General features: G+C 38.7%; 2 protein-coding genes across 7 annotated transcripts; one reads left to right on the top strand and one right to left on the bottom strand.

Annotated features, from left to right (window-relative positions):
• Window positions 1–32,880: 32,880 nt before the first annotated feature.
• On the bottom strand, window positions 32,881–53,668 carry C12H5orf22 (chromosome 12 C5orf22 homolog). Of its 2 annotated transcripts, none has more exons than XM_045565981.1 (9): window positions 53,517–53,668; window positions 52,177–52,322; window positions 48,844–48,993; window positions 46,545–46,968; window positions 43,656–43,718; window positions 43,264–43,385; window positions 39,995–40,061; window positions 37,816–37,955; window positions 32,881–34,949 (listed from the first exon to the last, which is right to left on the bottom strand). In XM_045565981.1, exons 1-9 carry the CDS (start codon window positions 53,595–53,597, stop codon window positions 34,817–34,819), a joined length of 1,326 nt encoding a protein of 441 aa, XP_045421937.1. In that variant the 5' UTR covers window positions 53,598–53,668; the 3' UTR covers window positions 32,881–34,816. The 2 variants fall into 2 exon arrangements, with proteins under 2 accessions (XP_045421937.1, XP_045421938.1); XM_045565982.1 differs by lacking the exon at window positions 53,517–53,668 and adding an exon at window positions 53,373–53,429.
• Window positions 53,669–53,860: 192 nt separating this feature from the next.
• On the top strand, window positions 53,861–159,206 carry DROSHA (drosha ribonuclease III). 5 transcript variants are annotated; one of them, XM_045566537.1, is made up of 35 exons: window positions 53,861–54,000; window positions 55,012–55,130; window positions 56,202–56,267; window positions 58,042–58,872; window positions 62,748–62,840; window positions 68,205–68,315; window positions 68,605–68,836; window positions 71,875–72,016; window positions 74,528–74,682; window positions 77,626–77,706; window positions 79,659–79,745; window positions 82,261–82,347; window positions 87,826–87,897; window positions 89,419–89,500; window positions 90,406–90,480; window positions 97,608–97,777; window positions 101,550–101,674; window positions 103,337–103,436; window positions 105,180–105,287; window positions 114,215–114,322; window positions 114,838–114,976; window positions 115,346–115,406; window positions 125,595–125,654; window positions 126,960–127,059; window positions 131,095–131,197; window positions 133,093–133,163; window positions 136,534–136,578; window positions 138,119–138,276; window positions 139,666–139,771; window positions 150,233–150,374; window positions 151,807–151,889; window positions 151,980–152,083; window positions 154,189–154,281; window positions 155,112–155,158; window positions 158,944–159,206. In XM_045566537.1, the coding sequence occupies exons 3-35, from the start codon at window positions 56,248–56,250 to the stop codon at window positions 159,072–159,074; spliced, it is 4,122 nt and encodes a 1,373-aa protein (XP_045422493.1). In that variant the 5' UTR covers window positions 53,861–54,000; window positions 55,012–55,130; window positions 56,202–56,247; the 3' UTR covers window positions 159,075–159,206. The 5 variants fall into 5 exon arrangements, with proteins under 5 accessions (XP_045422493.1, XP_045422495.1, XP_045422496.1 ...); XM_045566539.1 differs by having other exon boundaries at window positions 53,874–54,000; window positions 101,550–101,650; XM_045566538.1 differs by having other exon boundaries at window positions 53,912–53,996.
• Window positions 159,207–209,307: the final 50,101 nt, after the last annotated feature.

Here is a 209,307-nt window from a genome sequence, read left to right as displayed (position 1 = left end):
TACCAATGTATCTAATCCCAGAAGCCTAAAATCATACTACGAGTGGTTCCTCTGTGGGACAGTCCCTGCTGGCCTTCCAGACCCACCTTCTACCTTTCTCTACCCTGCTTTCTGCCGCAGGAGGCTGACCTCCTGCTGTGTGCCTTTGCCTTTTGCCTTCTGGTTGGGTTTGACCAATGGGGACCACCGGCCAGAGTTTGGAGGTAGAAGGAGAACAAGGAGAAACTATTCATCCCCTCAACTTCTCTGCTGGGCGGCAGGTTGACAGTGACTCTGCCTCTACCTAAAGTCATAGCTTCTACTAAGAGGCCTCTCTAATCTGCCACTCTCATGGGGCCCTCTCTCTGCAGGTACTCCTTCCTCTTGTTTGTTGTAGCTTGGAGTACTTACCGCTCCCTGCTCTTGCTAGCTCTGGTATGCTTCATTATCCCTTTTGGTTTCCCTTAACTTGTCCACACCTTTGTCAGTTTAAACTCAGCTCCATTATTCCTGCTTGAGTGTGCTGTCTGTTCTCCGATAGGGCCCTGACTCATACAATTCCATTGCCCAAATAAATATCATGAAAATATCTCAAGAGGTTCTTACCTGCTTCTGGAGATCTCTCTGGTACCCTTAAGTAAGTCTGCAAGCTTGGTTAATGTCATAGGAGCTTAGGTGCTATGATTTTTATTCCTCAAGTAGGCAACAGGAGTCTGGAAGCAATCAAAGTCAGGGAGTTATCCACATTTCCAGGCCTTGGCAGTGGGAGAGTCAGACCTGCTCCTCGGCTCTGAACCTCACCCACGGAACTCAGAGCTACATCTCGGCTACTTCCTTCCCAGAGGACCGCCCACCAGAAGCCGGACAGCTGGGATCCCAGATAAATCATTCTTGGCGATAAACCCCTCTGTGGTGAGTCTAATCCAGGTGAACGCTGAAGCTTGTGGGTATGCAGCTGGCTCTGTGCCCTAATTTAGAGCAGGTCCGGGAAGCGTTCCCAGATGGCTCCTGGATGTCATTGCTTTTTCTGGCTGCATTCCTGGGGGTGGTGGGAAAACACACATAGGTCTCCTAGCTGCAAACCCAAGCAAAGAGCACATTGTCATATCTTTAGCAAATGATAACATACAAAATACAGACAGCCAGAGGACTAGAGAGAGGCATGTCCACCTAGCTGGACTAATTCACTCTTTAGAGCCAAGGGACAGCCAATGGGGAAGATCTTCTATCATCCCCTTAACAAATCAATTATCCTTCTTAAAAACAACTGTCCCAGACTTCAAGCAAAACAGAGACAACCCATCATTCTGTTTTATATCTCAATTTCTCTCTCTGAAAAATGGAGTTCTGTCCATTGGCAAAAAGGTGAGCAATCACCCATTAAGGTGAACAAAAATCTCCATAAGTCTCAATTTAAGAACCTCAGATGCAAAACAGATTGGGGGAGACAAAATTGATTTATCTCCTTTTGGGCAGGAGGCAAGTCCCATAGAGAGGCAGTATGAGTTGTTAAGAGCATGAACTGTGAAGCCAGACTAACTGGCTCCGAATCCCAGTTCTGCCATTAACTAGCTGTGTGATCTTGGGAAAGTAACTTAACCTCTCTGTGCCTCTGTTTCCTTATCTGTAAAATAGGAATAATGATAATGTCTGCCTCATAGGGTTGACATGAAGATTAAATGAGTTATTGTGAGGGAAGCACTTTGAACAATGCCTAGTATGTGGTAAAGACTATATAAGTGATTGAGTAAAATTGTTATTTCAGTAATTATTCATGTATTTTTTCGACAGACACATTTGGAGTGTTGATCCATGGTTTATAGCCCAAATAACTTCTCAGGTGAAATAACAGATCCTAGAGGAGCTTTGCTAGCACTGCCAATCGTTAGATCAAGGGAATTTGGTTTGTAGCTTAGCTGTCATCAGGAAAAAAATACGCCTGATGCTGATAATTGAAAAGGCACATTCTGGCACATGGGATCATGCGGCTGGCGACCTAATCAGTTATGCCCAAAGGACAAGGGGAAGCACCAGGTGGCCTTACCTGTGGGACCGATGCAGAAGGCGGAGAGGCCTTTCAAGCAGACATCCCTCACCACTAACGGGGGGAAGGCTTAGTGTGATTCCCCATCCATCATACACACAGGTCTTTTCACTGAGGTATCTGTCCCACGAGGCAGATGTATTTTTGCACTCCTCTCCGGCCGGATTACTGTGTGCTCTTCCCTCTCCTCTCTTGTTCAGTTGCCACTGGAAATCGATGACCCACCCAGCTTCTCATGAGCAAGCTTTGCCTTTCTCCGCTGCTCTCCACCAAAACACCAGCCCTTCAGGTCTCAGGAGGAGCTCAGTGTCTCCAGCAGTCTCTCCTCTAGGGAAGTCCTGGTCGACTGGGGTTCTTAATGAAAACACTTTAGTTCCCTTGAGAACAGTCGAGAGTTCATAAGAGTGTCTGTCCTTTCCTCCCTCAGCAACAATGGTTAATTTTTTGAACACTTTACTGTATGTTAGGTACTATGCCAAATGCTTTATATCATATTCTCACAATAATCCTATGAGACAGGCACAAGAGTTCACTATCTGAGTCCTTAAGGCAGTGCTGCCCTACAGTAATGTAATGTGAGCCACAAATGGGGCTGCATGTGCAGTGCTGAGTTTTTTAGTAGCCACATTATAAATAGTAAAAAGAAACAGAGAAACCTAATTTTAGTAATATATTTTGTTTAACCCAATATATCTTAAAAATTGGCATTTCAATATATGCGATCAATATATATTATTAGTGACATGTTTTACTTTTTTTGTACTAAGTTTTCAAAATCCAAATTCCAATTAACAAATGTAGAAGGAATAAGGGCAGTAGAAAAATTACCATTTGTCAAGCACCACAGTCATAGTGGTTGCATGAGATACATAGTAGACCTTGCATGCAACAATTATGACCGTGGTGTTTGACATATGGTCATTTTTCATTCCTTTTACGTTTATTAATTAGAGAATGAAAGTTTGAGGGAAAATAGAATATTTGCATACTCCATACTCTCAAAGTATCTCTCTCAAGGTAGTCATTAATTACAAAGGGGAAAAGCAGCAGACACCATCTTAACAAGGTGACCAGAGTTAACATCGTTGGTGGTCAGACGTATGAACAGCATGTGCTTCCAGATAGGATGTACGGAGAAGGATACAACATCACTTCTGTGGTCCTACCAAGAGTCTGCAACCTCAGTCTAGTCATGACAACACATCAGAAACACCCAAATGGAGAGACAGTGTACAAAATAACCGGCCAGTACTCTTCCAAAATGCCAAGGGCACAAAAGATAAGGAAAGACTGGGGACTGTCAGATTGGGGGAGACAAAGGAGACACAATAACTAAATGCAATGCGGGATCCTGGATTGGGTCCTGAGAAAGAAAAAGGACATTAGCGAAACACTGGTAAAATTTGAATGAGCTCTGTAGTTTAGTTAAAAATCACGTGTTAATGTTGATTTCCTAATTTTGATCATTGTTCTCTGGTTATGTAAGTTGTTAACATTTGGGGTATCTGGGTGAAGGGTAGGCAACAACTCTGTACTGTTTTTGCAGTTTTTCCATAAGTCTAAAACTATTTTAAAATAAAAAGTAAAACAACAGTGCAATACAAATAAAATGCAAATTGATTACAAAGTACCTTTGCAATTAACTCAAATATGTAGAAGTCTATGGAGTTGATAAAAGTATTGAAGTATTGTTGGAAAGGCATAGAAAAATTGACAAAGTCTGTAAAATAGTTAACTTTTGAAGAAGAAAAATCAAAAAGGATGTGGATTTCAAAAAAACAATGATTTAAATGTCAACGAATTATTAGAGCTCCTTGGAAAATGAATGATGCTCTCTAATATGATTGCCAAGAAATTTCTGCTATAAAATCATACCTAGAGTGAAGGCTGTTATATCATGCTATCACACACTTTTAGCTTGAAAATTATGCCAGAAATCCACATGAGATTTATTTTTGTTCATTCTAAGAATGAGCATGTAGTTGCAATTATAGTCTATGTTCTACTGGATGAAATCAAATTTTATTTTTATAATTTATAGCTTCATTTTTCATTAAAAAAAAAGCCTCACTTGAAATTTTAATCTATCTTAAATGGCTTGGCTTTAATTGATCTATTCCAGCCCCAGTGATGGGAGTGCCAGGACTCAAGGAATCTGACCCTCCAGTCCCCACTCTTAACCACTGCACTGTGCTTCCCTACCAAAGAGGGGGACTCCCCTTTGTTTCCATTACCTGATCACACTTCCTCTAAGTCACCCAGAACAAGTTTCCTGCTATTCATGAGGCCAACGCACTTGGGAATGTCTTCTTTTCTCTAACACTCTGAATTTATTGAGGATGGGTAACTCTATAAATAAATGGAAGACAAGGAAGAGGACAGAAACGGATGGTGAACATGAACTTCATCAGTCACGTTTTTAGGGGATCTGTTTGTATGCCCTTTGTCTCTCCAGGACCCATCGAGCCTACAAATAACATTCAGTTTTAAGTAAACTGACGAATCCCAGCTCAGAAACGAAGCCCACAGTCAACAGAATCATTCAAAAATGCTTCAAGTGCTCAAAATGAAGACCTGATGTATTTAAAAGAAGAGGGTAGGAAGACTGAAGAAAGGAAATATCCATCATCAGAAATGAGCTTCTTACATTTGAAACTATCAGTAGCGAAGGATATGGGTAGAGACTAATAAATTACAGGGAGGAGTGGGAAGATGCAAGTCCTTCTAGAATCAAGGAAGAAACTCAGGTGAGAGAACATTTTCCAATGTGTCCCTGATATCCAGGGACAAGCGTTGCTTTGGAAAGTGACACACATGTACACACACTCTATTGAAACTTAGATGACATCAGTGGGGTGACTATAAAAATGTAATATGATAAGTTATCAAACCAGCCTTGGCCCTGATCACACCTGAGATTGGGAGATCACTTTGGAGACAGAGGGGAATGGAACAGGAAGTCACTATTTTCTTCACACACACACATACTGACACATGGTACAAGAGTTCATTCAGATTCATCTTTATCCTAAAATGAACCTCCAAACAATTGAAAATTGGCCAATCTTCCAGTGACCTAGTGCACTGACAGTATGCGGGGGCCAAGCCAACCCCCAGAGCCTGGGCAGTAGGGGGTGGCTCCCTGTATCAGTGTATGGTCAAGTCAAAAACTTCTTTGTGGTTCAATCTGGTTATTCCCAAAAGTTGCAAGAAAAGTTGGGTCCCAGCCTATTGACCCCAGGTGGGCTAAAATCCTGGAAGGGCCTCTCTCCTCCCAAACCACAGTGACATTGCTGCTATTACCGAGGAAAACAAGGGATATGCAGGCACAGGGTGGGGGCCGTCTCTTCCTGGTCTGCCCCTATGGTTCTTGTAGCTGTTTGTTAATTCTTCACAGCCTTCCTAGAAATTTCCTTTTCTCTGAGTGTCCTGACTGTGATTCCTCAAATTCCATAGATTCCATAGTGTAATGAATACTACAATGCATTGCTTGCTACGATACCCTTTAGGGAGAGCACTCAGTTGTCAGCCCTCTTTTGAAACTACTTTAGCTAAAAAGAGCTGCCTCACCCAAGGGCAGATCCCCTTCCTGAGGCAGAATAAAGATCCAGGCCCCTTGCCCCAATTCAGGACAACCCTGAAGAGTTATCCCAGCTTCTGAGTTCCCCATGAGGCTGGCTGAAGCCAATGCTGAGACGGCATCACTGATAACTCCTCCCTCTGCCCAATTCTGCTTCCTTCCCCTCCTTCCACAGGTGTAGATCCCAGCAGTGTGGCCTGATCAACTTAGTGCAAGAGCTCTCCCCCTCAGAGTCTGCTGCTTGGAGGACTCAGCTCGTGACACACTTCCTTCTCCATTTTACCATCCTCCACTGCCTGCTATGAAGCCCTCACTGACGCTGGGGCCTTGGTCTCTTTCATCTCCAATTCCCAGGGAAAAGTTCCCCACCTCTCTGTGCGTGATTAGCCACTTCATTCTGCTAAAGGGAAGATCCTGCCTGCTGTCACCACACATAGATCCCATCTCCACCTGCAGCATCCCAGGGTCTGGCAAAGTTGGGGAGCTCTGGGAAGGAATGGTGCCAATGTTAACCTTGCTCTCTCTAGTGGCTTAACCCATCCCAGCACTCCAGCTTACTAGGAGGTGGGACTTTAGTCATTCCTGGGCCAAAGGTTACACACAGTCTTAGGCAGCTTACATTGTATATCTTTGGCCAAGACACTTTGCTACCCACCTGGGCAGCAGCGTTAGGTGGGTAGGAGCCAAGGAGTAATGGTCTTCCGTACTTGTCTGCACGTGAAGGAAGCGCAGTTTCCAGTGCCTGGAGAGGCATCAGAGTAGAACTGAGGGACACCTGTGCTGCCACTGTGAGGCTCAACTCTAATGATAATAAAACAGCAAACAGAGGCCAGAAAGAGTTAGAATCCAGAGAGTCTTCCCGGGTGTGAAAACTCTGGGAGGAGAAATAGCAGCATGGTTGGGGATGGTGGGGGTGGTTTGAAGTTGAAGTCAAAAAGCAAGAGGAGATACATTGCCACTGAGCAGAGAGGAGAGGAGAGGAGAGGGGAGGGAAGGGGAGGGGAGGGGAGGGCAGGGCAGCCATTAAGCAGAGAGGGGAGGACAGGGGAGAGGAGGGGAGGGGAGGGGAGGGGAGGGGAGAACAGCCACTGAGCAGAGAGGAGAGGAGAGGGGAGGGACGGGAAGGGAGGAGAGGGCAGCCTCTGAGCAGAGAGCTGGGGAAGAAAGGGATGCAGGCTGAGGGCCCAGGGGGACAGGGATGGGCCCAGGGGGAGGGTGGGTATGAGATAAAGTGTGAACTAGATCAGGTTGTTCAGTAAACCAAAGCCACGAACCCTGGGCACAAAACAGAGTTCCTTTTTTCTCAGAGCCTCTGAGGAATTCCGCTAGGTGTGGGCCACTTCTCAGAGGCACCCTAAAAACAAAGAATGCCACAGGCCTTCCAAACCCCAAACAAGGTGCTCGTTATGAGCGGCCTCAGCCAGGGTGCCAGCTTTTTATGGCGCCCGACTGCAGGAGGTATCAGTTGTCTCAAACACAAGGTGCTCTGCCTGGACTCTGGGAACAGGGGCATCTCATGCTGCTCACTGGGATTAGAGGCCCCTTGTGTATTTTTCCTGTGAGTTACACAGAGACAAGTCCGGCTCCTTTGCCAGCCCCAGGCCTATGAATAGCTGCTGTCCCATAGGATTCTTCCCCACATCCCCCTACCAAGAGCAAAGTGTACAGCACCGTCAGTTACAAAGACTCCTCAGTTTTTCTTTGGTTTCTCCAGAAACAACCTTTGGCTTTCCTTGCTCCTAAACTCCAGGATAGCTGCCTGGTAAGAGAAATGTTGGACACAGCCTAGGCCAATGGCCTTGCAGTGCAATCACAGATGTGGAAGAACAGCCACTGGCTGCTAAGGTTGCAGTAGGCTGCATGACCCGGGGCGTGAGCTAAAGCCACAATCTCATTCTGCCATTTCGGAAGGCAGAGGTTCCTGGCTTTCACAATGCACCTGGTTTTGTTTTTGTTGTTGTTATATTTTTATGGTTACATGCCTTACAATGTTCAAATGACACTGATTTTCACAGGATTTTCCCACAATGGATCATATATGCACCAACAGCCTTGCACTCATGCTTTTTCTATTAAATAAAAATCAAGGCTCCCTGGAGGAAATCTACTGACCCAGAAATTAAGACGAGTACAGTGGGAAATTTAAAAAAAAAAAAAAAAAAACCACAATTTCTCCTTCCATTTGTCCATTTTCTAACAATGGACAAAATGCTTTCTATACCCACAGAACCCACAGAGGAGTTCCACTGGGGCTTAAAAAGAGAGAGAGAGAGAGAGACAGAGAGAGAGAGAGAGAGAGAGAGAAAGAGAGGGAGAGAGAGAGGTAAAGGGTCACCTATGCTGGAGTGCTTAAATCAATAACCACACGCTACTAGTAATTGCTAAGAATCATTGTAGTTTGAAGATACAAATGGTAATGCTTCAATAACTAAAACAATTTTTAAGAAGAGTTATCTATGCTACATAAAAGGTGTGTGTATGGGGTACCATCTTGAAGCTAGAGAAAGACCAAAGCACTCTTAGCAACTTGGAGTTTGACCCGTGTTTCCACTTTTCTCCCAGAGTAAATTTCTGTGAACACAGGGTGAAACTGAGTTAATGGTACAGGCATATTTTATGAAGATGGCTTGGTGGTTGGTGGTCTAGGACTAGGTAGCAATATAGAGCAGCAAGTTAAAAAGAGAAGTCTGATGGGATGTAGGATAGGCAACTCTCACTGCTGCTGTGGCTCTTCCTCTTGCTGATTCAGCTGGGAGAGCCGGGTGCTACAGACACTCCCATGGCCTCCAGTGTGGGCTCTCCCATAAGACAATGTGTGAGGCCTGACTCCCTGGCCCTGCCATAAACACACGTACAGGCAATCCCCTGTAAATCAAGTAGGTTCCTGCAGGCCTTGTTCTCTCATCTCATATTTACAGTAAGACCCTTGGGACTGACTAAACAAAGCCAAATTTCCGAATGACTGAAAACTTACTTAGTGGATGTCTTTCATTTCCAGCATGGCTGCCAGTCCTTGGACAGTGATTAGACAAGTCAAAATTACTCTCATCTAGTTAAAAAGGAAAACAACTCTCCTTTCTGCCCAGTGTGCAAGGAGACCTTTTGAGCTGGCAAAATGTAGGTCTACTGATAGAGTGTTAATAGCTGAGGACTGCGATTATGGTGCACCTACTAGCTGGGCCAGCTCTCTCATTTCTGCCCTGGCAGCATTTCAGGGTCTTTATTCAAACATCTGCTGGGTGCCTCACATGCCAGCATTGCATTAGGAACTAGAGTGCATATACCAAGGGGTCCTTAAGTCCTGACTCAGCAAGAGGGAGAGTAATAGCCCCATATGCATAAGTGGGACTCTTCCACATCAAATGGTGGCTCCATTGGCTGTAGGTAGCCACAGACCAAGTGTAGAACCAGCTATGTTACCTGAAGGGCCCTGAGGTTGGACTTCTACATCAACAAAGTCTTTGTTCACTACTGTAGAACAATGTGGAACTACTAGGAGGTGAGGGTCCTGGATCTGTCCTCAGGTCCAGGCTGGATGTGTGGCCATGAGCAAAATCACTTAACCTTCAGGAGTCAATGGTTCTTCATCTATAAAAAAAGGGTAAAAAACATCCTGGGTCCCACAAAGAGATAGTAGGTGGAAAAGGTTTTTGAAAACGGTAAGTGCTATACAACTATATAGTTTTACACAGATCTAGATTCATCACTTGAATAGAACCTGTTATTTAATACATGTCTGGTCTTTGGACACACACCTTTCCTAATATTTTCCACAAAGACAAATGCTAAGGGTGGACAGCTAGGGAGCCTCCTTACTAGGGTTTTAAATATCTCTCTTTTTGCCCCTCTCTTAATAGGGATCCATGCTTGCTTCCTGAGATAGCAAGCACGATGAATACAGATACTCACGGTAGATTTTTCACTTGACATAGCAGACAGCTGAATTTACAGAGTGAATAAAGGCAGCTTCTTATATTTGTTTCATCAACCACAAATATGCCTGCGCCAGCACTAAGATATAAAATTACATGTTTTCAGCTCTTCAGTGTTTTGTTTTGTTTTAGTGCTTATACTTAGGTGCAACTTAACATTGTCACAATATGTGATCTATTTTCCATGGCAGGGAGGGTGCAGCTCCCAAGAAAGGTATTTGCATTTTCTAACAACATGATCTGACCATGGCCTAATAACATGAGATCTAACACAAGTACAACTTTAAATATTATAAATGACTTCTTAACGATCAGGCCATAACTTATGTATCCAAATAAATCTTTCCCTTCCAGAAATATCTGAAGGAAAACATTTTAAAGTTGTGTTTAAAATGTTCTAAAGAGGACTCATCCAAGAAGACTATTTTAAAGATTGTCAACATAAAAGTATAAATCTGAGCATGTCTGTTAAAATCAGTTGACTTATTTTATCCTTCCACATCATGTACGTCCCCGCCTACACTTAATACAAAGAGGTTAATACAGCAGGTCCTCAAATAACATCATTTCATTTCCATGTCATTTCATTATAACATTGATGAGAAAAAAAAATCAATTTCCGGCCAAGGCCACTCTCTGCGTGGAGTTTGGACGTTCTCCCCGTGTCTGTGTGGGTTTTCTCGGGTACTCTGGTTTCCTCCCACATCCCAAAGCTGTGCCTGTTAGGTGAATTGGCATGTCTAAATGGTCCCAGTGTGAGTGATGTGGGTGTGGCGTGGGCGCGCCCTGCGATGGCATGGCGTCCTGTCCAGCCTTGTACCCTGAGCTGCTGGGAGAGGCTCCAGCCACCTGCCACCCTGAGCTCGAATAATTGGGTAAACAATTATCTTACTTGTTTTTATTAATCTTTCTTAAATGTATGTGGAGCTCACATTTATTCAATGTTTAATATTGGAAGTGTTTTGGTCTTTATTTAGGCGTTTGTAGATGTTTTTGTTACAAGAAATATGCCTTAGGAACTTAACTCTTCTTAAATCAATTAGTCTATGGTAAAATTGGTTTCCTTATATGTTGTTTCACTTAAAGTCTCAGTTTCCAAGAACCTATCAATGACATTAAGTGAGGACTTCCTGTATTCAAAATATTCAACAATTGGTACAGGTAGTACACCCACCAGTCAGAACTTACCCAGCCTAAACGCGATGCTAAGGCATGCTGGCTAGATATTGGGAAATAAAACAGATGAAAGGATTCACATGCCTTGAGTAGTTTGGAATGTTAAAAGCTTAGTACTACATATGAAGGACAAGTTCTACCTTCAAGAACTCTTAATCTTAGACAATGTGATAAAGCCAAATGAACTGTGGCAGGGACAAGACCACTCAGGGAACAATTAGTTCCTAGTGAGCGTTCTTGTTTTCCATCTAAGAAAAGGCAAGCAGAGGACATAGGATATTTTAAGATATTAAAGATTTATGTAAGCTCACAATGATATTTTGCAATTATAGCCAATAGCACTGCTTTTCATACTGTGGAAACAAAGATGCCTGTTCACCCATAGCCAAGTCTACCTAACATAAATGATGTCACTAGGCAATGTAGCCAAAACCCAGGGTTTTGCTTCTATTTCTCTAATTACATTTGTGTGAACTTGCTTAATAGATCTAGCTGAATTTTGTGCTGTTCCATATCACTGCTCCTCACAATTAACCAGGCAGCTCCCCACTTGCTATATTGAAAGACAAGACCATGGAACAATTTCTGACATTGAGCCAAGGCTCTCTTTTGCCATGCTCTGCTCCATTGCACCCAACATCACCCTCTCTTGCCTGGCCAAATAAGAGACTCACCCATAGGGTGTTTTATATTCCAGATACTTCTGGGTTTTAAGAATCTATTTTTCCATCCACTACTTAGTTCTTTCTTGGCCTCATTTCAAGTTCTTCCTTCAGCTGGTTTCAGTCTGGGGGTCAGAGGTTTAGGGACCATTTCAACACAGGATGATGACCAAGATTAAACCATGGATTTAAAACCATGGTGCAGCCTTGGATTTAACAACACACCAAAATGCTCTTTATCCTGGTTGCTCTTTGTCTCTGTTGTAAAGTCAACTTCAAGTAAAAAAGGACTTATTTTCCACAATCTCTAAACAATCTCTACCCGTATGAATTTATGCCATCCTCTCAATTTTGTACCTCCTTCTATTGTAATTGTTTGTTCACACATAGGATACCCCTTCAAGAGTATGAGTTCTTCAGGGGAAGGGTCTATGTTTTATCGATCTTTTGCACCTATCACCTAACACACGGCCTGCTGTGTCATATAAATTATAAATATAGATGGATTGTGTGTGTGTATGTGTGTGTGTGTGTGTGTGTGTGAGAGAGAGAGAGAGAGAGAGAGAGAAAGAGAGAGAAACTTAAGTCACTATGGCACTTCCTTTGTGTAAGTCATTCATTGATGATGGCTGGCATTTCCAAAAGGAGGTTGCTCATACTATGAGATAAGATTAGATAACCAATGTATCTAATACAAAAGGAGACTAGCAACAAAATTCCCAGAATTAAGTCCCTTAGTAATGACTTCTTAACACTGTGCAAGATGTATAACCACTACAAAGATAAGGACTCGATTATTAACTGCATTCCAGAAGCAGCCCCAGCCTTTATTATTCTTCTAAGAGCCACATGGAGACTATAAAATACCCAATCAGATTTATACCACAGACAAAAAATATGTTAACTTGTTAGGCCATTTAAAAATTTAGTCCATATGTCCCTGAGGAATTCATTAACTGTTCATGACTACAGAAGAGACTTCCAGGCACCAAGTCGTTCCGTCTTCTACAGCTTCACCTTTATTTCCATCCTGGGCCCTGCAACTATTTATCACTCAGCTTGCTCCTCCCTTAATCAGCATCCTCCATAAAGATGCATTATATTCAACAATTCTTAACATTATCCACAATGTTTTCCTTTAAATTATTTCATGATTTTTTTGTAACTTAAAGTCAGCTTTTTAAATTTAGGATGCTCTGCTTCCCAAGAATCCCGATTTTTGTACAAATTTAAAAGTTTACACATAACCCCAAGACCTGAAGCCCTTAACGCTAGGGCTCCTTCTGTCTTGTCTGTCTGTTTGGATTGCCATCCTGCTGAATGCAGTTTGAACAGGAGTAAGACATGTGTACTGACTGGGGTTGATGGATATGTGGAACGCTGCTCTGGTTAAATGGTATTAGGTCACTGCTGGGTAGAAGGTCATGTCTATCCCTAATCAGATATAGACAGGTCAGTTCAAAACTCATCACTAGGCAAGCTATACTTTTTTGGCAAAGAGAAAACTTCTCTCTTGTGAGCCATTGCTGCTTGTCTCATTTTCCTTTTAACCATTCAGCTACATTACATATACCAAACAACATGTTTTAACTTAATGATAGCTATTGTATTAAGAGAAAGTCCATATAATTAAAGGGAAATGTATATGGAAAACTAAGGGTAATATGCATACCTGGGAATAATATAACCCTTGGAAGCTGCCCAAGATAATTTTTAAACCTTACTTGATTCCATGAATAATTTAAACCCAAAGAGGAGAGTGCTTGGCATTTAGAAGGCACTGGATAAATATTTGTCTGATGATTGCACAAATACTTTTTTACTTTAAAAAATATCTATATTTACTAATTAATTTGCATTAAGGTAAGCCTTATTCTTTCTAAGGGCATAAACCCATGTGGCCAATTTAGAAATGTTCTATTCTGTACTTATAATTACCACTCCCTTGAAATATCACATGAATAGCTTAAGAGGTCTACGCAGTTCTCTTGATTTTCACACATAATCTCTATACCTGGGCTGTCCAATAGAACTTCCTGCACTGCTGGGAATTTTGTATATCTGTGCTGTCCAGGACAGGAGCCGCTAGCCACATGTAGCTCCTTAACACTTGAATTGTGGCAGGTACAACTAAGGAATTGAATTCCAAATTTGATGTAAATTTAAGTGTCCACATGTGGCTGGTGGCTACCATATTGGAAAGCACAGCTCAATAAAAGGATAGAAAAGTCACAATTTGAAACATGAGAGAACGTGTGCAAAGGTATTCCTATAAGCTTTCACCATTTTTGCTCTTCCATGGGACAGTTTGTTCATTTATTTTCCGACTTCCTTTACTGTGATCGTTCTTTAATTTTATAGTTTTAAGGATGGTAAATGTTGTTTCATCAACCAGTCCTTTGCTCTCATGCTTCTCAAACTTGGCTGAGCATTAGCATCACCCCCAGAGACTCAACTCAGCTGGTCTGGGGAGGGGACTGGGCATCTGTGTTTTTTAAGCTCCGCAGATGATTCTGATCTGCAGCTAGGCTTGGGAACGATGACTTTACACCAGAGACCCAAACCGGCAGCCCCTGGGACAAACACACCCTCAAAACATATGTTCATCCCACACACTGTTGTAAATGTTTTGAATTAGTTGCCAACTTCTGCACATTGTAATTTTTATCCAAAAAAACAAACAAACAAACAAACAAACAAATAAATAAATAAATAAATAAAAGGGGGAATTGAGTAAAGGCTGCCCCCTTCAGATAGAGCACAAATTCTTTGGTTCAATACTACTTGCCTACTTTGTAAGAGCCCTATCTCCCAGCAGGCATTTGAATTTGAGACCCCTTCCTTATCTCATGTTTGTCTAATACTTGCCAAAGCAGGAAGTCATTACTTTATATCGATGCACCATTACTAGAATGGAGCACTATTATATCAATGGGGCTGCATGTAGGCATCTTGGCAGGCTGAAGAATGTCATCCAATCACCATGTAAAACCCCTGAATAAACAGGATTGAAGTCTCAATAAGAGAATGGGTCATAACCCAGCATCACGAGACCACTCATATTCAAAGACAAATCATTATATTCAGGGAAAACATTGTCTCACTTTTTATTTTTTTACACCCCAAACTCTCTCTCCTAAAGCACCATAAGGGCCAAGAAGACGCTCAGGGAGGGCATCTTTGTTATAAATTTCATTCTCTGTTTAAAAATACCTTTTTCTAGCTCTGTCATCCTTCATTCATGTTTCCCTTTCAATATATTTATATTCAGCCATGGTTTTTAACATTAAAAAGAGTTGAACACACTTATTGATCTTTTCTCTCTCTTGAGATTTCTCTGTGATGATAGCTAATGAATGAAAAATATATAAGTAGAAATGATGAAATAAAAGGAAGAAAGGTCATTGGTTGATGAAAACTAGATAGAGGAGTGTTAATTCATTTGGAGGCAGAAGAAAACATAGCTTTTGAGTATTTGTGGGAACAACAGGCCTTCTTCCCAGAAAAATACATGTAGGCCAAACATTTTGCAATCAATTTTAGGAGTTTCACAGCCCTCTTGTATCCCATCTATTGAATTTTAGGAGTTTCACAGCCCTCTTGTATCCCATCTATTGATTCCTGGTTTGAAGAAAAAGAAGCCATCAACTTGAAATAAGGCACATTACTTGATACATACTTACACTGGACACAAAGCACAAAATGTCAGCCATAGCTTTGTAAAGTGGGACATTCTTTTTGGATAAAATACTATAATAGGCTTCTGTATCAATAAAGGGGAAGCAGCCTGCCATACCATTAGGCTTTAAATAAAATGCAATGAATAAATTGCCTCACTTCCAGGATCATATTAAATCAAGTGTCACCTAGAACTTATCACTGAAGGCACAGTGGATTTCTCAGCATACAACGGATAAATCTGTGACATTTGAATTTTTAAACAAATCCTTAGAGACATCTATGACAGGGCTGAGACATTACCTGAAATTGCAGTCGTGGAAACAGTTGCTTGATGCCTTAGTCTGGTCAGTTCCACTAACTCAAAGCTGACTATTTTGTTCCTGTTTTTTTTCCTCCCTGAGTGGCAGCTGATTCCATCATTAAGGTACTATATTAGGAGTCACCTTAAAGCATGAAACATGTAATATGAAACAGTCTTATTTTCTAATTGGAAATGCTTACGTTTCCATGCTCATCTATTTCTACATATGACAGGTATAAAAGATAAAGTGAAGATTTTTTCCCCCCCACAAGATGGCTTGAGGTTTTCTGTTTCAGCCATCTGGGAGGCTGACTGCTGTGGACTGTATCTCTCTGGCTCCCATATGGGAAGCCCTCGCAGGAGATCAGAAGGTGGGAGAAGGGAACTGTATTGGGTTACTCCTTCCCTTCTTACTCCCTGTTTCAGTGTTAAGCCTCTGACAGCAGCTACATCCCTCCACAACTATAGACTCTGCCTGACAGCACCTTCACTTTTCCAGGTCTCACTCTCCTTTGTTTGTTCCCTTATCCATACCTGTGAGGAATTCCCCTAAAGTCCCTTCTCTGGAACTAGTTGAAGTGAAGTCTGCTTCCTGCTGAGACCATGGCTGACTCACTTCATCTCTCTTCTTCTCAAACAAGTAAGACTTGTGAAGAAGAAAGGAGAAAATGCTTGAGGAAGGGAAAGAAACAGGAAGATTTTAAAAGATAAGACTTAACCAGAAAAAAAACTAGACTAAAACCCATCAAAAAGAAAATGTTCTTTTCTTTGCAATTGATGCCGCTAGTAAGATGTTGCTAAGTAAAATGGTCACCCACCTACTCTTCAGCTTTGCTTTTACCAAAGAAGACCAGTCTTTAATGAACATTATCACTACTTGCCATCTTTTGCTCATTCATTTCAAAGCAAAAATGGAACTTATATTGATTGAACACGTTGTATGTACTCATAACTATTGATAATGCTTAAGGTATTAGTAATGGCATTTTTAGATAAGAGGAAACTGAGGCTCTAGGAGACCACATAATTTTCCCTAAGTCATATAACTAGCAGGTGGTAAAACCAGAACTAAAAACTTAGCATATATGTTTTCATATTAAATATTGATTTCCTTAAAGTATTTCTCTTTGATTTGAGTGTGATTTTTTTTTGCCTTTGTGTATATTTACTTAGGAAACAAAAGTTAAAAGAAACATCTAGGTATCAAGAGCAAAACTCAAGAAAAAAAACTATCATGTTTAGAGACATGTTTGTACAAAATTGTTATCAAGTACATAAATGATTGCTATCACTGCTATCAACTCATAATTTTTTTTGACTGTTTATTTCACATTATCGGTTGCATAGATGTGTGGGATCCTCGATGATCCATGACAAGGGCAACACAATTTCAGCTATATTAATACACCACCTAGCCAGTGGCTCACTAAACAATCTGCATTAATTTCCAAAGTCCACTGTTGGAATCTTACTCCAATCGTCTACTCCCACAGGTCTGGCATGCCGCTTCCTGTTTCTTCTGGGTTGCTTCTCTCTAATCACAATGGCCTAATACAGGGATGTCCTCTTTCCCAAACTTTCCTAACCCTCAAGTGTCCTGCCAGCATTTCTAAACCAGCAACACCATGATACAGATACAGCCACTATTGCACAAGCCTGAAAGGGACCAATGCAAAGATTAAGTATTTCCATTTTCTACTTAGAAAAAAAGAGATATATTAAATGAATCTGATCTTTAAATGTATATGGATTATAACAGAGTTTATGCTGAAACAATTGTAAAATATGTAAGATGAGGGAAAAAAAGTACAAATGAAGCTCACATTAGGTTGAAGATTTGTTGGGTAAGAGCCATATGTGTGCCAAGAGAAAGCTCAAGCAGGTTGAGAAGGATGGTTCAAAATAATCGGTGAAGGCTTCACAGTGAGAAGAAGACCCTGGAAGACACCTGCTGTGGGGGCAGGTAAAGAAGGTATTCCAGATGCAGGCAGCAGCACGAACAAAGGCACAGAGGTAGGAATGAGCACAGCATGTGGAAAGGGGGATGCAGGCCCAGCCACAGCTGGCACAGGGCATGACCTCTGGAGAGGAACAGGAGAGAAGGCTGGAGAGGGGCACAGGGGACTGACCAGGGATGGCCCAACAACCCCGACAACTTCCCCACAGGGTGCAATTTCTGATGCTGAATGAAACTTCCATCCCTTGTGAAGGCTTTCCCACATACACCTTACATTCATAAGACTTTTCCCAAGTGTGAACTCTGATGCTGAATGGAGGCTATTTTCTGAGTGAAGGCTTTGCCACACGCCTTATGTTGGTAGAGTTTCTCCCTAATATGTATTCTGTGACAGACAATAAAAAGTGACCTACAACCAAAAGCTTTCCAATATTCCTTACATTTATAGAGTTTCTCCCTCATGTGTGATTTCTGATGAGGGAGGTATGCCGCACTCCTACAGAAAGCCTTTCTACACTCCTTACATTCATGGGGTTTCTCTCCAGCCTGAATCCTGTGATGCTGAAACTCAAACCTTTGCCACACTCCTTACATTCACAGGGCCCTTCTCCAGTGTGGCTTTTCTCATGTACAATACAGTCATAGCTTGACTTGAAAGCGTTGCCACACTCCTTACACTTAAAGGGCTTGTCTCATCTGAGGCCAAATAAGCTTTGAGTTATATCTGAAGATTTTCCCACATTCTTTACATTCATAGAACTTCATTCCACCTCAAAGTATAGATTTGGATTTGGATTTAGAGTGAAAGTCTGCCTCATTGCCTTGCTTTTTAAATCAAAGTGCTGAAAAGTTCTCCTACTGGCACTCTGTGCAACTGTTTCTTCAGTGGCCTCCTGCCTTATTATTGGCTCTTCATTCTTGGTCTAGGACTCACCACCTGGACTGATGTCTCTCAGAACCTCTGTGTCTCAGGGGTCTGGTCCCCATGGCACTTCCCTTCTCTCCAGCTGAGAGATCAGAACAAGTTTGAAAAATGGAAATGCTACCAAGGAAGCCACATTTGCATAATTCTCCAGCATTACCTCCCTGTACAGGGCCCTCTGTTCAGGGTCCAGATTGGCTCATTGATTCTGGTTGAAGTACATGGCCACGTTCTCAAAAATCACTGACTCCTGAGGCCAAATTGTTTGGAGCATGGCTGATGTCCCCTGGCTTCATGAACTGTCTTCTGAGTTTGGAAAAGCAAGATCCTTAGGAGCAGGCACAGGAGGCTGTCAGGACGAGTTCTTTAAGGCAGAAAAGAAGATCATGCCTTCATGGCCAAGGCCTCTAGAAAGCTGCACAGGGTTCTGGTGAGGCCCAGATACCCAAGCAGTGGGTGAGGGAGGGGCAGGCCACCATTAGGACCAAGTTCAGGGGAATGGAGGCTGAAGAGCCACCAGGGGCAGCAAGAAAACTGACACCGAGCAGATCTGGCATGCAGAACTTGCTGAAACCCACCCTCTTCCTCTCCGAACACAGAGAAGCTGGTAACTACAAGCAGATGCTGAAGGGCAAGTGAGTGCCCACATCCTGATTTGACTGTAATCTTAAGATACTGTTGAGCATTTGCAAAAAGATCTTATTGTTCCTAAGTATTTTTGATTAAAAATTGTTAATCCACTTGTTTATTTTTTCTCTCTTGAGACTCCTTTGTAGTGATAACTAATGAATGAAAAATAAGTAAGTTCAAGTGATGATATCAAAGGTAGAAAGAACATCAGTTGATAAAAACTAGGCAAAGAAGTGGTAACTGATGTAGAGGCAGAGGGAGGCATAGCTTAATGGGTTTCCAGAGGAAAATTTGGGCACAAAGAAAGATTATTGGACAGATAGATCCCTAGAGAAGTTTAAGATGGGTGTGGTGGCTCAAGCTTGTAGTCCCAGATACTCAGGAGGCTGAGGTGGGAAGATCACTTGAGCCCAGGGGTTCAAGACCAGCCTGGGGAATATAGCAAGACCCCATCTCAAAAGTAAAAAACAAACAAACAAACAAAAAAACCCGAGAGAGAACTTTGGACATACGTTGGTGGACAAGAATGAGAAGTGGGGCTGAAAACAGAACTGATGAAAAAACAGATGTCTGGTGACCCTTGATTATCTGCTCATATTTTTTAAATGAGGCACTGAACAGGTGATTGGAAAGTCTGGGTCTGTTATCAGAATTTGTCACTTTCTGTTCTTTGCTGTAGGACGATCAGGAAGGAATATGGCTATTATTCCTCCCATCTCTACCCCAATAGTGTCTCTCTCTCTCTCTCTCAGAAGGGCAGCAGCAAGGTATCTACCAGGTAGGTAAGAAATTAGAGGCTTCTCCTCCAGAGAAATTGAATGGTTGTACAGAAAAGACCTCCACATTTTGACCTTTGTAAGTTTCCTGAAATAATGGCCATTGCCCCCAACTGATCACTCTAAGTTGACAAACTTATTCACAAACACAGAGCTCCCAGTCAGTTTTTCTGTGTCCCATTCTTAAATATAAATGAATATACTATATTCAGACAACAACAACAGAAACACTAGGAAAATAAAAATTAGATGGCATAAATGAAAACCTCAATAGTAAGGGATATAATTAGGGAATCCAAAACATAGAGGAAAGTGGTAAATAATTAGACAATAAGAAAGAAAACATAAGAAATTAGATAATCAATCCAGAAGGTCTATTAGCTAATTAATAGGAGCTCCACAAACAGAGAACAAAAAAGACCAGTAGAGAAAAGTATTAATAAAATAAGAGAATTTTTCAGAGCTGAAGAAAATGACCCTCTTTTCAAAAAGACCTTTTGGGTATCCAGCCCAATGAATGGAAAACAACAAATGAACAGACAAATAAAACTCTCTCCAAAAATAATGAAAAATAGCAACATCAAAAGGTTCATTATCATAAAATTTCAAACACTGAGGATAAACAAAAGATTCCAAAAGCTCTGGTAGGGGTGAGGGGACAAAGGGGAGATAGAAAATTAACTAACAGAAGATTGTGAATAAGAATAGCATCAAACTTCTCAAATGGAAGATAGACAACAATGGAGCTCCACTTTCAAACTTTCAAGGGAAAATTATTTTTTAAACAAGAGTACTGTATCTAGTTGAACTCTCCATCAAGTGAAAGGGTATAAAAGAGACATTTTTAGACATGCAAGTTTTCAAAAAATGTACCTCTTGTAAAACTAAATAATTCAAACTTAAAGCTGTTGAATGTTCAATTATTCTGAGCCTTGGGAGGAATGCAGCTATGGCCTGAGTCCTGCAGCATGCAGCTGCAAATTCTACCTTTTTGTCCTGTAAATAATTAGGAGGACCAAACGGCCCTAGAGATGAGACTCCTTCAGATCACTACCCCTCCTCATGGAGTAATAAAGTAATCTTCCTTGGAATGCAGCAATCTGTAATCAATCAAATCACTGTAATATATATACTGGTCTCCTATGGAAAATGCTGTAATCTGCTTAAATATTTTCTGCCTCTGCTTATAAGTGAAATCTTAACTTCTCAACTTTGGAATGCTGAGCCCATTTGTTTGTAGTTGCTGCTTCCCAGGTGGTTATCCTCAACCTTTGCACTCAAATAAACTTTATACTTAATTATATTTTCTGAATCTCATTATTTAAGGTTGACATTTTGGTGACTGCAAAAGACCTAAAACAGACGTCCAGAAAGCCCCATCACTTTGCCAGCAATCAGAACCTTGGTACCGGCGTGAATGATTTTTGTTCACCCGACCTTGCCAGAATCAATGGGGATTTCTGGTAAGGCCCCTCTTGGGTCTGAATCCCTCTGTCTCGGTTGAGGATTCAGACTTTATTTGAGATACACATATTCCTAACTCAACAGGGTTGGAATTGAAGTTCTACTGCAAGTTAGGAGTTTTGTTTTTCTCTAGAGATTCTGCTAATCATAAATTTGTGATTTTTACTTTTCTCTGAGGTTAAAGTTTTGTTTGGAATTACTCTTTAGAGTTTTTCAAACTTTTATCTCATGCAAAATTTTGGTCAGGTGGAAAACAAGTTTCTCTTTGAAAAGAGGAAGTGAATTTTTGTGGCTTAAGCAAAAAATTTGTGATCTTTAAAACTGGCCAGATTCTGAAGCGGGTTCAACTGACAAATCTAAACTTTCTTTTCGAGTGACCAAAATTATAACAGGCTCTCTATGAGGACGTAAGTCCTGAAGATAAGAGATGCTGTTCTCCCCAGCCAGAAGGCACCTTTGGCTACTAAGGTCTTGTATCAGTGTTGGAGCTTATCCCTCACGACATGAAGTGGTTTCACAGGGGATATCTTAAGAAATAGAGGGAACCTCACATTGCTCACATAAAAGTGGGTCACTTAGTACCGTAAGTACCCAAGTCTCTTGGGACCACTGAGACACATAAAAGGGAAGAACTGACTCAAGGGTTTCACCTTGCTATTTCCCCAATAGCATACTCAATCCAAAATACCTCCTATTAGGTCTTTTTGGTCATTCTAAAGTAAAGTTTAAATTATTGGCAATTGTACCTCTAAAACCAAGTTTTCCTCCTTAAGGAGAGATCCATCATGAGAAACACCAGCTGGATTTATGTTTAATACTTATGGCACCTTTTCATGCAAATATTTAGAAAAATGGTTTCACATAATTCATGATGACCCTAAATTACAATGGCTAAAATGGGGTACCATTGAAATTAATTCTAATTAGTTTATCCATGCACTCAATTAGAAAAAGCTGGCTCTAAAATAAAATAGCTGGGGGAGTACTTAGAAACTTCTAAAAGAGGTTCTGATAAAGTCATTTCGTTGCAAGAGGAAAACCAAAGATTGTCTAAAACAATTTTTGAATTGAAAAAGACTGCTGAAATTTCTCCCCCTCCTTCAGTTCCTCCTTTTGTCGGAATTTCCTAGTCCAAACTTACCTTACCTTCCTCCTCCTTCTGCTGTTCTGGCTCTATTTTCAGAATATCCTGTGTCTGGTAGAGGAGAACCTGCCTTGGTTTATCAACCATGGTCAAAGTATAACTTAAAGGCGTAATTAAAGAATTCCTGGATCCCCTTCAGGACCCTAATGGATTTGCTAGAGAATGTGAATTAAACATTTGAGGTTATGACCCTGGATTATCTGATTTCTATTAATTGGTTCACATGTTAGCATCAGAAAATAAGGCCAAAGATTGGATAGCAAAAGCAAATGAAAAAATCCTTCAGAGGACTTCTATAAATTTTCTGAAACAGATCATGAACAGGCCACAATATGGTCATGGTTCAGTCCGCAGCTGCACTTTGAAGTGTTGCCCCAGTTCTTGGGCTCTGGGCTTGGAGGAATCACAAGCCATGGCCTGAGAGACAGAGAGAGAGGACAGACACTCAGCAAATATGCGTGAAGAATTTATTGTAAGGAAAGTTTAAGGGTGCAAAGCGAAAGTATGTTTCCTAAGGGGAAATGGGTGGGTCTCTGTGAGTGGAGAAGACACAGGCTACTTCTATGTTTTTCCTTTTATATGTTAGGTTTAGATAAAGGTTAGTTGTAACTATTCATAACTATACATCACTGTTTTGGGGACTGGATTCTTTCTATGTTTGGACATAAATTAAAGGTTGTGTTCCCGTAATTCTTTCTAGTATATATATGTATGATGGGGAAAGTTCCGTAACCGTTTATGGTGTTTTTTTCATTCCCTGGTGGTCAGTGTTCCATCACCTAATTACCCCATTCTTTAAGACTGAAATAACTGTTCCCTCTTCTTATTTTTCTGCAACCATTTCCTCCTTAATGTTTTTCTATAAATGTTTCCTCCTTTCTGTTTTTCTGATTTCCATTACCTCTCACTTATTTTTTGTCCCTCACAATACTGCCAAAGCTTTACTCGATGCTATCCCCTTAGTTTTCCAGAGTAGTTGATTGGAACAAAATATAACAATGTCGACAAAATCTTGATGAGCCCGTAATGTCATACTACGAAAGATTTGAAAAAATGTTTAAACAACATTCAGGTCTATCCAAAGAAAGTTATGCTAACCACCTTAACTCAAAATGTGATACTCTCCTTAATTCAAACTTTATAAATGGGTTAGAATTACAAGAGCTGTTAAAAATAGTACCTGCTCAATTGTAGTCAAAATCCTCCAGTGCTAGTGTGCAAATTATCTCAGCTGCCCCAATTAAAATTCAAATAGACCTGTCAAAATATTTTCTGGACCTCAAGCAATACCCTCTAAGATCAGAGGCCTTCGAAGGGATGAGACCTATAACTTGGGATTATATAAAAAGAGGCTTGATTATTCCTTGTATATCCCATGTAACATGCCAGTTCTCCCTTGTAAGAAAACCAAACGGTAGAGAGTAGATATTTGTACAAGATCTGGGAGCAATCGATACCATAGTCATTCCTCTGCATCCAGTGGTACCAAACCCCAGTAGGTTGTTGAATGCCATCCCAGCTGAAGGTGAGTCCTGTACTGAAATAGACCTACATAGTGCATTCTCAGCATTCCTTTGGATAAATATAATCAATTTCTCTTTGCTTTAATTTGGGAAGAAAGATGATACACATGGACAGTTATGCCTCAGGGATATACTGAGAGACCAACTTACTTTTCACAAATATTAAAAGTAAACCTTTTGGATGTTGACTTCTCTAAGAAATCCACCTTATTTATAGTATGTAGACAATTTTATTCTCTGCTCAGGGGACAAGCAAGCTTCTATAGAGGATGGAATTTATTTATTACAACAATTCGCTTCAAAGTCTCCAAAGAAAATCTTCAGTTCCGTCAAAAACAAATAGGATACTTAGGCCACCTAATATCAAAGGAAGGCTTTTTTTAAATCAAGCTAGATAGAATAAAAGGAGTATTGGCCTTCCTTACCCCCTAAACTAACAAACAACTGAGAGGATTTGGGGGGTTTGCAAGATACTGTAGAAATTGTATTCCAAACTTATCTTACAAAACTCAAACTTTATGTACTCTTTTAAAACAAGACAATCCAGACCCCCTAAAATGGACAGAAGAAAACTCAGTTAACATTGGCAGAAATTAAGAAGAGCTTTATAGATGCCCCAGCTTTGGAACATCCAAATTAGAACATCCATTTTTATTGCTTGTTCATGAAAATCAGGAAAATGCCACAGACATTCTGACACAAAAACACTGAGACCAAAACAGATCTGTAGAATGCTATAGTTAGTAACCAAACCCTGTGGCTAAAGGATTGCCACCTTGCATGAGGCAATATTTGAAGTAGTACTTTATTTAAAGGTTGATGAAAGGGAAAGAAAAGATATAAGTAAGCTAAAATCCTTATTACTCATAACTAGAAATCAATAGATGTCTATGGGGATGAACCAAAAGATACCAGTATACACATGTTATTTAGAAATAAAAAAGTAAAATCAGTGAAAATATTTAATAGCTAAAAAAATTGAAACTGGTTACTTGGTTAATGGTGGGGGTGGGTGACTGAAGGGAAGGGGCTGTTTTGTAAAAATCATGTTTACTAATATTTCATCTTTTACACTATTCAAATATAGCACTCTGATAAAAATGAAGTTGATTAAAAATAAATATTATAGTAATTTTATTGAACACAAAAATTTATAGTTGAAATTATACAATACTATGAAATAGGAAACTTCAAATTATAGTATTAATATTCAATTTAACATACATAACATTTTATTTAATCATATGAATTAATACCAAAAAGAAGATATGATTTGGAAAAACCATTTTGCACTTGGTGATATACTTTGTAAAACTGGAGTTTTAAAATTGTGATAATTAATTCATGAAGGGTTAAGGATTTGATTCCTGCTTTCTGAGGTTTATTAATATTTAAAGCCTGAATATGTATTTGAAGCATAAAGAACTTTATCAAATTAAAGAATAGGAAATCATTTCCCTTTGAAGAAAAACATTATAATTTACATTCAAATTCTTTCCTTATCTTTTTATTTCTTTTAAATTTATTTTTTTATTAAAAGAACATTTTTATTTTGACCTTCCTTACCTTTTTAAAAGAGGAAAGACAGCATTGATTTTAGGTCTCATTATATTTACTATCTAAGAGTTTACAAATGGAAATTATACTCAAACGATGAATGTAATCCTAGTTACACTTTTTCTGGGTTAAACATATATGCACATACACAAATTTAAATATTAAGAAATCAGCAACAGTTATTTTACCCACCTGCAGACTGAGCCCAGTGATGGGACAGCATTCTTTTGTTTTACTTCCCTGCTTACCTTCTTTCTTCCTTTCTTCATTCTTTCTTTCCTCCCTTCTGGAAGCATTTACTTTGTTCCCAGTATTGGCTGTGTGCTGGGAATATAAAAAAGGATAAACTATAACCTTTTCTACAGGGAAATTACAATCTGGTGCCCCTTTACACAACTAAGTGTAAAATAATATGAAAAGGGAGAGGACAAAGTACTGCAAAGGAATCAGAATTTACAAGGTGTCCAAGAACAGAGTATATTGCGTTGGGACTCAGGACACACCATTCCAAAATATAACTATGTAGGAGACTAGAATATGCCACCCCAACATATGCCTGTTTGGCATATTGTTTATTTTGAGCTGGGTATTTTGAGATACTTTAGACACAGGAGTATCTCTGAAAAGTTGTCTTTCTTAAAGGGAAATTTACGTCTACAAAGGCAATATCCATTTGCAAGGGTGTTTTCCTCTGAGCACCAGGTGAAAAGGAAGACTAAATCGCTAGAGACTCAAGATTAAGGGAGAAGGCTTAGCTTTAAATCTGAATAACAAACTTTACCTTTGTTTTAAGGTTTTTTTTTCTGGGCCTTTCCCCATACCATTCTTTCTTTATTTTACAGATTGATGGTATTTAAGCCTGAAGTTTAAATGCTTTTTTTTTTTTTTCTTGGATACCTGCTCTAGAGATTTACTCATTTCTCTGGGTTTGCTCTGACACATACATGAGGTATACATGTTAATAAACTTGTTTGTTCCTCTCTTGTTAATCTCTTTTGTTACAGGCAGTCTGGGTTGAGAACTATTAACATGAAGGGTCGAGAGAAAGTTATTTTTCCTTTCCTACAACTTGGAAGAACTCTCTGAAGAAGATAGGTTTTCACTTTGACTTTGGAGGGTTTGACAGGTAACGGGAGAGTGCCTAATGCCCTGTGGTGGAGGAACAGCCAGCACAAAATTCCAAGGGCACAGGTAGGTACAATGTGAGACCTGCATCCTGAGGTTTTTGACCACACTCTTCCCCTAAATCACCCACATAGTAAGAGATTCTGGGTTTCCTAGGACAAAAGTGGGTGCTGCTGTGATTCACGCCCTGCCCCACCATGGGCTTCCAGAGAGGATTATGGGAGATCCACATGCGCAGTAAGACTCAGGTCACGCAACTCCCAACTGTCCAAAGTGGTTCCATGGTGACCTCTGAACCATGAGGGAGGTCCCAATCCAGGCACTATAAAACTAGACGCAGACCACAACCAGGCCCTTTTTGCACCCTTCCTTTTGCTGTTCCTTTGCTGTGACAATGAGTCTGGTTGTCATCCATGGCATGTGTATCTCGCCCTGTAAACCTGTTTCTTGCTCTTGCCCTATAATCCTATCTTTCTCTCCTCAATAAACTTCATTTTTGTGCTTGCCTTACTTTGGCATGTCTGGTCATTCTTCGGCCTTGAGTGCGCTAAGAACCGACATTTCAGACTGAAACCTGACAGGAGGAGCCTAGGAGCCTGGGTTGTTGGGTTAGAACTGGAAACACCTGGGTGGAGGGCAGAGTGGGTCTATGGAAAAAGGAATGGCTGTTTCATTGACAGCACAAAGGAGAATGCACCATAAGCACATTTGAATAAATGGATGCTCTATGAATAGTGCTAAATTTAAAATTCTTGGACAAAAGAATTTTCTTCAAGTCCTAGATTATTCAGGTTAATGTGAGAAAAGACTTGGCAAGCAATTTACTTGTGCAAATTGAACATGAGATGTCCTTTCATTCAAACATTATTTATTAGATGCCTGCTATGGGCTGCTATCAGTATTCAAGGAACTGGGAACAAAAAAGTTCTTACCCTTGTGACACATAATTCTAATGACTTCTATTCATTTTTAGTTCATCTTTCTGGATTAAAAATTTCATCATCAGAAATCAACTTAAAATGTTTTCAAAGATAATTTAAGTGACTGACCAACAGTATTCAAGACCACTTAGATGCAGTAAGATGGGATGATTTAAAAAGTTTTTTTATTACAAGAAAATTGTATCATTGTCTTTAGCAATATATTAATGTCACATAACTGAAAAGTGCTCCTTTGATAAATATGGTCTTCTAGCGCCACCTTGTGTCTAACTATTCAGTCATGTTACTGAACAATGATCAAAGACTTACTGGTTTCCTGCTGCTGCTGTAATAACTTACCACAAACGTGGTGGCTTAATGAAATACAAAGCTGTTACCTTACAATCTTGGGGTGACATGTTCAAAGTGAATCTCCTAGTACTAAAATCAAGGTGTCAGCAGGGCTGTCCCTTCCCAAGGCCTTAGAGGAGAAGCCCTCTGCCTTTCCCACCATCTAGAGGCTGGTGGCTCCCATCTTCCCGCCAGCAATGGCGAGTTGAGTCTTTCTTGTGCTGAATCGCTTGGACTCTGACTCCCCTCTTTCACTTATGAGGACCCTTGTGATTACGTTGGGCTCACCTGGAGAATCCAGGGTGCTCTCCCCATCTCAGACTCAGGGGATTTCTTAATTCCATCTATAAACTTAATTCTCCCTTGCCATGTGACATAATGTCACAGTTTTGGAGATTAGGACGAAGACATCTTTGGGGGAAAGGACATTATTTTGCCCACTATAGTCTATTATAGTATTTTTTTTCTGGGGGCAAATGTGCTACTTTTTATGTTTCAATCAAATGGTAAAGACATTAAATCAAACTGTTTCTCTGCCCTGTTTGTAACTTGGACTTCATGAACAGGAAAAGAAATACCTCTTTGCCAATGTCTGTAAAATAAACAGAGAGTTTAGAAATCCCCAAAGTGAATTTCCATCTATGCTTTACTAATCTTAGCTAGGAAAACCCAAACTAAATATAAAATATTAAATTAATCTTAAAATTATTTCAAGTTAACAAAGGCAGATGTAAGACCAAATATTGCTTGATAGTAAACAACAACAAAAAAAAATATTAGGTCATTAAATACGAAATGTCCGATTTCTATCAAAAGTGTAGTTGATTATGTCTCAAACACAAAGCAGGACAATAAATCAAAGTATGCGCCTAAACTATTGACACAGTTTTGTCATCTTAACAGTAGCTTGTTTATGCCAGCAGCAAAGATGCCTGGAGAGTGAGTAGAGATGAAATATCGAAAGGTATTTCCCACAGTTTGTTGAGAATTGAAAATTTTTCCTTGCAGGAAGTGGTCCAAAGCCTGGAAGAAGTGGTAGTCAGTTGGTGCAAGGTCTGATGAATATGGTGGGTGACAGAGAGTTTCCAAGTCCAACTTTTGTAGTTTGAGCAGCGTTGTTTGTGTAACATGTGATTGAATGTTGTCTTGCAAGAGGATTGGCCTGTCTCTATTGACCAATCTTGGCTGCTTAATTGCAAGCATCCTCATCATCAGATTGGTTGCAGTAGACATCCGCTATAATCGATTGACCAGATTTCTCGAAGCTGTAGTAGATAATACCAGCGCTGGACCACCAAACAGACACCATTACCTCTTTTTGATGAATTTTCAGTTTTGGACTGTGTTTCGGCAGTTCATCTTTACCCAACCATTGTGCCAAACGCTTGCGATTGTCAAAAATAATCCATTTTTCATCACACGTAACAATATGGTGTAGAAATGATTCACTTTTATGTCATGACAGCAAAGAAAGGCAAGCTTCCAGACGATTTCTCTTCTGACGCTTGTTTAATTCACGTGGAACCCATTTATCCAGCTTTTTTACCTTGCCGATTTGTTTCAAATGGTCCAATGTTGTTGGAATAGTAATGTCAAACCTTGCTGCTAATTCACGCTTAGGTTGAGAGGGATTCACTTCCATTACAGCTTTCTGCTTATCATTATCCACCTTGGTCTCAGGTTGCCCACGTGGCTAATTTTCAAGATTAAAATCAAGAACTAGATTCCATACTTACCATAGTATTTCTTTTAATATTAAGAGTTTAATATATCACTTATTACTATGGTAGTATTTCTTACTGAGTTATACTTTCAAAAAATTCTCATTATAAAATTGCATAGGCTTTGAGTGGCCTGCTTCGACACTTTCTCCCATACACCCTGTTTTTTTTTGTTTTTTTCTTTTAGTGTATAAGTTTGCAGAAGATAAGGCTTTTATAGAAAGTTGTTTAGTAGCAGAAATGCCTGTTATCAGAGGTTTCATTATCACTTTTTGAGTCTCTTAACACATTTCAAGAGGCCATCAGCTTCAATTTCATCTAAATTTTCAAGAGAGTGCAATTTTGAATTTGTATGTAATGATGTTACTGGAAATTTCATTCTGAGCCAAGTACCCATATACTGTTTGTTATCCACAAAATATAAGCACTTGCTGTATTTCTTTTCAAAGAGCCCTTTAAATGGCTTGTTTATAATATCTTGCCACTGTGAAAGCATCCTCCACGAATAATTAGTAAATCTGTATAAATTTCTTTACCTCCTTTTTACCAATTTCATGCCATAAGGCATCCAAAATTGTTGAAACTTACGTAATTGCAGAAATTCAAATGAAGATGCTATTGCCTATCATTGGGTGATGGCCAGGCTTTGTCCCCCAGGTGCAGAAGAGGACAGCTTAAGGAGCTTCTCAGTGCTGGTGATGATGATGGTAGTACAGTGCTTCTAAACCTTAATGTGCATACAAATTACCCAAGGATCTTGTTGGAATGCAGATTTTGGTCCAGTTGCCCAGGCTGGAGTGCAGTGGTGTGTTTGAGTCTCACTGGAGACTCAAACTTCTGGGCTCAAGTGATCCTCCTACCTTGGCCTCCCAAGTAGCTGGGACTATAGGCACCTCCCCACCACACCTAGCTAATTTTTCTTATTTTCGTAGAGATAGGGTTCTTGTTATGTCACTCAGGCTGAACTCAATCTCCTGGCCTCAAACTGAGTTCACTGCTCACTGCACAAGAGGAAGCCAATACACTGAGACAGCAGGGGTTGCAGCAGAGAAAAGTTTCATATCACAGGATAGTGAGTGAGGAGACGGGAGAAATTTCTCCAATTCATCTCCCCAAGAATTTTTGGGCCAGGGTTTGTAAAGATAGTTTGGCAAACAAAAGGCTAGAGAATGGAGTCTGCTGATTGGCTGGGGATGAACTCGTAGGGTTGGGAAGCAAAAATTGTCTTCTTGTGCTGAATGGGGTGTGGTGACCTCTAAACAGTGCTGAGCTGATGACCGATCGATAGGCTTCAGGGATCCTCTTGCTGTAAAACTGCATTTTGAAGTTAGAGACATCATAGGATGCTGTAGTTGGAGGTTGGCTGACTATTTAAGGAAGACCCTAAAGCGAAATTATACAGCCTTAGCCTCTCTAATGGGGCTCTTGTTTCTATATTACAGGAACCAAACTCACAAGAAACTAATGTACAGAATGTCAACTTACTAATTTGCAATGTTAAGATATACCCTTCTAGTGAGTGACTAGATGTTTACTGGTTAGAGAACTCTCTTCTAAGAATCAGTGTTCATGGGAACCGCCTTAGTCATCATAACTTCATTTGTTGAACTCAAATGAGAATAAAGGGAAAGGATGGTGCTGATGTCTGGAATCCTAGGAGTATAGCTAGAACTACAAAAGCACAGAGGCAGCCTAGGACCAGCTAGTTGAGAAACAGGCACTATGACCAAAGTGCTATAACTGAAGATGACAGTCATACAGCACAGAACAATAATGAGTATTTATAAAGCTGATCCTCTCACTTATATGTGGAATCTAAAAAAAAGACTGAAATACAGAGATAGAGAGTAAAGACAGTGGTTACCACACGTGGAGGATGGGGGGGGAGAATATGGGAGATACAACAGTCAAAGGATACAAAGTGGCAGATAACAGGATGAACAAGCCTAGAGATCTAATATAGAACAGGAGGACTACAGTCAATAATATTGTATTACATTTGGGATTTTTACTAAAAGTAGATTTTAGGTGCTCTTGCCAAACACCCAAAAAAAGGGTAACTAACTGTGAGAAGATGGATATATTGACTTATTTGAATATAATAACCTTTCACTACATATATGATATCAAATATCATGTTGTACACCTTAAATATATACAATAAAAAAATGATCCTCTCATCAAAGTATCAGTATACTTTGAGAAGGCAAGACTGTGTCTCAACTGTTTCTCAAAGATGTACAACAAAAACTGCTTAAGTTTCATGAAAGTGCTTTTTCTTGAGATGTACGGTAAATGACAGAATCTTGTACTAAGAAGTATATCACTAACTATAAACTACTGTTAGTACAATAGATTTATTGCCAGCAATCCAGGGCCACTGCTGCTAAAACAAAGCAATGATTAGGACAGATTATCATATAATGAGTGAAGAACACTGAGTAAGAGATCCTTGAGAACCTAAAATACATAAAGACAGATGTCTACAGGCTGGGCGCGGTGGCTCACGCCTGTAATCCTAGCACTCTGGGAGGCCGAGGCGGGTGGATCGCCTGAGGTCAGGAGTTTGAGACCAGCCTGAGCAAGAGCGAGATCCCGTCTCTACTAAAAATAGAAAGAAATTATCTAGCCAACTAAAATACATATGGAAAAAATTAGCCGGGCATGGTGGTGCATGCCTGTAGTCCCAGCTACTCGGGAGGCTGAGGCAGTAGGATCGCTTAAGCCCAGGAGTTTGAGGTTGCTGTGAGCTAGGCTGACGCCATGGCACTCACTCTAGCCAGGGCAACAAAGCGACACTCTGTCTCAAAAAAAAAAAAAAAAAAGACAGATGTCTATAGAAAATATTTCTAAGAGATATACAATTGTCAGTCAAAAGGGTATGTATTGGCTGGGCGCAGTGGCTCATGTGTGTAATCCTAGTAGGAGGCCAACGTAGGAGGATTGCTTGAGGCCAGGAGTTCAAGACCAGCCTGGGCAACATATCAAGGCCCCATCTCTACAAAAATTAAAAAATTAGCTGGGTGTGGTGGTGTGTGCCTGTAGCTCCAGGTACTTGGGAGGCCGAGGCAGGAGAATGGCTTGAGCCCAGGATTTTGAGGTTGCAGTGAGCTATGATGATGCCACTACATTTTAGCCTTGGCAACACAGTAAGATCCTGTCTCAAAAAAAAAAAAACCCACAAAAACCAAAAAAACCCAAAAAACAAAAAGGTATGTATTATGATATGCAGGACTTAAAAGAATTATTTTCCCTTAGATACTAGGAAATATAAACATCAAGTAGCAAAGCTAAGGTCTAAGCTTACATTTAAGCCACATTTCCAAAAACCTGTTCAAATCCCATGCTTTAATGATATCTGCACATAATCCCAAACGCTGCACTATGGTATTCCCTTACTGAGAATACAAATTAAGGATATCTTGATAAAGTAAATGTTTTCCTATTTGGAAGAAAGAGACATAATTTCCTAAGTTGGTTCTATTTAATGAGTAGGGACTCAATTTTATTCTTCAAAGAGTTGATCACAGAGCATGAGAACTAAGCAATCTAAGTGTTCTTATGAAGGAAACTGATACTGTTTTATTTAATCTGAGTTAAAACAATGATGAATAACATCAGAGTCCATGTGAATGCTACTAAATGACTAGTAAATCAGACTCATAAAATCAAAGCCATAAATAACACAGAGATGACATACAATTAAATAGTGCTATAGTTTGATTTAAAATCTTCAAAACCTCAAAACACACCTTTTAACTTCTTTTAGCATACAAAATAATTTATTCATAAAGGTAATGTCTATTTATAGAACTCTAACAGAAAAATTTCAGACTTTAAAAATAAAAATAAATACCACAATTTTACAATTCTGATTTTGCAGAGAGTATGTAGACCTTTTTGGCACGTACTGTTCTATCAAAATGGAAAGCTGAGTCAGTTTGCTTTGCTTTTCACAACACAAATATGCATTCATACTATCAGACTTGGGAAACCAACTCAGTGACAAGAAAAATTCATTGGAAAATAGAATCACTGGAAAAACGGGGTCTGGTGCCATCTACTGAGTAATGCATCCTTGAATATTAACCACAAAATTAGGTAATACTGTAATTTTAGCTACATGCAACTCCACAGCTACACATGTGGACATGGCCTGGAAGGTACATGCAGAAATGAAAACAACTGCTGTGTTAGGATGAGGAATGAGGGGTATTTTCTGTTTTTTTTTTTTTTTTTTTCCTTTAAATGCCGTCTTACCTTTTCAAGGAAAAGAAATCAAGCGGATAGATAAAAATGATTACTGAATAAAAGGGAAACCGAAAAGCTAAAGACTAGCAAATGAGAAAGCGAAAAGTTCCATGACTACAAGCGACTCAGGAAGGGTGTCTTACTCATGAGGAGGCGGCTGGAAGACAGTTATGTCTTTGGGTATTCATGGCATGTCAAAATTAAAGATTTAACATAAAACCTTTTTATTTACATAAAAAGTGGGTTTACCTGAAAAAATTATCAATCCAAATTGCCAATAAAGTAGTATTTGGGGACTGTAATCATAATTCATGCCCACAGTGACCACCTAGAGGCACAAAACACTCTGAAGGGCTTTTGTGATTAGCCAAAAAAAAAGTTAATTTTTGTTGGGTCAAGTTGACTTAACCAGATCTCAACACCAGCAATCCTGGAGAGCATTGGTAAGAACTGGGCCACAATCCCAATAGCTTTGAGAAGGTAGACTTCCTGCAATATTTTCATGGACTGCCAAGTTGGTGTTTTGGTTTTTTTTTTTGGTAGTTGCTTTTGAGAATGTTACTTTCCCATAATGCCAGGGTGCCCTGAGTCCTAAGAGCATGCCTAAGACATTTTCTCTTCATAACCTTCTCACAATCCATAATTTATTTTCTATCTGTCTCCCCCAAGAGGGCAGGGACCTTTTCTATTCCGTTTGTTACCTTACACCCTGCACTTAATAATGTCTGGCACATGTAAGTGCTTAATAAGTATCTGTTGGTTGAATGAATAAATGAATGTACAAATGAATCTCATATAGTCCAACTGATCTAGGGGGAAAAGAGGCAAAAAATACCCTAATGAAAATAAAGGCAATGATAGAAAGGAAGAAAGGTAAGCAATAATTCATAAATTATTATTCATAAAGGTAAGCATAAATCAGGGGTATCAGACTTGATGCCAAAAAAATTGCCATCATTCAAAAACTCATGATAGGTGTTTGGAGATTCAAAACACCTGAAAGATTTCAGTTGAAAGTTAATATGAAAACAGTGTTCTCTGGAAGACTCATTTACAAATAAATTAGTGAAAACCCTGTTACTATGCCAAGATGTAATAGGAGACTAGTGTTTTGTTTGTTTCAAGGTAGAGAAGACTCTGCTGAATACACCTGGTGAATGTCCAGAGCCCCATAGAGGGAGCGTAGCACATTGAAGACCTTTTCTTGAATGGTGTCAACTTGCTCAGAAGGACAGTAATCATCCAGACTTGATCTGGAACCAAGAAGAGAAAGAGAAAGAAAAATATACATAAATAGGATAAAAACATATTGTGAGGAAAAGCCTGAATATGTAGATTTCAATGTAAGATATTAATAGAAATAAAGGTATACTGAATTTTGGAATAGTAACAGTTGAAAGCAACTAAATGTTTACTCTATGTTAGGCATTTTACATAAATTATTTTCTTTAATTTTCTCAGCAACTCTATAAAATAGGTACAGTTACTATCCTTTTAGACTACTGTTACCCTGAAAGGGAGATGTCGCTTGGGGATACAGGGATTTATTATCTTAGTGACTGGGCATCTTACTTATTCTTTCATTATGTGTATGCTAGGGCTAGAAATGACTAGGTTTTCCAACCAATAAAAGGGTTCTACTTTTAAAAATAATCTATAACTACAAAAGTATAAAGGATCCACGGCTTGGTCTAAAATGAAATGTGGGGATGTGCTGGTGTTGGGATTAGTTTCCCACGCTGTATGAAGGAGAAAAGAGCAAAGTGCGCTGTGGCAGAAATCTGTATTTTGGGAGTCTTTCCAGAACTCATCAAGGACTATTTGAGTTGCACTGGGCAGTTATAATGTTACTGTCAATTACAGCTGGATTAAGATGTGAACTGATTTGATCAGTGTCTCCTGGTCTAGACAGGGGTAAGGAAAGCCATTTAGAGGATGGATTGAGAAGAGTGGCATAGAAATCTTTGTAGAAGGAATTGGAGTTAGTTACCTAATCTACTTCTTAGCACAAATATTTTAAACCTAAAGAAACAATCAATAAGCTCTCTGATAAACTGATTCCATTCTCCAGTGACCAGGTTATTTTTGAGGCTTGATATAAAAATTTTAAGATACAATAAATGATACAGAGCAACTTTAAATTATTAAATACTAACATACACACACGGATAAAAACCTAAAGTATTATATGTAAAAACTTCATTTATAATTAACAAATAAGGGGTACTTCAATGCTTTCAGAAAGATTTCTGACTTTTTTTTTTTTTTTTGAGACAGAGTCTCGCTCTGTGACCCAGGTAGAGCACAGTGGTGTCATCGTAGCTCACTGCAACCTCCAATTCCTGGGTTCAAGCAATCCTCTTGTCTCAGCCTCCTGAGCAGCTGGGACTACAGGTAAGCACCATGATGCTTGGCTAATTTTTCTATTTTAGTAGAGTTGGGGTCTCACTCTTGCTTAGGCTGGTCTTGAACTCCTCACCTCAATCCTCCTGCCTCAGCCTCCCAGAGTGCTAGGATTACAGGTGTGAGCAACCGTGCCTGGCCTCTGACTTCTTTTAAACACTATTAAGAGTGGTTCTTGTGGGAGCTACCTCTAAGAGGGTGTTTCAAAAATCTCTTTTAGATTGTCACAATGACTAGGGAAATGCTATTGACATTTAGGGGACTGGGACAAGAGGGCTGGGCTACTAGAACGCTTGCAACATGCAGGGCAGTCCTGCAATATGAATAATTATCCTATGTCTTACATACTTTCCAAAGTTCACTGAGTACTCATGTAAGTGAAAAAGTGGTTTTTAATTTTTGAGTCTAGAACTTAACACTCCTATATATAAACAAAGTATTTTTGAAAAAGCATTAAATATGAACTATATTTTCCAGGAATGTAACTACTCTGTGAATTGAGGAAAGATTGAACTTAAAGTTCTGACCTTCACTAAAAGGTAGTTCAACGATCAGAAAAATGTCCTTACGGCTGTGCTGTTCATGCATGGTATCTGGCCAATACAACACATGGGTATCTATCTGCATTTGTAACTGCTACATCTAGTGACTCTTAAAGATGCAACTCTAGTGTGGCATTTTAATACATATTATTATCAATTACTTTCATTTCTCCTTAATGTTATAATGATATTCTGTGTATATACATATATTTAAATTAAGTGTATAGGTAGGTTATATTACTATATATTATGCATATTATCTATACATAAATTATAAATGTAAGTTATATTATCTATGAATTTTGTTTTAAAATGAAAAAAGATGTTACAAAATATGTCACAAAACATTATATAAATACTATAATTAGCCTGAGTATTTAAGGTATTTATTTTAGAACCTCATACTTCCATACAAAATTAGCCCAAAGATTAACATAGGAAAGTGTTATTCAACTGCTATAACTATTTAGCAATTATGTTCATATTTAAAACATAGCAGCAGTTAAATATCCATTTGTAGCACACAGAAATGAGAATTCTTGTGTTCACCTGAATATCACCAAGTTCAAAGACAAAATAACAGTAACTGTACATTGTTTGCCTATCATCACTAATAGGAAAGAGAAAATACAACATCTGAATTTTGAGCTGAGTGGGCAAAAAATTGGTTAAGTATTGTTGTATTAGTATTCATTAGATTCACCTACAGAGGTTGTGTTAGTTTCTTACTGTTGCTATAAAAAATTATCACAAATTTAGTGGCTTAAAGCAACACTACTTTATTATCTTAAAGTTTTTAGGTCAGAAGTTCTAAAATAAAGGTTCTGGTGGGGCTGCATTCCTTCTGGAGGTGCCAGACGAGAATCTGTTCCCTGGCCTTGTCTAGCTTCTAGAGGCTGCCTGTATTCCTCAGTATGTGGCCACATCTTCCATCTTCAAAGCCAGCAATGTAGACTCTTTCAAGCTCTCTCTGATTCTGATCCTCCTGTCTCTCTCTTATAAGGACCCTGGTGATTACACTGGGTCCACCTGGATAATCCAGGATAGTCTCATTTCAAAATCCTTAAGTTAAATACCCTGCAAAGTCCCTTTTGCCATATAAGGCAATAATAGGTACTAGAGATTAGGAATGTGGACATCTTTGGTAGACCATTATTCAGCCTACCACACTTACCTTGCAATTGTCACAACAGTGGGTTTTGGTAAACTTTTCAGTAAATAATACACAGATTGAATAAGATACTCTACTTCTTGTTCTGTACTGATATGATGAGGAAGTTCTGAATAATCACAGGTTAGACCAGCCTGGTGAACCTGAAAATAAGACGATTAAGAATTACAGTGTAATATTTTATTGTTTTTAAAAGATTCTTTAATCATTAATGGCCTTGCTGACAAATCTTTTTAAAAATTTTTTATTGATACATAATAAATATGTATTTTCAGGGTACATGTGATAATTTAATACATTCACATAATGTATAAAGATCAAATCAGGGTAATTGAGATATTCATCACCTTAAGTATGACAAATCTTTTAATATTTCTATACACTGGGATTATTTTTTTCCTTAACAGTTTCCATGTCATAGAAGTCATCTGCTCCCTGAGGTGTTGGTAGAACTGGTCTGTACACCTGTCTGGGCCCAATGACTTTTCTAGAAATAATTCTTTAACTACTTTTTAAATTTCTTTTATGATTATTGGTTCACTTAGTTTCTCTGTCTTTACTTGACTCAATTTTGATAATTCACATTTTCTAGCAAATTATCCATTTCACCTAGATTCTAAAAAGTTGATATAAACTGTACATTAATATTCTCACCTCAATTTTTCTTTTAACATATTATTTTACTTACTTTTAAAATACATCACTACATTTAAAGCTTTGAGAGGATACCAGAGAAAGTCTTCCTCCTATCTTATTTAATTAACTGCTTTCTTATGTATCGTTTATATATAACCACAAACTACTGGCATCTATAAATGTGTTTTAAATTTAAAGGAATGGTGTTCCAGTCTTAACACTAAACTAAATATGTCTGAAAGCTACAAGTGGCTCACAGGCTACCATTCTGCAAACTTTACCATTCTTTTAGAAAACTGGAACTTAAATATATTTGTCATAGTTTTGCCTAGCACATATGTGCAAACCATGAAAAACACAGTAATCTACTATTTTATTGGAGGCTTTGGATACATATCAAAGATTTAACTGGCAATGACCAGACAATGTGGTAAAATGACGAATGCTGCATGTCCATTCTTGCTAAAATCATCAAACCACTTAGTGTTCTATCACTGCAGCGATAGGCACATCATAACTGATATATAATCTATGACTAAGCCCCTGACATCCCTTCTCCCAAAAAACACCATACAACCCTCCCCAACAACAAAAACAATCTAGAGCAATGTAATGATTAAAGCAGACCTGCCTGCAGACACATTCAATGACATCATAGGAGCTTAAAGTATTTTAAACTGTAAGTGTCTTCTTATCATTCCAAATAATTGCCATTTTTAAAAAGGGTGGGTCTTGGATTAGCTCAGGTCCAACCAAAATATTCTTTTGCTGGTATTTTTTATTCTTATAAATCCAACATTAAATCAATACTAAAACTTTAGTTCAAAGTGGTGTAATTGTATTCTATAGCAAAATAAAACATGAAGAAACAACATATTGATGTAAGAGAAACACCAGACTAAGAGGCAGAAGACTTGGAGGTCTCAGCTCTCAAATAAAATCTGAAAAAACTCATTTGAACTTTTTAAGCTCTAGCTTTCTCACCTCAAGTACTGGGTCAAATGAGAAAACATAAGCTTTAAAAGCTGTAAAATGATATAAAAATAAAAAGAAATTATGACTAAAGTACCTTTGGCCACAGCACTCAGACCACTCAAGGTTGTTAATAACCAACAAACAGGTAACATATTTAAGATGTGCTAGCCACAGCTCTCTCTGTTGGTTTTTAAAATCAGAAAATTTTTCAAATAGAGAAGAAAAGAAAGAAGGAAGAAGGGAATATAAATATGAATTGATAAAAAATGGACAACTTTAGACACTGTGTATTTTTTTTCTGGTGAAGAGAGATCTTAGACAAAAAAAAAAAAAAATACACAGTACTTTTGCTCCATACATAAAATTGAGAAAAGAATGTTTTACCTGGAAAACTTTTACAATATTCTGGCTTCTAAAAAGTATGTATTTTTTCACTTATTTCTTTTCTTAATAATTTATTCAGACTTCACAGAAACACAAACATGAAACACTTTAACAAAAAGCAAAATTTCCTACCCAGAAAATGATCTTTATTAAGGGACAATTTTATACTTTAATATAAAATATTTACCATTTCATAGTCTGGCACTTCCATTCGTTTTTTCAAACTCTGTACAAGTGGAACCAGTGATTCCATTCTGGAAAAAAGCCACCACATTCAATTACACATCACAACCATGTCAACTAAAATGACAGTAGCAAATGATACATTACATTTAACATTTACCATTAATAACATGCTTCATATGATGCTTGGTAAATGAAAGATAAAGATGTTCAAATATCATCTTAAAATATTAAATCAATGTTCCCTACTGTTTTCTTACATAAAAGATTACAGATTGTGTAAAAGATTGAAAAGCACTCAAGAAAATGAGATTTCTTCTTTAAAAATGGGAAGTCCTGCTGTGACTTCAAAAATTATTTTGGGGAGGTAGGAGGGAGACGAGGGGAAAAGAAGAATATAAATGTATTTATTATCACTGAACTGTACACTTAACAATGGTAGATGGTAAATTAGATATGTATATTTTACCTCAATAAAAATTTAAAAAATTATTTTGATTGGCAAGAAAACTAAGCATCTTTAGCATACTAAAACAAAAAGAGACTGTTTTCTGAAAGTTTAAAAAATGAATTAAGGACTCATTTATTGGTATGTACAATTATAACCAGAAAAGTTCTACCGTATATCATCTGATATAGTAACAATGGTGCTTTTTTTTTTTTTTGAGACAGGGTTTTGCTCTGCTGCCTAGGCTGGAGTAGGCAAGTGCTGTCATCATAGTTCATTGCAACCTCAAACTCCTGGGCTCAGGTGAGTAGCTGGGACTACACGTATGTGCCACCATGGCTAGCTAATTTTTAAATTTTTTATGGAGATGGGGTCTCACCATTGCCCAGACTGGTCTCAAACTCTTGGCCTCAAGCAATCCTTCCACCTCAGCCTCCCAAAATGCTAGGATTAGAGGCCTGAGCCACTGTGCTTTTAAGTTATTTAACTTAGGGTGGAACTCTTTGGAAGCTCTGATTAATTGACTAATGTTTCTTGTTTTTTAATGTCTCCTCTACCAATATCCACTAATTTGCTGGAAGGGAAGAAAGAAAGAAAATGGGAGACACAGAGGCCTGCCTGTCCACTCATCCTGTTACTTTTTTCTTTTAATTAGTAATACGATCTGGGCTCCTGGACCCTAACCACCACACTTCCTTAGGCACAGTCCAGACTCCTTCATGCTGAGGGTCTGGCTCTTTAGGGGCCTGGTTATTTGGAGAAAAAATATTAATATTTTCTTTCCATCTCACCGACTCTTCCTTTGCGCTTTTATTTCTCCCCTCAATTCCAACCACAGCCTAAGCTTCCTGCTGTTGCAGTCTTGTGGTGTCTTTAAGTCTGTGATGGAACTCCCTGCAGGTAAGGAAGCGCTAACAGGACATGCTCCACAGGGATGGTGAGTTTCAGTGGAAAGCGACCCTGTTTATGAGCTAGATTCAGGATTCTAAGGGTCTCAGGCCTAATTTTTTTGTTGTTTTTTTAAATTTTAAACTTGGCTTGAGATTTCATGAAATAACAAAATAATAGGTACTTTACAGTATTTATAGGAAGACTCATGTCCTATGAATTATTTCTCTATGTCCTTCTTCTGTCATAATTTCAAAAAAGAGGGAGTCACTTTTAGAACTAGCTCCCTATACTGAAGAGAAAAAGCATTAACTGATTTTAAAGTGCCTGATCAATATTTACTGATATGATTAACACTATTATGAATTATTCTTCCATATCACTGCTTTTCTTACTGACAATAATTAAAGCTTTATGATATTTACATTTCAGGGGTGTTTCTGAATATTTTAAGTAAAAATTCCAGTAAGTATTTTGAATAGGTAATAATACATGCACATAGCAAGGGAAACCATTTCTCATTTATATACTTCATCTTTTAGCCATGTGATTCCTCTCCCCAGAGGCAACCACTGTTCTAGTTTCTTCTGTATTCTACATATGTGATGAATTATTTTCAATAACCATAATACGACAACTCTTAGTGGCTGTTCATGTTCTGGCCTAAAGTACTATGATTCTAACTTCCCATTTTATGTTGCTGTCTTATGACTGATTTCTTATATTTACGCTGTAGAGAATAATCTCACAGTTTGTGGTAGATCAATTTTAAAATAAGCTAGTTCTGCTCTTCTTATGCTCATGGGGACAAAAAGTTTGTGTGATGGTTTTATTTTAGTTTTCTGGCCTTTTGAGTTTATATGATTCAAAGACTTATTTTAGAGAAAACTAAAATATTAATATTTACATCAATATTCTTTCATGACAGCTTCAATACCAAAGGTTTTCACTTCAAAAGGACTTTTCTTTCCATACTTTCAAAGTAATGTTGACAATGAGAGGATTGGTCAAATAACTGACCTGATGAAGAATTAGCTTTCTAATCTTGCTCCCTTATGTTATGGGCAGACCGAAAATAAATTCTTCCACTTACAGTTGGGCTTTCCTTAAAAGGAGGCAACTTTTTTTTTTTGGCTGGGCCCGGTGGCTCACGCCTGTAATCATAGCACTCTGGGAGGCCGAGGCGGGTGGATCGCTTGAGCTCAGGAGTTCGAGACCAGCCTGAGCAAGAGCGAGACCCTGTCTCTACTAAAAATAGAAAGAAATTATCTGGCCAACTAAAATACATATAGAAAAAGTTAGCCGGGCATGGTGGTGCATGCCTGTAGTTCCAGCTACTCGGGAGGCTGAGGCAGGAGGATCACTTAAGCCCGGGAGTTTGAGGTTGCTGTGAGCTAGGCTGACGCCATGGCACTCACTCTAGCCAGGGCAACAAAGCAATACTCTGTCTCAAAAAAAAAAAAAAAAAAAAAAAAAAGGAGGCAACTTTTCATATTGTAATTTACTTTTCTGTTGATAGGTTATTTTTTTTCCCCTTTTCAACTTAGAACAGAGAATGCCTGTCTTTAATCTGCTGTAAGACCTAGTACAATATCTTATGTTTACAGGCAGCTATTACACAATGACTAAAAGCATGCCCACTAACTCTGTGACTGTGGGTAACTTACTTAACCTTTGTGCCTTGGTTTCCTCATCTATAAAATGAACATAATAATAATAAAACCATAAGATTGTTATAAGGAATAAATGAGATAATGCAAGAAAAAAAATCTTAGATATAGGGCACACAGAAAACACTCAATAAATGCTAACTATCATAGTAAATCTGTGTTGAAATTTAATAGTAAGTTTTAAAAAGCAATTTATCTAGCAAATTCAGGAATGTATCTAGGAGCAAAAATTAGTAGTGCTGGAGAAAAAATGTTTGGGGATCTCACCCAGGGTTTGAAGCCCATCTTTGTACAGTTTCTTCATCATCACCATCACACAAATCAGCAAAAGTAGCTTCTAAATCCTCTAATTGATGAATTCGAGTATCAACAATATCTACCAAATCTTCCTTTAAATACATTGAAAAGCTGAAATTACACAGTTATTCTTTCAAAAAACAAGCAAAATCCCATTACAATGAAAGTCTTTCTTCAATTACTTAAAACACGATTTTCAGGTACTAACCACAGGCTTCACCAATAAACACACACACACACACACGCACACAGAATTTGAACAGTCCTTTGAGATCACTTTAATAAGATATTCCAGATATTACAAGATATTATTAGCTTTGTGATAACTGGATAAAATTCAAAAGAAACAAAATGGAGGATACCTCTGTGAGGTGGGTGCCAGGCTTTTTAAACTGATACAGCTCTTGTAAGATTTTATATTCCTCCTGGAAAACAAAACAAAAAGTCCATACCTCAGAAAAAAATTATTTTTTTTCAATGATATGCTTTAAGTGTAAGATGGCCTTGCCTATGTAAAAGGAGAACATCTTAGACAATTATTTAAAGGTTTGCCTGGGAGATTCAGGCAAAATGTATATTTTAGATTGTCATTGCAAATAGCATTTCTTCAGGGTAACTCTATCCAGCTGGACATGGCCTTAAGGTACAAAAATTAGCTATGGAAGAAGACTAGGTGGCTACTGGGTCATGAGATGAAAATATTTCTAATAATATTCCGCTATATAAGTGGATATGTCCTAGGATCTAAACAGATTTTAGCTGCTTATAAGAAATATATATATCTTTAATAACAACAACAACAAAAAAACACGCACGCGCACACACACACACACACACACACACACACACACACACACACACAAAACCCTCCACATTGACTTTCCAGTCATTTCTCTAGCAAAAGAGAACTCTGGAGCACAAAAGCAATAGCGGAGGCAGATGGGCAAAAACACAGACACAGAACCTCGGTCAGGAGGCTCCATGTAACAGAAGAAACGTGCCTATTATAGACAGACTTTGCAGGAGAATGTCTCCCCTTGGTTAGCACAGCTAGATAGATCCATTATATACATCTGTGTCCGATAACCCTATTTAAGGGTATTGTCAGGAACAGGTTATACCCAAGAGCTAAAATTCATTAAGCACACTGTTGTGGCATTATCCTTAGTGCTTTACTCATCATAACAATCCTATGAGTTGGGTATGATTATTATTCTGATTTTATATGTGAAGAAAGTGCAGGTCAGAAAGGTTATATAACTTTCCCAAGATCATATAAGCTAACAAGCAGGAGAAGTAACAAACAGAACTTAACTCTAACTTCTGAACATGCTCTTAAAAAAAAGGCAAACAACTCTTTCATTATGATATTAAAAAATAGCTATCAAATTATAAACGACAAATATGCTCTTTTCAAAAAGTCCATGGTACCAAAGGGTATAAAGGATACAAAAATCTCTACTTTCCCAGGCTTCTGGATAGCACTCAAAAAGGAATAAATGCCATTGTGTTTCATATGTAACCTTTTAGAAATTTTCATTACGAATATTTAGGTGAATATATTTGTAGAATAAATTCCTAAAATCAGGTCCTTTAGTTTCCAGGGATGGCCGTTCTTCAAGTTAAAAAAAAAATATTTTTAAGGTTCTTTAATAATTCTGAGAGCTGGTGGTTATAGAGGTCACTGGCCCCAAATACGATAGCAGAAGAGAAATGGAAAATTTTCCCCTTTATCTGCAAGTTGGGAAAGCACTCTAGGTCCCCTCTTCTTGCTCCGGATTACACTAAACCTCAAATCTTCCCTCTTTTAACTCAGTACCTATTAGAAGTCTTTAATAATTTAGATAAATCACAACAGCTTCTGATATGTATACAGAATAAGGACTGTAAAGTGCTACGTCATTGCCATCATCATTATTAAATACTATACTTAGGTAGAAAAGGACAGTTAATTTGAATCCCAAAAATGAACAAACCTCCCAAATGTTAAAGTAAGCAGTTACATGTGCCCATAAAATGCATCTAGGAATGTTTGCTTGGATCATGAAGTTATCAAATAAGGTTTGCTAAATGTGTATTTCTATCTCAGTTCTATGCATATTATTATCTAGTGACTTTTACTTAAGATCTGATGAAGTACCTACCTTAAGGATCACAGGCTCAAATCATTAACTACATATAGTGACATATGTAATCAGGTACCTCACTGCTTAAGGAAAAATCTATCACAGGTTTTATATATATTAATAGACTATCTCAGAAAGATACATGAGAAATCTACCACAGTATTTGTTTCTGAAGCAGGAACTGAGGGAATGGGGATGGGTAAGAGAGTGATATTTTTCCAATGAAGAGATGTCCCTCAGTATCCATGGGGGAATGGTCCCAGGACCTCCTCCAGATATCAAAATTGATGGATACTCAGTCCCTGATATAAAATGGTGCAATATTTGCATATAACCTACGTAACCTCTCACACACTTTAAGTCAGGGGTCCCCAAACCTATGGTGAGTTGTATAATTATTTCATTATATATTACAATGTAATAATACTAGAAATAAAGTGTACAATAAATGTAATGCACTTGAATCAACCCAAAACCAGCCCTGCAACCGCCAACCCCCACCCCGGTACCACCTTATCTGTGGAAAAATTGTCTTCCATGAAAATAGTCCCTGGTGCCAAAAAGGTTGGGGACTGCTGCTTTATGTCATCTCTGTATTACTTATAGTACCTAATACAATGTAAATGCTACAGTTTACAAATAGTTGTTGTACTGTACTAAGGAATAATGACCAAAAAAAAAAAAAAAGTCTGTACATATTCATCACAGATGGCATTTGTTTTTCTCCTGAATATTTTCTATTAATATCTGAGGTTCCTTGAATCCATGCATGGGAAACCCACAGATACAGAGGGGCAACTTTATATACTGTCTTGTGCGATATGATTTTATTTTTTTCAAAAACCCATGTTATTACCCCAATTAATAAATGTAAAATAATGAATACTATCTAGAGTAGGGATTGGCAGCCCACAGCCTATGACCTGTATTTGTAGGTTCTCAAGAATGGTACATACAATTTTAAAAGGTTTATAAAACAATAACAACGAATACAGAACAGAGAATGTGGCTCCTAAAGCCTAAAATAATTACTATCTCATTGTCTGCAGAAAGTTTGCTGATTCCTAATCTAGAGAAATGTGACACAATTCTCAAGATCTATGTTATTAAAAATACTGTATTTACCTGGGTAAACATTTCTTTAAAGGGATTCTTGACTGAAAAAAAATCCAAGTCAATATCTAAAACAAATGCATCCCCTTTCTTCAAAATTTCCAGAATTTCTCCAGTGCTGACTGTAGACTGGCATTCCTGACTTTCAGAAGAACATGATGGTTCTAGGCAAGTTTGGTCACTTCTCTGTGTCACTGCGTCCCTTTCCAGTCCTTCTGAATGAGAGTTACAGTTATTAGAAGCAGTGTTTTCTGAATTTTCCAGTGCTAGCTTTGGCTTCTTAGCAGAAGACACTGGGTCATTTTCTTCTTGATTGTTACAGAGTTTGTAAGGCTTTACCATAATTACATCCAATTGTAAAGGTTTTTGGTTTTCCAGCTGGTCTTCAGGTACATAAAGACCATCACTTAGGAAGTAATACTCTGTACTTGTAACCCTGGATCAGAGGAAAAAACTATTGTAAAGAACAGACAAATTAGCTGATTTTTCACTATGGCATGGCAGAAAAATAAGAAAGGACATATTTGACAAAAACTGGCATATCTGCTTTGGTAAGTACTTTGAACAGTGAAGCCAAAATTCTTCTAGAAGCATGTCCTATTCCAACTAAAATAATGGCTAATATTTATTTCTCACTTGGCCTCCCTCAGCATATATAACTGTAAATTAAAGAAGATATTTTCCAAAAAAGATTAATGATATAATAAAACCAACATCCAAACTTATTAAAAGTTGTACTATCCCAAGAAAGAAAAGGCTATATCCTCCAACCTAAATTTATGTTCTTTTTAATAATGAAAGTTTTGCTTTGTTCCTACTGTACAAATACACATATATTATATCTCAGACTGCATAGCTATACATATGTTTCTTTCAAAAAGTTTTACTTGCAGGATTAACCAAAATCATTGGATAATCAAAATCTTCCAAATATTGTTATCAAATGTGGAGAATCAAATGTCTGTGTCAGATTGCTCAAAATTATTTGATTTTCCAGGTTAAATAAGGCCTATTCACTGACGTACTCAATAAAAACCCAACCACTCTTTCATATATACCAGTAGTATGTACAATATTTATATGTTGAGTCCTATTTATTTCTTTTGAATTATATCCTAAATAAATACAATTTTCATGTAGTACTACAACAAAGTTGTTTATGCAAATGGTAACACATACAACAAAAGTCAATTGTATCATTAAGGATAAATCAGAAATAAAAAGTATCATTTTCAATGAGAAAGACTGTATCTCATTTTCAATGTATTACTATGTATTCCATTATCCTTCCGGTTCTAGAAAGCTATGGTTACACTGCTTAAAATATTCATCCTATCACAATAGAATTTAAAGGCAAGAACATATTGGGATTTCTTTTTTTTTTTTTGAGACAGTCTCACTCTGTTGCCCTGGCTAGAGTGCCGTGGTGTCAGCCTAGCTCACAGCAACCTCAAACTCCTGGGCTCAAGCAATCCTTCTGTCTCAGCCTCCCAAGTAGCTGGGACTACAAGCATGCGCCACAAGGCCAGCTAATTTTTTCTATATATATTTTTAGCTGTCCAGCTAATTTCTATTTTTAGTAGAGACGGGGTCTCGCTCTTGCTCAGGCTGGTTTCGAACTCCTGAACTCAAACGATCCACCTGCCTCGGCCTCCCAGAGTGCTAGGATTACAGGCGTGCGCCACTGCACCTGGCCCATATTGGTATTTCTAAAGGTAATATAGCATCACAAGATAAATGGAACATTGGTTAAATAGCTTATTCCCCCAAAATTGTTGCATATGTAACTCAAGTCAAAGGATGCCATAATTTACTCTACATTAATTATCTAAAACTAATTATATTAATAAAATTAAAACCTCAAGTCTACTAATTCAGATTTGGATTAGTAAAATCAGATTTAAAAAACCAAAGTAAGATAACTTTGCTTTTACACTGCTGTCAAATTAAGCAGATGATAGTTATATTGAAAGAAAACAGTAAAATGTACTATTGAATATATTAATATTACAGAAATCTATAAAGTACTGCAATAATTTAATGATGTTAGTCATCAATGGAGCCTAAATTCCAGAGGATGAAAATCATATTATTTAAAATCTAATTTGTCCACAACAAAATATAAATGATACATGAATGATGTGAAGAGACTTGAAAATCTGTTCCTGGTGTTTTGAGAATTCTTTTTGGAGGAGCTGAGGCTTAATCTGACCCTATTTGTGGGTAGAGATATTTATGAAGTTATTACAGGGATCAAAAGTAAGATAGAAACATTCAATCCTTTTTATATTCATAAATATGAGGCAATTACCTGATTGTTGTGGTAGAAGTGTCTTTGCCTACTAAAAAGTGGTGTTTGCCCTCTCTGATTTGCTGAGACCATGTGGGATGAAGCCATATTACATGAGAAAAATGGCCAGCGTAAACTGCTGGCATAATCCAATTTTCAATACTTAATTCTCTGGAAAAGAAATAGAGAGAAAACATTGAAACTATTAGTGAGTATTTTTCTTCCAAACATACTTTCATCCACACACTATTTTAAGAAAGCAGGTCTCAAAGTGTGGTGGTTCCTTGGGTAGTTCCTGAGACTATTTCATAAAAATACTAAGGTATTATTTCCCCTTTTCATTTATTGACATTTACAATGATGATGCAAAATCAATGGTGGATTGATGTCCTAAGATAAAAGACAGCAGTGACATCCAACTCAATTAGTAGTCACTGTATCCTTCACTATCAAGCATTAGCCAAAAAAAAAAAAGGTTCTTTTAAGAATATCTTTGATTTTATTAAAACTTGATCCTGAGTATACATCTTAAAGTATTCTGTGTGGTGAAACAAAAGATGCAAGAAAGCACTTCTGCTATTCTGCTACATACTTTGAAGTATAATAGCTGTCTCAAGGAAAAGCACTTGTTATTAAACTGTGAGCTAAATATTTTTCTTGAAAGGAGTGACCAATCGAGACTTGAGACTGAATTGTCGGATTCTACATTTCTTTTATTTATTTTTGTATTTTATTTTTAGAGACAGGGTCTTGCTGTGTCACCCAGGCTGGAGAGCAGTGGCATAATCATAGCTCACTGTAGCCTCAAACTCCTAGGCTCAAGAGATCCCCCTACCTCGGCCTTCCAAGTAGTTGGGACTACAGGCATGTGCCACAATGCCTGGTTAATTTTTTAATTTTTTATAGAGACAAGGTCCACGCTGGTTTAGAACTCCTGGCCTAAATCAAACCTCTTGCCTCAGCCTTCCAAAGTGCTGGGATTACAGGCATGAGTTACCAGGCTCAGTTGGAGTCTACATTTCGACTAACCTTTAAGAAACTACCACTTGTCAAGTTTTGGTGTGGTATCAAAGAATATTAACAACTATCTGAAATGGTTACAAAAATATTCTTTCCTTTTACAATTACATGTCTATGAGAGCCTGAATTTTTATCATATACTTCATCAAAAGCAACATATGGCAACAGACTAAATACAGGAACAGATATGAGAATCTAGAGGTCTACCATAAAGGCAAATATTAAAGAGATCTACGAAAATTTAAACAATGCCTCTCTTCTAGGTAAATTTTTTTGTTTTGGAAAATATATTTACTTTTTATGAAAATATCTTACTTATGCTAACACATAATGGTTTGTAATTGTTATTCATATTCTGAAATCAATATTTAAAAAATTTCCCCCTTTAATTTCAAATATGGTAAATATCAATAGATATAACCCACATTAAAAAACAGCTCAATAGGCCAGGCACGCTGGCTCATGCCTATAATCCTAGCACTTTGGGAGGCCGAGGTGAGAGGATTGCTTGGGGCCTGGAGTTCGAGATCAGCCTGAATAAGAGCGAGACCCCATCTCTACAAAAAATAGAAAAGTTAGCTGAGCATGGTGACATGTGCTTGTAGTCCCAGCTACTTGGGAGGCTGAGGCAGGAGGATCACTTGAGCCCAGGAGTTCCAGGCTACAGTGGGTTATGATGCCATTGCACTCTAGCCCAGGCAACAGAGTGAGACCATGTCTCAAAAAACAAACAAAAAAACACCTCAATAATTTTTAAGGGTACAAAGGAATCCTGAGACTAAAAAGTGTAAGAACTGTTAGTCTAAGACTAATTATACAGTCGGCACACCTGCTTCATAATTCTCTTTCAATTTCTAAAATATAAAACCTCTAAATGTAGAGGAGAATAGGACAATGGTAGAGCACTACATTTCTGTAGGCATTAGAGTGCCCTGAATTAGGGTTTTGGAAAAAGTAAACTAAAAGAAATGTAGTAGGCTAAAATTAATCCAAATGGGCATATACTGTATCTTTTAATATTATCATAGAGAAAAATTACTATGTAACTTTCTAAAAAATTTTTATTTTTTTTATTTTTTTGAGATAGAGTCTTGCTCTGTCACCCTGGCTAGAGTGCAGTGGTTTCATCACAGCTCAATGCAACCTCAAATTCCTGGGCTCAAGTCATCCTCCTGCCTCAGCCTCCCAAGTAGCTGGGACTACAGGTGTGTGCCACCATGCTCAGCTAATTTTTATATTTTTTGTAGAGACGGGGTCTCGCTCTCGCTCAGGCTGGTTTCGAACTCCTGATTTCAAGTGATCCTCCTGCCTCGGCCTCCCAGAGTGCTAAGGTAACAGGTGTGAGCCACCATGTCAGGCCTGTAACTTTTTATATTATACATGCAGGCTACATTCTAACAATTATATACATACATGAAGAAATAGTGACAGAATTTCAGGGAACGTTATTACTGAAGGGAAGCTAGTTGAGTCATTACTTACAGATATGTTAGGTATGAACCTTTCTGAAGGATGGAGTACAAATAACAAATTTCATTTTCATCTCTATGATTCTATATAACTAAAAGTCAACAGGATTTATGACTTGAACATAAACAAACTGAGAGGTAGGAAAGACTCAATACTGGAAGGAACAATATACAAATTAAAGATGTGTTGCCTATACAATTATTGAACTGTGTTTAAATTAAGACACATTTTCTTGTTTCTTAGTCTTAGTATCTAGACTTTTAAAGAGGACAGAGAACTGGCTCAGATAACTTCTAGAAGTCTTTTCTACTTCTAAAGTTCTATATTCTAAATCAGAGGTTGGCAAACACTGGCTGAGCTGTTTTTGTAAATAAAGTTTTGTCTTTTTTTTTCCAGAGACGGAGTCTTGCTATGTTGCCCAGACTGGAGTGCAGTAGATATTCACAGGTACAAAGGTAGCACCCCACAGCATCCAACTCCTGACCACAAGCAATCCTACACCTCAGCCTCCTGAATAGCTGGGTCTACAGGTGCACACCACCATACCCAGCTTGTAAATACAGTTTTACTGGAACATAGTTACTGCCATTTGTTTACATAGTGCCTATGACTGCTTTCACACTACAAGGGCAGAGATAAATAGTTGTATCAGAGACTACATGGCCAGCAAACCTGAAATATTTACAGTCTGGCTCTTTAAGAAAAAGTTTGTCAATATTTGTTCTAAATAAAATAAAAAAGGCAAAAAGACAAAAAGCAAATCCCAAGAGTCTGTTAGCAAAGTCTATTTCCCATAAATGCTTATAATCTACTGCAAATTGTATTTCAAACACATAAAAAGTCATTAACAAAATCACATATTACCCAAAGAGTGTTTCCTTATCAAAAACGGTGTCTGCTGGCATATTCACAGGAATAAGGAGGTCTGGATGTGAGTCAAAATGTAAAAATCTTATATCACTGGCAGGAAGATGCTTTGAGCCTATGGCCCGGTATATAAAAGGCAGAACCTGTAAAAGACACATGCACACATTCAGAATTGGCGCTGAAATCAGGAGCACACACTCAACTGCAGACTGGAAAACAATGCTAAACACAGCTGCACATAATTTGAAGCATATCAAGCTATTAAAAAGTAGGAAAAGATAAAATTTGTTTATTGTAGATTGTTCAGATAAGGATTGCAAGAATTATTTTTTCCTCCGAACTTCCAACTTGTACCTCTAGTTGCCTTCCTGACCTCATCTCAAACTCAGCAGGTAACGTGGGTAAACAGACCAGGACTGGGGCTCAGCAACAAACTGCTGCATAACACCTGGTCTAGCTTTAACTGTGTGTTCAAGATACCCTAGCTCTTGAGGTCTTTTCCGTGTCTTTAGGATGGTGAGGGCTGGCTACAGGTTTGTAAGACTCTCCTCTCACATCCTCTGTGGTTCTAGGTTTAATACTGAATTTGGAAAGCACCACCTAACCCACACTTTTCCTTCTCTCAAGCTCATAGACGCTATGTCTAGGACCTGAGAGATCCAATTTTCTTCCTCTCCGCTTAACTTTCTCCATCAGTTAATCTCTCCTTTTTTATATCCAGATAACCCCAAGGCCTATTAATGCTACTTTAAAACAAATTTCTTAAATCCATGGACTTTGTTGATTTCCTAAAGTCTAGATTAAACAACCAGTTTTGCTACTATACTGTAGCACAGCCAGAAACATGGAAACGACTTTTAGTGTCTATATATGCCGGGGCAGCATGTTAAAACATTTATGTACGCAACATACAGACAGTAACACTCCTAACGGCCCTATGAGTTCTATGATTACTGTTACCATTTCATAGATGAAATGCCACATTTTTAGCACAAAGTTTTCCTCTAAACAGCAGGGCTGTGATAGAGATGCCAGGAGACATTTGGAAGCTAGAGTTAACTGCAGGTGAAGGGGCTCTGCAGTCGGACTGCTCAGGTTCGAATCCCGACGCCATCAGTTGTGGGATTTGGGTAAACCTTGTTAAATAAATTGCCGGACACACAGTAAGCGTCCCATAAACGTAAGCGCCTAACCTTTCAAGTCGTCTGTTTTCGCTGTCTCCCCACAACAACGGAACTCGGGCATTTAACCAATTCTGGTGACTTTTCTGGGCTCTGACGCTAAGGCTGGGGCGCTCTGGGCGGTTCTGCCCCAGAGCCCGGCAGCCGCCCGCTCACCTCCTGATGGTCCTCCACCACCCACACCGGGAGCTCGGGGTAGCGCCGGAGACAGGCGCGCTGTCCCGCGGAGTCAACCATGTTTCCGCGCCGGTCAAGCGCCGTAGCGACTCTGAGGCACCTGGCGAAGACCCGGGAACGCCCGAGCCTCTGCCCAGCTTCTCCTTTCAGGCGGAAACGCTCGCTCACCCGGTTGCGCTTCCTGATTGGCGGACGTAGAAGGCGGGGGCGGGCACCGGAGGGCCTGCCATGGACGATTGGCCTAGAGACCCGTCGCTCTCATTGATACGCCAATCACCGCGTAAAAGGCGCTGCGGCAGGCCGAAGAGTTTTCCCTCCCTTGACCCAGCTTTCACAGGTTTGCTTTTTAATTCTCTCAGTTTCCTGTTCCGGAGGCGCGGGCGGCGCCACTGTCTTGGGGGCTGCCCTGTTAGCCTGCCTTTTTATTCGGACGGCGATCTTGCGGCCTGAGAGCCTTTTGTAGGTAAAAGGGGCACCTTGCGGGTGTTGGAAGAGGGAGTGTTTCGTAGTGTCCGGATTTAAAAGGGGCTGGAGTCCGGGGCTGGGTGAAAGGCTCCTGGGAGTTGGGGTCGGGCAGCCCCTCTTCAGATCTGCAGCTAAGGGCAAAAGAGCGACCCTAGGCCCGGATCCCGCACATAAATAGAAATGAAAGAGAACACTTTTCATTCATTTGTGGGGCGCACGCTGTGGTCCAGGCCCGGGGCTGCCGGGGTGTCGGAGGGGAGCGAGACCGCGAGCCCGGCGCCTGCCTCGTGGGGCACAGTCTGGCGGGAGATGCAAACAGGCAAACGCGCAATTAGGGCTCTGCCAGATGAAGGTGACTGGCCTGCAGTCACCTAGGGGAAAGAGGGAGTTCTCAATAAAAATGTAGTCACACTTTGCAAGTCTTTTTACGTGTACTGACGTTCCTGGACGTGCTAACTATTCACAACAGCAACCTAGGAGTAGGCAGACTCAGAAAACAGTTACTTTTACGGTTGCAGTGAATTCTTTGACTTCTGAATTAAAGTCTGCATCCACAACACAGCCTGATCATGCCTGTAATAGGTAATTTCATTATAGGTATTCGTAGATTTTTTAACTGTAGAAACATCCAGTGAGGACCTGGTAGTGAATGTTCAACTGTTACACATTCACTGTACAACAGTGTTAATGACCCTGACTGTTGCCCCCCTTTAGGTTCAGCACACTCCTTTGTGTTTCTCTAGACCCTGCACATACCTCTTTTTATTCTGTTTATCGCATTATATTGTATTGTTAAAAAACTTTTTTGTATGTGGGTTCTGATTACTTGAATCCTGCAGGTTATGTGTTTTACTTGTCTTTGAATCCGCGGGGCCTGGGACAGTGCTTTACATATATGGGCTCCTTAAATGTTGCACAAATCAGTGAAAAGTTCTACTTTCTGTGTAGTCTCCATAATGCAAATCTATTGTGAGACAGTAAACATTTATTCATCACCTACTGTGTGCAGGATGCTCTGCCAGGGGCCATGAAGGATACAGAAATGACTGTGAATCAACCCATGTCATCAAGGAGCTAGTGGAGGAGTTAGACATGTGCACACATGACTATAATATGAGGCAGTCTCTGGTAAGTGCTGTAAAAGTAAGTGTAGACTAAGTCTAGAACAAATGGAATTACTTTGTAAAGGGAATCAGGAGAGGCTTCACAGAGGAGGTGATATTTTAGATTGGTAGATGAGTAGAAATTCACTGGGTAAGAGATTTTAGAGAGAAGAATGGGAGCAAAGAACAAGCTGAGTGATAGTACTTGGTGTGTTAAATACCTGGGAAAATCTGGGCTAGTAGGGGTTTTGTGGGGAAGGTAATGGAGAACAAGCCTGGAAGGAGATGTTGGGTCCAGATTTTATAAGGTCTTAAATGCTAAGCATGGAGTTTGAACTTGATTCTGCCAGCACTGAGTAGCCTGTGGTGGCAAGATCAGCTGTGTGGGCCCCAGGTTTATCACAAGGGCATTGGATTCAATAATTAATTGGATATTATTTGGTGCCCGTTATTAAGCACAATGATTGATGTATAATTTGAAATTATTTTCATAAGCCATTTGAAAGTCTACTTAGGCCTGTTGGTAAAACCTAGGCTTTAGGAAGATGTTTCTACTTAAAAGCTTTTTGCACAGAATATTTATCTGAGGCTTTATTTTAACATTTTGCTGAAGTTCAAGTGTTTGAAAAATTATTTGTGTTCACAGTGTCTTTCTATGGGAAGAGGTGAGAATGAAAATCAAGAATCATAACTGTTGTGTTAACAAGATTATGGTTATGTTTGAGTTTGAATGCTGGTCTCTGTGATTTTCGTGTTTGATCTATTCCTACATGGTTTTATAATGAAGGAAGCTAGAATATGAAGCAGGGGAGGGGAAATAATTTTTACACCAATCTTTTAGTAAGTTAGAGATAGGATATGCCTATGTTTTTCAGTCTTTTTAGCTACTGATAGTTTTGAGTCAGAGCTACAAGTAATAAGGACATCTTAAAATTTAGTTGGAAACTGTAATGCAGTTCAACATGCTCTTCATTTTGTTAGTAGGCTAAGTGCATTGGAGAATGCAAAAATCAGTGTTGTGATAATTGCAGAAATATTCTATAGCATCTGCAGTTTGGGAGACATATTTATATCTATTTTATTCTTTGTTTTTTAGAGCTTATATTCTCTGTGGAAGATGTGACATATCCAGATAGTACATCATGATGCAAGGCAATACATGGTGAGTGATGTGATGTGTTTGGGAGAACAGAAAGAGTAGCAAACACTGGTGCGATGCCACATAGAGGATGGGAAGGATTTAGGTACTGGGGGAGAAGGGGAAATGTGTTCATTCTTTAAGCAGTGGGTATAACACAACAGACGGCTGTGCACGGGGCTAGGGAGCAAGACCAGAACAGTTAATGAAACATCCGAGAGCCCTGCCCTGATGGAGCTTGTACTTCTCAGGTGCATGTAGAAACTGAAGGTGGGATTAGGTAATTAATTGGTAGATTGTAATTATTATAGGACCTTCTAAGAAGCAGCGTAGTGTTGTGAGAACAGGGAACATAACAAAGCCTTGGGAGCAGTGACAGTGGTTGTGGAAAGGCCAGCAAGGATATTATTGTAATAGCCAGGCAACAGGTGATGGTGTGAAGTGGATGAATTGAAAAGTATTTATGAAGCATAAATGATAGGAATTTTAATTTCTTAAATTTTTTTTATTAAGGTATTTATAACATAATTGATAGGAATTTTAAAATCAATTTTTAGCTAAGTGGGGTGAAGGAGGAAAAGTTGTCAGGTGATTTCCTGGTATATGTTGTGAGAACCATTAATGGTGTCATTTATGGAGATACAAAATACTAAGAAAGGAGCAAGTGTTTATTTTGGAGAGGAAGATCATTAATTCCTTTTAGGATTGTTATGTTGAATTTGCAGAGTCAGACATTCAAGGGGAGAGGTCGAGTTGGCAGTTGACAAAGTGGGTCTGGAGCTCAGAAGTTGATGGCTAGAGATGTAACTTTGGGAGTTACTGACAGATGGGTGGTAATTGAAGCAACACGGTTGGGAAAGGTCACCTTGGCAGAGAGAGTGAGCTGAGTGCCCAGGCTGGACCCCTGAGGAATACCAAATGGTCAAAGGCCCCCTAGCAGAGGAGGAACTGGCACAGGAGACTGTCAGGAGGAACAGCCAGAGAGGTAGGAAGGACACAGTGAGGGTGTTTTGTCAGGAAGCTAAGGAAAGCCTCCATGGTGGGTGGGGGTGAGGCAACTCGACTGAATGCTGCATAGAGATCAAGTCAGGTGATTGAAAATGACCACTGGTTTTCAAGACAAGGTGGGTACTGGTCACTTCACTCACTGGAGTAGTGACAGAAGCCAGAGCTAGATTAGAGTAAGTTGGAAGTGTATACACTTTTGTCTTAGGCAGCCTGAGTTGCCATAACAAAATGCCATAGACTGGGTGGCTTAAACAACAAACATTTTTGCATTCTTCTAAGGCTGTGGTATTGCCAGGTTCTTGTGACTGAAGTAGAGAGGGGCATTGGAGCTTAGGGTATTAAAAAATGAGTTACTGAGATGCTGGGCCGTGGGGTCTATGCTGAGTGGGTAGGAGGTGAACACAGGAAGATGCTGGTGCAGATGTGTATGGACCTCACATGTGAGCTTAAGATTGAGGGGGAACTTGAGCAGGAGCATGACAGTGAATAATTGAACAATGGAATGTTGAATTTGTCATTTTGGAGGTGGAACAGCTTTAAGGATGACAAAGTCCAGGGACTGACCATAGCAATGGGTTGGGTGGCCAAGACAGGGGAAGATGACTTTATTGGCTTTGAAGAGTTTCAGATATTGTTGAGAACTTGGTATTAAATGGGTGGAATATTCCAGCAGCCTGACTAAGGGGTGTGTTAGTTGCTCATCAAGATGGTCAGGCATTAATGAAACCCTGTTTACATAGTGACGTTTTTTTTTTTTAAACTTTTTCCCTTTATATTTTCTCCAACAAAGTCATAGAATGTCATTCCACCCAGGACGAGGATGTCCCCGAGGACGAGGAGGACATGGAGCCAGACCCTCAGCACCAGCCTTCAGGCCCCAAAATCTGAGACTGCTTCACCCTCAGCAGCCTCCTGTGCAATATCAATATGAACCTCCAAGTGCCCCTTCCACTACTTTCTCGAACTCTCCAGCCCCCAATTTTCTGCCTCCACGACCAGACTTTGTACCCTTCCCTCCACCCATGCCTCCGTCAGCACAGGGCCCTCCCCCCTGCCCAATCAGGCCCCCTTTCCCCAACCACCAGATGAGGCACCCCTTCCCAGTTCCTCCCTGTTTTCCTCCCATGCCTCCCCCCATGCCCTGTCCCAATAACCCCCCAGTCCCTGGAGCACCTCCTGGGCAAGGCACTTTCCCCTTCATGATGCCTCCACCCTCCATGCCTCACCCCCCGCCCCCTCCAGTCATGCCACAGCAGGTTAATTATCAGTATCCTCCGGGATATTCGCACCACAACTTCCCACCTCCCAATTTTAATAGTTTCCAGAACAACCCCAGTTCTTTCCTGCCCAGTGCTAATAACAGCAGTAGTCCTCATTTTAGGCATCTCCCTCCATACCCACTCCCAAAAGCTTCCAGTGAAAGAAGGTCCCCAGAAAGGCTCAAACACTATGACGATCACCGGCACCGAGATCACAGTCACGGGCGAGGCGAGAGGCATCGGTCCCTGGACCGGCGGGAGCGAGGCCGCAGTCCTGACAGGAGAAGACAAGACAGCCGCTACAGATCCGATTATGAACGAGGGAGGACGCCAGCCCGCCACCGCAGCTACGAGCGGAGCAGGTAAACAGGATGTGGGGGCTTCTTCATTGAACTGCAGAGGCCCAGACGCAGTCAGTTTCCGTTAATGGCAAACCAAACCAAAAGGGTCCGGCAGTGCATTTCGATTTATAAAAAGAAAGAAAGCGTTTAAACACTGTTTTCGACAGGAAAAGACACCTGACAAGTAAATAAATTGATATCAGAAAAATGCAGTTTTGAAAAGCATTAAAAAATTATCAATGTAGATTCATCTCAGTGAATATAAGCCTTTTACTCTGCTTAATAGTTTACATTTTAATGATGATCCTATGACATAAAAGATCTTGTATTTTTTGTTATAGATTAAATTATGTGCAGTGTAATCAGCACACCAGGTTATAGAGTTTCTTTTGGAATTGATGTTCTGTATATGTTATCAACCAAGAATCTAACTAGTTAACAGAACTTGCTTTCTGATTTTTAGGATAAGTAGAAGTTCATTGTACATTGTTGCCTTCTTGCTCTGTTTCTTTGTAAAGTGAAATAAGATTAGTTACACATGATCAAAGAGTTTTCAGAATAGCTTGTAACCAGATTTTGTTGCATTGAAACAGATTCATACTGAAGAAAGTTGTGTTTAAAAAATACTGTTCCATTCTAGACTACATTTCTTATTTTCAAGATCAAATATCTATAAATACAAGAGAAATAAGGTTTTGAGTAGGCATTCTTAAAACTGGGATTCTAGATGGGCTTATAGAAATGCTCTGAAGTTATATGCAAAGTTTTATATGCGTGTGTGCATTTTCTAAAAGAAAGCAGATTCTGAAAGAGGTGAGTGTAAGTCTGTGACCTCAAAAAGCTAAGAACCATTGGTTTATGTGGAAAAATAAAAGCCATAGATAACAATTGTGCTAATATTTATTTATGCCTTCAGTGAACTCTGTTGAAGATTTGAGGTCTTCAGCTGTCAAGCTAACAATGGTGCTTCTCTTTCTTTCACCTGTAGTGTGTTTACCTTCATTGTCTTGTGGAACTTTTGTGCTAAAAGTATTTGAGCTCCCCAAGCCAGGTCACTTCCTTCTGTGGGTGTGTAGAGAGCTAGTCGTGCCTCCTGTTGTTGCTCCACAGCTGATTTCAGAAACCAGTTCACATCTCTGTTTCCACATTTTTCTCATGGCTCTCTTGATTTGATTCTGACTGAACATTTTGGCAGTAAATGATAGTGGTCATTCTTTGCCCTCAAGAGAGTGACTGGTGCTTGGAAGGTTGCATTGTTGCCTCTCCCGGATGGCCCGGCGGAGGGTAGAAGGGCCCGTGTTTCTTGCAGAGATGACTGATTTCTGGTGGGCAGAGCGAGAGTCGGTAGACTTTATAAAATATTTTCCAGCATAAACTAACGTTTCTCTTCAATATTGTTCTTAATTATTCTGTCATGAACTAGTTGGCAGAGGCCTGTGATAGTTTATTTTACAATTTTATGGTGAAAATCTAAACTGGAAAGAGTTTGTAAATAGTTTTCTTCAGACTTTGAAGGATTGTTAGTAATCTTGTCTTTGGGAAAATATTTTGGTGCAAACTAAGTAGTGTTTTTTTCCTCCTCCATTTTGGGTTGCTGTAATTAGAGGAGTTGCCAGGGCTGTGCTGCAAATCCTAAATTCTTCCATTGAGGCTTAAACTTTGAATTATGTATTTGAAGAAACTCAGATGTCCTGTAAACTGAGGATCTCAGTAGAATCAAGTGCTACAAGAATTACCTCTAATCTACTGTATCCTAAACCATACTCCCTTTACTGTGAGAATCTACATCTTTCTAAAATAGTCTATATTTATTTTGGAGTTGTTTTATAATATACCCTGGGGCATTTGCCTTGGAGCTGCCTTAGTGGCACAGCCACATTATAATTGGCCCCCTTGGGGTAGTAGGTGGAGTGTCAGTCATCTGTATTACATAGAAGGCTTCTAGGACACAAACATGGGGCATGTGAAGTCCTGGTATAACTTCTAGAAATATATGGGAAGAAACTGAAACTTCATAAATTTGTACACTAGATTGTTAAGTTTATGCAAATTCTATGGTCTGTCCTCTGGCTGTTTCTCCCCTACTTCTTGGGGTAAGTGAACCTATCCTTTTACAAATTCTATCTTCCTCCTTTTTCTCCTCCTCCAAAATGTGGTTGAATAACCAATTGCAAGATTGTTTTAGGGTGAACTATATTTAGAAGAGGTTTGTGAAGAAATGGATATATGTATTTGCTATCATGAAAGATCAAAGTTACCCTAGAGAATGAGAAAAGAAACAGCTGCAGTAAGTGTGGTGCACCAAGTGTGCTGTTTTGTAGTGTGGTGAGGAAGTGGGCAGCGGGTTTCACCTAGCTGAGTAGTACTACTGTACAATAATTCCCATGGCCGTCCTGGTGACAGTCAACGTTTAGCCATTGGAAAGCTAGCATAATGTCCCTAAGGAGTATCTCAATGTTTGCAAACAAGGAAGAATCTTAGGAAAAGTAACACATAATTTTTCTTGCTTTAAAAAGGGTTCATCTTGATAGTGTTACTAATGTGTCTTATATCCAAATTGGTCTTTTCAATTACTACCCACTCAGAGGTAACAGTCATGATCACAAGTGTTATTCTTAAATGCAAAGTTTTATTGGCTAAATGTTAAAAATCAAAAATTAGAAATATCCTGTATTTGGAGTTTTTATTTGGAAATATAGGCAATTATTCTTTTGAGCAGCCATGCCATTACAAATTATATATATCTTTGACATGTGGCACCATTTGCTAATTTCTGTACAGTAATTGAGATTTATTGACTATATGTAAACTATGACTTTAGAAATATGTCGGATGAAGAATGTAGAATCCCAAGCTCTGGCTGCTTTATTTTGAACACTTAATGTATACCTGAGGATTGTGTGTTATGTCAAAAACATTCAAAGGACTCTTTCTTGAGAACAGGGAAATCCTTAAGTGAAAAAACAATTTCTGTCTTAATATCTAAGCACTCACTGATCGCTATTAGTTTTGTAAGTTTTGATTTTAGTGTATTTATATTTCTTCTATTTGGCTATAAGTTGGGGAATAGTTTTGAGTTTAAATATTTTTATAGTCCTCTTGCTAGACTCTCACGTTAATATAGCATTTTGTTTTTCCATTCTAAGGTTGGGTGGTTACTTCCTTTAGATTTGTAGTTCTGATTCAGACACGGGAGTTTAGATTTTAGTTTCAGAACTTTATTGTTAAATAGTCTCAACGCTATTATAATTATTTATTTTTAAATTCCAGTTTTACGTTGAAAAGGCTTTAAAATCCTTCATTCTGTTTTTCACCTTGGATAAACCCAGCGTCTCCATTTAGTTTTTTCCAGATGAAAAATAGCATTAAAGTGACTTAGTCATAGTCTTGTGGCAGGTTAGTGATAGCTAAAACTACAACTCAGGCCTGTAACCCATGAGAGTTAAGAGCTCTTTGATTATAGAACTTTGTCCTAATCTTTACTGTAAAAGCTTTATAATTTGCATTTATTTGATGGGTGAAGTTTAGAGTGTTCTAGAAAGCAGTAACGTGTAGAGTCCTTTAAAGTTTTCCCTGTAGGTTAAATACCCAAGGATTGGCTGATTAGAAGGTCTTGAGAAAAGATTACAATAAAATTCCCTTTTATTGCTTAGCATCATGTATGACTTCTTTCTTTAAAGAAAACTGCAAAAATCGTCCAAGTTAGTTAACTTCTGGAACATGAAAAACTCCTTTATCTTCTAATACATTAAGGAGACATAAAAATGGCCCCTAGCGAATAGTTCCTGAAAAATTCTTAGATATGGTCCATTTATTTAGAAGATGAGTTCAGTGAAAAGAGATGGTGTTTTTGAGTCTTTCTGTTGAAAACAGCTCTGTGTATTAATTCCTTTAAGAGAGCGAGAACGGGAGAGACACAGGCATCGGGACAACCGAAGATCACCATCTCTGGAAAGGTCCTACAAAAAAGAGTATAAGAGATCTGGAAGGTAAGCAAGGAGTTGACACTGAAAGAAGTCATAGGATTATCTCCTTGAATTCAGATTTTGTGCGTGTGCAGGGTATCAGCCAAGTCTTCACATTAGCCTCAGTCTGTCCACGATGACCTGTGAAAACCTAAAGCAGCCTGTAACTTAAGCCTTTACTTTCCAGATGTATTGATAATGCACAAAGAAAACCTTGATACATTTCTAAAAATTAGCAATTATACAGACCACTTTTTCTAACCACAAATGCTATAAAACTATACATTAATAATTCAAGTTATTTTAAAAAACCTTGATAATTCATAATTATGCTCTTAAAGTTACTTGTTTCAGAAAAAAACAAAACTGCAGTCATACTTTCTTTAGAAAAATGGCATTGAGATTGCTATAACCCAAAACTTACAGGGTGTAACTAATTCTGTGTCCAAAACTAAAATTTTCTGGTCTTATATATTGGTAATTAAGAGTAACACTTTAGAGTCTGACAGATTTGGATCAGATATTAGCTTTCCCCACTTTGTTATTGGGTAAAATTATCTAACCTTTCTAAGCCTCAATGTCTTCATCTGTAAAATAAGGACAGTTATATTTACCTTATTGAGTGTTGAGGGGTCATTGAGTTGATACGTGTCAGACACTTAAAACTGAATCTAAAGTAAGTGCCAAATAAATGGTAACTGTATACATAATTATTATCTGAGCACTTGGCTTTAGAAGTGAGTAGAGTATAAGAAAAGCAGAAAAAGGGATTTAAAGATAAAATAAATTGATGACATTGAAACAAAACTATAGCAATATAACTGTATTTGTAAATAAATGCAAGACTTGGTTCTTTGAAAGATCATCCAATTTGAAAAGTGGCAAATCAAGAAAAGAAAAATGTACATAACATTAGATTTGAGAAAGTACATTATTACAAGAACAAAGAAGATTTAAAAATTATAAAATAGTGTAAGGACAGATATTTTATTTAAAAAAATTAAAAACTTGAATGTGGTGGGTTGATTTCTAGGAGAACAGAAATTATAAATTTCACACAAGAAACAGAAAATTTCATAGGCCAATAACGAGGGAAAGAATTGAAAAAGCTGAATTTGTACCACCTCCAAAAATTTTAAACTGTTCTAGAACACTGAAGAAAATGGAAGAAAAGTTAAGCCCATGCTGTGGTAGCAGGAAAACCCAGATGGGAATACCTAATCAAGAAAAAGAAAATTACAACAGCAGTCTCTCTTCTGAGTATGGATAAAAATGCTAATAAGGATACTAGCAAGTTGTTTTCAGTTGTGTGTTAAAATAACCAATAGAGTTTATTTCAAGACTGCATGGATAGATAGGTTAGTATCAGAAAATTTGTAATTACTGTGTCAAAATCTGTAGGGTTATCTCAGTATCTGACTGTTAGGTATTGAAATGAAACCAGCATCCATTTATGAATGAAAGCTTTAATAAACTAAGAAAATTAGCAGACTTCTTTAACATGGTGAAGAATGCTATCTTACGATGAACATGATTGATACTATCTCAAAAGAGCCACATTTAGCCTTGAAACTTAGAGGCCTTCCCGTACAAGTCAGAAAACAGACAAGGAGGCCCCATTGCCTATCACTGTTACTGAACATTGTTAGGACTCAATCAACAGGCTAATTAAAAACATGGGGTTCTTTTGTTGTATTGTACTGCTGTGGGTGATACCCACACCATTAACAAGACTCATTAACAAGAGTCCCCACTTTACAGGAAAAAGAAAGTTAAGTGCTGTTAAATGCTTTTGCTAGGACGATTACATGTTGCTCTGGGAACATGACAGTGAAAATCCAGTCTAGAGCAGTCTGAGAGATACTGACGCGTTCCGGATACCTGAGGTCTGCATATGCATTGGGGAAGGAGAATGGTGGGGGTAGAGAGAAGAGCATGTGGGAAGGTTGCACTGTGGAGAAATGTTCTGAGAGGGTCAAGCTGGAGACTTGGAAATCAGTTTCTAAGGCTTTTGTAGTAATCCACGGGAGAAATGATTGTGGCCTAGACCAGAGCAATGACAGTGGTAACTGGAAAAGGTAGATGTAATTGAGAGATATTTACATGCTAGAGTCAGTAGGACATGATAACTGCTCAGATGTGTTAGGGGTGAGGGAATAAGAGTTGAGTGATACCTGAGATCTGTGTTCCTATTGAGAATGGGAGACACTGAGAAAGAGGCAAGAGGATGAGTTCACTTTGGATGTGAAGAGTCCCAAACAACCAAATGGAATCGTGAGTAGTTAATTGGATGTGCAGGTGTGAAGTTCCAAAAGAGATCTTAGCTGGAAACACTAAGTGCCGTGGATTAGATGAGCCTAACTGGGTAGGAGGGTGAGCTGAGGGCCTGAAGAGGAGGAGAGGAGATAGGAGAAAAGCCAGGGTATTGTGTTGGTAGACATCAATGAGGACCTATTGGAGGTGGAGGATTTTTAATGTATAAGTGCTAGAAATTTCCTCAGTCAAGTGGTTTCTTCTTTTATGCCTACTGGCTTGTAGAGAAGGCAGACTTGGATTCTGTGAGTTCTAACTAATGCAGAAGCTGGGAAAATAAAAATTAGAGTTGAAAATATTGTAAAGGAGGAAAATTTACCACAGTTTACAGTATTAGCAGCATGTTGTTAAGAAGAAATAATTTGGAGTTTGGATATTGAATTTGGGAGTGCCTGAAACACCTGAAAAAGATGTTTGTTCCTGTTTTGAAGTACCCCTCTCAAACTGTTAAAAAAAATGAATATTAATTGATGTCTGCAACAGACAACCCTGACTGTTGATCATATCATGCGAGATACCTGCTTAAAGGGGATGGGGTGAGGATGTTTCTTGTCTGTGTTTCTTGATAATAATAATGATGATGATGATAATAATAATGGTTAAACATTTCATGGGATTTTTAAGAATATGTTGAAATGTAACTACTACTTCCAAGTTTTATGATACTAGGTAAGTGACTAATTTTTAAGGGTTGTTTCCTCCTTTGTAGATGATGTTGTATCTGTCTTATAGGGCTCTTGTAAAGATTAAATATGAGAATGTCAATAAAGTGCTTAACAAGTAAGCACCAAAACAAATAGACAAAAAAAAGCCACTAGGAAGTTAAAGTTACCATTATTGGCTGATCATATTTTAATAGGCTTCCTAAATACCAGGAAAACCTAGTTAGAAAATGTAATGGGGAAAAAAGTAGATTCACTACACAATTTGTACTAATGAAAATTAAGTATTTTTCATAAACTTAAAAATATATAGGACCAATGGGAAGAAAACTATAAAATGTAGCTGATGACAAGGTGATGTATTGAAGGGAGGGCATGCTATATTCCCATAGTGGAAGGCCATGTTGTAAAAATACTGATTTATTTTTTCAAAATACTGTAATCTCTAACTTTAATGTAACTTCAGTTGAAATACTGGTTTTAGAACTTCATAATTACTCTTTAATTTTTCTTTGGAATAGAAGTTGGGATAATGAAGAAAAACCGTAATACAGGGACACTTATTCTCATAGTGTTAATGTTCTTTAAATACATAATAATTTAAAAAAATTGATATGGGTATAAATAGATCAGTGAAACAGATATTGACATCTAATGTAATTGTATGTAGTAAATAATAGTTGTTTTAAATCAGCGGAGAAACTGGCAGTTGGCAAGCTATTTGGAGAAAAGGCTGAGATTAAATTTCTGCCTTACATCTTAGTGAGATAAGAGTGAAAAAATTTGATGTTGAAAGTAACTGAAGAAAATATAAAATATTTATTTAGTCTTGATATGAGAAAGGTTTTCCAAGCAAAACACTAAGGCAGGCAGCATAAATAAAAAGATCTCTAAATTTGGTTTTATAAATGTTATATATAGCAATAAACAAATGCACAGAATTAAAAGAAAAACAAAAAACTGTAAAAGGTTACAATACATATGACAGAAGAAGGATGATTATCTTAATAAAAACTATTTCAGTAGAGACTACAATCCCAATTAAACATTAACATAGCATATGACTGATATTCATAAAGGATGTGAACATGGAGTGTATTTATTGTAGTAGTGGTAAAATATTGAAAATTAAGTGAAATACTTTCCCATTAGAATGGGAAAGATTCAAAACAACCATGTTGATATGATGTGTGGAAAGGAGAACTCATATAAGGTTTTGATGGTAGACTAAACTAGTACTACCTATCTGGAGACAAGCTTTAAAAAAAAAGTACACACACTTTGGGAAATAATCTGACAAGTGTGCAAAGAACACAGATGTGCTCATGGTAGTGTTGTTTATGATGCGAAAAAAATGTTAGCACGTAAATAACTATCATTAGGTTTGTTAAATTATGGTATATACATACAAAAGAATAATATGCACCTATTAAAAATGGTTCAGATATATGTGTTGAAATAGAGAGGCGTTCCTGACTTACTATTGCATGAGAAGAGCAGGCTATAGAGTTCCTTTTTTTGTAAAAACATGTATATATTTAGATATATATTTGTGTATCTATATATGTTTTTAAACATTGGTGAAATATAGTGGTTATCTCTAGGTGGTATTATGGGTGATTTTTGTTTTATTTTTGTGTTTATGCTTTATTATTTTCTATGGTGAACATACACATTTTACTTTGACAGTAACTATTTTTTCTGGTAATAAAACTAATGATACATATTGTGATGTTTAGAAGGTATATAAATAATCAATATGTACAACCTGCCTAATCCCTCCTGAGTACACACACCTACACATATACATACACATAGACTTTCCCTGTTATAAAATTAGAAGTTAGTGGTAGAGTTAAAGAAAATAGTCAATTTGTGGCTTTGATCGGTTTTAAACTTTCTTGGATAGTAGTAACTTTGTTAGTGGAGCTGTGCTACCATCTGGTCTAATAAAGCAGTTATTCTCCTTTACTGAATTCCCAAGGTCTATATGTTCTACCTAAATTTCTTGGGCTTAAATTAAAGATCTACCCTATAGGTTTTCTCTCCATATACATCTATAGGCTGAGTCTTTGTAGATTTCAAGCCCCAGGAATTTAAGGAAACAAAGATATTTTTTCATCCTTCCATATCAACTGAGTTAATATTAGTATTTGTGGGGATCAGAAGTAGTCAGAATGTTGATTCACTAAGTAGTAATACTCAAGTGTGGGGTTCCAGAGAAATGGTTAGGAATGATATACGTGGTTCACTCTTGGATTATAGTCGACAGTTATGGCCAAGTTGAGACCATGTTTTGTGAAGTCTTTTTTTTTTTCCTGGCAAAGCAAGATGTAGAGGATTCAAAACTAGTTACTGAAATTGATCTTTTGTGGAGATTTCCAAGTATTTCCCAAATATCTTTCTCTTCTAGGAGTTACAGTTTATCGGTTGTTCCTGAACCTGCTGGATGTACACCAGAATCACCTGGGGAGAGTATTAAAAATACAGATTCTTGGGCCCCACCCCTGGAGATTGTGAATCAGTAAGTAGATCTGGGGTGGGGCCTGGGAATTTGTATTTTTAAACAAGTAAACTTCAGGTGATTCTGATGCCACCAGACTGGTGTTTGGGAATCACTGGTTTAAAAAGTAAATATGGTGATTTCGCATGGAATTTCTATTTTAGAAAACAGGTAAAATAGGATCACTGGTTTAAAAAGTAAATATGGTGGTTTGGCATGGAATTTCTATTTTACCAAACAGGTAAAATAGGCTAGTTTTTACAATGGAAGAGCATTTTTAATAATTAGCCTCCTTTGCTCCCTTTTGAAGTCGCTCCCCAAGTAGGGAGAAGAAGAGAGCTCGTTGGGAGGAAGAAAAAGACAGATGGAGTGACAACCAGAGCTCTGGCAAAGATAAGAACTATACCTCAATCAAGGAAAAAGAGCCTGAAGAGATGCTGCCTGACAAAAATGAGGAGGAAGAAGAAGAACTTCTTAAGCCTGTGTGGATTCGATGTACCCATTCAGAAAACTACTACTCCAGCGACCCCATGGATCAGGTGGTAGGTCTGAAGTAGGAGAGAAGCTACAGACCAGGGTTGCTCTAACCTTGGTATTATTGGTGTTTTGGGCCAGATCATTCTTTATTGTGGTGGCTGCCCCATGCATTTAGTACGTTTAGCGACATCTCTGGGCTCTACCCACTAGATAAAAGTTACCCCCAGTTGAGAATCACTGCTATGGACAAATCTGTTTTAAAAAGCCAAAGGCCAAGAGTGTAGTAGGTTAATTAAAATATCTCTTTATTCTGAATTCTTTATAACACTGATACTAGTGATTCCATAAGCTCTCACTTGTAACTATAATAGTTTATGCTGTGTGTATATGTGTGTGTGTGTGTTTTTCCCCAAAAATGGGAAATAAGAATTTGAGTTGTCTTTTTGGAGTGTATCCTTGGCCAGAGGAGCACCACCATAGGAAGTTTCCCCTGCATGTTGGCTGGTTTTGTGGAAGGGGAGCTATCGTCAGTCACCCTTATCAGGCTGTGGAGAGGACTCCTAATGCCTGCACGGCAGAGGCTGGGGGCACGTGTGGCTCCGTAGCCAGCATGCTCATTGCCATGGTGGACTCCACGACCTCCTCCATATGCTCACTTCTCTTTCTTTTTCTTTTTTTCATCTCCATTTTATTCTCTGTAACTCTCCCCTTTTCTCCCTCTTCCTGTCTTCTCCATGGGTGTTATGCCTCCATCCCATTAGCATAGGCACATTTGCCTCGGCGTAGACACACAATAATGTTCATTGATTAAATGAAGGAGTGAAGGAACAATTATCCACAGATTTAGAGCATTAAAATTGGAGATGTTACGTTTGGTGCGTGGGATAGGATAGGGTTGTGTTGTCTGGAATTTTGTGAAAATAACTTCTATTTGGACTTTGTGGGGGAATTGAAAGGAGATTTCCTTGTCTTTGGGAAAAAAGTGTTTGAGAAATCTCTCATAATGGTGGGATATTTCACTTGATAAATAAGAGCAAGCTTTTAAGTTATTTAGTTCGTGTGATATAGGGAAGGGAAAGCTCACATACTGAGCACTTTTATGGTGTCAGACTTTACTCCATGCTTCTCATCATGCCATGTTTGAGGTAATCCTCAAGACATCCTGGCAAGAAGGTGTTCTGTCAGTTAGGAGTGCTGCTGGGAGTAGTAATACCTGACTCAGCAGGACTTCATCAGCTGGGTTTATTTTTCTCATAGTAAGGTGTCTGGAGGGGGCCATGGCCAGTGTTGGTTCAGTGGCTCCGTGGTGGCAGGGCTCTACTGTCTTCTTGGGCATCCTTCACAGTTGCAGGATGATGCAGCCCCTGTAAGTGTCATGTCCTTGCACAGCTGTGTCCCCACACGCAGGACTCAGAGGGCATGTTGGGTGGAGCATTTCTAGCACTTCACCCAAGCTCCCCTTCCATTCCTTTGACAGGGCCACATCATGTACCTACCTCAAGCATTTGTTTTCCATCATTGCCATGACAAAGTTCCACAAGCCACATGGCTTCAAACAACACACATTTGTCATCTCACAGCTCTGGTGGTCAGAAGTCCTTCTTAGGTCTCATCAGCTAAATCATGGTATCAGTGGGGCTATGTTCCTTTCAGGAGGCTCCGGAGAAAACTGGTCGTCTTACTCATTCAGTTTTTGGCAGGGTTCAGTTCCTTGCGGGGGACAGAGGTCTTTGTTTCCCTGCTGGCTGTCAGCTCAGAACTCTTCCCAGCTCCTAGAGGCTGTGTGCATTCCTCGACTTGTGGATCCCTTCATCCCTTCCTCCATCTTCATAGCCGGCAAGGGCAATCGAGTACTTCTCATGCTTTGAATATGTCTCTTCTTCCATTGCATCTCTGACCTCTGTTGGTAAAAGTTCTCTGCTTTTAAAGGCTCCTGTAATCAGATTGGGTCCACCCAAATAATCAAGGATGATCTCCCCACCTCAAATTCTACAACTTTGATAACATCTGTAAGTCCTTTATGGCATGTAGGATAACGTTTAATTTCTGGGGATTAGGAAGTAGACATCTTTGAGAGAGAAGGTGGCTCAGCCCACCTTCCCTGAGATCAGGAGTTGTCTGCCCCCAAAACTGATGGCATTATGGTTCTGTTAGCAAGAAGGGAAGAATGGCTGCCCTAGGTGGTGTTATTCTGAAAGCAGCAAAGACAAAGACACTGAAGTACAGGGAGTTTAAACAGGCAGAGCTGGTTTTTCTTTTCTTACATTGTTATGGATATATTATATTAAACTCCAATGTAGAAGGAAAACTAAGCCCAAAAGTCCAACATTTGCCTTTGAGTTTTGTCATCTGCTCCAGAGAAGTTGGTAAGAATATCAGAGTATCCTGCTGTTGCCAATCTCAGCAATGAGGTGGGGATTGAGGAAAAGCAATTATCCCCTCTTCTGGATACCAGATTTAATGGCTTAACTTTATTTTGCATTTGAAAAGTATGGTTATTACATTTTGAGTTTACTAAGCCAAAGAGTGTAGACATTTAAAGTGAATTTCAACCTGGAAAGAGAGTGGAATAAAATGGAGAACTTCCTTTAAGAATGCATTGCAGAATCCCTGTGTTTGTGGTGTGTGTTTGTGTGTCTGCCCCCATGTTTATGGGGTGTATGTATATTTGTGTGTGTGTGTGTGAGAGAGAGAGAGAGAGAGAGAGAGAGAGAGGACATATAGGCTATTTCCTTTTGTTTGTTGGGGTGATGTGGAAGGTAGACTATCAGCGATTTTCAGTGGGAAGTAGACATTCCTCAGGAGGGTGTCTGGTGTCAGTTGTCTTGAATTCTCTGAGGGTCATGATTTTTTAAAAAATGTCCTATCAAAAGGGTATAGATAAGCAGTTCTGATGTTTCTGAATGTTGGCAAAGTACATTTACCTGAGGGCTGTGTCAGCCATAAGTGTGTGATCCAGAGTATCTTTGCCAAAGTTCTGCTAAATGTTAAATTGAAAAGTGGCATCTTGCTGTTAAAAATTATTTGATTACTAATGAGGTCTTATGTATCTTTATTATGATCATTATTGTACTTCCTAATATTGATCCTTTATTTTTAAAAGGGAGACTCTACCGTGGTTGGAACCAGTAGGCTCCGTGACTTATATGACAAATTTGAGGAAGAGCTGGGGAGCAGGCAAGAGAAGGCCAAAGCCGCCAGGCCTCCGTGGGAACCACCGAAGACGAAGCTCGATGAGGATTTAGGTGTGTTACAGAGCCACTAGACCAAGACCCTGTGCTCTTTTATTGTGGCTTAATTGTGGACTTTTGGGAAATATCCTTGAGAGTCCCATATTGAGACTTCTTTTTTATTTTTATTTCTTTAATTACAGTCAGCAAAATATAGCAGTGGAACCTCCTTCTTTTTCATCTTATTTTTTCTTAGTTATATTCAGCAGAATACATCAGAGATCTCATTTGCAAGCCATGCTAACAAGTGTGTCCCTTGTAGAGTTGTCCTCAGCGTTCCTCTGAAAGCAGGAGTGTGTGCCCCACACCTAGGCGATGGGCAGGTGGCCCTCCTTGGCCTCCTCCGTTGCCAGGATCACCTGGTTTGATGAGGAAACAGCAATGATAGCACACCTGTTTGAAGGTTTCTTTCTACTCACTTGGATGATTTCTATAACTTTTTCATATGGTGATCTATTTTTTTTTTTTTTGAGACAGAGTCTTACTCTGTTGCCTGGGCTAGAGTGCCGTAGCGTCAGCCTTGCTCACAGCAACCTCAGACTCCTGGGCTCAGGGAATCCTCCTGCCTCAGCCTCCCGAGTAGCTGGGACTACAGGCATGTGCCACCATGCCCGGCTAATTTTTCTATATATATTTTTAGCTGTCCGTATAATTTCTTTCTATGTTTAGTAGAGACGGGGTCTCGCTCTTGCTCAGGCTGGTCCCGAACTCCTGAGCTCAAACGATCCGCCCGCCTCGGCCTCCCAGAGTGCTAGGATTATAGGCGTGAGCCACCGTGCCCGGCCATGATCTATTTTTTTCATGTGTGTTCTGAGGTTCCAAATAGATGGTGAGATCTTTGAGAATAGAAACTACTTTTTACCACTGTCTCCTTAGGCCCTGACTGAATGCCATGCACAGATGAGGCATTCAGTGTGCATTTACAAATGTGTTCTGTTTCGTTCTCATCTGCCCACCTTCATTACGTCTTACATACTAAGAGGCAGTGTCTGTAATGGGTAAAAGCACTGACTCTGTAGCCCGGTGGCCTGGGTTTGAATCCCTGTTCCACTTGATATGTGACTTTGGGCAAGCCATTTAATCTCTCTGTGCCTCAGTTTTCCCATCTGTAAAATAGGGATGACAGTAGCATTTATTTCATACAGCACACATAAATATAACTCTGTAAGTGTTAGAATTTATTATGCTACTACTACATTAATCTCTTATGGGGTTAATCTAATTTCTAGGTCTTTTTTAAAAAAATTATACATATAACATAAAGTTTGCCATCTTTACCATTTTTAAGTATACAGTTTAGTAGTGTTAAGTACATTCATGTTGTTTGCATCCAATCTCCAGAACTTTTCATCTTGCTACACTGAACCTGTACCCATTAAACCATTAAGCAACAACTCCCATGTCTTCCCTTCCCCCAGCCGTCGCCTGGCCACCACCATTCTGCTTTCTGTCTCTATGAATTTGACCACTGCAGGTATCTCATATGTTTGGAATCATTCAGTATTTGTCTATGTGACTGGCTTATTTTAGCGTAATTCTACATCTGTTTTTTTTTTTGAGACAGGGTCTTGCTCTGTTGCTCGGGCTAGAGTGCAGTGGCATCATCGTAGCTTACTGCAATGTCAAACTCCTGGGCTCAAGTGATCCTCCTGCCTCAACCTCCCGAGTAGCTGTGACTACAAGCACGTGCCACCATGCTTGGCTAATTTTTCTATTTTTTGTACAGACGGGGTCTCGCTCTTACACAGGCTGGTCTTGAATTCCTGGCCTCAAGGGATCCTCCCACTTTGGCCTCCCAAATTGCTAGGATTACAGTTGTGAGCCACCCTGTCCAGGCTTAACATCTGTTTTTATTCAGTCACTTTCAACGACTAAAATCTTCTCTTGCTACTATTGAGAGAAAAAAATTTTAAGTCTTCAATCTTGTGTTCCCGGCATTTAGTCTGGCGTTCACAACACTCCCAGCCCCTCAGCTCCCAGTCTGTCACCTCCCAGTATTTTTCTGCGGGGCCTGTGCTCTAGCCAAAGTCCACTCATGTTCTTAACTCCATGCTTTTGCTTGCAGCGCTCCCTCTCTGTTCCTTTCCTCTTCCCTCCTCATCAGCCTACTGCCATCCCTCGCCAGTGCCTGGGTCACATGTGCCTCCTCCATGAAGTTGTCACTGACCTTTCCAGATCACGGTGGACCTGCCCTTTTGTGAATTGCTATAGCTTTTTAAGTGTGAAACCAGATACTACTACTGTGTTTTTATTTTATCTGGCATTATTGATTAAGTCTTATTTTCTCTGTAAAAATGTTTTCTTTGCTTCCCCAACTAGATTGTGACTTTGTATTATGGGCTGTCTTATTTTTTATTTTTCATGTATTGCTTAGCAGAGTGGTGCAGAGTAAACCCTCAAGTGTTTGCTGGAAGGATAAATAGCCGTCCTTACATTTAGAGGTTTAGGTCATTTGGAAGTCTCCACAAAAACCATTTTGTTAATTTTTTCAATATCTATTTGTGTTTTTCCCTCCACCTCTGTTAGAGAGTTCCAGTGAATCTGAGTGTGAGTCTGATGAGGACAGCACCTGTTCTAGCAGCTCGGACTCTGAAGTTTTTGACGTCATTGCAGAAATCAAACGCAAAAAGGCCCACCCTGACCGACTTCATGATGAACTTTGGTACAATGACCCAGGCCAGGTGCGTGTGTTTTATGATCTTGCTGTGAAAGTCGCAACCCCATGTATTACATTTATGGCTCTGGGCTCAGAAGATCCACGTTGGCTGGTATCCAAACTGAATTTTACTCTCAGGGTTGGGTCATTCTTCAGAGCTATTTCTTTTCAGCTTCAGAGTTCAGTTCCAAAGCATAAGCACCAGAGCAGCTGTTCCTTGAATCATATTTGATGATGTTTGTAAATTCTGTGTTCGGGCACAAGATAATGGTGCTATCTCATTAAACTTGCCGTAGGTGAAAGGAGACAAATGGTAGGAAGAGGGAGAGAGAACTCGTAGATCTTTTTAAAAGCAATTCACCTGGAATGTTTCTTGCTGCAAAATAGTGAACAAGTCTTATAAAGCTTTTTTTAGTTGGTAACAGTCATAAGTCCTTATAAGGTCTCTTCCTTATTAAGTGTGTTTGAGCTAATGATGTAATAGCTGGACATAATCATTTTTATTTTGAATTACTGTTTTATTAAGAAGTAATATGTAATAAAAATAGTATCTTTATAAAAGATTTGTATCTGACAAATATACAATACATATAAAAGTATCTTTAATACATATATTGTGCTTGCATAATAGATCATATGACTATAAAAAGATAATTTAAAATTTATATTTTGTGAATACATTATACCATTGTGTATTAATTAGAATGCTCTTCTTTTGGTTCCTGTTAGATCACAGCTATGTACATTTTTTTTTTCTTGATAGAATTAATATAGTTAGAATACCTGACAAAAATGTACTTTATGATAACTTTTGCTGTCTTGGAATTGAGCAGAAATGTTTGCAAAATTGCCAGTGCATTTTAAAACTTATCTTTATACGCTGATCATGTGTAGGGTTTTCTTTTTAAACAGCTTTATTGAGTTATAATTCACATATGGTACAATGTACACACTTAAAATTTATAGTCCACTGTGTTTTAGTATATTTACAGGGCTGCAAAACTATCACCACAATTAAATTTTAGAACATTTTTGTTCCGTTATAAAAGAAACTCTTTCCCCATGTATGGCCTTTTTAATTGATTCTCGTTCTTCTGTCTAGCAAGAAGCCTCTACTGTGATTTCTTTGGATTCCTATTCCTATCAAAGATTTGCCAGCGCCTTCTATATAGTCTCACTATTCTGTTTCCCGTATTTGGTTTGTGTTCTTTGTACAATTGAGCCTTGTGTGAAGGGCTGATTGTGTAGGAGCCCAGACCCTGGTAAAAGGCAAGCATGTAGGATGTCTGTGTGCTTCCCTGGAAATAGTGAGTACTAAGTGATTTTTCCACATTTTTCATCACAGCAAGTTATAACCAGCATTAGGAGTATGTTGTGACTTGTGATGGAATCCTGTTACATCTCTCATTTGCCAGCTGTTACTTTAGGTAATATCTTAACATCGTATTTCTTCTAGATAGTAATGTTATTCCTCTGCTGTACCACCTGGAGCTTTAGAGTTCCCAAAAGTCTAAAGAAAGTTACAGCTTCTCATGTTAATACTTCTTTTCAATGTCCTATTAAGATATTTTGTTTTTTATTTCTTTTAGAGATGAGGTCTTGCTCTGCAGCCCAGGCTGTGGTGCAGTGGTACAATCATAGCTCACTGTTGCCTTGAATTCCTGGGCTCAAGTGATGCTCCCACCTCAGTCTCCCGAGTAGCTGGGACTATAGGCGTGTGCTAGCATGCCTACTTAATTAAAACAGAATTTTTTTTTTTTTTTTAGACACAGGGTCTTGCTATGTTTCCTAGGCTGGTATTACACACATGAGCCACCATGCCCTGCTTGAGATATTTTATTTTATATTTTAATTGGGCCTAATGAGTTATACATCCTAAGAACTTTAAAGAAATATGTGTAGGTATGTATCTTTTAGTTAATACAAAGAAAGAGAAATGGAACTCCACTTTCCCATTATCCCCATCTAAGTTCTAGTCTCCTTTTTGATTCAATATTACCATTTATACTAGATAAACTTATGAAACTGGTTTTTAAGGCCCTTCAGATTTTGATTTCAGTTGTGCTTCTTTTGGCTTCTTGCTCACATAAATGATGTGTTTTATTCAGATAGATCTCATGGCCTCAGAGCATTACATGGGCTTTCTGCCTTCTGTTTTTCCCTCATGTGTGGTGATGCTTCATGTGGAATAGCCATCTTCTTTTCCTGTCCAGCCCTTCACTTTTCAACTCTTTGAAGCCTGAGCATCACCTCTGTTTAGAGTGATTTTTTTTCCTTTTAAATTACTAAGCATATCCTATGTTTGTTGTTCTCCTCTCTAGAGTAAATATTTCTTGAGTACACAGCCCCCCATGCTTAGCACTCATCTTTCTGTCCAAGAGCTATTCAAGAACTGTTTTCTTACTGAATCATGTGAGTGGAGTTCATGGCACTAAAATGACTTCAGTTGAAAAAAGACTTAGCCTAACCTAACCAGTGTTGTAAATTTTTCTGGTTCTTGCAGGCATTTTCTTCTCTCTGCTTCAGAGAAACCTTTTAGTTTGTCTTTTCAAAACATTTAATCTGCAGGTCACCTTGAAAACATTGTATATGTTCCTCCAGGATATAAAATATGCTTTTTTGGGGGGGTAAAAGAGTCATTTTTCCTGAAAGAAAACATAGGAAAAAAATGTACTAAGAAGTGGTAGGGGAAGATGGGGACAAACAGTGTGCTGACATTGATATTTTCTGCTTGGCTGCACAAATAACTCGGGGATGCAGCATTGTCATACCGTTTCCCTTTATCAGACAATATAGACAGTTTGCAGCTTTATTGGTTTTGGAACATCCGTTTAATCTTCTAACCGTGACAGCCTCTTCAGAGCTTCATTGCTCATGACATTAAAACCCACACAGTTTCCGAGGCATCATTGTCCATGGTGTGGATTTTTCCCTCCAATAAAAACGAATTACATTGTGTTTCTGACAGATGAATGATGGACCACTCTGCAAATGCAGCGCAAAAGCGAGACGCACAGGAATTAGGCACAGCATTTACCCTGGAGAAGAGGTAACTGGTTTGGGTTATTATGTTTGTAAATGCTGAGAAGCCAGAAGTAGACAGATGTTGTTGCTATTCTTTTCCCCATAAATGAAATAATACCATTGAAATGCTCTTTTCATATTCCCTGATAGTCTTTGTTACTGATAATTGCAGAGGAAAAGTACTTGGGTTTTGGGGGCAGAGTGGGGAGTGTTACCAAGGAAATTCTGAAAAGTTTTGGAAGGCTCATTATTTAAAATAGGCAAGGTGGATTTGGTATGTTTTTTGTTATTTTAAATATTCTAAAACTGCACATATTATAATATTTTTTCATTATAAATGGTTATGAATTGCCCTGGAGAAATGCTCTTCTTAGAGTGCTGTGAGGCCACGTCCTCTTTTCCCGGGGTAAGGCTGCCATGCGCCACCTGCTGGTGCTTCCCTTCACCACAGCGCTTGGCAGACACCGTTACTCTGTCCTCCGCACCAAACTGAGTTACTGACCTGTGTCCCTAGCCCCTGGTTTGTCAGGAACACACTAAATAAGTTTGACTGAATGGGCAGAACACTTTTACATCACAGCGTCTTATATAACTACTCTTTTGCAATTATTTTCCTTCATTTTTTTCCAACTGTTATCTTTTATTTTTATAAGCTATTTTTATTAATCCCAGGATTATCACTTTATGATTTGGTGCATTATGTGTAAACATAGTATATGTAAATCCCTAGTTTCTATTTAAATCTTGTTTGAGGCCATAACAATAATTGAAATAAAGATTATGAGATAGTGTCTGATAATTTGAAATATTTGCCGTAGTTCTCCCTCATTTGTCTTTGAAAGTTGGCTGACGTAGTGAGGAGCTGTGGGTCAGGGTGGCGTGTGGCGAGTGTTTGTGCATGTGTCTCAGGCTGGGAGCACTGGGTGTTGATTAGGGATCAACACCTGTGGCAAGAGAGTAGGGGTGGGCCGGAATAGATGGAGGGGTCCACCTGTGACGTGGGCCTGGTCAAGCCTCGCTTGTTGGAATTTTCTTTTGTTGGGCTGGAATGGCTTTTATACACCCATCTCCCTTGGTCCTCAGAGCAGAGTGTCTTAGGAAGGGCACAACTTTGGGAGAGGGGACTCTGCAGCTGAGGCTGACCCCGAGGGAGCTGGCAGCTGCAGGCTGTGTGCTGACTACATTCCCCACAGCTGGGCAGCAGGCCCTTCCTTGAAGGTAGACCGGGAGGGTGGTGGTACTAGGGACCTGCAGGCAGGAAAGGCAAACCCATACTCAGATCACATGTTTATTCCTATGAGAACAAACTTCTGGCCCTTTCGATGGAAGGGGCCTATGTAATCAACTTGCTACCCAGTAGCAGGTTGGTCTTCTCATGGAATGGTGTCATTTTGGGCTCTCAGCATGGCTCATTATAGCTGGTCAGCTGATGTTTGGCAGTAGTGGAAGATAGCTTAATTAGCTTTAGCCTTGGTAAGTGGGGTCCATGCTGTTGGGCTCATGTGAAGTCTCCATCTCTGCTACTGTGGCAAGCGTCGTGAGTTCTCCAGACCCTCCTTGATACCAATGTGGCCTGTTCCCCACCCGCCTGGATGGAAGAGCACCAGATCTTCGCCAATGGCAGGCCTCCCACATGCACTAGGGGTCTAGAGATCGTCCCCCAGATATCCCCATGGATGATAATCACCTGTTTACTGAACTCATGGCATTTTGGGGGCCCAAAAACCCACAGACATTTATGGCCGTATTGGACATCCCCACTTTACCAACGCGTGAGGAAATGGTTGAGAACTGGTGACCGGCCAGCCCTTTTTTATCCATCTGGTTAATGGTACAGTGAACACTGTTCTTTCCTACCAGTCTGTGAAGGAGCACACATAAAACCTTTTTTGTCAGGAGTAAATCTAGAAAATACAGTCATTTTTAAACAAAACTATTTTGCTGCTTTACCTGTAAACTTTTCTTTTTTCCCCACAGGCCATCAAGCCGTGTCGTCCCATGACCAACAATGCTGGCAGACTCTTCCACTATCGGATTACAGTCTCCCCTCCTACAAACTTTTTAGTAAGTTACCAACAAAATCAAATGTCATATAATTTAAAATGTAAATAGACTAAGTTACTGATTCAGTTCTTTTTTTTCACATTGAGTGATTCAGTTCTTAAATGATTTTTCTTTTAAAAATATTTTATTTTTATGTTAATTAAATTGGCCTCTATCATGATGGCATTTATTTCAGCCTCCTCTCACTATACTACCGTATATTTTTTTCATTTATATTATCAGTACCACATAATAATCAAATTCATAACAGCCAGTGAGTTATGGAACTATTCATTGGAGCTATGGAGTGAGAAGAATGCATAGAACACTTCCACATCCCTTAAAAATCAGCAAACAACTTATTTATTATCTAGTGACCCAAACAAGAAAATCTGTTGTATGTTCATGATAGTAATAATGATACCTAATATTTGTTGAGCATGTACTATGTTCCAGGCACTATTTTAAGTGTTTGACATATATTAATTTATTTAATTCTCACCACAAACCTGTGAAGAGATTTTACCTCCACTGTACACGTGGGGCAATAGTCCACATTTTACAGATGAGGTTAAGTAACTCAAGATTACTCAGCTAGTAAGTGGCAGGGTGGTTATTTGAACCTAGGGTGGTTATCTGAACCAGGAGTACATTCCTGTGCATACGCCTGTGTGCTATTCTGTTATGCTATATTGCCTTTCACAGTGTGAAATTTGTTAATTCTGGTTACTTCATTCAAGAGATTTCAAAGTTAATTATTTGTAATTATATATTTTTACAATTTTATTGAGATACAATTCAGATAACATACAGTTCACCCATTTAAATTATATAATTCATGATTTTAGTCTATTTACAGAGTTGTAAAACCATAACCATCATCTAACTTTAGAACATTTGTCTCATTCAAAAGAAACCCTGTACCCGTTAGTCAATTCTTTCCCACCCTCTAGCCTTAGACAATTATTAAGATACTTTGTGTCTCTATGGAGTTGCCTATTTTACATATTTTTTAAGAGTGGGGTCATAAAATATATGGTCTTTTGTGTCTGCCTTCTTTCACTCAGGATAATTTTTTCAGGATTCGTCCATGTTGTAACATACATCAGTACTTCATTCCTTTTTATGACCAAATAATATTCTGCTGTGTGGATATACCTTATTATATATATCCATTCATCAATTGATAGACATTTGGATTGTCTCCGCTTTTTGGCTATTATTAATAATGCTTCTGTGCACATTTGGGAGTAGTTGTTTGTGTGGATGTATGTTTTCATTTCTTAGGTATATACCTAGGACTGTAACTGCTGGATGGCATGGTAACTCTGATATTTTGAGGAACTGCCAAACTGTTTTCCAAAGTGGCTATACCGTTATTATTTCATCACAAGTTCTTTTCATTATATTTAATTTAGACCAGCTGTGCTGAGTTTCTCAACTAGAAAGTAACAGTAATATAGGCAAAACAAATAATATGTATTTAGATATTCTTTCATTTTCCCCTCCCCAAGTTGTTCTTTTCTTAAGAGATGGGGTCTTGCTGCAGTGTAGTGGCACAATCATAGCTCACTGCAGCCTCAAACTCCTGGGTTCAAACAATCCTCCTGCCTCAACCTCCCAAGTAGCTTGGACCACAGGTGTGCCACCACGCCCAGCTAATTTTTAAATTTTTTTAAAGAAATAGGGTCTTGCTATGTTGCCCAGTCTGGTCTTGAGCTCCTGACCGCAAGAGATCCTCCTGAATAGCTGGGATTATAGGCATAAGCCACCGTTTTATTATAAATATAATGTTTAAAAGAATGATATTCAGTACCTATATTAGAAATGTGTCTTTTTGGTTATCAATCTTGATAATTACCTCCGAATTTAATTTAAGATGAAAAATGGTGGGGTATAAGAATGATATAAGGAAGAGACTCCCTCATGTGTAGAAGACATTTGTATTGTATAATTTTCAGGTAATTAAGATCTTAGACATGTGGGAATTGGTTTGTTGCAGTGTTTGGTTGGTTGGCTTCTCCTTGGAGAGGCTGGGGATGGAGCTCGGAGGCGCTGAGCAGAGCCTTCCAGGCTGTTGCTGATCTTGACCAGATTGATGCAGGGTCTTTTTTCACTTTGCGTTTGAGTCAACTGTGTTATTTTCTTGTTCCTATTAGGACTTCTGTTAGTTCAGAAATACAGTTCAGAAAGAACAGAACTGCTAGTATTGTGGGATTAAATAAAACAAGTTCCTAGAAAAATGAAGTTACATATAGCGTTTTTTTTTCTTTATTGCTCCCATAATAAACATCATTGATGGGCTCAGTACATAAATATTATACGCAACATCTAAAGCCAGAGAATCCTCCGAAGTAAGAGAATTCCATCTAAAATTACACTTTTGTATGAAATTCTCCCAGGTGCCTGGGACAATGTTAACAGAGTCCACAAAATCCCTGTGTTTCTCCAATTGTTACTGTGTCCTGATGTATTTCTGCACATGCAAATTGTGCCATGTATTTAATTTGTGTTTTGTGTTCCTGTTTGCTTTTAGACTGACAGGCCAACTGTGATAGAATACGATGATCATGAGTATATCTTTGAAGGATTTTCTATGTTTGCACATGCTCCCCTGACCAATGTAAGTATGTGGCTGTCTTCCTTTTTCCTTATATCTCCTTCCTTCCCTACCTTCCCTTCATCCTTTCTTTCTAAAAGTCAAAATAGATTTTCCTTCATCTGACTCCTAAGTAACATTTAGGAGTCAGGTGCGTCCCTCTGTTTGAGCTGTGGGAAGTCTGTGGCAGTGTGTGTCAGGTGGCAGTGTGACATCTGTGCTAATGAGTCACAGGTTCGGTCAACATTAAATGGTATAAGTAAACGTGTCAGAATAACATTTTGAGAGTGTGAAAGACTGAAAAAGGAGGATAAACTGTGGAGTAATGTGTTAAAGCTATTTTGGGTAGAGTGTCCTTCAAAAGAAAGTTGGAAAGTTTTAAGGAGAAGCTATTTAGTCTCTGAGCAATAGAAAGAGAAATAGAGCTTGTTAGGACATTTGGAAACTGAAGTATTTACGCATAGTTTTCTGCTTTTGAATTTCAGGCATATGTCTTCTTTAAGAGACTTTGACATATGGATTCACAATAGTTTTACACAGGTATTAGGGCTACTTTGTTGCTAATCAATTCAAATGAAAGTTCTGTATCTGTGAGTCAAACTTTTTCCATCTCCATGCTAGCAGTCCGGGCAGCATATGAACTGGGTCAAGTGTGCTGCTACGCATCCTTTCCTACAGTGTTGCGGGACAATTCACTGTACGTTCAGCTCGACTATACTTGACCCAGACCCTGTTATAGGACTTAATGAATTATAGCTATGATATATCCACATCAAAATAGAATGTTCTTTAATCTTTTCTGGTTTGGTTACATGAAATTACACTTGCAATTTGAAAAGTTATTTTAGTACTGTTTGCTTAAGACTTGAAACTGTTTCATTGTAGAATAAAGTAAGATTCAAATCTTTGCCTTACCTTGGCCCTGTCTGTCATTCTTTTTGTCTTTATAAGTAGATGTGATTCCATAGTAACGATGCTAATTTAAAACAAATTGTTTTCCTAATGAGATTTTCTTTATTCCACAGTATATTTTATCATAGAGAGTTTGTTTTGAGAAGATGATTATGTTGTAAATATAAAAATAAAATCATTTGATGTTACATATTATATCTACCTCCAGGGTAGACCATCTGTTCACTAATACAGAAAAGGCAGTAAATACTGGACCACTCTTAAATAATCTTTATGAGAAGGAAATAGGAGGTTTTTGAATTTCGATGGTTTCTTTGCTTTTTTTTTTTGTAAGTATTTTAGACACTTAAACCCTTTGTTACACCAAATCTCATCATCTTATAGTTGACTGCCCCCCACCTCTCCTAATGCCTTTCTCTTTTTCCCCCCAGAGGGCTCGAAAATACACATAGTTAAGTTGGCATGAAAATACTTAAAATTATTTATTATCTTATCTCTTAATTCCCTAGATCTCATTTTGACTTTTAGGATCACCTTAATCAAAGAAGGAAAGCACTGTGGCTTCAGAAAGACCAGGATTTAAATATTAGTGAACACCACTTGCTAGCTCTGTGACTTGACATCTCAATCCTTATAAGCCTTGCTTTTCTTATCTGTAGGAAAGGGGGATTAGTTGTAGCAATCTCATTGGCTTTTGTGAAAAATAAATGGGATGACACATGAAGAGTGTTTATCATGGTGTTTGGCACATAAGAAATACGGGTACCTCTTGTTTTGAAAAAGATGTTAGATAGAGCTGGGTTTGAATCTTCTAATTTTTCTTTTTTGACCTTGGTGCAAGTGATTTTTTGAGCTTCATTAATGATGGCAATGCTTGCTGTTTGAGGGAGAATCAGGTATAATTTTTTAAAAATAGACTTTGTCTTTTAGAGCAATTTTAGGATCACACAAATGTGAGTAGAAGACATCTTTTTTTTAAGTCTCCCAGCACAAGATTTGGCCCCGAGAGCCACTAATGCTAAATTAATCAAAGTTGTTACTGTTATAAAATAAAAGATAGGACAGAAAAATTCCTGGCTTCAACATTTATTTTATGTAAATACTCACATTTTCAAAACTTGAGAAATTTACTCTGTAATGAAGAGCTCCATCACTTACATTAGTGATGTTGACAAAATAAATCGAGTTTTAAGCTGAGCGTTTTACAGTTCATAGGAATTAGCTCCATCAAAGGCCTCTTGAATTTGAAATAGCCTCCCCAGAAAAAGAATTTTTAAATCGCTTTACTGATCTGATTCATATTCTTGCTAGTGAGAGAACATCAGCAAGAAGGGCATGCAAATGATGGTAATGATAAAATCTCCACTAAATCTAGTTCTGATGAGTTCTCTTAAGGTCTTGAATTGAAGTGGATTGAAAGTTTTGCTGGCTAAGTATAGAGCATTCCGAGAACATTTTATCCATTTACGTAGTATATTTGTTGCTACTTATAATGCCTGATGTTACTAACGGTTTGACAACTTAACTGAAGTTATAAAGATGTAAGTATTAGTTGCACAATATCAAATCCCATTGTCAAAAGCACAAGAAAAACCCTTGATCATTTCTCTCCCAACTTAGTTGGTTTTGCATTTCTAGTTGCCTTGTTGACACCTGGATTTGGTCCAGTGCCTGGAAGTAGTAGAGTTAGAATGTAGAGGTTTAGGGAAGGTTTTGTTTTATTTTTTGCTAGGATGAGATAGGAGTTTATGTCAGTCAGCATGTGATACTCTTTACTTTTAAGTGTTCAAACATATTTTAAGAAATAATAGTAGGTGTTTATATTTTTTGATGGCATTGATTGGGAGCTGTTTTGGTGATCTTTGCAGTAACACAGTTTCTCAGTTGACCAGTGTGTAGTAAAATGACAAGTTCTCTTTGAGTCTTGGAGATCAGTTTAAATAGGTAAGGAGATCCCGCCTTTCCGGATTTACGTGTCTGAGAAGGGCTTTGGTGGTATGGATGGAAACCCAAAAAGAAAATAAAGTGTATATAAAGAGATGAGGTCAAAGAAGGAATTCCAATAAGTGACTTTAGTTAAAATGAGATGAAGAATGGGCTGTACTTGGATAAATCATTTAGCAGAGTGCTTTTGCACATGATAGGAGGGAGTAAGTTTGCACTTTTGCTTTTTCTTTCTGCCTGCCTCTTGAATATTCCTAAGAGCTCTGGTCCTTTTCTCTCTTACATACTCTCTCCCTGAGTAATTCATTTCCTCCCATGGTTTTCTTCCCATGTGTATTCTGATCCTTACAGCTTGATATCTATAGCTGTGATGTATAGCCTTGATGTATTGCCTTTCGCAATGCCCTCTTTGATGTTCCCTCAGGTACCTTACCCTCAACCTGTGTGCAACTAAACTCATCCTCCCCATATATTGAATTTGAGGTACTCAGGGGACATTGTCATGAATTTCTACTTCTGTATTAATGCTATTGTTACCTACATGGTTACTTAAGCCAGAAACCCAGAAATCATCCTCGATTCTTTCTTCTCTCTCACTCCCACATCAGAATGGTCACAGTGTATTTCAGTAACATCTAACCACATTTAAAAATTGTCCCATCCTTTCCAGTCTCTCCTTCATTTGGCACCTGGACTATTGCTTTAGATTCCAGTCTGGTCCTTTGGTCTTCTTGCTCCCCTACAAGCCATTCCCACACTGTTTCCACAGAGACTCATCTAAAATATAAACAATGATAGTCTCTTACTTAAAGTACTTGAATGACTTCTCATTGCCATATAGCCATAAGCTCTGACATTAACATGGTTTATAAGGGCTATGTAATAGAGTTTATATTTTCTAGAATCACCTGGCATTTCTCTCTCCATGTACTTCCCCCTCTGAACAACTAAATGACTTCTTCTCCCAGCTCCCCGTATTCTCTGTCCTGTTGGAAGCTAAACACCTGTTCTGCTTCAATTTTATTTTTCTGGAAAATCCTTCCCTGTCTTTGAAGACAACTCAAATGTTATGTCTTCTTTGGTTCTTTTACATTTTATACTTTTTTTGGTTACTTGTTTGTTATTTAATTGCAGTTAGAAATTACATTGTGTTATATTTTGTTTGTAGTTGTTTACATGCCTTTCTTCTTTTAGATCTTTACATTTTAAGGTAGGGCCTGTGGCTTATTTTAGAGTAACTATGAACCTAACAGTTGTTAGCAAAGAATAGGTATTTTAAAAATATATTGAATCATGCATAAATTTGTAACTCTTAAATATTTTTAAGCAATTATAGGAATAAAGCAGAACTTAAAAATGGTAGTGGCCTTAGCATGTTGCTTTGAATGTTTAGAACTCATTATCATAAGAAGATTGAAAATGGATCCTTACTAAAGTTAATTATGAATTTCACTGAAATTAACCACCCTCTCCTTTAAAAAAAAAGAAGCACTTAAACTAAACTTAATTTCTGAGAAAAAGATTTCCAGTAGATGGCATTATAAGACTATTTTTCTTACCATCCCTTTTGCTGATAGAATTAAAATTTGTTTCTTTTTGGTTGCTATGGTTTGTAAAAACGATTACATATATATATAAAATTGTCCTATAGACAGATTAAGCAGCCAGAAAAGCTCACTTGACACATCTCTAGTGCTTTGGGCCTATTATTTCCCCACATAGCCAGCCAAGCCCTTTCAGTAACGTCCCTCCCTCCCTTTCTCATTCTTCCATTCATTTGAAAATATATTTACAGAAAATCTATTATGTGTCGGCAGTAGGCTAGTGTCTGATGAGACACTGGTAAAATAAGACAGATGTGGATTTATTTCAAGCTGAGCCTTCCTTCATTTTCACACATCCTCTGAGTATTAGAACAGATAGTGAGAAGCATATACTCCAGGGGCTAAGAGCTGGGCTCTAGAGGAAGACTTTGTAATTCACCAGCTACCTCTTACCTTAGGCAAGGGACCTGACAACTGTCTGCGAGTCTCCTCCACTGTACAGTGGGCACAGTAGTCAGACCCATCTCACAGAGATGTTGTGATGGTTATATGAGTGAATATTGGGAAGCATTTAGAACAGTGCCTGGCTCAATAAATGTTAGCTATTATTATTTTTATTATAATTTATTATTGATTACCACAATTGCTTTTGCTCAAGAGCCAGATAGACAGCAAGAATTGTGCTCTTCAATGACCTGTGAATCCATACTGATGAGTTATCAGCCTACCATCCCTGATCTGCAAGAAAACCCAAAGATTTTAAAAACCTGAGAGAAAGAAAAGTTTATGATTATGGTTTTATTAACTCTTTAGAGGTGATATGTTTCATTTTAAGGGGTTCTTGGTACGTTTGTGTTGTTGCTGCTAATACCGTTAATTAAAAACCGACATTATCCAGGTTTCTTAGAGAGGCTGGGCCGGCTGGGTTTTTGTCATTAAAATCCAGCAGTTGTGTTCAAGTGTCATGTACAGTGTTGTTAATAGCTTAAATAAGGTGAAACCTTTTCATTTGGTTTGTGGCCTCCTGGATGAGGTAGCAAACGTGCAATATGAGCCTGCAGGGAGGCATTGGGAAACTGAACCTCGCTTCTTCTTATTGCAGATTCCACTGTGTAAAGTAATTAGATTCAACATAGACTACACGATTCATTTCATTGAAGAGATGATGCCTGAGGTAAGGGAGAAGATTGTTTAACAGCTTGTTGTGGTTTGCTCATTCGTTTATTCCACACTTACATTTTAAAGCATTGAACTTGGCTTTTGCCATAGGAATACCTCTAAGTATCATGTTCACTTTTGAAAGGGTCAATGAAATGTACGTCTAGTGTCAAAGTTAAAATTTGCATCATTTTTCAACTCACTGACCTATTTTTGAACCCTTTTCTCCTTGTGTTTTATCTGCTGATATTAACTTTACATCTGCTTCTAGTTTGTTTTACGCTGGGGACAGATTTTGGTTACTGGCCATTATCAGACAGGAAATTGGAATAGTGAAAGTGAATCTGATAGCTGTTGGAATAATCTTATTTATCTCCAATGACAAGATCAATGCTTGCTTCATTTTTCTTCCCATATATTTACATATTTTTCCTAATTATTTTTCATTGCGGATGCTCAGCAGGAGATTTATCTAAATATATGCAAGAGATTTAAAATTCCAAAGGAAGATTAATGCGAATCGCAGAATGATTCATAGCTTTGGTCTTGAATTTAGTGATGTCAACAAATCACAGTAAGAAATAACAACTAGACAGCAAACAAGCTTGTGCACTTAACATTGTGTTGGAGTCAGGGTCGATTTCTGGAGCTTTTGGCACTTCTTGCAAACCTTGTTTCGTGGGACAGCTCTGTCATGGGCAGGGAGCGTGGAGGGGAATTGATGGGCATGACATGCATGTTTAGTTGGTACCTATTTCATTCTGAGCAAGTCTTGTTCATTTTACCTGCCTTTCAAAAAGAACTAAAGAAAAAGAAATACCCCTTTATTCTCCCGCTTAGAAGGGCTTTTTTGCTTCCTTTTGAAATTTAAGGTCATAAGCCTTCATTTGCTATTGTAAAAGTTTATGACTGCTGGCGTGATATCATGCAGGGTGATATATGAACCCCTAGCAGAACAAGTAGGAGGAAAAATTATGAGACAAATTTCACTTGCAGATATATCATCTGTTTAGCTTGTTTATAGGAGAAATTTTGGTACAAAGTTTTATAGTTCTTCTTAGCCCTTTTTTTGCCTTCATCAAGAATTTGAACTTTTAGGGTACAAAAGACCTCTGTTTTTGGGTAACTCTGTAACAGTGATTCTGGATGTGTGGGGTGGGGGTGGGGGAAAGCTTATCAAAGCCTAGGGGTATGTATATGTAACTTGAATTAACAAAAAGTCCCCAGGAGATTCCGATACATTTTATAATTGGGTTAGAAAAATATGACATAAGTGAGACCTTTTTAAATTTCACATGATTTTATTTGTACACTGAGAAGGGCTAACTTCTCAGGAATCCTTATGGCATTTTTGTCTGAAATTTTGTCCTACAACAGTGAGCTGTTGTAGGACAGTTGCCAAACTTTTAAGGAAATTATATAGTTTTAGTACAGTTTCAACAGACACTTTTTAAGGTACTTGAACTCGAAAAAGTTGAACATTCAGTTCCTATCTATTTACAGATCTATAGTAATTTGATTTTGGTTTATTTTTCAGAATTTTTGTGTGAAAGGGCTTGAACTCTTTTCACTGTTCCTATTCAGAGATATTTTGGAATTATATGACTGGAATCTGAAAGGTAAATAATAGGTTTTAAAGAAAAGAGTAGTGCTTGTAGAAGAACTTTATGGTATACGTGAGAAGTGGTCGGAACGTAGTTGAAATTCCTCTTGTTTTTTGAATACCCAGGGAAAAATGTTATTCATAGGAATGCTTGCTATCATTTGACTTGAATAAGTTCTTATGGATTTTACTTTATACAATTTTACAATGCCTATTAAGATGATACCAATTATTATGAGTGACTACCTTGATTTATGTGTATTAGGGAAAATACCATTAGTTGATATTTTAAATCTAGTGAACTTTACCATAATACATTCTCTAAAATGACAATTTTTTATAACAGAAAACTTCAGTTAGTCATTAAAACACACACACTCATGCATGTGCAGACGTGCAGAGTGAGCTAGATAGATTCAAAGACTTGATGCCTGGTACTCAGATCATAGTTTATTCTTTTAGAAGTGTCTGTATTTCAGCAAACATTTATTTCTAAAGCAGTGTGTTAATGAATGGCTTTTCAAACCAATAGTATTTCTCAAATTTTTTTTAGTGTATTGATTAAAATGGGATGGAATTTACACACAGACACATTATGTCATTTAATAGTTCAATTATAATAAAAATATTGATATTTTTAAAAAATAATTTTACCATATATATTTGCTCCTTGGGGCTTTCATTCTCCTCTTGACTTCCTGTAGTCTCCTTATTGCAGTCTTAATTGGGTGCTTGTAGCAGTTGCCAATGATTGATTTAGCCACTGAGGAGAAGAGTGGGGGGAAATGGTGGTATTTTTTATGTCTGTACTTCTGCTGGTAGTTTTTGTGGTTATCATAAATCTTAGAAATTAAGTGGCAATGTTTGCTTTTTAAAGCTGTTTGATTTCTTTCTTCTTTCCTTTTCACTTGTTTGCTTTAGGTCCTTTGTTTGAAGACAGTCCTCCCTGCTGCCCAAGATTTCATTTCATGCCACGTTTTGTAAGATTTCTTCCAGGTAAATCTTTTGGCTTGTCAGTGACCTGGTGAGATAGTGTTTCTGAAAATAAGCCTGCCATTCTCCTTTCCATCTTTAGGGACAACTTTTCCACCTCAGTCACTGTTAATCCTCTACTTCTCAGGTTGGGCATGGAAATGTAAACTTATACATGCTTATGTCCCTGCATAATTCATGGTAGCTCCAAATAGGATGAGCAATGGAAGAATTGATATAAGGTTTGAAAATCTACCTGATAAAATACCATGCAAATGTTAAAATTAACATGGAAAAATGCATGTGGCCTAAAAAAATGCATGTGGCTAATTGGAAAACAGTGTAAAATTTTATATACAATATGATTAGAACTATGCTAAAAAATTACTGTAATAATAGTTGTATTAAGGTGGTAGGATTATTGTGATTTTTTTTTCAATTTTACTTTAATTCATTTTACAGTAAAAAAAATATAATAGTTTATTCTCCCACTACATTAAAATATATAAGTAACTATATGACTTAATTTTTTTAAAGCGTATCTTAACTGTTTTCTAATTTTTTTCAAAGGCATTATATTTAGTGTTTTTAAAAATGGTTGGATTTTAAATGAAATCTTTTGGATACATTTTTGTTGGCAAAATCTTTTCCTTTGAGGCTTCTGCAGCCCTAGTCCCATTCCTTTTTTTCTTTAGGATTTCCTAGTCAATTATGTGCTTTATCAAGCACTGGGAAACCTGGCTTCCAGTTTCCTTCCTCAGCGAAATTCTATTACCGGTATAGTTAGCTTTACTCGCCATTCTTTCCTGAGCTGTACGATTTCTTAACTTTTTCTACTGTAGTGATTGTCACAACTTAGCCACCTAATCTCAAGATAAAACCATGGGCCGTGCAATCACCCTAAATGAATTTATCCCTAGAATCTAACTCCAGTGTCTCACTTCCTGTTGCCATCCTTTCAGCCTCTCATGCCCTTACTGCCTTTGCTTCTACTTGAATCTTCCCTCTTCCACTTGTGTGCAGCCACTTTGCTTTGCATTCTCCACTGAGTCTTGTGCTCTGACTTATCTGTCAGCTCTAGCTGCCTCAGCCCTCTAGTGTGACCGCCACCTTTCGTGTAAATGTCATCAGTCCAACTCCTTGCCTTTTCTTTTCTTATATATAGGCCACTCAGCATTACTGGAGAAGAAAACATAGTTGCTGCTATATATCTGTGGCCTACAATCTTGGCTGGGGAGTTTCTCTTCATGTAACCTTTCTACCCAATTTTGTATATCAGCAGTTTCAGAAATTTAGACTTAGGTTCATGCTCTTCTCCTTGGACTTCCTGTTTTCCTGGGGGCAGGAGACCTTCCTCCCTCCTGCCTGAGAACCCTTCTTTGAGCCTGTCAGGCTCTGGCTTCCTCAAGTGCTCTTGGTCTATTCACAGCCAAGCTTTGCCTCAGTGGTGGACCCCTCTATCCCTGTCCCCAGCCCACAGCCGCTGCTGCTTGTGAAGGCAGCCTCCTAAGGACCAAATCCAGAGGACACACTTCAGTGTTAGTCTCTTCCCTAATGTGATGCCTGGGCCCTCCTAACTTTCTATCTCCGTGATTCTTCCTTTGTGGCTTTTCTTTCTTGTCTACTCAAGACAAGGCTTAAATTTTCCTCAAGATTTTTTCATTTTTGTTCTTTCCTCAATCTAGATAATCACAATGGCTTATTTTTATTTTAGGTTAGCATTACTCATATTTTTAGTATTGTTAGTGTTTATTTTGTTTAGAAATACATTCAAAAGCTTATCTCCTTTTCATGGCTGGTTTTATTTTATTGAGATGCCCTTTTTTCTTTTCAAGTGAATGCATCTTTGATTTTATAATGGAGCTTAAGCAGTAAACTTATTAGAAACTGGTATTAGAGTAAGTTTGTTGAAAAGCCTTTCCTTTCCATATCTATCTGCCTCTTGGCATTTTATGACCAAACAAATCTCTAAGAGCAAGTGGGCAGTTTTAAAATCATCTTAAAGAAACATCTTATGTGGGCTATTTACTTTGTGGGATTTCAGCTCTCAGAAAATGTTTCTTATAACTGTGTAGCGATAACATTTAGGTTGTCATAAAGAAAAAGGCCGATTGATTTATTTTTAAATAGGATTTACTTTTTCATTAGACTTCCCTTTGAAAATGTACATATGAAGAAAACCCTGAAGGGTATAGAAAAATACATAATGTATAAAATGCATTTTGGTATTGGGTAGCAAATTATGGTGGATTTGTTTTTCACAATATGATTTCATTAAAGAGCTTTTAGAAAATGATAAGTTTAAAAAAGGTCACTTTGATATGTATTTCCATTTTTTTCTGTGCATAAGGGTTTTATTACATAGTTGTCATCTATTAGTATATACTTTGTGTCCTATTTTTTAATAATTCATTGAGCAGATGGATGTTTTTAAAGATCATGATATATAGTGCCAAATTTCTTGTCAAAAGAATAACACCAGCTTATACTGCCATGAAAAATACATTATTACTCATTTTTAGCATTTTCAGCCTGCCCCACTTTCTTCTCTCCTCTTCTTCCTTTCTAAAATTTTCAATGGTGAGCTCTAGGGGGCTAAAGAGTAAACATTGTCTGTCTTCTTATATCACCAGTGCTAACATACTTCATGTCACATAGCAGGGACTCAATAAATACTTGTTTACTGATTTTTTTTTTCTCATTAATCAAACAGACCTGACTTGTTTACTGATTTTAATTAATTGGTCATAAAAGTGCCTTATTTAAATATTCATGTGATTTGGTTACTAATGAATGTGCTTTTCAAACATTCTTTAAAATTGTCTCTCATTTTTTTAAAATAAACTTTTTTTTTTTTGAGACAGGGTCTTGCTCTGTTGCCCAGGCTAAAGTGCAGTGGCATCATTGTAGCTCACTGCAACCTCAAACTCCTAGGCGCGAGCAATCCTCCTGCCTCAGCCTCCCAAGTAGCTGGGATTACAGGTGTGTGCTACCACACCTGGCTAAGTTTTTATTTTTTGTAGACATGGAGTCTTGCTGTGTTTTTCAGGCTGGTCTCAAACTCCTGGCCTCAAGGGCTCCTCTTGCCTTGGCCTCCCAGAGTGCTAGGATTAGAGGCGTGAGCCACCATACCCGGCCTGTATTTGTTTTAACCTACATAAGAAGAACAAAAGAATTGTGCTTTTTTTCTTTAAGTGGTATGACAGTAAACATGTTATATAACTTGCTTTTTTTGCTCAAATACTGGAGATATTCTCTGTGTAAATACTTTGCCTCATTACATACATTGTGTTCTATAGTATAGATGGACATTAAATTTTTTTACAATTCCTCTAGTGATGAATATTTTGGAGATCTCATTTTCCCATTCCATATAAATACTTCAGGAATAGTCTTGTACATCTATCTTTTTGTGTTTATGTGTTCCCATGAGGTAAAGTTCTAGAAGTGAAACTATTTAAGATACTATGCACATTTTAAATTTGGAAAGATGTTGACCAAGTTTTCTCTAGAAAGGATATATACCAATTTGTAGTTCTAACAGTTTTTGAAAGTACCTGTTTTCTGTACACCTGCCAACACGGGATATTACTGGTCTTTTATAGTTTTGTCCATCTGATATATAAAAAGTTATTTCATTGTTATTATTTGCATGTTTCTTGAACTTCTGTGAGAATGAGCAACTTTTCATACATTTCAGGTATTTCATGGTCTTCTCATTCTTATTTGCTTTTTATTTATATCAGTTTATTACATTATCTAATTGAAAGTTCGAGTTTTTATCAGTCATCACAATCTTTCTCCAGTTCCTTAGTTTACCCATTTTAAAGAAGCTGTCTCAGTTGCTTTATACAAATTGGCCCAAAATCAAGGTTGCTAGTTTAAACCAAGGATTATTTGCCACAGGCCAGTTTGCCACATGCCAAATCACAGAGTGGCCAATTTATTGAGATTTTAAGAATTTTTTCACATTATTGTTTTTTTCTTACCTTACTCTTTACCTTTGGTTGCAAAATAGCTAATATGAACTCCACCCAGTTTGTTAAGGTTTTATTCTTTTTTTCTGAGACATGATCTCACCCTGTTGCTGGGGCTAGAGTGTAGTGGTGTCATCATGGCTCACTGCAACCTCAAACTCTTGGGCTCAAGAGATCCTCCTGCCCCAGCATCCCAAGTAGCTGGGACTGTAGGTGCACACCACCACGCCCAGCTAGTTTTTCTGTTTTTTGTAGAGACAGGGTCTCACTCTTGCTCAGGCTGGTCTTGAACTTCTGGCCTCAAGCAGTCCTCCTGCCTGGGCCTCCCACAGTGCTAGGATTATAGGCATGAGCCACTGCATCATGCCTGTTAAGGTTTTATTCTGACTGTAACTGTGGCTGGGGTAAGTGATAATACAAGACAGCAAGATTGCACTTAAGGGAAAGCCTGTTCATTTTATCACCACTATACTAAAGCATTGAAAATCTTGAATCAGTTTTGCAAATTGACTGTCTAGAAAATTGATTTTTGGAAATTGCCCCATCTGGAGTAGTTCTCAGGTATGGCTGGCAGGGACCCAAGGGGGAAAGTGTCTCAGAATTTCTAGGTGGCAAAGTGTGGTTTGAAAAAACATCAATTGATATAGCATCTTAATATAACTTTATATTTAGAAAATTTAGAAAATGCCTGTTAATACAAATTTTAGAAAATAAGATTATATAAAGGTATCTTAGTAGAAATATACAGAAGACATAGTAATGCAGTCATATAGTTATTCTCAGTGTAGAGAAAGAAGGTATTTTTATATATGTTTGTTAAAATTGAATGTTACACAGTTCAGAAATACTCGTCTAAGCAACCATATACTTAACACAAATTCCCTAACAAATTGCTCCTTTCTCCCAAATAACCATATAAATAATCAAGCAATATAAACTGAGGGGGAATTGGGTCTCTAAGAAACAGTTTATAAAGTCTGTCAGTTCATTAATGACTGTCCAGATTCATTCCCTGAAACACAAACTCCAGTTCTTCCCGAATAATGAGCCGTTGTCACGGTTCCAGTCGCAGAGTTGGCAGAATTCCTGCTAACCTTAGCTTACCCGCTCTCATTTCTCATTTATATCATGTCCTATTTATTCCAGCCAAGAAGATAAAAATTACTTCCTAGCCCTCAGTGACATAGTTCCATAAATCCCCACATAAACATGTGGCAAAGCAGAGAAACCGAAAGAGCCAATTCATTAACATTAGTAAATTCATGGTAGTCTGAGAGCAAGTGGCCAAGTTATTTGTCTGCTTCAGAAAGTCATTCCACAGATGTTTATGGAGTGTCTTTTTTTTGCCAGGCTAGGAGTGGGGGCTACAGCCCTCACCCCACAGCGTCTGGCAGGACGCTAATTTGTGTATCTTCCCTTACATTTCCATAAAGAAATAAACCCCAATACCAAACAGGGAGCAGAGTCTCAAGCACGCTCCCTTGATAAACCTTTCACCTCAGGTTATCTGTCCTGAGCTTATACTTTTGTACAGTGGTGAATAACAGTCTTTTTAAGGTTTAGTTGCCATTTAAAATATTTAGCAGATTTCAACATGGACTTGTAGTTTCTCCTTTCAGCATTACCAATTTTGCACCTGATGTGTATTTTTTTTTATTATGTCTAGTTTCTGTGTTATAAAACCCGCTCTTCCCTCATCAGTAGCTTTGCACCCAAACTAGAAAGTAGGTAGTTGGCATTCTTATCAAAACATGGTGGCCTCGTTTCTTTTTCTTGCAGATATTCTTCTCCTAAATTGGGTGATACCTATACCATTCATTTACCACAGAGTTTGAGCCTTTAAGAGATCCCTGGTTTGTAGGGTTAAGTATTCCTCTCTCCTAGTAGCTCTTTTAGTCTTTTCATGTTAAATTCAATGCCCCTAGTCCATTTCACTTTTATCTGAAGTGCCATGGAGTTGGCCAGGCATAACTGCTTGTCGGGGGATTCTGGTGCTGTTTTGTATACCTGGATCTGGCTCCTTCCACCATTCCCCTCTCCCCCATAAAAATGTGAATCTTTTTTCTTACCCTAGAGTAAAACAACACTCTACTCCTTCTTATGGTATTTTAGACTCCTAATGCAGTCTCTATAGGCCCCAGTGCTCTTAAGCAGTCTCACCAAATACAGACGTTATAAGCCAAATACCATTTTACACTTTCCTTAGTTCCTAGTGAGTCTAGGTAGTGTGGCAGTTCTTTTTAAGGCTCTCTAGGCTTCCTTTATACCTGCTGTTCTGTATGTATGCACATGTAATATACAGGCAACATATCCTGGCTTTAGAATTTTTCTTGTCCACCTGCTCACCTCAGGCTTCTTGGAAGATTATGTTGATCATGAACATCATGTTGGTCAGGAAGCTAAGCCCAAAGAGAAGGCAGAAAAGCCTGTGGACCCCACATTGATGCCCACATTAAATGGATGTCTTTGGTTCATTAAATACCAGATTAGTTGGCTTTTTTCCAAGGTACTTTAATGATACCCGTATTGTTCTTTTTATCCCCTATACTTGATGATAGATGCTTCTGTAAGCCTCAAAACACTTGGTATTTTTTCCATGTATTAATGCCATAATGGTCTTCTATGATATTAGTACAGACTCTTTAGCTCTATTCATCGTGGCAGGTGCAGCCCATTAGCACCAAAAAATTAGACCATAATGCAACAATAGCTTATTGAAAACATCCATAAATATCTCATAAAAGCTTTGAATTTCCTTAAGACAGTAACATTACTTCTAAAGAGCTTTCATCTGTTACCCTAGAAAGAATGACAAAATATTTAAGACATAACATGGTTCTGTATATAATAAACCGTGGTTCTTTATGCTAGGTGGTTTTAAATTTATTTAAGCAAGCACCTTTTTTATATTCATACCTCACAAATGGAGCCTTTTATCATTTATAATGTTGTTGTTGCCAGTTTAGTAAATGAGATAGTTTATTAGCACTGTTCATCAATGGAATGGATGGCTTTCATATTATTTGGCATGTAGTTTTAAACTGTAAATTTTAAATTACCCTTTTATACATGCTTTTTTTCCCCCAATGTGTTATTTTTCCTTATTCAGCTGATGATTTGCTGTTAATTGAGTAACTTGCCTTATTTCCCCACCTCTCTCCACTGGCACCTAAGATGGAGGGAAGGAAGTGCTGTCCATGCACCAGATCCTCCTCTACCTGCTACGGTGCAGCAAGGCCCTGGTGCCCGAGGAGGAGATTGCCAACATGCTTCAGTGGGAGGAGCTTGAGTGGCAGAAATATGCAGAAGAATGCAAAGGCATGATTGTCACCAACCCTGGGACGGTATGTTCTGGTGTCTGTACATTCAGTGGCTGAATCACCTTCTCTTGCAGGTTTGACTGTTTTCACAAAAACAATAATAGCACATTTTAAAAGCTTTAGGTACTCAGTGCTTCTTGTCCTTGTGAGTAATTTTTCCTTTAAATATTTAGGAAATAAGAAAAATATTATAATTTAGGCATATTTAGTAGTAAATTCACCTGATTAGTAAATTTATTCTGTCTCAATATTTGCTCATTTTAATGCATGTTGCAAATTGCCTTCCAGAAAGGCTATAAAATTTATACTCTGACGAGGAGCATAGGAGAGTACCGACTTCCCTGCTTATATTAGTTTAAAGGAAAAAACTTTGCCTATTTGATAGAGTCAAAAATACATTGTTTTGTTTAGTTTGTATTTATTTTGGTTTCTAATGAAAATTGATATTTTAAATGTTTATTGGCCATTTATGTTTTCTTTTGATAATTGCCTACTAGCTGATTTGTCCTTTTTTATTGATCCTTTACCATGATTATTACGTATATTTCTCATTTATTTGCTTCTTAAATCTTTTGTCTTAAAAATTAAACTTTTAATGTTAATTTTTAAAGCAAAAATATAAAAATTAAAAACAGAATTAAAAGATAACCAGTTCTCTTATATAAAACATAGCATTTTCTTTATATCAGATAATTTTTTTCTCTACAATATTTTGTTTCATTAAATAGTTATATATTGGCATCTTATCAGGATAAAAATTTTCAGAAATGGAGAATTAAAGTATTTCCATGTAAAGAAACAGAATAATCTATTTAAACAAAGCTATTGTTTTTTAAAGAGCTGCCAATTGTTTAATAGCCTTGATTCATAAAATAAAAACTCTGGATCCATTATGACAGGAACATCTGCACAAACAAAATGTTGCTATTTGCAAATGAAACATTCCGGCTAGTATGGATTATTTTAAACAAATCCAGAAAGTGAAATTGTTTAATAAAAATATGTCTAAACATTAAATTTGTTTAAAACCAGAAAATCATACAATTTTTACAGTTTTACTGTTAAGCCACATAAACAATTATTAAAGTAACTTTAAAAGAAATATTTAAGTAGTAGCACTATAAGAGTAAGATTGTGAATTTTAATTTTCTTCTTTAAGCAGTTGCATATATTTATATTCCTCCTGTCAGGTTTAAAGCTGGGTCAGAGGATGGGGTGATGGGGTGAGATGTACATTTTCATCTTGGTTGTTCCACTTGAAGAGTTCTGTGTTTTACAGTAGACATTTTGGGAGCATGTTCACCCCAGGTTTCCTTCCATGGCATAGTTAAGTTTTCTTGAAATCCGAGAATCAGTTGGAGAGCTTTTTAAAAAATTAAAAATTTAAAAAATACTGTAGGATGCCCTGACTGACCCTAGCCCGTATGCTCTAGGCAATGGGGCCCAGGAATGTGTAGTTAAAAAAAAAAATCCCCAGGTACTTCTAATTCACCCATTGCTTGTTTTAGAACCGGTGGCGTAGATAACATTTACTGTCACCATGATCACCATTCATCTAATTTGTTGAGGGACTACTATGTGAGCCAGGTGCTAGTGAAGTTTATTTATCATATATGATGGTTGCCCAGGTGCAAACCCAAGGTGTATACATATGAGAGGAGTCTTTGATGAATTGTTGAGCCAATGGGCCAGTCAGTGAAGCCTGTAGTTTTAGGAGAGATCACTGGGCTAGGCTTGCCAGGGATGCTTCATAGACCCTGCAGTAAGGTCTCTGAGGAATTGAGAAATTGTATAATTTACTGGCATGCTTAAATGTCCATACTTGAGATGGTATAAGGCCAGTTTTGAAGATAGTTAGGAAACCAGACTAGTCAGGATGCAAGGTTATATTGGAAAATAATCAGAAATAAATTAGGAAAGGTAAGTTTGGGTATCAGGCTTAGGAAAATGTTGAAGTTAATTCTTTTTTAGATATGTTTAAAGAAGGAAAAAGTCCTGAAAACTCAGTATTATGCAAACAGCCTTTTATTACATTCTTTTGGAAAGTGTGCAAGTTACTCGAGGACAAAGTAGGCATGACACTAGGTTTCATCTTCTGCAGTACTTGCTTTGAAAGATTGCCCAATGGCAAGAATATTGGGAAATTTATTAAATTTTTCAAGCCATTATGGTCATATTAAATACTTTATTGCTGCAGAACTTAAAGGAATTAATCTTTCTCCCTAAGCTCTTTGCCTCTGCCAGGGAATACTTCGGTCATTAGTGAGAATGTTTTTTATTCTTACACAAAGATGGTATGATAAATGTTATAGGGTGTGGCCAAAGTCTAGAACTTATTTCATTCCCCAACACCCTCATAAATTTAAAGATACTGTGGATATTTTAAATCACTATTTCCTCTGTTGATACCATGGGATGGTGTTTAAAATCACAGAAACATGAATAATTCAATAGCATTTTTCTATTGCACAATTCCTCCTTTAAAAATGTAGCCTGCTGTTTTGATGCACAAAATGATGAAAGCAATTCTTAGACCTAAATAACATGTTGCTACTGTTGATGGGCACTTAAATAATTTTTTATTAGGTTGCATGTGAACAAAATATTTTGCATTTTTTAATTTTGAGAGCAAAGGCCAACTTTTCAGGATACTAGTGAAATTTTGATTATTAAATGACATTTAAATATTCTTTGAAAACTGTAAGTTTGAGTTGTTTCCTAACTAATGTGGATGAATTCATACAACTCTATCTTCTTTGTCACCTAGCTGGGTTTTCCAGATGGCTTACCAGGGCTACAGTTGTAGGTAGGGTGACAAGCTTGTCCCAGTAGCTTGGGACTTTCCTGGTTTTAGTGTTGAAACTGCTCTGCCCTGGACAAACCAGGCCTCAAACTGGACTGTAGTTGGCCATTGTTGTGGGACAGAATGAAGCTTATTGGCCTTTGTGTGAATCAGTCCTACAGCCTTAGCCTCTAAAGCAACTGAGCCAAAGACACCCCCCCCCAATCTGCTAGTAAGAATTGACTGTAACTAGGGACTGCCCTGAGAGTTGATTATAAGCAAGGAGGTTGCTAAAACATATTCTCCACGATTTTACCTTTTTTCACGAACTTAAACTTTCAGGATGAAATGCATTTCACAAATGGTTCAGAAGGAATGAGCCACTCACTTCTTTCTTTGTTAGACATGAAGGAAAAAACCATACGAGGCTCCCTGTTAAAATACAAAAATGTCCTAAATGGATGTAGTAAGAGAAGCTTATTAACTATTTGGCCTTTGTACCACCGTACCTTCTAATTTAAAGGTGTAGAATTAAAGGAATACACAAGGTATGCTGAGAACTAATAGGGGAAAAAAACTTAAATAGAGGCATCTGTCTGTGTATCCTGAATAGAAGTAAGCTATTCATTTGTAATGTGGAATTAAAGCAGAACAAGCCAGCACATCTTTTTCCTGTGGTGTGGACTCCTTTCCCTGTGCCTTTGGAGAGGTTAAGGAAAAGTTATATCTGACTGGGTGTCCTTTTAAAAGTTTAATTTTTAAAGGTTTCTATGTGGACTGCAAAAAAGGACAAAATCATTGTTCATTATGCCAAATGGCTTAGACTCATTTACAGGGATGACATTATAGTTTTTAGATAGTATAGCTGCTGTGATTAAAGAGTTTTAAATGACCTTTTCCCTTTGGGGACAAGGCTTTCCTAGAAAAAAATCCGATTAATTTTTCCCTACTTAGGTTAAAGTCAATACTTAAAGACTTCTTATGGGAATAAATGGCTTTGATTTTTTTCTCTAGAAACCAAGTTCTGTCCGTATCGATCAACTGGATCGTGAACAGTTCAACCCCGATGTGATTACTTTTCCGATTATCGTCCACTTTGGGATACGCCCTGCACAGTTGAGTTATGCAGGAGACCCACAGTAAGATATTTCTCAGTGTTTGTCTTAGCCAATTTCACCTTCTACTAACAGCTGAATTAGCAGAGGAATACCCTTTAGTGAATATTTTCCTTTTTAAAAATTAAGAACTGAAATGAGCCATGCTTCCAAATTTAGGTTACCAAATAAACAATTTTGGTAGCTTTTGAAGAATTATTTTCTCTACCTATTTGACTGAAAGAAATTATCATACAACAGAATATCCTTGGAAATATTGGTCAACATGAGTCCTGTATGTTTTTAAACTTTAAGGAACTTTTCATTTATTGGTCATTATAATAATTATTATTATTTTTTATTTTTTCAGTGCCCTCTAGAGGAAAGTAGCACCATATTGGTTCCTAGTACTGCCGAATTTATGCAGAGTTCTATTTTTGGGGTCATCTTAATAAGAGCTCAAGATCCCATGCAAAGTCAAGGGTTGTGTTCGAAGTAGGAGCCATGACTTCTGACTCTTAGGATTGATGTACTTTCCACATTTGGGTTTTTCCAACTGGCATGTTAGTGTTTTTCTGGGAGAAGATGAGGATGTGTGGGAATGGAGATAGTACCATTATATTCTTTAGGACTGTTTGGATTTCCTACCTTGGTAAACAAACAGTTTCCTCACTTAATTTTTTTAAACAAGGATTCATAATGGGAGAAAAGGGAATGGGAAATTTTCAATTCATAAATACAGTTCTGGCTGACATATATTAGAAGAGGCTAAAGGGTTTTGTTCTTTTTTTTCCCCCTTTGGATAAAAGTATGAAGCAGTGAACCAGGCACTGTGTAAGTACTTCTTTCTTTCCTCCATTCTCTAAAAAAATGTTATCAAAAAAGCAGAGGCCAAGTTAAGGCCAAGTTAAGCCCAAGAAAGGAGCAGTTTTAATATGACAAAAAATCTTTTGAAAATCCCTTTTTGTCAGAAAAATGTTAGTAGAATGTGATTAGGCTCTCGTGGACTCTCAGATGACAGGACTGCGAATTGATAAAGAACTGCATATTCTCTTCATTTCCAGGACGATTTAACAGTATCCTTTAGATTGGTTGAGGTTGTAACAGATTTGACTACCAAAAATATGCTTGTTTTTGTCACGGTATAAACAAATTGGTATATGCCATTTGTCTTTTCCCCTCTCCAGTGGAAAAATGAATGCAACTTTGTAGCTTGGGTATTGGCACAAATGGGGTTCTCTATTCTAATACTCTTCAACATTTACTTTTGGTATAGGCAGTTCAGAGACCGACAATCTCCCTATTAAGGAAGGGATCTTTCTTTCAACAAACATCAGAAAGTACATATTTAAATAAAATTTGTCATTTTCAAAGAGGTAACAATGAGAAACAGGACATGTTTCCATTGGTTAAAGTGTTTTTGTGTGTCTTCTTTGGAATTCTTTCCAGAGGTTCATTCGTAGTCACACCTGATTTTCAATCTAAATAAGCAACAATCAACTTAATCACCAGGTTCCAGTTGATTCTTGGCCATCCTGCCCCTCAACCCAAAAATCATATTCTTCCTTAGAATGATGGTTTGCTGCCATTAAGGATATTCAAAAGAATGTAATGTATGATTGAGCAGACCTATTAAAATAACTGGTTTTATTGCACTTTAGATTCACCTTCTCTTTGTCTAAGATATTTGTCTGTCCTTTTCCTTAGATACCAGAAACTGTGGAAGAGTTATGTGAAGCTTCGCCACCTCCTAGCAAATAGTCCCAAAGTCAAACAAACTGACAAACAGAAGCTGGCACAGAGGGAGGTCTGTATTGAACCCCGTTCCTTTGTGATTAATGGTGATACATTTCAGGTTTATGTCAAGATTGTTGAATTATACTATACTTCTAGAATAAGATAGAAGAATCTTTTAAAAATCATACTTTAATTCCTTCTTCACAATATTACACTGATTTGATTTTCTTTATATCTTTTGGTACATAAAGGAGTATTTTTATCCCTAAAAAGACCAGTTTCTTAATGGGTTACTACTACTGGGATTCAGATATACCTTTTATAGAAATTAAAGAAAGCTTAAAATTTGCTAAATCAGCCTTTTGTCTTAGATTGCACATTATACAACATTGGATCTTACTCAGATTTCTTAGTCTTAAGGTTGTAAAAAGTCTGCCAGTTTAGTAGGGTGAACTTATATTGTAAGGTTCTATATCCCAAATTCCATATTTCTTTACTTATGGGTAGAAATATCCCTGGATTCTGGGAACACATATATTTTAGTTTCAATTTTTTTTTTTTGAGACAGAGTCTCACTCTGTTGCCGGAGTGGAGTGTGGTGGTGTCTTCATAGCTTACTGCAACCTCAAACACTTGGGCTCAAGTGATCCTCCTGCCTCTGCCTTCTGAGTAGCTGGGACTACAAGTGCACACTACCACAGATGGCTAATTTTTGCATTTTTTGTAGAGACAGGAATCTTGCTATGTTGCTCATGCTGGTCTCAAACTCTTGGCTTCAAGCAAACCTGGTGCCTTGGCCTCCCAAAATGTTAAGATTACAGGTGTGAGCCACTGTGCCTGGCCTGTGTTTTAGTTTTAATTTTAAGAATAAGTGGGTTCACTATATATATAGATTTTTTCTCAGTGAGATTTTATTCTGCTGTAGTGTAAGAGCACTAAGAAGCTGGGAAGAGTATTTAAATTCCGGCATTGTCACTTACTGTGACTTGAGCCAGTCAGCCTCTTTAGAAAGGAGGGAACTAAGGCTGAGAGGCTGACTGAAATGTCCATCTGTTGGTGCACACAAGGAAAAAGGTGCTTGTGTGGACTTCTGAAATATTACATGTAATGTTCCTCCCATGATATTTGGCTTGTAGTAGGACCTTAATCAATGGTGGAGGTGATGGTGGATGTGTTGATGGTTCCTGTTGTTATTATGAATTCCTATGAGGTTTTTACTGAATTGCACATAAGTATAAAATTGTTTTTTATAATTAATTATTTGAAGAGCAGTAAAAGGGAAGGATTAATTCCTGATTACATCTTATAGGTGAAGTTTTGGATCATTGTCTTTTTAAAAATAAGATATTCCCTTGTAGTGAGAGTTTTTGTGAGAGTTTAGCAAATTAGAAGGCGACTTTTAGAATTATGTGGATTGCTGGTTAATCTACTGATTGTCTTAGATGTAAATGCTTAACATAGGCTTGATATAAACATAATTTTTACATGCCAATTTCAAATCCCAAGCATCATTTTTTTTTTCATCATGAAAAAAAGGCATATGAAAGGGCATATTTTGTTCAAATATGTGAGAAATGGTAGATTTGGTTTAGAGTTTGTCTAATCTAGTTACTGGGAAAGGCTGCCTTATAACCAAGGCTATGAGCATCCTGGCCTCCATTTCAATAAAATATTATAATTTTGTGTGAAGAGATCGAATACCTGAGTGTAAGGGTAATACTAAATGAATCTAGCTTATTTTCTAATGCTTGATGTTTGGCTTAATACTGCTTTAAAAACATTGGGTTACTCATCATAATGAATTCTCTTCTAGGAAGCACTCCAAAAAATACGACAGAAGAATACAATGAGGCGAGAAGTAACAGTGGAGCTAAGTAGCCAAGGATTCTGGAAAACTGGCATCCGTTCTGATGTCTGTCAGGTGATGATGCTTCTGAGAACACAATTATTCCCATACATCTCGTCCTTTAAAAGGCATCTGGCATTGAGATATTCCTAATTGAGAAGTTTCTATAGAGCATATTTCCTTGAGACTAAATGGAACACCAACCATAAATTGTTTTCAATCATTTGGGTTTTGTTCTTGTTGTCTGTTTTGGTGCTCTGTGTGTGTGTGTGTGTGTGTGTGTGTGTTTTGCACTTGTGGGTGTTGAGGGGAGGAGCTTACTTAATAGTGTTAAAGTCCGTCTCTTCACTTTGGTTGAAGATAAATCTATCCTTTGAATGCACCTGCCTATTTGTAGCACATGTATACGTGCTTGTACAAAAGAGATATTCCAGCAGCCATACAGATAGACTCCTGATTTATACAAACTTTCTGGATTGATTACTCAAATTTGTATTGTAGCGAATGGAAGGCATTAATGAACAGAAACAGTATACAGTTCATATTTGAACCCAATGGCAATATATTTTCCTTGGGTGAACTCAGTAGAGAAACATTTCAGCTATATGTAACTGACTCACTCATAAGTATTTTTGTTTTTCCTATGATGGAATTTAACCTGCCTAAACATCCCTAAAACCAGCATATTCTTTGGTTGTGCACTTGATTCTGTTGTCATGATTGATATTGGATGCACTCCATGGGAATTACAGTAAAGGAAATGAGTACACAGGCTAGGGTCAGGTAATGTAATTTGCTATGTTGAACCTTTTGGAAGAATACTTCCAGGCCTCCACTTATCTATTTTGGTGATAGCATGTGTTGTAATAAGTTCAGACAATTTACTCGTAGGTGTACATTTCATCATTATGATTAAAAAAAGATGTTGGCATTTAATGGGGTTTCATCCTATAATTAAAAATATCGCTATACATTTTGTTTACTAAGTGATGTCCAGAACCATTTTTGTGACAGGATGAACTGCTGTTGATGCAGTGTTGCTAAATAATAACTATATTTGAGGATAATAATCATCTGGGGTGGTAACCAGTTACATTCACCAAGTCTTTTGCCAGTCAGTTATTTTGCCAGTTGACCAATATTTTGTTACTGTCAGTACTTAAGATGGGAATATTTTACTTCTGTTGTTTTCCAGGCCCCTCTGAAGCCCTATCACCCAGTTTTTCTGTTTGCTGCTGTCTTCCTGAAACCAACATGATGTCATCCTAAGATAGACATCATAAGTCAATGAGCAGACTGATAAGTCAGAGTTGATTAAGAAATTATAAAATTGTGGAGCATTAAGAACTGAAAGACACCAGAGAGACCTACTATACTGATTTCTAAACTTGTGTTTTTGTTCCACTTCAAAATATTTTTTTCATACCGAACCCTTGAAGATCCCTACTTTGTAAAAAGATAAAAAGTAACTGACTGGTGGGTGATGGGTGTGGAGGGAGTATCTGGTTTACTTGGTTTCTCCCACACCCCATGTAGTAGTTTCTAAGGCAGTTTTGTTCCACTGAATACAATCTTGTTTTTAAAGCCTTTTTTTTTTTCTTTTGGTAAAACAAATAGGGATGCTGAATTATATGTTCAGTGCAGTTTTGCATTCTTCAGTTTTATCACAGATGTCTTCCTCTGTTCCTCAGCTAGAAAAGAAGCAGCTTGAGGACAAGGTTGTCTCATCTCTCTGTGTATTATATTCTACATTCTGTTTTTGAGGTTGGTAGGCAAAAGGACTCAGTCAGTTCCCTTGACTGATTGGTGGGAGAAAATGGATCCTGATTAAACCCTACAAAGGTGAATACTTAATGATCTAATATTAGTTCCTCCTCTGTAGAACTCTCAATCTTCCAAAGAGAACTTCCATTTGTTTAGAAACCATGCTTCTATTCTCTGGTCTTCCTAATGGAAGTCTTTTTAAGAGTTCAGTAAAATTACCCTCACATGTAAATCACTTGATAAAGAATGTAAATTGCTGCCTATGAGTTCATATACTGAATACAGAAGGAATTGCTTTATGGTTTGTAAAAAAAAGTCTGCATATAAATGAATGAAAATGAGCCAGCTAGCTACCTGAGAAGTCAATAGAAGTGGAAGAGAAAGAAATCTTAGCACGATGGCAATGCAGCGGCTGGGGATGGACTATTAAAACCACAACCAAAACCAGGAAACCCCTGTGCTTGGTGAAATAGATCTTACCTACCAAAATCTAATTATCCTGGAGGCATTCTGCAGCTCTCAATCTTATGTGAACAGATGAAGTATCTGTTTATCTTGATATTAAATATTATTTCACCATCAATGACAATTCTTGGGGTTGTGAAAGTAAATTGTTACCTACATAGAGCTTAAAACATCAACATATAGAGATGCTACCTTGAGAGAATTTGGAGATGTTATTCATCAACTCATTCATTACATGAGAGCAACCTAGTTCAAATTTTAAATGCAAAAACCTAAAGTAAGGTAAAAATGATTAAAGGGAGAATGGCAAAAGTAAATTAACTTAATTGTCCTTTGGCTCAAAATGAGTATTTTTGCAAGGATTATTTTTATTATGTTTATTTATACCCTTCCTTGTTTCAGAATGGTTTTAAGGTGGTAATTCTTTTTATAAAAGTAGGAGTAAATAACCCACGTGACTGTGAAAGCCGTGGACTCCACAGTGAGAACTGTTAAGTCCATTACTCCTTCATTGCCAGTCCTTTACTGTTCTCACTTAGTTTTCTCTTGGGCTGTCTTATTGCATATCAAAGGTCAGAAGTCTTCCTTTCTGCTCATAATATCTTACAGAAAACCTTTGATAAATATAGAACTTCCAGGTGCATTTTAACTAAGAGTGTTTACCACAGATGATATTTTATCTCTTCCTGGATTTTTTGTGTTTTAAAATTCTCAGGTATTTTCACGTGCATTGCACAAAGGTTCTGAACAACAGTTGCCCTTAAATTACTGATGTTTGCCATACATTTTGTTTGAGTATTTTTTACCTTAAAATTGCATAGGTAAACAATGGGGGCAACAAAGTCATTCCCTGTTTTTTTTTTTTGGTAAAGAAATCAGATCAAATATCCTACCAAATAGTATTAATGATTAAACCTCTATGAGTATATTTTGGGGGCTATTTTAATCTTACTTCTGGGATAGGATAGTCTTTTCACACCTAGTGCATGAGTGTCTGCCCACAAGTCATATATGTTAACATTTTTTATTCTTATCCTAGAATAAGCGTTTTCTTTTGGCATGTGTTCCTCAAATAAGCAGGTGGCATATCATAATACAGTTTAAAACATTCAAAATAAAGGCACTTTATATTTTTGGTAATGAAGAATAAGAATCTGATTGACTGGGAAATAGCAGTCAAGTCTGTCCATACACTGAATACTTCAAATAATCCTGAAACCTACGAACAGATAAACTCATACTTAATTCTAAGAGGAATAAAAAAGATTGAGTGGCTTCTCTAAAATCCTTGAGAGTTTGTGTTTGTATTTGGTAGTTCATTGATATGGAACCTACTGTTTATTAGTAATCATTGCTAGTAGGTTGCTGGCAAAAGCCTTGTGATGATATCTGGCTGATGCAGGAGATAAAACTGGCATAATAAGTCTAAGGTGGAGTGACCTCAATACCAGCAGCTCCCTCTATAAGTACATTTTCCCCAACTAGAGAAGTTACCAAGGATTGGTAGGAGGTTAGAAAATACTCCCTAGTGCCTCAGACAATGTTAAGAGGAATGAAAACCTAGGGGGTGGGTGCTGTAACCTGTAATTATATGTGAACTGAATGTGATTATCACCATGTTTGGAGAGAAATTCTTTAAGGATTTTCTCTGCATTTTTGCTTGTGTTAGAGTGAATTTTGGGTAGTGTAGAAGAAAAAGCAGGAATCAAAACCTGAATCTGAGTCATCACTGTGATGACTCAGGAGACGAAGAAAAGCAACATGCTGCAATAGGATCTGTACTTTAAGAATCGAGTTTTACACACCAAGGTTGAATTGGTATCTTCTATAAAGATAGGTGCCTGGACCCTATGCTATACTGAGGAGGTGGTCCATGGAAATCAATAAAGTGAATTACAAGATGTCAAAAAAGGAGCAAAGAATCTGCGCCGTTATAGTCACATAACCAGTATGAGGGGGGAGGGCGGGGATTGTAACTCCTGAGATAAAAAACGAAGCATGGGTACCTGGAGAACTACTGTTGGCCTAGAGGAGAGCTGAGTTGTGATGGTTGCTATTTGTATTGCGTGGACAGAGAGCTGTATTTGGACTCATTAATGAATGTGCTGTCTTCCTACAGTGACTGTCTGGAATGGGATGGAAGGCCATCGTGCATTGTCAAACTAACTGATAGTCTTGCTCAATGATTTGTCAAAGAATCACTGAACAGTGAAAAAAAACATCTCTAGGGATTAAGAGGCTTTGGACAAAAAGTTAAAGAAAGTATTTTCTAAGTTAGAACTTTCTAAGTAGAAAAAAAGAGGACCATCTAAGAGGCAAATGGCTTTACAGATATTGTTAAAAAAGCTTTGATTTTTGAACTATATGAGGTACTTGATTTTTTTTTTTCTTTTTTTACAGGAGATGTAGTCCCACTTGTGTAGGAAGGCAAGAAGATTTTGTTTAAAGGCTAACTGGCCTGACAGAGAATTATTAGTATTTATACTATGAAAAATTTAAAACATACAAGGTTAGAGAGAAAAGTATAATGAACTCTATGTACTTATCATTGACCTTCAGCAGTTATGAACAGCGTTTCTGTAATATGATCAATCTAGTCAGTGTTCACATTTTTCTGATTGTCTATTAAATTTATTTTAGTCTGTCTGTTTGAATTGGGGTCCAAACAAGACCCATATATTATGATTGGTTGCTACGTTTTAAGTCTCTTTCGTCTGTAGGTTTTCATTCCATTTCTCCCCTTTTTTCCCCTTGCAAATATGTGTTGAAGAAACTGGATATGTTCTGTAGAGTTCCTATGGTTTGGTCTAGATTTTGCTGATTGGAACTTTTATGGTGTCATTTACCATGTGCTTTTGCCCCTTGTATTTTCAATGACCACACATGGCCATTAAAATTAAATGAAATTAAAAATTCAGTTTCTCAGTTGCTCTCATCACATGTCAAACCCTCAGTGAACACACGTGGCTAGTGCCTATTGTAACAACACAGATACAGAATATTTCCATCATCATAGACTGTTCCATTGAACAACACTGATCATATTTCAGTTTTTTTTGCAAGACTTTTTCATAAGTGATGATGTGGTCTTTTCGTGTGTGACATTATCAGTCAATGATGGATCATTACCTAGACCCAGTAATTCATTAGGTCTGCCAAAGTGATATTCTAATTTTATCTTTCTTCATTTATTATTAGAATACTTTTTAAAAAAGATCCTTGACTTAAGTATTTGATTACTCTGAGGTATAGACCCCATATAGGACAACACCAAAAAATTTACTTATTATCACCATAGCTGTTATTCTATTCCTTCTTTTTTTTCTTAGATGAGATTTGATCATGATTCTTTTTTGCTGCTCTTTAAGTAAAATAAATTAATTAAAATAAATGAAATAGTTTTCTGTACTTTTAGAAAGGAGGTATAAGCCAAGAAAGCTTTTCATAGTTCTAGAGCTCCTCCTCATGTTGTTTTTGCAAAGTGATAAAAATATGGCCTCATACTATGTCTGTGTCTCTACTTTTATGTGGACCTTCACTTTCCTTTGCCCTTTATTATCCCTGTGCTGCTAAATGTGGCTCTTACTCCTAGTACTTTCTCCTCATTGTAGGGCTTTACCTTGGAAGGGAACTATAGTTTTTATGTGTTTCGTGTGTTTACAGGTCCCAGGCTTCTCCAGCACTGTTAGACTGTCCTCTTGTACTCAGCTAATGAATCGTTAACAGATTCTGCAGAGCCTTCTCCAGTTTCAGTCACATTTCCAGTGAATGCATGTTGTGAATTTGGGTTTCTTCCATTCTCAGGGCCATCAGAAGCCTTCCTTCTCTCTCTTTCTCATCTCTCACGCAGATGCTGAGACCACGTGGCTCTTTGTCCTTGGCCCTTCTTACTTAGGGGTTCATGGAGATACCTGGTCATTTAGTTTTTATATAGCTGTTTTTCATAGATCTTTCATTTTGTTAGTCTAGTTGCTCTATTTTTATGGGAGAATTTGAAGAGATTTTAAAACTACACACTGCCATTTTCTCACAATCTTTCACAGGAGCCTTTTTTTTTAATGAAAGCAATTGCTAGACATGAATTAGGGGGGAAAATAAAGATGTTTAGTGATTGTATTTCAACATTGCAAAGATTGATACTTCTAAAAACTGAGCTAGAAATTCTTAACAGTCTTGTAAATAACATTGAGACTTGGTTGTCTGGCCTTCAAGATGGACAGGGTCATCCGTACCTTTCCATGGTCCTCACAAGAAACAGACTTATTTGGAAAGAGAAACTAGTTCTATTTAGAGCGAATTTAGAGGAAATGGCGAAGGGACTCACAGCTGTTGCACATGAGAAAATGTTAAAAGAAAAAAGGTTTAGGTTAGCTAGAAGATGCGGGGATTGCACCATTAAATGCATTTTGTTTCCCTGTAGAACTAGGATCAAAGGGCTAAACCTCCAAAGACACAGATTTGGGCTTAAAGTTAATAGTAATTTTCTAATAATTTGTGAACTCTAAAGAGGATGCTATTTTATGGACAAGTAGTGATTCTTCTCTCACAGGAGGTATTAAAAAAATAGTCAGTTTACCAGGTGGAGTTCATGCTTTAGACAATGCATGCATAGTCTTCATGTCCCATTCACCTTGAGCTTTTTAGCATCAATTCCCTTGAGCTTTCTGCAATTTAATTGGCTGGAAAACTGTATTATAGTTTGACTGCGAACTTTATTTACATATTGTTGTATTTTTAAATACAACATTTAAAAAAACAAAGTGGACAGAGTTCAATAATTCAGATCCTAATGACATATCTCTAGCAAGCCCTTGATGGCAAAAACAGTGTCTGCATCTTTTCTATCTTGCACAGATATTGTAAGGCCTTGCACATGGAGGTGCTCAATATGGATGTATTGAATTGAACTGGAAAGAAAGACTTTCCGTTGATTAGAGATCCTATTTGGTGGAACTAATCTTTCTTTATAAGTTAATAATATAACTGATTTCTGTGCTTTCAAGCAAATCCATTTTCGTGTATTTTTAAACAATGCCAGCTTAAAATACTTTGAAGACTGAAATGATTTAAAGCATATGCCAGTCATTTTGTGGGCTGTGCCCATCCTCCAGGTTCTAATGAATAAGAATGACTCCTTCATTCTCTTGAGTTCTAGGGAAACATTATTAAAGAAAAGAAAAAGATATGCCTTCCATAAAATTGTCTCCCAATAAGGAATCTATAGCCAAATGAAAAATGATTGAAGTAAAAATATAAGTTCCACGTCCTCAGGTGCCTTAACGGTACTGGTGCTTTTATAAAAGTTGTCTTTGGAATGTTAGATCATTAAATGTTAAACCTAGAGTGGCATTTGGAGATAATCCTGAGTAGCATTTGGAGATTATCCTGCTGAGTTCGTACTTAAGGGATAGTGATGGGCTTCAGGGGTTTGTGAACCCATTAAAATTGTGTACAAGTTTTGCACGTTTGTGCACATGGGCATTTTTGGGGGGAAAGAGTCATTTTCTATTGATTCTCAGAAGTATCTTTATCCTCAAAAAGTTTCAGAAGGAATGAATCCTAATCCATTCCCTTACAATTAAAGATGGACAAAAAGGCACAGAAATGCATGTGACTTGCTGAAGCTAAGGCTACCCTGCTGAATACTAATGGAACCAGGGCTATTCCTACTTGAAGGACAGCTAATCCTTATTCTAAGTGGATTTTTATATTTCCTCTTTTAGTTTTTTTTTTTTTTTTTTTGAGACAGAGTCTCACTTTGTTGACCCGGCTAGAGTGAGTGCCGTGGCATCAGCCTAGCTCACAGCAACCTCAAACTTAAGCGATCCTACTGCCTCACCCTCCCGAGTAGCTGGGACTACAGGCATGTGCCACCATGCCCGGCTAATTTTTTCTATATATATTTTTAGTTGGCCAGATAATTTTTTTTTTTAATTTCTATTTTTAGTAGAGACGAGGTCTCGCTCAGGCTGGTCTTGAACTCCCGACCTCGAACGATCCACCCGCCTCGGCCTCCCAGAGGGCTAGGATTACAGGCGTGAGCCACAGCGCCCGGCCACCTCTTTTAGTTTTTATTAACTCTCCCTGGAAGTAGCTACATTTATTATCCCCATTCTTCAGGTGAGGAAATTGAGGCAGAGAGGTAAAACAACTTGCCCCAAGACATACAATGTATGAGTGGCAGAGAAGGATTTGGTCTAAGGCATTCTGGGTCCAGAAACTATATATTCTTTTTTTTTTTTTTTTTTTTTTTTGAGACAGAGCCTTGCTCTTGTCCAGGCTAGAGTGCTGTGGCGTCAGCCTAGCTCACAGCAACCTCAAACTCCTGGGCTCAAGTGATCCTCCTTGCCTCAGCCTCCTGAGTAGCTGGGACTACAGTCATGTGCCACCACGTCTGGCTAATTTTTTCTGTTTTTAGTAGAGATGGCTAATTTTTTTTTTTTTTTTCTAGTTTTAGTAGAGATGAGATCTTGCTCTTGCTTAGGCTGGGCTCCAACTCCTGAGCTCAAGTGATCCTCCCGCCTCGATCTCTCTGAGTGCTAGGATTACAGGCATGAGCCACCACTGCTGGCCCAGAAACTATATATTCTTAACAACTACAGTACACTGCCCCATGTAAAGGATTCTCCAGGATGACACACAGCCAATAAACTGTTTTAGGACTTTATGAGATGAAATTTGGGATGTGAAAATGGTTCTTGTTTGTTGTAAAATAAATGAAGTGTTTTTATAAGTTTTTATAGTTAAACATACTGAGTATTTCTTTTTCTTAGCATGCCATGATGTTGCCTGTTTTGACCCATCATATCCGCTACCACCAATGCCTAATGCATTTGGACAAGTTGATAGGCTATACTTTCCAAGATCGTTGTCTGTTACAGGTAAGAATTACTCTCCTGTAAACTCACATAATAACAAGATAAGAGTAATTCATCTTGCAGGTTACAAATGGTGCATTGCATTCTTTATCTTGGAAAGTGAAGAGGATTTTTAGAAACATAACTGTCTTCCTTGTTCTGCTGCGGTTGCCTCTGCCAAGTTTCAGCCCTTTCTCTTATATTTATGTGAGGCCATCCCTAAAGAAATTGCTAAAAAAAGCTAAAATTTGCCTGTCAAACCTGAGTACCCTCTTTCAGCTTTTCCTTCCTATGGCTCTTCTCCTTTCCAGTTGCTGAGTATTCTGTCTTCTGAAAGACATGGAATTTTAGGTTTGTTTTCAGAAGAGGGCTTGTGCCAGAGCTCTGAAAATATGATACTGGAGGAAATAAGATGGAAAGATCAGGGCTTAAAATTCAAATGGATAGATAGCTTCCTTTCCTGTTTCATTTGAGTTGATATAAAGATGGTGCTTCTGTGTTGAGTTTTAAATATTAAACTCATTTCATGGAAATTTTAGCTGGCCATGACTCATCCGAGTCATCATTTAAATTTTGGAATGAATCCCGATCATGCCAGGAATTCTTTGTCTAACTGTGGAATTCGGCAGCCGAAATATGGAGACAGAAAAGTTCATCACATGCACATGAGGAAAAAAGGTATGTTTGGATGACTCTAAGATTCTACTCTCCTATTTTGGCCCGTGTTTCCTATTGTAAATTATAACCCCACCAGGAATGCTTCCCTGGGTGACTCTTTCACCCTTTTCTATTCTTGTATGCCTGTTGACTCCTACATAATAGCATTCATTTTAAGCAGAGCATTATAATAAGGGCGGATGAATTTTTTAGAAAGAATTCTTTCTCCTATCCAGTGTTTTATTAATAATTGTTTATTAAAGTTTTAGACATGCAGATATTAGACCTTTTAAAGTCAAGCTGAGAAAATTTTCTTTCTACATGTCACATGATGGTCTTAGAATATTTCTAACAGTATTTACTTGTATATTTGTTTTTTATTTTAAATAGGAATTAACACTTTAATAAATATTATGTCACGCCTTGGCCAAGATGATCCAACTCCCTCAAGGTAAAGTAGATTTTTAAAAAGTAGCTTTATTGAAATATAAAATACCATACAGTTTACCCATTTAAGGAGTATAGTTCAGTGGTTTTTAGTATGTTTACAAAATTGTGCATCCATGGCCACTGTCTAATTTTAGAGCATTTTCATCACCCCCAAAAGAAATCCTGTATCCATTAGTAGTCACTTCCCATTTTCCCTTAGCCTGCCCAGCCCTAGGCAACCACCGATATACTTTCAATCTCTGTGGATTTGCCTATTCTGAACATTTTATATAAAAGGTATCTGACAATATGTGGTCCTTTCCTTTTACTTAGCATAATGTTTTCAAGATTTGCATGTTATAGTATGTATTAATACTTCGTTTCTTTTTATTATCAAATAATATTCCATGATGTGAATATACCATATTTTATTTATTCATTCATCAAGTTGATGGCCATTTGGATTGTTTCCACTTTTTGGCTATTATGAATAATGTTGCTATGAATATTTATGTATAGGTTTTATGTGGATATATGCTTTGATTACTCTTGGGTATATACCTAGGAGTGGAATTGCTGGGTCATATATTAATTCTATTTAACCTTGTAAGGAACTGCTGGACTATTTTACAAAGTGGCTCCACCATTTTATATTCCCAGCAGCAATATATCAGGGTTCCAATTTCTTTACATCTTTGTCGACACTTGTTATTATTTGTCTTTTTTATTCTAGCCATTCTAGTGGGTATGAACTATTATCTCATTGTGGTTTTGAATTGCATTTTCTTGATGGCTCATAACATTGAGTATCTTTTCATGTGCTTATTGGCCATTTGTATCTATTCTTTGGAGAAATACATATTCAGAACCTTTTCCCATTTTTAGTTGAGTTTTTTATTATTGAGTTATAATAGTTTTAATGTATTCCAGATACAAGTCTCTTACATGATTTATGATTTGCAAAAAATTTTCCTATTCTATGAATTGCCTTTTCATTCTCTTGATGATGTCCTTTGAAGTACAAAAGTTTTGATGAAGTTTTGCATTTCCACACACATTTTTGGATCAGCTTGTCAGTTTCTGTAAAGAAGTGAGCTGAAATTGATAGAGATTGTATTGATTCTATAAATCAAATTGGGAATGATTACCATTTTAATCTTAAGTTTCCTGACCCATGAATGTATCTTTCCATTTATCTGTCTTCTTTAATTTCTTTCATTAATGTTTCATAGTTATCAGAGTACATGTTTTGCACATCTTTTGCAAAATTTATTCCAGAGTATTTTGTTCTTTTTGATGCTATTAAAAATGGAATTGTTTTCTTAATTTAATTTTCAGGTTGTTCATTGCCAGTGTATAGAAATATAATTGATTTTCATATATTAATCTTGTACCTTCCAACCTTGATGATCTTGTTTATTAGCTCTAATAGTCGTTTAGTGGATTCCTTAGGATTTTGGTACACGTGATCATATTATCTGCAAATAAAGATGGTTTTACTTTTTCTTTTTAAATTTGGGCACATTTTAATTTCATTTTTTTAACTTAGTTACCTTGGCTAGAGCCTCCAGTACAATATTAAATAGAAGTATTGAAAACAGATCTTTGTCTTCCTGATCTTGGGGGGAAAGCATTGTCTTTCACTATTGAGAAATGATGTTAGTTGCACGTTTTGTATAGATGCCCTTTATCAGAGTAAAGAAATTCTCTTCTATTCCTAGTTTGCTGAGTGTTTTTATCATGAAAGAGTGTTGAATTTTATCACATGCTTTTTCTGCAGCTATTGAGAAAATCATGTGGGTTTTTTTTCTTTTATTCTACTCTTATGATATAATATAGTAATTGATTTTGGGTATCAAACCAACCTTGCTTTCCTGGGATGAATCCCACTTGATCATTGTATTATTTTTATAATATATAATATGTTATATATAATATATATGTTATATGTTATAATCCCTAAAAAGGATATATATTATACATAATATTATATATAATATATAATACATATATATTATCCAATATAATCATAAGCATATATTATATAATTATATAATACATAATTGTATATTATATATAATATATAATACATAATTGTATATTATATATAATATATAATACATAATTGTATATTATATATAATATATAATACATATATATTATACAATATAATCATAAGTATATATTATATAATTATATAATACATAATTGTATATTATATAATATATATCCTTTTTAGGGATTATGATATATAATATATGTTATACATAATATATTATAAAAATAATATAATAAAAATAATACAATCCTTTTTATGTGCTACTAAATTCAGTTTGGTCGTATTTTGCTGAGAATTTTTGTGTCTACATTCATAAAAGATACTGGTTTGTAGTTTTCCTTTCTTGTGGTGTTTTGTCTGGTTTCATTATAATAGTAATATTGTCCTCTTGTATTAAGTTGGAAAATTGTATAGGTTAGCTTTTCTTATTTTATTTCCTTATTTTAGAAGACACTTTCATATATTATCACTTTCATGTGGCCTTAAGCCCCTGAAGAATCTAGAAATCAAGTGGACTAGGTCTATATAAACTCATTAACACCCTCTGAAAACAGAATGAAAGCAAATGCTTAAAGGCTGAGCAGGACCTGATGTTGCTTGCAGGAAGATTGTGTGTGAAGTACAGCAGGTTCTTTTTTGAAAGCCAACAGAGGAGATTGCTTGAGGGTGGCTTTCTTCTTAAAATGGGGAGTTGAAAAGTTGAACAGCTGTGCTTGTCACTCTGGGGACCCAGACTTAGAAGGATTGAAGGTGGGTAGAGCAGGTTTAGAAGTGTCAGGGAGTTGAGGCAATTGCTCCAACTGTTAACTGGCCCCCACAAGTAAGAGAATTTCCAGCAATAGCTGGCACAGCTTCCCTTTTTCACTATTTTCTTCATATGTTACTTTTCTTTTTAAATTGGCTTGCCTTGAGTTGCTCTCTTTTGAGGTTATCTCAAACCAAACCTCTTCAATCAAGAGGTAAAAACAAAGGCAGGATGGAGCTTTAAAATTCTTGTTTGAAGATGATTGTATGCCTCACTGTGGTGTTCTGCTAGACTCTAAGATCAGAAAATAACTAATTAAAAGAGCCCTTAATCATCCCTTCAGGGATATTGTGGCCATAGTTTCATTTACTCTGAGTCTCCAGATGACCAGCTCTAGATTATATTAAGTAGAATCCCGTGTACACCACAGCCCTCCAACAAGGTTACACACGCCATAGACACATACTTTTCGGTGATGAAAACCCAGGTTTAAATCCTCTTTGTCTCATCTACCCCCACCACAGTTGTTGGCTTGTAAATTATGTCTTTTGATAACATTGTTCAAACCTCATGATTTATGTTTTCTTTTTCTCTATTACAAAGAGATGGCTTTCTTACTTGGCTAAAGGAATGATATCTGAGAAACCGTGTTATATCTGAATTTACCATTTTGAAAGTGATACCATTGACAGAGAATAAACAAATAATCTCTCTTGTCTTTTGACTTCTGGCCTTTGCTGCCTGTGTTGAGAGCCTCTTGCCGTGAATATGATCTTTTTGTTGATGCAGAGTTGACCCCAGCTGTCTGTTCAAAAAGAGCCAGGGTCTGCTGCTGTTTGGCTGCTGCTAGTTAGAGGTCTGCAGCTGTGCACAGCACTGGAAACTGTACTTCAGAAGCTTCTTACAGAGACTGATCTCCAGTAAGACTGAGGTACTTACTGGGTTGTCAAGCATACCCCCTCCTTTTCCTGAATGCCGATCGTCATTGTGCAACTTCCTCTTCAGTGCCCATGTAAACTGGTAACATCCTGCTCAAATCCTGCTGGTATTTGCTTTATGGTCTATACTCTTGTTCTCCTGTGCATTATAATTGTGTTATGGGGCTACTTTTCTTTGCTGCACTTTAAGGATTTTGAAGGTCTATGGTCCTACTCTTTTTTTTTTGCCTCCTCTCCATGATAAATAGTGCCTTTCACAGAACAGATACTCTGTAAATGAGTATTAAAGGAAAGAATGCCATTCACAATATTGCTTTTATCCCAGGTTATTTACTTGTTGACTAGAAATGGGGCAGCTGGGGCAATAGGAGGATTGTGACCAGCAGAGATTTAATGGCTGGGTAGTATCTTACTTAGTCTCATTTAGCATCAGCTAGGATTTACAGAAAGGAGTGGTGGCTTAAAATCAGTCATTTTTGATAGCCTGTCTGCCTATCAAAACTACAAAATAATTAACATTTATGATGTTGTTATCTCAAGCAAATATGTCACCAATAACTTTAAAAAGTGTCACTGTTTAACCATCTAAATCTCAGTTGTATTATTGTTATGTTTAACTCATGCAAATTACGATGAAATGTTACCACAAAAATGGTCTCTAAAGGATTAGACATTTGGTGGCATTCAGGTAATCCATGTATTGTCAGTAAGACCTTTAGAAAGGAGGGGCCAGAAGGGTAGTAATGGAAAAAAAGAGACAATCATGCAGCCTTGGTTTTGGTTTGTTGTTTGTTTTTGGATTAGAGAGTCATTGCTAGATATAATGTATAAAAATCAGTTGTACCCACAGAGAGACACATATGGACTATTGAATAATGTCTGTGTATTTAAAGAAATGGTAGTTGCGAAGTATATTTTCAATCAGTTTTCCATAGATCTTTTGCATTAAAAATATATTAACATGCATTGAATATATGTAAATTTCTCTGAGTGGATTTACCAACCTAAATGTTTCAAGTTAAATTCCAGAGATGTTTTACCTGGGATCCATGAGTCCAGTGGATCTGAGATCTTGTGAGTCTGTGGCCTGTCCTCCCCACAGGTATCCAGGCAGATGCAATGAGTGGAAGTAATCCTGAGTTGGGTAGAAGGTTCCACTGACCTCCAAGGCCCCTCCTGGCTCTACTCTGCCAGTCAGTGCTTGAGGCTTGCAATGCAAAGATAAGAAAAGATTGTCCCTACCCTCACTCTAATCGTTACCCTTGGATTTGGCCCATCCTAAGATGGCTCTCCATTGAGTAAATGGTAGCTTATACTGCTTACTGTTAAAGGGGATTGTTGTGTTTTACAAAGTGCATTGAATTTCTTAGACAAAATGTGCCTTATAAATTTTACAGTTAATCTAGATTTCATAATGCCTCTGTTGATTCAGTTCTCAAAAACAAATGGAGTGTTTACTACTCAGTAAACATCTCATCTTGGAGCCTGCTAGTATTTATGAAGGGGATGATTAAAGAAAGTATAAACAATGGAAGAAGGAACAAAAGATTTGCTACTGCTGTGAGGACTAGCAGCTCACTCTGTCCATTTTTCCAGATAAACCATTGGCTTAGAAATTGTCCAGTATAAATAAACTAAAGTGGCATTTAATCCCCCATTTTTGTTTGTGGCTTATGGCCAGAGTTTAGTCATAATGTAGATATAGAAAAATATATGCCGGATATGGGCAAATTATTTATTGAATGGCAGACTCACTATTGAATAAACCTGGTTAGAACCATGACCTTGTATTTTAACAAACTAAATAATAGTCTAACTTTGTGGTTATTAAAATCCTAGACATTGTTCTTGTCTCCATGAAAGTTTATAAAAGAAATTAAGGTGAAACTTATGCCAGTATGACTTCATTTAAAATACTGTATGACTTAAAGCAGCTGTTTTTCTTTGACTCTATGTCTTATTTTTTAATAACGCATGAAACAATCCAAATATGGCTTGTCCCCAGCCCCCTGCCAGGGTTACTTGCTTTCCATAATAAGTAGATTTTCCTATGTAGCACTTGGAACTGTTAGGAAGAATATAAAGTCTGTGCCGCAGAAAATGCATTTTTATTTTACTGGCTCATGAAAAATAATAGGGAACATTAATTCTTTCTTTGTAAATACTCACCACTTCTTTCTTGGTTCCTATCCTTTCTTAGAACAGTAGCTTATTAGTTTTCTTGAAGTTGTAAGAGGACCTAGAGGTTACTTACCGTTAAATAGTGCCTCCATTCCTTGTGCCTTCTTCAAGTATGATGGCAGATCCTTTTGGAGTTCTGGTGTATTTGACAGAAAGCAAAATCTCAGTACTGAGTAGCTTCTAAAAGATTTTTTTTTAATATAATGTTTTTATTCCATTGTGGAACTTTTTAGTCACTCTTAGCTAGTGGAGTAGTAACCAAAAAATGGTTTTTTTTCTTGTTGTTGTTACTTCACTTTAAATTCTGGTATATATTTGGTAAAAACAAGAAAAATTGTTTTAGAGTCTATTGCTTTTTGTTTTAAAGTAAACTATGTGATTATGAATTCTTCAGCATAATCATAAATGTGTTCTCTTTTTCATTTCCCATTAATGGCTATTACAGTTGAGTATCCCTTATCTGAAATGATTGGAACTAAAAGTGTTTCAGACTTTGGATTATTTTGGATTTTGGAATATTTGCATATGTGTAATGAGGTATCTTGAGGATAGGACTCAGGTTTAAGCGAAATTCATTTATGTTTCATATATATCTTATACATGTGGCCTAAAGGTAATTTTATACAATGTTTTTAATACTTTTGTGCATAAAACAAAGTTTTGACTACAACCTGTCAGAAAGTTAGATGTGGAATTTTCCGCTAGTGGTATCATGTTGGCACTCAAAAAGTTTCAGATTTTGGAGCATTTGGCTTTTGAATTTTCAGATTAAGCATGCTCATCCTGTGATTGCTTTCCAGAATGGCCTTTTTCACATAAATTAAAGGTCATAAATTGAAATAAGGATTCGGAATCACTTCTTTGTTATTCACATCTTTCCAGTTTTTTCCTATTATTATATTTTTCTTTTAAAATTCCAAAATGTGGAGGAATAGTAGGATAGAAGAATAAACTTATTTATGCAATAATTAAAATTACACAAATTATACTTAAATTCCCAAGTAGATGATTTGGTAGCCATGCCATTTAATTTACAGATATTTTCAATTTTCTACTATATACTGAAACTATAGGGAGACTTTAAATATAGAAACCACACTGGCACACACGAAACAAAACAATAAAAGATACTATTTGTTGTTGTAAGTTGAATGACACATATTGAAGTCTTGTGGGAGTGGACTGGGGTGGTGGGAGCTAGCCAGCACCCCTAGGAGCTCCAGTACTTAGGCTGGGCTTCCCAGCTGACTGTGAACGAGTGGGATTTGGGAGATGTAGCAGGGAAGGGAGAGGGGATGGTATGTGTATGGTATAGTGCGGAGGTTTGTCAACTTGGAGTTGAAAGTTGCTGTTGAAAGTCAAGAAAAGGGGTGGCTATGGCAGAACAAGATACACAGAATGGCTTTGAAAGGCAGACAAGTTTAGACTTGACAGTCAGCTGTTCAATTTTTTGAGAAGATGTGGGTCAGTGTGAGAGATATTTAAGGAAGCTCCTGGAGTCAGTAAGACCAGCTTCTTAGGCCAGGCCTGTCCCTTGCCATCTTTGCTCAGGCCCTAGAGGCTCAGTTTATCCTCCTTCCCTCCTCAGGGCTGTCACCATCCCTTCAGTTTTCCTCCCTTTGTACATCCCTCAGCCCCATATTTTCTCTTTCATCAGCTAGCCCTGAAACAGACCCTCAGGTCCTTTACAGCAGGTCCCCTTTATCCACAGGGGATGCCTTCCAAGACCCCAATGGGTGCCTGAGACTGAGGATAGTACCCAACTCTGTGCATACCATGTTTTTCTTACACATACATACCTATGATAAAGTTTAATTTATAAATTAAGTGTACTCAGAGATTAACAACAACAATAATAATAATATGGCGGCATCACTACTCTTGTACTTTGGGGCCATTAAGTAAAATAAGAGTGACTTCTACACAAGTACTGTGGTACCACAACAGTTGACCTGATAGCCCAGATGGTTCATGTCCCAGGTAAGACAGTGTAAGATTCCATCATGCTACAAAGAATGGCTTGCAATTTAAAACTTATGAATTGTTTATTTCTGGAATTTTCCATTTAATATCTTCAGGCTATAGTTGACCGTGGGTAACTGCAAGCATGGAAAGTGAAACTGTGGGTTAGAGGGGACAACTGTACAATTTCAGATAACTTATTATTTCCCCAGCCTACTCTAGTCAGAATCAGGTTTCTTTCCACCACTTCACAGATTGCCTGTCAAGGGCCTCAGTGACTTTCAGTGGACCAGATCAATGGTCTGTTCTCATCTGACTGGAATCTAAGCAACATTAGGCATGGCTCGCCACTTATTTCTTTTTATTCTTTTGTTTTCCATTTTTGAGACAGGGTCTTGCTCTGTTGCCCAGGCAAGAGTGTAGTGGCTTTATCATAGCTCACTGCAACCTCAAACTCCTGGGCTCAAGCAATCTTCCTGCCTCAGCCTCCTGAGTAGTTGGGACTACAGGTGCATGCCACTATGCTCGGCTAATTTTTCTAATTTTTTGTAGAGACGGAGTCTTGCTGGGTTGCTCAGACTGGTCCTAGACTCCTGGCCTTAAGTGATCCTCTGACCTTGGCCTCCCAGAATGCTAGGATTATGAGCATGAGCCACCTTGTCTGGCTCACCACTTCTTTCTTGAAACATGTTCTTTTTTTTGGCTAGAGGATAACACATGGCCTTCTTTTCCTCATGCCTTCCTGGCCAGATCTTCTCCTCTGCTGGCTTCCCTTCTGCTTGACCTGTCAATGTTGACACTCTCTTGGGCTCAGTCCTGGGACCCCTTTTCTCTGGCTACATCCACTCCCCTAGTTGTATCATCTAGTATATCACCTGTAATTGATCTAAACATTAACTATCTATAAAGATTTGTTACCAACTTTGTCCTTGTCCTTGAGCAGTAGGTTAATATAGCTAGCACTTTACTGGATCTCCCTGTTTGGGTGTTTGATGGGCATTTCAACATTAGCATGTCTAAAATGCACTGCCTTTTCCTCCCCCAAATCTGCTCCTTTGTGGTCCTCCCCTCCTTAGTAGATGGCATTGCTTTTCATCAGCTACTTAAGCTAAAGTCTAGGCATTGCCCTTCATTCTTTTCTTTGATTTAGCTTCCAAATCCCAACTATCAACAGTTCTTTTCAAATGTGTCTCCAAAATGTATCCCAAATCTGACTGTTTTCCCCCTCTTCCACCATGACCTCCCCAGCCTAAGCCACTCACATGGGTAAGTCTTCTTGGGACTCCTAAAGTACCCCCCCAGACCTTCTCTTTCCTGCACTCATTCTTTGCACAGCAGCTGGAGTGGCCTTTTGAAAACCTAAATCACTTCATGTCATGTCTCTGCTCAGCCTAAGAGACTGAGAGAAGCACTTTAGCACTGAGGGAAGGGTCTACATCGGACTTACCGAGAGGCAGGAGGAAGTTTTCCATGGGTCACCTTTCTGGTCGTTTCAGCCTTATATGTGGGCTTGAGAAACTAACAGCCTGTGAGATGTGACAGCATCACATAATTAAGATACAAATGAAGTGTGGTCTGTGCACTGAGGGGAGAAGTATTGATTTTAATGAGTGATATCAGGCAGGATTTCATAAAGAAGACACCCATTTTCACCCGGCCTTGAGGGATGGGTAGATTTTCGGTGTGGCTCAGTGCACAGGGGGGAGAGTGGAAAGCTCTAGGGTGGCAGAGAGCTTGGCCTGAACAGCAGCACCGAGTGGTTTGGGGGATTCCTCTTTGAGAGAGTGCTAGGCAGTTTTGGAGCAGGAGCCTGATGTATAAGTGGGAGAAGACAATAGTGGGTAATGAGGCTGAAGAGGTAGGTTAGGCCTATTTTGAACAACTTTAGATTCTGGGTTGGGTTTAGAGTTTGGGTGATGAGAAGCTATCTTTAGAAGATTGTGTCAAAACTGATTTTTCAGTGGTCAGTTATAACTTTTACTAGAATGCATTCTCCTTTCTGTTGTGTACCTGATAATGGAATGGAAGTATTCACAGTTATCACGAAGATATCACCTTGGCTTTCTGGGGCCTTTGAGTGTAGTTCCCAGGGGAAGGAAGCCCACTGGTAGAAAGCCTGTACCACATGGAATGAAGAAATGTCCCCCATCCTTTTCCATTAGGCAGGCCCCGGATACCTCTGGGCTAAGACAGTGGTTAGTACTCTTAATTAAGAGGAATAGGTAAGGTGTTTTGATTACTAAAGGAGCTAAACCTCATGTGTCTGTTTCTTAGTTGGGGGTATAAATATGCTATTTTAAGTAATCTTTTTAATTCTTACTCTAGGATTAACCACAATGAACGGCTGGAGTTCCTGGGTGATGCTGTTGTTGAATTTCTGACCAGGTAATTAGGCTTTTTTACAGTTCCTCAATAATTACATTTTATAGGTAACATACTTATTACATTACTTTCTTTGTAATTAGCCAAATAAGGCATCGAAACCCCATGTATTTTGTCTCTTTTGTGGAGCTTAAAAGCCACAGGGCTCTTGCCCTGACAGCTTACACTCACTGATGCTATAATGAGCGAGATTACAAGATGAAAGGCCGGTGTCTTTGTCCTGTCAAGTGTATGTTAAAGTTGCTTACAGCCACAAGAGATCAGCTTGTCTTGGTCTAGATGCTTCAGAGCTTATATTCAATTTGTAAAGAAAGGGATGATATTTTAAAATGTCATTTCATCTTCTAGGATTTGTCTTTGATCCCTTTCTTACTCTTTTCTGATCTCAAGGGAAGTAAAGCTTACAAGTAATTTTAATGACCAGATTTCCGTGTGTGTGTGTGTGTGTGTGTGTGTGTGTGTGTGTTTTCTCTCCCCAGAGGTATTTTATGATCCTTAATTTGGAGGTAGGGGTAGGAAAGTATGTTTTGTTTTTCCATATTCACATTATTTCCCTTTTAAAGGGAGATAACACATGCTTCTTTTGGAACTCTCTTGAGCTATTTTTATTCTCTTTAGATCATTTCTTTTCACAAGAGGGATATAACGAGGAGAGGCTATTCCCTAAGCCTCTGAGGCTAAATACGCTTAGGTGCCCTTACCAGCAGTAGATCTTACAAGATGGTGTGTGATGTGAGAGAGGTCAGCTGCTCTTGTGGTCCAGACTGGTTTTCCATGTGGTCTTCTGCCCAGTTCCCATGCATTTCTGATCAGCTCCTTTAGGCTTGTCCTTATGGCAGAGCCAGGCGTGAGTGCTGTTCTCAGTTCTGTTCCTGTCCCGTCTGTGCTTGTGAAGGATATGTTACCCCTGCATCCCTTTTCGGGGCTTCCCAGGGTTCTCTTCAGGAGCCACCCACAACTCAAGCCAAGGAAAAGTATTTGTTTCCAGCTCTACTCTCAGAGTATCAGATGGGCTTGCTCTTAGCAGTGTGTGACTGATTGTTCGGGCTTCTGTTGTCATCAGCTTTCAGAGAAATCTTTTAACAGAAATAAATGTGAAAACATGAATGAATAGTGCTTTTGGGGTTTTAGCACATTCAGATATATTGTACTTACTGTTTAATTTTCAAAGACTTTTAATCAAACCCTTTACTTCAATTCAGCTGATATCTATTTCACAGATATTGTGTACCAGCCCTATTTCTGTGACACAGAGTCACAACAGAATGTTGTGATGCATATTTATTTATGTGCTTCTTTTTTTTGTAGTGTCCATTTGTACTATTTGTTTCCCAGTCTGGAAGAAGGAGGATTAGCGACCTATCGAACTGCCATCGTTCAGAATCAGCACCTTGCCATGCTAGCAAAGGTACATAAAACATCTGATGCACTTGTAGTTACGTCTCACATTCTCTTCTTCAGTCCATGCATAATTTTGCATTTGAATAAGTAGCTCTTTAGGATATATTAAGGGTGTAACATTTTATAGACCAGGAAGTATTTCTTGTTTGGGTTTTAAGGATTCAGCCTTGTTAGTTCTGTTACCTTTGTGAGTTTCACCAGCAGCTAATGAACTCCACAGTGAGGTAACTTAAGAACAGATGAAGAAAAATTTGACAGATGTACATGAACAGAGTTAAACATTTGGGGAAAAGGAACATGGGAACAAAGCAAAAGAAATGAAATATTCTGTATTTTCCCTTTGTGTAATATTTCTGTAGTACATTTGTTTTTAATTTACATTAACAAGCACGATTATAGCTTTGAACAGAATATTCCAGACCATTTACAGGGGTACTTTATAGACCTTTGAGAATCCCCCAAATCACAAATCCCATTAATTAAGATTTAGGGTTTAGGCTGTCCACCTAGCCCTCATTGACTTAGCTGAGTGACTAACAGAATTTTTCTTGATTGAGATTCATGCTAGGCATTTTCCTTACGTGATCTGATTTGATGTTTCCATCTCTGTGCAACATTTTACTATTGCGATTCATAGCAGATAAGAACCTGGGCACTTCCACTGACTCAACAGTGTTCTGGTTCACACCCCTCCTCCTATAAGCAGGATGGACAAATTGGCACATTGTTCTCTTCTCCAAACCTCTGCTTTCTTATCTATAAAATGGCAGTGACATTAGCACCTGCCACACAGTCTGGTTGTGAGAAGTATAATCAATATTATGAGTTTTAATGATTCATTTTATAAATTGCTTGGCATAATACTTATTAATAGTAATCACACAAAGATGTGAATAATTTTGTGGGAGCTAATTATTTTTTTTGCTATTACCCTTGTTCTTGTGATAAATCCCTACATTTTTATAGACCTTTGGGTTTATTTAATAGTAGCTAGACCAGTGGCTCTTAAATTTCCAAATACTGAGGATTGACTGGAAGTTTTGGTGAGTTTTCCTTGAATTGTTTTTTTTTTTTGTTTTTTTTTTTTTTTGAGACAGAGTCTCACTCTGTTGCTCGGGCTAAAGTGCTGTGCTGTCAGCCTAGCTCACAGCAACCTCAGACTCTTGGGCTTAAGCAATCCTTTTGCCTCAGCCTCCTGAGTAGCTGGGACTACAGGCATGCGCCTGTCCAGCTAACTTTTTCTACATATTTTTAGTTGTCCAGCTAATTTCTTTCTATTTTTAGTAGAGATGGGAATCTCGCTCTTGCTCAGGCTGGTCTCGAACTCCTGAGCTCAAATGATCTTCCTGCCTTGGTCTCCCAGAGTGCTAGGATTACAGGTGTGAGCGACTGCACCTGGCCCAGTTTTCCTTGAATTTTGCCTTAAGTAATTTCTATTTTTTTCTTCATTTTGATATAAAAGTTGAAATTTGATAGAAAAGACTAGATAAAACCCATCCTAGTTTTATGACTGCTTTCTTAATTTGATCTTGCCAAGCCATTAATTATATTCAAAATGTTCTTAACTTTAGCCCATGCATTAGCAAGAATGCATTGTTTTATTTCATGTAATACAATCATTATCATAGTTCCAGTGGTAGGTTTGAACCAGCTTTTGTGGCATTTGAGAATGCAAATAATGATGCCTTAATGAAAAACTGTGGACAACAAGGTAAGCTAACTTGGTTTTATTAGCCTCACAATGAATGACATTTCACAACTCTGTGTATAACTGCTTTAATGTTTGGGTGATTTAATTGTCCGAATGCTTCCTGATAGTTCATATTAATGCCATTGGAGGTACATATCAATAAGTAGATTGTCATTCTTTTCTCCATTGTTTTCTTTTTAGTTTAAGATATAATGGAATTGTATAATTATTTTTCAGATACTAGTAAGGAAGATATTTAAAGTGTGGGAAATTGCCATAGCATGAAAACAGAAGCTGTTACATAACAGATTCAGTGCTGTGCAAAGCCATGAGTAATGACAGAGGTAGCTAGTTTCTCCCTTCAGGGATTTCTATGTGATGTTCCTCCACCAAGCCTAAGCCTTGCCATTCGCACAGTATTCAATGCCCATTCCACTCCAGCAGATGGCTGTGGGGGCCCTAACTTTCTTCTGTATAGATGAGTGGTCCTTAACACATTGACTGCCACACTAGAAAAAAAAAGTTTGTCATTGGGGCCGTGGTGTTTTATTACTTAAATACAATAAAAACTTCGAAAACAAAGCAGTCTTTTCTAATTTAATGAAAAGTTTGTTATTTTTTATTGTTTTCTGTGTATGAGTTATATGCAACTTGAAAAATAGTTCTCGTGGCTCCCAAGGTGAAGAGACATGTGAGTTACATATGCTTCATGAGGCCCTGGGCTCAAAACTAGTGTGAGTTAAATACAACTCACATGGCAGTTAATGTGTTAATCATGTGGAAGTGAGGGGAATTGATGGAGAATTGCTGACCCCCCCTTGAGAATTTAATGAAAGCTCTAGGTCAGCTCTCCAGACTAATGAGCATCCTGACACACACACAGTAGAATACTATCCTCTCCCTTTAAAAGTTCCTCTAATGCCTATATGGAAAAATAAGGATACACAGTAGAGACAAGGAGAAGTTGGAAAATTCACAGCACTCCATAATACAGTCGTTGTTTATAAGATAAAATATGGCTTGCAGTCTGCTCTCAAGCAGGGCTCTAGAGATAGCAAACAATTGGATTTTCCCAGTGAAGTTGTCAAACAGAGGAAATTTACATATTCTAGTATAAACTCTTGTACTTTGGGATCAATTTTTAAAAAGATGTTTTCTGCTGTTGCATTTGTGGTCGTCAAAACTCTCATTTGAGTATATTTTATACTCATGGATTCTTAACAATTACAAAGTACTATAGCATATATGTCTTGGTTTTGTTGCCTGTCTTTTCTCAATATAGATGAATATGAATATTTAACATACATACTGAGACACAAAATCTGAGTGTCTTTTATCTGAGGACTAATGAGACTCATATTGTCCTAGGTTATTCATTGACTTGTGTCTTGTTCCATATTATGTGGCATGTTATTGCTTAGTAAGTATTTATTGAATTGAATTACATGATAATAGAAACAAATTTGTTGCATATTTATGCAATGTTTACATCTTTCTCCTTTTATGGAAAGAATTATGATTTCCATTTATTCAATCTCAGGAGTTTTATAAAAAATATTCATTTATATTGTGTCTAGTTCTGAAAGGAGTAGAATTGATTTGTTTGTTATAATACCATAGGATAAGAAATAAACAGCTACAGAAATCAAAGTAAAGGGAAAATATGGGGTAAGACAGTAAACTGAAGCCAGCGGTAAAGTTAGTCTATACTGATATATTCATAAGTCCTATACCTAGAACTGAGCCACAAATTTGGCTGTAAACTTTCCTGAGGCCAAATCAAAAAGAAAGTGCAATTCACTACAAACAATATTCCCAGAGCCCTTCAGATCAATCCCATTCATTGCTCAGCAGATGGCACTTAGCTTGCACAGAGAGGAGTGTGGAAACCTCATAAAGGCGACACAAGTCAAAAGATATAGGGCCCCTACAATCCTCACCAGAAAAAAAAAAAATTTAGAGATATAAGGCATTTGGAAGTCTTCTAAGCTGACTTTCAGAACTTTGGGTTAGGTTTGTGTCTCAGGGGTCCATGCTCGTATAGCATAGTCTTATTCCAGCTCAAGCTAGTGTTTAGTCTGAACTTAGAATTAAAAAGCTCAGATCTGATCAATTCTCACCTCCACTTGAACTATGGGAGTTTGTAGAAGCCTGTTTGGGAAAGAGTCGAGTTAGTCAGACTGAACCATAAGTACAGGACTCCTAATGAATGATAGAGTAAACTCTCTTAATATACTAACATGAGGCCAGTGGATTTGTAAGCATCACTCTTCCTCTCCCAGGAGATGCTGAATTATTATAGTTAAGATTTTGGTCAACTCTTTCTTACTTTTATCATTTTGAATTTTGTAGAAACTTGAACTGGATCGATTTATGCTGTATGCTCATGGGCCTGACCTTTGTAGAGAATCAGACCTTCGGCATGCAATGGCCAATTGTTTTGAAGCATTAATAGGTAATTGCTCTTTTCATATTCTGCTTTCTTGCATGTCCAAACAGTCTGGAGTGTACATAAAATTCAATGTGGGAACTTGGGACAGAATTACCTGTTGCCAAAGCACAAGAGATTCCTGGTACAATACCCACTACATTGTATTATGGTTATTATAGTTCCTCCAGATGCTGATCATGCTATGCTCTCTGGTTTTTACATTCTTGGTGCTTGAATTGGTATATGATATCATGCAGATGCTTAGTAAGTACTGAATGAATTGAAATGAAGTGAATTAATATGGGGATGGATTACTTTCCAGATTTGATTCAGAATCAAATAAACATAAATAAACAGAAACTAGGTCATTGTAAAGGCTCAGGTTGTTTTTGACTAAATTTTAAACTATTTGCATGCGGTATTTTCTGATTTAAACATCTTGAAAAACAATACATTTCTAAAATCCAGGCTTGAGTCTACATAACTATTATTTATTCGCTTGAAGCAAGACTGATGTAGACACTTCACTCCTCACCCAGGTGGTTTACTTCCTCAGCTTCTTTTTGACTATAACCAGAATACAATCAGCTGTTGGTACAGGAAAGTTATGAAGAGTTAATTAGCTGGTGATTGCAAGTATACTTTACAATGAAATGTTACAGTAGATTGACAGTTTGATTTTTTTAGGTAAGTGATCAAGTACATTTTATTTTTCAAAGGCCTTTGTACTTATCATTTTTGCCCTCTTCCTTTGAAAATGAGTATAAAAGCTTCCCATTGTAGTTTCATGCTGATGATAGTAGCAAGAGAGTGTTTAATAATTATTCACAGCCTTTTCACAGCTATGTCTATTTTTCACAAATATGTCTATTTTCAGGGAGTTTGACGCGTGGAATTACTATGCTCTGTACACATAGTATTTTTGACAGTTGGTGTTACCATTGGCTCCAGAGCTAGGCAGGTGATTCAGTTTCCTGTTCTATCATTTATCAGACCTGTGTCTTTGTCAAATTATCTAATCTGTTTGATCCTCAGTTTCCCCATCTGTGAGACGGAGATAGGATCATTTACCTCACAGAGTTGGTGTAAGGATCTTAATATCTAATTTTGGCAGTATCCAATCCAGAACAAAGTTTCACTTCCTTAAGTCCTCCTTCAAATCAACCTAATATGAGCCTAAGTCTTTTCTAATACCCTCCTACCAAGGTGCCCTGTGATGATGAAAATGAGAATGTGGAAATGTTTTGTATGGTGCCCAGGGCATAAGTAGCCCCCAAACCACAACAGCTACTACCATTTCTACTGTCACTATCATTATTATTACTACAACTGTCAATAAATAATAAATGTATTTAGTTGTCAAAAGTCCTGGTACCTAAGTATCTTAACATATTACATGGAAAAGTAAACTTTTCTGAAGACAAGTGTAAAAATTTGATTTCAAGAAAATATGACTATCCTATGTTTCAAATTAAAGGTAAGAAGCCTTCATTGATCTAGACTCAGGTTTTGTCTATCAGGACTTTTTTTCTTACATGGCTGTATGTATAAATATTTGGTCTGAAACATAAACTATAAATACAGAAAATAAAATGTAACATTTTCCTGAGTGAAGTCAAGTATTTGTACATTGTTCCCTTAGTAAGGTTTATACCATTACCCTTCATGATAGTTCATATTTGGCGTCTTTTACTTACAATATTAGAGTTTTTAATAAATTGAATTTTGCATTTGAGTCTAATTTATAATACAAAGCATAGCTAAAAGAGGGAAATGTTACCTTTAAAGCAATTTCTTCTGAACTTGATTTTTTTTCTATGAGTGGTTTTTGGCTTGCCTTTTTGCTTTTTATAGAGACATGTAATTTTCTTTGAATATTAATGCAGACTTCCTTTTGGCATTTTCTTCCTTTTATCTAGGAGCTGTTTACTTGGAGGGAAGTCTGGAGGAAGCCAAACAGTTATTTGGACGCTTACTCTTTAATGATCCGGTATTTATCTTGAATCATTTGATTTTTCTCAATTATATATCATTATGGAAGATTTTATTTCAGTTGGTCTTTGTATCTTAAAGAGTCTGTAGGAGAAACAAAATGCCCAAATTTACCTACCACAGATGGTCCAATTCCAGGACACCAAAAATGGCTTATTCAGCTCTTGCAGATGGGAAAGTTCCATGGGCATTTACATTAGGAGTTTTTCTTTCACCTTAATGCTATCTTTCCTTGTGGTCACTTGTAAATTAAATATGAATACAAATGTAATAAGACTTAGCTTCATTTTGAAGTATCTTGAAGTTAATTATGATGTTATGTTTTATAATCATTGGGTACCTACCCCATGCAGGCTTAGTTGAAGTGATAGCCTTTTGGCTTTTCTGTTTATAATTTATTTGTACATAAATTATGTAGACTAGATAAATGTATATTTATTTTAGAAAGTCAGTTCATAGGGAGTTTCTGATAGGGCTATGAATAAAGAGTATGGAAGCACTTTTATTTTTTTTGAAGGAAATTATAGTTTAAGAAAAAATGATAGATTCTAAAATAGTTTCTGTTGTTACTAAAGTATTAAGCTATTAATATTGCCAGAGATACCTTTTAATCCTGCATGTAATAGAGCATACTGGGTGCTTTTTGTACCAAAACAAGTCAATTTAACATTTCAAGGGAGAGGCAACTCTGTATTCCAAATTGAAATGTCATTATAATTGAATGAAATAGCCCTCATGGAGCAATAAAGATCACAGGAAGCCAGTGTTTTAAGCTTCTCTGAAACCTTCAGCTTAAGTGGCTGTCAGATGTTATTATTGTATTACTTTGGGTAGTTTAAAAAAAAAAGAATCAATAATTTTGAAAAATGCACTGGACAATGTCCATTTCTGAGAATTTGATTTTTTATTTGTTTTTCTAGAGATGTGTGATGATTTTTGTATGTGTGAATTTTGTCCTGAGGGGAAAATTCAGGTGTTCCATGTCCCCATTTTGTCCTACACGTGTAAACAAATGTGCATCTTAATTTGTATCTGTAGCAGATAGTGTTTATTTTAAGACTTTTTCTCAAATTATCTTTGTTCTGGCCTTTATCTTTATTTGGCTATTTCAGCAACTTCTTTTTCTGTTTCCTCCCTCCTGTCTTGCCTCTATGCTCCCCCTGCCCTATCAGCTTGTTCCCCCACCCCCACCTTTTCCTTGTCCCCTTCTTCCATTTTACCTTCCATTTTATCTGGGGGATGTTTCCCCCATCCACTCTGTGTTCCTGTTTTCCTGAATTACAGGCAGTTTTGCACCTTGTGTTTTTAATTGCATCAGTTTGTGTTTAGATTCTTTTCTTTCTTTAAACTGCTTCTCTCCTGGTTGTCTACTTAGCGAGCTTACCTTTTATGTTCAGTACCTAGTGCAATGCTGACATATGCAACATTTAATAAATATTTGTTAAAAGAGTGAAATGAAGAAATGACTAAATGAAAAAGTGAAGTCTGAACATTATCTTACAAATGGGACGGTTGAGATTCAGAATTTGTTTTACTGTGTTCTTTATAAAACTGAACAAGGCGTAGTAATGTATAGGCTTTCCACTTCAGCATTTTCAAGTAAACAAACTTGGACATTCTAACTCATTTGACATCTCCATCCATTAGTTTTATGTGAGAGATGTTAGTGAACTGTTGTACTTCCTTTTGAGTAATGGTATCATGGAAGCCTAATCAGTCAAAGACAACCAGGGACAAACCTGTAGGCGACAAAGTCAGATTGACTGACTGCATTTGGTAAGGCAGGGCCGAGGGAGGCAGCTTTGTGAGGCCTGGGCTGGTGCTGAATGATTGTGCGGGTTCTTGGTTGTTTACCTTGTCTGAGGCCAGATTAGAGAAACAAGGGATTAATTTGGGATCAGATACTGTCACAAGGCAAGGACAATTTAGTGATTGGGTGTCCTATAATTATCTTTGTCTTGTGCTTGAGGAAATGGAGGCTTAGGGAAGTTGAGTGAATTGCCAACATGGAAATTAGGATTAGACCTAGGCAGTCTTCCCCAACTGCAGACTCCATAGTTTAAGGGGAAAGGTGAAAAGTTACCATTTGTTTATGTTGTGTAAAAGGTCACAGATGCCTGTAAAGCATTTAGTGTTACAGACCCCAGTCCACAGGGCCCATAGATTAGATGAGAGGTCAGTGCTGCAGTGGAAATGAACGAGTAGTCCAAACTGCGCTAGTGGTTAAAGCAAGGAGAATGGTGTTCTCCAGAGGAGATGGTAATGAATAGGTCGGGCAAGGGGCTGAAGTTTGGTAAATGTCCACTTAGGGTGGTGGAGGAGAGAAATAAAAGCATTGAGAGAACACGAGAAAGTTGTAAGACGGCAGTAACATTCAGTGTAATTCACACTACAGAGATTTCAAGGGAAAGGTTTCTGAATTGGTTAAGAGAAGTCCTTTAAAATGCCTTTAAAGAACAGTTTGATCTAAGTGCTTTTTAAAAATACTGTAAAAATTTTTAAGTATATTTTATTAAGGTGCAAGTTGTAAAAAAAAAAATCAAGTATTTTATTTCACTTTATCTCTGTGTGTCACAGGTTATACTTAATTTTCCTATACTTCTTATCCCCCCAAAAAACTTAAGAAAAATATTTTTCCGTCTTTTCAAAAAAAATTTTGTTGTTTATTTCAGAAACCTAACATCAAGGCCAGAAAGTAGATTCAGTCAGAGGCTCTCTAGCATCTGAAACTGAAGGAAAAACACTTTAATTCTGAGAAAGTTCTAATTATAACTGCCTCTCGGTTTAACTCAGTGGATAAAATAATGTACTAGGGTTTTCCATAAAATTCATTCATTCTAATAGTTCAAGTCAACAATTGTACTGACCAGCAGTAAAAGCGTGGTCTCATACATGTAGGAGCTTATGAATAAGATATGGGCTGTTTTCCACTCCGTCTTAAAACAGCTAAGATGATAATGAATTAGTGCCTAAAATAAAGGACATTTGAAATGAGTTTTAATTACAAAAGGCACAGCTGGTGCATATTTCTGGGGAATGGTAAGCAAAAAAATATGATTAAAGAGCAGCTTAATCCAGTGTATTAGGTTAAGCAAATGTGTAACTTAGTTTTAAAAGGTGTCTTTGACTTCTGGGGCTAGGGGTGGCTCTTTTCCACCCCAGCTTAATAGGCTAATTAGCGTCACTACAAGCAGTTTCAATGGTGAATACACTTTTTAGAAAATTAGTTTGCTAGCACTATTGAATTTGCAATAAGTGGAGTCAGCATCTGAAATAGTTCAGTATTTCAAATAATGACATTTTATTTAGTACTCTAGAGTATGTTAAATGGCTCTCTTGCGCATTAAAGGCATCACTCCATTTTCCAGGACCTGCGCGAAGTCTGGCTCAATTATCCTCTCCACCCACTCCAAGTGAGTATGACCTTCCTGTCTGCAGTGAGCTTTATAACTCCAGCTATTCATGTTACTTTTGTTTGCCTTTTTTTCGCTTCCCGCTTTTATCCTTTGATTCCCTTCGGTGGCATTACACCTTTAAGCTGGAATGTCAGAGCTGGAAAACTTTGGAACAAATAATAAAATGAACCCATTTATGTGGTCTGGGATGAGGTAGGGGGAACATTGGAAGTTGTCTTTCCTCAACAAGTCAGGAAGAGCTACTGTGTAGTTATGTGTGCCTCTCCCCATTAAAAGGTGATAGTCAAAGCATATGTTGGCTCCAGAATATCTATACACCTGCTGTTGTAGAGAAAATAATATGGAAGTGAATCTGAGCATATTAAAAAAGTAGAACAAATGCTAAATTAACATTGCTAAATTGTAACCTAATTTGGATCTTAGGAATTGAGAGCTCTTCCAGATTGCATTGAGAGTTAAACTCAGATTGCATAAAATTTATTGTCAATTAAAAATTTAGTATAGCATGATGGCTTTTTACTCAAGATTTTGGAATTTAAAAGCTATAAGTGTGGTGGCACTCTTTTCCCAGTTGGTTTAAAATTCTTACTGTTCTTTGATTTTATTTTTATTTTACTTTGGGATATATGCATATTTGTCAATATGCATGCATATATGTCAATATGCATGCATTTACTTATATATGCATATTTTGATACATGTGTATATGTATAAATAAATACGAGAGTAATCACTAATGGTTGAATTCTCATGAGAAGCTTTACAGTAATAAATGACATTAATTCAGAGTACTTTAAAAATATCTTATTAATACAAGAGTATCCAAACTTGTTTTAAATGTTCATTTTAATTACACTTTTCATATTTTCTCTCTGCCGGTTGTTAAAGGCTCATTGTTTCATGGAGCACCACCTGTCCTGTGGTATAATAATCTTTAGCTGAGCTGAAATCAGTTTTAATGGTGCTCATTGCCAAAATACCTTGGTCCCTAGAAGACACAGTAGTCAAATTACTTTAATACAGTGGTACTCAAAGGACAGTCCCAGACCAGCAGCATCTACATCACCTGGGAACTTTTTAGGACGGTAAAACTCTTAGTCCTCACTTTAGACAGATGAAATCAGTAACCTTGGGGATAGGGCTCAGCCATCTGCATCTAACAAGCCCAGCAAGTGTTCTCATGAATGCTTAAGTTTGAGAACCACCGCTTTACTAGATATATATATTCTCTACCAGCTGTTCTTCAGCTTGCATCTTCCTTGGAGAGTTAGTATAATACTCGGGATTTTGAACTATCTGTGTACAGTACTTGGCCTTGAAATTTGATAGAAGATTGGAAAATATTATTTGAGCCTTCTTTAAATATTAGGTTTGTTTACCATTCTAAGAGATGAAAAAGAAGCTTCCATGTTTTACTGGCATTTCAGAATTTCTGCCCATGGGAGAAGGAATTTTACAAAACACTGTCCTAGAATTGATCATTACTCTTGTAACCAAAAACTACACGTGATTTTTATTTATTTCTGATTTCCTTTAGCTACAAGAGCCAAATACTGATCGACAACTTATTGAAACTTCTCCAGTTCTACAGAAACTTACTGAATTTGAAGAAGCAATTGGAGTAATTTTTACTCACGTTCGACTTCTAGCAAGGGCATTCACATTGAGAACTGTGGGATTTAACCATCTGACCCTGTGAGTTAGAGACTACTCATGTAGTCTCAACATGACCGTTTAGACGAGGCAATCTCAAACCTTTGGTGTCTGTCCTTCAAAGGAAGTGGGATTTCAAACATATTTCTGGGAAAGTCACATTGTGATATGGACAAGCGGCCAGATGCCGGTGTGGACCAGGGGCTATGCTCCGATTCAGTATTTTTGGTCCCATTGTCATGTGCCTTGTTTCTCTGTGAAGTTTAAGTGTGAAGTTAGTAAAAACTTTTTCTGTGTAGGAACATCTATTACGTACTTTAGACTCTGTAGGCCATGTGGGGTGTGTGCAGTGATTCAACTCTGCCGTAGTAACATAAAAGCAGCCATAGGAAACGTTTGAGCATGGCTGTGTTCCAGTAAAACTTCATTCTTAGATGCAGGCGGTGAGCTGGATTTAGCTCTCTGACCCCTGCTCTAGGTGAATGATTTGAGGATAAGCTAGTGAAATAATTAAGAAAATAAGTAGAATTTTATTTCTTTGGGGTTGTTTTTTGTTCTGTTTTTTTGCTTCCCTCTTCCATATCAAATACTCCCAACTGTTTTTAAACTATAAAGATTAAAGATTCTTATCATAAATTTAAAAAAATCTGGATTCCAGATTTGAATAATGGAGTATATATTTCAACAGATTTAGCAAAGAAAATTCTTGGCCCTTGTGCTTTGTTTTGTTATAAGATTGTTGTCTATATTTTATATATATATATATTTATTTATATATATATATATATTTTTTTTTTTTGCGACAGAGTTTCGCTTTATTGCCCAGGCTAGAGTGCTGTGGCGTCAGCCTAGCTCACAGCAACCTCAAACTCCTGGGCTCGAGCAATCCTTCTGCCTCAGCCTCCCGAGTAGCTGGGACTACAGGCATGCACCACCATGCCCTGCTAGTTTTCTCTATATAGATTTTTAGTTGTCCAGCTACTTTCTTTCTGTTTTTAGTAGAGACGGGGTCTCACTCTTGCTCAGGCTGATCTCAAACTCCTAACTTCGAGTGATCCTCCCACCTCAGCCTCCCAGAGTGCTAGGATTACAGGCGTGAGCCACTGCACCAGGCCTATATTATACTTTATTTTTCAACTGATACTCCTTAGCTTCTGGCCAGGCAATGTTTAGCAGTCTTTATTTTAGCAATTGTTTAATCCTTAGATAGTATTCACTGTACTCTTCTTTGAAACCCAACTAATATTAACTCAGATCTTTTCTCAATTGAGGAACCATAGGGAATTGTATTTATTTTGTACTTTAAAACAAGATGAACACATTACCTTTTTAAATCATGTCTTTTAAAAAATTCTGGGCTTTTTTCTTTTTCTTTTTTTTTAAATCCACAAATGCTTATTGATCTCTTTACATTGATGTTTCTTTTTTCAGAGGCCACAATCAGAGGATGGAATTCTTGGGTGACTCCATAATGCAACTGGTAGCCACAGAGTACTTATTCATTCATTTCCCAGACCACCATGAAGGACACTTAACTGTGAGTTTATGTTAAATCACTCCCTCCGATAAGATTCCTGTACAGCAGGGAGTGAAGATTAGAGGGGTCAAATATATGTTTCTATAACTGATGACTTAATTTTTGGTGGTGTTAGCATATCGTATGGCTTTGTTTATTTCATTGTGCAAATTATTTACAAAGCAAATGTGTGAAGAGAACTCATTTATCCTCCTTCATTTACTAATCACCTGCTCTGTGCAAGACATTGGGCTAGGCCTCATGGAGGCCAAAGATGTTTTGACACCAATTCTATCCTATATAAGGAGTTTAAAAGCTTAGAAGAGATGAAAGTATAAATAAATAACTAAATACTGTACTGTATATATAGTGTATATATGTACATAAATGCACACTATAAAAAGTAGAAGTAAGTAACTGCAACTGAATGTAAGGTAGAACATGTTAAATCTTATAAAGAACCTAGGTAAATTGCTGCATTTGTGCAGTTTAGGAAAAGAAGGTTTTTTCTAGCTCTGGAGTTCAAAGAAGACTTCATGGATATATGATGATGTTTGAGCCTTTGAAGATGGTTAGGATTTGGCCACTGGGAGTTAGTGGAGGGAAATTCCTATGCAAGGGCATTCCACACACTGGGACTGCAGACACAAGGGCATGGCATGAAAACTCAGAAGATTGAGAGGCTGTAGGGAATTAGTTTGGTAGACCCTGGTAGAGTTGAAAGGGAGTTACAGAGACAGGTTTGATTTATAAACAAAGTGAAATGGTCCCATTTCTCTCACTTTTGTTTCATTTTATGAAACTTTCTTGAGCTTTTTTATTTGCTGTGTATTGTTTTTACTCTGAAACCAATCAATAATATGCCTGGAATGGTGAACAAAACATGTCTAGAAACCAGTTGTGATGATCTCTCAAGGCACAGGAAGTAACCTTTGAAAAGTCCCTTTAGGATTAGGCATTGAGAAAGCAAATACTTTATTGGGCAAAGAAAAATAGTGATACACTATAAGATAGTTTGTTAGTGCAGACTTTATTATGTTGAAGAAAATAACAAGACTTCCATACTTTGCATCTCTATAATTTTTATGCATATTTTGCTTTGAATAGAATTGGATTTTATCTTTGTAGCTGTGCACCCTGGAAATAGTTTATGTGAGACATAAATATTGGAGCTAGGGAAACTATGGTGATATGGCTATGTCTAAATGTAAGTTTCCAGTGGAATTTCTAAGCCTAGCGTTCATTGAATCAGTGAATATTTATTGAGCTCCTACTGTATACCATGTACCATTATAAGTGTTGAGGAATCAGAACTATTTTTATTTTAAATTAATAGTTTGATTACCATTTAAAGTTGATTGCTTTTAAATGGACAAGAAAGTGTTTCCTTCTTGAGTTAATATTAAATGTTTAAGAAAATATGAACATTTATGAGAAATGGACTGGTGTATAATGTGTCTTACTCTAAATTAGGAAAACAATAAATTGCATGTTCAGTATCCTCCGTGAGGGAATAGACTTCATGAGTGTCAGAATATCTGGCTGGTCTGAGAAATGGCTGAACTAAACCAAATAGCTTGAATTACAATTCATTTTATGGCCCTATAAGAGGCCACTGTTGAAAATGTGTGGTTTAAATATACACATTTCCCCTGGTATTCCTGCAGAATTAATTGTGAACTTTAGGATCTTATGGAAATGGGATGTTATTGATCAACAGGTTTACTGTTTCCCATCTGCTCACTGCATACACTACCCCCTACTACCCACCAGCACCGAAAAGATAATGCAACCAAAACTCAGAAAGACATGAGTCCTGCCCATGGTCTAGATAAAGGTAAAACTAGGACTATGCAAGATATTCTGGCTTTGGGTTCTTTCCAAAATCACTTCAATGCTAGAAATATACTTTTATCCAAAATGTTAATTAGCCTTGCAATCTTAAAATTAGTTTTCTACTAGTTTATTAGAATAGTGTTAACAAATGAAAAATATGATATTAATATGATGGTTTTAAGAACTACATTCACAGAAAGCTTTAGTGGAAATCAACAGGACCAGCAAATCTGCTGTCGTGACCAAGATGATCTGTCATAAGTTAAAGACATTATTTTAAAAGATATCGGCTCTCATCAACATTGACATGGTCACTCCTTCCCTCCTTGAAACATCATTGACTTTTATCATGTACCTTCCTGGGTTTCTTCCTACCTCTTTAGCTACTCTTTTTAAGCTGGCTTTGTAGGCCCATCTTACTCTCTACAGCTAATAAATATTCCATTATCTAAAAGGTTCACTCCTAGGCTGTGTTCTTTTCTTATTAGAATTTCTCTTAGGCCGTCTTTTCTGTGTATATCATCAGTTTCACCCTACTGGCAGATGACTTCCAAACTGGTCTCTTCAGTCCCATCTCTTTTCTGAGCTCCTGGCTCAGCTGCTTTCTCAGCATCTCAACATATCCAAGACCAAGTTTATAATCTTCTTCTACCTGGGTCCTCATTCAGTGTTCCCTGAGTAATCGAATGGTAGCATCACCCATCCAGTGTTGCAGGTCAGAAACCTGGGAGGCATCCTTGATTCCTCCCTCTATCTCCCTTTTCAATATTTCAGTTTATTCACAAGTCCTGACAGTGTTACTCCTTGAGTATCTTGAATTTATCCTATTCTTCCCAGCTTGTCTCCATCATCCACGTCCTCTCCACCAGCCTCACTCACCTGGATCACTGCAGTGATTTCTACATAGCTATCAAGACATTACAAGAAGATGATTAACAAAGAGACCCAGTTGGAAAGAATGACGTTTGTTGAATTGCAAAGGATAGGAATCTTAAGGTTGTGTTCATACAAAGCACGAGGCAATGTGGCATCCTCCCATGAGAGGAATGGGGTCCCCGGGTCCCCAGATTTCCCCTGGGATGTATGCTACTATTTGAAAAACTTGCCTTTGCTGTTCTTGTGGGTATTTTTGTATTCTGAGAGATGGACAGTCTTGCAGGCAGAAATCCTTCAACAGGCCCAGGTCTCAGGCCTGTGTAAAGTCATTTTTGGAATTTCCTACACTGATCTTCCTATATCACCTTGTGGCCCCATCTAATCCATTTTACATGCTGCAGTCAGAGTAGCCTTTCACAGCCAGTCTCCCATGACTACACTAGCCATTCATCTTCAGTCCACTTTGGCTGTTTTTCTTCATCTCCCCAACCTCTTACCATTGGAGTGCCCCAGGTCTCAGTTGTCAGACCTCTTTTCTTCTCTATCAACCTCCGCTCCGTAAGTGATCTCATTCCATCTGTCTCATGGCTTTGAATACATCTGTACACTACTTCCTAATTTATGTCTTCAGCCTTTACTTCTCCCTTGAACTCCAGACTCAAGTTTATTGAATCCTCAAATATCTAGGTATATAGATACACTTAAATCCCTAGTTGGATTTCTTTGTTTGTTTTTTTTTTTTAAGACAAGGTCTCACTCTGTTGCACAGGCTAGAGTGCCAGGGCATCAGCCTAGCTCACAGCAACCTCAAACTCCTGAACTCAAGCAATCCTTCTGCCTCAGCCTCCCGAGTAGCTGGGACTATAGGCATGCGCCACCATACCTGGCTCATTTTTTCTATATATATTTTTAGTTGTCCAGCTAATTTCGTAGAGACGGGGGTCTCGCTCTTGCTCAGGCTGGTCTCAAACTCCTGAGCTCAAACGATCCGCCCGCTTCGGCCTCCCAGAGTGCTAGGATTACAGATGTGAGCCACCAAGCCCAGCCCCTAGTTGGATTTCTAATAGACGTCTCAAACCCAATGTGTCCAAAACAAAACTGATTTTCACCCTGAAACCTGCTTCTCTGTCAGTGTTCTCCATATCAGTATGGTTCATTCCATTTTACCAGTTGTTAAGGTTAAAAATCTTGGAGTCTTCCTTCATTAACTCTTATCTTTCTCTCATATCATACCTCCCAGCCATTAGCATATCCCATTGATTTTACACTATGTTTGTTCTGAATCTGACCACTTCTCATAGCTCCACTGTTATCACCCTGGTCTGAGCCACTGTTGTCTGAATTATAGCCATACCCTCCCAACTGGTTCATCCTCCAACCCCAGTCTATTTTCAGCGCAGCGTCTAGAGGGATCATTTTTAAAGGAAGCCGGATTACAATCTCTCTCTACAAAATCTCCCAAACCTTCTCATCTCAAGGGTAAAAGACAGGGTCGTGGTAGCCACCTGGTGTGACCTGGCTCCCTCCTGCTGTCTGTGACTTTGTCTACTAGATTCTTAACATTGTCCTTCATTCTGTTCCTACAGGACACTAAGCAAGCCCTTGTTTCAGGGCCTTTGCAAAGACTATTTCAGCTGGCTGCAATATTCTTCTCCTGGTAATCTATATGGCTAAATCCCTCACCTCCTTTAGGTCTCTGTTCAAATATCATCTTCAAGGAGGCTTTCTTTAGCCCACCCTGCTTAAATAGCCCACCCTTCCCCTTGTCCCTAGCACCCCTCCCTCAGCCTGCAACCTCATCTCCATTTTCTCCTTAGCATGTGTATATTTTACTTGTTTACTATCTGTCTTCTCCCATCAGAGCGTAAACTCCATGAAAGCAAGGGTTTTTGTCTGTTTTCTTCATTCTTGATTCCCTGAGTCTTTGGGGAGTTCCTGGGGTGTTGGCATTCAGCAAGTGTGCTTTGGATGAATGATCATCGTATCCCAGCTTAACACTCCTCAGTTGTTCTTCGGATAGTGACTAAAGAACAGGCAAGGCCCTGGGTGGCCTGGCCTTGCCTTCCTGCCCAGCCTCAAGCCACAAGTTCTTCTCACTCTGCACCATCCTGCTTTGTGTTTCTCCATATGCCCTCCTGCCAACAGGCCTTTCCATATGTTGTTCTTCCAACTGGAAACCATTCTGCTTCTATCCCTTACTGTCATCTGCCTGGTGTGTCCTGTTCTTCTGTTAGATGTTAATTCTAGCATGACTCTGGATGCAGGGGAACTTCCTGACCCCCACCCCCATCAAAATTCTGTGTTCTTTTCCTTCATGCCACTTATGTCAGTTTGCCTGCCCCACTACACTAGGAGTTCTAGGAGAGCATGCTTTTGTTCATCACTGTGTGCCCAGCAGTGCCTGGCATATGGCAGGCTCTTAATACATATTTGGTAAATAAATAAGAGTGCCAGTTTTGCAGGCAGCTAAGTCATATTCAGAGGGAAGAGGAAGTGGCACTGGAAAGAAGTGGCATGGTGTTATTTGTATAAGGGAAGAAGCTGAAAACTTATAAATGTCTCAGGATTAAAATTTATTTAAAATTTTTAGAGAATACTTATTGCAGTTGCATTGGGGAGGGGATGGCAAATGATTCATTATTGTGATTAAGGCACACACAGCTACAGTAGTTCACATTGGGAGGCATTAGTTAGCTTTGAGTCATTCCCTTGCATAGTCGTTTTACAGGGAATAAGGACAATTGAGCAAATGTAACCATGGTTTTCAAGTTTTGAATGCTGGTGGTGAAAAACATTCTGTTCTGTAAATTGTATATTCAAAAAGACCTACTTGGGAAGGAATGTTAGGCTTATAGAATTGTTCTAAGATAAAACAAACAAAAAAACACCATCACATAGAGGATGAGGGTTAAAAAAAAAAGAATTGTTCTAGGATAGCTGAGTTTGAATTGGGATATAGAAGGAGCAGATTCTATTTGATACACTGAAGGTTTTGCTTTTTAGAATGAGCCTATACAGTAGGGTCAGGGTAAGTAGTGAGAACACCCCAAAGAAAGCATTTACTCAGGTCAGAATGCCTGTCTCGTGACACCTGCAAATTTTAAGCCACCGGAGTTTTTCCACTGTGTAGTGCTTCTCTCTTAGCCTTTACAGTATGCTAAAAGTGGTTGCTAATCCCCGTGCCTACTGTGTGCAAGGCACTGTAGCCAACGGTGCCACACACTGGCCAGTAGAAGTTTGTTTTTAGAGGCGTGATTTGGGATAAAGAGAAAGAGAGCAAGGATTACCAATAAAAAGCTCGAGAACAGTGATCTAATCCTGCCCTGCTGCCTTCAGACAGCACTGAGCATAAATCATTCAGACAAACTGGTATTTTATCTAAAAGATCTTTTTGAGAAGATAGGTTTCCAAAGCCTCCTGTTTGAGGATTTCTCTGTCACTGACATAATTTGGCTCTTTGTATCTGACCTGTATTCTGCCTGCTAGCATTTGTGTACCTTTTCTTTAGTTACCACGGGAAATAGGGACCATCTGGCTGCCACTTTTGGTATAATAGACCTGTGTGGCACATCACTGTCATTTTTAATAGTATCTTCTGCTTTCACCCCATGTTCTTATATTAAAGCCCTCAAAATAATAAATCACAGTCTACTTATTTTACACTAGGTGGCCCTCTTTGGTAGCTTGTTCCCACAACTGTGGTTTTTTTCTCTTTAAAATCAAGAGTGAACAGGGAAGTGAAAAGGAAGAATGCCGATGAGTATGTTTGATTTAAACCAATAAACCTTTTTCTTATGAAGATTTAAGTTTAAAGTGATTGTGAAAGACTGCTATGCTGAGACAATAGAAAACATCCTGGATTCTTAAAACCAGAATTTGAGATTTGGGATATTTCTGCTGGTCCCTGACATTGCACCAGCGGCTCAGTAATCCTTTTCTCAGGTTTACAGAGAGCCCTAATTATAGCTTTTTTCATCATTTCTGATGATTTCAAATTAAACTTTGCTTTTTGGGGGGAGATTAAAAAAATTGTTAAGGACAGGTTAGCACCTTATAAAACGGAGAGCTTTGAAGACAGTGAGTAGATAGGTATCCAGAACATTTTGCATTGAATACAAATCCACAGGAATTCCTAGAATTTTCTTGAGCCCTTTCCCTGTAACTGAAGAGCAAACTTATCTTACCTTATAATGATGTTCCTATTGTGGATAACAACAGCAGCTAACATTTCTGGTGTCTTTATTATGTACCAGTCACTGTAATTAGATTATATATTGTTCATTCTAGTTCTCCTAACAACCCTGTAAGGGAAGTACTACTCTATCCATTTTATGGATGAGGAAACTGAGGATCAAGAGATTTAATAACTTCTGCAAGGTCACTTAGCTAGGAAGTGCTGGAGCCACAATTTGAACCCAGGCAGCTCAGTGCCACATCTTTTGCCTTTTTACTACTGTATCTGACACAAGGCATTGTTTGCAAAATAGTTTGATAACTGTTTCAGGGTTAATTGGGTGCTTAATGTGGGTTTTCTGGATTTCTACTAAAAAATAAAAATAGGTATTTCCTCTTTGTAAAATAGTAATTTATAACATCAACATCTGCGGGCTTTCCAACTTAATGTCTTGCCCCATTTAAATCCTTCCACCAAAATGATCTTTCCAAAATAAAAAAATTACCTTGGCCAGGTGCAGTGGCTCATGCCTGTAATACCAGCACTTTGGGAGGCCAGGCGGGACGATCACTTGAGGCTAGGAGTCTGAGACCAGTCTGAATAACATAGTGAGACCCTGTGTCTACAAAAAATAGAAAAATTAGCTGGGTGTGGTGGGAGGCTCCTGTATTCCCAGCTACTTGGGAGGCTGAGGCTGGAGGATTGCTTGAGTCCAGGAGTTTGAAGTTACAGTGAGCTATGATGAGCTATGCACTTTAGCCCTGGCAACAGAGCAAGACCCTGTCTCCAAAAAAGAAATTACCTGTCCACTGCCCCCATTTGACACCTTTTGAGATTCCTCATCTCTTATAGGAAAGTCTAGACTTTACCTGCCAGCCTTGCCTGCGTCAGTTCTCCCTCACTTGGCTCCGATTTCTCCTCTAGGTCCACCCACAGTTACCTTGCTGTGCCATGGCCCCTTGCATTTGCCATAGCTGTTCTCTCCTCTCCTAGAAACCCTTTCCCACCTTTCTCCCACTGGCTGACTCAGTCTTTTTCAGTTCTGATTCTATGTTCATCAGAATCTACCTACATGAATTTTTTCAAAAAGCACGTGTCCAAGTTACATCTCCAGAAATGCTAATTCCTTGGTCTTTGGAAAAGCCTGGACACCAGTGTCTGAGAAGCACCTTATGATTCTGCTGTTATATCCAGGTTGATGAGCCCCTGAAACACCTTTCTTTACTCAAGAGTTAGCTCTCCAGGAGGCCTTCCCGGGCCAGTGTGCACCTGTGGTCTCTGTGCAAGCACTGCAGCCACCACCGTGTAGTGCAGTGGCCAGTGTGAGTGTGGCTTCTCAGGAGGGTGTCAGTTCGCAAGGACAGCAACAGGACGTTGATCCTCTCGGGATCTTTAGCTGTCAGTGCAGGGCCCGGCATGTAATCTGCCTCTGCCACTGGTGTGCTGCACTGCCATAACTTCAGAAGGTTTTCTTCCTTGCTGATCCCCCCTGGATCTCATTCTTTGGCAAATCACATGAGTCATTATGAAATAGAGTTCAGCAGAGGACAAGGATGAAAGTTGTCATTTAAAGAACTGCCATTCAGGCTTCCTTGTCTAGGTAGAGAGCAAGGTCTTATCTCTTTTCAACTCATCTTCTAAATTTAAACTGACTACAAAAATATGGGTGATTTATAGCTTCCTTCTCCCCCACTGACTCTTGGTGTAGGCACTAGGATTTTGGCAAGAACTTACAGATTTCACTTTCTACTGGCCACCCTGCTGTTTTAAGACCTGTCAGGGCTTGTCTTAAATAGAACTGGAAGCATTTCTGTTTCCATCCGTACTGCTTTCCTCCTTCCCTGTCAGACAGCGTTACTGTACAACACTGAGTGAGGAGCCCTGACAAGGGAGGTGGCAGCTGGGGCTGGTAACCAGTGATGTATCATAATGTGTGTGTGCACATGTGTGCATTGGGCTTGTTGGTTTGAGGCTTGAATGCTCCATCTACACAGCCTAAAGAGTTTTCTGCCCACACCGAAAGCATGTATTTATAGAGGACCCAACTTGCTCAGCGTGGCCATATTCCCAAAATAGCCCTGCTATTCACCGGCAGCCTCTGCTTTAAGAACTGCCCTGCCCATGCCCCCTGCCCCTTTGAAATACAAACCAAAAAAGATATATCCCTTCTAGTTCACTTATTCCATAATTATAAGATATTAGGCTGGTGGGCTCCCTATTAGTTGGGTTTTCTATTAATGTTATATGCTAAGCTTTTTAAATTTTGAGCTCCTCTGTGGATATTGGTTTTAGTGAAACACTATATGGAAGAAAAGTTAAGAGGGAAACAGGAGGAGGAAGGAAGCAGAGACAGGCAAAGAGTAATAGTCTAAAATTCAACAGCAGGCATGGCTTATGGAGATCAAGTTATATTTCTGCTTCATGAATCATTGTCAGACAAATTAAGAACATATTGTTTCTTATTTATCTATTGTCAAGGATTCAATATCAGACATTGAGAATAAATCTTGATTTTCATAAGCTCTGTTGACGTGGTAGAGCCACAGAGCATAAAACTTGAATCTAATAAACAAAGTGCGATGTGGAACAGCAGGGGTACAGCACCAGCACAACTCACAGCTGCTTCCTGCTCCTCTTCCCTGTTTTCAGGAATGTTTCTTAGCAGGAAGTTTTTTAATAGACCAAGAATTTGTTATATCTATTGTAGGAAAAGTTGTAGTTTTAGGTGCATCATTTCCCCAAATCTTAGAGATCGGGGCTAATTATGTTCAATTTTTGTTTGGTGAGTTCCTGTCTTTGTATCCTAGTAGAAATTTTTGTTTTGAATTCCTGAAGTTAAAATATGGAAATTATATTTTAATTTGATTAAAAATAAAGGGTAGCAGCATGAAAGACTAAGACTCAAGATAGATAATACAAATCTTTGAAATAAAAATAAAATAATCTAAATCTTTTCCATAATACTTACTAAACATCACTTCCCTAAATCCTGTAATATCAAAATTAGCACCAATGCCATTAAACATGAAGCTTATTTTACACTTTAAAAACATGTTTCTTTAAAACTAATATACAGAAAGCAGGCCAGGTTTGCCTGGTTGGGGGTTGGAGAGGGTTGATTGCAGAGGAGTTCAGGAAATTTGGAGTAATAGAAGTATATATGGTTTTTAAAACTCATCTAACTATATACACTTAAAATGGGTGCATTTTATTGAATGTAAATTATACTTCAATAAAATTGATTTTTAAAACTTCTAATTCTTCTTCATTTAGTAGCATTAAACTTGAAGACGCTATGACCTTTAATCATATTATAGCATCTTCCCCAACCCTGCCCCACTGCTACTGAAGAAGTAAATGAGCTGTTTAAGTGGCATTTAGGTAAAATCCAGGATAGCAGAGCAGAGTAAGTTATTAAGAAGCTCTAGCAGTGTATGGAGTGTGTCACTGTTGTCTGAGGGTAATGGTTGAGGACCTAGGCCATCACTTACCTTGGTGTCCCTGTCAGTGAGATCAGGCGTGTTGGGTCCAACACAGAAGCAAGAGAGACCAAAAGTGAGATGGTTTCTAAGTGTACCCCAATTCCTTTTGGCCAGCTGTTACGAAGCTCTTTGGTGAATAACAGGACTCAAGCCAAGGTGGCAGAGGAGCTGGGCATGCAGGAGTATGCAATAACCAACGACAAAACCAAGAGGCCTGTGGCCCTCCGCACCAAGACCTTGGCAGACCTTTTGGAATGTGAGTCGTACAGAGTAAAGCTTTTCTTTCTATCTGCAGGTTCAAAGTTGAAATCCAATCAGCTACTATTTATCCTCCTTCTTGTTATTATTTAATATTATTTTCTGCCTAAAGAAACCTCTTTTCTATTTTAATTATTATTTTTGTGTTTTGCCAAAGCTTGTCTGAATGAGAATAATTTGGAATTACATGTGAATAATGAATTTTATGTTCAATCTATGTTCAGTGGTACCCCATTCCCCACCCAGCACTCGGCCAGTACATCTCTTTGTGTGAAAGAATAACAGAATATGAAGATTTGTAGTTGTGGATCATAGCTTTTTTGCCACCCAGCAGCCTTCATGTAAGGGCACAGAAGAAAGAAGGGCAATTTATTCACTATATACGAAAACTATTATCCATTGTTTTGAATGAGCACAAAGCTCTGTGGACAAATGTCATCTTTTGCAGTTTCTGATATGGTCTGGTAGCACTGTAAATAATCCTATTATAGCTAACTAAAGGATTATACACATAATTGTATTGTTTTTGATGTTACTTCAAAATAAGTGGGCCATTCACTGGGTCTTAGAACTTTTTTTTAATGTTAGGGTATTTTTGACAATTGGAATTATATTCAAATATCAAAGTCTACCATGCAAAACCAGCTCATTTACAAAGTGCAAAGGCAATCTGACTGAGGAACTTAAAAGAACTTTTTCAACTAAAGAGAAGTAATTTAGAGATGAAAATTACATAAAAATTAAGTTGAGAGAGCAGTCTCACTGGCATTTTTTTTTAGCTCAATCATAGCTATTTTTAATTCCTTTTAAAATGCACAATTTATTTACTTGGTTAAGGTACTTTTTAATGACATCATCTTGTGGGTCACCATTTATTAATGAAAAATTGGATAGATTGTTATATTGTCATTAAGCCCAGTATTAAGTTTTTCTCTATTTGGGCAGATTGAATCTATAAATTGTCCTGTTTCTGTTTATGAAATTTAACAATCTTGAGGAGTCAAGATTGGTGTTGAGAATGGCAAGACCCAAGGATGTAGCTATTCTGGTATCATATCTGATCTGCAAGTTGTGTTTTGATTTGTTTGATGTTAACACGGTAGTGTTCCCAGATAACATTCTTTCCCTGCTATGCAGCAGCATTTTGTGTATCTTTTTGACTAGCTATTCATTTAGCCCTTAGTTAAATGTAATTTGGTCTTTGTACTTTATGATTTGCATCTTACACATCTATGTTGTTGCTTCTGATATTAATGATAGAGAGTAGAGTCTTGTTTGGTTTGAAGAAAGACGAAATGATAATGCTAAAAATTAAAGAGGGCCTGGAAGTTGAAAATCTTATTAAAATGTTGCTTAAAAATCTGGGTCTCTTAATCTGTCTGCTAAATGGCAATGAATTGTGGTTTATTTTAAAATGTTCTTTTTTTCAGCATTTATTGCAGCACTGTACATTGATAAGGATTTGGAATATGTCCATACTTTCATGAATGTCTGTTTCTTTCCACGATTAAAAGTAAGCTCATGTAAAGTTTAAATTAGTGTATGCTTTATGTTTGGTAATTACAGAACGCACTACTAAATATTTTTTTGGGACTTACCACAGGAGTTTATTTTGAATCAAGACTGGAATGACCCCAAATCTCAGCTTCAGCAGTGTTGCTTGACACTTAGGACAGAAGGAAAAGAGCCAGACATTCCTCTGTACAAGTGAGTACTTGCTGCCCACAAGCCATTGGATCCAGCTTGTGTGGGGTTGGTTTTCCATTTAAGGAAAAAATAATCATTGTGGGGTAATCAGGACAAGAGCCAGGATCGAGACTTCCTGTCAGTGTGACTGTGGGCCATAAATAAGTGAGTCCCACTCGATTATCTCTATGCTTTTTGCCATTTCTAAAATTCTCTGTGAACTACTGTCTGGTAGGAAGACATACTAAGATTATGAGATCAAGATAAGGAAATTGGGATTAAATAGTTTTATATACATATTTATATTTGTTTTCTTGTGGTAACCTCTGCTGGGCTGTGTATCCAGATCGGAAGATGGAGTCTGCTTACTTCTGGCCATACTCAGATGCCTCGCTGTACTTTCCCTCAAACCCCTGTTGGCCTGTCTCTGTTGCCTGACAGATGTGCTGTACCCCTCAGGGGGTCACAGTAAGAAGCAGGACAGTTGCTCACTGCTGCTGTTACTCGCATATTTGGAAGTTTTCTTCTGAGAATGTGTACCAAAAGCTGCCATGTGCTTTTGAATATCCTTATCCTTTGAGTAGTAGCCAAAGTCATTCAAAAGGAATGTAGGTGTATTGGGTCGCTACATCATGTAACAACCATTTTGATGAAAACAGGAGGTTTGGCTCTGAAGTAGAGTAATTATTTTGAGACACTCAGAAGGTAGTTTCAAGGAGGAATTACAGAACGAAAGGACTATTAAAATAGGTTGGTTGCATCTCAAGGTATTGTGATTTTAAGGATGTTTAAAGATTTGGTTTCAGTACTGTTTTACCGCCCGTCTATGCACATACCTGGTTGCAAGCACACGCATTTATTTGTTCCATGTGGAATCAAAGCCCCCTTTCAAAATACTCAAGGAAAAACATAAGAGTAGCAGTTGGGAATTTTAAATCCTTTTTTATGTTTTTGTTTAATAGTCACAACACTTTATAGGCTTTTTTGCTAAAAGAAAAACTGAGGCCAAGGGAAAGTTGAATCACCCCACAGCAGGCTACTATAAATTGTGCCAAGAAGCTGTCACTGCTAAACAATGTTTCCTTTATTTATTGGGAAGAAAACCCAAATGTTTAGAAATATCACTTTAATATGGGCCTAATAAGCATAATGAATATCCAAACTGTATTATATGAAAGGCTCAAAGTATTTCCTCATCAAAGTGATAATTAAAGTTCAATAAATAAAATGAGGATGATAAACTTTTCATGGCACAGGCATGATTACTATAATGAGCACTACCTTAAAGAAGCCACCCGGGCACTTTTATCCTGTGGAGTATATAAACACAAAGGAAATTACTATGTTCCCTTCTCATAAATCCCCCAAATGAAAGTACAAGATGAGTTTGTTCTTTTTTATCAAGATGATAGGGTTGTTTTACATAGTTTTTTCAAAATTACTGTGTTCATTCCATTATCTTTGTTGGCTACTTTTAATTTCCCTTTTCCATGAAGTTATCAGTTTTACTGCATTTGAAATCTGCACCATGTCATTAAAATCCAGAGTACCTGGAGCTTTGTTTTTTGGCGATTGTGTTGTGTACTTGGCATTACAGCACACTTTTGAAATTATCTCAGATGTTTCAGAAATTAAATACATTTTCTGATCTTTTTGATAAGATACCAGACATTAGAAAGAATCCATAAAACTATTCAGGTGTGGCTTGAGGTGTATTACCCAAATATTTATTGTATGGGGCTGTGATTAGCACTAAAAAATAATAAACAGACTGAAGCTGTTAACTTTTCACAATAAAAGTTTGTGAATTTTATGATACTTAAAATATGCACACTTAGAAATTGTTTAAAAATATTTTATACTTCACTGTGAGCCTTTAGATGCTATTTATATTACTTTGGGGAAAAATATAAAAACACAGTGCAGAATTTTAAAAATTTTCTACTTCAAAATCTCTGTCAGATTAGCAGATTAAAAATTTACCTGTGGTATTTTTCTGCCATTTTCATGTTTCTTGTTATTTTACCTTCCTCTAGGCAGTAAGTACATGATTTTTCTCATAATTACTTAGTAGCCATAACAAATAACACTTTATCATGATTATTGTTCTTTCCTTCCCCCTTCAGGACTCTGCAGACGGTGGGCCCATCCCATGCGAGAACCTACACCGTGGCTGTTTATTTCAAAGGAGAAAGAATAGGCTGTGGGAAAGGACCAAGGTATGAGGAGAATATTAGTTTGTTCAAATGGGCATCCTGTGTGTCTGAGCAGTCCCTAGTTGGTATTTCCAAACTCTGCAGTCTGTCTTTTTTAACTTAGAGTATAGAGTGTTCGAGAGTAATAGCAAAGTGAATCCCAAGGATTAATGTCCCCACCATGCCAAGCCCCAAATTTGAGAATTGGCCTTGGATGGTTGGAATGCCATTGTACGTGGGGCTTTGGCTACCTTGAGAAAACTGCATTACCTAGTGCACAGGTAACGTCTGCCCAGTTTTAGTCACCCAACACTGTGCACATGATGTAAGCTAGACAGGTCAGATGTGTCTTGTCATACGACATAGCCGTTAGACATTTGATTTCTTACCGCCATTCACTTATGCTTTGTGGAAATTCTGACATCTTCAGGTAAAAAGAATTATGTATATTATCACCTTTCTCTGAACTCTCCAGTCTATATCTTAAACTGAAAAATGATTTGAATCCTGTCTATCTATATATTTTTTTTTCTTTTCCTCTTTAAACTTGATATTGAAGGCATTCAAACTTAAGTAAGAAATGCTTCAGACCTGATAAAAATGGAAGGCATTTTATTGGAATATTAAAAATGTGGAATGAATAACTTAAACAGGCTTTGTGCGAACAAATGACATTTCTGCATGCTCTTGTGTATGTGCCTATCTGTGTAATTCAGTATATGAAGTAATCAGATGAAATTCTAAGCCCCAAACGTGAAATTTAGCCTGAATAATTTGTAGCCATACCTTGTGTTTTTGAGGGGGGGAAAAAACCTTTAAATTAAAGTGTGCTTTTTCTTTATTTTGTTTAATAGTATTCAGCAAGCAGAAATGGGAGCAGCAATGGATGCGCTTGAAAAATGTAAGCTTATCTCTTTTTCTATAATTATATGTTCATAATGTAATGACTGTTTTATGGAAAGAAAATAAGGAAGTTAAAAAATGGTAAGTACTGATAAAATGTGATCTTGTTTTCTTCATAATTATTCTCCACACAGAGTATAGTAGAATGTAAGATATAGATAAAATGGGCTTATAATTTAAAAATAAAAGTATTCCCAAGTGCTTTTTGACTTTCATTTTCCTTTTCTGCATAGAGTCCTACTCTCAGCCCAGTAATCTGTGCGTACAATCTACTGTGTTTCCTTCCATGTATTTTGCTATACTTAGAAAATCTTATAACATAGACATATACATGTGAAGATTTTTTTCTTTTTAGTTTTCAACTGTTGTTTTGTTAAATGGGATGTTATTTACATACTTCTGTGCATCTTTCTTTTTTTGCTCAGTAATAGGTCATAGGCAGCCCTGCAGGTCATAGAAAATGGCTATAATTCATTCTTTCTTAATGGCTGCATAATATTTCCTGCTATGGGTGTGCTGTATTTTATTCAGTTTTTTTTTTTTTTTGTTATTGATGGACACTTTATTTCCAGTTTCTGTTGTTTTTTTTTTTTTTTTAAAGCATTATCAACAATAAATCTCTCTCTATATTGCTGCTTTTAGTTCTGTGGAATAGATTCCCAAGAATGGGATGCCTGGGTTGAAGAAACTTAATTACATAATTGAACTTGTAGGAAACTGCATAGTCTTTTGTAAATTGAAGGCTTAAGTGCAAGGGATTTTTCTTATGAGGTCTATTGTGCTGCACAGTAGAACCTGTGGGCACAAAATGACAGTCCAATTCTATTATGCTTCGAGTACCCAGCTAAATGAGGTGGGAGAAAGCAAAGTACGGGAAGCTAAAAGTGAAGAGGCCCAGATTCTCAGCCGTGGGAGAGATTCCAGGAAAGACAAGAGGGCCCCGAGCCAAGTGGAAATCAGCAGACAATAGCTTCCTGTTTGGGGGCAGCGAGGTTAGTTAGTGTGGGCAGAAGTTAGTGCTGCCAGGGTCCAGTGTCCATGAAATCTTCATTGAGAGTTTTCAGTTGACTGTTGGGAACTTTTTCATCCATTGTATGTACATAAATGCAACATCACATATTGAAATAAAAGTGAGATTCTATTTTCTAGTTATAAATTGTTAAAGGTTATCTTTGGACGTTTCGTTTGTTTTCAGCTATAAAACAGTACAGGAGAGATCACCTGTTCTGAGACAAGTGAATTGTTTAAACTGCTGGAAAGCAATTTGGCATTAGGTATCAAGTCCTTAAAGGAGTCGATGCATTTTGCGTTTTGATCCAGAGATTTCATTTCTGGGAATCAAACCTAAGGAAATAATTGGAGTTATGAACTAAGGTTCATATACTATGATAATTGTGACAGCTTGATTTATAATAGAAAAAAAAAACCTGCCTGTTTAACAGTAGAGAAATGTTTAGCAAATTATAGGTTATCCCAGGGACTGGCAAACATTTTCTGTAAAGGGCCAGATGATAAGTATTTTAGGCTTCCCAGGCCATGCAGTCTCTGTCATAATTATTCAACTCTGCCATTGGAGCCCACTGGCATAGATAGTATGCAGACTAATGGGTGTGTCTGGGTGCTATTAAAACTTTTATTTACAAAAACAAGTAGAGAGCTGTATTTGGTCTGGGGGTAGTAGTTTACCAACCCTACCTATATCCAAATGTTGTAATATTTTAAAGCCATTAAAATAATATTGTTGAAAACTAATGATATGGGAAAATGCTTATACTAGAATAAATGAAAAAAGTACACCCATAAATATATACCTATACTGTACTTACGCAGTGTAAGAGTGGATAGGGGAATGGTTTTAAATGTTCATATGTCTAGGTAATATATGTGCACATTTACATTGTGTATGTATGTAGTATAACTTCATAGAAGAAAAGCTATAAAGATAATATTCTAAAAGTTTGTCAATAGTTAGAGCTGAGTTGTAGGGTTTTTTTAAAAATGCAAATTCAATTTTACAGTAGAATTTACTAAGGAAATAGGGTTCATTTTGTAGAAACTTGCTTTACAAATTAGTTTACAGACAACTTGTCGGGATTTATTTATTTTTTAAAAATTAATTATATTTGAAACCTGTGATTTATATACTATATGAGGGATCAATTTAATATCATTTAGGGAATTGATTTTATTACTGTTTTATTTCTAAAATACAGATGTCTTGTTCCTCTTTTGTTTAAAATCACTGACTCTCAGACATTCCAGGTCTTTGCTGATTCACCACCTGTCTTTCAGATGCTTTTCCTACCACCCTGTCCTTGTCCCTTCTCCAACCCAGGGTGAAGATGACACACTATATAAAAAAGTGGGGGAAAAGAATTTAGGAGTATATTACACAGTAGCTCCCCCCTTATCCTTGGGAGATACTTGATCCTCAGTGGATGCCTGGAACCGGGGATAGTACCAAACCCCGTATGTGCTATGTTTTCCCCGATATACCCATATCTATAATGAAGTTTTATTTCTAAATTAGGCACAGTAGGAGATTAATAGCAACTAATAATTAGCATTTGTGCTTGTGCACTCTCTCTCTTTGTCTCACTCAAAATATCATATTGTGCTATACTCACCTATTTTCAAGCTGTGATTGACCACGGGTAGATGAAACCACAGAAAGTGAAAGCACCAATACAGAAGGCTACTGCCTGTGTAGATCCACTTTCCTCACGCTTCAGCCTTAGACAAACTTGCTCTCCCCGAAACAGGCCAGGCTCTCCCACATCTCGGATTCTTCATGTTTGAAACATGAAGAAGTAGTACCTCTTCTCTAGAACAGTCCCTTGTCTGGTTAGGCTCATAACACAGCATCATTTTTCCACTCTGTTAACAGTTAACTTGTGTAGTTCTTATTCATGTATGTGCCCCTTAATGTTGTTTGTTGTTTAAGTGTGTGTTAAGTATGTAAAATGGCTTTTTCTCATCCCATATTTGATTTCTTACTTCATTATGACACCAAAGTTACACCACAAATGACGACTGAATTGTAAAAATTTCTAAATCTTAATCAAGATTTCTTCCATAGTGTCAACACTGTTGCATGGGGTCAAATATCAAACTAAATACAGCTTTGGTGTGTTTCTATTAACCAAAACTACTGAGTGATACGTTTCCTTTAACCAAGTAAAAGTTCTCTACTCGAGTTACTTTTGCAGGTACAGTTTGGGCGTCCTGTAGTAAACTTTAAGAATAGAATTAATTATCAGACATAATGACTTAGATTATAGCCTGTTTTTGTCTACCTGATCTGTTTTTGCGCTTTTCAGAAACTTAACTTCTTGGTAAATAATGATGTGATAATACCATTATTTGTTTGGAGGTTTTGATTTTAGCTTTTCAAAAATATATGACTCCATTTTACTGTATCCTTTAATTTCTCCCTGAAAATCACTTGTTGCTAGGAGAACAAGTCTATAAAGCACCTGGTTGGAAACATTCCCAAACCACACATCTTATGTTTTAACATTTCTGTATGTTTTGGTGCCTTTTAGATTCAAGTTCACCCCAGATATTGAACTCTAGAATCATGGGTGCTGATCCATACTTCCATTATGTTTCTCAATGATGAAAGAATAAGGGAAGAAAACAATCTTCTTTCTCTTGCCTCACAAAATACGACTATGCACATTTCATATGAATATGTGCTTGTAGTGTATATATTTAGTTTGCATCATTGTTTGCACTTGTGGCTATCCTTTATTAAGCATAAGATATATTTCCTTGTGTCAGATAACTTTCCCCAGATGGCCCATCAGAAGCGGTTCATTGAACGGAAGTACAGACAAGAGTTAAAAGAAATGAGGTGGGAAAGAGAGCATCAAGAGAGAGAGCCAGATGAGTCTGAAGACATAAAGAAATAAAGGAGGGCACGGAAGTGGTGGCGTATTTACTTTCTCAATAACTGTGACTGTTACCCATTGAGACCTAGCCTAGTTTTCCTACAGACCATGAATGAAGTGTGCTCATTGAAATAAAACACAAAGTCAAATCGCTATTGTTGTTTTATTGATCTGTTTTTAGCTGGATGGTCTTTATTGCAAAGTATTTGATTTCTCTTCTTTTTAATGGAAAACTTCACGTTGGTGGATGTGCATTATTTTGCTCTTTAAACAATAAAATTCAAAAAGCATATTCTATGTGAAATAGATCCTGTTTTTCTATCTCTGTCTCAGGTTGTGACGCCAGAATTTCAAATGACAAGTGACAAATTCACTTAACCAGATATTTTGACTACACTCTAGTAATGTCTATACTTTTTGAAATCTCTGGATTGTTAACTAGAGTTTTCAGCTTTCACCTGGATGTTTATCAAATTCTCAGCTGCAAATATTGAACTGAGCCCTCTCTAAGCAGTGAGTTCTTTGTAGAAGAAATCCATTTAACATTTAACTGGCTTAGGAAGGGGAAAGACTGATATCTGAGTCACATATATTCTTTGAATCATTAGAATAGGAGAGAAATCATGATTTTTAATCCAGATGACACTTCAGATCAAGTGCTCTCACCCTGGGGTCAGTGGAACCTTTAAGAAGTTATGGACAGACCTCAGGGAAGTCTCAGAACCTCCTGAAATTGTATTCAGTTTTGTGTGTGTGTGTGTTGGGATTTGGGAGGGGGTGGGGAGCAGGAAAGAAGGGGGTTTGTAGCTTTCATCAGCATCTCTAAGTGGTTCCTGCGGTAAAGGGCTGACATTACATTAAAAGACATGACATTTTTTAAAAAAATGTTATTTTAAACTGAACATCACTGGTTTCTTATTAATAAAGGCAAAACTTCTTTGTAAAACAAATGTGTTTCATTCATTATTTCAGCAGCTAAATACTGAGTGCCTACTATGTGTCAGGCACTGTTGTAGGCTCTGGGGCTCCTCGGGGCGCTGGGGAGCTAGTGCTGGAACCCTCAGTAGGTCAGTCAATGGTGAGAGATAGAGCAGGGATGTGGGGCGGGGGTGGTTGGGGAGTTTGCACTAAAGGGGCATCATCTGAGTTAAGACAAGAAGGAGGAGAAGGACTGAGCCATGCAGGTATCTGGGAGTGTTTCTTGTCTGAGTAACTGTGACATGTTACATACACATTGTCAAAAACCTAGAAAATGTATTACTTTCATTAGCAGGAGAAAGAAACTAATGTTTCTTAGAAAATACTGTGGAAAAAAGTAGAAAGCATAAGCAGAAAAATGAATCACGATTCCATCACCCAGAGAATTTTCATGTCCTGTCAGACCTGTGCATGTAAATACACACGTATACACATGCACTCCAGTATGTTTTAACAACAGGATACCATACATACGATTTCCATAGCCTTTTTTTTAACTAATATATCATGAATATCTTCCAGTGTGAAATCTTCGTTTATGAAATGTAATTGTTGATGGCTGCATATTAATGCATATTTTGTATGCCAGTTGTGGATATTCCATAATTTATTAATGAATCTAATTATAGATGTGGAGGTTGTAAACAACTTGTTGCAGCTGTAGCGCTGCCACATACGTCCTTGAGGGTGTGTACGTACACTTACTAGATAGAGAAAGAGAGAGAGAGAGAGAGAGAGAGGGAGAGAGAGAAGACCTCTCCAGTGATTAATTTGTTAATCTTAAAAATGTGAGATGGTGCCTGTAAGAAAAGCTTGCCTGGTGCCACTTCTCACCGGTGATGCCACAGAAGGCAGAGCTGGGCGGGGGGAGGAGAGAGCTCATGTCTGACACCTTCCGCCCGATTGGGTGCCTTCCTTCTGCGCGTTATATTGAAGTTCTATGAGTAACACGTAGCAGGACCGGAAGGGGAAGAATGCTAGATTCACAGGTGGCCTTGACAATGTTACAAGCAAAAACAAGGTAAAATATCTGATTTTTTTGGTTAAACAAGCACTTTTACTAGTCTCAAATGTACATCAAAATAATGCCAAAGTCAGCACATTTTTCGGGAATTTCTGTTGGACCTTGACTTGTCCTCTGTAGCACTGTGGCCTTTTCAGGTTCTCTCCATATAGTAATGGCTCTTGAAGCCTGGAGAAGTTAAGTCGTAAAACACTAGAGTAGCTCTTGTAGTGGAACCTGCCAAACACACCGCCAGGGTGGATTAGCTCCCAGCACTCTTTAGCAGCAATGAGGCCTACAGCCAAACTCTGTAACTAGCCACAGAGGCCAACTCAGCAGATTCCAGCTCTGCTTCCTACCCAGCCCATCCTAGCGTCCTCACATGTTCCTGTTCTGATCAGAAGAATCAGCCAGTGTTGGCTCATACACAGCTCAACTGCGTGTTAAGTGCTGTTGGTCACAGGGGCTGATGTGAAGGTTTCTTACAAGTCACTTGTGATCTAGTTGGGGAGACAAAAAATGGTGTGTGTACAGTCAGACAAAGGGCTTCTGAGACTAGAAAGGGAATGAGAGAGAGCAAGCCAGGGAGGGAAGGCTTCCTGGAGGAGTTGACACTTAAGGACTTAACTGAACCTTGATGATGAGAGGGAGTTGCAAGGTGGGGGTGGGGGACATGTCCTTCCAAGGCAGCAACAGGATTGAGGGGCAAGAAAATGGGCTGGGATCTGTCGTAGTCCATTTGGGCTGCTATAACAAAATACCATAAACTGGGTGCCTTACACACAGCAGAAATTTATTTCTCACAGTTGTGGAGGCTGAGAAGTCCAAGATCCAGGTGCTCGTGGTGAGGGCCCATTTTTTGCAGCGTCCTCACATGCGGGAAGGGGAAGGCAGCCCCCTGGGCTTTCTTTTGTTAAGGGCACTAATCCCATTCGAGGGAGCTCTGCCTTCATGACCTAATCACCTACCAAAAGGCCTCACCTAATACTGTCACGCTGGCGATTAGGTTTTCAACGTGAGTGTGGGAGGGGATGCAACCAGTCAGACCATATTGTGATGTTCCATGAAGGAGGTGACGAAGGCTTGAAACAAGGGATAGGGAGGGGATAGGAGTGCTGGAATAGGACACATTTGAAAGATACTCAGGAGGTAAAACCTATGGGACATGGAGTAAGGCAGGGTGTCTCAATTTTGGCACTACTGACATTTGGGAACAGATAATTCTTTCTTGGGAACAGGGGACTGTCATATTTAGCTGCATCCCTCTGCCCTTGAGATGCCCATAGCAGCCCTTCCCCTAGTTGAGGCAACTGAAAATGTCTCCAGATATTGCCAAATGTCCTCAGGGGCAAAACTAACCCTGGGCGAGAACCACTGGGGTAGGAGAAAGGAAGTGGGAGAACACCAAGCCAGTTTTTGTGCAATCAAGATATGACTACTTATAGAAAAGCAGAATCATTATAGTAAAGTGTTTAGTTGTCTGTGTTGAACTTGAGGTGCCTGCAGGATGCCTCTGTGGAGATGTCTAATAAGCAGTTGCAGACATGGCTTTATAGCCCAACAAAGATATTTGGGCTGAAGAACAGATTAGAAACAGAATTGAAAACATCAGTGACATATGTATGTCTACAAAGGAGAGTGTTGTTTTTCCAAGTTGGAGACAAAAACCATTCCCGTGATGTATGTATGGCTTTGAAACTAGGTTTAAGACATTAGATAAATTTACACTGGTGAAGGAACTCAACTCTCCTCTGAATTGCTTCATCTCTAGATGAGTTTTTCTTAAATGAGCTAGCTGTTTCAGAATTATTTCTATCTTCTGCCTTAAGTTTGTGAAGTTTTTGTGAAATTTCTCTACAATTACCTTGTACGAAATGAAGACCCATTGTGAATTACTTGGGTAATCATTCTGAACTGGGAGTAAAGATGTCTTTCTTAAGTAAAGCCTTGCAGATAATTTCCTTATAGCTACTAGTCCAAAATATCTTCACTAAACCCTTATTGTTTGTTAATTATCTCATGAAGGATGAAATAAAGATAAGCATAATTAGGCATTATAATACCACTTCTAAATATAAATATCAGTACATTTAAAAGAACGACCTGTGAAGGAGATGGTTAGCTGGCCCCAAAAGATTTTTTCCTTGAAGAATTATTGTCAGGAAGTGACTGTCTCACTGGAGACCCCATTCCAGCATCTTTGCATTTCAGTGAAGCCGAGTGGCTTTTTCTCACCCGTGGAATGTAGAGAGCTTCCAGCCTGCGGTGTGAGGAAGCAGGTTTGCTATTTCTCCCGCCACTTATCCCGATTTGCTGGCTAGATGTTGATTCCAGCAAGGGTGACCTTGAAAGCCACCATCAGTGAGCACATGAATGGCTGCATGGAGCAGTCTCCCACCCGCCCCCCACCCCACCTCTTCCCCTTGATTGATGGGAGAATCCCGCTTGGACTTTATGTTAAGTGAGAAGCAAATATCTATATGTTAAGCCACTGTGATTTGGATATTTGTCTGTTATAGCAGCTAGCAGTACCTTAACTAATGCCCCTGTTTGAGGCAGGCACTTAATAACCCTAATTAGATATTTGCCAGTCCAACCGGATGAAAAGGACATGTTTACTCACCTGTTGCTGAATGGTATACTGAACCAGTGCTGACATGTTGCTTATTTAATGTTGACTTGTTTACTTATAGTTCAGAAATGCCCCAACTCTTAGATTAAAAGAAATTTTCAAATGTAACAACCACAATCTAAAATAAATTCTTACTTCCGGGGTGTTGAGAACATGCTGCATTCTAAGAGTTATTTTATTAGTATTTGTAGTATTTGTATCTACTATATCCTGGGTATGGAAGATTAAAACAAGGAGCTCCCTACAGAGGAAGGGAAACACATACGCCCATGAATATAAGATGCCTTACAGAGGATCGGAGAAGAGAGAGCGACTCATTCCTTCTGGAAGGGGAGGGTTCAGTTTGATCTTGAGGGACGACTTCAGTCCACAAGGCTGTTGACTCTATCTTACCATACCCCCTAGGACAAAAAGCCTGTTTTCAGGTCAAACATATCATTTTAGTTTTTAACCACAATGCCATTATGACACCTAACAAAACCATCAAAAGCACCTTAATAACTTCTAATAACCAGTCCATATTCACATGTACAGCTGGTTTGTTCAAGTAATGATTCAGACAGGATTCACACATTACATTTGGTTTTTATGTCTCTTAGGTCATTTTAATCTAGAACAGTCCTCCACACTCCCCTCTTTTTCATGACTAGTTGAAGAAAACAGGTCAGTCGTTCCAGACTTGCCCACTCTCTGGGTGTAGTGCGTTGCTTTCCTGTGTCATTTACTTTTCTTCTTTATCATCTGTATTAAACCTAAAGGCTTGCTTTTAGGTTTAGGTTCAAGATTTGTGGCAAATCTATATTGCAAGATTTTCCCCCCCTGAAATAATAATTATTTCAAGAGGGTAATTATTTGGGGTAATAGAGGGTTGTTATGGTTAATTTTATGTGTCAGCCTGTCTCAGGGAGGGATGTTGTTTTAAGCAGCTAAATTTGCAGTAATTTGTTGCAAAGCAATAGAAAATGAATACACTCCCATTCTCTTTCTAAACAGCTAATCTCTTCATGTTACTATTGCGTTTAAAATATTTCATGGGTTCTCCATAGCCTGTAGAATAATGCCCAGCTTCTTTATGATAGCATTAAATTCCCTCATGAGCAGGCACTTGGCCCAGCCTTACAGAACTAGGTGTAGATGTTTAAATGCATTCTGCTTTCTCTCCTCTCTAGTACTCTGCACTGCCTGAAATAGGACAGCTCCTTGCTAATTATTTCTTACTCATCATTTTAACCTTCGCTCAGGCACCATCTCCTGCAAACCTTTCCCTGGACTTTAAATTTAGGTTCAGTGTACACTCTTGGGCTCTTGTCTGAATCACGTTTTTCACACTGTACAGTCATTATCTCTTGGCACACCCGTCTTCCCCCACTAGGCCACGAGCTCCGGGTGGGCAGGATCATCACTCACCCTCCTTGCAACCGTGGGCTCCTAGCACACCGCCTGGCTCTTTGCGGGCTCTCCAGTACTGTTCCTGAGTAAAAATAACCAGACTGCTCCTTGCCACTCTTCCACAAGCTTCAACTACCCTAAAACAGAGCTCCAGCTCCCTCGAAGCAACCCTCTTGCAGGCACTCTGAGGCTAAGGCGAAGAGAATGACCCACTGGAGACTGGAGCATGTTCACCTTTTCTGGATTTTCTGCACTTAGATTTGGCTGGGTCTAAATGCTCAAAAAATAAGCCCTGAGCCCAGTGGAATCGGGCAGGAAGCAGAGGAGCTTGTCTGCTCTTCTGTGGCTTTCCCGCCTCTCCAAGGCAGGGAGCTCACGTAAAACGGACAAAGCAGGTGAATAACAGCTCCAACAGCATTATTTTGGATGGTAAGATACAGCCACAGAAACCCAGGGAAAGGCTTAGTCAGCAGTGACAGCACCATCGGGTGGCTTGGGACAGGCTTTAGTCACCAACTCCCATAATCTCCAGAAGCAAGTCCCTCTCCAACATTCCTTGTCACAGACAGATGATCTTGATTCAGTCTTATATAATCGTACTGCGTAAACACCTCTCCAGTTCTCCTTTCCAACCAGACTGTTGTCGCTGAGCTGTTCCTATTTAGAAATTTGGGAGCTGCTCTGAGTAGGCAAATAAGGGCATAACTCCCCGCCGTCCCTTGAGACCACCCCAACCAGATTCTCCAGCATGGGCAGTGGCCCCAGAAACATCCCTTTGAGGGGACCCACCTCCCATCTCTGCCAGTAACTGGGCAGTGAGTGAACACAGCTGCCCCACCACCCAAGTAGCCACTTCTGGAAGTTTTCTTTCATTTCTGCTGAAGTATTTGTCAGGTTAAGGCAGAAGTTTTAAATGAGGTTAAAAAAAAAAAAAAAAAAACCACCAAACCTGCAGCTCGCTAATCATTTGTATGCTGAATATTAGCCCATCACGATTGGAAACTCCTGGATAAAACAACTCATAATGAAAATGCAGGGAGACTCGCAACTGCAGCGATTCTAACGCTCACCTCTATTATTATAATAATAGGGGTCTCAGATGGAGCCGTTGAGAACAGTGGCTGCCCCTGACTAGAATTCAACCAGAAAGATCAAGAGAGAGCCCTAATTGCCTTTCTTCTCAGATCAAACAATTGACTTAATTCTCTAGGCCTACACACCGAAATGTGTTTGAGGAGATTCAAATAGGTTACTATGGAGGATTAAGGTTTTCTCTGCAGATTATATACTTTTATGCCCTGTAGTTCATTGCTTGAAGTGTTAAGTAGTTTTGTCAAAATAAGCAGGGCTGGAAGGATTTTTTTTTTTAGAAACTTACAAATCACATACTCTTGCTGAGTAACACAAGGGATTTCTGGTTTTTTCACTTTCCCTCTTTTTTTTTTTTTTAATTTAATGGTTGAGGTTTGGGGGTGGGGAGAAATTAACCATGTTAAAGATTAGTTGGAAATTTCAAGAGGCATCTAAGATAAGAGAAATACAAGTGCGAGGGTTTATTGTGTTTCATCTCTTAAAAATCGTTTCACAAATGATGCGGCTGAAGGAGCCACGTGAAGAGAAGGGATTTTCTTGTGAACGCTTAAGTGCCTGAAGAGAAAGTCCAAAGGGGCTGCGAAATCCGACCCTGGAGGCTTCTCCGTAGTGCTGTGCTAATCAGTGTTATTGTACTCACTAAGACTTCATTTCTGCTGAAAGGAGTTGGCGGCAAAATAAGCTTTTGTTCTCTTACAGTGGGGTACTCCCAGGAAAGGGCACTTGTCGGGAAGTCATCGTGACATTCTGTCCTTGGTTCCACAGGTGGCCGTCGCTCGGCCGATTTCATTCTGCTCAGTCGTCCCTCAGTTCCCTCGGGCATGCACCTGCTTAATCAGAAGACTGTCTGATGAATTTACCCAGCCCGTTCTCTGCACGGAGCACGGGCGATCTGGACACCCTCCCTGCTCTTTTTCAGCTCTCGTGGGTCCGTCGCTCTTAGCAAAGATACACTAAGAAGCTTAATTGATGCTGCAATATTGCACAACATGCACAGCAAATGCAAACCACAGACTAAAGCCCTGACGATGACCGGGCAGCCTGGGTGTGCAAACATCCCCTGGAACCACAGCCCTTTTGCTTTTGTCCTGGCCTGACATAGTCACGGTTACTTTTGGCATCATTTTCCCAGTTTCTCCAGAACCCAGCTTCATTGCCCTGTGTCTTGGCAGGTGCCAGGAAAATTATTATTCTTGCTTTGATCTCTCATCTCCTCTAGCATGGGCCTATCTCCACTTTTCTCAGCCCTGTACTCTGTCTTCCCATATGTAAGAAATCCGTAAAGAGACAGCAGGTCTTGCCAGCGCTCCCCAACCGGTGACGGAGGCGGCCAAGCACTGCCTCACCCCTAGGTGTGCTCTGCAGCTGGGAAACCTCATGCGTCATTTACAGTCCCCTCCCCAAGGAGGCAAATTGCTGATAAACCTCAAGGCAGAGTGAGGCAATGAGCGTGGGACGTAGGATTGCCTTTTGGGGGACAAAGCTAAATGCTGCGGGATGGAAGAGAGAAACCAAAAGCCTGGAGGGAAGGTGTGAAACCCAGAGGCTGGGAATGGGGGCTCTGGTTCCTAAAGGTTGGGGGCCACTGGGGCAGGAAGAGAGAGAGCCGGACAGACGAGGGACATGGGGGGTGGGTGCAGAGAAAAGTCCAACAGGGTCAGAGGCACAAACGCTATGTGTTCAGCACTGCAGACGCGCTCTGTCTCCACCAAGAGAGCGTCAAGAAAACACCTGTTGCTCAATCATGGAGGTGAGCAATAGACCAAATTAGAGCGTTGAGTCCCAGGCCCAGACTGACCAAGAGAACCGAGACCACATGTGCGATGGCCATTTCGGAACCACATGTGCGATGGCCATTTCGGGACCACATTGCTGAGTGGGCTGTTCCCATCTCTCTTCTCTCTGTAACGTTTCCCCTTTGGGTCATCCCCGTCCCGACTGAGTACCAAATGGACCGCTCTGCTCTCTCAGTCCCCAGGCCTCAGTCTTCTCTGTGCAGATCTCCTCTCTGTTAGAGACTCAGCACAGAGTAAGTCCCTCGTGTGGCAAATAGATGAGGCCTTTGAATGCCTTGGACTCACATGCAGAATGAATGCTTTAAGCCAGGGGTCAGCAAACTGTGAAAAGGGCCAGATAGTGCATAACTTAGCCTTTGTGGGCCAACAGGAAAAATTGAGAATGTGACGTAGGTACTTCTATAATAATAAGACAAATTTTCTCACATTTTTTAATTGGTAAAATTAAAAACTTAATAGATGCTGGCATTTGAATCCCACGTAATTTTCACAACCATAAGATATTATTATTATTTTGATGTTTTTCCAACTGTTTAAAAATGTAAAAACTATTCTTGGCTTGCAGGACATGTAAAAGCAGATGTTGGGCTGGATTTGGCCTACAGCTTTGCCGACCGCTGCTCTGAGAAGACTGAAAACTGCCACCACGTGGGGAGCTGCACTCAGCACACTGTGCTCTTCCCTTAGTCTCTGCAGACTGGATCCCGATGATCTGGATAAAAATGCCGGTCATCCAAACCTCGGTTCCCAAATCAGTGCCTGTGATTCATGACCAGTAGACAACATGACAGCGTTATGGAATTTTCTGCTTTTTTCCGGGCTTCAGGCCCCAGTGCCTTTGTAACGAATGCTGGCATGTCACTTAAGCACGTGCCTTCATCAGAAGTCTGCACCAGGGACCACCTGCTGATCTTACCTTTTTATGGCAATATAGGGTTTCGAAGCACTTTGACATAGAGTATCTCACTTAATTCTCCCAAAAATCTAAGAGGTAGCAAAGGTAATTATTATCCTCATGCTATGCTTGAAAAAGGATCAGGGATCCACGAATGGATGGAGAGTGGACCCCAGGTGTGGCCAGAAGCTGGACAGAGCAACAGTGAAGACAGACCTGGACATTTGGTCGAGAGGGGAGACACCAACCAAGAAAATAAAATAATCCTATTAACACTCAAAGAATTGGTACACATACCAAGATGAAAAAGAAACACGTCCTCCTTTGAATATTTCCAGAAATATTTAGCCTTGTTTATTGTAACCTAAAAGCATATCTTAAGGCAAAAGGCTCTAAAAGCTGAATAAATCCAAAAGATAAAAAGAATAGACTTCAAGGTAATAATTACACTTCCAAAAACAGTCCCAGGATGCTTCTAAGGGCCAGTACCTAGTATGTACGTTTTGTTATTGCCGTGTATGTCAAGGTCTTAAAACAGGCTGCAAAGGAGAGCGTGAATTGGGTCACAAAGCCGGAGACTGTGACCCTCTCGCACAGATTGGAAGGAGATCACAGAGGCCTAAGACTTTAATGAGCCGCGGCAGGTGAGTGGCAGAGCTAATCTCGCTGCCCACCAGCGAGAGGTCAGGGAAGCGGGGCCAGCCTGCTGCTGCTGTCTGCTTCTGTCACAGCCACACGGTGACATCACACGAGCCCAGAGTTCTTTGAACACTACCCCCAGGAAGTGTCACTCAGTGACAGAACTGATGCCCTCGGAGGAGAACGGTTCAGAGCAGGAGCTCTGGAGTCAGACTAACCCGGGTTCAAATCCCCAGTCCTCCCCGTCCTGCCTGTGACCTGGGGGAGCCTGCCTTTGAGTGGCTGACGGTTTATAAAGGAGGACGGTGCAGGAACGATGGCAGCAGCTTGTGGGGAGACTAAATGAGCGAATGCACGTAGAATGCCCGCCACGCAGCAGGTGCACAATAAATGTGTGCTATTGTTATCAGCGTTATTTATGAAGCCCAGTAGCAAACCTGAATGGCTTATGACTCTGTGGAGAGGCACTTCAGTGGCAGAAGAAAAAGCTTTGGGTTGGGATTCAAAAGACCTGGGTTGCACGTCAGATTCTGACCCTTGAGGAAGGTTAAGTGATCTGAGGAAAGCTACTCACAGTGCCTGACTTGCCTCGTCTCGGCAACGGGGTTCGTCACGTCTGTCTCACAGGGTCATCGAGAGGATTAAGGAAGACAGGGTGCAAGATTGCTTTCTGGATTATGTTATTATAGAGTGTGACAAAAATGTTCACGGCAACTTCTCCAAATGTACATATTTATACAATATCACATCTCACTCCATAAAAGATTTGAGACATTCTTCAAACCTCAGGCAAAGCTCAAACCCACATAAAAAAATCCACACAAAATAATGAACCACAAATATGATTTAAAAACGAGGGTGCAGGAATAGGTGAAAGTAGGAACAAAAGATCCGGGAGAAATAAACATTCAAAATTGTAGATCAGAAGATTTTGTCTACTTTACTGTTCAAATCGAATATCACATTTATCTCTAAGTTTCCTGGGAGCTAAAGGAATAAAAGTGAAAGGCAGTGTTTCGTTCTTACTGAAAAAAAAAAAAAAATGCACGTATACCTATGTTTCCCTCCCCTTCCCTCCCTCTCCCCTCTCTTTTCTTCAAGTGAAGCAGTAATTTGCAGTCCTCACTACAACCTTACCAAGGTAAGTACTATTCATTGATGAAGAAACCAAGGCTCAGAGAGGTTACCTAGCTTTCCTGAGATCACACAGCAGTATGAGGCAAGGCCACCATTCCAAGCCAAGTCTGCAGGCACCAAAGCCCTTGCTCCCCCCACCGCACTAGTAAAATTGTTTAGCAGGACCCTTCGTGGAGGCTGTTTACTAAAGAGTCAGCCAGGGACTATCTTAGTGCCCCAAATTTCTGCCCAGTGTGTGATTCAGAAGAAAATTACTTTTCAGGGCAAAAGAAACAATGAAACCTTCCCATTACTGGATGTTGGGCGAGCAGAACAAGCCTTGATGGAGGGTATGAACTGGGGACACCGAGGGAGAAAAGGAGTAGTTTGGGCTCATAAATGAGCTTCTCAGGGACACTTGCAGAGGGGCCTTCTTGCCAGCCACTGCGGAAGGCTGTGTGCGAAGGAAACCAGAGCAAGGACAAACAGAATCTCACAGAAAGTGCCCTGAGACAAGAAAGAAAATTCCAGCGCAGACCTGGTGGGGCAAGAGTGGTGTGGGAGGAAGACACCCGTCAGCAGGAGGGAAACAAGGCAAGAGGAGGAAAGAAATAGAGTCCCAACCAGCCTTTTATTCAGGTCTGGTAACTGATACCACAACTCTGTGGTCCAGAATTACAAGTCATCGTAACTAAGTGCGGTTCAAGTTTAGTGTATACTATAAAGTATACACTATACAGTTCCCACTGCTCTTTTTAATAGATCCATAAAGTCTTGAGTTAAGGAGCTCCTCCAGGCACCATCATATTGATATCTGGACCGGAGGAACTTACCCATTATCACAGCCTGGAGTAACTGACACCTGTGATTTTAACAAGGTTTACATCTCTCTGGGCAGCGATAGATTACGTTAGCATGGATTCCACAGTGCATTTCACAATAAGGTCATAAAAGATGCACTGAGTGACGAAGAAGGCAGTGTCTTCAAGCAATATTCCTACAGTAAACGTGGCACATAGCATCCCAAGGCTTTCCTTCTAGTGTCTCCTGATCAAAACCAGGGGCTTAGCTCCTATGGTAGAGCTTGGGGGAAGGAAATTCTGCAGAGGCCAAGATTACTTGGTTCAGTCTGTGCCTTTTGATGTCAAGTTTGATCAAGGAATAGACTTTATGTGGCATTGGATCATATATATACATACACATATGACATATATCTTATATTAATATTTTAAACAACTGTCCATTGAAATCACTTTTCTTAATGTGAGATTTTGATAAGAATTGGACAGTTGACGGTTTGGTTATATTTTTGGACACTCATACTTAAGGGAAACAGTGTGTCAACTGAGGATGAAACTATGTCTTTTGGAAATAAAAAGTAAACAGATGACAATTTTATACTATTTTATGAAACGAGTAGGCAAAGCATACTATCTACTTGGATTGATAGCTATTTGGCTACTACTTAGAGACAAGATGCAGAAAGCTAGACTTGTTCTTGGGAAATAGTTCTGGGACCTTTCTGGTACTTGAAAAAATGATTAATTAAGCCTTGCAAATTTCTCACTATCGAGTGTGAGAAGCAGCTTTGGGCCTGTAAACCATCAGAGCAGTTATTACTAGCTCCCCTCAATGACCGTATAAAACCTGGATAATGTTCCCATAGATAACACAGTTTTGATCAAGGCAGTTTGATACTGCCAGGATGCATTAATTGAAAGATGTCTTTATTTTAGTTTCTAAATAAATTTACCTGTTTTATGAGATAATTGGACATGAACCAATTACATTTTGGACAACATCTGCCAAAAATGATTTTAGTTGGGTCCTATAATTAATTAACTGGAAGGCCTCTGAATCAGAAGGGTTTACTCATTAGTGAATGTAATTTGGAGGAATTTGGGCCATTAATCGCTACTGTGAGGATTACTCAACTCTAGTCATGGTATTTTAGAATGGGAACCACGGCGTTTAGGAGAAGGACCCTGAATGGAATTCCTGCCTCTCGTTCGAATGCGCAGCATTTGCTCAAAGGACCAGTGAAAGAAAGTCAAGGTACAAGAAGTGGCCAAGACAGAAATGAATGTGGGGCCACATCTCCTGGGCCCAACATCACCCGAACGAATTGGAATGCCATGTTAGTAGGTCCAGATGTATTCGGGCTTCACAGATAAGTCATTTACCACACTGCTGACTAAAATCTAGTTTGCAGAGTAAAGTTGTAATGGCTGTATATTGTATTCCTGTCTTTTTTGTTCACTTATTTTTTGCTTGGCCAAGATACCACCAGCAAAACTGGAAATGTGAGGGTCTTTTCAAGGAAAAGCCTCAAGTAGATGGTGGCTCTTAGGAGTCCCCGTCTGTTGTCAATAAACAAAAGGTCATCTTTGTCCCTTGGGATGGTGTAGAGTTACCAGAGTAAGGAGCATAATATCCCACTTATCTGCCTTACATCTTCAACTCTTCAGAATACAGCCTGACACAGAAGCGAGTTTTAAGGAGCCTCATGTGAGAATCCCTGCCCCAAATAAAGCCCTGAAGTCAGTTCCTTAGTTCCTCTCTCAAGACTTATTGACTCTTGTTGATCAGGCTTTTCAACAAGTGTGGGAGTCTGGTTTCTCCTGTTCTTCTGATGGGAAAGAAGCAGTGTACAAGACAGGAGGAGAAAGAGAACAGCTCAGAATACCTGGAGACATGACTGGAGACAGTGACAAGTTTAGTTCAAAGTCAAAACAATGAAAAAAAAAAACCCAATTCTACACCTGGAACTGTATTTTATAGAAGAAACAAATATTGTATATTCATGATAATAATTCTGAATTGAGGAGTGGCTAAATGCCATTTTCCAGGGCATATATGATACATGTTAAAATTGATCATAAATTGTATTTATAAGCTCAAAATCAAATAATATTTTAGCAGGAAGCAGATTTTACCATCTGAAGATAAATAGATATGTACTGAAGACAGACCCAAAATAAGAGGATAATGAAAAGAAAAAGAAAAAAGAAAAAGAAAAATAGCAACTACCTTCCATAGGATATAACAGGAAGTAAACATCTGGCTTCCCACAAAATTTGGATCACGGAAGCTCCACACGGTTTGCACACATGACTAAGAAGAAACCACTGGCAGTAGAGTTTTCATCAAGGAGGAACTGCCCAGGCAACAATTAAGGAAACTCAAGACACACACCACTCTTGGACAGATGTGCTCATGCAATAAGGTGCTTGTGCATGTGAAATTCAGGCACAGAAGTTGGCCACACTGTGGGGTGTACTGGATGGAAACCAGCTGTATAAATATACAAGCACAGGTGTGTGCATTTGTGAACATTGGAGGGGTGGGCACCAAGTCCATGTAAAGAAAGCAGTGCAGACTGGGTTCCATGACCCAAACAGGGTTAAAACATCGCCTTTCTATCATAGAAACTACTGAGGTAAAACTAACAATGTGTGCAAATAATTTGTCTGCGTATCTAGGGGAATGGTGATGACACTACCTGGTCTGTGATGTGTAGGAGGAGGCACAGTGTGAGGAAATGTGCTTTGTTTCTGCCAGGTGGTGTTTGAGATGCTGGCATGAGCTCCCATTAAATGTCTCCCCGCAACCTGGAAGCTCTGATGACACAGGGTGAGCTGCAAGTCTGTGAAAAGGAGTTTCCATAGAGGAATTGAGGTGACAATGCAAACAATAGGAATGAATGCGTTTCCTTCAGAAGAGTGTTGATTGAGCAGAGCAGAGGGTTAAATGTCTTTGTTTTGGGTGGGAGCAATGGAGTGTAGCTGTCCAGGTATATTGTTGAGAGAAACCAGGATAAGACTGAGAGGAGTGGCCCAAAAGAGAAGCAGACAATCACTAGAGCACTCGTGTCCTAAAAGCAATGAGGACAGAGTCTAAAAAATAGCAGGGTTGTCAAAAACGCCAAATGCTTGCAGAATGTCAAGTAGGAAGAGGTCTGAGAGAGTCATATTTTAAGAAGAAAAGAATAATGAAACAGACTTTTCCAGATAGACCCACAGATCTCATCTTTCCTCTATATTACTTTCGTATTGTAGTAGTTCCCTGAATTTTCATGAAGAACTGTTCACTACATTCTATTCCTCTATCTTGAATCGTCACCCAAACCCCACAAAACAAAAACTAAGCAATATCTGATACATGTGCTTTACGCTGGCTATTTTAGACCTCAGCATATTTGGCTTTTGAAAGCATACTATAGCATTTTTTATAAAAGTAGGTGATTGATATCATCCTTTACTGAATTCACTTTTGAAAAACACATTTTCTGGGGTGAAGATATTTTTCCCTGTGTAATGTGGGGACTGGAAACTTGTAGTATTGTCTGATGGTTCAGAAATGCTTCTCTGTGCCAGCTATTGATCCATGTTGTTTGATGACCAAGACTTTAATTCCTATAAAGCATAAGTGTATGGAGGATCGATTTAAGAGTCTTCCATTTGAACAGCACGTCTTGTCCTTCTCGAAATGGTAGTTTTGGTTTTCTCCACTAGGTTACTCAGTGCACTTTCTCTAAAGATCCGTATGACTCATTTACTTGATTTTAGTTCTGGGAATCTTTTATTTCTCATGTGAAATTTATAGTTTTAACTTATTAGAAAATGCAAACTTTGCAATATAACATATTTCCCTTTCCCTCTTATTAGCAGAATTACGCGGTACTCAGGTATAATAAAAGGTTAACCTTGGTCCTGGTAAGATGATTCCCAGAGAAGTATCTGGTTCATATATATTTGCTGAAGGACTGAACAAGTTCCTTTTGATCAGCTCAGTTCTATTTCTGATGTAAATGTCATATGGTGCTTTAGCTTGTAAATTATCTTGGGTTGTCTCAGAAGTAGACTGAGAATTTATCTTGAATTCAATCTATAAAACAAAGAAGCAAGCTGCACCCACAAAAAACAAAGAACAAGACAATGAGTTTCTCTGATTTTTCATGGCTTAATGTAATATAATGTCATCTACAAGAGCACAAGCAATGGTGGTTTCTCCTCTAAGGTGAGTCAAGAAATATCACCATTTCACCATTTTTTAGATAATACTTTAAATTGGTTCAAGGAGATAAGGTCATAGAAGGAGTGGGGTCTTTGAAGTCAGACAGATTATACAAAACTTATTCATGTTGTGACCTTGGAAAGCTAAATAGCCTCTTTGTCTATAAAATTGAAATAATAACGCCAAATATCTCCTAGGATGGTGTATGAATTAAATGCTATAAAATACGTGAAGCCCTGCACTTACCATCAGGTCTAGCTAATTTTTCAAGAAACTTCAGTTCCCTTCCTCCCTTTCCTGTGAGCATCAGCACGCTGAGAAATTCAATTACGGGAGATGAAAGCCAGTCAAGAAACACTCAATTTTTCCTGCTCTTATAAATCAAGAACATATTTATGAGTTATAGTTTATTGTGCTTACCAAAGAAAACAAAAACAACAAACACAAAAACTAGGTACCAAACCTCCCTGTTCCCTTGTATTAGCATGACTGTAAGAGGCCTTGGGGCATGTTTAGTTTGCCGTTTAAAGTCTGGCATTCCTAAGTCCTATGAGGAAGACGACGAAACACTCACTCTGCTTCAGGTATTGACATTCTAGTGAAGAACTGATATTTTCTATAGGATTATTACTCATCATGACTGAAGTTCAATAGATAAATTAAAAGCACAGCCACTCTCAGCCCTGGAAGTGACTCACTTTTCAAGTAGTGCTCTCGCATCACTTGACGATGGTCTGAAAGATGCCCTGGATCAGAAATGCTCGTTGTCAAAGGGGTCTCTGGCTCATTCCCAGAAGAATTTGTGGGTTGTCTAATAGAACTGCACAGGCATTTAGCTGAGTGCTTTCTGGAGCTTGTCCTGCACATTCCTGTAATTTGCACCAGGTCACTTGTTATCCATTTTAGCTGACTGCACAGTTTGAATCACGGGTGTGAAAAGGCAACCAAAGCAATAGTTAGCAAAGACCTTCCAGGAATATGCTATTGACATCTTGACCATGTGTAAGCAGGGTGATGAACTACAACCAGCTCTTCCCTTTGCAGAAAACACACTCACACACACACACACACACACACGCACGCACACACACACATTCAGTGTTTAAGAATAATTATTAGTTGCTGTGAAAACGGACTTACAACGAGAATCTGCAAAAAAACAAGAAATCTAAGCCTGTGCAGAAAATACTCCAACTAGCTAAAAGCAAACACTTTGCAAACTCTAACGGGTCTCCAGCCTTGTTTGGGATATTTCTGGTGTTCTTTTTTAGACTGATTAGAGCTTAAACAGTTCAGCTTGATCTCTATCTGTTATACTGCAAATGTGGTGTTCAGGTACTTATTTTCCAGTTTAGTATTTCTGTAATAGTCTGTTATTTTCCGCCTAGGTTGCTTTGTGACAATCTCATGCAGAATTTCCTCCTATGTGGTCTTTTCTCTTTTAGATACATCTCATTATCCATTTAATAGTAATGAGATAAATATGTGCCATCAAGTGACTATAGGAGAATAAGTGCCCAGCACAACCTTGCAAATAAGTGGTTGCTCTCTCACCTGGAGAGCTGTAAAATATGTCCACACTGGAAACATTTTAAGGTACTGGTTTTTCAAAAAACTCTTTACTTATTGTACAGTTCTCACAGGAGTTTTGTTAAAACTCTACTTACCATGAGTGCATGTGGGTGTTTATGGAAGCAAGAAAGTGAACATAAAATGGTTTTCCCATTGGGCATGTTTCATGCAGGTTACGAAGTACAGAAGTGATCAGAAATGCTAGATTTCTGCATGAAAAGCCAGTCACTAAGGTCAGAGCCTTAGGGAATGTTGGTGGGTGGCAGCGGTGGTATGATCAGAACAGCTGGTGGCTGCTGCCAGCAAGGGCAACCGTTACTTCCTGGGCTTTCCTTGCAAGGAAGGAGGGATGGTAAGTCCCTACCTGGGGGGCCTGCCTGGCTCCCCAGGGTACGAGGATGAATCTGAGTCTCACTGTGGAGTGTTTGTATGAGGAATAAGACAGGCTGCCAGCTGGGCCTTCCAGATCCTGCCCGGTTGGTAGGTACTTCATTAGAGCAGGAGGTTAAACCTTTCACCCACAATTCAAGACACCACACTTTGTTTCTTTGCTCAAGTGTCCTGTGGAGTTTTTGCCACATAGTCTGTGGAATTCCCTGACCATCATGCACCCTAATCTGTGTCCAATTCTGTGACTCTTCCCTAGTTAAATTTGTGAAATGGAGGTTTGAAGCCAGAACAATACACATATTACAGTTTAGAAGTTTAAAAATAGTTATTCAGAAAATCTCTTATTATCTCCTCTCTCCATCTGAGTATCATGGGAATTCAAATTTAGAGATTAGTTTCTCCTAAAATCAGGACCGATATTCATGTTGCCGTAGCAACATTGCTAATGAAAGAGTTTCCAGGAGGCCCATTTGTCAAACTCTGTTCCAATCACAAGGGCTGGATTTATAAATTTCAAAGACTACTTCAACTCCGTTCCTCCTCTACAGATTCATGTATTATTTTACAAGCAGGCATAAAACTATGTAACTGGATTAAAAAGTAATGAAATACTATGACTGGTAGGGTAGCTGTTTGAGATAAATGAAAAACATCACAGTTATCATTGTACATAGCCAGTGTTTTCTTTCTTGAGTTCATACAAGCTTGGGTGGCAAACCTTTTTACAAATCCTGCCCATAGCCATGATATAAGGGTAGACTCCAACTAACTCCCCGAAAACCAGAAAAAAAATGATACATTCAAACTTCTGGAGCTTTGGTAAATTGAATCCCAATCCCAGATTTTGACTTTGATTCCACCGTCAGTTTGATGTGGCTAGTGGTGTGTGATGCCTTCTTTCAGAAATGCCACACTGGGGTGTGACAGGATATGCTCTGTGAAATATGTGCTTTAGTTTGAAGATGGCAGGTTGAACACACATTTTCCTTTTGGCAGTCCCCCAAAACCACTGGGGACAAGAAAGAGATAGATGTAGTTAACCCATAATGAGAAGGCCAGGATAAGGATAAGGACAAGAAATGGGTAACCAATGGATAAGAAAGTTCAGTGAGTTTAATGAATTTCTGGGAGTCAGAGAAAGGAAATGTGTTGAAGGAAGGAAGCCCGGAACATGCTACGGGAGGTAGCAGCGCCAGTGGGAGACAAGAACCAGGAAGAGACTCCAGGCTCCACATCAAACCGTGGGATAAGTCAGGAGTAAGGGGCAGCAATCGAAGATAATCTTAAGGAACAACTACACAGGTGGGTTCCACAGCTCTGCATGCAGACTGGCAGGACACCTAGGACTTACCTTTAAGTCAAACTAACCACTCAACCAATCAGCAAAAACAGAGGGATGTTTTCTACAACATACATGAACTCTGAGAAAAAGTTAAGGTTCTAGCTGTGTGTTTGTGCCTGTGGTAGACCTACAGCCTAGCAGAGGCTGGCCCTTCATTCTTCTAAAGCAAAACTGTCACTCACCAGGTTCATCCATTTGAACAGGCTTCCCAATCAGAATTCCCTCTGGGAGAGAGAGAGAGATGGATCTTTTGGGATATAGATCTACTTACACAGCAGCAGAGGAAAGCCACACTAGTCACCCAGGCTTTTGCTGTTCCATATGAATGAGCACCTTCAGTCGTAGGACAAAAACCAGCCATGTGGAAAAGACCAAGGGAACCCAAATCAGCTAAGATGCATTCAACTGCAAGTAACAGAAAGCCCAGCTGAAATTGACTTGAGCAAGGAGGAAGTTTATTTTCTCATATAAAGAAGAGTCTGGAGATAAGAGGGTTCTTAAATGGAGTAGCTCAGCAATGTCATCAAGGACTTGAGGTTTTCATCTTTCTGTTCCACTGTCGGCAGCATGTCAGTGATTTCTTTCCTTGTGGTTACAGATGGCAGCAGGTATTAAATGAAGAAGAGTGTCAGATTGTTTTTTTTTTTTTTAACCATGTGTCACTTATTATTAGTGAGAGTACCCTTTCCATAAGTGTCCCAGGGGATTTGCCTGAGGTCACATTGGATCTCATGGTTATGCCTATACCTATAAAATCACTAGAGTTGAAAATGAGACTATTGTGATTGGTCTAGACCAAGGCCTCTCAACCTTGCCATGATTGACATTTTTGGATCAGATAATTCTTTGTTGTGGGGCTGTTCTGTGCAGTGTAGAATGTTTAGCAGCATCCTTGGCCTCTGCCCACTACATGCCACTCGCACCTTCCTCTGTTTTGACAATGCCACTTGTCTCCTGGGGGCAAAATCACTTCCATTCTTCCATTTTAGAACCATCACCCTGCAGTAACTCTCAGACCTCTGATTTTGCACCAATAGGAAATGCACCCCAAAGTCATACATCATTCTGGAGGGGCAACGCTTTCACCAATCGCAAGTGGGCCATGGAAGACAATGGTCAAGAAAAAGCCTCCCAGAGAGCAGAAGTGGGGCAGGAGCAGGACCAGGGAGCTTCACAGAGAGCAGAGCCAAAGATCTTCTTTGCTATAGTGGGATTTAATATAGGAGTCTAACAGTGACCTCTGTGAACTGCCCATTCTACCATTTCTTAAATGGGTGGGTATCTGTCTTGTTTTGTTTTGGTTTTAGTTTTACTGGTTTTGTTTTTCAGTTCTTGTTCTTCATTGCCTCCATTGTATATCAGGTGTATCAGGTTTTATCTTAGCCATAGATCATCTGACCCCAAGGAGAACCATCTACACCTGGCAGAGAGGATAGACCATCACTTAAAGGTTGAGGCAGCAACTGGATGAGATTCTGTGGTTGTCTCCCTTGGTGATGGGTGAGGCATGATGTTTCACTATCATATATGAATATTGAGGAACCAAAGGGAGGACTTCGGTAGACACTATCAATAGAGTTACTCAACGCTTATTTCCAATCTCCTTCACTGTTACTTGTCTTTACTACAGAGGTCATAAATGTAAATACTTACCCAGCCACCCATACAGCTCGTGGTAGCCATATGACACAATTCTTACCAGTAAGACACAAACAAATGTATGGAGGGAACTGTTCTAGGGCAAACATTTGCTTTATTGATAAAGGAAACGGATGCAACTGGCCAGAGCCCTCACTTCCCTGGATCACAGATATAATTCCTAGAACTACAGTCATTTGGACAACAAGCCAACATAAAAAGGATGGCAGAGTGGGAAGATAAAGTCTAGATTTTTCATAACATCATTATCCATTGTATCAGTTCTGGATTGCCTATCTCTGGACTTAATGATAGTTGAGTAAATTAAACCCATATTTGTTTAGGACATTGTAAATTGGGTATTCTGTCACTTGAGACTGAACAGCAACTGATTAATAAGGGAAAGAGGAAGGGAGAAATGAAGGACAGTCATATGAACAGCCTCATCTTCCATAGAGGAGAACTGAGATACTGACTTCTGTCACTGGGAGCTGGTCTAGGGTAATATGTGGTAATTCTCCACCTACTGCCACCTTTTTTTTTGTTTGTTTTTAATCCTGCAATCTTCTCCCTATTAAATATAGTAGGTTAGGCTGAGGTATTCTGGGCTTATTACCTAGATTCTAAGTGTGCTTTTGAAATTCATTGTCTTGAAATCCAAAGGATTTTGATTTGCAGGGGAAAGAAATATGTCATTGAATTCCAAAAGCTTGGTTTTGAGAATCCAAAGAAAGATCTCAGAAGGAATTAGGGAATAAAGGTTGGTTTGCCCAAAGTGAAGAAGGAGGATAGAGATTGAGATTGAGATGGTCAGAGGGAAAGCCAGTACTTCGGGGGTTGCCGGGGCTCAGCCCCACCATCCACCCTGCCCCTGGGGTGGGAGAGGGCAGGTTTGCAAAAAGTGAGAGTAGAAAGGAGCAGTATGCTCTTCTCTGGGAGGCAGCAAGCAGAACAGATAGCCTCACTGAAGTGCCACCACCTGCTAACAGAATGGTGCCAGGGCTGTAAAATGGGAATTATAGTAGGGCAGGCCAAGGCACAGGGGGCCTGAGATGGCCCTGCTGAGATTCCTGTGTCCCCATGGTCATAGAAGAGAGCTGGAAAACTGTTCATGCTCCTGAAAAGGGTCACAGAAGGGCTGGGATGGCTACTGGAGCTGAAGGGGATCTCTTATCAGAAAACGATGACACAAACCGTGTGGACCAATAACCAGAGCTCATGGTGGTGCCTTGAACCACTCAGTGGATGTTCACAGAGATGCTAATGACCAAAGATCAGGAGATGCCGAGTAGGACAAGGGTCAACCATAGACCAGCAGCCTACCTACCCCCAATGATTTGGCACCACATAAATCCCCTGGACAAGACCTGCCCTCCCAGGAAAAATGGATGGGAAGGGAGGAATTAGATCCAACTCTATAGAGTTTAAATGTAAAATGACTGAGTTCACTTGGAATCTACAATGATTAAGGTTTCTACCAGCTGGTGAAATGTGGTCTTTTAGTTACATAAAATAAAGTTAATCCTTTTTACACCCAAGAACATGGCTTGAGAAAATTGAACCTGCATCATAAGAAATTGAGGCATAGTATGTTATTTAAAGTAATTAAAGGTAAACAAGCAAAGAAATAAAAATGATAATACATCAAATGTTATAAGGAGGAAGAGGTGGGAGAAGAGAGGATGGTTGCATACATTAATTAAATCCTCATCTTTCATTTCTGGGAGACAACAGGCTAAATATAAATTTGATACATTCAGAAATCTCCTGTGCATATTATTTAGTATTTTGAAGATAAGCATAAGAATTAAAAAACAGAAACAGTTAAGAGGTTGTTTCTTGGGAGAGGGAGTGTGGGTAGGTAGGAGATCGTTTCTTTCCATCATAAATTGTTTTTTGCTATTGGATTTTTTTTTTCATACAACATACTCATGTTACTGTTATTTAAATTAAACTAAGAAAAAAATAATCATGAGCCTGTGCGTGTTTGTTTGTGCTATATGCTGCAGTGATTTTTGCTAACAGAATATGCATGCTAAAGATAAAAATACTTCTGAATAAATGTTCTGAGAATATGGAATACTATGCACTAGAAAGGCTTTACAGATCTCTGCAGGAACTCCCAGGGTCTATGGGCAAACAGGGCAACCACCAGAACAATGGGAAATAGACAAGATGAGGCAAGAGACAGGAGAAGGACAAATCACAAGCAGAGTTTAGATAGGGAGGCTTTTCAAAACAGTTATTGTGATTGTATCAAAGCTTGTGCCCTGGTGATCGGAGTTTTGGGAGGATAAATTTGGAATTTGAATTGTCTTCTGTGAAATATAGTGGGAGAGATTCTTAGGACTTACACACACACACACACACACACACACACACACACACACACACACATGTTGGGTTTAGCTTGAGCTCTAGTCCACCAATCATCATCTTTTTCTCACTTAGACCTTGGGTCTTGGGAGCACAGTTAGAGGCCTCAGAAGTAATAGTTTGTGACAAACCCATGTCCCCTTATAAGCAGAGGACTGACAGACAGAGGGTAGAGAGTTATGACTGAAACCCGAAGTCATTTGACTCATATTTTAAACAGATGATGGTTCATAGAAGGAAGGACTGTGAATTATAGGGGTCTGGGAAGCAGCCCAGCAAATCATTGTAGTGGTGTCAAGCATGTGACTCCTCGTGCAACAACACTGAGATCACGTCGTCTACTTTTTTTGCCTGGGTGGCCTTTGTACCCACAACCCTGGTCAACATCCTTCATTATTTTCTTGGGCTAATGGAACCAAAAGAGTAGAGATACATTCTGGGACGGGTGAATTAGTGGTATGAATGGCATCCCCAGTTCAGACACTACATGCAAAGTACCACTCTCAACATGCGATCGAGCTCATCCTCCCATTGTCTGAAGACGCTAGTTAGGGCTATATGACATGTTGGATCCCAAATCAGTTTTAGTTGGTTTAGAGCTGGTAGAAACAATTAATGGGATTAGTTAAACATCTCAGCCTGCAACTTCCTGAAAGTATTTGCAGAACTCAAGAAATCACAGAATAAGCGGAGATTTATTTTCTAAAAATGGTTTCAGTCCATGGCACCAAAGTTATAGTCATGCTGTTCCACAACTATATTATGGTCCCACCAAAGAAAAATTCTCTTCATGTGGCCACAGAGAGGTGAATAGGAGGTTCTGACCTCTCACCGTGCAATTTTGCTTTCCCAATAACAGCATTCTGGAGGCATTGGTGGTAGATTGCTTTTGCTAGAATGCAATACCTGAAAACTGGCCTTTGCTTTCTGGCCATTCATCTGACCACCCAGGAGAGAGCTTATTCAGGGCCCACAATACAGAAAAAGGCTTAATCAAAATCAAACTCCATACACATATTTTATGCCTACAACAGGGTGCTCTAGTTGAAATTCAACCCGAGGATATTTGAAGTCTTGATGGGTGGGAGTTGGAAAATCTGTCATTTGAAAACTGCCAGCAGTTGTCTAATTCAGTGGAGGTGTTAGAACTCCTCTTGGAGGAAGATGTTTCTCTCATTCTGGGTGAACCACCTGAATGGGCTGCTTAGTCTCCTAAAAGCAAATACACCTAACCCTTTTCTGTCAACTTGCATTCTTTCCTGGAAACCCTGGCTTTCAGTGAAAAGCTGTTACATGAAAAATATTTCCATTAATTGTCATGAATTTTGTCCTCACCTGAGGTTCTCAAAAAATTTTCTCACAGAGAGAAATACAGCAATTGGATAATGAAAACAAGATTAAATTGTTAACAATGCGTAAAGCACATGTGTAGAATTTGCACATAAACTCTAATGAAGTAGAGGGTTGTTGCACTCTTTTTTTTTTCTTGCACCATTTGCTTCACCAGTTTTTCAATCATTTTGGGACTCCTGGTTATCTTGCAGTCAAACTGCATTTAAAAATAAACGTAAGCACAAATATCGTTAGGGCAAAATAAAGGCTAACCATGAGAATGCTTTGGAAGATGTGGAAATAGTACAAGGGTACAATAAACTGAAGATTAGTGGAAGAAGACACGTTTTCATTTCTCTTGCTCTATGTATGTCCACAGAGCCAAACATTTAAACATGCACATAATTCAGATTTGTTCCACATGACATTCTCTAACTCAAAACCATTGGCCTGGGTAAATTGGTGAATGTATTGCTTGAACGTATAATTTCAGAATATGACTTCGTATATCCCATTCATTTAGAATGTTTTGGGATATAAAAGTCATTACAGTGAAAAAAAAAAAAAAAGGAGTGTTGCAAGCAGAATAATGCCCTCCCCAAAGATGTCCACAACCCGTGAATATGTTATGTCACATGGCAAAAGAGACTTTGCAGGTGTGACTATGTTAAGGATCTTGAGGTGAGAGGATCATTCTGGATTACCTAGGTGGGCCATTGTAATCACAAGGGCCCTTACATGTGGGAGGCAGGTGGACAGGAGAAGGCAGTGTGACGATGGAGGCAGAGGTCAGAGTGATGCAAGCAGGGGACCACCAGACTAGGGCAAGGACAGGTGGTCTCTGGAAGCTGGAGGAGCAAGGAACATAGTCTTGCCATCCTATTTCAGACTTTTCATCTCAAAAATTTTAAGATAATAAATTTGTGCTGTTTTGAAGCCACTAAGTTTGTGGAAATGTGTTATAGCAGCAATAGGAACTAATATAGGGAGTCATTGTTTGAAAGTAGTGTAATTTTCAAGAGCCATTACAACAAACTTATTAATTTGACAGTCCTTATGAGATGTAAGTCTGTGCCCACCCATCGTTCTAGAGGACCAGGGTGAAGTCAACACTAACCCGGATGTAGATGTTTGAGACTGAGGAACTAAACGCCTATGTTGGGATCATCTGTTTCTGAATTCAGCTTAGATAGAAATGTATCTCCCACAACTTTGCTGTTACTGTTTGTGGCTCATAGCGTGGAGTCGGGGAACAGGGTGAAGGAAGTGCGTGGGGAGAAACCACTTCTTGTTCTGTATGAATCGAGCTGGCATTGTGCCTAAAGTGCTGATTTTCCTTGGGGTGGAAATTCTGTTGTTTTTATTTTGGTGCTGCTATGTATAGTGTCCCCTCAAAATTTATATGTTAGAGCCCCAACCTGATGTGATGTTATTGGGAGATGGGCCTTTGGGCGGTAATCAGGTTAAGATGAGGTCATGAGGATGGAGCCTTCATGATGGGATTAGGGCCCTTACAAGGAGAGACACCCTCATTCCCTGCTGGGTGAGGAACTAGCAAGAAGATGGGCCACCTGCAAGCTAGGAAGAGGCCCTCACCAGAACCTGACCATGCTGACACTGTGGTCTCAGACTTCCAGCCTCCAAAACTCTGAGGAAATAAGTTTCCGTTGCTTAAGCCACTCAATCTATGGTATTTTATGATGGCAGCCTGGGCTGACTGAGGCAGATCTGAGAGGAGATGAAGAGAGGGTGTATGACTTGACTTCCACATGGCCCTGGTGGTAGGATCCAGGCCAGTCAAGACTGAGCAGAAGACCAAGGTTCGTAGGAGTTGTTATTTCCTGAGGAGATCCAGGTGGCCCCTTGTGGTAGGGGCTGAAGTTTGATTATCTCTGCAGGTACGAAAGGCAGAGATTCCTGGTCTCCAGTGCACACTCACTTTCTTCTAGTCATTCAGTCAAACACTAATCTAGCTGCTGCTGTGGAGGGATTTTTGTGGATGTGATTAAACTCCCAATTGATGTTGGAGAGAGTCCAACCTGATCAGGTGAGCCCTTAGAATCTGGGTCTAGGGGTCAGAGATAGAGGAATTCAGTGATTCAAAGCACAAGAAGGACATGACACTATTGCCATCTTGAAGGTAGAGGAGGCCACATGCCAGGGGATGTGGGTGGCCTTGAAATGATGAGAGCAGTCCCGGCCGATGGCCAAGAGGGAAAGAGGGACCTCAGATCTACAACTGCAGGAAACTGTTCTGCTCCCAGCCTGAATGGTTTGGAGTCAGAATGAATGGCTTAGAGCCTCCAGACAAGAACTCAGCCCAGACAACACCGTGGTTTCAGCCTTGTGAGGCCCTGAGCAGAGACATAGCCGTGCCACACCAAACCTGTGACCTACAGAACTGTGAACTAATAAATGGGTGTTGTTTTGAGCTGCTGAATTTTTGGTAATTTTTACTCGGCAATGAAAAACTAACCTAGCAGTCTGTACTGTTCTGGTTCCTCCAACTCTGGATGCACAGACTCCAGCTTTTCTAGTATTGAGACTCAATTAAATAGCGAAACTTTCACTTGGAGCCACACATTCATGAGAGGGTCCCACTCCACCCAGCCTTTGAGATAAACCATACTTAGAATAAGTTTTGGAACCCTTGGAAATGGCCCTGAGGGCCTTGAAGCTTTATAAAAGACTATTCTTCCTGAAGTGAAGCGTATGGACTCAGACCCTTATAATTTTGTTATTAAAAAATCAGTGTGACTCCATTTCCATCCACAGGCTTGGCCATTTTAGTTAAATATAAAAATGGCCTCGATAATCAAACTTTAGGAGGTGGTTACCATTGTAGACTATTTCTGAGAATTATCTTTTTAAAAAAATTTTCTAGTTTAAGAAAAAGAACCCGCTGATGACTTTCCTAAACAACCAGAAATTAAAAAAATAATTTTGAAAGCTATTTTCTACAATCAATCTGTTTGATAAAGTGTGCCTTTAGTAAGTATCAGTATATTTAATTCAATTTGGCAAACATTTAGTGAATATTTATTCTATTTTCTTTTTAAAAATTTTGTCTAAGTAAATTCATGGAAACATTTTTCCTGCTGCACAAATCAATCCCATTAAAAGAGGTCTATTAAAAGGTTGTTATGTAAGGCACTATGAGATTCACTACAGTAGATTTAAACTTGACCCAAAGGAGAAGATACCATATATCTTCCACGAGCTTGAAAGATTTGTTGGCGGAGTCAAAACATCAACCTCAGATTGGCTTACACAAAATTAGGAATTTATTGACTTAACTGAAAAGTACAAAATTAGGCCTGGCTGAAAATACTGTTTTACCCAGAGGTTCAAAATGTCACAATTTCTCCATGATTATTTTAGCTCATGTTTCTTCTTTTTTTCCAGATTTATTTTCGGGCTGGCTGTCCTCATGCTAGCGAAATGACTTCTGCGATTCTAGACCTCACACCCTCACACCCTCACCACAACATCTGAGAAAGGGAGGAATGTCTTTTTGGCATTCTTTTGGAAGAACATGGAGGCTCCTATTCTCAAAGCCTCTGCCAATGTCTCTTATGCCTCATGGGCCTTAATTGGGTCATGTCTTCCTCCCTGAACAAAATATCAAGACTCTGGGATAGAGGAAGGGAGGAGGTAGGGAGCAGTCGATTGGCTTATGTTCCACTTGAAAACAAAGGACAAGTAAATTCCATCCAAACTACGTAGCTGAGAATAGGAAAGGAGCAATTGCCTGAAGAAAAATGTGGGGGCTGTTGGAGGGAAGAGGGGAATCAATATATGTCCACAATAGGAGAGTAATATAAATAGAGTAAGAGAAACACAAAATACTCTGATGCTATCATGCCAAAAGAGATAAAGTCTCAACCTTTTGTCAGGGTTGGGAGGATAAGAGAAGATTTCATGAAATAGTTGTTGTTTGCCTATTATTAGCCTTCAAGATCCATCTCAGAGAGGGAATAAAGATATCCTCAGAGGTAGGAACATATTGGCAAAAGCAAGGAAGAAGAGAAGCGTAGAGCTATATGATGGTGACACTAATTAATCTAGCATGACTACAAGACAAAATGTTGGGAAACAGAGCTGAAAAGGGCAGTTGGAGTCTTGTTGAGAAGGGCTTTCTCTGAATTCCAGCAGGAGGAGTCAGATTTAATTTAGAAGCCAGTGGGGACTCATTGATAGTTTTTGAATAGAGGAGAGACATAACCAAATATATATGCCCTTTGGAAATATTAATCTGCTAGCAGTGAACTGGATGAATTGCAGCAGAGAGAGACAAAATTTCAAGAGCTCAGTTAGGAAGCTATTGTAGTACTCCAAGGAAAAGCAGTGAAGTAGGGTGGCAGTTAAGAAATGGAAGGAGGTGACGAGATGATATAGAATCTTCATGGTTTGCTAATAAATTAGTGGCAAAAAGCTAAGGGGGAGGATGAGTAGTGACATAAAGCTCTGATGTCGGGAGATTATCAAGAAAGTGGTATCATTCATGGAAATGGGGAGCTCAAAAGCACAAGGTTTTGGAGAGCTACAAGCTCCGCTACTAAGGAGAGGTAAAGACTGCAAACCCCCGTGGCAGGTGATCCTCAATTGCTTGAAAGTGAAAGGGCCCCTCTGCTGTAATTCACCCTTTTATGAGCAAACGTAGTTAACTATGTATGACCTTTCTACCACGACAATTCATAAGCTCTTAACATTGCAGACCCACATCCCAGGGGCAGAATCACAGCCCTTCAAAAGTGTTGGGGTTGAGGGGGTTTTAATGACATCCATTTTTCCCTAAGCAGGGTCAGAATTGAACCTCTAGACTCAAGTAGGCAAAGATCAAAATATTATCTTGAGTGCTGAGAAAACTGTACAAGAGTGAGGCTTAGTGTGAGGGTCAGATGGCCTTCCTTAGGTTGTTCTCAAGAACTAAAACAACTTGCTGCTTTACAGTCAGTGTTTGGGATGCAAGTTTTCTCCTGCAGGGATGAAGGCTCTAAATAAAAACTTACCGCTCATGTTAAGTGTATGACACTTTCTCTACAGGCAAGCAGATGCCAAAGAAGAGAGGCACACATCAGCCCATTTCTTTCATTCCTCCTCCCCCGGGGAAGAAACGGTAAGAGGAGTGGAGAGAGACCTGGGGTTTTACTTCCAGATGTCCCTCCAGGTGGTGTGGCAGACACATGTTCCTCCTTGCCAGTGGGGACTCTCCCAAGACCTTGTGCAGAACTTATCTTCCTGTTCTTCATCATCAAAGCCTGGTGTCCCTGATTTATCATGGCCCCCGCACTCTGGCTCCCCCTGGCTTTGGCTGGACAGAAGAAGGCAGATCAGGCAGGTTTCCCAGTGCTCACCTAAGGAGCTAGGAGGATTTTAATCTATGGGGTGTTGTTTTACTCTGGTGACAACGTGAAGAACAGCACTTGGTGGAGAGGCCAGGAGGGAAGATTGGGCTGGAATCTGGGGAGAAGGGTGATGGGAGATTGATTGATGCCTCAACCCTGGGGCTGGAGAGGGGTAGACAGAGATGTGAGCCATTTAAGAGGAAGAATCCACAAAACAGCAAGCAAGAAAGAGAAAACTAGATGATCCCAGGTGACTGCCTAGCAGGTTGGAAGATGGAGTCATTCCTCCAAGAAAAGAACTATTGAAAATGAGCACACTGAAGCGGGAAAAGTGAGATTCATTTGTGGCATTTTAGCTGCCTATGGTGTTTCCGAGTGAAGATGACCAGAGTTGACCTCTAGGAAGCAAATGATAGAAGAAAGCTTGAGATCTGCCGGGGGGCAGCATGGAGACACTTATTTCCCATCCCTCACTCTTCCAAAGAGAGGAGGGATTTCCAGTGCCCCACCCAGGGAAAAAAGGACAGGAGGAGCCCTCTCAGCCTCTCCCCACCCCCTACTCAGTCCTCCCCAGGGAATCCTCCTTTCTGCTCTGCCTGCTCCTCAGAGGGGCACTTCCTCACCTCCTCCACATGCATGTGCCCAGGCAGGCCTGCTGTTTTGAGGGGATGCATTCAAGGCAAGCCCTGGTGACTGCTGATCTATAGCCACATTCTCAAATCAGTTTTATCAATAATTTCACTGACACTTTGGTCTCATTTCTCTGTTTCCTGTCTTTTACTTATGAGTTGATTTCGAACCCTGGAGTAGAGTGTATTTGCTTACTCAGGCCACCGTAACAAAATACCACAGACTGGGTGGCTTAAATGACAGAAATTTATTTTCTTATAGTTCTGGAGGCTGGAAATCTGAGATCAAGGTGTCAGTAGAGTTGGTTTTTTCTGAGGCCTTTTTTTTTTTTTATTTGGCTTGTAGATGGTTGTCTTCTTCCTGTGTCCTCACATGGTCTTCCTTCTGTGTGATTCTTTGTCCTAATTTTCTCTTCTTATACGGGCCCACCCTAATGACCTCATTTTTATTTAATTACCTCTTTAAAGACCCTATCTCCCAATACGGTCATATTCTGAGGGACTGGGAATTAGAACTTTAACACATGAATTTGGGAGGAGGGTTCACAGTTTAAACCATAACAGAGAGAATGGAATTCCTTGACCCTCTCAAACTCTATCAACAGCCCCTATCTTCTTCTTAAATACATTCTCTTACATGATTTTGAGGCAGATCCCCTGCACCCCCACTCCGTTTATTTCAATACCAAGAACTAGGAAAATTTTAATGAGGGCATTGTTTAGTTTCATTAAAGAGAAATCAGGGCAGCGATGCTCACAGGCCAGATCCCAGCAGGGGAGGTTTTCTAGGCTGTGTGTCACCCAGAGCTAGCGAGCATTAAAGCAGGGCTTGGTGAGAACCTGACCCCTGATAATTAAGATGTTGGTAAGTCTTCCCTCAGCAACAGTGTGGAGCAATGAGATCATCATCCCACAACCCTACAGACTATGATTTTCCAAAATATTCAGGGTTAACTCTGTGCATAAATTTATGTTCACCACTAATTATTAGGCCATAATCCAGGCCCATGTTTCTTTAGTAGCTTTGTTCTCTGATATTTCCCCCACCAAGTTTGAGCTTGAATGGTTTTCCTAAGGGAAAGTACCCATCCAGAGTGATGACTGATTTTATGGAATTTTGTTAATATCAAACACAATTGAAGACTGTCATTTAGAGCTTTGTTTCAGGGACATAAAACCTTTAGGCAGTGCCACACAATGAAAGGAAGAAATGACAGATCTGTGGTGATGAAACACTTTTCTTGATCAGTGTGATTGTATTAGAATGCTCTACTTGGATATATTGATTTGTCTTTGAGAGCACTTTGGGCCACATAAATCTCGTAGAAATATCTTTGAGGAGCTGCCCCAGAAGGCCACTGCTTCCCTCCTCAGCAAAGAGAAAGCAAGCCAGGGAATCATTTGTCAAAGTTTCAGAGAGAATGGTCCATTTATGGGCTGACACTGGATGGTTTCCTATGCCAACATTCATGGGATTTAAAAAAAAAAAAAGAAAGATCATTTTATGATTAACCTCCACACATACAGAAGCAAAGAGCTATATTTGTCTCTTTTGACTTACTTTAGCAATGTGATTTTTTTTTTTCAAAAATTACCTTCAAGGAGAATCATATTTATTATAGCTCAAAAACTCCGTTTATATTCACCATTGTTCAGAGCAATTTCTTTTTCCCTACATTTAATGGCCAAGTGATCATTTATTTTGGAACTTCATGCTTTGGAAGATTAGGCCACCCAAAGAAAAGAACATTCTCGAGAGCATTTGTACCCCTCTTCTTATTTAAGAAAATAAGTTTTGAAAGAATTATAAATAAATTAAAAAATATTTATTAAAAGTTGCTCACTTGCTTTGTATTCTGGGACATATAACTTCAGTTTTCTGATCTTTAAGAGCTATAGTGAAAAGAACATTGATGTATGTTAAGATTCTCTCTCTTGAATTGAGTGAACTTGAGCAAATTTGTGAACTGAAAATTTGCTTTTCTCCCCCTATAAGATGAGTACTGTGATGTCCATATTACTGGGGAGGTAGTATTAGAGGATGGAGGGATAGTTTTGTACATTATTTAGGAGCATGTATTTCAAGCCAGTCTGGCTTCGTAAATCTGTCACTTGCTGGTTGGATGATGCTGGACATGGGACTTAACCCTCTAAATATCAGTTTTCTTATCCGTGAATCAGGTGTAGTAATTGATCTTACCTCATGTGGTTGTTTTGAAAAAGAAATGAAATAATTTACAAACACATTGCAAAGTGCCCACCCACTTATAAATGTGAGATCATTGACATCATCATCATCATCTTCACCATGAAAATAAGAAATAACCATTCACTGGCTTAATTATTTTACTTTCCTGAATATAATAAGACATGGACTCAAAAGAGAAGTGAAATCCATAAAATTCAAACTCTATTCTGGGCAAGCTGTGTTGATTTATATTATTTGAAGAATATATCTTTTGAACATCTATGTTCATATATATACACATATATTTATAAAGAAATATATACTTATATATAAAAATGTAAAAAGGTATATTTATTCTCAGTCAAAATTTCATAGAAATTTAAAATAACAAATTTGAAATGAGTTGACCAAGATTTTATATTTAACATTAAAACTATACTTCTCGTGCAAAATCATTTTCTAAATAAAAAAATATTTAGTCACAAGTACAAAATTGGAATGAGATTTAATAATCTCCCCTAGGAACTGATTTTAAGGTTTAAACTGTGCTTTTATGAACACTGCATTAAGAACTCTTAAATCCTTCTTATAACGTCTTCATATTTAAGCTTCAGTGGAGAAAGAGAGGAGCTCACCATTCTCTCACTTATTTAAAAATATTCCTGGATTTAAAAATATTAAGAGCTTCTGCTTGAAGATGACAGCATAAAGATAATCGTACTAAGCTCTACTCTAATATTAGCTGAAAGCAACACAAATTCTAACAAAAGAGTCCATCTTTAATGAATTCAGAAGACAGACACAACGTCAAACTATGAAGAATTGTTTCTAAATATAGGGGCATTTGGCCCCAATTCCAGAGGATGCCAAAAGTGGATTCACACTGGACAGTCCATGCACAACCTGCAGAGTTTTCCAACAGTAGGTGGCACAGCTCCAAATGGCTTTTCCAGTTATCCCTTACTGGGAACCATTAATTCCACATCCCACACTGAGAAACTGCAGTCCAGATGGGACTGGAAGGAGAAAAATTCATTGACTTTGCAGGAAATGAGCTGCGGGCATATCAGGGGCAAAATACCACTAATAACAATATGGACAGTAACAACGGCTGGTATTTATTAAGCACTTACTATGTGCTAGGCACTGATTTCAGTGGCTTATATGTACCAACTCAGTTAATCCCCACAGTAACTCCATGATGAGGGTGCGGTCATTATCCCAATTTTACTAGTCAGTTACAGAACCTGGATTCAAATACTGCGCCTGTCCTCTTAACCTCCACACCCTGCTGCATTTCCGGGGTGCACGTGGAGTCAGCTTTGATCAGTGGATCAACACAGTTGAGGAGAATTAAAATAAATGCCAAGTCACCGTAGAGAGGACTTGAGCCTTCTGGGTCTTCACTGTGAGCCACAAAAACCTTCCGCTCACTCCCAGAAGGAACATGGGGCATTGGGAGGAGAGATGTCCTTGGAGCAGAGCTGGTGGAAAGCCATGTGGGACAGTATCACTCCTGTGGACTTGGCTGTCTCCCTCTTTCATGCCTCTTACAACTCTTGAGCAAAAAGCTGAACAAGATGGAGTTGTCCTCATTTGAAAATGAGTCAGAAAGAAACTAGTGTAGACTAATGTACAGATATTTGAGATATAGAAAGCAAAGAAGAAGACAAAAAACAAAAAAAGCAGGTAGTGTGAGGGGAGGAAAAAAACAAAACAAAACAAAGGCAAGTGGACAATACACATCACAAGATGAACTAAATCAGGAAGTTAATAAAATTTCAAATACCTTAAACAGAGAACAGAGTTAATAGGCCTCCCCCGCAACCCTGCCAAAAGATTTTAATGCTAAAAAAATTCCTGCCATAACAGAAGAGTTGATTCTGCGGTTTGAAGGTGCACACCACGTCAAGAACACAGAACCTGATACGGACCCAGCAGTTAGAATAGTACCTATTGCATAGTAGATGTTCAACTAATACTTATTGAATAAATGAATAAAACCAAGCCAGAAAATAAGAAGTAAGTAAGTCACCGATATCAAGGGAAAAACAGGTTGGTATTAAATGTCGTGGCAACAATGCTAGAAAATGGAGAGGCAATTATTACAAAGTCTTCAGGGAAAGAAAGTGTATTCTGAGATTTTTGTATTCAGTTAAATGTAATTCAGGGGTATGGAGAACAAACAGATTATTTTGATATACAAAAGAACTCAGGAAATACGGTACATGTTACCTTTTTTTGACAAAAAAAAAAATCTGCTTGACTACGAAATCCAGCTCACCAAGAGATAAGAGGTAAATAAAAACGCAGAGCTCAGGACTAGGATCTGAGAATACTGATGTGAGTGCTGAAACTATTTAGATGCAGCACCATGGCAAAACAACTGGAATTATGGCATTAAAAGATAATGTGAAGGTTATACATTTTAACAGCTCAGAAATGATGATCTTAGTACAACAGTCAGGAGGTCGGAAGGAAGCAGACATGGGAGGAAGTATATGTCTCCTCATTTCCCCTTGTTTCGTTATGGAGCTTGAGAATTTCTGACGCTGATAATTCAAATGATAAAGGTTTAAGTGTGTTAGTTTAATGCATAAAGTAACACCAGAATAATTTAAAACAGCAATATAACCAACCAAGTCAGTATGAGGAGGGGTGCATAAATTTGGGAGGAGAGGTATGTATGATAATTTCCTTACCCCCTTAGAGGAAGTTTGTGGATACTGTTTAAGGTTGACAAATAAATTTTAAAAGTTGTTTAAATGTATTATTCAAAAGTATAAAATTAAAAAACTAAAAATTTATTATAAACATAAAACCACACAAAACAAAATAGAGAAATCCAGATTGTATAGGGAAGTATAGAAAACAATGGAAGTATTAAAAACATAAAATATAACGTAAAATGTAGAGCTAAGACTAAAGGTATTATCAGATTGATAAATGTAAATGGAACTAACAATCTGTTGAGTAAAAGAAAAAAAGTGACTCAGGAAGGTTGAAAATTGAAGGTGAGTGAACTACTTCCTCCCACCCCCAGAAAAAAACCCCACAACAATCCAAAGCAATGCAAACAAACAGGAAATGGGGTTGCAATGTTAATATCATCCAAGATTGAAATGAGGGAAAAAACTATCAAATGAGAAAGAGAAAGGCACTTGGAATGAAAGAGTTTACAATCCACAGTAATGATCTGTCATCAATGGTTAAATGCTAAAGAAAATAATATCAAAACTCCTACCATTAAAATTGTGTGAAAGGGAAGACAACTATACAGAAACTCAAGTGTAGAGTCTAAGTCTGGCCCTCTTCTGGGGTTACTAGATAATTAGATGAAAGATACGTTCATCAGAAAGTCATTCATACATTGAACCAACACACATCTACTGAGCACCTACTACCTTCCAGGCTCTGTGCTAGGTGATGGCAATAATATGGGAACACAACCAGAAAAGGTTTCTGCCCCCATGGAGCTTCCAATCTACTGGGGCGGGACATTAAATCAGCACAAAGGAAATGTATAATTGCACCGTGATAAATGGTATATGAAGGAAAGTTATGTGGTACAGGGTATGAGTAAAAGAAAGGGATCTGGCTGAAGCTAGCTGACACCTGACGGATGAGTAAGAAGTAAATCAAGCAGGGGATGGGGAGGAGCACCCCCAAGAATGGGAACAGCACGTACAGAAACCTTTTGGGATGGAGTGTGTTTGAGGAAGAGAAGGGCAGTGCAGTGGGAGTGGAGTCTTGCAGCCCATGTTAAGCAACATTTTTTGTTGTTGTTGAGAAAAGATCTCACTGTGCTGCCCAGGCTGGTCTGGAACTCTTAGGCTCAAGTGATCCTCCTGCCTCAGCCTCCTGAGTCACTGGGACTACAGGTGTGCCACAGTATCTGGGGAACTTTTACTTCTTCCTAAGAGCAATGGGAAAACATTGAATAACTTTAGAGAGGGGAGGCAAAGCACAGATTTATGATTTGGAAAGATCTCTTTGGCTGCAGCATAGAGAATGGACTGGAGGGATGAGAGTGGACATAGGAAGACCAGCTGAGAAGTTACTCCAAGCAAGAAACAGTGATACCCAGACCAGGGTATAGTGGAGAACATGGATTAGGAAGATATTTAAGGGAAGAATGTATCTGGTTTTTGGTGATGCCTTGGCTATGGGAATGAGGGCAAAGGGCATATTGCAGATGACTCCTTGGTTTCAAATGTACACAAACAGAAACAATGGCAGATGGTTTCCCTGATGCAGGAAACCCTAAAGAAGACCAGGACAGTGGTGGGGAGATGATGAGTTTGGACATGCTGTGTTTGAGGTGCCAAGGAGGAGAAGTGGAGATGTTGAGGAAGCAGCTGGGATAGAGCCCGGAGCTGGAGAAGGCTGAGTGTTGGGTGAATCCCCCACAAAGTTGTGATAGTCTCCAAGACTGATGAAAGGAATTCAGGTAAAGATGCTACAGGTCAGTGCTTCACACAGTGCCTGAGACACAGTAAGGGCTCAATAAATGCTCTTCTATTACTTATCTGAACCTTGCTTTTCTTCCATTTGCTTTAGTCTCTTTCAGAAATTCTGTTTATCTATATGTTGAATCTCTGCTGTTTTCCGGGGGCCAAATATCTACTTCTAATTTTTTTTTTTTTGAGACAGTCTCGCTTTGTTGCCCAGGCTAGAGTGAGTGCCATGGCGTCAGCCTAGCTCACAGCAACCTCAAACTCCTGGGCTCAAGCAATCCTACTGCCGCAGCCTCCTGAGTAGCTGGGACTACAGGCATGTGCCACCATGCCCGGCTAATTTTTTCTATATAGATTTTTAGCTGTCCAAATCATTTCTTTCTATTTTTGGTAGAGACAGGGTCTCACTCTTGCTCAGGCTGGTCTCGAACTCCTGACCTCGAGCGATCCACCGGCCTTGGCCTCCCAGAGTGCTAGGATTACAGGCGTGAGCCACCGTGCCTGGCCTCTACATCTAATTTTTTGGTGTGGCTTGACCTGTACTGTAGGAAGAGCTGTGGACGTGCCTTTCCTGCTTCTTCACCCTTCGGGCCATCCAGCCCAGCGGCCATCCCGCTCTCTGCTGGGCAGGTCAGCCCACGCTGTCGGGCTCACAGCGCAGTTGATCCAGGTGATGGAGCTTTATACTTCCTGTTTGCTGTTCTTCAACATGTGGCCATCAAACTTGGAGGATGCTGCTGGGATTTCCCCAAGATCTCCTCTATTTATTTTCACCTGGCACCATCTCTACTGTATCTCTTTGAAGTTATGCCATGTAGAGGAACTTTACCTTGTCAATATAACTTTTTCACTGTTTTCAAAATTATTATGTCACTATCACAAGAGGCTGGGCGGGGGGTTAAACACCTTTGCTCATGTCACCATGTTGCCTCAAGCTCCTTCCTCCCATTTTGTCTCAATTCATTGGACTCTTATAATCCTGGCTTTTATTCTTTGGAATACATATCCTTCTCTTGGTTTCTGCTTTCGGATCTTCTCTTCAGAGACCTATTGGCTTCTCCACTTGACTCTCTGATTCTGGTTTTTTATTCAACTCTCTACTTTGATCTTAGTATCCCTTGTGATACCACCATGGTCTTGGAGGAGAATCACTTCTTTTAGCTCCACCCTTGCAAGCTGTGGAGGCAGAATTTTAAGACAGCCCGTGTGCCCCTGTCCCCTTGCATTACTCCCACGATGATGTTAAGTTACATAGCAAAAGGGAGATAGCACAAGTGTGTCTAATCTAATCATACAAGCCATTTAAAAGCAGAGAGTTTTCTCTGGCTGGTGGCAGAGAGGAAGTCAGAGAGATTCGAAGCATGAGGATTTGACCCACCCTTGCTAGCTTTGAAGATGGAGGAGGCCACATGCCAAGGAATGCAGGTGGTTTCTGAAAGCTGACAGTAGTCTCTGGCTGCCAGCCAGCGAGTAAATAGGGACTTCAATCCTACAGCTACAAGGAACTGGATTCTGTCAACAATCTGAATAAACTTGGAAGCAGATTCTTCCCCTACGTCTCTATAGAAGAGCCCAGCCCAACTGACACCTCGATCTCAGCCTCATGAGACCCCAGGAGGAGAACGGAGTCACGCCACACCAGAATTCTGGCCTACAGAAATGTGAGCTAAAAAGCTGGCATTATTTTAAGTCACTAAGTCTGTGGCAATTTTTACACAGCAATGGAACACTGATATGTAAACATCACTCGCTAGCTTAATATGCTCCAGAGAAAAATCTGATAATAAATCTCTGATGGAAAGAGGTCAGTGAACATTGTGACACTTTTGCAAACAAGTGGCTAAACCAAAATATAATGTTATCTTTTTCCCCTCATGCCTGACCATTGTTCTCATAGTCACTGGACTGGACAGAGCTGGTGGTCATCGTAGCTGCCACTTCTCCCTCTTCCTCACCCTCAGATAGTCAACAAGTTCTGTCACATATCCATCCAAAACATCTCCCCTATTTTTTATTCTCACTGAGTGGTCTTATTTACAAACCCTCATTATGTTTTGATTGAATTACGACAAGAACCATCTAACTCAGAGGTTTACTTAATTCTTTAAATTGCTCTTGTTTTAAACTTTGTGGGTCTCTAATTTGATTATGGCATCTTTCTACTTCAGCTCCTTCAAGGACATCCTGTAGCCTTCAGAAGAAAACTCAAAGTCCTTGGCAAAGTATTTCCAGCTTGAAGTTCCCACATTTATCCTTGCCTTTAGTCATACTAAGTTACTTGCCTTTACTACAGTGAGGCATATTTTTCACCACTCTGTGCTTGGAAGACTACCCTGCTAATTCTGTCTGAAAAATGGTTATTCATCCTTAAAACCCAATTTGAGCATCATTCCTTCCAGGAAGTGTTTTATGAGTTAGACACTGACATCTCTCCCACGGAATCCTCCTCATGCTTAGTTGGGTGCCCTAGGGTTTTTTCCGCTTCATCACTGAAGAACCTGGACAACCACTTTCCCAATAAGCAGAGAGAACTTTGATTTAGACCAGGGTCGTACAGAGATGTATCAGACAGGGTCCAGTGTCCATCTTTATCATTGTCATAGGGTGTGACCAGCTTTGGAGTAGAGATGGGGAAATTTGCATGGGAAATTCAGAGTTGTCTGGGAAAGATGGTCCAATTACCCCTCTATCTCTTCTTATTGAAATTCGAGTTTGTGGAGACCCTGGGGTTTACAGGCTTGACCTGAAGAAAGTCTAATGGGGTAAGGACAACAGCACATTACCTATAGTGCTAGTTTGAGGTCGGTGGACAGGCCCCCTCATGGAGTTATTACTGCTTTGGTAGGTAGCAGGGTAGGGACTTTGTCCACCATATGGTGCTTTGGCCATGATCCGCCATAGCCGACTCCTACTCCTTAGCAGAGAAGCACATTCCTCTAATTTCATGAAAGAATTAGTAACTCATATTATGAAGGAAGGATACCAGCAATTTGAACTATTATTTTAATTTTAAAATTTTACTACAAATGGGAAAGAATACTTTTTGTATAACTTTTTTCTTTCCTCGCTCCATGCAAAATTATGTAAAGACTTTGAAGTACTTGAAGAATGATTCAATGTATCCAATTCTGCAAATGGAAAGGTAGTTTATTAATTTTTTCATGAGAGTTTATTAAGCCACATAACAGACTAGTTAAAAAAGCATCCATTATGGGTAAAATAGCTAGAGGAATCAAGTAAATTCTTCTTCTAACTGGTGAGAGTATATACAACCATTTTTAATGAACAATGTTGAACAATTCCCAGCATGAAAATATTTAACAACTCTTCTAGGATGGGCAAGAATGTTAGTTTCTTTTTATCTCTGACAAAGCTTTGCAAAGAACGATGCATGGAGCAGGTGCACAACAAATGCTTTGAGAGACAATTGAATAAATGGATCCAGAAACAAAGAAGAGTTAGTGCTAGAATATGCTGAAAGCAAAAGCAACATTAAATGTCTTGGTTGTTTGGGAAGTTGAGGGTGAATTTTAAACAAAACAGTTTGCACATGTAAAAAGTTATCCATTCCATTAACCCTCATTTGGAAAATCATTATTTTCATCTAAATCAGTGATTTAAATTTTTTTTCCCTGATGGGAACTTTCTGGTACTGAATCTCTCTTTGTCACATTCTCACCCCAATAACAGACCATCTTACGTAAGCAGTCAAATACAGAAAAAAAAATAAGGCTTTCTCTTTACAAAGATCTAAAAATTAAGGACATCTATCAATCCCGACTCTTTTAAAAAACATAATTTTTAAAAAATTATAAAAGTATTTTCTGAGCTGCTGGATGAGAATTTTTCCATCAGTTCTGATTGTGCAGCATCTTTCACGGTCCACGCTAATATCCTGAACACTGCTTGCTCAGCACCACTGTCCCCTCCATTATCATGTATTCAGAAGAGATGAGCATTGTCTTTCAGTGTGTGTCTAACACTTGTCCCCCAGGTATTCAATCTTTTTTCTCCTGATTAAGGAGCCCAGCTGCAATATTCACCATCCAATAATGTACCTGGGGATTTCAAGGTCAATGCATGTGATAGCTCAACACTGAGAATCTGTAATATGTGGGATCACCGGAAACATGAATAAGATACTCTATGCCTCACTACCTGAAAGTGAATGTGAAAGAATGTAAAATGTAAGGCACAAAAGCTTAGGGAAATATTACCATAGTCACACTCGATTACTTTCAGACATACTTTAGCATTTTGGAAGAATAGATATTAAAGAGTATTCCTCAAAGATAGAAAAATTCACTCATTTAAGTATTCGATAAATATTCATTGGAGGCCTAGTGTGTATGTAACACAGCAGATGCATTAATGGATAACAAAGATGTGTAACATGTCATGTTGACCATGTGTACACCATTTCCCAGAAGGCCTTAGCAACAAAGCAAAAATAAAGAGGACTGATTATTATAAATTGTGATGAAAGTCATTCCTTATGTACAGTAGTAACATGACCAGGCATCCCTTTAACAACCTTGGCCCCCATTATACATTATATATTATTCTTTGATAGCCAGGGAGAACTTAAAAAGACTCTTATATGGAGGCTGTAGACCTAGACAAATTTGATTGAGGACAGATGATCCAAGCACTAACGCTTTTAAAAATTTCCAAGTGAAATGAGACAAGCCTGACCTGCTTACAGAGATCATCTCTTTTCTGAGATAAAAAACAGAAGGTGTTGATGCAATGCAACATTGGGCTTTCATGATTAGGAGGTGGGATTTTACACATACCGGAAGCTGCTCATTCTCTAAGAACCAGTTAATAGCCTTTAAAACTAAGGGAACAAGAATAATCAAGTAAGTTATTTAAGAGAAGCATTTAAAGGATTTTTCTATGAAGACACATAATCTTCCAAATTGTGAACTAGATTATCAAGAGACTAAATTTTTAAAACTGTTGATTATGTCACTGAATTGTTCTATAAAAATACAGTATTATTATTATTAATTATTATACTATTTCCCTACATTTTCTATGTTAGCTTACAAGTTTGATGGAAAGGTAAATGGCTTTATATCATACTATACCTTTTCGGTTTTTGGAAAAAAGGAGATGATTCAAACTTTAGTTACATCAGGATAGAGATTAGGGTTACTACAAAGTCATGGTCTTGACCACCAACTTGGTCCTTAATAATACCTGGAAAGTCTTCTCTTTCTCAGTCATCTCTTTCTCCTATTCTCCATAGAGGTAGTTATGCCTACTTCTCTGCAGGAACACCAGAACATCCTGACTCCAAATCTATCAGCTTAGAGGATGTAAAACTCACATCCTTTCCATCATACTCTCCTGATTCACCATTTCCTAACTTCTGGAGCATTGGAAAAGCTAACTGACTTCACATCCTTACCCATAGCAACTTGGCTGAGGTCCCATCTTCCACTGAAATTACTGTAGCCAAAGTATTCAGTTACCTCCTTTTCTCTACATCCATTGGAAACTTTTCAGTCCTCAGCTTAGGTGATACCTGGGCCAACTTTCAGTCCTTATTATAACTTTTTCCCTAAAGTCGGAAACACCAAATCTCTCTGCTTTTCTGCTAATTCTTGAGAAAATCTTCCTCCTTCTACACTGCAAGTTCTTTTGTTCATTCCTTAAATACTGGTGTTTTGATCAGTTTTGTCTTATCCCTCTTCCCTTTGTACTCTACAGACTCTCCCTGCACAATCTCATCCATTCCTTTGCCTGAAATCATCATCTAGATGTTGCTGACTCTCCAAGCCACATCTACATCCCAAACTGGTTATCTTAAACTTCAGATCCATATAATTCAATGGCTGCTTGACTTCTCCTCCTGAATGTCACATAAATACCTCAAACTTAGCAGGCTTGAATTGAACACATTATCTTTTCCTTTTCCTGAGACCCTCTATGATAGAACCACAAGCCATATAAATGCTCAGTATGGAAACGTGCAGGGATGGTCCACAACGCAATCAGTCAGCAAACTTATTCTAAATCTCTCATGAATCCATGAACATAAGAACCAAATTACTGTTACCACTGTGCTAGGGCTGGCTCTTCTCACCTCCTGTCTGCATTACCACACTCACCTCTTATCATGCCTCTAAAAATTTGAAAGATGAAAGTAGGATAAATGAGTGGCAACTTAGCAGAATGAAGAAATTGAAGCCTGATTGCTAGCACAGGGGTGGGAATCCAATAAGATTAGCAAGCCAGTTCATGATGCGAAACTCAGACAAGTACCTCTGATTGCCAAGGTGTGGGGTGTGGCTGAAAACAGATGGACTATACATCTGTATCAGGAGCAGTTAGACCCCAGATCCTCCTCCCATCCTGAACAGTCAGATAGCTTTCCTCACTATTCCTTCCCCATCCCAGCAGAAGGCAGGAGATTTACACTCTAGAAAGGCTGAATCAGAGAGGCCCTGCACTCAGAAACAACAGGCATTTGAGGGCAGGGGGAAGAGCTGTATCTCAAGGGTAGATTAGGTGAGAATCTATATTCCTTTTTATTTTTTTTAATTTAGTTGTTTGGCTAATTTCTTTCTATTTTTAGTAGAGATGGGGTCTCACTCTTGCTCAGGCTGGTCTCGAACTCCTGAGCTCAAGCAATCCTCTTGCCTTGGCCTCTCAGAGTGCTCGGATTACAGGCGTGAGCCACCATGCCCGGCCCAAAATCTATATTCTGAACATTGGGGTCACCCCTGCCCTCTTCTCCTGTAAAGCTGAGTATTGGCAGCCAGAATTATACCCCTAGCGAGGAGATTGAAGGAATCCTCTCAGTGGAAACTGACTTCAAACAAGAGTCCTACAAACGCTAGCAGTTGGGTGCTCCAATGAAACCATCGGTTTCCTTCAATCACTCTGTGATGAGGCCCACCAGCCACACATAGAGCTTCTAATTAGCTTTTTGGTACCTCACTATTAACTATGAAGAGACAGCCAAGGATCACCATACCCTAATGTGGAAGACAAAGACCAAAGCAAACAGAGAAAAGAAACTCAGAAAAAAAAAATAGAGATAAGCAGCAGATAGCAGAAGAAAATATTTTTAAAAAATTCATGACATCGTAGAGATAAAGAGTAATAATATTGCAAGCAACCCCCCCCCTGAGATTACCGTACATGGTTGAGAGGAATGTGAGAATCATGTCAGGAAGTTTGTGGCTGAATTATGACAGGTTTATAGAAAATTAGCAATTTTTTTTTTTAAAAAGAGACAGTTATTCTTTTCAGGAAAAAATTAAGTTGAACAAGAAAGGAAGTGAAATGATAGTACAGTTTAAGGCTCAGCTGTGAACAATGTTTACATGGGGATAATATTACAAACTCTGAATATTGAACTTCCACTTGTGCTAGAACTGTATTGGAAAGATGGGGGGAAGACAAGTGCACATGTGTGTGTTTGTGTGCACGTGTGTATAGGGGATGTTGTAGTTTATTTAAATCGTTACTCTCCATGGTGGGAAGTCAATAGAGAGAAATAATCCCCAGAAATAGTAATATTAAGTTGAAGCATCTAAAATTGTTGATATTGACCCCTTTTCACCTATAAAAATGAACCTTCTCATATTATTTAGAAATATGGAAGAACTATCTGGAAGAGTTGAAGGATACACCTGTGTGTAAGGGGATTGGGGGTGGAGTGGACAGTTTTTGCTATAAGCTTTGAAGAACAATTTTGGCATTTTAAACAATATACATGTATTAATTTTATAAAATTAAAATTAATGAAAGAATGACTAGGTGGCTTACTTCCAAATCACCTAAGTGAAAAAACCCAACTATGCGGAATGATTAATAGCAGTAATTGATCTAATTGTCCCCACCTTTTCTCCTTTAAGGATTTTTACCTTTTAAAAAATGACTGTTAGGAGAGCTTGCTCTGAAAAGACAAAAATAGTCTGCTCTAATAGCTCGTTTAGAAGTTTAATTGGAAATTTGGTTGTCTTCTTCCAATTAAGCTAATTGAAGTGGAACTCTGATTGGGCCCTGGGAGAGAGGGAGTTCCCCAGCTGAGGCTCGTAGAATAACAGCTGACTTTAAACAGAGAGAAATAGAAGCAAACACTTAGGAAGACTGGTGAATCAACTCTAAAGGGATTTTGATACGCTTATCGACTGACATATGTAGGGAAAGTAGCCAGAAAAGTTCTGAAGAAAAGGTGGGGGAGTGGGAAGCTTCACCTGAGATTTTAAATAAATGTGTATGAACTACTCCTGGTATTTTAATTGGAAATGTGCAACCTTTTCAAGAGAGGGCATCTGTTTTAATCCCTTTATCATTTACTAGGCAAGTACAATGGTTCACATCTGGCAGGTACAGGAAAGTGGTAAGGTATGTGCAAATATTAAAATATTAAATATTTAAATAAAACCAATAAATAATATTTAAATAAAATAACATATTAAATATTAAAATATTAAAAATATTAGAACTTATCTTCCTCCTCATCTCTTAGGAACATCTAAGGCCTGTGGAGTGCATAAAATAACCCTGATTATTTCTGGAATTGGATTGGGGAATTTGCATGTTAGAGAAGCATTCCAGTGATTTTGCTGTGGATTCTAGAACTCCTGGAGGCCCAGCTCAAGTCCTAATGCTTAAACCAACCTGTCCCTCAACCTCTTCTCACTTGACAGCTATCATTTGAACTTTTTCATCTTGCCAAATTCTTTTAAGGTAGACGTATTTCTTTGGATTCAAAGAAAGCCAAATAGTCTGGATTTAATATGTTTATTGTTTTCAGTACAAATTGTTTATTAAATATATATTTAATGGTGATGTAGTTTCTGTAACTTTGTAGGATTTTTCATATAAATGTATTCACAAATCAGAAAACACTTTTTGTGTTCTTAATTTATGATAAAGAAAAAATACATTTTACACATAAAGTAGGTGGCAAAGGACACACCACATATGTTGAAAAATCATTGGCTCAATCCTTAATAATTATTTGATATATTTTAATACTCTAAATGAATACTTTTTGTAATGCTTGAGGTAGTGAAACATAAGAAAACACTGTTATAAATTAGCATTAAGTTGGAAATAGTGACATTCTGAGATAACTCTCAGCTCTTTCTGTATCTCTGCTAAAGCCGTAAGTCAAGAAAGATCCCGTGTCTTTCTTAAGCTTTTGATCCTGACCTTCTGAGAATGAGAAACCATGACAATAACATTAAAAAAAATTCTGATCGATAAACTTCTGTCTCCTTATTTTGTGATGAGTGGGAGGACAGACAGGGAGGGTTAAGACAGAGAATTACCATAGTTTTTCCGGAGTCTCTTCTCTTCCTGTCTCCCTTAGCCTTGACTATGTCTCATTTTCCTCCTAGAAACCCTTGGCATTACCTTAGCCCCTGAAAATTTAGCTGTAATGTCAGTGAAGGTTGTGGGAAGAAACCGTACATGATTAAAGTTGAGTTTCTGTTGCTCACAGGAATCAGGACTTAAAACTTCAACTTCAAAAAATTAAGTTCACCCTCTGGGAGGCTGAGGCAGGTGGGTCATTTGAGCTCAGGAGTTCGAGACCAGCCTGAGCAAGAGCCAGACCCCCATCTCTACTGAAAAAATAGAAATAAATTAGCTGGACAAGTAAAAATATATATAGAAAAAATTAGCCGGGCATGGTGGCCCATGCCTGTAGTCCCAGCTACTCGGGAGGCTGAGGCAGGAGGATCGCTTCAGCCCAGGAGTTTGAGGTTGCTGTGAGCTAGGCTGACGCCACGGCACTCACTCTAGCCCGGGTAACAGAATGAGACTTGGTCTCAAAAAAAAAAAAAAAAAAAATTCAGTTCCGGAAAAATGAGGAAAATATATTTCTTTTAGTTTAGAAACAGAGATTTGCAGCTGCTACTCTGCCACACAGACATGCACCTAACTGAGCAGTTGGGTTTTCGGGGACTATCTCAGACACCACACTGTTGGGTGGAGAAGTGGATCCCAAGGCTGCTCAAGGCCAGAGCAGGTCTCCCCTCCTCCTCTATGACACCTTCCTTCGTCACGGAATCTGAATCACCTAAGGAGAGCCTGGAAGTCCCAATCCCTCCCCTTCTTCCTCTCCTGTTGCAGGGTTTTGCCACCCTACACAGGGCTCACTACAATCTGATGTTTGAAGTAGCGGTATCGTGAAGGTTATTCTTATATAAGCAATTAGACCTTTTACAGTCTTGGGTGGAATTTTAGGTTTCTTGGGGATATTTTTCCTTAGGAACACTGTTCTGATTTTATAATGGGAATCAGGTGGGTAATTGGGGTTAATAGGCAGAATTTTGCTTTTCAAGCTGTCTTTTTTTCTTCACAGAGCCTTTGGACTGATCTTCTGGAGAGAATGTCTTTGAGGCTGCAGCCATCAGCAGAGCCCGCCAGCATCTGAATCTGTATAAAGGAAAAAGAGAATCCTTTTTTCTCCCAAGAAATGTTCTCTCAGATGGACAGCATTGGACTATGCATGCAAAGGGGAAAATGCAGGGCTCAGTGGCGGGATCGCACAGTCTGAGTTAAAAGAAGTGAGTTTAATTCGAATTCCTGTGATGGGGACCTAAGGGCAAATGACCCCACTTTCCTTGTGAATGTTACAGTCTATTGTACAGAGCTTTTGTGAGAGTTGTATTACATAATATATATGATAGTTATTCTAAAGTGCCGTATAAAAGTAAGGCATTATTATCAGGCAGCTAAGCAAAGTTAAAAGCTTTAATAAAACCTATCCTTTACTGACTATAAGGAGACTTTTTTTTTTTTTACACCAATGTGCAAACTAGACATATTTGATGCTAAAAGTTAAGTTTTGGGGACCAAATAGCTCAGGAAGCAATAAAGATGATCTAATATGTCAAGGAAGACATTTTAAAAAAGGAATAAGTATATTATAGAGAGAAGTAGGAGACAATCTACTTCTTTTAAAAAGCTATACCTATTCATAACATATTTGGAAAAGTATTGAATTCAGGAATATGAAACCTAGCAAGGTGCTCTAAAGAATCAGGTGTCTGTCAGTACAAAATGTTGAGGCAGGGAAACTAAGATTAGTAACGGGACAGTAGTCATGGCAGCTCTTGATGGACGGGTACGCACAAAGCAGGTGTGTTCATCTTGTTTAACCCTGTGTCCCTATCACCTTCATCTGTGCCTGGCCCACAGTAGGCTCTCAAGTGATTTTTTGCAGAATGAATGTAAAAGATCAGGAGTTTCACTGAGAGGAGATTTTTACTGGGGAACTTCCTCTCTTAGGTTTGAGATGGCACATAGGTCAATGTTGCTCTATTGTTAATGGCTGCTTGGGGCCTTCCCTTTAGGGACTCTAAGGTCACATGTAGGAAATCCGTGAAAGAATGTGACCAATAGTTGGCAATGTCTGCCAGGGGCATCAGAGTCAGGGATGGTGGACAAGCACCTCTTAAAAGGGTTTTCAACTGGAAGGTTAAATTTGTGAACTACTTTCTATCTTCTGATAACACCCTCATGATTATTTTGGGATGTGGTTTGTTATGGTAGCCAAAATTGGGGGGAATCTGGGAAAGATATTGTGTGTTTGACAGGACTGAACCTATATGTGGCAGAGGTTCTCAGTGCTCAGAGGATATGCGTGTGCTTGTCTCCATTTCCCAGTCTCTTCTCAGTTAGTTTGGGGCCATGCGACTGAGTTCTCCCTGCCAGGGTTACCTCGGAGGCAGTGTGCGCCAGACGGCATTGCCAAAAGACGGAGAAAGATCTACAGCCCCCCTGAACTTTGCAAGAGAAATAAACTTTATGGAGATTTTGGATTCTGTTTCTTGCCACCACCAGAGTTAGTTGCTCTAACACATACTAATAATTATTACGGGAAGCGGTTTTTTATGGTGTTGGAAAAGGGGTTACCCTATCCAAATGTTTGCAGGACTCTGCTTCCTGAACTGGGTCCCTGAGGTGGGGTGGAGCCGGGAGGAGCTTGGCTCTAGAGCACCCTGCATGCTAAGTGCACACTACTCTACAATGTCCATACCCTTCAAAGCATGAGTTAATCGCATCATTCCCTTCTGTGGGTTTCTGTTTCAGACAAAGTTAACGTTAAATAAAATGGCAAAAAACAAAAGCAAGAACAAAACAAAAGTCAGCTTCTATGGGATTTGTGATCCTTGTGTTCTGATGCCACGTGACTTTTCCAGGCCTAGTCCCCTTCAGGGACCTCAGCTGAGACCAACTGCATTGTGTAAACATCCCTCTCTTTTCTCTCTTTCCCCTGCTATTCTTTTTGATTTCTTATCTCCCTTTATCTCAATCCTACTAATCCTTTCTTTCTTTATTTTTTGAGACAGAGTCTCACTCTGTCACCCTGGGTAGAGGGCCATGGCATCAGCTTAGCTCACAGCAACCTCAAACTCTTGGGCTCAAGTGATCCTCCTGTCTCAGCCT

This window comes from Lemur catta, chromosome 12 (genome assembly GCF_020740605.2).
Source record: "Lemur catta isolate mLemCat1 chromosome 12, mLemCat1.pri, whole genome shotgun sequence".
Taxonomy (NCBI): domain Eukaryota; kingdom Metazoa; phylum Chordata; class Mammalia; order Primates; family Lemuridae; genus Lemur; species Lemur catta.
The sequence above is the reverse complement of the archived record's forward strand: the minus strand, read 5'-3'. Positions and strand labels throughout refer to the sequence as shown.

Excerpts from the sequence above, each read along its gene's own strand:
- C12H5orf22 (XM_045565981.1), bottom strand. The coding sequence starts at position 53,597 with ATGGTTGACTCCGCGGGACAGCGCGCCTGTCTCCGGCGCTACCCCGAG. Across the intron at positions 48,994-52,176 it reads GATAAGGAAACACTCTTTGG|AGAATTAAGTATTGAAAATT; the intron begins GTAATATGTGAT and ends TTTCTTTTCCAG. Across the intron at positions 37,956-39,994 it reads AAGTGCCAGACTATGAAATG|GTTCACCAGGCTGGTCTAAC; the intron begins GTAAATATTTTA and ends TCTTATTTTCAG.
- DROSHA (XM_045566537.1), top strand. The coding sequence starts at position 56,248 with ATGATGCAAGGCAATACATG. Across the intron at positions 82,348-87,825 it reads CACATGCTCCCCTGACCAAT|ATTCCACTGTGTAAAGTAAT; the intron begins GTAAGTATGTGG and ends TTCTTATTGCAG. Across the intron at positions 114,323-114,837 it reads AAGATCGTTGTCTGTTACAG|CTGGCCATGACTCATCCGAG; the intron begins GTAAGAATTACT and ends TGGAAATTTTAG.